Here is a 228697-nt window from a genome sequence, read left to right as displayed (position 1 = left end):
GGTTGAGACAGCTCCGTGCTGTGCATGAGGAGAGGGGAGAGAAAAGGGGAACGCAGAGGTTGGGAACGGTTCCATCTGAGATTTATGGGTCGTTTGTATTGACCTGAATTTATTAAGCCCACATGCTCTTCTCTCGTCCATGAAGAAAATCAGAGCGGATCCACAGGTTCAGCCCTCTCTGTGTTTACAAAAGACTTTTTACCTCTGCTGAGGTTGCTATGGAAATGGCGCTAGTTTATGCCTCGTGTTTGTCTTACCAACCTGATTTATAAAAGAATGGCTTGAATTCAGCGCTGGCTGAGTTCCCAGCTGTCTGCGCTGGCCCTGGAAGGCATCCCTGCAGCCACAGCCCTGGCTGCTGCCATGCAAACAGCTTCCTCCATGCTGTCTCCCAGCTCGTGAGCTCCTGTCCCTGCAGCTCTGGGTCCAAAACACGACTTCCTAAAGCGGGGCTGTGAGCAATGCTGTCAGGTCTCTGCATGGCTGTGCCCATCGCTGCTGGAGCACAGTGATGGCTGCAGACACCACGATGGCTGGAGGGCTGAAGGGAGCAGCTGGACAGCTCGATTCTCCTGCCCAGAGCGTGGCTTGTGCTGGCAACAACTTGCAGCTCTGGGAAACAACAGGCAGCTGCCTGTCATTGGGCAGAGCCCACACAAACAGCATGGGGAGACAGACCTGCAAGTAACGCCCTCCCAAATGGCAGGCATAGGGAAGTAGTGTGGACCCTCAGTGTATGCAGATGTTACTTTTGAGGAGCATCTGGGGAGGAAAGATGGGATTGTCTCTTGTGTCAGACCAAAAATAGGAGAGATTTCATTGCATCATTATAAAGTAGCAAACCCACGAGCTGGGATCCGGGCAAAACTGGGCTTGCTGGGGACACGGGATTTGCATTAGAACAGTTCAGTGCAAAGCAAACAAGAGCACTCCCTGATGTGTATCAGAGAAGCTCCTTTGTGTTTCGAAGCCAATGCGTTTCTGAGGTGTTTTCTTAACAAAAGGGATCCTTCTGGAAGCGCAGAGAGCCCTGCACAGAAAAGCCCTGCACATCAATCAGGCAGGAGCTGCTGCGGACAGATGAAACACCCAAGAAACGCGGGAGGCTGCAAGGCTGCAAGCCCCACATCTTCCTCCTCCTTCATGGCATCAGCCAGCATGCAGCACACTGCAGAGCAGCACCAGCCAGCCCAGCCCACACTGAGCCCACTCTCCTGTTTCACTGCTACGTCTCCATGTGCAACGCTGAGAGCAACCCAGCAAAAGGACAGGAACACACGTTTGCCAGCAGAACTAATGCCATAATTAGGCAATTCGCTAATAGGCCGAGGTGTGAATGGCTTATGGGGAGGCAGGAGGAGCAGCTGTCCTGTAGGCACAGCCCTCGCAGCAATGAAGGGCTGTCAGCTCCCCAGCTGGCCGGGCCCTGATGGATGGGCATCCAGGGCTGGTTAACGGGCTCCAGAGATTTTTGGGGAGGGAATGTTGTTGTGAATGGGTCGTGGTGCAACCGTGGCCTTATTACAGAGCTGAGCAGCTCTCTCCACCCCCAAAAGCCATGTGTGAGCTGTGTCTGGAAGCCGTGTCTGCCATGCTGCCGAGCTGTGACAGCACAGTCTGGGACCACGGACCGGTTTTCCCTGGGGATCCTCAGCAGAAAAGAGCACGCAAGGAAGATGTACGGCAGCAGAACATGAGGCACTGCTTGCCTCCCTTGGGGAGGGGGGTTGGAAAACACGTATGGGGAACACTGCTGCTAGGAGATGCTCCCCAGGGCTGTGAATTCACTCTTATCTGCTTTGCTCCAGGGTTGAAGGCGTTTCAACTTACAGCGGCAACACGGCAGACAATGAAAATGACAGACAAGAGAGGAAACCCAGCCCTGCAAAGCCTGGAGTGTCCTCCACCTCCTGCTCAACCATGATAAAAAAACAACTCCTCCTCCCTCCTCAGTGTGCCAGACCCACTGTGCTGGGCAGCCTGTGCCCTGCTCAGCTGCCTCAGGCCAGCAGCGAGGTCTGTATGCATGCGACATGACAGCGTCTTCTCTCCTACACAGCAAAGCTCCATGCTCGTGTTCTTGTGCTGTCCTTTTTTGCGAGTGGTTTTATTTTAAAACTGGAACTCGAGTTCTCCATTTGTTTAACAAGTCCCTCCCCCCCCTCCTGATTTTTTTTTAATCATTTTTTAAATAAAATTAATTTATTCTACAGAACAGTAAACTCTTCCAGACTCTTCCCTATTTACAAATGAACACGTTTGTTTGCAGATTGCTGCTCCCCCCACCCCGCTCCTACCCCGTGACGCAGATGATGACAAATCAGCCGACATGTGAAGGTCTGTAAGGCAGTGCTCCCATCCACCGCCACCTGGGGACTGTGGGGAGGACAAGAGCAGTGACATCTGTGCCACATCTGGAGGTCCCCACTCAATCACTGCGCATGTGAAGGGAGTTTGTGTTAAACCCAGCGACGCGGAGCATCCAGCTTCTCCCTGCACGAGCAAGGAGAAATACCCACTCTCACTGCCCCAGCCTTTGCATGGGGAAGCGGCTGCTGGCAGAGCAGGGCTTGAGGGCTGTGTGTTTGCAGCAGTGGGAACTGGCTGCAGGAAGGATTGCTCCCAGCCCTCAGCAGCCCAGAAGGCAGCTCTCAGCTCTGGACAGCATCATCCCTGCCCATAGGAAGGATGAGAAGTGACTCCAGAGCCGGGACATGCTTTGCTAGCTCAGGAGAGAAGGCACCTAACAAAAAAATATCTGATCCAAATCAAAACCAGACACCAGAACAACTCTTCAGGCATTTCACTGTAGTTTGAGCTTGGCTGTGGCTTGACTCATACCCTATATGAAGCACACAATCCCAGCAAGCAGCCTGGACCCAGCATCTTTCTCCTCTGCTCTCCCCCAGGTCTCAGCAGTGCAGAAGGGAGCTCCTTTCCACGCTGGAGATCTGCTGCAGGGGTCTGCTCAAAAGCCACCGTGCTGTTAATAGACAGAGACAGCACGTGGTCCCTGCAGGCAGCGGTGCTGCCACGTGGCACTGGTGAGGGCAGGGCGGCATTTGAACAAGGGAAATCCCAATGCTGTCAGCCCAACCCGGCCCCTGTGTTCCACCTGCACAACCCCAGCTGGCAGCAGCCTCGTTCCTTTCACTCTCTCTGGGTTTTTCCAATTTCTATAAGAAAAAAAATAAAATAAAAAGTCTTCAATAGCGTCTACTGAAGGTCTGTAGTGTTTGCACCCCTGGGGAGTGCTGTGGGGGCAATTCTGCCTCCAGCCCTGCACCTGGCCTCTGTCTGATCCCCCTGGAGATACCTCAACTAAGGGCTGATGTGAGAGGGGGCTGGTGGTGTATTTTCCAAGGTTTGCCTTCAGTGATGGCAATGAGTGCTGCAGAAAGGAGGCAGAAGACTGCTGATACTCTTGTAGGCATCCAAGGCTTCAGAAGCAAAGGAGAGGAAGAAAGGGGGTGTTCAGGGAGTGTCTACAAGGAGAAAAGGGACAAAGGAAAAGAAGGGGCAGGAAAGCAAGGAAAAACCTTCCTCCAATGAGATGCATCAAGCTTTGGACAAAAAGCCTTCTCCTGGCAGAGCATGGGAAACGTGCGCCCCAGAGATGCACAAGGATGGAGCTGGGCTGGGCATGGGGCACACAGCACCTCCAGGCACTCAGACCTGTGCCTACGAGGACAGCTCTGCAGGGACACTTCTATCCCCATCCCAAAACACCCAAACCTCAGTGCTGGGAGAACACTTGGTCCGGTGGGAAAGGGAACGTGCCACAAGCTCCAAAACGGCTCCGATGCTGCCAACCTCACACCCCCTCAGTGCTGCCAGGTCCAGCTGGGCCATCACACGGAGCAAGGAGGATGTCCCGACCCCAGTGCTGGTGGTGGCAGTGAGGCTGGTGCAGCAGCAAGGGGCACGGTTGCTCCATGTCTCCCCACGATCCCGCCCCTGAGGGGCTCAGTAAAAGGAGTACTGGTTCTCCACTGCCCGGGTCCGACTGCGGGCACCATCAGCATCGTGGTAGTCCTCAGCACCGGTGGCAGGGGGCTCCGGCCGGCGCTCAGCGCTGTCGCTGCGGCTGCGGGGGCCCAGGGCTCCCTCCAGGCGGTGGTAGGGTGCGGGGACGGCGGGGGGCACAGCCACCCCCTCGGCAGGTGGTGGGACTGGAGGGGCGGCGGGCGCTGTGTTGCAGAAGTAGTGTGGGGGAGGTGGGTCGGTGCGGCAGAGCGGCGGCTGTGGCACAAGGGCTGGAGGAGGGCCAGCATCTGTAAGGGAATCATAGAAGAGCTCAAGTCGGAAGGAACCCACAGCACCGCTCAGAAATGAGACCAGATGTCTGAGAGCACTGTCCAGATGCTAATGGAATGGGGGGATGGTGCCTTCCTAAGCCCACTCTCCATATCCTTCACCCTGTGCACCCCAACCCTTCCTGCCCTGCCCACCTTCTCCATGCCAAACCCAACACATCCCCAGCACCCACCGGGTTGCAGGCTCTGGGCCACCACGTAACTGCGGAGCGTGATGTCTGCAGCGCCGCCCGACTCCAGCGGGATGGGGTGCGTGTGGAAGTGACGCAGCATGTCGAAGATGCTCTGGAACCAGAGGTGCTGCACGTGGCACTGCCCGCTCTCGTTCAGCGACAGGCGGAGGTGCTGTGAGGACAGGGGGGGGGGTGAGCTGCGGGTGGAAGGCCCCAACAACCTCCCCTCAGCCTCGCAGCCACCCGAGGTTGGCTCAGGGAGTCACCGACCTTGGCTTTCCCCTGGAAGTTGAAGGTCAGCACGTACTCTCCTGGCCGCGTCTCACTCTGCCGGATGACGAACAGACCGTGGCTCCGGGCACCACCAAACAGCACCAGCTGAGCTGCCTTGATCCGCGACAGCGTCCCGTGGAACCAGGGGAAGTCGGAGAGGTTGATCTCTGTGTCCACTTCGCTGTCCTCTCCTGGCCGCAAGCATCACTGGGTTTTAGGGAGCACGCAGGCATTGCCTTCTCCCCGCCCCAAGGACGAGGCAATGGGGCCACGTGCCACATTCCCCCAGGCATACCTACCTGCAAGGCGTGTGCTGGCTGTGGGTGCAGACTCCAGTGTCTGCAAGAAGTTCTCCAGCGGGACGTGGGCCAGCAGCTCCCCCATGGAGTCCCTGCCCCGGCCGTGGGGTGCGGGCACAGCAGGGGTGGTGGCATTGTGAGCACCGGGCAGGGTACATCTATCTGGCAGCCTGTGTGCATCTGGAAGGAAACATCAATGCCCTCAAGCAAGAGCAGGCATGGCCCTGCTTAGCACCAGAGCTCCCACTCCACACTCCCTGGCAGAAGCTGCCCCACACACAGCAGAGGAGGCAGCAGCAGCAGACACCTCCCACCCCCCGCAGGATCTCTCACCATCAGCCAGGAACTCGCAGCTGCAGGAGGACGCCCTGCCCGGCAGGCAGGCTCCCTGTGCACAGGACGCCAACTCGATGTCATCCCCGCTGTCCCTGGTGGGAGAGCACAGAGCAGAGGGTCACACACTGCACATGTGGCATCACTCCCTGGAGAGACTCCTTTTCCTCCAGCCCCACCATCCCAATGAAATCCCAGCTCCTCAGCCTCAGCTTTTCCTCCTAGAACACAAAAGAACCTGCAGCACTCAGCGCCATGGGATGGCGCATGGTGAAAAGCAATGCACCATGCACCCAGGCTGCCCAGTGCACTTGAGCACCATTGTTGAGCAAGCTCCCAGCTTGCTCACAGCCTATTTTTAGCTGCTCGTGGCATTCGGGTTCTCTTTTGCTTAACAGCAGCCACGTGTGTGCCAGCAGCCAGGAAGCGGCTGCGTTAGCGTAAGGGCTCACGGGGGAGCTGCTGAATTATTTAGTGGCCAGTAAGTGAATCAGCCACTGGGAGTCATTCAGCTGCAGCCACTTAAAAACAAAACATAGGGGAAAAAAAAAAAAAAGGAAAAAGAAAAAAAAAAATAAATAAATAAGAGGAGAAAGGAAACCCAAAGCGACAGAGCCCTGCAGAAATCCCATTGCTGGGTGCTTACGCAGAGGTTTCAGCACGGATCCTTGGCAGGAGGGCTGAGCACCGCAAGCAGGAGCTGAATGAAAATTCATTCTTGGCACAGAGCGTGCGTGGCAGCGTATGAAGCGGCTCATTATTATTTGCTGTGGAGTTCATTATTATTTGCTTTACGGCCGTGTCCGGAGGCCAGCACGGGGTTGTATAGATTTAAAGAAGCACACGACTGAATTTCCCCAGCAAAAGGCAGCTTTGGGGATGGGCTGAAGTGGGGAAGGGGGCACAGAAGGCAGAAGGGACCTCCCCAAAGCACCCATCCCAGCTTTGCTCAGGGCTTTCACCCCCAAAAGTTCCCTTTGGAAGCCATGGCAAGAAGGGCAGTGATGGAGGCTCCCTGGGGGAGTGTGTCTGCAGAGCCTTCATTACAGCACGGATAGTGGGCTGGAAATACAAGGGTGGGTGGTAGGGCTGATATTGAGTGCACGCTTTGCAGGGTGCACCTCTGACACACAGCAGTTGCTGACTCTGCCTCCAGATTTTTGCCCCAGTGAGTCCAGGGACTTTCTGCAATCATCTGGGCAGCAGAAATTGCATCAGCTGGGGTCTGTTCCAAGCCAGTGGTCTGTGAGGGCTGGCGACCAGCACCAGCAGTCAGCCCACCGCTCTCTCTGGGCTGCACAAGGGAATTCTTTGCTTGCTGGAACAAGACGCTTTTCCTTTCAACAAGAACATCGTAGCAAAGTCCTCCTGGAGCAGTAATGCCTGAATCATGTCCAGGTCATGTCCTGACTGAGTGGGGAGAGGGGGGCAGGGGGAACCCAGCCGTGCCCATGAGTCTTACCCGGGGTCAATGCAGTCCTGGATATCCGCCACCCATGAGTGTTTCTGTAGGGAGTCAATGGTCTCCAGGATGTACTCAGCACCGTTCTCCACCTGGAGGCGAATCAGAACAGTGTCAGATCATGTCTGGAGCCCTGCACCCCCCACCAGACAAAGCCAACCCCATAACATGGTGGGATGGCAGCCACCCCACATCTCCCTGCTGCCGTTAATAACTCCTTGGTTTGAGGACACTGAGATGTCCCCTTCCCAGCAAAGGGACAGCAAGGGGTGACCCAGAGATGCTCAAAACTACGAACCCAAAGGTTCTGGGCTGCTCTGAGGCTGCGAAGGGTGCAAACACCATATGGCAAGAGGGGGGCAGTGGGCACCAGGCGATGCTGCTGCCCCATCCTTCCCAGACCCCCTGCATGACCCTGAGCTGGGAGGAGCCCTGGCTCTGGGAGGGTATCGCATTGCCAGCCAAGAGCCTTCTTGCAAATTAAATTAATGGCATACAACTGAATCACTGTCCTGAAAATAAACAGGGAGCAGTGCCTGGGGCGAGCAGCGCCCGGTCCCCTGCCACGCACCAGCTGCAGGGGAGCAGCAGAACCCCATTTTGTTTAACCAAGGGTTTGCAGCTTGGGAGAGCACAGTGCTCCTTCATGCACAGCATGAAAGCAAGCAGAGCATGTGCAGGGCTCGGGTATTTTGCAAGCACTGCTTGTGCAATGGAAAAAATGCGTGTGCTCAGTGTCTGATGTGCGGCGAGAACGCACCGTCTGCTAATTGCTGGGTGACTGAGCATCATGGGGTCCAGCGTGGCCCCCCTGCACGAGGCAGGGGCTTTCCCACCCATGGGTGAGGGCTCTGCATCAGCCCAAAGTGCAGAAGGCAGCAGAGGAAGCGCAGCCCCCCATCCCCTGTCCCACCATTCCGATCCATGCCCCAGTACCAAGGGGGGCTCCAATCCTCTGCAAAGGGTGATAGCAACGAGCAGCAGGAACAAAGCCCAAGGCACAAAGTGAACCACGAGGAGTAAAGGGTGTCAGAAACACGCCATGAAAGGGAGATGTGGGAGGGAGCACAGCGGGAACGGGGCAGCAGATGATGCTGAATGAGCCCCTGGGGTTGACTCAGTGCTTGGTACCTCACAGAAGAGATCGATGGCAATCAATTAACCCCGCAGGCAGAATGGGGCAGCAATGGGTTAGAGGGTAAATGGGGAGGGGGCAGTTACTGAGAAAGTGGGAGCGGTGCTGGAGCTGAGGATGGAGGAAGAACAAAAAAAGGGGCTGATATTTTACAGGGATCTGGAAACCATGATCAGAAAGAGTGATGAGCCGTATTCCAAGAGCAGACATTGATAGTTAATAGCCAAAGTGGAGGAGATGCTGAGTGCTATGCTCACAGCCCTCACAGCGCCACTCATGCTGCCATTCAGCAGCGACAAGGACAGAAAGAAGGAGGAGAGGATGGATCCCTGATCAATTCAGGGATGACACCACGCTGCAGTGTGCTGGAGGATGAGGCAAGAATTGCAATGAATGCCCTGACGCTGAGAAATCAGATTTGAAAGAAAAAGCCCCAGGCAGCTCCACCTCAAGGGCACGGCGCTGACGCCAGCAGGGGAACCACGACTGCAGAGTGCTTCTGCAAAAAGCACAGCAGGGTTAGGGCAGCTCATGAGCTGCTGTGAGTCAGCAGCATCCTCTGGGCATGGAGACGGCCAGAAGACGCATTGGGGCTGAGGAAAGGGGAAGAAGAAAGGAGAAGCGATGCAAGGAGAAGCGATGCTTCCTGCTGGCTCCAGGCTGCTGCACTGCCTTCACTTGGAGGCACATGGGGAGCAAAACACCATGACAAAGCCAGGCAATCACCTGGGAGGTGCTGGAGTCACCATCTCTGCAGGTGTTCGAGAACACCTGTGCAGATGTGGCACTGAGGGATGCTGTCGGTGGGCACGGCGGGGGTTGGCTGGGGTTGGACTTGGGGATCTGAGGGGTCTTTCTCAACCTTAATGATTCTATGATTGTACCTCAGTCCCAATCTACCTGGGCATCAGGTGGATGCTGCGTCACTGTGGGAGCTCCAATGAGAGCACAGCATGGGAAAGGGAGGGGCAGCAGCATCAGCAATGCTGGGACCAAGGAAATATCCCTGGGGTCAAAGCATCCCCTGCAGTGGGGCTGGATGTGGGGCTGCATGGGAGGGTGGATGCCCACCACTGCCCCCACCCTCACCTTCAGCACAAAGGTGTTGTCCTTGTCAGGCATCTCCAAAGGCATGGTGGTACGGACCTCGATGATGGCTGACAGCGGGATGCTCACCTTGGGCTTGGAAGCCTGGAAAAAAAAAGAAAGAATGAAAACAAACAAAGAAATCAATCAAATCAATCAATCAATCAGATAAAGTCATCGCTCAATCGAATCAAAGCGGCTCAGGGGAGAACACAGCTCTCAGCAAGGCAAGACAGCAGCTCAGCCCACACGCTTGTTATGGGACGGTGGGGAGATTAAAGAGTTAAAGAACAAAACAGCATTGATTTCCCTCATGTGCCTGAGAACTCCCAGCTCTTTTAATTAAACGAGGAGAAGGCCTGGTGGAAGATGGGGAAGTTCATGTGCCTGTCTGCCCAGCCTCCTTGCTGCAGCACTGGCATCCCAATGGAGCTGGTGATGAGCACTGGGCTGCAGGTTACCAACAACAGGTTCAGTTCCTATTTTTTTTCTTGTTGTCTTTTTTAAGGTGGGGGGGGGGGAGGAAAAAACAAACTAAAAGCTGAAGTATGAAATCAGGAACTGTCCCTTTCCCCTCTGGGACGTTTCATTTCCACCTCTGCAATCTGCAGCACCACCTCCGCACGTGTTGCAAGGGGCCCAGCACTGCTGTGTTCTTCCATCGGTGTTCCCACCAGAGAAGGTGAGAAAGGCAAAGCCCACACTGCTCATTCAGCAGCATGCAGGGAACAGCCTGCACCTGAGGGGCCTTCCTGCACCCCATGGGAAGTGCTGCTAATGGCCGCGGGAGCATCTCTGCAAGTGTATTTTCCCCTTAGATCTCTTGGGCACTTAGAACATCTGTCAGGGCTCCATGGGTTCATTGCTTCCCACTGAAGCAATAGTTAAGAAGGGACGTGATGGGATGAGGGGAGAAAGAAAGGAGAACTGAAGGCAGAGGGCTGTGATTACAGCAGAATGGGTTTTCCTTCCCATGGCATTTAAATAACGTGAGATTTCTATTCTAACACATCTAGTAAGGCCCCAGGGAACGACTTACTATTTGCCCCAGGGCTGCCAAAGATGAGCACGCACAGCACAGATGAGGCTCTGTAAGCTCAGGGGAGGGCTGGGTAGCACAAGGATAGATGGATATTAGGAAACTCTTCTCCTAAAGAGCGGTGCTGCAGTGGCACAGCTGCCCGGGGAGGTGGGGGAGTCCCCATCCCTGGACCTTCAACACCTTCCCAAAGGCCACAGGGGATGAGATCCAGTGCTTTTGTGGATGGGACCCAACTGTGCGTGCTTCCACATCTCAGCAGCCAGCACCGCACCTCCCCAGCCAAACACACCGAGCACAACCGCTGCCTCAACTTCACCCCAGCGCTTCCCAGGACCTCAGCCAGGCCTTACCTTGGGAGGGACGTAGAACTCAAGCAGGAACCTTTCCCCTTCCACCTTCACAGCCTTGCGCAGCAGGAGGCGGCACTTCTGCCACTGCGAGCTCCCCACACAGTTCGTGTCGTCGGCCACCATGTAGCGCAGCGTGCCCTCCCTCTGGATGTCCACCAGCTCCACCTTGGAGGACTGCGCCTTGGACAGACGCAGCTTGTGGGTCCACTTCTCCCGGGGGTCAGCGGGCTCCTTCCCCCACGGCTCCCTCTCGGCCCTCCTGTTGCCTGGAGCCGCCTCGGCACCCGGCTCAGGAGAAGACCTTCGGTGCCACATCTCCTTCATGCCGTCCACCACGCACAAGCTCATGTTCCTCAAGGAGAAGCCCTTCTTGAACTTGGGCTTGGTGGATGCGTGCACGGAAACGTCCTCCGAGCTGCGGGACTGGCCATAGGAGGACACTTTGCGGGCCTGCGCCTGCTGCGCCGGGCTGAGATAGCGGCCGGCACCCAGCGGGGCCTCCATGCTGTCCAAGGACTCCGTGGACGTCTCCTCTTTCCGCTGGGCCACCTCTCGCCCGTAGGGCACGTGGCAGTTCTGCAGCCCCACGAAGGGCACGATGTTGTACTTGGTGGGCGAGTCGGAGACGAAGACCCGGCTGACCTCCACGCTGAAGATATCCAAGAAGTTGGCGGCGAAGTGATGGGAGAAGGAAGCCTCGGCGCCCGGCGTGTCGTAGTGCGGGTTCTCCTTCAGGAACTGGCAGAACTTCTGGGCAAAGTCAACGGCGGCCGCCTGTGCGTGCAGCTCGCAGAACTCACGCCAGTCGGGGAGCGGGGAGGAGGGCTCCTGGCACAGGGCATCGCCGTTCATGGCTGCCCCATTCCACTTGGCGGCGGGCTGCGGGCAAGGGCACAGCGTCAGCGCGGCCGCCATCTTCCCCCACCGTCAGTGAGGGGTCTACAGCCCCAGCATGAAGCGGGAGACGCTGTGGGAAAGTGGTTTTGTGCTCTTTCCTCCCCCTTCTGTTGCAGTGGAACCAAACATGGCCCTGGCAGCAGCCATAAATCGTATTTATTTTATGATTATGACCCGTTCAAAAGCGGCATTGATTTCTCATAAAACCACTGAGGAGTTCCTGACCGGAGCAGCCCGGGGACCTCCAGGCCCAACACCGCCATCAGACCCCACAGCTTCAACAGAAAGCCCCAGGGATCAACAAGTCCACGGGTTAAAGGGAAAAATCAACCAAGAAAGCGGAGCTGGAGCCAGCAGGAGCTGAGCGGAGGTGAAGACCCACGTTGCCATGGGAGAAGCACCCAACGTCACCAACCTCTGCCCAAACTGCTGGCAGGAGCTGGCAATGGGGAGCCCAGCTTCTCCACTGCCTCGCAGTTCCCTGGGTGCTTTTCCACCCCACTCATACAACAGGGAAATCCCCGGCCTTGAAGTTTAGGATGTGTCTGAATTTCCCCAAGAGACAGCAGGAAAGCAGCGTAAAATGCAAAGCTGTTTGTTACCAGGCCAGCAAATGCAATTCTCACACATCCATCCATCACTGGCGCAGAATTTAAAGGCTCAGCTACTGCCCTTCAGCACTACAGTGCATGGCTGCAGCTCCCTGAGCACACAGCAGCACAGCGGGGATTTGGGGGAGATGAAGAGGATCTCCTGCTGCCAATCCAAGTAAGCACGGCCAGCAGCACCAAGAAGACAGCTTTGCCCTGGGGACTGTGCTTCTCCCCATTGATCCCCAGGAGGGATGGAGCAGGAGAGAGACTGAGTGCCCAGAACCGAGGGGTTGGAAGCCAAGATGTGACACCCAGAGAGATTAGAGAGGGGAGGGAAAAAAACAACCAACAAAGCCCAAAGCGCTTGAAAAAAAAACCAACATGATAAACCCCAAAGAGAAAGCTGGGCCACCCAGCCACAATGGAGACACACACACAGAGACAGGGCAGCACCTTCCTTCCATCTGCACGGGGATGGCAGAATCTCAGAGGGCAATTCATAAAACTGAAGCCTGGAGGAGCGATGTCCTGCAGGCCTGGAGGAGGCAGTGGGGTGCACGGCTCCCCATCACCCCCTGCCCACAGTAGGCAGCCTGGGGCAGCCCCCAACACTGCAGAGACGTCCCCCCCCAGCAGACACTCCTTTACCTGATTCCTGCAGGAAGCAGCTCCCAATTATCACTGCAGATTTACCTTTCATCTCAGTGCCTCCTCTCCCATCCATGCCAACAGCGCTGCCCCACTTCTCAAAATAACTTCCATGGCACAGACAGCATCCTGGGCAGGGCGCTGGGAGGTAAAGCAAGCAGCAAATCCAGGGGGGCTTTTAGGGGACTGGGGGCAGTTCACCCCTAACCCATGTGCTGCAGCATGCTCTCATGGAAGGAGGCAGAGCCCTCGGCAAGGGTGATCACAGAACATAGGAATATGGGAATCATCACTGAGGTTGGAAAGGACCACTAAGGTCATCAAGTCCAACTCCAGCCCACCCCCCCATGCCCACTGACTGCAGCCCTCGGTGCCACATCTCCACAGCCCATAAACACCACCAGGGATGGGGACCTCCCCGAGCAGCTGCGTCACTGCAGCACTGTTTGCTGGGAGAAGAAATTGTGCTTCATATCCAACCTGAGCCCCTCAGAGTGACAAGAGACCGCGGAGCGCCCAGCCAAAGATGTGAGCTGCCATTGCTTCTAACCCACCTGCACCACAAACGCCATTGGGGCAGAGCCACGTCCTGCTGCTGTCGCTTTGGGGGGGGGTTAGGGGAGCAAGTTGAGATTTCAGAAGGGGAATGAATGAAGGGATAAATAAATAAATAAGTAAATAAAAAGATTCCTGGGGAGCGGCCAAGTGGAAGCCCAGGTTGCAGTGTGAGCCAGCTGCTGGCAGCCGGGCGATGCCAAGCGCTGCCGATAAGCCGCAGGGATGCGCCCCGTGCAGCGTGGTGCGTGGCGGCACACAGCGGGACAAGGAGCGGAGAGGCAAAGTGAGCTCCTGACCTCCAGAAGAAGAAATGAAACTTCAGCTGTCGACAGAAGCGCAAAGGACCTCGGAAAGATAAACAGGTCTCCGGTGAGGTGGGAGTGAGGACAAAGCCACTGGGATTTGCTGAACCAGGGGAGCGGGGAGGAACTAACAACTAATGAGGTGTTAATAACGCAGGGCCGGCCATGGGACAGCGGAGCAGCCAGGCCAGCACTTGCTCCAAGGAATTTATTTAAGGAAACAACCCTAATAAAGAGATGTTTCCTTTCCACCCCGCACGGCGCGGCCATTCTGGGGCCAGGGAAGGAAAGCCTGTGTGGGCAGAATGGCACCAACCTTCATAGGGCACACAGCACGGCAGGGACCGGCGGCCATCCCGCAGGGAGAGCTGGGGTCAGGGTGCATGCAAGGAGGAGGTCCTGCTGCTCGGCTTCCAGCAACATCGATGCCACTCAAAGGGAAGCCGGGCACCTGCTCACCCCCAGCACAGAGCCTGACCTCAGCCGTCCCCACGTGTCCGCATTGGGAGATCCCTGGGTCACGAGCGGGCGCTGCAGCAATGTGACACCGCGCGGCCCTCGGCCGTGGTGACGCTGCTGGCACGGTGAGCAGAGCGCACAGCCCCAGAGCGGCTAAAAACGGGATGGGGACCGCGCCGGGGGCACAGCGAGCATTGCACACAAAGCATCACCTTCATGTTTGCTACGTGGCCTGTAGGGATGGGAGATGGAGACCCAGCCACCTCCTCCCGGTGGCCTTTGTGCCACCACTAGGGCCTCAGACCAGCTCTAAGTGTGGTCAGAGGGACAGAAAGCCATAATAGCAGTAATGGATTGCCTGCCAGGGCTCCTTCTTGGGGAAATAACAGTGCTTTTGGTGCAGGAGGACACCGTCCTGCTCTCCAAATGGGTGCTGCTCACCTGCCCGGCTCCAGGAGCGTCCCTGCACGCTCTGATCCGCCCTGCTGCTATTTTTACCCCCACAATAGCAGAGCGGTGGCAGAGTCCCATCCCAGCCCTGCGAGCTCACGTTTCCCTCACTAAGCCTCAGCTTCCTTCCGCCCTTCAGCCCACAACAAATCTCTCCTCCTCTCAACTTCCCACCCCAACAGAGCCCACGCTGGGTGCCTCCGGGCGCTGTGCGTTACCACTCACCCTACAGGGCCATCGGGGGCTCCAAGGGGTTGGTTTGGGGCACAGCGTGGCACAGCACAGCCTTTCCCAGCTCTCAGCCGGGATCCCCATCCCTTAGGGGATGGGAAGGAAAACCCCAAGATTGTTTTTCAATTACGGCTCATAAAGAACACAGGATAAAGTTACATAGGTCTGTACCGCGTTGTCTCTCAGGCGCGTGTGCCGACGGCATCCGATGGCATCTGAGTGGGGAAGCAGGGCTCTGCCCCACACCACAACACTCAGTGCAGCAAAACAGCCCCAAAGAACCCCTGTGGGCTCCACGCCCCTTAAACAGACGATGCCCAAAGGCCCCACATATCCCGCTTCCCCTTTGCTGTGCTGAGCTGGGCACGGCATGGGGCTCCATCTGTGGATGCTCTGCTTCCTACCCAGCATCTCTGCTTCTCCTCTCTCTGCTCCCCCCATGGCAAAGCCCCACTGCCACGTGCACAGAACACCACCGGGACACCGTGCAGCTGCCATGGGGAAGATGGAACCTTCACTGCTCCGCTCGCCCCCAGCTCGGAAGCGCGGTGCTGGGGAATGCCAAACATCCACAGACTGCGCACCCAACAGCAGGTGCTGTGAGAGCTCAGGGCTTCCCCCCTCCAAAAACAATAAAAATAACACCATCAGGTGTGGGATGACAGCTCCGTCCCAGTGGGGCTGCGGGGGATTTGGGCTGAGGGGGAATGGGGCACCCCACGATGCACGAGGACAGCAGATGTGCGGCCACCGCTGGGTTCTGATCCTGCAATTGTCAGCCCACCCCGGGGAAGAGGAAGAGGAGGAGGAAGGGCTGCAGCACCCGCAGCGTGCAGACAGCAACGTGCCTCCAAGGAGGGATGAGAGCAGTCGGGTGAGAAGCACGAAGGTTGGAAGGTTGGCCGTGACCACTGAGCCCAGCAGCCCGACCATCGCGACACCCCCCCGGTGCGGCGCAGGGGGCAGAGCCGTACAAAGCCCAGCACCATCACAGTGCCCGCACACGGGGGCCGGCTGTGCACCATCATCCCGGCTGTGCACCATCATCCCGGCTGTGCACCATCATCCCGGCTGTGCACCACCATCCCGGCTGCAGCCCCGAGCGCAGCGCAGCCCCGCGGTTACCTCCACTCCCGGCGCAGCTCAGCGTGTCCCCGGGGCAGCGCGTTTCCACCCTCGCAGGTGCATGGCTCGAAACGACGGCTCGGTACAGCCGAACGCGGCTCTCGGATGGACCTGGAGGCCAAAGTTGGACGCGGTCAGCCCCACCTGAGCGAAAGCGGCGCTTCGCATCGCGGCGTATCTCACCCCGCGGGGCACCGCGGAGCCCCACGGCCCCGAGCAGCGGTCCCAGCGCTGCCCAAAGGCCGCGCAGCGCTGCGGGGAATGCGGCAGCGCCGGGGGGAGCCCCCGGGTAGGGGGGGTAGGGGGGGCCGGGAGGTGGGGAGCGGTGCTGCTGTGCCCCCCGGAGATGGGAGGTGGGGGGGGGGGAACCCGAGAGCTGCGGGGGCGGCGTGCGACCCTGCTGCAAATAATGGCAATGCACGAATAAAGCCGCAGGTAAATAAAAAATAGGGGAAAAAAAAATCAAAGCTCGCCTCCAAAGGGCCGCGCGCGCGCACACCCGCCTTGTGCCCGCGCCCCCCCCCCCCCGCACCGCCCCGCACAGACACCGCGCACCCACAAGGGCTGTAAGCGGGGACCCCCCCCCCCCCCCACCCCGCACCGAAACGCGGGGGTGCGCTCCGCAACGCTGCGATAAGGGGGGGGATACCCGGGAAACCGGCACCGCCCCCACCTCCCCCAACACCGCCACACGCAGCCGCGTTCCGGTACCGGAGGATGCGCTCACCCGGCCCGGTACGGCCCTGCTCGGCCCGGCGCTCGGTGCGGCTCCGCCGGGGCCAACGCTGCCCGCCGCCCCCCGCACAGCCCGGCCCCGCCACCGCCCCCCGCTCCTCCCCCCGCTTTAAAGGGCCCCGCCCGGCGCTGCTCCGCGCCGTGCTCTGCTATGCCGAGCCGAGCCGTGCCGCCCCCGGGGCAGGCGGCATCCCCCGGGGCACCCCACGTCCCGCATCCCCCCAGGGCAACCCCGAGTTCCACGGGGCACGTCCTGCATGGCGCCTCGTACCCTACGGAGCATCCCACGCGCCGCAGGGTACCCCGCATGACGCCCCACATCCTGCCCGGCCCCCCATATCCCTCACAACATCCCACCCCTTCAGGGTACCCCAAATCTCACTGCATCCCGCTGGGGTATCCCACATCCCCATCTCCCATCTCACAAAGCCCCATCTCCCACGTGGTGCCTCATACCCTGTGCAATACCCCGCATCCCAAATGCACCTCGTATTCCACACGGCACCTCACATCCTGCAGGGCACCCCAAATCCCACAGAGCACCACGTATCCCACACAGCACCCAGGGTTCCCTGCATTGTGCACAGCACCCCACATCCTCCAGGCACCCCATGTTCCCCAGTTCTGTGATCCGATGATTTCATATCCTACACCTTGCATGGCACCCCACATCCTGCAGGGCACCCCGTATCCCAGAGGGCATCCCAGCGACCTACAGACACCCCATATTCCACATCCAACCCACATCACACAGGGCACCCCGCATCCCTCATGGCATCACCCGCAGCACCCCACATCCTACAGGAGCCCCACATTCCACACCCCACCCTACAGCTCTCGTGGCACCCCAAATCCTGCACAGCATCCCAAACCCCACAGCATCCCATCCCACCCTGCTCTCTCATCACTCAGTGCGTCCTGCCTCCTCAACACACCCACATTTCATATCCCACCCTACACCTCACGTGGTGCCTCACATCCCATAGCCTGATTTCCCCCTCCAGCATCACCCCGACATACAGCACCTCCACAACCCCTTGTGTGACCCCAAACCATTTTCCCACTGCTTAGGGCAGCGGATTGGGGTCCGTCAGCCCCTCCAGGACTGCACCCAGCCCCGGGCTTTGCCATGCAGCAGTTTCAGCCCCAGGTCAAGGTGTCAAGGTCTGTGGGTCGGTGCTCGCCTCGCTGTCCCGCTGACATATTTATAGGGCCATCGCGGTCCCTGCCAAGGGGGTCAGGACACGGCCATAATCCTCCTCTTGCTGCGGGGGGACCGGAGCCGGGGGAGCTTTAAGCGATTTACCACGGGGTCACATTACGGCGGGGGCCTCCCTGGAGGGTGGATCAGGATGACTCACCAAAAAATGCAATGGGGATTTGCGGGAGGAACAAATCCTTTTTAGTTCTGCGAAGCACCTGTAGGATTAAGGCAATGCCGGTTATGTAAGGGGCAGAGAGGGGAAGGTTTGTTAGTGTTATTGTCGTTATTGATTATGTTTCCTTGCTGTCCTTTTACCTTACAGGGCATCACTCAGTGGGGTTTTGGGAGAGGTTTGGGGTGTGGGGGGGACACGGAGCCAGGGTGGCTGTGGGGCCTGGGCTGTGCCTCATCCACATGAACTGTGGGGCAAAGGGGATATACTTAAGTCCTTGATGTAGATGCTCCTCCAGCCTGGGGGATGCCGATGGGGCTTTGCTCAGCGGACCCACTGAGCACCTGCGCCCTTGTGGGGTTATAGGCTGACCCCATTGGGTTCTTTGGGGCATCACATGGCCAGAAAGCGGTGTTTGCCATCAACCTCTTTGGAGATGGCCCTGTGTGTTGGGTATGGCCGAATCCCTGGATAGGAGGAGCTGCTGGTCACCACCACAGGACTGGGAATGTCTCACTGGAATGAGAAATAGGGGAGGGGGGGAGTCACCAATGTGGAAGAGGGAGCAGGAAGAGAGCTGTGAAACCCCAAAGCCCACAGCGATGGGGAACTGGGAGCAGTGCAGGGAAACCCCACCAGGGCCCTCCTGGAGCCTCCCAGCCACCCAGAGAGCAGCACTGACTGCACTGCACTGCACTGCACTGACTGCGCTGCACTGCACTGCACCACACCTCACCGCCATTCCCCTTCTTCCCCTAAAAGACCCCCACAGGTGCACCCCGTGACCCTCCCCTGTGTACAGGGACCTGCAGAGCCCCCCATTCCCTTGTGTCACCTCGCAGCATCGCTCCTCCAGCAGCACAGGCAGCACAGACAGCACTTGCATGGACTGGTGCTTGCAGAAGGGTTTCCATAGCGACCAGCACCCGAAAAGCCTCAGATCCCGGCTGCTCAGCAAGGTGGTGGGGCTGGCTGCCCTGTGTGCCCTCCAGCAGCACGTTGGCCTTGTTGGGCACTGCTTGGCCTCAGGGGGAATTCCTGGGGGTGGCATCTGTGCAACGGGGACAGAGCTCCATGCAATGGAGACAAAGCATCACGCAGTGGGGGCAAGGCATGAGTGCAAGGTATTAGGGATCGACTTCTATACAGTGGGGACAAAGCTCCACTCAATGGGGACGAAGCACCAGTGCACCACGCAGAGGACAAAACATGAATGCAATGGGGGCAAAGCTCCCTGCAACGGGAAAAAAGCTCCGTGCATGAAGACAAAGCTTCACATAGCAGGGACAAAGCACCAATGCACTGCACAGTGGGCACGAGACCCCAGGGCAGCAGGGCCGAAGTTCCACGCAATGGGGACAAAGCTTTACTCAGTGGGAACAAAGTACCAATGCAGCACACGATGGGGAAAACCTTCATGCAACAGGGATAAAACTCCATGCAGGGGCACATGGGGGAACAGAGCAGTGATGTGCAGTGGGGACAAGACACCCTGCTCCGTGCAATGGAAGCTCTGCCAGTAATGCGTGGGCTATGCAGGCTGTGTGCTGCCCCATCTCTGGGCCCAGCTCCAACTCTGAATGAATCAATCAGTCCCTGTGTGGGTGGGGTGGGGGCTCCCTCGGGGTAGGGGTGCTCTGATATTGGGATGATGGGACGTCTGGGGTGCTGGGTGGGTGCAATGTGGGATGGGGCAGCAGCGGAGGCACTGCTCCCTGTGAGGCTACACAGCACTACTGCCAAAAATAACCACAAATGACACAACCACCTATTGATCCCCAGGGCCGGGCTGCACCCAAGGTTAACCCTTTGGGCCCAGTTCCCATATTTCCAGCTGCAGTGCAATGGGGCAGCGGGTGCTGCTGGCTGTGGGTGTCTGCATCGCGTGCAGCCGGCGCTGCGGAGCGCGATCGATTGCAGAGCTCCATTTGCAGAGCACGGACACGGCGCTGCCTCGTGGCTATGGAGACCCAGCACTGCTGCGGTGACAGCAGGAGGAGAAGAGCTGTGCCCCCACCGTGGCCCCCCAAAATGCAGCCAGGGTCTGTGTGAGCAATGTGCAGGTTAGAGGGATACAGACAGCACAGGTTTTCCTTTAATTATTTCCCTGAATGGCTGTCGATACTAATTAAGACTGTTTCCCATAATCAAATTTAAAGCAGCGAGGGAGAGTGGGGGGTCGCTGAAATCCTTCCCTCTTGTGCTGCATTGGGATCAAAGCGGCTTTCAGAGTAAATTAGCAACAAGCTCCCATCTCCCCCAGCAGCTGCAGCACCGAAGGACGGCGACGTCTGAGGGGGGGAAGCCTGGCAACCCTGCAAAAAAAAATAGGACAAAAAAGGAAAATAGGATAAAAATTGCCATTCGTTTCCCTGGTGTAAGGATGTTTGTCAGCTGCTCAGTGCGGATGGGGCAGGGTCGCAGCCCCACACTGCATGGCAATGGGGATGAACATGGGGGTGAGCTGAAGGGAAAAGGATGGGGGAAATCATGGTTAGCCCTGCACTGTCCTCTCACTGCGGGTACTGGGGTTCTGCCATCCCTGGAGCCAGCAGGGCAGACTCCTGGGATCATTGGGGTGGGGAAATAAGCACTGAGATCATCTCATCTGACCGTGCACCTGAGCAAAACATCCCGGAAAGGAAACCCCAAACAACTCACTCAATGCGTAGCTGTTTATTTAATCACTCATCCTGCAGAACTCGACATTATTCGAAATGATTTACGAAGAGAACGAGTGTGAATAGCTGCGGAGGTTTTGCGATTCCAAGCCATCCTATGTAACATCTAAAAAAAGCCAATTGAACCATCCCAGCAAAGCCCCGGCGAGCAGCCCACCCCTCCCTGGATCACATTTCCCAATGGCACAGAGCAAATATCACCACCTACAGCTAACGGGGGAGCGGCCCTACCACCCTGCCTTCAGGTGGCGCTGAGCATCCCATGGCCCCGGCTGCATCCTCGGTGTACCCATCCTCAAAGTGCCGTGGGTTGGTCTTACCCCACACTGGGGCTACTGGTTCCCAACAGGGGTTGAGGGTGCGGCGTTGCCCCCGTCCAACGAAGCAGAAAGCGAAGCGATAGCGAAGGGCCGGATCCTGCTGCAGGAGGAGCGGCGCGGTCAGGCTGTCACTGCCACATGTCACCCCCATCCCCGTTCTCATGGAACTTGTGCAGGTGGTCGGCGAACCTGGGGAAAGGGCACGGCTGGGTTAGGGAGCTCCTGCAGGCATGGGGGGAAGCCAAGAGATCCCATCTTGCTTTCACTCCGCCTTTAGCTGCTTTCCCAACCCAACCCCCCCCCCTCGCTCACAGCACCCAGCTCTGCTTGGACCCCCATTGCCACCCCGGCCCCATCCAGCCCCGCTCACACCCACTTCTTGGCGCAGAACGCAGCGCAGTCCCTGCCCACACTTTCGCTCCAGGCGGTTTTGTAGAGAACCTGAAAAATAAGGAATGCAATGGGGGTGGGTTTGTGTGCAGGTCCCTGCCTGATGTGTCCCCACTATGGCATCCCATCCCCACCATGACATCTCATCCCCACCATGACATCTCATCCCCACCATAACATCTCGTGGCATCCCATCCCTATCATGACATCCCATCCCTATCATATCATGACATTCCAATCCACCACGACATCAAATCCCTTACAATGACATTCCTGCCCCATCATGACATCCTATCCCTACCATGGCATTCTAACCCGTCATGCCATCCTAACCCCATCATGGCATCCCAACCCTATCACAGCATTCCAACCCTATCATGGCATTCCAACCCTATCACGACATCTCACAATATCCCATCCCCACAGAAGCATCCCTTCCTCACCATGACACGACATCCCTCCTCCCTGCAGCATCCCACGACATTCCCATCCCCAGCAGTGCTGCAGGAGCAGCAGCTCTGCCCACTCCCAGGCAGTCTCTCCAAGCCCTTTTGTTTCTAGGTGAAGCCAGATCATCCCAACCATGCAATATTTATGATTATTTTTTTAGGTTACAGCTTTAAACTTTAATGACACTTAACTTTTTATTTTCTATGCTCCTTCCCTCACCAAAATAACACAAGGTTGGATTTACTTTGAGACGATCGGGATAGAAACATTGTTCTGACTTGTCTTTCATCTCGTTTCATCCTTTAATTATTGATGTTGAGATTTCTATATGTTTTTCTTCCCCTTGAAATGATAACTCAGCCCCCAGCAGACATGTGAGCTACGGGATTCTGGGCAGCCCCAGCACTGCTCCACGTGGCCGTGCTTTGCTCCCACCACACTTACCAGGAAGACAAGGCAGTGCAAGAGCAGCGTGTAGAAAAACGCGACGGTGCGAGCGGTCTTGTTGGATAGGATGAGCCTCCCCTGCAGCAAGAGAGGGGATGAAATCCCATTTTGATGTGTGCTAAGGATCCAATGCCTAGCGTGAACTCAAGGCTGTGAACCACAGGGCTGAGCCCCCTGGAAGATGTCAGCCCTTTAGGATACCGTTGGCCATTGACACTGGCTGAGGGTGGATGGAATTGGGTGTCCATCCCTTGGAAAGAGCCAAGCTTGGGATCAACCACAGCCCAGAAAAGCAGCTTATGGAGAACAGATCCTACACTGCCACTTTGTATTCCTTCTGTGAATGCTGGGGATTCATTATGGACAGAAGCAAATTCCCCAAAACACCATGTGGGATTTCTGAGGGTGGCATTAAAACCCACAGATCTCCCACCAAACCAACCCCGTGCTGAAATCATCTTTGCTATTCAGGGCCACGGCGGAGGCTGCTGTAACAAACAAGATTATGTTCTTAAATATTCCCAGGGAGTAACTCCCGTAAGTCAGTTTTTTTGTAAATGCCTCTCATTAATTCTCCGTGGCGCTGGCACACCACCCGATCCATATTCATGCTGGCATTTGCTTGGTTTTTATGCAAATGACAACTTTGCCTTCTTTATATTTCAGCATTCTGTGGCTGCTGCAGGCCAGAGTTAACCTCTGTCGTGCTGGATAGCTGGGGGTCAACACCCCCAAATCCCACACCCCGGGGCAGGGATGGGTCTGCCCCACATCTCACCATGCTCAGCGTGGCTTTGTCCCAGGGACTCAGGCTCAGGTATTTACGCTGGCGCTCCTGCAAAGAGAAGGGTGCACAGAGCTGAACTGGGGGCTGGAAGGAGTGATGTGGGGGATGCAGGTCTGGGAAGGTGAGGTGCTGGTGCAGGTGTGGGCGCATTGTGAGGGGTCCCATACCTTCCTGCTGAAGGAGGAGAAGGGGTCCAGGCGCTCTTCATACTGCGAGGAGTAACGCAGCTCTGTGTCATCCCTGCTGCTGCCCTGTAGAGGTGAAGGCACGATGAGACCCATGGATGGCATGGCCATGTCCCTGTCCCACAACCCTGGACACAGTGCTGCCCTACCCGTCCTCATTGGAAAGAAGTGTCTCAATGGATGGAGTAGTGCATGATCCAATGGATGGACCAGCAGGACCAGTGTGTCCTGAACATCACACCCCATATCCCTGTAGGATGGGCAGGACAAGGAGACAAGGACAGCGGCTTATGGGGAAGAAACCAGTGCTTAACCCCATAGCTACTGCCAGCAGGGCAGATGGTGAGGAAGAGTAAGGAAACCTCTTGACAGAAGGGAACAGTTGGGATGGGCTCAGAGATGGCGGCTCTGCCCTGCCCTCACCAGCACATGGCCACCAGTGGCTTCAAGACACTCAAACCGCACTGCAAGAGGACCTTTAGCAACTATGCCCTTACGTTCTGCAATGCGATACCCCGATGAGGCCAGATCCCGATATAGGGACAGTGAATTCATCAGATCTGGCCTTATTGAATGATCTTTGATGATTATTTTTAACTTGTCACATGCCTGATTAGGTTGTGAATTATGCAACGCGGCGCGCGGGAGCCGTGTGCTCTTTAGCTCATGCTGATGGCATCCAGGGGTTGCCTTGTGGCACAGACAAACATGGGGATGATCTTCCGTGGGAGACACGGGGAAAAATGTCAGAGGGGCCAACCTCACCCCGGCGTGAATGAGACCCAAATAAGGTCCTGTGCAGCTGTGGGAGTCTCCCATCCCCAAACAACATTAAAATGTCCATCAATAACAGGGGAGGTAAGGCAGGGAGGTAGCAGGGGACAGCCTCCTGCTGCTGTTACTGGGATGAATGGGGGGTTTGGGGTCTGCCTGTCTGTGCCCACCCAACTGGAGGACAACCAGCAGCACTCACCCGGCCGGGGTAGCTCTGCAGGAACTTGATCTTCTCGTAGAGCTTGATGTTGTCAGCCCGCAGGTTGTCCAGCTCGCTCTGCAGCGCGTGCACCGTGTGCTGCATCATGCGGTTCTCCTGCATGGGGAGCAGACAGCAGCCAGGTTCAGCCCCTGTGGCACTGTCCTCATATGGGATGCAGAGCCCCACTGCACCTCTGGGGCTGGAAGGTTCACCTGTCTGAAGTCCCTGACGCTAATAGTGCGAGGTGTCCTCAGTGGCACAGCTGCATGGCTCCACTCTTGGTTCAACACAGCCATGCAGTGAGGGTGATGGGATGTGATGGGAACCTGCTCCCCACAGTGTACCCCAATGGGACTCCAAAACAAGGTAGGAGGGGACTTGCTGATGCATCCCTGATGCAGCACCACATTCCTCACCATGCTCTCCCCTCTCAGTACCTCCAACCTCCTGGATCTCAATTAAAATTGCTCCTTGATCAGAACTGTCCTGCTGGCCCAGCCTTGCTTTATTGAAGGACCCGATCCCATGTTGCTATGGGAGCTGCAGAGTCAGCTCTGCCCATATAAGAGGTTCTTTGGAGCCGTCCTTCAACTTCTAGAGCTCTTGGGTGAAACTGCCCCAGCCCACATTCATTATGCGCTCTTTTCACCCAGCAGTCCCAATGCTATGCTGGATGGCCAAACACACGGGGAGGCAAGACAGCCAAGCGCACCCACACCGCAGCAGGGATTTGTACTGCCCTTTGGAGCAACACTGACAGGTGGAAGGTCCTGGTCCCACTAACCCTAGAATGTATATTTCCTACTGCTTGCACTGGCACTGTGCTGATGACAAACCCCACACAGCAGACAAGCAGCCCATCGCAGTGCTCAGGACCCATCCACCCTGCTTACCCCCTCCAGCTCCTGGTTCCTGGCTCGGAAGCGTTCCCTCTGGCTGGAGATGATGGAAAGCAGTGAGTCCACCTGCCCCTCAGGGAACGGGGCACTGGGGGATGGTGGGTGACCTGCGGACAGCAATGAATGTGAAGCAAAACCCAATAAGCATCCACTACCTGCAGCAGCACCTCCCCATTCCATGGGTGCCCTCTATGGGTGCTGGGCTGTGGCCAGGAGGACCAGCAATGCGTGCTGAACACAAAGTGCATCACTATCTCCAGTGAGGGATGTGCCGAGAGGATGCTGGCTGTGTCTGCTTGGGAGCATCTCCATGCTGCTGTCCCCAAGGGGTGAGAGCCCTGCCCACGGCCCCAGGATGGCTCCCACCTGCACCCTGAGCAGTTTTGTGGCTGCCTCTCACCATAGAACAGCGCGGTGGCCTCCTTGATGGGCTCCGGTATCTTCTCCAGGCTGGGGATGGCTGCGCCCTGGGAGAAAGCAGAAGGGATTCAGCATTTCCCATTTGGTGCCTGTCTGGGAGCATCTCTGCTAGATGGGTGCTCAGCAAGGGTCAAGCCAAAGACAATGATGCTTGATCCTAATTGCTGCGGTATTCAACCCTAAAACCTGTCTCTCCATGGGGGGAGAAGGGCTGTATGGCTCTCAGAAGCCATTCCTGACACCTCTCACTTGCCAGCACAATCCTGTATAAGGGCAGGTGGGCAACGGGTGGGAAAATAAAAAGAAAGAAAGAAAATGAGGGAAAACAAAACCCAAAACCAAACAGAAGAAGAGAGAATAGAGGAGGTGATACGACAACCCCATGCCTGCTGCAGGCCCTCCCACATTGGTGGTCATCCCTGGGTCCACCCCAAGTCACGGAGCTGTGAGCCATGTGGTTACCTCTGCGTCTGGACGATGCACGGCGGAGAGGGCCTGGATGGTGCTGAGGTCGTGCTCCAGTTTGGCCACCAACTCCTTCTGCCCTGCCAGCCCCGACACGGCCTCCGTCAGCTGGATCTGCAGCTCCGCACAGCGCACTGCAAAACAGAGCCGGGGCCGTCACCTGGGGCCCGAGGGGACACCAAGAGATGTGGAGTTCCCAACCAGAGTGCTGAAGCTGCCTCACAGGCAGCAAATCCCGTTGTTCCAGGGCTCCATCCCTGCTTCTGGGGGCAGCAGGAGTATATCAGCAGCTCTGAGCTGCTCCGGACAAAGCACCCACTGGGGTGAGATGGGAGACGGGACATCTTTGGTGATGGTCCCTGCCCAGCTTCCAGCAGGGCAACATCCTTCCAGTGTCCCCCAGTCATACCCACCCCCCAAACCACAGCAGCACAAGACCCCAAAAAAGGCCATCCAACCCCAAAGCTGTGCTGGCAGAGCCGTCCCACTGGAGGTCACTATTTCTCAAGAAATGGTGACAGCTCCGATCCCAAAACACGGGTGGTCCAATGCGAAATACTTGCATTGACAAGAGTTGGAAAGAAGAAAACCTCTTCCCTACGGTTAATTATTTAACTGGGTGTTTCTTAAAATTGCCTGTTCACATGTAATTGGGAAGCTCCCGTTAGCCAAAGGAAAGTGGCCGCGATGGTGCGATGCTGCCCCGCTCTTCCCCACTCCCTGCTGATGCTGGAGCAGCTCTGCATCCCCATTTCCTCCTCTACCTTTTTGCTTTCGGGGTGCACAGAGCAGAAGTGCAGTTTGCTTTCTGTTCTCCAGGGAAGTGCATCTCCCACTTTTAAAGAACAACTCGTTCTTCTCTCGTTTCCTCTTTCCCTTGGGGTTCATCTCCACGAAAAGAGAAAAGCAGGGAACCACCTCTAATCCTAAAGCAACTGAAACGGACGGAGCTTCTCTCTGATCCCAGCACCCCATATCTTTGCTTAAGGTTTTTTTTTAATCATAGCTTTCTCTGCCCCAAAGGGCAGCAGCAGGAGCGGCCCCGGCTCAGCTGGGCACTGGGGATGAGCGCTGGATTCCACCTTTGCGTCCTCAGAGCTGCTGTGCTGCCATGACCCAGCTCTGACCCTTCAGATGTGCAAAAGCCTCAAAAGAGAGACAGAGGCACCGCAGAAGATAATGGGACAAAGAAGGTGAAGACCTGAGGAAAATGGGATTTTAAACCCTGTGTCTTTCTCCTCAGGCTTCATTGTCCTTGACTTTTCAGACAACAGAGAAGCCATATCCAACGTGCTACTGCTTTACGAAGGCAATGCAGCAACCGGACAGCTGAGTGTGGACAGAAGCCCCCAGCCCTGCCCCGTGTCCCGCTGCAGAGCTGCCAGCTCCACCTGGTTTGCAGGAAGCATGCAGCGCAGATGGCAGCGGTGCTGCAAACCTTCCCATGCTGTCCTTGGCAAAGTGGTGGGCAGACGGGATCTGCACTGAGCTGTGCCTGGAGAAGAGTGAAGGTCCCTACAACTAAACAACCTCATGGAGATGGTAGCACTGATCAGACACATTCTACATTAAATAGGCACAGCAATCGTGAAGCAAAGATGGAGAAGCCCTACGAGCACATTGTGTGCAGCTCATCGGGAGCGCCCACCAGACCTCGAGTCCCGTGTGGCCGCGGAGCAGTGGCAGCTCGGCCTCTTGCAACAAGCCCCAGTTGGACTCCCTTGGCAAACTGTCCAAAATAAACAGCATCTGTTTTCACAGATGGAGAATATTAAGACATACCAGCAACTTAGTCTGAAGTTATAAGGCCAGACATAAATAAATGAGAGGCAATCTTTCCATAAGATGGTGGCTTGATTACTGAGGATAGAAACAGATGAATAAATCACCTTGGGGGTGGTAGGCTGTAACTTGCTACACATCCATGGGACTGCAGGAACTGCTCGTGTGAATCCTCTTAGCCTGAAGGAAACGGGAGCCGAGTGATACTGTGGAAGGGACCTGCAGGGCAGGAGCAGACATGGGCACTTACTGCAAATTAGCTGGCACTTTGTGAGTTTACACCCTCATCTGCCTGATGGTAACTTTCTAATCTGCCTCCATTACTGTCTGGCATCCCAGGATTTACAGAACTGTAACAAATAATGAGAAACGATGCGGCATGCTTGGAGCTTTCTTTGATAAAGTCTCCTTTCAGAAGTCAACTGAAGTGTATTGAAATCCAGCACTTCAAAGGCTTCAAGTACATTTTACTGACTGGAAGGAAGGAGATGGAAAGATAAGGAAGGCTTGGGAGCCTCGAGCCAAGGCTGAGAGCCAAAGACAGCAGCAGGAACTAGGTCTGCCCTTTGCAGGTCACTGAGCCCTTCCCATGCTGGGCTGCCCTGGATAATGGCCGGGTGCTGAGGACAGTCACTTGGAAGTCAAAATGGTTGCTCTTCCCCATGCGAGGGCTTTTTGGCATCTCTCTCCCATGAAACTTTCCAAGCCAGCAATGTCTCAGCTCCAGTCCTACCTGATGCCGGAGCTCCCAGGTTTATATTTGTATAACAACAACTTAAGGTTCTTGAAATACTTCGCATTGGGCTCTTAAGGAAATCTGAAACTGAATTATTATAGCCCAAAGTCCTGCTCCCTTTCTAGGAGAATCAAAAGGAACTGACCGTGTTCCGCAGCCGAAAGGATGAGCGGGGCAGAGTCCATAGGCTGCAGATTCACTCCTGGATCAACCAGGTCGTCTTTGTCCTCTTTTGATCCCAAGGAACAAAAAAGATCCGAGCAGAAGTTTTTCCCATAACGGGAAGGGTCGTCAAAAGCCTTTTTGTGTTGTACGTCTCAACAGTTCATATTCTATCTTGGCCTTTCTGTAATGTGGGACAGCATTCCTGCGTTGTCCACAGATGCATGAGATCATTTATTCTGTCCTAATGCTCTTCCCTGGGGCTGCTGTTGCTGTGAGCTGTCAATAGGCTGAGAAGCAGGACAAGAAGGCGGGGAATGATTTGGTGTTCCTTTATACGAGGCATCAGAGCCCTCTCACTCAAATCTAGCAGCGTCTTCTCCAATGCAGACCTGTTCAGAAGGAAATGCTGCCATCAGGCTGTAGCCCAGCAGCCCAGCCAAAGTGCCCCTCAGGTTCATCTCATCTCACAGGGCAATGAATAAAGGTCACCATAACCCAAAGGGTGTTAATTCTTCCAAAGATCTCCTCAGAGTGAAGGAAGATACTGGAGATTCAAGCCAAGTGCTCCAGAAAGGCCAGCAACTCTACAGAAGGTGCACACAGATCGGTCTTCTGGGGCATTTTAAAGCAACCTCTCTGGAAAGGGAAGAAAGGTCTCAGAGAGGGAGGAAGGTCAGTCCAGAGCAATCAGATGTTCGTGTTTGCCCAGGAGGCAGATGACAAAAAGGATGGTGACATCCCTCACAGCCACCTGCAGCTCCCGGGCACAATCTGCCCCTTCTTTAGCCACAGGTAGCAGCCCTGGAAGAGCCCCAAGGCCCAAGATTGATCTGAAGATGTGGACAATGAGGAGAATACATCAAGACCTTCAGTGATGTCCTTCAGAGATGCATGCGGGAGATAGGAAGACCTAGATGGCAAGGGCTGGGATGAACAGTAGTGAGGGCAGCAAATCACACTTCTGTGTGCTGCCAAAAAGAAAGCAGAGGGCATTCCTGCTCCCTCCCTTCCTCTGCCCCTTTTTGGGGCGGTGGGAAGGGCTGAGGACTTTCTCCTTCCCTTTTGTCTGGCCCAGACACTCCAAAACAAACAGCCCCCAGGAAGCAGCCACTTCAGCAATCCACCCTGGAAGGAGGGATTTTGTAGGAGAGCGGATTATTTCCAAGGGTATGAAGATAATTACACGGGTAACGAGGAAGAGTTCAAGAAAACAGTTTGAATTTTCTTATCAGTTTTCCATAGCTCGGAGCAAAAAGAAAATAAAATGCTTTGCTATAATCCAATCATGTTTTCTGAAGCCCTCTGTTGGCAAGCACACAATCTCTCCAGCACTCCCATTAAAACAGAAATGCTTTTTGCAATGCAAAGAGGTGGGGCCCAAAAGCACATCATGGGCTGCTCAGCCATGTCTGCTCCCATTGGGATGTATCTGCCCATCATGTCCCCACCTCTTGCTGAGGGCAGGATGGGCCCAAGGCCATTGCCCACCCAACGCAGCACTGATGTAGCCCTGCACCCAAGGAGACTGCAGACCAGGCTTTCTGCCATTGACTCTGCAACTTGTCCAGCACCAGCTCTGTGCTTCCACACCACACTGTTTGCATGGCCACACGTGGCTTTGTTTCCCAGTGCAGTATCACCATACCTAAAGGAAAATGTGAGTTATAACCATACAAATTAACCAAACCGAGGTGTAACGCTTTGGAAGTTTTAAGCTGAAAAGCTTCAGGTGATGATGGTGAAATCATACAATGCAGCAACAGCCATCAACAGTCCGACCGATCACTGAGCAGTAGGAACAAAAGACTGTTTGTTAAGCCCAGAACCTTCACATCCTGTGGAACAAACTGTCAGACACGTCAGAAACAGCAAACACATATTTGCAAAGAAGTTAAGGCATGGTTAATAGTTCTGTTTCCAAGTGAGTTGCTCATAACCAAGGCTGGGAATGGAAGGTGGCAGCACACAAACCCACATTCCCTGCCTGAAAACCAGAGCATTCCAGCTTGAGGTTTGGGCCGCTGGTTTCCAAAGTGGAACTCAACGGCTGGGTGAAGATATCTGGTCCTCACCAACACCAAACTTCAGCTCGCCGCTCTGCAAATACTCAGGACGTTTATAGGAACAACACCTGGAAGGCACTGAAAGAGGAACTGATCTTTACATGCAGTAAAAATAAAGAGCGAGCTGCATATCTGGCAAAATTCCCATTTCTTCCACTTATTAATATTATATTTAAGCAGCTGATCGATGGGCTCGGTGCTCAGCACACCCCCTGCAATCTCACAGCACACGTTTTCTGCCCACCATTCGCACTTGAACATCGCCGGGCAACAACACAAATTGGAAGCTGACACTTCAACGTGGCACTGAATCTCATCCCCACCTCGGGAAAGGATACACAAAAAGTGATCTTCCTTCTCCGACACAACCACAAACCCCATGGAACTCAGCCCCGCTTCTGCCCCACACGGAGCCAAAACCACCAATGTAAATGTTTGCTGCTTGGACTCAGGTCTCACCTTAATAAAGACAGCCCACGCGTGATTGTGTTTGTATAAAAGATATTTACTTCAATTATCACACCTAGGGTGCTAGTGAATAATAATAATAATAATACATCGTGTGAGTTTCATACAGTGATATTGCTTCTCCATATCATATAGGGACCGTTGTACAGTGCTGAGAACAAACATCGTATGGCTAACCAAACAAAGACAGATAAACAATGCCGTTCTGCTGACGGAGGGAGCGCTCCCCGCTACTGCCAGCCATATAAACTCTTAAACTTTTCTTTATGTTCAAACAAATAGCAAGAAATAAAACGTTACAAAAGATGAGTCACAGCAACACAACGTGGGCATCTCGGAGCTACTCGTACAAAAAAAAAAAAAAAAAAAAAAAAAAAAAAAGACTCTTTTTTTCCTTTTTTTTTTTTTTTGTATTTTTTTTGGTCAATTGGGTCTTTGTGAGGATCTTTTTGTTTTTTTTTTGTTTAAATCCGTGATGGTGAATATAACAAACAAGCTCTAAAAAACACCTACGGCTTAGTGCGTTACAGCCCCCAAAATATCAAATACTGCTAAAAATGTAAGACACCACGATACGGCGGGGTGAAAACGGAGCTTATCGCGTCAAAAGGAACAACAGAAAAACAACCAACGTTCTCAGGAAAAAGTACACCACTTTCTGTTTGAGTTCATCTTGTGCTGTGTTAGTAGTCGGGGCATTACAAAGGTCTGCCCATCATCATGGCAAGTAGTTATTGCACAAATGCAGAGAGTTAATTTCTTAATAAAAACAATGACAAAAGGGAACATGAGGGAAACTATCGGAAAAGGAAAAGAAAACCAAACCAAAGCCAACAGAAGAAACGCCATCCCCATCCCCATCCCCATCCCTATCCCCCCCCCCAGCCTCCACCTGCTTTGGGACCCAGAGCCCTGCGCTGCTGAGTGGCAGAGCAGCGCCCGGCTGGTCAGCACAGAACTGCACGGAGCATCCAGACAGCAACAAGCTTTTTCATCTCTTTTGTTTTTCCCTCCCCGTTTTTTAAGGGTTATCCAATTGTTTCCAAAGGGCTCTTTTTTTTTTGTTGTTTTTTTATCCCTTTGCTTTCTAACCACATCACCAAAGGAAAGAAACCTCACGCGGGAATTCACCGGATGGTTTCTAGCCGGACATCCTCGAAAGGCAAAGTGCAAATCTGCATCCAACCCCAGCGCCCCGCAGCAGCCCAGCTCCAGCCCTGCCGCACGCGGGGGATCTCTATTTCACTTTTGCTTTGGCAGCTTTTCTCCCATCCCACCTCTCCAGGGATGATCCTGCCCACTGTCAGGAAGCTGTGCTGAGATCAGCACACCGCGCTCCCAGCCTTCACACCATAGAAGGCTGCTGCTGTGCGATGTAGCCGTTTGATTTTGTTGTTGTTATAAATCCCGACCAACTTCCAATGAGAAGAAAAACCAGCTCTGAATTCAGGAATTCAAACATATGCCAACAGAGATGAACGTCACAGGAAACCAGTCTCTCATTTTACATCAACACCGGAGGAGATGGCAACGTGCTTTGACAAAGGGGCACTGCATCTTCATGACATTCTCAGTAGAGGCTCTAGGAGGCTAAGGGGATTTTCTCTCTGTATATTTTAAGTCTCTTCTCTCACAACGGAGGTTTATTCTCAGTCCTAAATTACTTTAAAACTATTTAAATAATATTATTTATTAGGCATTTAGATAAAATATCTTTAAAAAAAAAAAAAAAGATTGCTCTACGAAACACAACAGGGGCACAATGATATGGATACTCAGACAAGCTGACAGCACCCCACTCCATCCAAGGTCCGCCTGCAGGATATGCATGCTCCTGTTGTGTTTATATCAAATAAAAACAAACCTCAGCAAAGAAACTGATAAAATCAATCTCATAAATAGGAAATGCTCGGTTGTTTTCCTGACAACAAACCACCTCTGTGTACTTCACCTTATGATGCTGTAGAGAGAGCAAGCTTGGAGAATGACACGCGAGTGCTGCTAAAGGGCTGAGGATGCTGGCGGGTGGAAGCCTGTTTGTAACAGCTGGGTTAGGACTGGGATGAACTGCAGTGCCTCACTGCTGCCAACCAGTAAGGATGGCCAATGGCACCAACATGGCACCACAAGCAGCTCCTGAACACTGGCAGCCTGCGAGCACAAACCAGTCAGGTTTTGCTTTATGATCTTAATTTCCAAGCCCACAACCAACCATGTTGCTGGAGCCAACCCAGGCAGGCTTGTTTTTGGGAACCTGAGTTCTCTACGCTGCCACTCGCCTATGCTCACTGGATGGGCCAAAGACCTCCAGATGCAGAATGAGGATTTCTATTGCACAAAGACGTAATGCACAGTGCTTGAAGTGCTCATCAGCAAGGGGACAACTCATCAGCAAAGGGACAACTCATCAGCAAGGGGACAACGAGCGCTGGGCCACGAATCGCACCTTGGTTGGCGCTTCCTTTCCTGCACTAAATGACAAGCAGGTGGCTGTGAATGCTGCAGTCGAGATCACTGTGCTTTAGGTTATTCTCCACGAAGAGATTAGAAAATAAGGCACATAGCTTTCCAAGTATAGAAAGTTTGTTCAAGAGTGAATTTTAGGAAAGTAGCAAGAACTGAAAACTCAACGGGAAATGCGTTAGCGTACAGAATCCTGACGAGACGCCTACTGAATCAGAACAAAGCATTCCAAACTAAACTAAACTCTTCTCATCCCCCACTCCCTGCAGGTGGAAGGAACTGGAAGCCCTGATGGAGGACAAAGAGCAGGACACAGAGGTGACCATGCCAACTGCCCGCACGCTGCCCCTCGAGCCGGAGCTCGGGTACCGCTGTGCAAGCATCCAGAGGTAACCAGGTACTTTGGAAACACTTTTAAAGCTAGCAATAATTTACTCACATAGACCATACGTTAAAATAGTAGGAGGACTCTAAGGGAAGCTAACAAAAGCCAGGGAAGTCTGACTGAGGGACTGATTGTAGGGAAACTTTTCATTGCTTGGGGATAGATTGTACTTCAGAGCAAGACAAGTGCCAAGTTTTACTTCTCTTCCAAACACAGACCTCTGAGAGGGATGGTGTAACAGAATTTCAGTCTCATTCCGAAAAGTACTTGAATATTCACCTCAGGGAGAGCAAGAATGAGCCACGTGCTCATATTTGTTACTCAGCTTCATGTACACATGGGCTGTTTTTGCAGTTGTTTAAATACACGGCAAAACTCCGTGCCTTCCCACTGTACACAGAGACAGAAGAACACATGTGACTTGTGCGAGTGTCCAGCACATGAATTTCCTGCAGGCCGTACTGAAGGGGGATGTTATAGACATGGACTGACTCCTGATTTTGAACCCCCCAGCTCTGGCACATCTCAGAGCCTTGGCATTATTTTTATGTATTCCGAGCATGGTCTTTTTCCTACCCAGTTTAGCTAAACCCGTGTGTCTCAAGAAATCCGTCCACTCCAATGGATAATTCTGCATTTACAACATGGAACTTGTCTGACAACTGGGAAAACAGCATCCTATGCATGATAATACAGCTTGGTTTTCTGCCTCCGCTCACCTGTGCCCCAAATGATTTCATGTATCTGGCTGCAGCACTTCTACTGATGCCAAGCACGTAAATGCTACACACACAGAGGGGCTTCCCCCTATGGAAACATGGACATGCAGACACTTAACAACTCCTAAAAATGTCTATTAATTACCCGCATAGACGGAAGATGACAACGCAACTCAACGCTGTTATTCCTGTTACCAACAGAGAGGCTGTGCTGCTATGAACATCGTTACACATCACACAGTAACCATGTCACCAGCAGCTCTGTCACCCACGAGCAGGAGCTCCTGGCCCTCTCCACTCCCATGTGTCTTTGGATGAGTACCACGTCATACAAGTAGCTCTATGAAGGAAACTCAAAGACGTGATGTCACGGGGTTTGCAGACATCCACTGCATCTCCTGCACTGTTTTGCTATGGTTAAGACTTTAACCTGCACATGACTGTTTCAACAAACAAGCAGTACCACGAAACCAACAGCTTTAGTGTTACCTTATCTACAGAACTGTGACAAAACTCCTCTACTGGCACCCACGGAAATAAAGCAAATGTGAACGATGGCAGAAACTGTCCTTTGTGGAATGGCTGGACAAGGAAAAACACCATAATCTCATTAATTTTATAAAGCAGACGTTTCATTTTAAAGCACTTTTGTGCCTGAGCATGTCTGTGACCAGCAATGAGAAACCAACACCGGACATCAGATCTTACTTAAATTTCATTCACAAAACAGCTGCAGAAATGCAAACTTCCCTGGGCAGGCAGGGCTGCCACACGGAGGGTTTGGGGAAAGCAGGCGTGCAGCCTGGCTGGGTCCTTGGCTGCACCAGAGGCTCCTGCTGCTAAACACCGCAATGAACGACTTCCTCCTGCTGGGAAACAACCTTCCATCCAGCAACTGCATCACAGAACCGCTCGACCGGGGGAAATCATCCCTGAGGAGGAGATGGCACCACTCACACACCTATTTTTAAGGCTTTTTTGGAAACTCAAGTGCACAGCCTAATGCTAACCTTCTCCAAAAGGATAAACCTCACCTTTGGAGCAGAGAAACTCGATCTACTTGCATATTCACAGGGCAGGGTAGAGGACATGACCTGGTCACGTAGGACAGATTGGTCCCTAGGCATAGCACAAAGGGCTTGTCTTGCTTTGAAGATCCTTAGTAACTTCATTTTACACATGGCATGCTCAATACAGCCTACAAAAAGGGAGGAAAGATTTAATTCATGAAATAATATTTCTACATGTCAAAGCTCAAATGCATACAGGGAAAGAGACAAGGACCACGCGGTCACTCCTTCAACTCAGAAAGCTGAAAGTCAGAAAAGAAACTTAAGATTTTGTGCTTTAAAAGCCAGTGATTGCCATTTAAAACCATCTGGCAAAGATTTTAAACAGCTGGGGAAAAAAAATAATAATACTTTGCTGAAACAGAATTTTTAAATTCTCTATTTAAAAAAAGAAAAAAAAAATAAAATTGATTGTATATGCAATGCAAAGGAAGAAAACGCTGATGTTCCAACAGTGGGGCAGCAGAAAGTGCAAGAGGAGCGGAGCAGCCAACATGTGGGGGAGCTGAATGGCTGTTCCATCCACGTGAGCCACACTGAGCACTAAGAGATGCAAGCAGCTTGTCCCATCACCCCAGGACAGACTGCATTTGTGTCTGTGAACGTGAAATCAGGTTCCCCCACCTAAGAACCAACTTCTCTCTTCATCCCCTTTTTCTGATAGTCTTCAGTGAGCGCCCACAACACAGGGCTCAGCCACACAGCGGCTCTGAGATAGGAAACATTCTAGGATAAATATGCTGATGAAGATGTAATAGGAGAGCCCTTAAGATCTGTGTTAGAAAGACACAAATGAAGCAAAAATAGTGCCCTCCATCAGCACACAACAAATCACTACGTATAAGTACTGCTCTCTTTGCACCTTTGCTAAAGGCACTGCTCCGGCTCACTGCAGCCATTTGGACTCGATGATCCCTGGGGTCCCCTTCCAACTCAGGATATTCCACGGTTCTATCATTTCAGCTGAAATAAACTGGTTTGGATTTAAGTGCAAAGAAATGTTCAAAACCAGCTCATTTGTATTACTTTGTCAGGCTTCCCTCAGCTCTGTTTTATGTAAACCTCTGGAGTTTGAGAACGATGCACTCGTTAGCTCGCTATTCCTCTAATTAAACAACTGAAAAACAGCCACTCTTCAGTAATCGGACAGAGAATATTGCATAGAATTCTGCCATGTTTGTTAACCCCCTTCTCTTCAGCATTCCCATACGAACAAGTTAGATAGAAACAATGCAAGGATCTTTCACCTCATGAGAAAGGCACATGTGTTTTCTTCTCTTTAACTGTACGACAAGATTTTCTTATTACAGCAAGGAGTTCTTACTAAAAGATTCAATAATTCATGGTACAGACAGAGCGTGCTGATAGAGGTTCCTTTAAGGAGTGGCTCTACTTACAGACATTTACAGATGAATAAACAAAATGCTCACATTTTGCAGCATCAACAACTGCAATTAGAGACATTTCTGCCAATTATAGTCTGAAATCTGTACCCTCAAAACCAGAAGCATACTGACAGTCCCATGCACGACCCCTCTCCGAGGGATTCTCTTCCCCAGCTTTCAGCCAAAGTATCAGACCTGCCTCCTTCCCCAGCCATCCAGAGAGAAAAACAACAAGTTTTGCTGCAGTGGAAAGCTATTTTTTGTTACAATAGCCCAGGCCTTTCACCCACAGCTTCAGTAAGAACATGGAATTGGAAACGGAAAGAGAAAATATTTTTCAAGAACCTCAAGATCAAACCAGACTCTGGGATTATGGGTTTTCTGCAGTCTGTGCTTTCATCCACTGGGATAAGAAACGTGGGCAGTGAGAGCCTCATCCCCAGGCTCCGTGCTCTACAAAGCCATCGTGCCATGGGACAGCCCCCAGCCCACGTCCCGAAGTGCCACCTCTCGCCTTCCTGTGACCGAAGAACACAAAAAGGCCCAGTGCTACTCTTTGGCATGTCCTCTCCTACTGCTTTTTTATCCTCTTCTGTCCATCAAGTAAAAAAATGACCTGGATATACATTTCCCTAGAAGCGTTACCTTCAAACGCCGCACTAGATAAGAAATACAGCTAACATCATTCAGCGTTGCTGAAGTTAAAAGTCTCCAAACCTGGGAGGTCTCGGACTGTTTGGAAAGCCAGTAGGTGGCTCATCTCCAACAAGAGAAATCTCAGCAGTAGTACAAGCGAATCCATTTTACTTTCCACCGGAACAGAAAAGCAGCTGCAATCTTGGCTAAAAACAGGGAACCGAAAGCTGGGCACATCACTTCGACTCTATGAGCTCGGCTGGACGCTGTGGGTCTGCCGTGCCCCTACACAACATGGTCACAAAGGAACCAGAGTGACGCCCGGCTGGGGCACCCCCGGAGCATCTCAGCAGGCTAATCCACATTCAATGCAGATCGTTACATACGAAACAACAAAAGGAGCTAAGTCATCAATAAAGTGCCAAAAATATCGGAAATACTGACAGCATTTTATTTGATTAATTTTGTAATAGATAGCAGTGACAACCCTTGGCGGGATGGAGTGACTTCTGACTTACGAATGCTGTCTTTATCCAGCAAAATTACATGATTCAAATGTAATAATGGAGCTCAGAATTAACAGTTAGTGTTATTAAAGAAACATTTCCTCAAGGGCAAGCTACAGATATGCTTTTAAAAAACCATTATAGCATTAAAAACCGGGTAGACACTAAAGAACCCTAAAGAACCATCGGGAGTCTGAAAAGCAACCCAAAAACAAACAGGAAAAGAAAAGATACAAGTTTCAAGGCACTTACGTATTGCTTATTAAGAAGAGAGATTGACCTTAAATGCTGCATTTGTGTTCAACCTGTGAATACAGTTCTGCTGTCGGATGATGCAGCAAGAGCTCTCAGTAAGCATTGTGGAATGCAATTAGATAGACACAGGCACAAGAACAGTTTGGGGAATATTAATTTAAAAAACAACAACAACAAATCATCCGACAGAACAAAACCCTCCCTGTTGAGAAAGCCGAGAGTAACCGCTTGGCTGCATCAAGCACCTGGATCTCCAATCAGCAGACAAGGACAGCAGAACCAGACTGGCAAACGGATTGCCCAGAATTAATTAAAAAACCCAACCTGAACCGAATAACAACAAACAACAACAACAACAATAAAAGACCGTAAGAAAATATCTGTGTCTTCTGGTCAGAAGCTTTGCTTCGTGGCTGAAGACACACCTTGTTGTGACTCGTATTAAGGTATGTGCACTTCTACCAGGACGTGCATTTACAGGCGGAGCTGTGCTTTGTAAGTCACACCACTGCACAGGTACAGAGAGGTACCGCTCTGCATCACCACGCTGCTTCCCCCGCTGGCCGTTCCCGTGGGCTTAACTGCACTCAGATAAGAAGCTGGAATCGCTCCCAGCGCTGTCACACGCCAGTGTTTGCTATTACAAACCATCTCCTCAGCTCATCACAGAAAGGGGCGGTTGCTCTCTCTGTTCCTCAGTCTGAGTTCTGCATCACAAGTCCCCAGCTACCCAAGGAGGTATCCTGAGACAGCTAGCAGTGGAAATAGGAAACGAGTCCCTGCCTTTCAGCCTCCTAGAGCCTTCTTCCCTCAATCATGAAAAGGATTGGTTTTAGTGTACTGATTCTCAATTGGTGACACTTGCACTACGTGCTGCTGTTGCATGTTAAGAGACTGTAAATGAAATACATACGTTCTAAAACATCATGCAAGAAATGTGGTTTCACATCTTACAGTCAAAAATCCTACTAATGAATTAATACAAGCACACTGAGGTGTAATATTGGGAACATACCTTTAAAGTCGGAACTCCTCTCCCCGTCCCTCCCTCCCCCAGAATCAGAAAAGTAATATTAATTAAACTTAAGAAGTAATGAATGCACCATTAAAGTGTCATCAAAAAGATGCTGACCTAAGACAAAAGTTCAATGATACACAATACGGTCAAAAAGTCTTCAATCAATAATATACAGTATGACAACTACATCTTGTAAATTATACCCAATACTGCCGGCAGTCTATCCCTCTAAAGAATATTTGCCCCCTTTCATCCCTTCCTAACAATCAGATAATAAAATACAGCACCTATAAATAAGCAAAAAAAAAAAAAAAAATTAAAAAAAAAATTATATATATATATATTTATATATATATATATATTCCGAAATCATCTATTGTTAGTTTTAAAGATATGGCAATAAAGGAGTCTAAATTAGCAAACTTGTAGAAGCCATAACTGATAAAACAGCTTATTGAAAAAAGGTGGCAGTAATGCACTCTATGTGTGCACAAGTACGTAAGAAAATACACAGACGTATAAAATTGCACGCACACACTCACGCACACACGTCCTTCCACACACCTCTATGCTCACGCATATACATATAGACAACAGGAGGAGTTAGAGACAAGTTAGAATTTGATTTGTACTTTGATCAGCCCTAACCTGTGCATAAAACAATGGCGAAAGGCTGCATTTCTGCGGGGCAGAACGGGCGAGATCGGGACTGGAGAGCATCAACGTTTTGGTTTGGAGTTTGGGCTCCTTCCGCCCTGGTAAGAGCCTGTCTGGTCATTGCCATGTACTATTCCTCCACATAAAAACAAGCTTCCCACAACTAAAACGTATTTAAAATCAGTGCTTGCGGTGGGAAGAGAGTCAGTAAATGGCCACCTACAGCAGGAAAACGTCTCCATCTGAGGCAGCTCCCGTCCCCTTAGTGGTGTGACAGCAGTCGTACACATGAACTACGCTTCCCTCGGCTCCAGGTAAGGTGAAAAGTCGGGTCACGGAGCGTGTCCCCGAAGAAGCAGGCTGAAATGTTACTGGCCGACGTGTTTTGAGCAATCTGACTTGGCTGAAAGGAAATCCTGTGCACTACGACCCAAGTGAAATGATCAAGTACATGCTGTTTCTAAGTTGTCTCCCAAACCTCCCAGATATGAGGTCTGATCAGCGTGCTCTGTGGTTAGAGGTTAAAAAGCAGATTATAAAATACCTAGATTCAGATTTACTTTTTTTTTTTCTTTTCTTTTCTTTTTTTTTTTTTGTCCTGATTTGGCCTAAAATGGAGTGTATTAAACAAATCCCGGCCTGCAAAAGACCAGAATCAGTTAAAGCTATGAAACAATGTGCACTACGTGTCAATATTCTATTTCACTTACAAGAAAAACACTAAGTCAGCTACCACAAATTAAGATATTTTCCTGACGTGACTTTTTTTTTCCTTTTCGTTTCGTTAAAAAATACGTGGAGTAAATGTGTTCTTTCTTTTTAATTCAAAGCTTCAAACAAAGAAGATTCTTTTCTTTCCTTGAAAATACGTAGGAATCCAAACTAGTGTGTTTAGAGTCGGTTGACTGTGCAATCTCTTAGTGGCAACTGAACAGCTACAAAAAAAACCTTTTTTGTGTTTTTTTTTTTTTCTTTTTCTTTTTCTTTTTGTTTTTTTTTTCTGAAAAATCTCCCCCCCCCCCTTTTTTTTTTGTTTTTTGTTTTTTTTTCCTGGTTTAAGAAGATAATAATAGTGTCTTATCGCTCTGTAGCCATTAGATGGCAGATAAAAAGCCCCCTTTTAATACGTGGGTTCGATTTTTTTTTCTTTTTTAAAACGTTTTGTTTTTTTTTCTTTTTTTTTTTCTTTTCTTTTTTCTTTTAAAGCCCACACCGAAGGGGAGGGCACAAGGCAAAGCTGGATGAGTTATTCCAGAAACCGTGGAAATCACTTAGGGCAATAATAAAAACACTTCAGGGTACAAAAAAGCTCGACTACACATTTCAGTTTTCTTCCTCGAAAACACAAACATAAATTGGGCTTAACGCTCCTTTTGTTTTCTATATGCACCTTGGCCTATGGCGTTTTTGCCCTGTGGCCCGCAGGGCGGATAAGTGCGCAACACAATAAAACCAGTAGAGGTCCAGTTTCACTTCCCAGCTCTCCAGAGTTGGGCGAGTTTTAATCTCAAAACTCCCACTCGGCAGCCTCCTCCCGGCTGGCGGCCTTCTCCAAGCGGTGGATTATGTTGTTCAAGTTTGCGGCTTTCTTTTTCCTCAAGGAGCTGTCTCGTGTGTTCCTGGAGCTCGCGGCCTCGGAGAAGCTGAACAAGCTCTGCAGAGAGTTGGCTTTCTGCGAGCCTGCGCCCGGCGTCGAACTCGTACTTGGCACGCTGGAGCTTTTCTCTGAATCCTTTGACTTGTAGGAGCTCTCCCCTGTAAGGACTGAGGTGGAGGCAGCTGAGGTAGAGGCATCCCCTTCCGTGCCGGAGCTGGGCAGTGTCTCCGGAGCTTCTCCCTGGCGCTGACACCCCGTCGGAGAGCCGTGGCGCGGCGCTCTGGGCCTGCCCTCGTCGTCAGTGTCCTCCAGGCCCTCGGCCGCCGTGAGCAGCGGCTCCCCTCGCTCCGTGGGCCGGGCGCCCGGCGCTGCCTCTTCCCCAGCCTCCAGAGCCGACTCCGCTTGCCCTCCCTGAGACTTTGTGGTTGCATTGCTGTACTCGTCCGCCTCCGGACCGCTCGGCTTTCCTTCAGGTGGGCCCTCCGCGTCCACGCCGTCGCAGCTGTCTCCCTCCGAGCTGTGGGCGGCTCTGCTGCTTCGCGCCGAAGGAGAATCGCTCGACCCGGCCTGGCTCTGGCTTCCCGCTTGGATCTCCTCAATGAACAGCTCCCGGCGGATGCGAGACCTGGGGGGACAGACGAAAGGGACGGTGAGTGCTGCCATGTGCAGTTAGCCTGCGTGGTGCTGGGTTGTCATCAGAGAAGCACCGAGTTGGAAGGGACTCCCACGGGTCACCTGGTCCGACCCCCTGCACTGCACAGGGACACCCACGGCTCCAACAGGTGCTCGGAGCCCCATCCAGCCCGACCTTGACTCCAAGCAACCCATTTACTTTAACAACCAGCCCTTCTAATAACCACAGCAGGCACTGCGGAATGAAGCAATATGTAACATTTTACGTAGATGAGAATCAATTTGTAATAATACGACCGGTGAAAAGCAACGTAAGAATTTTTCCTTTATGATTTTAAATCAAGTAACACTCATAATTTCATGCTGTATTTTTACAGCACTGGATGCAGTTTCATGGACAGAGATGAAAGGTTCTGCAGTCTCCCATTCTCACTGGAAGCCTGACATCAGGAACACGAACGTTTACAACACTCTGGACCACAAAAGAGACGATTTTAAAACTATGAATACATTTCTACTAGATCCAGAGGAAAACAGCTTATAAATACAAAAGAATTCAGACTTCTCTAGAAGTCAGACACAACTTGTTTAAACATAAAAGAAACGAGGAAAAAAAAAAATCAGGGGAAAAACAGCCACCAAGCAGAAAACAAGATGAAAGTCCGTCGTTCTGAAAGGCCTCCGGGGAAGCAGCGCCTTGTGACAGGTTGTCAGTCTAAAAGCCAGTCTGACTTCTGTCTTATTTTTTATTTACAAAATCGATTTCAGAACACGACTGGTGACAAGGCAAGCAGTGCGTTTCAAGGGAATTAACGCACTCCACATGTGGCTGAAACTGCCTGGCGTTCCACCCCCTGCCTCCTGTTACTGGAAGCACGCAATAATCCCCCAAACACACTGCCTAGGCCACCAGCAGGAAAGCAAACGACCAATGCTCAGGCCCCAGTTTGCAACCAAGAGGGAACCTCCGTGACCCGTGATAAGGGATGAGAACACAGGCCAGCAGAACTTGATCTTTCACTTCTGTTTCTATCAGGAAGGACTGCTCAGGGTCCCGCAGTTCACAAGTGGAACGCTGTCCCACAGATGGCTGTAAGAATCCTCAGTTTATTGCTCATCTTGCCACCAAAAGCAGCACAGGATGGAAAGAAAACAGCAATGAATGCAAACACCAACTGAATACTGCTTTGGAAGCTAACGATATTATTGACTTACTTGAAATGCAAGAGAGTATTTCAGCACTACTTGCTGATGCCACAGTATTGAAGGATTTAGAGGGTCTGTAATTTTCCCTAAGAGAGTATTTTTCACCTAATAGAGGACCACAGGTGCTAGCATTAATTTTCTATTACCATCAGTTGCATGCATGCTGGAACATCAATCCTCAGGTGCTATTCATACCTGTAACCTCCCTGCGTGGACAGCGATACAGAACATGCTGCTTTCATGGCATTCCACAAGTCAGGAGAAGAAAGAATAAGAGCTTCCTGCCTGCACAGCTTTTAAAATACCTCAGCTCCAGCAAGACAGCAAATGATGACTGAATACCTGACCACAGCCCTATAGAACACAGCTTCAAAGTCCGTGGAATTCACACCCAATGCATTCCTTCTGGATTCTCATCTGGCTCCAGATTAACTTCGTATTAAATCCCTATGGTGCTGTCCTTGACAACAGCACATCCCTATTGGCATTCCTCAGTGTGACTCACAATATCAGAGATCACTGTGCCAGTATCCCCCTGTGAAGATGGACAGCAATTCCTACCTCCTACTCTCTTATACAGTTCCAAAGACAATGAAGCATCAGACTCCGATGCGTACTTACAGGGCTTCACTAATGCAAGTCTTCATTGAAGGTATGTTCTTATTTTTGCTGTTCACAGAGCTCTGCAGTTGGTACAGATGCAAAGCAAAAGTCTGGGACAAGTTTGCAAACGCAGCACAATCCCTTATACCTATTTATTTATATTCTGAGGTGAATTACTTCTTTGCCTACCGAGGACTTTTTTAAAAGCAAATAAATGCTACTGCTGGCTTCCCACCTGGTAGGCAAAAAGCCAGATTCTGTTGCAGCAGCCATCTCTGAAAAGCAAGCGTTGAGCTGAACCCCAAAGGAAGCATCACTGCAACCATGTTCCCAAGAGACAACAAGACTGATGTGTCCTAAGCTGTCCCTCCCTAGTGAAAGGTTCTTCAAGGAAAAACTAATGTTACAGAACAGAGAGATGGTCCGAGGTGTGGAACTGCTTCTGTATGAAGACTCTGCAGTGTGGAAAGGCAGCGGTTGGGGGAGGAGTACAAAGGAGAGAAATAAAATTGTGCAGCCCGAAGAAGATGAAAAGTCTCTCAATTAGTTGTAACACATGAGCTGCAGAACAGGAAGACTCTGATCCCTTAGGAGAACTCCTAATTGTATTTTTCAGTGATGTCCTGCAAATGTTTTAAGAGTACTTCATGCGTGAAAGCTAAGTTACTGTCTAAGGAATGGAACAGGCACACGCTTTGATTTTCAGCGCCGCTCCAAACAGTCTCAGCACCTCTTTTAAGTCCTACAGACTCAGCAGCAGCACATCTGGGAACAGGTCCAGCCCACTCAGCGCTGTGAGGCTCGTGCTGCCCACCAGCTCACAGCACCTTGCTTATGCATTTTTCTGTTGCATACAACTGTCAGCACCTAGTCTACGTCGATGCGCGGCTTGGTGTGGCCAAACACGCTGATCAATCATGACTTGTCACGCTTTCTCGCAGCACGCCTGAACAGGAGATCTGATGATAATGAGGAAGATGACACATGCCACCAGTGCTCCCGCACTCGTCTGCCTAAGTGAGAACAGCACATTTTGCTGTCAGGCCGAAGGGAACATATTTTCATAGGCATTCCTCCAACTTGTGTATAATTGCCTAGAAGTGGGAACTGGAATAGAGGCCTGTATTTGGAGAACTGAGCAGTGAAAGAGGCTGCATCTGTAGCAAATTCAAGTCAATGAAATTCAGTGTAAATACGATTACTGGCTGCTTATAATTTTTGAATTTTATATTGTTTACTATAAACATTATTTTCCTATTGTACATAATATTTCTGAGATATCTCATTAAACCGTGCTTCTTCTGCTTCAGCAACTTGCCTGTGAAAAGCTGAGAAGGGCTAAAGTGGAAAATACCCTTTAAATGTTAGCAGTTTTCTAAAAACAAACAAGTTTAGCAAGCCGCTGTTGGAATAATTAGGAACATTACTGGCTCCGAGTGAAGGAGCAGAATGGCATTAAATCTGGTGTCTTAACTGTACCTGTTTAATATTCATTAGAACAAATTTCTCGGAGAAAAGTCTGCTGAACTAATTAAGATTCCCAATCCTGAACACAGCTGAAAATATGTTTATTCAAATCCTTCTAATTCTTGCATGCCATTCCAGCATTGTTTCTTTTTATTGGTGTCTCTAGGCCAAAACCTACTTCAACTGTCCCAATGTCGAGAAGGTTCCCTTTAATAAGAGAACGGCACTGAACAGACCAACGTCAAATTCCATCTCAGTGGGACTCAATGATTTCATCATAATAATGAAATATATCTGTGATTTCAGGTTATCAGTTCTCTGTCCTTTGTGACTGCAAAGCTTCCAGCACACATCATGCCTATTTTCTGAGCTCACTGACCCAAGACATACAAGAAAACCTGTTTTTTGCTCCTATTCTGCAAAGATGTACAATGAAAGCACTGTAATTCTGGGGCCATCCAGTAGAGGACACTTCTAAGCAATCCCCACCAATGTATAACATGCACAACACACACCTATACGTAGATAGACGTGTGTCCGTGTGTATGCATATACAAGGAAAGAAGACCAGTCTTGCTTACTGCAGTGGGCTTTATAAATATTCAGCACAGCAGCAGACACCTCCAGATCAATGCCCATCCCAAAAGCAAGACTTCCTGTCTAAAAGCTCTGCTTACATCAGTATGTGAAGATTGCTCATCCTCAGGGATGACTTAAAATTAGGCTGGAGCATCGGCATTGCTGTTAGTCAGAACCTCCCCGCTGTCGAAACGGTTCACTTTGTACAAGCACTAAATGCTAGCAGAAGCAGACATGGCGTGCTGAAGGAAAGCAGCGCCCTGCCAGAGCAAATAAAATAAATCCTTTATGAGCGGGGCTCCTGGGAGATCTCCTACCTGTAATTGTGGAACCAGTTGATCACGGTGCTGGTTTTCAAGTTGAGCTGCGTAGCCAGTTCCTCAATGGTTTTTGGTGATGGGTATGGCTTTTGCTGGTAGGCTCGTTTCAGAGCTTCCTTCTCTTCTGGTGCCAGCACCACCCGGGGCTTCTTCAGCTGGTGCTGCGGCTGTGGGCTGGCGCCTTGGCTGTAGTCGATTCCAGTGGAGGAGGACTCACACGACTGACTGTCGCTCACGGAGCTGTGTCGCCGCTTCATGTAGGCTGAAAGAGAGGCACATGGGATCAGCCCCAGCTGAATACAAATGCAAAATCAATGAATATACAAGCTGCGGGATAAACGCGACGGTGACAGGCTGAGGCTGCACGGATGGGCTGTTCGGGGGGAACGGGAAGGAAGGGGCATCACCAGAGGGAAACAAATGTGGGGATGGTGAAAGATGCAGAAAAGAAAGAAAGAAGGGAAAGAAAAGACGGTAAATCAATAGGAAACCAGCCCGAGTTTTAAGCTTTTCCAGTGGATGTAGGACATGAGTAACAGCGGTCAGATAACAGGAGGTGCTTTAAGTTCACAGTTTCAGGGGTGGTGAAATTCCACATAAGCTCCTGATTGGGACAGTTACTAAGAGCCTAAATGGCTCTGGGTGTTAAACATGAGGGTCTCTCCATCAGCACAGTGGAAGCTGGGGGCAGCTGCAGCTACATCTCCAACACACGATGGCGCCCGGAGCCCGGGCATCCCAGCGAGGGGCTGCGCACCCACCCGGCGTTTGCTGCTTTCTCTTCCACATTTTTGCTAAAGCAGTGACAGGTTATGAAAGGAAAACAGCCCACAGCATCCTCCTTCCCTATACAAGGCTCTTTTAAAGATGCCTGTGCTTGTAATAACTCTCGTTGTGCTGCTGCATCTCCGGGGCTGTAAGACACCGCCAACTCCTCCCCAGCAGGGACTGAATTATCCTGAAAAACCCTGTAAGGAGAGTCCTAGCAAATGCTGTCACAGTCTTGATGGATTTACTCTGGGCAAAGGCAGGTGGGATTTACCGTACCTGGCAGCACCATGCACAAGCACTGCTAATGAGAGGGTTGAGAACTGCAAGTATAGATGAATCTTGTGAATAAAATGTTTAATGCTCTGTTAAATACCTTCTAGATACTTAAGAGTTGAGGTATTCGGGAGCTGCAATTTGATAACCTTGCCTATTCTGTTCCAGCTTACAGCAGCCTGACATCAATCAGGCAGGCAGTAAATCTCCAGTAGGCAGCAGCTCTGATTGGAGCCAGGGAGCAACGCAGGGCAGGTCACACCGGCCAGAAACCAAATCAGTCAAAATAAATAAATAAATAAAATAAAATAAAATAGAATTCTTTCCCTTCACAGCTCCGAGGATGCACAAAGAAGACAAATCCAATGCAGTCAAACCAACTGAAATGCTGAGAGCCTTTCACACGCATGCCAACCCTAAAGGCCTGGTGAGGTCTTTTGCCTCCAGTGGGTCCCACCATGCTGCCCTGCACGCAGAGCTGTGTCCAATGGGACCTTTTTACACAACACCTTACTTTTGTTGAAGCGAATTTGGAACGTGCTCTGTCACCTTTGGGGGTATCTGCACGGCCCTCAGTTTGTTCTTTCTTAATGTGACAGATTACCTGTGGATTGCATACTGTGTAAGATCGCTGATACGGAACAGAGCGTGAGCTGCTCGTGATCCATCACTCTGCCACGACGCAGTGCTGCGTGTGCTTAAAATAACTATATATAAAATAAGTTGGGTTCTCCTTTTTTATTATTATTAATTTTTCAACAAACTTCATTGAAAATCACCTATTTAAGCTGTTCCGCTCACTGTGAAGTGATTACAGGTAAATGCAATGCCTTCAACTTCAAAGACTCCCAGGTGTTCCTTCAAACTTGTACTGATATCCAAACCACATACAAGGTTCCCTTGTCTATGCTGACAACACAACCAAAAGAGCCTCCACCTCTTCAGCAGTGAGCAACAACTTAAAGGCGGCCGTGAGACAGAACAGACCCCGGTGTGGAAGATGTCAGAAGTGTGCAGGCTATCTCCAGCTGGAGGTGCTGGAATTTGGTCAGATGATGGCACGCTCTGCATCTCTCCCTGCCCTCCAAAGGATGGCATTTCTGGCAGCTCAGAGCTCCCAGGAAGGCTCCTAAAGACAGCACACAGCTGTGACAGCTCGGGAAGAAGGCCATGCCCTGCACCTACCGCTGTGTTTGTAACCTCACTAAAGGTGCAAAGACTTACTTGGGTTTCCTGTGTGAATGGAACTGATTTTACATATGTACGTATTTCAGAGAATCATAGAATGGCCTGGGTTGAAAAGGACCACAATGACCATCTAGTTTCAACCCTGCTGCCACAGGTAGGGTCACCAACCACCAGAGCAGGCTGCCCAGAGCCTCTAACATACAAACAAAGAACAGGAAGTCCCACTGTTAGGACATAAACGTATCTGGAGAACAACACACTATTAGAACAAACTTAGAATCACAGAATTATTAAGGTTGGAAAAGGCCTGTAAGATCAAGTCCAACCCCAACGCAGGCCATGATGCCCACTGACCATACCCCTCAGTGCCACATCTTGAACACCCCCATTGTCTTCCATTGGGCAAAAGGCACAACCTTGGTGCGAGGCCACATGCTGAACCTGTACTTGGGTTTTAGGCTTCAGCAGATTTCTCTGGATACTTTATAAAAGCTTTTCCTTTTTTTAGTTCTGATTTTAAACGTATGCGTTGCATGTAGCCAATATCAGGAGATCACTGAGCACATTTCCAGCTCAAACTGCAATCCAAACCGCAAACACACCTGATGTTTGGAGGTGTCTGATTTTTGAGTGCGACTGGTCTCCACTTCTCAGGAGACCAAAGGAAAAAAAAAACACACGCTTAATTTGGGCAAAGGTCTGGATGTGAATCTGAGACCAACCTGTCAAGGCCAGCTCCATCTGCTGAGTTTTACTACCTCTACCTTCCTCCTGCTGTTTGCATCCCAGCATCCCTGTGTTCCTATGGGCAGACTCCCCAGCATGCGCCCAGCTTCAGATGAGGCAGAGCTAGCGGCTGCCCACTGAGGTAAAACACAGCCCCCTTTTAATATAATTTTTATCTTATGCGGTATTGAACAAGATTATTAAAAAGTGAAATAATGGGGAAATAAAGGGAATTAAATTTTCTCCTGACAGCAGGTTTCAGTACTGTTCAGTGAGGAGTGTGACGTTACCAGCAGCACACACACACCGGGAGGTTGGAAGGAAGGGAATGAACTCCTCCTTGGCAGAAAACACAGTGCAGAGTCTCAGCCTAGTGAGCGTGACCCCCAGCTTCCTCCATCAGGTTACTTAATGTACATTGCAAAGCTCCAGAATCTCTTACAGGGGGCATTTATGGCATAAATGTCAGATGGGCAGAACACGAGGAAGAAAAAGAGAGATGTGCAGCTCAGCTTTATCATAATTATCAATCTAGTCTCCTAATACACTGTGGCAGGGAAATAATTGATAATAATGTTCTACTGGTAGTAGATGCAGTTGCATTGTTCTTTAATTGACATTAGCTTAAGGGGAAGTTAAATTCTTAATGTGGCTCTGGTGCAACTTGAAAGGTTACATCGCAGGATCCTTACCTGCAAGAAAGGAGTTAGCAGAAAATAAAGGGCTGAATTCACTGCAGAGCGCTCTGCGATGAGGCCAACACTGACACAGCTCAGGAGCTCAGCACAGAGACTCAGATGATTTATAGCCCTATCTCCATTCAGGTGCCATCTACACAGTGTACGTATTGCACAGCATTTGATAAGAACCCAGTTTAGAAAACAGCTTTGAAGGGATATTGACGGCATTGCCTTCAAATTATTTTTATTTTATTTTCCTGCATTAGGGCCGAAATCCTCTTTGAGGCTATAAAAATCCACCTCGTTGACAATTTGATCTCTGCTGTATTTCTGATGGAGCAAAAACCATCATGGCTCCCTCTGGTTTACAACTGGAAGTGGGAAACCCCTCTGGATTGTGCTCCTGGTGGCAGATGACACCCAGTTTGAGGTGGGATGCTGCCCTGCACGTACCACAAAGATCTGAAGCACATGGGGTCACTTCTTCCCAGAACCTCCTTCAATGTAATTTTTAACATAACCCCAAAGTTCTTGATCAAACGTGTGAATGGTTTCAGGACATCAGCCAGCAGCAGCGCTTTCAGCGCACACGATTAATGCTGTCTGAGCTAATATCATTAAGGGATACCTCGAGAGATGGATACGTCATTAATCAGTTAACTGCTGGTAATGGCAGCCTACGAGCCTCTCTTTTAAAACCACACGTATGCACAAAAACCAGGCTCTGAATAACTGCTGTTTTCTAGTAATGAATTTAAGATATACAGAGTAGGCTGAGATTAGCACAATACGCTCCTAGTAAGAGACCAAAGGAAGTTAATCTCACAGGTGCACACTCAGAACACAGCAGCTTCACACAAGTGTGTCTGAGCACAGTCACCTTCCCCATCCCTACAAGGGCGACAGATTGAACTATTCTCAAACAGCCTTTCATAAGTGCTGCATTTTCCTTTCCTCTTAGTGGCCATCCATGCAGGACTGGCAAGAAGCTCTCTCAGGAATCAAAGCATGGTTTTCAGCGCAACATCTGTGAGCAGCTGCAGTGCCATTAACTAACAACCCAAAGCCAGCTCCCCAACTCACATTTCTCATTTGCTAAGGCAAGTTATCAGTGATACACTAGGGCCTCGGTAATTAATCTATAGGAGAATACAGCAATGACTTCATGACAGCTGGTGAATATTTAGGGTTGCTGGGCTTTCCTGGTTTTTTTTTGTTTCTGAGATGTATCTGCTTGAGCTAGCATCAAATACAGGCAAGAAAAAGCTCTCTGAGCAACCTTCATCGTGCTGGATCGCTGTTGCCTCAATACTCTGTACAGAGAATTATACAGCACGGTCACCTCCGAAACAAAGGGAGCGTGACTCAGCATTCTGCTCCACGTTACCTTTTTTCTCCATCCGTTTCATATCCATCAGCTTCTCCACGTTGTTGGGATCGTTCAGCCACAGCTGCATGCGGACAAAGGGCTCCCGGCCCTTCAGACTCAGCTTGTGCCAGGGCTTGGGGCGAGCCAGCAGGTCTGAGACAGAGCCTTGTGTCAGCCCCAGGATTGTCTCCCCAAACAAACGCTGACCTGATAAGAAATGGAAAATGGCATGAATTAACCAAGAGAAAAGACAGACCGCATCTACCAGATCAGTCACCAATTATTCTTACTTCAAAACTGCTTGCAAACCCGAAAGAAGGACTGAGAAGCATAAAAGCTCTTCTCACCCACGAAAGGTGTAAATATTGAGCTTTAGTTTAATCCTTAAGATCTGGCCGTGACAAGGATGTGAACTCAACACCTGTGGGGATGAGGACCTCACAGTGGAAAGAGTGTGCAAAAAACCCCCAAAATTAACGAGATTAAAACTAAACCAAACTTTCAGCCCAGCTGGCAACCAGTGAGAGCAGCCAGGCTACTCAGCTCTTATGCAGGAGGAGCTGCAACAGCTTTGTTCCAGCAGGGCAAGCCGAACATTTCAAGCTATCAGTGAACCAAAACCAGTGCAGCACCCATTCAGCAACAGCCATCCAAATGCCCTCAAAGGCACGTCAATGTTCTCCGCGTTGTACTAGCTGTTGTGCTCTAACGGTGTTTTAGTGGCTGTGGATAATCACATTTTACAATATAACACTTTTTCCTGTTTCTATAGCTCCTAACAGTGCTTCTGGTTAATAATTACTTTTACTTCTTATAAACGTGATTGCCTAGCAGGGTAAAAACTACTAAATGGTTTTTCAGTGTGAGGCATTTGCAAGCACATTACGAACACCAGCTTTACGTGGTTAAGATCACACTTACTGAGGACTGTGGAAAACGCCTGTGCAGCACAAGCCCAGACAGCTGGTTTCCTAACAGCCTTCCCTTCAGCATTCTCCCTAAGCTCAGTTGCCCTAATATGCAACAGCTTTTGTTACAAGACAGAGCCTGGAGTCATCTGAGTCACTGCTGGGGATTTCTGATGGAAGCGAGGCCATCGTGGACTTGTTAACCCAAACATCTTCCTATCCCAATCACATTGAGGCCTTGAGCTCTGGTGTCTGATCAGTGCCCTCAGAACCCCTTACTCCAGCACAAAGCAGAAGGCTACCTCACTTGCCAACAGTGCCAGCATCAGCCATTGGGCAACCAATAGATCCTGAGGGACAGGTAAAGGATCAATGAAAATATCAGGTCCACAAAGCCTTCCATGTGCCTGACTCCATAATCTCCCTTCTGCTTTACATCCCCCCCAAGACTTCTGGCTTCAAGAGTTCTTTTACTTCACAGGCTAAGAGGGAAGGATGGAGCAGGCAGGAGCTGCAGCACATCCCATGTGGATGGATTGGGGCAAAGCTTTGGAAGGCAGCAGCTGGGATCACAAAAGGTGCAGAGGGGAGCAAGGAAGGGATTAGAAGTGTCTGCTCACACCTCCAGGACTAACCCTCAAAATGGATCTTACAGACAGAACAGAAACCAAAGATAAGGATGTAATTTCCTAACTGTTTTTCAACTCAACATCAGGAAAATCAGAAATGAAGCTGTAATTCAGGGCTAATTTTACATCTGCATTTCAGAGTTAATGTGCTCTCTCCCTTTACGTTAAAAAAAAAATAACCAGGAAGAACTCATCAATTTGCCTTTAAAACAGCTACTTTTGAGCCAAGACAGCTACTTTAAACACCTTTTAATCTGCCTCTGCAAATGACTTCCCTCTGGCATTCCCACGCTCCTTAAGCCCACACTCAGGCACCAGCACGGGCACTGCAACCCACGCAGAGCTGTGCAGTCAGTGGGACCTGATGTGGGTCACAGCAGCCCCCCAGGAGCGTAATGGCCACCTGGGACCCAGGCAGCTGCTGTGTTTGCTGTGCAGCCACCAGGAAGGAATACTGGGATATAAATGGGGCAGGAATGAGCGTCCCAGGAAAGGTACGAGCAATGATGCTGAAGGAAATGACCTTCAGATCATAGCGTAGAAATTAAGAGTCCAAGGGAGGACATAACGTTGCATCCTTTAGGTGCTAAGGAAGAAGCTCAACATGTTTGTGTCACTTACTGTATCCTAGGATACAGCAGAACAGCATAAAACACCTGAAAGACTCCTGAGCTAATGCAGACTGTGCTAGGAACCGTTCTCAGGAGGCAGCAGGTGTACCACACTCCATCTTCATCAGTGTTATTAATAACCTCAGTATTTTTAAGCACAGGCTTCCTAAACTCCTGTCAATTCTGTCTTTTTGCCTACTGCCTTTCCCACTGATGTAGCTCCTTATGGACCACAACCTCCTGCCATTTATGTCACTTTCAGGGCCAGTCCTGGACCTCTCTGCAACGTTCTGCAGCACAGTGGGCAGGGTGGTGATGGGCTGATGGTTGGACTTGGTGATCTTACAGGTCTCTTCCAACCTTAATGGTTCTCTCATCCTATGATTCCCAATACTGCAATCTTCCATCAGCTCACTGCATTCACTTCCCTCGCTATCAAAGCTGGATGTTGCCCGACAGGAAATCACTGATGATGTGATCTTGGGGCTGGGAGTACTACCAACATCCTGGTGTTAATCCCATCATTTGCTACAATGGTGACTGCTGCCTGCAGTGAATGCTTAAAAATCATGGGATGGGAGACCCACCGAACCCAAGTCTGGTTTGCTGAGCTACCCTGAATGGTTTCACACAACTGTGGTCTGTTGTGGCCGGTGGTGCTGGGACTGGGCCACCATCCATTGCTAAGACAGCCTGACAAGGCCCTGTGGCCTGAGACACAGAAAGCTGTGCACCAAGTCAATGTGGTGCAGCAGCATACTGAGGGCACAAAAGGAGACATTGAAACTGGTTCCACACCTAATGCAGAGTTTGGGGCACATTTCCTGGCTCTTCTGCTGCTTTTTAGGCTTGTCAGCCACACTGTAGGAAAACAAAAAATCATGGGAAATAAAAAAAGACTAAGTGAAAATGGCATCAAAGCAAACGTAAACAAAAATACTTTATCAAACCTCCCTGGCACACCAGAGCAGGCACAGAGCTCAGCAGTATTTTGCTCCAAAAGCAAAGGCTTCAGCCTGCAAACTCTTACCTGTGGCTCTGTCTGTATATATCTCCACTGAACAAGCCACCACAGCTGGCCTATCCCAGTGTGCTGAGCAGTAACTCTGCTGGGTTCAGTGGAACACACTCCCATGCAGGATATGCCCAGGATCAGGGCCTATTTTTTGTTTTTATTCCCCAATTACATTTAATGAGAATTTGCAACCTCCCCCACCCCCGTACAAATCTAAAAGAACAACGCCTTGTATTCACTGTCCAGCCAAAAAAAGGCTTCTTTATGTGCTAAAATAAAGGGGTTTTTAGTGATACAGACATCACGCTCAGATGATATGGATGTAATCCTTCTGACATAAACATCAGTAATCAAAACCTAAACTTATCTTTTAGGTTATACTTGTGAACAGTGGGAGATTGGCATCTCTGGAGAGTGATTCCTCTCCACCATCTCAGGGATCTCCCCTGAATCTCTCCATGCGGGTGGGATGGATGCAAGCTAAGCACTAATGCATGTGCAGGTAACACTGGTGCAACCTGCCTGCCTTCCAGCTGGGAATTTCAAAGGACTCCTACAAGTTTCCCTACGCCTTGTGAGGGAATCAATTGTTAAACAGGTACAAAGAACCAGGGATTCAGAGGCACTGTGGCAGTACTGAGCGTGGATTTCACATGCTCACCTGTTATTCCCTCTGACTATTCCAAATGTTGTCAGCCATATCAACATTACACTTAATTTGATACCCAAAACATCATCTGCAGCAAAAGCAGCCTTCACTTTGCATGTCTCAAAAGCACAACAACCGAATGACCCCATGTAGTTACCTAAAGATCCACATAAACCTCAACTGAGTCTGAATTTACCCTCCTAACTCTAAAACACACCACCTCCATGGGAAACACCTCTCTTTGCAATCAAACTGCCCTCCTCTGCTCCTCTTCTGCCTGCCCTGCTGGGTACTGAATGTACAAGCACAGGGAAATCTGCATTTCTCAAGGGGACACCTCACGTGCTTTGAGGTTTTGGTCCTCTCAACAGCCTGTATTTAGAACTGGTACTTGGCTGCTGAGCCAGAATCAGAGCTTAAGGACAGTGAGGGTAAGATAATATATTGTTAAATAGATGTGACAATCCAGAAGGATTTTTTTACTGGCTAAAAGAAATCTCTGAAGGATGAAAGCCAAGGCCAGAGTCAAAATCAAATGTGCTTGTCAACGTCTACTGAAATGCAGCTTAAAAACAACAGCACCAACATTTTATTTCAGTCAAGAAATGAGAATAAAGAGACTTACCAAGATTGTTGTCCGTTAGCACTTCCTTGACCCTTTTTGTAATGCCATACGTATCCAGCTCCGGGGACATAGCGACCAGCTCTTGGATGCTGAGCGCTGAATGGCCTGATAGCGGCAAAGGTGTTGTGGACTGGGATTCTGAAGGAGGAGGCTCGTTGGGTTCCTGGGCTTTGCCATCCTTACTGGTCTCTATAGAAGGACAGGGCTGCTGTACCAATTCTGTCAGGCTTTTTACCGATTCGCTGGAGCTCATGGGAGATTCAGGAGCAGGGCTGCAACTGGCCGAAGTCTTTGGAGTGCTTTCTGTAATTAAAAAACAGAAACAAGCCCCCACTTTAGCAGAATTGTAACGTTTTGACCACAGGATATTTAACTTTCCTCCTCGTTTATGTTCTACCTACTTTAAGAAATGCCTACGTACGCAAAACACTGTTTCTTACAACTTGGTTACTGAAAGGCCTCTTTTCCAAAAGAGAATTGTTTTCTTAGTTTATCTTCAATCACCTTTTCTCTCATATAAAAACAAGAATATACAAATAAAAACCAAGAGTACATGAAGTGCAATGGTTTGTATGGCTGCAAGGAATTCCCTCGGTTGGGAAACTTTCCAGCTTTGCTTTCACAACATTGCTGCCTAAGAACTCTTCATACACGATGATGGAGGTTTAATCTCTATGGCCTATAAGAAAATCACCTCTATGGGGTTGTGTTTGTGGGGGATTTCCTACACCTGACCCAGCTTCGTATCTTGAGAGCGTTACACGTGTCATATTGTTTCTTATCACTCACTTTTGCACCTCTCTTTGCCCAGGAATAACTTAACACAATTAAAATACAGTCTGCAATTATGTCGTATTAATTAATGTGTTTGAGAATCCAACATGAAGATAGCGAGTGGGTCGGGAGACAAGCAAATCTGTTATTTTGACACTTGGAAAGAAAGCCTTTTGAATCTGCTCATTTGCCAACAATGGTTTCTGCACAAAGTGCTGTTTTCCCTACGGAAGTTCACAATTATTTCTAGCACAGCACTCTCCATCATGCAGAGATGAGGCCAATCACACCCCAAATCCTATTCTTCACAACAGGACCGTGTTTTCTGAGCACTGCTCCGCTACAACGGCAGCCACAAGCTGATGGTTAACACCAGACGTCACCACTTCTCCTTGTTCACATCACTACCAAACCCTCGCAGCCTATCTGGGCTCAGGCTGTATGGGAAAGCACATCCTCAGCACTACAGGAAACACTGCCTAAGTTCAAGTAGGGTTCACTCAGCGCAGGGTTCACGGCACAGCCGTGCTGTTCAAGGCAACAGAAGCTTCCAGGACTCTGCGATTTAAGAGAGGTTCCCTGACACACTTACATAAAGTTGTCTCTCCAACACAGAGCTTTTACTTGGAGCTTTGTGAGAGATGCAAAACAGGCAGGCATAAAGGGAAAGCCAAGCGCATATAAATCTTTAAGGCAAGAGGGATCTTGCAAATCTTATTTCTTCTCTCTGTTCACCCCAGGTCATCATACAACTGAATATAAAACCCGGCAAATGTTATTTTTGTATCGAGAGCAGCAAAGGAATTGTACTGTAAATTTGCCCTGATTCACCCATGCGAGGGACCAATTTGGCAGATCATCCATCTTGTTCACTGTACACTGTCAGGGATGGCATGAATTCCCTACATGATAAACAGATTTCTTCTCAGGTCTGCGTCCTTTAACCCACAGCAAGGTCAAAATTATGGCTGCCTGGCTAATAAACAGCGTTGCCACTCGCTCAACTTCCCTCTAATTTTGTCCCTTGTGCCAGCTTACACAAATCTTACCGAGCAACCAGAGCAGCTGCAGATTTCCTATACAATTCCTCATCTGTGCGCTGCAAAACACACACATGCACGGAGAGCAGAAAGGATCCTAAATAACAAACCACCCCACAGCCGTGCAGGAGTCAGCAAAGCGTTCGGTGATGCCTCCTCCTCCCTCTCCTTCCCTGCCCAGCCTCATTATGTAAACAACAGAGGTAATCTCTGCCATCATCTATCACCGCAATGCTCGATGCTGCTCACATATTAGCTTATTTATTTTTTATATCACATATCAAGAGCTTGCTCGAATTTCGTTTTTAAGACCAATCTGCTGCTTATTTACTCAGAAAGGTAGGATTACGTGGCTCTAATTTTGGAAGGCAGCACAGATGACAAACTGTTGTTTTCCTCCCAACGTAGAGTGGTTCCAATGAGACATTATGTGCATGAGCCACAAATAACTCCAGATACGTTCCCCATTCCGCTTCTGGCGCTTTTCCATTATGGAGAAACATTTTAAATGTGATACAAATATTGGAGGAAAAAGGTCCATTATTTGGGAAAGTGAATTCGATAATCAAATAACTCAAACGTTTCCCATTCACCTATTAAAGAATTAAACAGACATTTGGAGCGCAAGCGATTGCCGACAGAACAAAGGAAGAACTGGATGTGTTCACTATTATGCATTAAACTGCCAATCTAAAGTCACTACAGTTGATACTGACAAGTGCCATTAAAGATTCAAAGGCCCCATAAATGCATTTAGGTGACACAAATCTTCTAAAGCTGCAAATACAACCAAGTCATGGAAGGCCAAAGCCACGTCCCTCTTAGGTTACTCATCTGGAATCCATTTTTGGGTACAGGGAAGTTAGGCATCACCAAGCCCCTCTTAAAAGCACATCTGTATGTGCCACCAAACAATAATCAGATGCAGATCAAGTATTGGGAGCTGACATCCAACATCAGAAACACTTGGCAAGAGTTGACTGGCCTCCATCCATAGCTAAAACAGAACTACTGGACACCAACACCAGGTGTGGGGTGCTGATGGGGAGCCTACAACTCTCTGAAGGCAAGTGTGTCTTTTAGGAAGAGAAACACTTGATTTAGTGTGGGGGAACCAGAGTGCATCAGTTGGGCAGACAGCACTGCTGGTAACACGTACAGTCCCTATTCTCATGTCAGGAAATTCTTCACTTTTGTGTTTTCCTACGACAGCCCTAGAGAGGGACACAGAATCTACAATGAAGATCAATGAATGAGTGGAAACAAGGTCAACATGATACAAACACCTCCTCATTTTGTCTTCCTTCTAAATACTACTTTCCAAATATAAAACTGCTTCTAGTATAACCATCATTCTGCAACAAAACCCAGCACCATATTACAGCTTGCACATCCCTCCATCTACCTCGTCCCTATCAGGAAACTGCACTCAACATAGTGTGTATGAGTTGGGTCTGTCTGAGCTCCTTGCAGAACTGGATGAGATCTGTAACAAACTGGCCTTGTCTTAATCACATCAATGCAGAAAAAATCTGTTGTGGTCTTGCACTGCTCGTGGCAATGAAGCCAAACCATGCTTTGATTCCATCTGTCCTCTCTATACCTTAATCAGTTTCTATCATGATGGTGTTTGGAAAACGTGAGACATCCTGAGATGGTCTCAGGTCATTCCCTATGGTGTTTATCCTAACTTTAACATTAGATTCTCCTGTTCTCTGATGACAAGATGTACCCTTCTCATATTAGGGTCTGATCTCCAGTAGCAGCTCCTGAATTGCCTGAACACTGTCTGTAAATGCTCTGGACTATGATTATCCCATTCTGGTGATGCACAGCAACTCTTCCACCTGCAACTTCTCCACCACAGCCTCTGCACAGAAGCAGCAGGACAGCCTGCACCCACAGCAAACATCCGTACAGAGCACCCTGTCCTTTGTCCGCCTGGGAACTGCTGCATTGCTAACATAAGCTTAGCTAATAGGCTTCAAAGTGACTCAGAGGAAACAAGGTACGGAGCACAGAGAAGTTGGGGAAGATCATGCGAAACGTGGAAGGCATTTAGGGACCTCTAAAAGGATTATGAAAAACACCGCACCTAAAGACAGCAGGCAGACAACAGCTGCCTTAGGTTTTGGGGAGAAGTGGATTGGAAAAGCAGATCCACTGTAATTTTCGGAGACAAATCTCTGTAGTTTATCTGATCCACTATTTAAATTTCAATACAGAGTCCTCTATCCGCAGCAATAATAACCTAAATTCCATTTAGTGTTCATTTGAGCAGTCAGGATAAAGTCATTTCTTATTATCTCCCCACTGTGTAAAAAACAGCTTGAAGGTAGGAAGTCAGCAAGCATTTTCACCAAAAAGTAATTATTGTAAGTGACATTTTTACTGCTGGCATGCCATAAGGCGAACTGCGCATTTGGAAGGACAAGTTGCTAAAACAAAATGACAGGGTACTCCGTGACATTCCGACAGGAACCCAAACATGATTTACCCAGTGCTCGCTTTGATGCACCGCTTCTCCCCGTGTCTGCAGCCCAGGCTCCAGGTCTGCGCCATCCAACGCCAAGTTGGACACACTCGAACAGCCCAGGAACAGCAGGAGTCGGCAACTTCTTGAAAGAGCATTTGAGACTTCAGGGCCCGCCTCCACCTACCCGTACAGATGAGTTAATGGGCAACAACAGCCCTGGCAGGACACCCGAGATCCCAGTATCTCATGCTGGGATGGGGTTAGGTTCTGTTCCCCTGTTTCCAGCCACTGAGCTGCCCTGTCAGTAGACTAAAAACTCGTTGTGTTTGTCAGCATCTGGAAATCCCAGGCAGAGCTTTTGCTCCCCATCTCCCACCTGATGGTAACCCCAACCTCTCCTTAAGCACCCAGCAGCTCTTCCCATTAACAGAGAGTGGGTTTGGTCTCCAATAGATCAGATCAGCATTTGTGGAGCAGCGCTGCAGTTCATCCCACTTCTGACTCATTAAACCAAAACAACCCTGAATGCTGAACTCTTCCTCACAGGTACCATTCTTGGTGGATTTCTTTTAAGTGCATCATTCCTGCCTATCCACAGTGCGCAAATTAATGCGGCTTATGAAAATACGATCCTCCCTGGTGTTATAAACTCCCCCAGCTATACGTAGGGAGCATGGAAAGCTCCCTCCAGCCTGCAGACAGAAAGACACCATGGATGTAGGTACATACAGCCATGCTGCAGCAAGTGCTTGCCACAGTTGCAGATTCCCAGTGTGACCCTGGGGACTTTGTTTGTTTCACAAATGTTTTAACTTGGGGGGGAAAATGTTATTTTGGGTTTCGGCTCGGGGAAGTTGCATGTAGTTGGAGGAGGGGTCAAAGGAAAAGCCCTTCGGGGAGGCATAGAGAGGTCTGTATGTCTGCACTGAGAGGGGAGGAACCAGCATGGGGATCAGCAGGGGAACAACAAGAACAAAGGTCCCTGTCCTGCACAGGAACAGTCATAGAGATGTTAGAGACAAGCACACAGGACTGGCTGGATGAGCAGGGCTACGTGCTAAAAGTACCTGAAAATTCTGCATTGTTGTTGGAAGGGACCTCAGGGATCACCCAGCTCCAAGCCCTGCTGAAGGCTGGCTGTCCCCCACCCAGCACGCTGTGTCCAACATAACCTCCAGCCTGGGACGGGGCACCCTCAGCCCTCTGGGCAGAAACATCATCAGGCCAACACTCAGGTCAGCCCAGCAGCCCCAAAGCCTTTTCCAGCCTAAGGGGTGCCTGTAGAAGAGGTAAAAGCACAGCAAGCACAGCAAACATGCAAGGAGAGCTTCCTCAAAATGCCTGCCAGCTTGTGCACGGGTTCCTGAGGTACAGTTTCTGCACTGGAAACTGCTGAATGGTGACTTCTCATGTTCCTTAACAATTAAAAACAACCTTCATAAAATGGAATCAGATTTTAATTTAGATGATTAATGGCAAAATCATGGCTGCTTCAGAAGAAATTCCTCTGCTCTGCTAATCTCTGTTTAATATGCAGATTCTCCCGTACTTCTTTAACTTAGTCAGAAGTCAATATTTAGCAGTAACTGTTGGAAAACGCCTTCAATAACCTTGTTATTAAAACAGCTGTTGTGCACGAGCTTCAGTCAGGATTTTCTGAATATTCAAACAAATGTCACGAGAGCAATCGATCAACACGCCACGGTTACATCTCCAGTATCATCGAAATAGACACATGCACAACACCTTTTGGAAAGCAGAGCTTGCAGAGGCTCTGCTGCACGTTCAGGTCTCTTTGCTGACGATGACCTTGTGGTTAGAGACTAACCTGGTGGTATTTGCACCTTTCTGACTGTTTGCTGCACTAAGCCTGAGCATCGAGGTGTTTCCATGCCCTCCTTAAGATGTCAACCTGTTGTCTGCGACAAGCAGAATGCATGATATGCACCGTGCATCCCATTCTGCACTTACCCAGATTTCCTCCTCTAAGCAATGTGCCACAGGCAGGACGCTTATGGGATGGATCCGAGGCTAAGGGCTGGATTCCCTCCCCAACAGTCCCAGCTAACAACCACAGCAGCGTTCTTAAAAGCAAGCACTCCTTAATAGAGTGACCCTGAAGGCGGCTGCTCTCCTCTCCAGGAGCAGTACTGGCAAAAGTACTGAAACAAAATGACATTTACATTGTATGCAACAATATTATAAAAGCGATTAAGGTACATTATTTTACACATCCTCATAATCTCTCCATACTGCTTTACTTAATTTGTGATAAAATTGTTGAGAAAGGGTACTTAATGTAGGACAGTCAGTAAAAGTAATTTATCATCTTCCCGCTTCGGTGCTCACGTTATCAGCGAACTCATTTTCTGCATTCATCATGCAATCAGCCTATTATTTGCATATTAATCAGGCAGTGGACCATGAAAGAGCCGCATCCCAGCCAAATGCTGCACTATCTCAGGAGGAACACTCAGTAATTATCATACATCAGTGTTATGATGTGGTAATTGATTATAACATCTTTCTGTTGCCCCTGGGGAGTCCCACTGCTAACCCAGCTTCAGGCATTCTGGGCAGATTTTGCTCTGAAAATTAGAGAACCCATTGCTGTCCTTTCATTCGTTTTTTTTCCTACCTTTACAATGGGCAGCTCTCAGAGCAGTTCCGAGGCACTTTTGCCTTTTCTTTTCTTTAATGAAACCTTCATTAGAAAAAAATAGCACATCTGCCTCCTATTAAAAAACGTAAGGAAAAAAAACCAAACAAACCCAACCGCTCTTAAACAACACTTCTTGTCCGTCCCTTCTTTCAAGGTCTGGTGGCTTTTTAGGTGCTGGCATTGCTTACATAATGCCTCTCCCCATCAAACACAACAAAACGTTGCAACTTCAATAGACAGTAATTGCAAAGTTCGTATAAAGGCAGTGGCGCTGCTTTATTTAGGTGCCAAATGAGAGGCTAATTTTGGTCCTCTGGTAAAGGACAAATGAAACATCTGCCAGTTCCAACTCGCACTATTTTTAGGATCCCAGTTCCAGGGGGGTAAAAAGAGAGGAACAAATACAAAGCATCGCTGGAGTTATAGGGCAGTTAATGCCACACCTCATTTGTCCGTGCAGAACCAGATGGGGGGAGCTACATGGGGAAGGCTCCCATCCCAACCTCCCTTAGGCAAGCAAACGCACCTGGGTGGATGCCACAGGAGATGCTGCACATGGGACAGGACTAAGTGTGGCTGGGCTGGATGACCTACCAGGAAGGCTGGAGAGAGGAACAAGAAGACACTCCAGAGCAGCTCTCTGCCTTTGGACAGCCCTTGGGAGGGATCTGACACCAAATGGGGATGTTCTGTCAAGCTCAGGCTGTGCCAATGAGTGGAATCAAAATGATTATTCTGGGGAAGAATCACTCTTTTCAAGCACACTATAGGGCAGGACTCACAGAGCCAAGAAAAAGCATATTTTAAGTTATTAGCAGGATCTTAAAGAGTAAAAGTGGAATACTTAAAGATCAAGCTTACTTCTTGTTCCTGATAGCCACTGCACTTCCTCCTTTCACTAGGCTTATTAATCAGACATTGTTCTATTTTCACTGTTACTCAAATTTGATTTCAAATACATTTTGTTTTCAATGCAAGCTCTGCTTCCTATCAGATTTCAAATAACCACAGGATCCCTTCCTGCGCTGTTTCTTTGGATGTTGGCAGGTTTTAAGACCTCCAACACCTATTGAATTTGGTGAGACAGAGTTGTCAGTTTTTCTCCCTTCCTGCTGCACCCTGAAATGCAAAGGACAGGCTGGGATGTAGCTTAACAGATATTAATTTTCTGGTAATTTTCTTTTCTTTTTTCCTTCTTAGGAACAATTTGATGTAAGTAATGCAGAACTCTTTATAGTCGTAAGAGGATTTTGTTGTTCGAATCCAACTGGCTGCTTATTTTCCTGTTCCAGAGCTACTTTGTGCAGAAGACAGCTGCCTCGTAGCTCCATCCCCATTACAAAATGGAAATAACAACCTGCGCATTCATTGCCAGCACACCTCTTTTTCAGTATTTTGGGAGGAAAATAGCCCATTATCTGTTCTTTGCATTGAAAGCAAGGCAATTTTCATCCCCAGAGGAGCACGGTGTGACTCAGTGGGCAGCGGGTGGGGCTGGTACCTGGGAGGGCAGCTCCATCCCAGCAGCTCCATCCCAGCAGCTCCATCCCAGCAGCTCCATCCTGCTGGCAGCAGTTCCTGTATTTCCTCTTCCTATAAACAACCAGCGAGCTCCTGCCAGCTGCCAGAGCCTCCCAACAGCAGAACGCCCCATCTCTTCGGAGCCCTCCCGACCTCTCCTGCAGCTGCCAGCCCACGGGGATGGAGCCCAGCCACTGCCCCAGCTCCTGACCCCCCTGGAGCTGTGGCACGGCTGTGACAGCTCTGCTTGCCTTTCAGTGCTGCTCCAGTTATTTTTGCATTTGGCTTTGTAATGCAGCAGCTCTGTGCCTTCCACATGGCTCTACTATGGTTGTCAGCTGGCAGGAGGATCCCAGTGTACCCAGGAAGAGGAGAGCAGGAATGGGCCCTTTCCTCAGAGGCTGCTCCTCTCTGAATGGGGGGAACAGTACGCACCAATAATTAATGGAATGAGGTAATAAGTAACAAACAACAGACGCTCAGAACGGACGGGACCTCAGAGCCCATCCATCCCTAACCCCCTGCCATGGGCTGGCTGCCCCCCACCAGCTCAAGGCTGCCCAAGATCCCATCCAGAATAGCCCTGGGAACCTCCAGGCATGGGGCACCCACAGCTCAGGGCAGCAGTGCCAGGGCCATCTTCATAGCAAAGAATTTCCACCTGACATCTAACCTAAACCTCCTCTCTTTTAGTTTGAAGCCACTCTCTCTTGTCCTGTCACTATCTGCCTGCGTACAAAGTTGTTCTCCCTCTTGTTGATTAATGAAATGACAGAAACCGAAGCTTACAGAGCTCTAATATTCAGCACCCATGGGGAGCAAGGATGCTTGGACTGATACCAAAGGGAAGTGGAAATACCCATTTAGAACCAGAGTGGGAAACTTCTCGAAAGCGGACACCACCAACTCCCAGCCATGCTTCAGAGTGAATTAAATTTGTCTTCAGAATCCAGCAGGAGTCTCCTCTTGCCATATTAATGTGAAAAGTGTGTTGGTGCTTTGTCATTGTAATTCAGCCGCAAGGAATATCTGCCTAGAAAATAGTGTTCGCTCCGTGATTACAGCTATGACCACAATGAGGATGGAGCCATCTTCTGCAAGTTTAATCACTGGGTGGCTCAGTGTGCAGAAAAGAACTCAACCAGGACAGAAATTCCTCCCAACTATCCACCAAGCATCCCTAATGGACAAAGGGCTGCAAGGCAGGACAGACCCAGGTGACAGGCAGGAGTGAGCAGGTGATGCCCAGCAATGGCATCCAATGTTAAGGACTAACTTGATGCTCTGACTTCATGCTGCGTTCACAGGTCCCAGTGAGGTGCCCTGATAGCAATTCTCCCAGCTTTACTCATACCAGAAAGGTTGCCAGGAAGGTTTTCATGGTCCAAATGTCAGAGAAATGGCACAGAATACGATCACACACACTACAGACAGACTGCAACAGCTGCCTGTACGAGGAGCCAATTGATACCCCTTGGTTTGAAATCAAGACAGCCAGGGCCAACTGCTGCAGCACTGCAATCTCGAGCCCCACACAAAGAATGTGGCAAGCTCCCCAGTGCACACCACCGTGTTTGGGGCTTACAGAGACAATGCTCAGCCAGCTTTGTGGTTCAGCTCCTAACTCCTGCCTCCAGCACACAAGGAGGTAACTTCTTGACCAAATACAAACTCAAAACCAGTCACCAGAGCCTATCCAGCAAAGGAATTCTCAGCTATTAGAGTGCCACGTGATCCCTCTTCTCTCCCATTCTACAGGCTACATTAACCAGAACAATTTCATGCCATGCACAGTTTTGTTCACTCAGAATGCCCGCAAAATGACTTCAAAACAATCTCCCTCTTCCTTCTGATTCACCAGCAAAGCACAACTCACACTGGGGGAAAATCCAGCAGCACCACCAGCTCAAATGCTGGAGGCACCTCCAGGTGCAGCGTGTCCAGCTCCACAGCCCGACCCCCATCACAGCCCAGAGCACACACCAGTAAAACCAGTACAAGGAAGGAAACCACAGCCCATGCTCCACTGCCTCCATGTGCTATACAGCCCAGTATGTGCTGGGTGGTAATCTCAGCATCATCCCCTATGTGGGCTGCAAACCTGAGATGCTCCCTCTGCACTTTATTTCTCTCAGCGCAATAAAGGTGGCAGCATCCCGCGGTCAGCAGACAAACAGGAAGAGTTAACCTGGCGCACTGCAACTTCCTGCCCACCTGGCAGCTTCTGAGCTGAGAGGAATGAATGGGATATTAAAAAATACATACGGCATGGCTGGGTCTGCCATCATTCCCAACATGTCTGCTAGCATCGTAACGACGGGAAAACACGCACTGCATTCTGACTTTTTATCTGACTTCTTTCCCAAGAGACGACAAGAAGTAATTTCCCTGTTGTTACCAATGTTTTATGTTGAAAATAAAGCTTTTATGCATATTTTAGTTGATCTAAATACAGTAGATCTCGGGCTTTAAAATCACCAGATAATACACAATTATCTCAAGCCAGATTCTGATTTTGAAACAAGCTCTAATTAGCTGCCCATTTTATGCTGCTATAATCCTTTCTTCAACTCCCATGAGCGTTACCATTGCTAAGCAGCATGAGGTTAGGAATGATGGATGATACCCAGAAAGGAAGACAAACAAAAGGGAAATTCAGAATCCCCTGAGATCACCCGCAGCTGTATCGGCAAATGAAGATTTCCACATTAGGTCATAAGACGACCCTTACAGAAACACACACCAAAAAGGCACGTCTTTATCCCGCTGAGTATTTGCTAGTCTTTAATGTAGTATATAGAGAGTGTATGTCCTTCACAGAGGATATGCACTAAAGCGAACAAGAATTCAGCCTGCCCGGGAGTAGTTTGGAGATGAGCAGCAACAGAAACATCTTAATGCTGTATAGACGCTCACTAAAGATAGAAGATGCCGAAATAAAACGAACCAATACGGGCTGTATGCAGTGCAAGTATTTAGAACAACATCCAAGCACATAAAGCTTCTCCTGCCACGTGGCTACCATCCAAACCCAACCCAGCCCCGACCATCAGCAACGCAACTAAATAAGGGCCAAATTCATCATGTAAAAATGCTGATGCCGTTGGGTGACACTAATTCAACTTTTTCCTTTTTTTTTTTTTTTCCATGTGATTTGGTCCGGGCTTTTGACACATAAATCATTAAAAAGGCAGATTTACCCAAAGGGCATCAGAGCATTTAGGTGGAAAGAAACGCACAGAAGAAATGTTAGGAAAGGCACAGTGATGCTATTTTTGGCCACCCAGGGTATGGACGTCGCTTCTGCGTACAACACGTTCACTAGGACTTGCACGGGGCTCTTCTCAGCACCAAAGCCTTCACTGAGGTCACAGGGACTGGACCTGGATGGGTGCACCTGGTTGGAGCTTTGGAACAGACTGATTTCAGGTATTTATCAATAGAGCTCGCAGAGAAGAACGACGAGCCTGCTTTATCTCTAATGATATCTATATGATGCTCCTCTACTCGTCCTTACACACAAAAGGCTGATGGGTCCATCTGTCCACGTGTAACAATGGAAAAACACCGGACAAAAGAACAGATTTTCATGAATGAGGTGTTAATCAAAACCTTACGATCTGGAAGAGTAACAACAAAGTGGGTCAGAACTCCAGAAAATCCCGCTAGTTTGATATAATGGTGCCAAACAGTAACGAAAATACTCACAGCTAATAAAAGCTGGAGACGTTACTACGCGTGTTGACACTCCGCACACTGAAGACCTTCTTGGCAAAGCACTCAGGAGCCACTGAATGTATTAGTTTAATTTCACTTCTTTCCCTTCATGCATTCAACAAGCTCTGAGCCAATTATAACACACGGGAAAGGCTCCAGACCTTTTCTCATTTTAAAACTGTTCTGATTAATTTCTGTTTTAAAATGACAAGTATGCAAGCCTTCCTGCCTTGATTTTCCTGGGAAAAGACCTAAAAATTGTAGCTGGCTTTTTTCTCCCCCTCCTCCTCCTGCCCTGCACTGGAGGATCTTTCACAACTGTGTCATTATTTTTACCTTTTCCAAACTATTTGCTGCGCGTTTAATTACAGAAGAGCCGCTAATAAAAGAAAACGAGCAATTAGTCATTCAAACATGCCTTTTGTTCTACGCGGTGTCACAACCCCCTCATTGCTCCACACACTGAGAGGTGCTGAGGAAAGAGCAGCGCCTGGTAAAACAATTTTAATCATCGGGAAGGAGAAAGGGAAGGGCACGAACCCATTTTCTCATTGCTAAGTTTGCTTTAAGGAAAGAAGGACAGCGATCATCAATAACGGGATTTTATGAGCTGATAGGAACGCGCTGCGTCACCAAATAGGAGCTCAAGGGCGAGAGCTGACAAACGAGAGCGGGAGTGTGGGAGTGGAGCAAAATATCACAGCAGCAAAACTGAACTTCCTGAAGGAAATCACTTCCAGCTACCAGCGATCCTCCTGGGGATCCCCAAGGTGGTCGGATTTTAATGCTCTGGGCTTGCCTTTCCATCTTTTCTAATTACAGTTAGTCATAAATAGGATGATTAGCAATAACAATGCAGCCTTTTCCCAGCTCCTCTGATTTCAAATTCCACTCAAAATGGCTATAATTAATTACTCATATTTTCCATGCTGTCTTAGGCATTTATAACCGTTACTCTCGCGCGGTATCGATGCTGCATAAAGAAGTCAATGGCAGACACTTAACGAACAGCAGCATATAAAATGTCACAGGAAATGTTCACGTTTTCTAAATGCCTGCCTATAAGTAACAACAGCTTCACGACTGCAAACAATTTTTCCCATTTTGGCTTTGTTTTCATGCCTCGTTTTTTTACTTTTCCAGCGGCATGTTTTTGCTTTTATCTGTTTGTTTTTCAGCTGTTCTTCTTAAGAAAGAACACGGACTGAATACCATCATAGATTTTCTTCTAGTAAAAGCTTTTAGAATGCAAAATATTTTCCCAGTAGCGAGACAGTTCAGTTGGGATATTCAGATGAAACCCAACAAGCTCCAAAAAAGGAGCGCTTCAGAATGGCAGGAAGGTGGCAAAACAACATAACCCACAGTGTGATGCGTCCTGAAGAGCTGCAGCTCTCACATACGGGGCATGGAGTGGAGCATGAGTGTATTTATGGAGAACAGAACAGTTTCTGTGAGTGAAGCTGATCACTGCTAAGTGTGGGTAGAGTTTGGTATCTAACAGCAGGAGCACAGCTGTTCTGCTCCTTGCTATGCCGTGGCCATTGATGTAAAACCTTTAGCAATTCTCTTTGACACCCATCTTTGTTACATCTGCTTTTTTGGCAAACGGGAAGGGGGGGGTGAAACAAGGTCGACTCGGGATACAGAACGAAGCTCGGAGCAGAAACACGTCACGCCGTCTTCTCCCCACCTTCGAATTAACAAAGCAGATTTTGTGCAAATGGAAGTGAAAAAATATGGCAGCAAATCAGGCAGCTGGGGGACGCAGATCACATTACAAACCAAAGGCTTGTTTTACTGCCATCGTCACACGTCAGCCTGATAAGCTGAACTATGGTAAAAAAAACATCCTACGGAGCCAAGGATCCCTAAGATCAGACAGAGTCTCTTCATCTAATATATGCAGCTAAAAATGTGTATGCCCTGTATCTGCCATAGCAACAAGGAGGGAAGGAGGAATTAACTGGGTTAATAAAAAAACAAGACTGAAGGGTCTCCTGTATGATATAACAAAACAAGAGAAACCTCTCGGCATCAAAGCAAAAGAAACGTAACAAAAGCACAGAGAATTATTTCAGAGCAAATCATTGAAACCAGCTGATTACCTGAGCTTGCACATCCCTGCTGTAGGGAATCCTGTAATGATGTCACAGAGTGAAGGACTAGATAAGAGAGGAGAGGAAAATCAGGGAACAATAAAAGGAGATGCCAAACCACAAACTAAACAGTAAGCAGCTCAACAAATAGCAAACGGCTGAGCTCAGCAAGGGCACACTGCTCATAGAAGTCAGTGGCATTATAAGGGTACTACCGAGGCCAAGCTCTAGCCTGGCCTTTCAGCATCAGTGGGTATTAGGATAAGAAAGAGAGTCACAATAAAAGCATAATTGCAACAGAGCATTCCCCCTTCAGAGCTGAGTTCTAGCTCACCTCCTGAGACAGCAATCAATATTCTCCTAGGGTCAATAACAGTCCCCTATGCAACACTAGAAAACAGCGCACAACATTTTCCAGCTCTTTGGCCGAATTTTTTTGAGTTAAGTGTGGAATTCATGCCTACATAACATCGTCCTCATTAGGAACTCCATAACAGCTGCTTATCAATTAGGCAGAAACGAGCGCTCCTTGTGTAAGTGCTCCCAGTGAGACCCCTAGGAGCAGGCTGGGATGCGAGGCCAGGCACGGCCTTTCCCAGCACGTGGCTGAAGTCCTGCTCACTGCAACCTTAAACAGATCTCCTCCTCAACTCAAACAACAGAGTGGAATTTTAATTACCTTGTCCTTGTTGCTGCCCTTGTGCAGGCAGGACACACTGTCCCAGCTCACCATTCAACCAGAGCTGCATACGAATAAATGGTTCTCGGCCTTTTTGTGTCAATTTACTCCATGGCTTTGGCCTGGAGAGCATGTCACTGACACTTCCTTGGGACAGCCCCAATACCTGAAGTGAAGCAACCAAGAAGGGCATGTTAACACATTTGCTTTGAAGGGGATAATGCAAGTCACTGCAGCTTCCTCTACTGCTATGCTGCTCGAGTCATTTTAACATGGGCAATTAACAAAACTCGGACGACGACACGGATAAGCATTGGGATGGAGATGCCTTTCCCTTGCCATTGCTTCGCTCTGGAGAGTGTTTTGTGCTGTGTTTTAATTTTTCCTGTAGGAGCAGCAGTGCAAACAGCAAAAGGATGGTATGAGATTTGCATGCTTTCCATCCTGCTAAACACTTTCATCGGTTCTAACAGCAAAAACACAGCACAGCAGCACACAGAGGTAGATTAAACAGGACATGATTGCCACGTATTTTGTTCTCAAACAAATATAATTGGGACTTCTGAGACTAGGCCTGCATTTGGTTCATTTCTTTGGTGTGAATTCTAACCATGTGTGTTTTCACCTGTAGCAGCAGCTGCTCCATGTAAGCAACTATTCAAGAACACGGCCATGCACGGCAGAGAGGGGGTTCAGATGGACAGGCTGCTCATTTGCCAGGAACTCGGCACGGGTGCAGGGATTAAAACTCACCCTTAGTGAAAAGTGTCACAGGATCCTTAACGACCCTGAGAGGTCAGGCTTTTCATTTAGCATTTAGTGAATAGGTAACGGGGCAATGCCAGCTCCTTCTGCACCACTGGATCCATTCAACTCACTATGGGAAGAAGGAACACGGGGTGCCCACCACTCCTCACAGCCTGCAAGTGCTTTGTGATGCTCAGGGGCTGGCAGCTCCATGTGTTCAGTGCTCCTTATCTTGGTCTGCATCTGTCATCAGGTGTGCTTAAACACCTGGGATGCCCAGCACCAGATACATAACACGGCTGGGAATGGACTTCAGACTAAGGAGATGTAAAGAGATTCTCCATGTGTTTGTTTAAATACTCCTGTGCACGTTACCAAATAATAACAAAAAAAGGAACAATGTTCTCATGTCCATCATCTTCAACCAAAACAAATTTAAGACTCTCCAGTCAAGGCAATGGCATTACTCAAGTATTCCATGAATTCATTACATTAAGCATGAAATACCGAGTCTCAGTGATATTTGCTTCAGCTTCCCATGTTTCCAAACATGGCGGCCCAGTTTCGAATTGCAAGGAACTGAAAGCAATCTTTGTACAAAATCTGTGCAATTCACAGGAGGCAGGAAAACCAGCACTTTCCTTCAGCATCCGAAACAAAAACATTTTTTTTCCCATAAAGCACACGTTGAAACCCCTTCTGTGGCACGGCCGTGTTAAACTGAGCTGTGTACTGATGTAAGGAGCATAAAGCACATCAAAACACCAGGGTAATAAGAGAACCAATTCTTTACCTTTTCCCCAAAGATCCTTTGGCAGATGCCATTCTTTGCTAGCTTTTCTTTGACCTGCCGCGTTAGTTCTATCGTATCCACTTCCTGGTACATATAAATCTCATACTGCTCAGGTGTCAGAGGAGGAACTGAAGGTTTGGATGGCTTGGACAAGGACACGATAGGGGATGAAGGGAGGGGGCTATTTTGTGGCGTCTCACTGCGACTCGCCCCAGTCATGCTCAATTCAGAACTCTGCGAGTACGGAGATTCAGCGTTTGGCCACTCTTTCCAATACTCTGAAGAAGATGGTCCTTGGAGCTGGCTACGATCTGGCCTAGTCTGATTGCTGACCTTTTCTTTTCCACCACTGGCTTCCTCAACTTTTATATCTTCGGGAAGAGCTGCATTTCTTCTCTCATGCTGCACAGTATTCCACCAATGGTCCTTCCAAACACCACCACGTCCCAACTCATTTTTAACATGCCTCAACATACCCTGGGCGGAATCACTTATTCCATGAAGCTCTAAAACAGGCGCCTCCTGCGGCTCCTTTTTGAGCCCAGAGAGGTTCTGCAATGCAGAGATACTGGAATCAGTAACAGATGAATGTTTCTTCAGGGATATGGCCAAAGGAGGATAGCTGGAAACCGAAGACATTGCAGATGTAGATACTAGTTTGGGGGACAGGATAGAAATGTCAGCTTGAGACAAAGGTGTTGTTTTTAAGGCAGGATCAAGGGCAGCCTGCTGTGCCTCCATTTCGCGTCGGGCTTGTTGCAGAATGGATCGAATAGCATCATCAGAATTGCCACTGCTAGATGCAGAAGGCGGCTGAGCCGGCTCAGCTATGAAAAACAACCAAAAGACTAAATGCAACAGAGGAACATGCTTTATATTCAACATGCGCTACTGTAAATATTTTCCTGTATGAAAAAGGGCTGCAGTAAATTTCTGGATGGGAGGGAGGGAAGTGGGGGGGGGGATGGTTTTCACTAAGCAACCATTCTCACTTTTCAAAGTAAGGTAAGATTTCCAAAGTTCTGCACTGGAAAATGTCTGACATTGCCAAAGGGCTGGACGTTTGCACGCACTGACCCAACTGCAGAAGGCTGTTACCATTTGCATGCTTTCCACCACTGTAAAAATTATCAAATGAATGCCTTTGAAAAATCAACCCTTCGACTCTTCTTCTTCCACCCCCAAGTGGTCAATAATGTTTTATGATTCTGTTTACAGAGTTATTTAACCTTTCCCTTCTATCTCCACAAATGAATCGTAACATGCTCAAAGCTGAGCACAGCTGCATTCACCTGGGTGGCCTATTAATAACCTCTTATGGTATAAATAAGGTGAATCTTTCTAACTCCAAAAATAAAGCACACAAATGACCACAAAGCAAGAAGTTTAGTAACTGAAATAAACAGCTCTACAAAAGCCAGACTGACGCCTCGACACCACTCTGTGCCCCATTCAAACCTCCAGAATGGAGACATGGGTGCTCTTGGAAGAGACAGCACCTAAAGGAGGTACTGAGAGGTGAACTGGGGTTCTGCAGCAGTTAGGGGATGAGCAGAGCCTGGAACATAGGCATACAGTTATCTCTGCAGAATATGAAAGCTTTGCAATGGCATCTGTTCCATTATTTAAGTTAGTTTCCACTGAGGATCCCAGTGTATGAAAACCAGTTCCTTTCAAAGCTACTCTATGCAGAATGGGAAAAGTGAAGCACTCGGGAATCCCATACACTGCAAACAGTGACCTCAAAGTGCAGTGAGACTGTCCTAGCAATATGCCTCACCTGAACACATTTCCAGATCTGCCTCCTTACCTTCCTTCCTGCCACATGCTGTAAGACACAGGAAAAACTAAGAAGTGGGAGAAGATGGTGGGGCCATCTTTTCTGAGCTACCTACTGGTTCCATAGGGAGTTTGGAGGCTGAGTTATATTAGAAAGGAAGTCCAACACACTCAGCTAACGAATGACACTGAACAATGTGCTTCCAGCTTCCTGCACACAGCCCCCATTTTTCTCTACGTCATCACTGGTGGCATAAACTCAATTAAATCATGTATGAACATGTATTTTACATTTTGCCAGGAAACCAGCTTAGTTTTCATTTCAAAGATGACCATGCAAAACTGCAGATCAGCATTCATTCTTTAAGGCAATGAAACAGAAGTATTGCAAAGCAGTGTCTACCTCAGCACCAGCCCTCTAGATGTACTGCAGACTCCTTTAAAGCTAAGAGAGCTGAGGAGCAGACAGGAACATTAACTGCATGGCAGCACACAAAGAGAGACTAAACTTATCTCAGGCCAAGGTGTTGGACATGAATGAAATTTTGGGGAAACAAAATTCTATTGGGACTTGCCAGCTCGCTCATTGAAAAACGTCCTTACATTCTGTAACCAAAAATCAAGTCTGCCTGTATTATCATTTGAGTACACAATGTGCACAGTAAGCTGGTAGTGAGGCTCTGATAACTGCTGGCTACCCCGTGACCTTCACTCCAGCAGATCCCCTCAGCTCCCTCTCCCATGTAACTGTGTCCCTGGGGCCTGAAAGGGAGAGCACTGAGCAAAGGCCCCATCAACATCAATGTGTATTAACTTATCTCGGGCAGCGTTACAGACAGAAACCGCTCCACTAAATAAAGGAATTTTAAAAGGCACTTTAAACCGACATTCAAGGTTTTAAGAATATAATTAACTGACCAGAAAGCTCATGGTAATTGTTTTAATTAAATTCGGAAATAAAAGGAGAGAGAGACAAAATGAGGCTGTACCTGTTTTCTGTACTTGCAGCTCCCTTTTGGCTTGTTCAAGAATGGATTTGATGGCTTCATCAGAGCCAGTCTCTGTGGTTCGGATTCGTGTGGTTATGTTACCTGAGGAGGAAAACAAAACCAATGACACTGGGAAAACTTTCATTTCTTTGGCTTTTTTAAACACAAAAGCAGACAGTAAATACTGATGTGCTGCCAGCGCGACCTGACAGCAGCTCACATCAAACCCTTACCAACATCTACAACACCAAGAACGCCCTTAACACAACAGAGAAAAAACACCCTCACTGCATGAAAGCTGTGCACCTGCTGCACTGAGGGGTGAGAGCACTAACATCACCAAAGGAAGAGCTATGTGGTCATGTCGCATATTCATGTATAACACACACAGGTCTGTATTTTTACCTTCCCTTTCCATTCTTTTTTTTGTCTTAACTTTTTCCTTTTCTTTTTGGAGGGGGAATGGAGACAGAAGGGAAAAATGGAGGGGAAAGGGAGAAAGACAGAAGCATCAGCTCAGGAACCATCCTTGAAAACTGCATCAGCTACCAGGCAAAGCAGGACGAGCGCACGTTCGGATCAGAACAGACTGTCAGAAACCTGGGTACAGGAAATCAAACCTAATTTGTGCCTTTCTAGAGGCTGGTACATTAACAGGAGCAGTCGTTTAAGCACCGATACCATTTAAAGTTCTCTCCAGCTAGGAGCTATTCCTTGTCTTTTGTTGGCTTTTCCCCTTTGTTTTTCCTTTTAACCACTACAGGGGAGAAAAAGAAGGGAAAATTCCTAAGACTGGGAAACTATTGCTTTGTTCATTAATAGATTATCAACTGTAAGCAAAGCTCAACTTCTGACCGAAATCAAAACAACTTGAGGAGCTTTGAGGTAGGAGTTTTTGCTTTTCTTTTTGTCTGCCTATAAGCAAAATTCTGCAGCCAATCTGTTTCAATGCAAAACGTTCATACTTTAATGACAATTTATTGATGGGATGTCTTTTTGTTCAGTCTCTTTCATACACCATACTAAAGAAAGCACCATGCTCATTTAACAGCTGATTCGAGTGTATTTGTCAACATAAGCCCTGTGAGGAGAAAGGAGAATCAAGAGCAGAAGCAGAATGCGGCTGAGCTTGGATTACACACAACTGTGCAACTTTCCTGCTCTAAAATAATAAAGACAGCAAAGAGAGCATTTCAGTAGATATGATTTTTAAAGCCACTTCTATCACTCATCTCTCTATCTGTGTATCTAGTGAGGAGGAGAGTAGGGCAAGTATCCAAACAGGGTTCAGTTAGTACAGCAGCAGCAGAATTAGAAAAGCAAAGTGCTGGTCTAACCCATGGTTTGTTTTATACTTACTGTCTGTTTTTCTATCAGATTCCAGGCCAGAATCAAACTGCACAGTTTTAAGGAAACACACAGCTAAAGCACACTCCACTTCCTAGATATTGACTGCAAAGGAAAAACACCTGCCTGTGACGTACCTTCAGACCCATTTCTTCGTTTCGGTACTTCCTGAAATAGTCTGTTCAGGTTCTGGCCTGGATTCTCTGTTGAAAAACAAGTTTGGTAAGAACAAAACAATCAGGGGATGGTTGCTCTGACATCATGGGCTGTGTGACATGAGAAGATAGCAGCCTGTCTCTAGAGACGAGGGTTCAAGCATTCCTCAAACCCTCGAGTCTCTGTGTGAGCGCTGGAGGAGCTGGCTGCTTTGGAAGAAGCAAGGCTGGCTGATTTGTTAATAAAGATTACAGCTACGTTCGGAAAGGAGATTAGACAGATATAAATAAATGTCTGGAGATACCAAAAATGAAGAGGTTAAAGATGGGCAGATAATCCCCTCAAGTACAATCATCAAAAGGAAGAGCAGATTATAAATCTAACAGCGTTCACTTTCAATTAAACAAAATCTAGACAAATCCTGCCTGTCCTTTCCAATAGTTCTGGACTGTAAACAACTTACTTTTCAGTTTCTCTAAAATCCCAGTCTCTGTTTAAGATGAATCAAAGTGAAATGCATATGTTATTTCTTAAAACCACCACCCTACATATGCAAAGCTGCTTTAAATTGGCTTCCTTTTTTAATCAGTCATCTCATGCATCACCTATGATACTTTGTCAGAATGCCGGGAAAAAAAAAAAATCACAAGACACAACAAAAACGCGGCCTCAATAAACAAGAGAACAAAGAACTGCCAAGTATTTCTGATGGCAGCAGCCAGAGACCCCCCCTCAATCTGCATGGCAGTCAGTGCCCCTGCTCCTTGTCCTGGCTACCACCCGGTGGCCAACGCATCAGCCAAGGTACCAACCTGCATGGCGCTGAGCAGCACTGCTACAGAGCTGTACCTTCTACAGCTTACTGATGGAGGTGGCAACAGCAGCAGTGCACAAATGGCTTCAAACACGGAAACCTTCAGCTTTTTGCACTTGCAACTAAGAGAAAAACAGGGCAAGTCCCTTGGCTGGTGACTGCTTACCTCTTTGTCTCCCCTGGATGCTGCGAAGAGCCAGGATGTTCTGCTCGTCCGACAGGAACTGCTTCATCTTATGAAATGGCTCCTTGCCTCTCACAGTCAGTTTATTCCATGGCTTTGGCCGGGCTAGTATCTCACTCACAGACCCTTGCGACAGTCCCAACACATAATGTCCAAATATCCGCTGTCCAATATTGTGCTTGATCAACTGCTCTTTCACCTGACGTGCAATTTCGGCTGTGTCTATCTCCTCGCCTTCGGAGATGCTCCCAGCACTTTCTGACTGGCTGGGAGACGGGGCCATGCCATTTACATCCGGACTTTGTTGTAATGGACTTTGGGAAGAGATGGAGTTTGTGCTGTAAGGACCTGTTGAAAAAATCATGCTTGTGCTTCCTGCTTCCTGCATTGCCTTGGAGTAGAAGGACTGCATTAGCTGTCGCTGGAGGAGAGAGTTTAGTGCAAATTTTCCTGTGGAGGCCAGGGGTAAGCTGGGGCTTGCCAGGGATGAGCTGAAAAAGTCTTGACTTAAACCCGTTGGTGAGAACTGGTGTGTACCATTAGTATTGGAAGCCTGCTCCCCCGCGTTGCGGAGCAACTGAGAAGGAGGGGAAGCCGGCAAGGTTGCAGGACGCTGACTCTCAGGCTGGTCTTTCCCTTTTCTCCTGGCTGACCCTACAAGGAAGGTCAAACATAATGCATTATGGGGGATTAAAGAGGGAAAAACCAAGATAAAAAATGCAAAGTTTGCCCCGCAAAGGGAAAAAGTGCAGGTTGACAAGGGCCAATGAAGGTGGTGGTGGGATTTTTGTTTTCGTTTCAGTTTTGGTTTGTTTTCTTTTTCTTTTTTTCTTCTTTTTTCTTTTTCTTTTTTTCCATAATTCAAATTTCAATAAGCCAAACAAGGCCCCCAAAACAAACAACATGCATTTCATGTTTGCACCTTTCTTGTATGTTGCAGCCTGGAGAATCCCCCTTACAGACATTAAAACTAGAACAATTACATGAAGTGCAGTTACACATTTGAAATCAATGCAGTTACAGACAGCAAGTCCCTTTGATGTCTCTCATTCAAGACATTACTCGTCGGACCTGACTGAGCCCAAATGCAGCAAACATTTACATTTTGGAACAAACCAATTTGAATGAAGGAATCACCAATAGGTGGATGCACCAAGATCGCTCGGTTAAGTCATAAAACCCTTCAGAATTCAGTAATCCCGGTGCCAGTGGCAACTTTTAACTTTCTTCCAGCTGCAAAAACCATAAGCATTCAAGTATCTGGAAATTCCATGACTTGCCATTTAAAAAATGTGCACACAAAATGTAAAAAGCCCACATTAGGAAAGCTAAACAGCAAACACACTTCACTAAAAAGACAGTATTTTGTTTTTCCAAGCTGACCTGCTGGTAATACATCTAAATGTATCCGACAGGAAGATTATTGTGTTCTGCATGCAAACATTTTGCATAACATTGTGCGTGGGGGGAGAGACTTCTGGTGCCACAGATGAATTTGTTCCCAAAACAGCAGACGGCCTCAAACGCTACCACTCGGTACGTCTCGTAACGCCTCTTTCCTAACCTTTAAAGAGTCTCCAAGGTCTCCGAGCTTTATTTTACTATCCAGCCCATAAAACTGCACAAATCAAACACTTTTCAGCATTCTGGTTGCCTGTACGTCTTCCTGCCGTGCATGAGCTCACACTCTCACCTCTTCTTCAACCCTCCCTCCCTTTATGAGACACAAACATACGAGAAGAGCCGAAAATGGTGTCAACCTACCACTCAGGTCACTGTTTGTGATTCGCAGCGTGGCGTTCTCGGACTGCAGCGAGCGGTTCTTCTCCAGCAGCAGCACCTCCAGCGGTTTCGATGCATCCTAAGGAAAATCAAAGTGGGAGGTTTGTTTCCAACAGCATTAAAAGTCTCACTCAGGCACTAAGAAAGGATTTCAGAAGAGGAAAACAAGTGCTCATCTCTGCTCCGAGAGCAGCTGGGGAATTCACCATGCATATATTTGCAGGAATCGCTCAGCGCTCCGACATGAGCTGTAGTAGAGATGCACTGTTTAATTTCCACTGGAAATCATTCATCAATTCTGCGTTATTTGGAAGTGTGTAATGGAACATTTACTTAATCCAACTTCTTTTGAAACGAGACTGGCGTGCTTTCAATTTAAGAGCCGTAGGCTACTTTTAATCTGATTATAACAGGAGCTCAGATTATTTTATTTCTTCTAGGCCAAGCGACCCAAGCTAAGCATCTCCTTGAAATGCCGCCTTTCAGCAGGAACGCTTTGTTCAAGAAGAAATTCAGCCACAGAAAGCTGTCATTTACCTCCATGTAAACAGCCGACCCTCGGTCATCAGAACGCACATTGAAAATTAACCCCCCCAGGCTGATGTTCCATTCAGATTTTAGGAGTTTAATTCAAAACGTACAAACTTACGTAAGAGAAACTCGCTGGGAGAGCTGAGGTTTTTTTTCCTGCCTTCCCAACACTCCCAGGTCTGTTTTATTTGAGAGCGTTATGTTCAAGGTTAGCACTTATGCTCCAGTCCGTGCCTGCTGCACTACCAGTACGAGATGCATGCAAACCTCGGCTTAGCTGCGTATCAGCTCTAGGATCTTTAAAAGACCCAACTGCACACCACTGCGGTTACCCGGTGCAGCACCAGCTGAAACGCCATTCTTTCTCCTTGGCTGCTTACAGGAAACTAACAGGCAAAAAACGTTCAGTTCAGCTTTTCACATGGAGATCATCAGGAAAGCAGTGACCATCCCACGTGTCCCAGCACCAACAGGGAGCTGCCCGCACTAACGTGAGCAAGTAATAAGAGAAATTCGGGTTAATTAACTGAACTGCCCGAGTAATTAAGAAAAGAAAAGTAGATTCGGTACCTGCGCACCAGAGCTTTCAGGTGGTGCAAACTCCATGGATTTCAATATACTGTGGAAGGCAGAAAAGAAATTATTTTCTGTTTCTTCTCCTCATAACAACCGCACTAATGAGCATTAACATTATCATTTCCTCATCTCCAGCAACACTACAAGTGGTAACAACTTTCCTCGCAGTAATTCCATCTGATAATGAATACGGAATAACTACTCAAACTAGTTATTGGATAAGAAAATTTTCTCAAGCGTCTTCTAAATCATTCCATATGCAGTCCCACAAGGCCAGTTTAAAGCGTAAATTTAAAGGTTAATAAGGATATAACATTTTAAGCTGTCAGAAACAATATTAATTTATCTGTGAAGCTTGAAGGGAATGGAAGAGTTGCAGCAAAGCAACAAAACAGGGGAATCACCGCCATGGTTACAGTGCTTTATATAATATACAGCAGCTCACATATCAAGGAAAATATGCACAAATAATCCTCCCCACCAAGTCACCACAGCCTAAAAGGCAGTTCTTCATTTTAATCACCTCCTCGTTCTATGGCAAAGGGAAGACACAATGGCCCAATATTTCTTAAGAAATAGGAAAGATCCACATATTTATAAGTACGTTAAGAGAAGAATCTGATGGCCTCGTTCTCAATGCTTTACATAAATACGGAGCGGTCAGAGGATGGCCCCCTTCTGTTGGTGCTGCCTGCCAACTGAGAGCCTTACAGGAACACCAACTTAATACTGTGCTTTGTCTTACCTATTTCTTTAAATAGGCCACGTGTGGGCAGGCTGTTATGCTCCTCAGTCCAAAGCAATGCATGGTTTGAGCTTTCAGCAGATATGGGTAATATTTACGCAGCTTCTTTCATGTGCAGAGCACCAAGAACTTTGTTGTGAGGCAGGGAGCAAATGTTTTATCATGTAACAAATATGGAAACCAAGTCAAAATGAAGCAGAAGGCTGGTGTGAATGCGTATGAACTGCTTCCATCACACAGCATCACTGGCTGATACCTCTAGCCAGCACTCTGCTTTACATGGGCACCACAGCCCACCTATACGCACAACTGCTTCTTTTCTGCCATTGATGGAGCAGTGTCAGGTACAGACCATGCTGTAATAGTTCAAGTTCTTAAAGCTGCTGGCATTACATGGACTTTGCACATGTTTACTTGGGCTGCCAATCACTGCTGAAAGCAAGTTTTTCCTAGGACACCTCTGCAGAGATCAGCTCTGTCTGCTCAGAGCTGTGGAAGACAAATAGACTGAGGAGACCCATCCAGGACATCTCCCAGGCTCAGGTAAGCAATTTCTGCATCCTCCATGAACATGTATGGCCTTGAGAGGTCAGCAAATGGCAGTGCATCCCAATAGTAGTATATGGAGATATGTCCGAACTGAAAACTATGACAATCACATGGCAAGCTTTCCATGGCCATCACTGCTGTTTCTGTCACTCCAGTGCAAATCAGCACCATGCCTGGATCCCAGTGCCCCCACTTACCGCTGTGGCTGTAAGGAGCGGTCCTGGAGCACCCCAGCCACGTTCCCTTCTGGGAGGGCTGAGCCAGAAGCGCTGTGCTCCCACAGGGATGTGCCAGACTGGTAGCAGTCTGGAGTGCAAAGTAAGCCTGAATGCATTCAGTGTGTGCATTGGGTTCTGAGCACAAACATCAGGGCTGCAAAGCCCTGTCCTGCCATGCTGACCACCTCCACAGGCTGCCCTACTGGTCCTTCTCGGTTCCCTGAGCTCTCTGCCAGCTGGGACCAGCAAGGCCCCTGAACCCTGCAGCAGCTGCGTTTTGCCTTGAGCTTGGAACAGGCATGAGCAACCTCAGCTGGAAACTCAGTGACCTCTGCCTGTTTGAAGTGGCTTCTCTGCTACCTGAAATAGCTTACTAGCAATTTCACAGGTAATTTCCTTCTCTTAGAAGCCAAAATGAATTAAAAATCAGGTCGATGGTATCTTGAATTGCCCTTGGAGGGATACTCAGTACAACAGGTTCATTTTTTTCGAACCATGTACACCTTAAACATGTTAAAAATGACTCTCCAAACGTGTCATGAAAGAGACATTTTCTCAGGAATATGAGGAAGCAAAATGTTTCCCCTTTGGATTCTGGGAATATCTTTGCCCATGAGATCTCAGCTCAGTCTGCTGCTTATCAAGATCAGTTATCTGCTTTTTAGAAGAATGATCTTGTGACTTCAATCTGCACATCTAAGACTTCTTGAAAGACCTTCCTCTAAAGCAAAATGTGTATTGGGACAGCTCGACTTTCTGTTTTTATGATCTTGGCTGCAAAAGCAGGAAGGTTAGCACTGTCATATTACTCAAGAGGGAACTGAAAGGACACACAGAGCTCTCAGATCTCAAAAATAGTTTTAAAAGCCATTTGGGACAAAAGCCTGTGCAGAGAGCAAGGAATTCTTCCACTCCAGATCTTGACGTGGACCCCATTAAGTTTCTCCAACAGTGGAAGCAGGCTGATGCTTGAGATCCCTTACTCTGGAATAGCTCTAACATCTCTGGGAGGATTAAGGAAAACAGAGATCAGTGCCCAGAGGACTGAGAAATATATTCTTACTGACAAGATCCTTTTTCCCTGGTACACATGTGCATTATGAACAGCTAATTCTTGTCAGTGCTTCAGGGTACTGTAGCAATGCATGGGACACCAGACTTAGAGCAATACACTTTTTGTGGTTTCACTTCAGATCAGACTGTCAGGTGATGCACTTTCAGGTTCTGGCACATCTTTGGGACCAGATGGGACCAGAGGGGCTGGCAGGCATGAGCTGCTGTGATGATGCAGCACTATAAAACTGTCAGTAGTGGTTTTGCAAAGGGCTGTAGCCCCCAGCCCAGTCCAGCAGGTGCATGAGCCCCAGGCCGATCACTAACTAGCAGCTGTCTGTCCTAAGTCACACTGCCCAGATAGAAGACATTACCTGCACACGCAGTGATATAAAAGCATCTGAATTTTCACTGATCCAGGAGAACTCCTTTAGTTCCACTGATAAAGAGAAGTCCAAAGAAGAGGAGATGATTTCTGCTCTTTGCCCCAGATGCAGGGTTGCATTTGATAGCACTGAAAGGTACTGAAGTGGTGAGACGGCAGACATGCCACCCATGCCTTCATCACAGGCCAGGAAAAGGGAGACTTAATTTGCTGGCACCCAACAAGGGCCACTTCCAAGAGATTCTCCAGTCTATTTAACTGCAGGTTTATCTTCAAATAACTCATTTTACCTTACTGAAACTACAAGCCTGCATCAGTACAGGCTGCTGCTGAACAAGAACTGCAGCCAGCATGGTTCAAATATAATAGCACCAGGTCTGGAAAGTCACTGGGTGTGCAAAACCAAACCCACTTTCCACATTCTCCAGGGATGTGTAAACAAAAGCACATGACTCCAGCTTCATCTGAAATACCTCATTAAACAAGGTAACATTTTTTCAGTCTTAAAATACACACAAAAATGCCAGAATGATGAAAGAAGAGATGGAGCTCCTTGCAGTTACTTAAACCTTGACACTAAACATATCTCTAGTCAAGAACCTTCTCTTCTGAACCTGACAGCTTATCTTGTTATGGTTTAAAATGAGGCTCTTTTAAGTCTCTTTAAAAGAAACCCCACCTTTGAAATAGGAAGAGGCTGTTTGTGGCTTTAGTTTAAACCACAGCAAAAATACACAGTGAAACAAGCACAGCAACAAAATGTAAGTGCTGAACACCGGCTGGCAGAAGCAGAGAAAGGTAATATGGCTAAAGGCCACGTGTTAAATTCTTGGTCCACACCACATTAAGCTGTTGGCTGGGGATCTTTGAAAGTGGTCCACTGAAAACACCAGAGATGTTCAGACTTTTTACCCTCAGTGGATAATAACTGTAGAGCCCTTTCTCCACGGACACCTGCATTATTTGTGACTGCGATACTCTGCTACAACAAAGAAGGCATGCCTTCAGCTCCAGCAGCCACCCCGGATCTGGATGCCATTTCAGCCAGTGTTCCCTATTTCCCCGTCTTTGTGGTTTTGACTGAATTCTTTATTGTTCCAAGAACACAGACTTGTGGCTTTACTTAACGAGTATTGTTAAAATAGTTTGTGAACAAATTACGCGAGCATTTAACACTTACTTTAATTCTTTCTTAACCTCTTCATAATCAGCCTGTCCTTTCAGTTTTTCTTCCAGTTGCTTTAAAAGAAAGAACACGAAATTTAGTTTAGATTTTTTTTTTTTCTGCCGGCTTTCAAAATCATCTTTAAATTATTCCATATATACAGCAGTGCACAAGTGAAGGTTAATGACTCGTACCTAATTTGCATATATTAGGAAACAAACTATAACCAATTCAACATAAACACAATTATACCTCGCTGTTCCTTTATTTACAGGGTGCCAAGCGTTACAGAATTCAGTAGGTCCCAATTTGGCTGTTTGTAATGTAGCTGCCATACATTCAATAAAGAGATCGGTGAAGGAGACATTAAAAATGGGGCAGCTGAAAATTTTACAAGAACTAATAATGAGAGTAAACAAGCAGGATGCTTTGGCACACACTGCATTCTTAATATGACAGCTCCTGGTAGCCTTATCCAAATGAAAAGAGGACTGAAAGAGCTGCCGTTGACTGGAGTACCTTTGGCTCATAAGACTTCTCCAATCCCTCATGCCCAAACAAAACAGCTGCACTGAGTTATTTTACAAGCACTACGTATCGCAGTAACTAATCCAATTACACAGCAGAGATGAAGCACTGAGACCACTCGGCTTTTGGCTCAGGTCTGCCTGACTCGGGGCAGTCCCAATGGCTTCTCTTTGGTGTGAAGGTGCCACAAACTCCAGAACAAACCTCCTAACACAATCCAGAATGCAATGAGACACATTTGGACCTCACCCCAAAGCCCCTGCTCCCAACAACAGTGCTCAGCACTACAGGATAAACGCTTCAAGAGGCCTAAAACATCGTGATACATAATTGATGCCCGTTATGTTGCTCGTAGAAGCCAAATTAATTTCCCACTAATGATTTCTTTGCTTAGTGCAGGCGTACCTGATCTAAGCAGAGAAGGAACAGAATTTACTGCACCATGCTTAAGTTCAGGCTGAATTTCTGCTAGTAACACTGGCACAGAATCCCAAAGAAATGGCACGAGGATGTATCACCCTCAATGAAAGGGCATCTACTTTAGAGGGAAAGGAAGGAATGACACAAGAAAGAACAGGGCTGTGAGGCTCCTTGTGGTGGAGATGTGAATTTGGGATGATCCTGCGCAGCTCCCGGGCTGCTTGTCTGCATGCAGGGGGATGCTGGCTGAGGGCTAATGTGAACCTGGAGCACTGTTAGCAAACTGCTTGAAAATGCAGCCCCACAAAGTCCTGCAGCAGCACAGATCTGGGCACACCAACAGCAGGGCTGGGGCAGATGCTATGGGAAGTGGAGCCATTCTGCCCCTTAACTCTGTGCCTTGTAAGGTACCATCTTATTTTGGAGTCTAGAGCAGAACAGCTCTAACAGCAGGGATAACCGGCTAATTACATTAGTTCTCAGTGTAAGAAACACTGGAGTGCATGTAAAACAACCAGTGTTGTCAGGTAAGATGTTACTTACTTAGGCAAGGATACATTAAGAAAAAAGCCTTCTGCACAAACACATATGAGATACAGAAAAACGACTGATTTCCATTTTAACGCAACCAATATTGAATGTAATTCTGTCTGGGTATGTGTCATATTCAGTAACTCTGTCAGGAAATTTTAGGCAAGAAAACATACTAATGAAAAAAAAAAGATGCTGATAGAATGAAGCTGGTTTGGACTCTCGGGGCATAAGACCACTTTTATGCTGTTATAGCAGTATGACAAGCAGCAATCTTTTACTTTGAATTGTATAAAAAACACATACATCCATCATTCCCAAGTACCTAATACAGAGACTGTTGCCATGGAAAATCTGCACCTAAATGTATACTTTCACTAAACAACACAAACCAACACCCGGGAATGCAGTGCCCATATATAAGCAGACCATTTAGACACTTGGCATCTTCCCAGTCATTGACTGCTTTAAAATGTATTAGTATGGTAATTGTCTCAAAGAACCCTGTAAAATGCACAGAACGCAGCATAACAAAGGCTCAAGCTGTGAGACAATCTGGAGGAACTAATATCTCGCACTAAATATCAACCTGCTTAATTCAGACAAAATACATCCCAACATCCTCCAGCACAACCAAATGCATCGAGACAGAGAAGGAAAGGGGTGGACTGGTGGCATTTCTATACACTGCATCTGCAAGCATTCCCTGTTAAGGAATCACGTTGCATTTGCTGTATGAATGAACCCATTAGTGCATGCACATACTGGGTCCCCTCTTGTTTCAAAGATCAAATAACCCTTATCATATTGTTAACTAAAGTGTATGAGGTAAAACAGAATGGGCTTTATTTAAAGAAAAAAAGACTAATGTCTTAGCTTAGTCTAGAGTGATAAACCACAAAGACCAATTAAGCAAGGTCACCTGATGTACCTTTGCTAACTGGCACTGCTGTGTTTTAACTGGGTGTCAGGGAAGCTCTAACTGCCAGCAATGAAGGGTTAACATAATTACAGCTAGAAAGTTACTAGAAGACATATTTTGATTATTAGATCAGATGAAGATAAAGAAGCAATAATTTTGGGAGTATTTCTGTATTGTTTCATTAAGTCATAGAGCATTAAAGAATTCCCCCAAGATATGGTCTGAGAACATTGCTTTAATTTGTGAAACTATGATTCATTAGTTGTGGAGGCAACCATTACCATCTTAGCTATTCTAGAAGCAATTCCTCTACAATCAAACATGAGATCAACACATCGCTACTGAGATTTGGCTCCTTGTATGACAGATCTCAGACATGGGCCTTCCCAGCACTTTGGGGAAAAGAAACGCATTTCACATACTTTTACAGTGCAACAAATAAGGTTAAAGAAGGTTGAAATGACTGAAACTTCATCAATAGCATCACGGCGTAATCAACTGGATCCTAAATACAGAGCACCAGCTGGGCAGGACTGGGAATATGGAAGATTACTGAAATGCAAATCAAAGACTTGCTCTGTCATTTCTGTGATCCTCTTCCCTTTGAAGTTAACAGCTCAACTGATACCGACCTGAACGGGAGCTTGCTTTATTCCAAGCAAATCTGCCAAGTGCAAGGATTCAAGATACTTTCTATCGTGTTTTTATGATAAAATTAAAAAGCCCCAGAGCATGGGTGAGCCAGCAATATCTGTTCCTCAGTTCCAGGTCAACTCTTTGCTCCTGCATTGAGCGGCACCCACATTTACAACAGATGGGCAGAGACCAACACCAGCAATGCAGGAACCCAGCAGGCTTCCTTGGCTCTACTGAATTTTCCCAACGATCCTCCAAAGCTGCCTTAAAACAGGCAGAATATAGAGATTATACTGACTGCATCACTCTAACTTCCACCCGCAGCAGGTATTTCACCCCACATAAATTACACTGCACCAGAGCAAAACGAATAACCTCTCTGAAACGTCAGAATTAGGACAATTTGTAAGAGTTTCAATTGAGCATTAAATCACTCTGATAGAGGAAAGCTACCCACGCCACAGTTAGAGCTAAGTGGGTGCCATCAGCCTCCTGCTTTCAAAAAACTGACTATAAAACCTGCAAAACTACGCAGTATTTGTCGGAATAGATAAATTTATCTTGTTTACAATGTGAAGCTCCAAGATGGTAGAACAATGAAGGAGTCAGGAGTTAAGAGGAAACTGATTCATAACGGATGTCAGGAAACACTCCTCATGCTTATTGATAAATCAACACTGCGTGGAACAGTGCAACAAAGAAAGTAAAGCTGCTTGAATAAAAGGTAAAGGGGTCACTCACAAAACCGGTGCATGTTTCTGCCCTTCTAGTTTTAGTGCAGCGCTACTGGTACCAAGTGAGTACAGGACTGCACTGCTTGTTGTCAATGGGAACTGCTGTGCAGCAAACAACAGCTGAAATAAATTCCAATTGTTTATTAAAAAGCCTTCTCTTTGTGACTTCGTTTCATTGGTTTTCAGGCTCTAAATGGTAACCTGCCTTTTTCAGTGGGTGGAAGAATAGAGGGAGTAGCAGGGAAATTCAAAGATAAACCAGAGCACAACGAACAGCCATGGCAGATCTACAACGCCAGCCGCTGGAATGAGAGCTAAGTTTTAAAACATAACAAGGATTTTCTGTGTCTTTTCACTGCTTCACATCAGTAAAACCCAATAGTAGTACGTCAACCAAGTAGTCCTAGCACCAAACGGAGCCTTACTTTAAGTGTGCTGTTCTTGGCCGTCAGCTGCTGCTCCAGCTGGGAGATCTGGCTGCTGGAGTTCTCCCGCAGCTTGGTGAGGCTGCCCTGTAGTCTCTGGACATCTTCTACGAGCTGGGCAATCTCCCTCTCCTTCGCAGCCAGTTCTACTTCCAGGCTGGACCGTGTCAGCACCTCGATGGCCTGCTCCTGATGTGAAAAAAAACATGAGACCACATAAATAAAGGCAGGCAATGAGCCTGGATCCAGGGCAGTTAGGTAAGGCCTAAGCATGGCATGGGAGACAGAAACGACTCCTAAACCCGTACTCCTGTGACCGCATAAATCTGGAGGATGGATCTTTTTGCTCAGGACGTCTCCTTGGTAAAACAGGGATAACGGGCCAAACCAATCTCCCTGTTTCCTAAGTGCACTGGAGAACTGCAGCAGTGAAAGTCAAAGGACGCTATTCAGATTCATTATTAATAGTCCAAGTGCTTTGACAACGATGGAAATCTGTGCTAGCAAAATCCTAATCAGATAAAATATTCTGAAGTAATGGAGCAGAATTTCTTAATCAAGAAGAGCAGAGACGTGCCTTTGGCTCTTCATATGTATGCCACACATTTCAGGCAAAATTGTCAGAAATTGCCCCAAACTGTTATTTCCAATGAACTTGCTCCTTGCATGACAATTATTCAGCGCTATGTTATTGCTGGCAAGTGAAGCCTCTCTTCTCCATAGGGATGCAGATCCACGTGACACCTGTAAGACTGTTCTGCCTATGCACCCCACTTTAAAAAATCCCCTAAATCAGAATCTTTTTTACTCCAATTTTCCACGGCTGCCAACTCCGTCCTCAAGCCTGAAACATCCTTGCTAGACTCACAAGAAATAAGAAAGAGCAAAGAAGGAAAGAAGGTAGGTCTCTCAGAAAAGGTAGCGCAGGCTGACTGCAACATCTCTTTTGTCTCCTTTTGTGTTAAGAAATCAATAGCTATAATGCATTGGAGAGCTCTGGACCTCTCTTCCACAAGGAACACAAGGAAACCCCTGGGCAGATCCAGGGAGCACGAAGCAGCCCGGAGATGAACACACATTCCATTAAAAAGCCTAAAAGGCATCTCAGAAAGGTTAATGGCTGCTCCTCACAAAACACCAGAGAAGAAGGAATGAATCCATTTACCAAGAGAGAAACAATGATCGTGAGCATTATATCGAAGATCCTACAGTGAAAGAGCTGAGAATTCAACCCAGCAATGCTGTCACCCAAGCGCTTTCCTTACAATTCAAGATGCCATTGCAGCAGGCTGAAATTCACTCCATACCCTTTCTTTTGGAAAATACAGGCACAACAAAATACCTTCTCTGTGTCTCCTACACACTTAGCTTGATTCTCAGTGACTACGTACCATTGTGTCTCACAGAAAGCTGCATGTACGAACAGCAGTTAACAACGCTCTCCTATTACACTGAATTATACTTTTAACTTGAAAAAACCCTCTAATTTGCTTGCATGAAACATCACAAGTTGTATAATCATCTGCTGCTTGTGCCTATTGAGACTAGAATGTAGAGTCTGAAATAAGATAGATAATGATCATTTTCATCCTGCAGTAGTTGTCATATTAAATATAAATGAAGTGCAGAAGTACTATTAAATACAAGAAAGACCTAATGTTAAAATAATGATAAGACGAGGACACAGGATAGGAAGAGGCAGGTAATTCAGAGTTACAAGAGAGATTCAGGCTTTTTATTCCTTGCTCTGCAGCCTGCTTCTGTGCCTTTTGACTTCTTTAAGAAAATGTTGGGTCATGTTAATAGGCGACCAAAGGGACCTGGAGGACTTGCAATTTGTTACTCATTCTCTGCGAATGAATTTAAAGGCAACCGGGTGTTTTTCTGATATCATGGTTTCCAAGAAAAGGGCAACATAAGGAGCAAGACCTGTTTGTTAAATCTGCTGCTTAGAAGTAGACCCAATTTCATTTCATCGTGTCTTTGCATTCACCCAACTGGACCCGCTGTTGCCCTTTGGGTGAAATTGGTTACAGCCCCTCAATTAAAGCCCCTTGAGGCATGCAGAGCATTAGCAGCACTCTTACATCGTACTGCTGCTTTACTTTTCTATAGTTGATGCAGGTATGAATGTGAAATGGTTTCTAGCAGTTGCTGCTACCTGTCTGCACTGGCAGCACTGGAACACAGACCAGAGCCATTTCTGTCCACCTCGGGGTCTTTTGCAGCTACCAACCCCCCTTAGAAGTCCAACAAAACTGCAATCCCAAAGGAACACGATTCCATTTCAGTTAAAATATTATTCTGAGTAGATATTTTTATAGCTGCGAGCATAAATTGAAAGAGCTGTACGGCAGGAATGTCAGAAACCTGTAAGAGTCAGTAAATATTTTCTCTCACCACATCAGGTGCCTTCTGGATCTGTGTAGCGAGTTGGAGAGATTTGTTAGCTGACGAGAGCTGCTCCCTTAAGGTCTCTGCCTCTCTCTGAGCCACCTCTGCCCTCTGAAGGAAATGAAAAGGGGTGAAAAGAGAAAGTACATTCAGTTTAACAACTGACAATTATTACAAGAACATTCATCAATTCATGCCTGACTGAATATAATTGATTTTCCTAAACACTCAACCTAATAAATGTTAGAAAAAAACATTGAATGTGATGGATTTTTATTTTAAACAGTACAAGGAAGAAATAATTGAGCGATTATGACAGTAATTTAACGCTAGGAGCAAGGAATCCCCTGCTGATACTAATGCTGCGGCCCACTGAATTTCCCAGACTGAATAAATACAAGTGGAAATGGAGTCTTTTTATTCAATTTCTTTCTATTCTCATAGACCAAGCAGATTTTATTGCAAGGTTCCTCATGGGAACAATTCTCACGGGTAAATGCTGAATTAAAAGATATTCTGACCATTCTCTCTAACACACATACAATGTTGTGGGCTGTCTTTCCTCAGTAATTATTTCCCCAAACATGAATAGTTGGATTCTGTTCTTTCAGCAGGTCGATTTATTCAACAACATTTAACCCTGCACTGACAATTTTGCACCGATCGGTTACAACTGCTGAGGATTTACGCAGTATCTGATAAGCCTGGGACTTGGCTACCAGACCAAGTTGCCATATAAATACTGAATAGAACAGCACTTGGTTGTTTTTACACTGTGTGCTCCCTCTGCTTAGTTTCTTCTTCCTCTCTTTTCCAAACGCAGCTCTTTCCTCCTTGAATAATCACTGCTTTTTTTTCACCTGGGCTGCTCCATACAAATCACACTGCACTCGGCTGTCTCCATTTCCAAGACATAACCAGCCCTTCCAAACACACAAACTGCCTCTGGTCAAAGCCAGAACTTTCCTTAATCAGTTTTTGTCCTTTACGCGGATGGGTCCCTTCCTTTATGCAGCAACAAACCCACATCTCCACTTTTTAGCCACCAAAACAGCCATATTTTTGTGTGCCAGACTCCTCCCTTTTTCATCTCCTCCTGTTGAAAACCTAAATCTCAGGATCATAGAATTGATAGGGATGGAAAAGACCTCTAAGACCATCAAGTTCAACTATCAACCCATCACCACTGTGCCACTCAGCCACGTCCTTCATTTAAAAGGCATCATTTAAGCATCATGAGTATAAAATCCTGTATACCCATGTGCGTGTGCGTGGTCTTGGAGTCACTAGTCAAAGCAGACTCTGCTGTGCGTTTAATCAATCAGTAAACTAACTGCAATCAAACACTAACTACATCGTCTGTGCTATTTGCTCACAACATTATATTAAATGATTCTGCATAGGTTCTACAGCTGTAATTAAAATGCAATTGTAAAAAAGTACAGTAACAGGGCTCTAATTATCAGAGCATGGTGTGCAACCTATTGTGTGCATGAATAAAATGGTAGCAGCGTTAACAAGAAAGATCCAAAAAGAGAAAGTTTCTGTTGTTTGTGCAGCTGGATGGTATTAGGACGGAAAACTGAGCTAACGATATGGATTGAGATTAATTATTTTCTTGCACTTCATTAGATGTGGAGGTGAATACATCGACTGAGTAACTGCTAAGCAGCTACAGCAAAAGGAAGACAAGGTACCACACCACAGATCTTGCATCTACTGCTGTATAAGTAATGGGTTTTGCAGCCTTAAGCAATTCTGCTGATGGCTTCCATTCACATAACAGCATTGTTTTGAGAATCTATTCAGCTTGCATGCAAGTGAACCACAGAGGATATTTCTAATAGATGTTACATCTACATGTGCAGTAAGCTGTCAGCTGCCCCTTCTGCAGAGCCTCCCCAGCCAACTCAGAACACCTGTTGACCCCCTGCGAATAATATTAGACAACATTTCATACTATGCACTGTTAAAAATACATCAACAGAAACTTTGAGACTTTCTGTTTGGGAAATATGGGTCCATTTTCCCCTTTTTTCTCCCAGAATGTAAGTTCTTTAGAGCCAGAATTATAGATGCGTTCAGTGCCTCAAAAGCACTTTTGGGTGCTATTGCAATATGAATTATAAATCACACACAAAAACCTGTTAAAAGAACATTATGGTTTCAAAATGGAGCACTTAGAAGTTCTGAAAGCCCAGCTCAGCATTGCTGTTCTCAGCCTCCCCCGAGCTCCGGGCTGTGCACACAGTAACTCCCCACTAACATGCTACCCCTGTGCTCCAATGAACCCTCCTACTTGATGCAACCTTCAGCAGGAACACTGCTCAGCAAATGAGTGTTTTGTTTTGTTCTCGTTCACTGGGTGACCTCCGTGGCTTATTTACTGCTAACTAATCCTACTCCATTCCGAAGATGGAATTAATCGCTTCCTCCCTCCTGCTCTTCCCCGCTACAGGACTGAAGGGCTTCAGAAACGTTCATGAAAACACATGCAAAGCCCTGTGCTGAGCCACCCACACTGCCCAGATCCCAACGTGCCTCCCAGCAGTGCTTGGCACGGCCATGCCAACACTGGCTCCTCCATTCTCACCCCTTCTCTCCCCCCAACAATCAGCCGCACTGCCGTCTGCCTGCCGGGCACAACAGGGCTCTGCAGTCCTCACCCTGCCACTTGGTTTCCCAGTCCTTCTGCTTGCTGTCTTGTCCTCTTTTAAAGTCACCGTGGCATTTCCATCTTGTGCGAGCCTAATGGTGCCACTAGCTACAAGCTGGCAAAAGCAAGCTCTTGCCTCAGACACCCAACAAACAGATACAAACTTCCAGGATTTGTCTTACCCCAATGCCCTCCTGCTTTCCCTCCTTGGTTCTTCTCCAGCCTTCCTCAAAGCAGCCCCGTTCTGCTCCTTCCCTCCTCCCCACCACCTCTTCTCCGCCTCCCGCTCCCACCCCAGCATCTCCAGTTTCCCCCTCCCAGTGCCCTGCGTCAAAGTGGCACCGCTCCCCGCACCCAGCAGCACAGCCTGGCTGCTTCGTGTTCGCCCGGCCGCGCAGTCAGACAGCAGCATGCTTGGGACAGACACGGACATCAAAGCCTGCAAATTCAAACCAGATCCTGTTGGGTTTGTGTGAACTCAGCTCTTCTCAGACACTTACAGGCCGGCCAAAATTGGGGTTGGCAGTTGTTGGGTTTTTTTTCCTTCCCTACTTTGCTACTTGAAGCAATAAGAAGATACAGCCCTGAGAAAAAAGGCAAAGCCTGCCTTCACTGAGCGCCAAGCCCCTTCCCTTCAATCTGGGCACAGCAGGCTCCTAACCAGAAGAGCAAGAGCAGCTTCTAACATGTGGGAAAATCAGGACTTTTTTTTCCCCTAATCTTGTTCTTAGAAATAGTTGGACAATTTTTCCCGAATCCAACAATATGCAGCCAGAGACAGACGCCCAGTATGGAAAATGGATAAAACAGCAATCTTGCACAACTTGGAAAGTTCACAGAACCTTTCCCTGTGTGTGAAAATACCCTGAGAAATAGGTATTCCATAGCAAAGTGCTAAAACTCTTGGGCTGTCTCTTCCAAATTGACACACAAGAGACTCGGTGCCCACAACAGTCAGACGCCTTGGCGAAGCCCATTCAAATTCAGCACCTCCTAAAAAAGCCATTTTTGTTCTGGATAAAGCAGCCAAACAATTCCTCCTAACTTCTACACCACTCATTCTCAATCAGAGTTCCCTCCTTGGTACCACAACAGATCCAAATGTGTTCAGTCTCCTTAATACAGTATATAATGCCATAATGCCATACTCTCCATGGCGAAGCCAGAAAGTCACAATCAGAACGTTGCTTTCCACTCGCAAAGACCTAAAAGCCTAACACAATATATCCAGTTCAAATTATTCCCCTTGTTTCTTCATGAGATTACAAACAAGAACTGAGTGCTCTTCTGCTCACAGTAAAACATGAGTTCGAGCAGTGGTGTGAATGGGGAAATGAGATACAAGCAAGAAGTATCATTTTTTCCTTAAAATTCCACGAGCCAAACTGTTCTTTCTTTTTACATGCTAAATCCAGGGCTATATGTGGAAAAATCCTCCTATGGGCCAGGAGTGCACATCAGCACAAGTAAATCTGCTGAAGTTAACGAGCCTGGTTATGGCAGTAATCATCACACGTGGTGTAAGTGCTTCCAGTTCATGCTGTCTTATCCTCACGCTGCTCCAAAAGCTGTGTTTCTCGCGGGGCAGGACCACGTAAAGCACACTGCTCCAAGGTGACGGACATTCTGCCTAACTCTGGTGATAAACAAATTCATGTCAAGACCTTTAAGTCACCCCGCCAGCTCTCACAAAACAACAGTCAGGTTATCAGAGAATCAGAGACATGAAAGACTCTCCAGGACTCTGGCACCTACTTTTTTTTTTTTCCAGCAAAGGAGAATTACATGAAAAAAATAAACCCAGAAGAAAAAATACCCAACAATCAGAAGAGGTTGGGTTGTCTTCGTTCTTGTCTCCAGGCTATTGTGCTTTTCTTTCCACCTTGAAAGGCTGCCAGATAAATGTATTCCCAACTGCAAGCCAAGCATTTACAGGAAACTCCTGTGTTTGTATGAAAATAATATTAACCGTATTTTGCCTTTATGCAGCCCTTTTCCATGCAAGGATCTCCGTGCGCTTTATAAAGTAAATGTTATTGTTCCCATTTTACAGACAGTGAAATTAAATCACGGTGTTAAGTGCATGACCTCATCGGCTATAAAATGGCATCGCTTCCCAAGGCCAGGGGAGCCGCAGCATAGCACGGCAGCACGGGCTCCAGCTCATGGCAAAGGCACTCAGAAACAAAAGGCTCTGCTACTCTGGCACTGCGTGTGCAAGCATTGGTGCAGATGAAGGAAGCCAAGATGAATGCCCATCTGCATGGAAACCCAACAAAGAGGACCGGCTTGTCACTGGGTTTGAGACCACTGCTGGTTCAGAGCAGCCCTCCCCTGCACAGTACTTAAACCTATATTCTATTGCATTTGTGTTGCTAAGTGGAAGAGGAGAAATCATTCCATCTGCCGCTTGGAAGCATACATATTTGACAGCAATCTCACTTAGCGGGAGTATCTTTTCAAACCATTTTCCAACATGACGTGCTAGAGATAGGAAGGTACCGTAACCAATGACATAGAAAGAAAAGTACCTGAGAAGAGCTTTCCTGCTATGATGACCAATGAGGCTCTGTCTGTACTTCTACAGCACACACTGCTGTATTTATTTCAGTGGCAGTTTGATACAAAAAATAGTAACACTTATTAGCCCTTGCTTTATAGATCTGAATCTAATGCTGCATTTCTTGGGGATACACAGCGTTGATCTAGGAAAGGATCTGAACTAAGTGGCCACGTACCAGATCCTCTCCTATGTATCTTAGAGAAGCTGTTGTTTTATTGATAACAGAAGTTTCTCTATTTTATTTTCTCTCCCTCGGAAAAATAAGCCGAAGAAATCTGGGAATACATTCAGCACTGCAAAGATGGGAAGAAAACCAATGGAAAGGCGTTGCTTTTTCCAAAGGGATAACGTGGCACAGACACAGAAGAAAAAGACAAATTTAACTATTCTTCTCTAACTTTTGCAATACAGTCTGCAGGAAAGAAAAAGATTTCCTATGTACTCTTTCTCTTATTACTCTCAAAGTCTATGGACACCTTTAGCTGAGACCTTTCAAGTCTATTTCCTCCTAAAGATTAAAACATAACCATCTCATGTCGACCCCAGCTGAAGTCCTTCTCTTTATCTTCCAGAAGTGGAAAAGCACTTCCTTTCTTTTCTTAACAACGAGAAGGGAGTGCACACAGTCAGCAGATGTGGACACATCGATGCCATGAAACAACGAACCTCGACTCCATCCTAAAAGCTCACATCGAGCCGCCTTCTCCCTCTTCTTCTTAAATGAAACACTCCAACGTGTTTCTGGTTTTGCAACACACAAGGGACAGCTTTGAACAGAAGCCTCAGCGCTCCCTGTGCACAACCGGACTCTGGGTTGCCAGATACAACACAGAAACAGAAGGATAACTCATTTGAATCAATTCCTCATCCCAAATATTTGCAGCTTACTGCCATAAAAGCTTATGAGAAAGGTGTAAACGTGAGAAGGTACAGAAAAGGACTGATCATAAATATTTATATAAAATACACATTCACGTAACCGTAACTGTTGTACATGCAGGAAAATACACTGGTGCTTCATTAACTTCACTGATTGGAAACGGTAATATTCTGGGAATCAAACAATAAAAAATTCAAAGATGCTATATCCCAAACTATGATAAATCATTTATTTTGACAAGTAAGGGTAGTTTTGCTTTAATTATTTATTATTATACTTCGTAGCATATCAGAAAATATGCAGTGATTTATTGTGCAAAATGAAATCTTAATAAAAACGGGTCCCTTCCTCAAACTACGGGATTATTAAATCTTCATGGAAATGTGAGGGTGAACTCTCAGGTTATTTTCACTATTGAGCGGGCTGGTTTGTAACGTGGAAATAAGCAATGCCTATTGCATTTCGTTATAGTCTGACTTCCATCTCCTATGGGCCCATGTCGTACAACCTCAGGGGCTGTGAGAGAGCTCACGCACACCCAGCTGCTGCTGCCCACAGCTCTCCTGCTGCCGTGCAGATGGTGCAGCATCATCCTACTGCTCAACAGGAGGGGGCTGCCGGATGCAAACCTTCAGCCCCTACATCTCTACTACACCTCCCTGTCGCGGAGCTACGTCATCACTGCTCTTAAGGGAGATACAGCAGAATCAGCCATTTTTATGCACTAGTCTCGTCCTTTTTGCATGGATTTACATCTCTCAAGAGGTTAAAGCAAACCATCACTGACACCCACACTCCTTCCAGGACCTGTCTGTCCATAACAGGGCAAGTTGCAACACTTCAGTTACCCTCTCTGAGCTTTGCCAGCCTGAGCGAGACCATTTCAACAGCAAAACATCACTCAAGATCTTGGATTACCCACACTGAGTGCCTGGATTATCAACTGATGCAGGGCTGTTATCTGAGCACCAGGGCAGCCACCCCGTGCTCCTCAGCCCCAGCAAGCAGCTCGCTCCTTCAGGCCAGGGATGAGAGCTGTTTCTCTTTATTAGAGGTACAGCTGGAGACAAAGCTCCATTTATACTTTGAGTTAATGAAGAGAAACTGAATTTTGTGGTCACTCGGTCACTGTCTCTTTTTCTTTCTGAGCAGAAAATTGCAAAGTATTTAAAGGTAATTATGTCTATGATCTAGTAATTTCTTCTGGGGATGAGAGTGCTGTGATAACACACAAACAAGCCAATAAAACTCCTGCATGAAACAATTTAAGGATCCAAATGAAGAAAAAACAGTGGGAGAAGAGAGGTGATGGAGTCTAAAGATGGAGGAGAGTGATTCATGCAGCAGCCATGCTCTATCCAACAGAACAAGGTGGGAATTACATCCACCCTGATCCCTTGGCTTCCAATCACAAAGAACATGGAAACCTGCAGAAGTACCTGACATTTGAAAACTTACAGCAAAAATATTTCTTTAAATTTCTCCTCTGAATCCCAGTTTGGGTCAGCGTTAATTCCAGAACAGCAAAACACTGCATCAAAAATCAGCAAGGTGATCTATTGAGCCTCAAAGTAGGAGTCATGCTGAGCACTACTCTTTAAAGGTAGCCATAATAATGGGGAATAAGTACTTACTGAAACACTAAAAGGAAAATGTTAATTTAACTATTATATACATAATTATGTTAAGTACTTGTTTCTGCAATTGTAACACTTCAGCCTGATGCAAACTCACTTTTTGGCCTGTGTGCTTGATTTAATTTCTTCCAGCTTCTTTCCAACTGTAAAGTGAGGCTGCGAAGATTACTCACTTATCGTTTGTAGAAGTGTTTTACAAACATAAAGCTTTGCACAAGCACTACAGGGATCAACTGGTAATCAACACTTCGCCATCCCTCCATGCCCTGAGGTCACACTCTCCTCCTGTCCTCCTTTGTCCCATGCTTTGCTGAGCTGCACCAACTCCCAGACTCATAGAAAACGAACTTGGTCCCCTCACCCCAAATTCACGCTCTTCTGCAGTAAGTGAGCTCCATGTTTTTGATGAAACATTTCCAACTGCAAAGGCTGATTCTGGGGGGTGGGGGAGGAGGAAAGGACCACGGCCGCCTCGACTGGGAAGAGCAGGTGGAGGAAATGGGTAAAAGAGACAGAAGAGACATCTTTCATAACCTACATAATTTCTAGAAAGTCTATGGATTTTCAAATAATTGTGAGCACTTTCATAAATATTTAATGCTGTCTACAAAAATTCCTTGGCAGAACTAAAAACCCACTGTGCAAAACCCAATTTTCCTTCGCTGACTATATAATCAAACCAACAACTTACAAATCTGCCTTCTACTTTATTAACGTCTTTCCAACACATACAGAACTGATACACAGAACAACGCGCTTGCTGTGATTATCCAGTCCCGTATAGCAAGACATCATGCAGGCCGTGGCTTGGAATAAAAGGACTGAGGCTGAGATTCGTGACTGGTTTATTTATCTGAAAGGGGACAATCCTCCTGCTAACCCACAACTGTGCATCCCCCCTTCTGTGTAACTGAAAGCAAGCTGCTCTTGCGTACGCTTAAATTGGATTATAAAACCATGAACCGAGCAACTTATGATCTGAAATCTCTGATCTTACATGACAGATGGATTAATGAAGCTCACTGACAAAGAAATGCCTGGTTGATGTTTCTCTCTATGAAACCATTACCTGTTCCATATATCACCTGGGAATCTGCATGTCCACACACATCTTCCTCATCACCTCATACAGTCACTCCGTGTAGAGAATTGAGAGTATTCCCAAAGATCTACATTCTTCTCTAAATTTAAGCACTTTCTTACTGTGCAGCTATGACTGTTAATTGCATACAAAAGAACTGTCAAGAAACTCTAAAGAGGAAGGAAAAAAAAATCATAAAAAAATCAAAAGTCATACTTAGAATGTGAGAAACTAATTTTAAATCCTACCTGATTTGCTCTTTCAAGGTCTGTCATGATCATCTCGATTTCATCAGCCCTGGGAGAACAAGAGAGCAGAGGTTATGTTATATGAGTTCATGCATTGTACAACTGTGACACTCATACAAACAATACCAACTTGATTTTTTTTTAAGGGCACAGTAAAGACTGAGCAGCTCAGCTGTTGGCTGGTGAAACCCTGTTAGATTTTAGCTCTGTGAATTGGTTTGTAAATCTCCCAATCTTTTGTCTGTTTCCCATTTTCCAACAAAGCGCCATCCTGATATCTGAGCACATTTATTAGATCTGATTCCTAAACCTTCTGCAGAACAGCTGCGTCACCTCCCTTGGATGTAAGGGTGCTTCAAAAAGGATTATTATGAAGAAGCCAAAGGCAGAAATCTAAGAAACTAAATTCAGACTCGGGCTCTTAATGTACTTTACAAATTTGGATGGGAAACTCAAAGGGTTGAAAGCTATACAGGTAAGGAAAAATGGATCCGTTAGGTGCCAGCTATCAGTCCTGACCCTTCAAAATCTTCAGCATTTCTAAGATTGGCTCACACAAATGGCTATAATAATTAGGCAATAAATTCTATCACCACGCTAAATCATGGGCCAATACTTCCATTCATACACTCATCTGAGAAAGGTACCAGCAAAATGGCCTGCAGTGCTAAAAGAATGCTCTGCATCAACATATGAAGATACAGTACTTCTAGACACTCTGCCTGTCTTAACTCCGGGCCATATGGATGCAATAAACACTACCCTCTTCTCCTATGAGCAGTAGCTTTATCCAGCAAGTCCTTTTGCAATCTGCCAACACCACGATGTCTGTTTTTTGTTTTTAATCTGTAGCAGATCATTATCAGCAAAAGCTGTGAAATACTGGAATTCCCTTCTGCTGCTGATGAGAAGAATGTTGGGGTTTGGTGGGTTTTTCTTTCCTGCTTATCTCAAAAGAAAACCCATTTTTCTATGCAGGTATTTTCTGGGAAAGACAGTTAGTGAAGTACACAGGAGTACTAACACACCTGACACTGAATGCTGGCTTATTCTTCAGCAGCATTTGGGAAATGCAGTAGAAGATCACGATAGGTAGATGTGTATGCATATAAACAAATCACAGTCTTAAGGATGGGGCAACATGAACAGCCTTTTGAAAAAGCTCCTGGACCACAATGGAAAGCAGATTAATGGGTATTTTCTCATGCAGAAGAAGCTAATGTGTCATTACATTGGAAAGAAACCACACACAAGATGTTGTGAATTAATGATAACATATCATTTAATGAATCAAACAACTGCTCTCTGGGCAAACAAGGACTCAGAGTACACAGGGCCTAACCAGGAGACCAACACAGACAGGTTCATGTAAGCCTACAATAACATCTTTCATCTCTTTAGCCTAGCTGTGAAACAGCACTTTCTGTTTAAGCTCCAGGCCTGAAGAACTCCTCCATCCTGTTAACCCACATATGGAAATCACATCTCAGATGTCTGCATGGACATGCAAGTGACCCCAGCATGCATTCGTAACAGGAAAGAGAGCATCCAAATGCATTGCAAGAAGTTTCCCAGCATTTTACAAATATTTTTAGCTGGGATACTTTAAGGATCCTCTCTATATAAGCTTATGTGTTCAGGTTGAATTTATGTGTGAATGCCTCAGGTTATATGGAGCCAGTAAATGATGTCTGGATTGTGTCACATGCCTCCTGGAGCAGCGCCGGAGCGTCCCACTGCAACACAGGGCTGCAGCTCCAGAGGATGCAGTTTTTGCTCACTTCTTACCAGGCCCAAAGAGCTTTAAAATCCCTCCTTTCACCCCCAAACAAGGGAATGCTGGTATCAACCAAAGGTCTGAAAGGCTCTCAAGCATAAAAGCAGAGCAGAGCACAAAATATCCTGGCCAGGAGGAGAAAAGCACCCTGCTTTTGCAGCAGAAGGGCCATTCTTGAGTCCAGCCAAGGGAGATGGTTGGCTGTAGAGAAAAGAAAAAGGCTCTGACGCAGAAAAGATGTGTGAGGGCATCTGGGCCCACCACAGGACCCTCAGCCACCTGTAGGGGTCACAGCAGTGAGTGCAGGAAGCCAAGGGTTGTGAAAGCCAGGAACATTCTAGATTGATACACATTCTAGCAACACGAAGGAATTCTACTGCACACAGCTGCGAATGGGAACGGGGAGCCCTCAGAATGAGGAACACTGAGCCCCAGCTCCTGGAGAAGCAGCACCCTAAGGTGTGCCTTTACAGTGGGGCCTTTACAGCAGATGCAAGCTGCAGTGCCAGTCTTTGTATGCTATTACGTCTGGGGTCAGGATTTAAGAGCTCTATTACAGCATTGGTATACTGAGTCAATTACAAAGAAAAAAAAAAAAAAGCAACCGAGGATATAGCATGCCATAAAAATGACATTTCTGCCCTTCAGCATGCATGGGTAATTCTGACCCAATCCGGTGGAGTGTCAAACTGTAGCCAAGGGCAAAAGTGTCCCCTTTGTCCTTGCAGCCACACACAGGGCTGGTCCCGAAGCCCTTTTACCCCCAAACCCCTCTACAAGAATGCAGCAAAAATTCCCAGCAGAGAACCTCCATCCCAGCAGCCTACACACCTATGAAGGTTGATGCTGCAACCGTAAATGTTATCTTCAAGCGAAGTAATGAATTGAATTACTCTGTATTCTTTACAAGCACAAGTGTCAACAGCGTTCAGAAGAGCCTTCAAAAGGAATGCAGTCTTTTCATTTTAAAAGCTCAACTCCCACATTGGTAGCTGGCACTCAGCAGTCTAAAATCACTTATTTGAGCAAAGTCTCTAATAGCTACGTTCGCTGTTTGCTCAGCAATAGTATTTATTATAAAATAAATTACAGCTCTCACCCCTTTTATGCAGTCACAGAAACAACTGTCATTGATTTATTGTTTACCGAGCACCGTGTTGAACTCAAACCTGTGAGGCATGAGGAAATCCCACTCTGGCTTGCTGAATTGGGCCCACACAGGTCAGTTTGGATGTATTCACCATCCACTGGATTTGCTCACTTTCAAACCTTCCGATATTGGTGGACTTTTTTGACAGCAAAAACACCATGAATCAGCGCTGATGGCGCCTTGTCCTCACTGCAAACCTGATGGGAAACTTGCAGGCAATGATGGCCAGGTTTAACAAACCTGATAGTGCATTTCTGACCAAAGCCGTTCCAAGAGAACTAAACTCACTTGGAAGAGTCACAGACTGGATGGTTTTACTTTTAACCTTCTTAACTCCTGAAGGAAAGGTTGAGTTGGTCTCTTGTAAGGGCCTACACTCTCCCCACCACCCCAAGAGCTGTAGGCAGGAACAACAGAAAGCAAAGTTCCTTTTTTGTGTGAATACAGAGTGAGGGTCATTAGGAGCAAGAGAACCTATTAGTGGAATAAACCAGCATTTATGGTCTTTTAGAGCAGATTCCCACATTACAATGGTCAGGGTTAATGCCAGCTTTATCCAGGGTTTGTCAGGGTTGATACTTTCTTACCATTGAAACAGATAACGAAAAAGAGAGGGGGCAAAAGCTGCTTTCAGGAATGCACAGTCTCTGTCCTGAGTTTTCTCATTCCAATGTAGCATCATTATTAATTTGATCTAATTCTTTGTAGCCTCTCTGTTACAGCAAAAACAATCACATGTGTTCAGTCTGTTATAGTTCTATTCTATGTTTTGGCACTTTCAGCCTAAAGAATTTAGCAAATCATATTTCCAGATCAAGCATTTGGAGCTACGGAACAAAAAGAAGGAAAAAAAAGAGAATCCCGACTATTGAAATGGCAGAACCACAAACTGTAATACCTACTATTATTTCCTCTTTTGCAGCTGTGTTTCAAGTGAAAAGCAAAACGCATTAAAGGCTATGGATGTCACAAGGTGTAAACTTTTACCATTTACAAAAGTGCCCTCAAAACTAACACGTCATCTAAAAAACCCCAAAAAACAAAGGCACCCAACCCCCCCCCCCAAGGAAAAAACACAACTTAAGGAGTTCAAAAAACAACAGCACTCAATTCTTATGAGAAGTGAAAAACACAGAAAGGTTCAATTTTCTTTCTAAACTCAAGCTAGCTGATTAGGTTTGAACAGCATAACAAGCAAGCAAATTCAAGTGCTGGTAAAATGGATGATGCAACTCAGTTTCTTCCTCTAAATAGATCAGATGAACACCGTGAAGCTGTTCACTTGCAAGCAAGAAGAATGCACACTTGATGATTAAAATCCAGTCGAACCTTCATTTAGATACCAGCTTAAAGAGGCAGAAACCATTCCTTTTTTATTAACACGACGGTCCGATGATGACAGCATTCACTCATGGCACAATTCCTACACTGGAACACTCACTTTTGTTTCTGCTCTGAGCAAAAGCAGCCAACATTTCCTACCCAAACTCCAGATTCTTTCTGAACTCTGCTGGTAGGTTCCCCCATTTAACTCCTGCTCTCTGGTGCCCACTAATGGAGCACACTGTCCTTCATTTCCAGGACCAACGTACAGGGAACACAGCACACCTAATGCCTTACAGCATCTCAGACAGGAGCTAATACAAAACCACTGCCAGCTCTACGCACCTCACACGGTACGAATATTGCTGCGCACACAATTCAGGCTTTTTTTGTACTCGTCACGATTCCAACGCAATAAACACCCACGTGAAATAAATCCACATTTACTGCTGACAGCACCTCCAAAAGCTGAAGACACAAAGGCTGCGCAAATGAAGGAGAAATGTTTATTTCAGCCAGCTGTGCAGCACGTCCAAAGGCAAGAACTCGCTCACTTTTTAGCACCGAGTTCTCAAATCCACTTTTCAAATTGCAAGAGCTGTAGGTTAATATTTTCTTTCACAGCAACCCTCTGAGGATCTTCAGATCAGATAATCCTTTTTCCTATGTCATATAAATCCGGGCCTCTCGTAAAAGAATTTCCCTGTTCAGGGATTCATAAATCCAGCAACTATAGTAATGAATTGGGCGTTTCCTTTCCTAGGAACTCAATTGAAGAAAAAAATCCTCTCTCTGCTTAGCAGTGAAACACTGAAGGCTTTAAATTAAGAGATCAAAGAAATGGTGCTTTCAGGTGCTCTGGTGATCACACAGAACGTCACCAGCATTCACCTGGGGAGCAGTTAACTGACGGTGGACACTGTCCAGGCTCCTCTAGGCTGACATCCCACACTGAATCCAATTCTTCCCCCAGGAAAAGGCAGAGAAACCTAAACCCAACTTTCCATGTTTTTAGGTTTTCTTTTGGAAATGAAGTCCTGTTTTCCCTCATTGGGAGCCTTGCAGCAATGTGGTGCTCTGTGTGCAGATTTGAGCTGAGAAATAAGCAAAATCTCATGCAAACACTTCTCATTAAACACACCATGATAGTGCTGTGAGCTGCCTCTGCATCAGCTGCAGGTAAAACCAGCAAGTGAATGATGTCGGAGGTGCTCGAAAGATGCCAAGTGATCATCAAATGTGGACAGAGATCAAAGAAAAGTTGATACAAAAGTCTCTACAGCTCAAGATACCGTACAATATTTGGGCAATGCAAAACAACACTGATTGCCAGAAGGAAATAAAATAAGCCCCTGTTGAATAAAACCTCTTTGAGTCTGCAGATATATTGTTTTCTAAGAAAACGTGCACGACACTTTGTTATAATAAAATAAGAGGGCAACACTTTTGGGGCAGCCAAAAGTCAATAGAAGTCAGCATCAGTGCAGTGCTACAAATAGGGAGCAGGGCTTCTAAAGATCAGCAGTGTTTTATCAATCATTTCCATGGAGAGAAACTGGTATGAATGACATTACCTAATAAAATACAAAGAGGAAAAAAAAAAAGCAGTTAAACTGAACAGGAAAATGTCAGCTCATGGAATCCCAGGGCTCTGAGTGCCGTAGTTTCATAGCACACATGACCTCAGCACACTCTCCACACCAAAGAAGAATGCTTAACGTCAGCAGCTGGAATGAAGGAGGGTGAAGGCGCGCTGGCTGCATTAAGGACTAGCCCAACCTATAAATAGATGGTGCACTTTTTAATTCAATGACAATATTTTCTTATGTATTTATAAATGTTGTATCACAGCCAATACGAATGCTGAGCTCCCCCAGCAGCTCATTCCTCCATTTAAACACCCTCCTTCAAGGATCATTTTGGTTTTCTCTAGACAGCAACAGGTCCTCCTTGTGTCGTGCACCCAGCCATCGCACCTCCCCTTACAGAAAGGGACACCAGGAAAAGAAATGCCATCTATCTTATTTTTTCCTCCCTCCTGGTCCCATGCTCTATTTCATAAAGTATTTTTGCTCTACCCCACACAGCCTTATGAGTAATGGTAAAGGCAGTAATCAGGAGTGTCCCGATTGGGATTACTGTGGGTTCCCTCCCACCACATTGCTGGTAACCATCCTTTGGCTCATAGAGGAGTTCAAAGAGGGCAGCTGAAGCACGGGATTATGCCTGCACCTGAAACCTGCACAAACAAATGACCTCGCTCAGTCTCATCTAAAAATCAGTTTCCAGCTTCTGCGGGAGTGGATGAGAAGCCTCAGACCCCACGTGGGAGGTGAGGGCTCAGCCTCTTGCAGGTTCTAATGCCAGTAGGCAAGGAGAGGCAGCTCAGCAATGCAGCTCTGGTGCAAACATTTGGACCTGCCTTCAGATGCTATGGAGAAAATGAGACCTTTTGGATGTTTAAGTCTGGATGTATTTACACCTGAATACCGCCTGCATTAGTACCTAGAGGTACATATACTGAGACTGACATGCTGCGCCAGAATCAGTACAAATCCATCAGATTTACAGGATAAAGTCCTCAAGGTGAGGAACACAATCTCCAGGTTCGGAACGTGAAGCACATTCACGCTCAGGGGTGCTGATTTAGATTAACCAACATTCCTACCTGCCCTCCCCACCAATGCCAATCTGCACTGCGCTGTGCCCTGGGCAGCAGGAGTCACTGCCTGATGCAATACTACAGCTCTAAAGATTTTCTAACAATACAAGATGACACAGATATGACAAACTCTGTATTTCCTTGTGCCTCCTCTCACAAATTGAAAAAGCCTGCTGCAATTCCCCCCTCCTGACTCCAGTTGATTCAATAACGCATCAGAATTTAAACGCAGGCATCCTTCCCTCCGCTTCACTCACACACAAAGCATATCAAAAGCATGGAATTACTCCTGACTTGGCCTTGAGCAGCCAACACGATGTCAATTTTACATGTTTTATAAAGCAACAGCATGTAGAAAGCAACTCAAATGCAGGTCATAGCAAGCATGTGACCCACAGAGCAATCAAAGACTGCCTGAAACTGTCATTCAAGGTTCAATCATCTTCTTGCAGGAAAAATGAAACATCTGTGGCCCAGAGAATTAAGTTATGTATTGCATAATTCATCTGGTGTCTGCCAGAGCAGCCATTTTAATGCTCTAGTGATAAACATGTTTGATTACTTTTGTTTTGTTTCCTGTTGCCTCCATGGTATTTCATTTATCTACGCACGCTACAACGCAAAATGGAGATAACAAATATACAAAGCAGAGTTACAGTCGGCTGATAAGATGTGGGAAATCAGCAGTCTTATTAATCACATGAAGATGGCATCATTATTAAACTTTATGGTCCTTGTATTGCTCCTCATTTCGGTTCTTTTGGGCGCACTCTGCAGTTTGATTTGATAAGAAAATCATTATTTCTCAAAGATTCAAACATGAGCTGCTTAGGTCCTTCTATGATAAATCTGCTCTCCTCACGAACAAAGCCAGTTCCTCACTGTTCTCCTTTTCCATCCCCTCACTTCTCTTTGGTCCCAATGGAAGCAGAAGGAAAACACATCTATAGGATTCCTACAGTGAGCAAAATCCTCAATAGAAAGCAACAAGTCAGTACTACTGCAAAATGAGATTCAGTCGGCCAAGAGTTTGACCTGACACCCTGAAATCCTGCATGCTGCTCCTGGTGATGCCCTACACAGAGCTGAGTCAGCTGCTAAAATAGCACATTCTCATTCGTAAGCCTAAATACAAATAAAGCACTGTTTCCTATTGATTGTTCCTATCATGTTGTTTGGACAGTATCTATTGTGATAGTATCAGCTGTCCCATCTGTGCTTTGTAGCTGCCCCCCAGTGCTACATCCTCCTACCACATTTCTAGGTCACTCCCTTGTCTCCTAAATGCCATCTCCTCCCTTCCCTGCTCACAAATGGCAGTATGGACTATGGATGCTTTCCAGCAACACGGAGATAGCTGCTCAACCAGCAAGTGCAGCTGCTGCTCTCCAAGTGCAGCCCTCCATCCACATGGCTGATCTGTCTGTCTTTCCTATCTGCTCCCAATTCCTACCAGAGACACCAGAGCTCCCCATCCTGGGGATCTTTAATGCTGTTAATTTCCACTGAAGTCAATCACAAGTTAATGGAGGATGTTAGCTGACCAACTGCACGCTGAGCACACAGCAGGTTGGCAGTAAAGCAGACCACAAGACCATAGAAGCTCTGTTTCCTTGGGAAGCAGGGCTGAAAGCAGTGCTAGTGCTGGCTGTTCTGCTCTGCTCCCTCTGCACCATGGCAGAAATTTCCAGTTTTGCTTCTGCTTGGAAAAGAAAAAGTGTAGCAAATACAAAATGAAAACTTCTTTAAAGAGCAGCAACCAATTACCTACGTTGCTCCACAGCTTGCATAAGCTGTTTCATAATTGTTTCTTCAAATACCTACCAGTGATAATAACGGACACTGCGTGATCTTTGGAAATGAAGCACCTGCAACATCTACTCATTTTTACTGGTGGAGTTAAAACAGACCACGTATCCAAAATTAGATACCTTAATTGGAGGCACCCGAGGTATCGTTCCTTTTTAAGGGAATGATGTATTTTAAACCCTGAAGAATCCGCAGGAAGAATAGTCTGCGCTTTGATTAAAGATCCACTAAATATACACACAAATATTTCAGCTTATTAATGTCACTGCAGTTACAGTATGTGAAATGAGCACATATACCCGGGCAAGGCCATGGGCTTTTTGCTGTTGATGGGTTTTTTGCTTTTCTGGGGGGAGTCAGAACCATCATGTACATCTGAAAAGCGACTCGGTTTTGAATAGTTAAGAATCACTAAGTGGACAATCTTCTCTCATTCTCTGTGAATGCTAATATCACACATTTCTGTATGTTTGTTTGCTTCCAAACAAAAACAGCCTCAAAAGTTGGACTCCATTCATTGTTTTTACTATAGCAACGTACCAGATTCACCTTCAGGAGCTTCTTTCAGACTCAGTATCTCCTGCCCTTAACTGCAAGAAGAGCTGGGGCGCTCAGTAACTCAGAAAAGAGAGGCACCTATTAACTTCTCCCCCTATTTATTTTGTGTATCTTTACCCATCACTGAAAGAATCTATAAAAAGCTTTTCTTTAACTCAGTCTATATTCAGTGAAACAGATTTAAATCAGTTTGAAAATAAAGCAGTACAGCGAGGCAGTTTTATGTACGTGTGTCACTCCACAGGCATATATCAAGGGAAAATTACTGTTTACCACTGCAGCAATGACAGAACATCAGCTCCCACCTTATGGAGAACAGTAATTTTCCAGTGGCCTGAACAAGTATTAGGGTAAATATAACGGACAAAAGAAGAGAAAGGCACACCTGTCTCAATCAGTTCTCTCTATTCCATTACATCTGACTCTGATCATTGGCGCTGTGAAGACTACAACAGCATCCTATGGCCTTTCGAAGGATCTGCTGGCATGTAACAAGATGAAACACATCCAGCCAGGCTTCACATGCTCCTTCTGTATCCCTTCAAGCATTTCCTAACAGGTGCCCAAATCCTGCTTCCCTACCTGGTCAACTGCTCCCATAGCATCTGGATATTGCTTTATCAATAAGCACAACAAGAAAAAAAAAATCATTTACTTCTAGCATCTGTATGAAAATACACCTTTTTTTTTCCTTTTTCATTTAGTCGTTTTAAGGATGTGCTCTTTGTGCACAAGAAAGGCTAAATGTTGACTCTGCAGCAACACAGCATTCAAGTGGGAGATGTATTTGAATGCTTCAGTGCTCTTGGCTGTAGAAGTGAATATAGGTGATGTGCCTATTCTCTGCAAGCTACTGAAACAAGGATTTCCTTCTGGCTATTGAAGAAAACTGCATTACATGGTCTCTGATAAAGGCAACTGATGTCCTTCTGCCCAATAAATGGGCTGAAAATAGCATAAGCCACGATGGGGGATGTGTTACACTGTACATCTCGAGCAGGCTTTACCTTTCCCATGAGCTATGCTGAAGATTAACAACCAGGATGATTGCTATCTTTACAGCAAGGTATCCAATTACAAATAGAGTTTTCTCTCTTCCCAATTTGTTCTAGTTTTGTTCTGAAGGGAAGCACTACTTATGTCAAACCGCAGCCATGCCACCATTCTGCAGGTTCAGCTTATTGCTATCAGTAGCACGGATCTCACTGAACTGAGTGACAAAGCTGCAAAACAAAAAAGCAACCAACCAACCAGAAAAGCCAACACAAAAATCCAGGTGAGGGAAAGGAAACACGCTGAGAAAACAAACAGGAGCAAAGTCAGCACAACAAGCACAGCTCTTTAGCACTTAAAGGAGACCCATCACCTGAGACACAGAACAACCTCCCAGTCTTTAGTGCTGCCTGCCTTGCTTCCCCTGCCCTGCTCTCACCCCAGTGGGGCATCCTGAGAATCAGCCTCAGCCTCCACTTCCCCAGGAGCTGCTGACAGGTTGGCTGGCCCCAATTAGCTGCTATGTGGGAATGAAGCAACGCAGCTTCACGCCAGTCGCTGGGGCCAGCAGAGCAGCTGGCACATATTATCTTTATATCTTTGCTGAATACATAGAAGCTGTTCTGTCCTCTTCGAACTTAAGCCTTCAGTTGTGTCGTATGGTAAGAGGTGCTCGCTGATATGATTGACAGAGAGCACGTCTACACAGAATCAAAACAAGGGTTATATCAAACAAAGAAATTACTTAAAATAACTGTTGGTAAAAACCAGCAGCACCAGGTACTACTGCAGGCCCTTGGAGGACGACAGCGCAGTATTTTCTAATTTAACCTCTTTCAATTTTATTTGCAGAAGCACTTTTCCTGTTCTCTGTTTCCCTTTCAACAGTTGTTAGCCTTTAAAAAACCTGCAGAAGTGAAATAGCTCCGGGCCTGACAAGTATTGTAGGCTGTGGTACAGAACTGTTTGATTATTCTGTTTCAGCCTTTTATGTAACAGGTTCACTATATCCACAGAAGTGACGTTTGAACTGGAAACAGTTTTCTGTTCCTCAACCACTCTGCTATATCCAGGCAAACCTCTCCATCCTTCCAAACTGCGTGAACAGCTGCAGCAGGGAAAGGAGGCAAGTTAATGCAGATCTCCCTTTTGGATTTGCTTATGTTTTAATGCAGCTCCAACTCTGTTAGCCGATGCGTCTTGGAGTCACGAGACCAGTGTATGATTCATTGACAACACTCAGATCGTCACCGGGCTGGTCCATAAGCTGCCTAGCTGGTCCCATGGGCTGGATATGAACTGGGATGCACCCACACACCAGGGTGCATGCCTGATGGATGCTATGGGGACGCAGAGGCTGCAAAGATGCAGCCTGTCTGTCTCAGTCTGCTGAGACCAATCGGGTGCTTCCCTGTTGCATGTGCACATATGAGGGCACAGCTCAACAGCTGGGTAATTTCCCCTTCTTTTTAACACTGGACATTTTGTACAAGCTCCTGTGCTGTATGTGTAAGAGTTTTAAACTTTCCAAACAAAGTCTATCTAGTCTTCCTCTGTTTTCCCAAGGCTCAGCTCCTTTTATGGCATTGAGCAGTAAATCAGCAATTCAGGGAACCTTACTGTGCTCCTGAAGTGTTTGTTAAACAAACAGAGAGGATAGGGCCAGACTCGCTGGCAACTTCAGGCAGAAGAGATGAGCAAACAGGAACTAACTACAAAAAATGCAGGGGAAAGAGAGATTATTTACTAAAGTTTAGTTAGTATGGATATCAGACAATAGATTACCAAAGAAACAGTCATAAAGATGCAAGAGAAAGGGCAAGGCTTACTTACTACACACACACACTCATCAAACAGAGGCTGCTGCACAGTGACCTGGGTGAGCACTGCAAGCACCTGGCACGGCTCTGTGCTAACATTGTGCCACAGCATTGCTGCCAATGCAGTGACAAAAATCAATCCAGCAGGCAGCAGTCATGGGTATCACAGCTCAAATATGGCTTTGATCAATAACAGAAAATTAAGTCCTACTCCTTTGCCAAGAAAATAGATTATTTAATCAGAGTGCAGGCGGATAGAGGTGTTACATAACCCAACACAGCTCACTATGCTATATTTAGTGGTCACTGCCTTTCAGAGAGGGTGAAAGTACACCCATTACTGGTTACAAGCCCCTTGCTGCAATGGGCTTATGCTCTGTTAAGCTGGTCCAATGCACTCAAGGTGAAGGAATCATGTATCTGAAACTACACCAATAACTGTGACAGGCTGATGAATTGGGAAAAGAAAGTCCCTGCTGTTGTATGGAATTATCCATCAGGGTCAGAGGATCACGAGAGGTTCTGAAAGAAGCCCAACTAAAACTCATACGCCGGAGGATCTATAATACTGCTTCCAGCCTTCTCAATCTTCTGATTACTTTGAGTTTTCCATCGAAGGATGAAATGTTAGCATAGCACGTTTGCACTTAATGACTGGTTGCTTTTCACAGTAATTTTTGTGACCTCTTAGCAATAAGCAGAGGAATTCCAGGAATTTGCACAGCGCACTGAAAATCACTGATGGAGATGTTTAGCACAGAGCTCACTCAGTAGCACCTCAGCTGAGGGCCTCGCACCACTCCCCAAACCCACGGGGTCGTAAGTGAAAGCTTAAAGAAATGCTGGTCTGTGGGCAGCCCACAAGATGTGAACAAAGGGATCATCAGTGCCATCGTCCATCTGTCTGTCCCTCCACTCCTCCCATCAACCAATGTACGCTGGAAAATGGAGCGCACTGAGTTCTGAAATCAAGCACTTCTGGCTTTCATGATTTCAGATAATGAATTCTCCATGGCCATACCTTTAAGGTACGTTTTGCTTTGGGGTGTTCATATAAGACATCCAAGAGAGCAAAACGCTTCATGCAGACTAGAAGTTCTTAGTGGTCGCAGTATTTTGGAAAGATAAGAAAACAAGCATGATAAACAGAAATCAAACAGCACGACTGCAGCATAACAGATACCTTAGAGATCCCTCAAATGTTTAGGAAAGCTGGAGAGAAAAGAAAGCACTATGCCCATTAAAAATAATAACAATAAAAGATAATTATAGCTGGCTCCAAATGTTAACAATTTAATAGTTACAGGATCTAAGTACTGTAAATGACTAATGCACGCAGCAAATGTATTCGTAACAGTGTGCAAAACAAAGCCCTTAAATGTAGATAGCTGGAAAAAAAGGATTAACTGTTTTATAACAGAAACTCTGAAGCACACAACATTGAGAGTGTCTGTTGTATTGTCTTCCTTTTGTGACTGGCAACAAGACTTGCCGAGGTGATGGAAAGACCAATAATGTGCGATCTGGGAACTCCACAGACCTGCATGACCAGAGGAAAACCACATCTAGCAGCCACCAGTTGGTGGCTGAAGTTACCCTACGGAGTATTACTGCAGTGCCAAGGAGTGCAGAACAGCTGCAGGACAGCCCAGCATCCCCCCATCTGCACAAGAGCACTGAAGCCTTTCGTTCTCCAAACATGCCCAAATGGAGACCATCACTTATAGACCTAAACAAACAGCAACGCAGGTCACTCCTTCCTGCCCCTGGTTAGGAACTTCCCAGTGCTGCTGGCTAACGAGCAACGTCCCTCAGGCACACTGGCTGGAGCTCCGGACGTGGATTTATCAAGCAGGGAATTAGCAGAAGCCAGATAGCAGGAGCTGTCTGGCCCTCATTTCCTTCGTGGATGGTCTGCTACTGAGCTACAGGCAGCAGCTCTGCTAGCTGAAACTCACTGGATATTTCCTATTATCAAAGAAAGAAATTCTGTTGAGTAATGCTTTCATTCAATTTGCTCACAATGTTCTCTGTCGATGAATATATCTGATTTCATGTAAATGTGATTAAATAAATCAGACAATGTCAGGCTGCGTCAGTCTCAAGAGGTTCCAGTTCAAGATGTGAAACACTTGTCCCACTAAGCAGAACCTGAGCCAAATCTTGTGTGTTATGAATTTTTATGACCTGTTGATCACAAAAATACCCTGCTCACCTCCTCACTGACACGAGTGTGCCACCAGAGCCACACAATTTGCACGTGGATTCCAAGGACCGGAGGGAAAGGAAATGAAAAGAAAAACAGAAGATGGAAACATTCCTGTAAAGTAATTTGACTTGGAGCTCAGGGCTTTTAGCACACAGAAGGATCAGGTAACAGGGAAACGAGGGCTGCGGCTGACACCGCCTGATAACAGGAATCGAAAAGAACAACGCTGAAATCCAGGCTGCTCATAATCAGTTGTCTACGCATGATGTTACAGGTCTAATCTGAAGTAGCCCGAGTGTTAAATCTTCATCTGCTGTGCAGAAGTTCACATTACACCATCCTCTTTGAGAAGGAAAGGAACATCAGCCAAAGAACACAGCGATCCCACGCCATGTACTCTTTGTAGAATAAAAAAGTCTTTTGGAAAAGCTATCAGTTGAACAGCAGCGTGATTAAGAAAAGGAACTGTGTCTGGCAATGTGACCTTTCTCTGCTGCTTGCCACCAACCTGCCTCAGTCTGGACCCAACACAGTGACAGGGTTATCATCCCCAGCCCACAGAGCTGCCTCCTGGTTCCCAGGTACCAGGGAGTGACACGCAAAGGACATGACCTTTTTTTTTCCCTGGTGGTGTATCTCAAATTAATTCCAGCTATAACAACAACAACAACAAGCAACCCTCCTTCTACGACAGTCACTTCACATTAGGTGCATCTCCTGATGGAGGCCAGGCTTTTATCTCTTTATCACAAGCCCCCAGCTTTGCGCTCCCACCTCCAGCAGCTCTGGCTGCTGTCCTACAGGGATGGAGGATCCCCAGTGTGCACAGTTCTGGGATGGAACTCACCCAGAGCTGCAGCCCCTGCATGGAGCTCTGCCTGCACAAGAACTGTTGCCACCAAGGTTAGCAATTAACTCATGCATCAGGGCTCATCCTCACCCCTTTGTTACACGGTTTGCAATGAAATGGCAGACACGGCACAAGCTAAAAGCTAACACAGAAAAACTTGGTATCTTCAGCAAGTTGGGGACAACAGTAAACAACTGAGCTGTAAGCAGAGCATTATTTTCTCTGATACCATAAACAGAAGCCACTGTTTAATTAAAACTAAGCTGCTTAAGCCATTAAACTGGCAAATGGCTACAGCCAATGCCTTGTCAGTTGTTAGCATTCACATAGCAGGAGCTGTTTGTTGTCACACTCAGATGGCAAGTTGCAATGCTAATGCACATTTCCCTACTGGCTCCACAAATCTGAAACAACCCGGGACCGTGAAGTTATTAAAAGTGCTGCTGTATATTACTGTGGAATACTTTCTTACTGTGATCTTCAAAGACACAAACACTACGCACTCAGCTGCAATTTAAGTATTTCAATCTCTGTCCTAAAAATATAAGCCATTCTAGTGATTTACGTGCATTTTTAAAAGTACAACTTGCATTAATTCAGGCTTTGAGCCCCCAGCTGAAGCCAACATTTTCACTTCCCCAGTGTAAGAATTCCAGACACAGCTTCTGTATCCCCTGATTCAGATCCTGCATATCTCAGCTTCAGAACCTTTAATTATAAAGGAATAACTTACAGCAGGCCATTTTCTAAAGATCGCATGCCTTTAAAAAAATAGTCACAGATTTATCTTGGGTCAGTACCAGGAGAAGATCATCCAGGAAAACTTCAAAGCCATAGAAAGTGAGCAGCTGAAAGCTGGGAGGCTCTTGAAGCCCCTCTGCCTACTGCTTGAATTGAGGTCAGGAGCATGAGCTATGGGGAGCAGCAACACTGGGATGTGGGACAGGAGACTCTGCCTCTCGTCCTCTAAAGCCTTCATTCCCTTCCCCCAAATAGGAAGGAACTTTGAGAGCAGTTAAAGGCACTGAATCGGTTCATCTTTTTACCTCCTCTGAGTCACGCTCCTCAACCTTACCACTATGCATACTAGAAACGTTGCCACTTTGACTCCGTAAAGCCAACAGACTCCCACAATAAAGCACCACACCAGGTAAAAGAATAAGAAATGCTGTTATGCTTAAAGTCACCCACTGAAGTGAGCTAAAATGCCCCCACGATGGGGCAGCCAGGGGCACTGCAGCATTACAACAGATGTCACATGCATCTTCTTCGTCTGGTGTGGTCTTTAGGAAAGAGCATTTCCATTCATCACAGAATGACCTAATGGATGGATGGCACTGTTCAAATGAATGGTCAGCGAGTGCATTTACTTTCTTCTATTTATGTACATTTATTTTTACAGGCTACGATGCAAGCAGCAGAACAGCACTTCCACATTTCTATCCAAGGACTGAAAGACCATCTTGAATAAAGCTTGGCCTTACCCCACGTGCCCTTTTTACACATGGCAAAACTGAGTCATCGGACTCGTTTTAGGTAGCACGCTTGATGCAACAAAAACACGAGGTAGGAGCTAATTACCAGTACAGTCATGAAAACAGCACAGTCCTTTCCCAACTCTTGAACCATCTATCAAAACACAAGGCTGTTTTACAGAAGCACAGTTAGTAGATGCCTCCATCTACTGAATGAAACCATGGCTCTTCTCTGCATTTAGCAACAAGCTTTGAAAACCTTAATCTCATGAGTCAGTAATAACAGTGGGGGAAGTAAAGACAATTTTAGGCCTGTAATCAATAAGACAAGCTGCTTAAAAGACCTCGTCTGAAATAAACGTGTACATGTCTCACCAGAGCAGAGATGCTGATTTATGATTAAAAAGTGTAAATGTACTTTTGTGGTATCAGTTGAGAGCAACTCGCATGTTTCATTCGCAAGGGCTTAAGGCAAATGGCTCAACATCACCAGAGCACAGACTCTTTCCTAAGCCCTTCTCCCAAATGCCATTAACACCTCTGCGTGTTCTGTGTCCCATCCAATTCTCTCTGGCTTACATCAGTTCTATCACAATTTAAATACATCAAACTTCTTTTCCATTATCAAAGTTAAACCAACAAATGCAGCATTCTTCTCTCAACAGAATCCTGCCAAGGTCCCCAAAAGGCCAGGCCCGGCTGTGACATGATCTGCTGCCAAAAGAGCAGTCTACAAACACCCCAAAGACTGTGCAAACAGACTTTAAAGGATTTGGAGAGGAATATTCCCCCAGATAATACAGCAGGACGGGTATTGTTTAATAAGTAAAGGAATGATTTAGAAAAGCTGACGAGCAGCGGGTGCAGTAGCATGAATAGTATGGGGGAATTATTCAGGTTTACCAGGACTGCGAGAAAATGATCTGGAAGAACATTCCCACAGTAAATTAATCTACAGCTACGCATTATAAAGCTATTTCAGTTCCTGCCCCTTTTTGGGCACCCAGCATACCAGCACAGGTCTTTATCAGAGATCAGACACCAGGCAGCACGGTGCCCATATACCCAATGCAGAATGACTGCATTAGTGTTGAGCCGAGGGAAAGTAAACAGCCTTAGAAATTCTTTTTGTTAGAGGAAGAGGGAAAAAGCTAACAATGTGTATCGCAGATAATTTCTGGAGTCAAATTCCAACTTATTCTGTTACTTTTCCAGTGCAGAAGTATCTGGAATCTTTCTACCCACGGCTGTATTAATCTACAGGGAAATTAACTGCTACAACAGTCGGAAATGTAGGGGTTAATTCTGACTGCTGTTGAATGCCCCAAGTCTGTGCTCTGTTCATCAGAGCATTAAATCTGAAAGCTCAAGAGAGTAGTGCAGCCGTGCTGCAAGGGCTATGTTATAAAGTTCTGCATTAAAAATTCATATCGGAGGCTTGCCACAGTACTCTGCTCTGGCTGAAAGGAGAGCTGCCGGGGAAATATTAGACACCCCACTGTCTTTCTGGCAATTGGAGACATTCCTCAACAAACAGCACCTCAGGAAGGGAATGAAAGGGCAAACAAACCGTGAAACAAATCAATGAGTTCAATTATCTCTCTCTCTCTCAGAAAGGAAACTTTTCATTTTTAAGGCTGTTTCATGAAATCTTTTAATGACGGCCCTGAACGAGGATGCTGGGCATTCTGGCTGCAAAGCCAGCTGCTTGGCAGTGCTTTTTGGTTTGTTTTACATGAGAGGCAGGTTCCCAGCCACCGAGGGTGAAGCACAGCACAGGGCAGAGCCATCCCCCCCCCCACAGAACTGCTCTACTCACCCTTTGCATCGCTGTGACCACGTGGGGTAGCAGGGCTGGAGAAACTGCTGCCACTTTCCCTGAAGTGTCTCCAGCAAAGAGTGAGTTTAGATTTATTAAGGTGGTGAGTGACTCCATGGTTAACTGATGTGCTCCTCACTGCTGGTTAAGGCTGTATGCATTTCACAGCAATTTATGGCAACCCAGCTGGTAGGATGACATGGTTGGCAATGACAGTGATTGGTGTTACATTTTAATGAAAGGCAGATGTGCCCCTCAGGTTACCTGATGTAGCCACTGTATTCAGGCAGGTTAATAATACAGGCACAGTAAGTGGAGAAAGATGCAGGAAATGAAACATCAGTAAATAGTTTCTTGAGGAACTGTGGAAAAAAAGCTGCCCATTTTACAGTCTCTCCCTGCACCAAACACAACAGAAAGATTCACTCTTCCCAGTGCTGAATGCTGAATTGAAGGTGAGCAAGATGGACATATGCTGCCCTGGTGCTACCTAGATAGGTGTATGTGAGCATCATTCACTTCGAGTACCTGAGCACAATAAGACCATGACAGGTGGGCTGATGGAATTAACCAAGTTCTAAGAAACTTTTCAAGGCTTTATTTTAGTTTTAATCCTTTGTTAGAATGCTTTACTTTTGTGTAAAACAAATAGATGCTGCTTTGTACTTGAGGCTGCAGCTTGTGTATCACTGCAAGGACATTATCACACACACCTGGAGGGGAACAGTTACAGGTGTCCAACTAAATTAGGCCCACTCTCATTAGCACAGTTGGAAACCCAACTGACTTCAACCTGGTTCGGGGTGATTCACCCCATGAGTTCACTGAGGAGGATGGCAGTTTGTCATCTAACATGTGCAGTCCAGAGAGAATCAAAGACAAACCAAACCAAGTCCAGAGTAGCTTATAAACCCCCACAAATGCATAGAAGTCTTTTGAGGTTGGGGAATAATCCCTCATTCCGTTTAAAGTTCATTAGTTAGAGGGAAAGAACGAAGACAGGTTGTAAAGGCAGCGATCACAAGCACCCACAGATCTCCTAGTACAAGCCACTGAAAGACTGCTACAAAGGATGAGCAACCCTAAGGCAGCATTTCAGTCAAATATGCTTTTTGTTCAAAATTTGTTGCTAACAAGCATTTAAAACTCCCGAGATTCAATCAGTGAGCGTTCAGGCAGCATCGAGAAGTTGTATCTGAGTGGAAAAAGGGAAGGAGCAGGCCTTCCTTCTAGCTGCTGCTTCCTTAGTGTTGGTTCCTGCTGTAGCACCGATTGCCCTTCGCTGCCTGACCAAACTCTGTGTGACTCCATTTCCCAACATCTAAAAGAATGGGAGGAGAGGCTGCCAGAGCCAGAAAGTGGTTAATTAGCCTCTGCTATGATCTGCCCCTGCAGAAACACACTAGATAAATGGTAAGGGTTAGTAATATCAGGCTTACAGGATTGTAAATGCATTTGTTTATTTAATGCTTTACATGAATGCTAATGAAGTTATTAACAGGCCTGCATGTTGCCTATTGTTTTTCCTGGTTTCAGAGCCTGCACCACACTGCCTTATCCCTCCTGCTCTATGAGCTGCCCAACATCTCTCTCTTCCAAATCCCTGAATTAGTGCTCAGTTTTGGCTGCCAGCTCCTCATGTCTGGGATTATCACTTCCTTACGCAGAGACAGAATTTTTTAAATCACATTCATTAAAACATAACTTTAAAAACCTTCAGATAATGAGATCCATTTTCAGCATAGCAGACCTTTTCTGGGGCTTACCAACCTGCAACCTCACGTGGTGTTCTTGTCTTTTAACTGAGATCAGAAGATACATAAGTGGGACAATATTTCTTAGGTTGTATTAAGTGATATCTCCAAGATGGGGCTGAACCAGACAGGACAAGCATCTCTGCTGTCCAACACTGATCCTTCTCCCCCGGCTGTGCTTCAGCCACAGGCACCGAGGATAAGGGTTAAAACTGAAATAAAAGATTTACGTCAGGTGGGCAGAAGAAATCCTTGCCAGGAACTTTAAAGCTCCATCAATGGTGGCAGAGATGGCAGCTGCAGGACTCCCCCTGAGCTATGTGAGCACCTGAACATTCCCAGCATAGAGTCACAGAGTCACAAAGGCTGGAAAAGTTGTTGAAGATCACTCAGTCCAACTGTCCACCTACCACCAATACTTCCCCACCAAAACATGTTCCTTAGTACCACATCTAAACGTTTCTTGGATAGAAAATCAACAGTACCAGTGAAAACTGATTGAAAATACACTTTTAAAGCAACTGTTGATAGGATAATGCCCTTGTTTGTGTAGTATGGTGGCTAACAGCTGCAGTGTCACAGTAACTTTTTAAGGTAGGAGAGGGATAAGGCACATTTATGTGCACATTTAATGAGATGCCGAAAAACCTGTCTAATGAGGAAACAGCATATGGGTACTTTAATGAAGGTTGTGCCAGACACAGTTGCTGACGGTAACTACGAACATGTTCCTGTTCTTGGAATTCAAACGAAGAAAAAGAAAATGAAGGAGAGCCATGGAAGCTGCTCATGTGGAACAAGGCAGGACACAGGGGAGCAGATCAGCAGCTCCCAGGGCACACATGGCTTCCCAAAGGGAAAGATGACAAATGCAGAAAGAAGAGACTGTTTTCCAGGACACTCGCTGCGTTTTGGAGGTTGGACCCTTGCGAAGTTTCCTCTCCATCTTTTTCCATTCAATGAGGCAGCACGACGTACCCTACGTGACTCATTTTCTCACCCGCTTTGTTGTTGCGTGGGAGTGGGAAATACAGCTGGTATCCATCGACTGAGCGCAGGGAGAAGGGGGTGAAGTAAATGGCAGTGAGGAAGGCCTGTGTGGCAACTGCCTGCTCAGTGAGACTGCTGCTTTTGTCAGGCTTGTCTGGTCCTGCCGGCAGGAAGATGCTCAGGGTCTCTTCTGCTCAGTGGAACAATGCAAAACCCCGAGGAGATTTGGCCCCAGCAAGGGCAAGAGAGGATCAACAGCAAAGGGCCAACGCTGCCCCTGCCTGCCTCATGGAGACCCACAAAGCTCCAACCTTATCCATTGGATTGCAGGCCCAGGACACAGCTGAGCACCCAGCACACAAGCACAGCGCTGTGAGACCCTCTGCAGCAATGCTCCATATTTATTTAAAGACTTCCAGCTAAGGATCTTGTGTCAACCCAAGGTTATAGATAACGTAACTGGGTGATGACTAGAATATGCTGGAATACCCTACGGCTATTTTTTTCTACTTTGGTCTGTTAAATAACACCAGCTTTTAGGCTACACTAGAAAAGAGAACTGAACAGTCTCACTCGAGGTTAAAAAACAAACAAATAAAAACCTTGCATGGATTTAGGGCACTTCTGTGCTGTCAGAAAGTTGCATTAGCTAATTACAAGCCTAGCAAGACACAACACAGTCCAGCTCCAGCACTAAGTCCCACAGACTAAATGCTCCATTTCTATGGAGTTCTTAAAAATGCAAACTCAATAACAAGAAGAAAATCCTCTTTAGCCAGCTTGTGGTTTACGTTCCTGTTGTCTGCATATTTCCTGATCCCAGCCAAGAGCAGACTTGCTCTCTCTGAGCACCATGCTTGTTCCTCTTGCCTTGGTCTCTCTACCCAAAAATAGAAGCAGACAGCAAGGTTGCAAAGCAAGCCTTTCACAAAGGTTTGTAAGATGGTAACACAAAGGTGGTAATGCAGTAATTCAGTCCTCACAGCAAACAGCATTGAGACTTTATGGTTTGACTGTAGGCTGAACCCAAATTTGACCAACCCCCCCTCCAAAAAAAAAACAATGACAGAGAAAAAGAAAAGCTGGTTTTGCAGAGGAACTTTGCAGTCCTGTGTCACACACCAAGACACAACCCTGGTGATTCCATGAAACTGTGCAGCTCTCAGAAGTATCCGCATTAAGCTCCACATTAACGTTGCACAGTGATTGTGCATAAGGTACAATTATAACCTTTAATAAAAACTCCAACTTGTAAAATGCACGCAGAGCTTTCTGTAAGATCCAAGACACTCAATTTTTATTCCTTTATGTTTAAATTAGTTCTCTTTAACATCTTCCCCGTATTTTCATCTCCCTCTCACTACTCCTGGGTGTCACTGACAGCAATATGACTATAGAGAATGTAAAGAGAAAAGGCTGTAAGAAGCACGGCCTGTGAAGCTCTCCATTCCTGTTTTTAGGGAAATCACTTTAAGTACAGCAATAATTCCAGAGACGAGCATTAGAAGTTAATGACTCATCAAAAGAACAGGAAATAGGAAACTTTAAGACCTTAAAGGCACAGCAAAGAGAAGGTATTTCATGTCATGTACAACACAACCAGCCTAACTACAGTATTTCACGCTCAATGGGGGGAAGCAGCATTTGAGGACATCCATCACGGTAATTATGTAATGCTGGAGGGAGCACAACTTTATTTTGTATTCAGTTTGACCCTGAGCACCATCAGAATGGAAGACTACAAACATTTGGAATGTGATATATTGGTACGATCTCATACTTAAACAAGAAAGGTTTAAAAAAAATTGAAGTAAATAATTCATAGGCTAAATTCAATTCTCAGGATATATTGGGAATTATTCCCCTGAAGTCAGAGTTAACTGAGACTTGCCCCAATGCAACAGAAGATTTCACATGAATACTCCAACTCTAATTCCGCCGTGTAACTTTAGGCAGAAACAATTCTCATGATTAAAACTGCTGCTCCTGCCTCCGAGCCCAACCCAGCACTCCTTCATGCACAAAGCCACCTGTTTAGAACTTAACCCTATGCTGATGCCCAAAGAACAGGCCTGCTGAACAACGAGCAGCAGTGCCCTTCACCCCCAGCAGCCACCAAACCCAACTGTGTCCTTCTGTCACTGCATTTTGGCATACCACCCAAAAACCCTCCTCCGTCCCCAGCACTGGTGACTCACACACCCTGCACTCACATGCAGGTAACAGGAGGGGACGTTTGCCTCACTGCAGCCCTCCTGCCCGCGTTGCAGCATCACCTGCCTCCCTGCTCAGCAATCCCCATCTGTCACCCAGCTCTGACTTTGTGCAGATTACTCGAGGATTTATTTTCAAGCAGGATACATGGATGAAAACAGGCACTACCTCGTCCTCCCGCTCCTTAGCTTCCACCCATTTGTTTCATTAACTTATTTGGGGTTGTCATGATATTACACTGTAAGCTCTTTAGGGCAGATATGGACTCTATAAGATAAATTCCCACCTCGCTGCCCCAGCCTCTCTGGATGAGGTGTGAGACCACCGCAAGAACAGTAATATTAAATATAAAGACTGAAATGTTGTGAGCTGTGTTCACAGAGTCAGGCATCAAACATCAAACATCTCCCCCGTATCATAAAGCAGGGGCTGCCAGCTCACAGACTGCATTTTCATCAGCTGCACTCTCGTCATTTCCTGATTCCGTTCTCATTAAAGTGCAGCCCAGGATTAAAACCAGTCAGCTGGATCCGTGTGGTGCAGGCAATGTGCAATATTGCCCCAGCGTTCAATCTTAATGACGCTGCACAAACACAACCCTCTGTGTCATCCTTTACTACACTGCAAAAAATATACATTAATCAGCCTCATCTATAAATGGAAAACGGTTTCCTGCTTCACGTATTGGAAAACAACACAGTTTCTATAGGCCACTGAAAGCAATCGCTTTAGGATAAACCCTCCAGTAAATAGGACGTTTTTCCTCTGCTTCATTTTCTGCGCACACACCACTTTCAAAAGATCAAAAAGTTGGAATCTCCCAGTAAACCACACAGGAATGAAAGCAGTGGCAAAGCCGCCTCCACCGACAACCTCAACCTCAACGTTTTCTGCTCTGTGTTGTTTTCTGAGGCTTTTTATTGCAGGATCGGGTGCAGTACCTAAAAACCTCACAAGGCTATTTAACATTTACTGGTGAAAATGTAGCATTTCTGTGAAATTTGATATTTTCTTTCATCAAAGGCAGGGAGCCTCAGCCCACATGTTAACAGTAATGTAACAAGCCTACTGCATGTGCTACAACTGAAGATCCTTTTCCAATTAGAATTCATTTACACTGGGGAGAGGAGGGGCAGCAGCAAAGAGGTGGCTCTGGAATTTATTCAGTACTGGAATTGGACCATTCTGGCTTGGAGCATCAGCAGCTCAGCTGGGAACCTACGCACTTGCTAGGACTCTGCAGAGAAACAGAAGTGAAAGAGCTCATTAGCGGGGAGCACAGTTTGTCCTCGGAAAGCCAAGGAAATGCACAACACAACTTAAAGAAAAAAATCACGTCTGTTGGATTAGGGGAAAAATGGTTTAATTTTCCTGAAACTCGAGCCTGAGTTTGCTTTTCAGTTCCAGCTCTGGTAGAATCTCCAGATCAAACTCATTAGCGTTTGTTGAAACCAGGTTTGCTGATAGAAATGTGTGGGACAGCAAACAAAATCAGTATCAGGCCTCGAGAGAGGATGTGCCTCTTTAATTGAAAAAGGCAGCGTAATCATTCATTTATTTAACCCAGAGATGATTATAATCTGAAAACCTTGAAATCCTCTTACACAACAACTGTTTTGGCAAGCCCCTCTGTGTTCCAACAAATATTAAACTGTGCTTGCCATTTGTCTAAGGAATCTTGTATTAATAAACATGAAGAAGAACACTCTTACCTCCCACACTCAATGACAGAAGAAAACAAAGACCAGCTGTATTCATCAATGGATCCTTGTTCTGCACATAAAGGCTAATTACATTTTACTTCAAGCCTACACATGGAAAACTTTTCTGCTGCCATCTTGTCAAATTCAGCGTCTGATATTCCAGCTGACAGACTGCAATGACTGCACATAATAAACTCCTTTCTGCCGTTAACACCTTCGGCTCCCTGCACATGGGCTATCTGTGCAACGCAGTGCCCGACTCCTGCCAAAGGGAAGGCTGATTTCTGTCAATTCCAATGAAAGGAGCTGATTTCAATGAAGATTTAAGTCCAGAATCCATTCTCAGTGGAAGATGCCCTGCTAGCACCGAGCTCGGTTACTCCATACCTCCCTCTGCACACAGCACTCTGTGCTGGGACGTTCTGAAACCACCAGCAGAAGATAAACAAACAAGCTGACATAGTGACTTCCAGCTTCAAGATCACAACCAGCAGTCAGCAGGAGAAAATCCAGACTCCTTCATGCTGATAGTGAAGACTTCTTCTTCTGTTGTTTGTTTGAAAGCTTTGCACAGTTACAAACAGTTAAAAGACAGATTGACTCCAAAACTGACAATCTTCAAAGTACTTTTAGCTTCAAAAAATTGACAATTATCTTTTTTTTTCTTTTTTTTTTCCTGAAGGCATTCCAATTCATCTGCATCAAATAAGTGCCTGTAAAACTAACAATTCTGGCCTAAGATAAAAATCACATGTTTTTAAAACACAGAATTAAAATTGGCAATACAAGTAGCTTTTCAGACTTAGATCAAAAGAGGTTTCTTTTCGGAGAAGAATCAAACTGTCTTTCACCATTTTTATTGGTGTTTTTTCAACTTCTCTCCCAGCTTTGACAATTAAAATAGATGACTCAATCTCACTGCCTACATTCAGTTCCCTTTTCATGGCTTTCTAGATTTCCATATTGCAGAATTTGGGCTACAGACACCACGGATGAATGCTATAACGCAACAACTATTCCTGCCATAAATATCCGAAACAATGATAAAATATTTCTGCTGTTATTACAGTCGACAAGTTTGTTTTCACAGCGTGTTAGTTCAGGAGATAAAGTACAACGTGCCTAACACCTGCTTCAGGATTCAGCTCTGTGATCTCTATGTTACAGCCCCAGTCTTCATCATTTGTTCTGCTACAGACAACAATAAAGCTTCTTGCTACTGCAGATCCTGCTAATTTGATGTAGTTCTCTGGATAGCAGGTAAGAACTGTATTCAAGATCATAAGAAACATGTGTGAATTTCCCCAAGAAAAGGAAATACAATGCAAGCAAACTGCTTAGAGTACATCTTTGGCACAGTGTAAGATAAATCATGCTACTAAGGGAAACAGTAGTAAAATCCGAAGCAAACACTGCAAGTAAGAACACTGAAAAGAGTGAGGGGTTAAAAGGGTCAGAGCTTGCAACCACTGATCCCTGATCCCTGTTCCTGCAGCAGTGACTGCAAGACAGAATCACAGCAACAGAGCTGCCAAGCATCAGTTATGAGCAGAAAGGGAAATAAAGGCAATCTGAAGTAATTTAAGGCTCCATCAGAAACATCATTAGTATGCATCTCTTAGAGAAGGATGACATGAACGAGGGAAAAAAATACATTCAATCACCTCATATAGACCTTGAAGAAGACTGGAATTACAGAGAATAACCCAAATTTACTTTGAAAATTACTGTTAATGATATAAAAGCTATTTCAACCCCAGACACTGATTCTCAACTGCTATGGACAGAACTCTGTAAGCTCCAGGCTCCCCATGCTCTTCAGTGAGGAACTGGATCCTCCGTGCTGGCAGAGCCACACACTAAGAAATTAAAACTTGTTGTGAGTTGAAGTGGCCTTGAAAAGCCTGCTGGTGCCATGTGCCATACCTGAGAGCCGCTTCCTTATAAGCCAAAACAAAGCCACAGCACTCCTCCCACCAAACCTGCACTGAAGTCTCTCCCCACAGCATGGAGACTGACAACAGCCTTCTGCTTCCATTCTGTACAGATTGGGGTGGATTTGGGAGAACGATGCCATAACCAGAAAGAGTCAGGGTGCTTATCAGTGCTGTGGATATCCCTCAGTAAACCCTCATCCTTCTCAGCAAGACTGCAAAATCACAGAGAACATCTTCATTCTGAAAGTGCCCGATTTCTAAATAAAATATAAGAGACGGAATAAAAGATGCAGCACCTGAGAATTAAATTGGGAATGCAGCAGCATGTGGCCCAGGAAAAGTGTATTGTTGGGTAGAAAACCATGAGAATTAATCAACTCTCTGCAGGAGACCGAATTATGACAGTGTGTTCAAAAAAATGTGGACTCCTAAACCTCTCCCATCTTGTCCATTTCCAACAGGCAGCCAGAAAATACAAAAAAGCAACGACACCCTGAAGGAAGAAATGGGAGGAAAGCAACGAATTCTTACTTTGCAGTAGTTTCTTCATCGTATTTTGTTTTCAGATCAAACAGTTCTGTTCGGGTTTTTTCCAAGGCTAAAAGGCAAAAGCATGAAGCATTACACTGCTGTAACAATAGTGAAAGCAAGAAGCCTACTCCATTCTTTTTAATCCAGCCATAAATAAAGCTCTGTATCTCCCGATGAGAATTTCCTTGCTCTACCTTCTTACCTAGGCTAACCATTAAGACTTAGCAGAAATTTATCCTTCCATTTTTCCTTTTCTTCTGATATTACTTTTACATTATAAAAACTTCCAGTTTCCATTCTGCTTAACAAAACTAAGCATTACTCATTTCTTATTAAGCCAGCTAAACTGCTTATTCATTTGAAATATTTGCTGCAATAATTCAGGCAATAAAATTTCTTGTGCTCTCAAAGGAAACAAAAACAAACACATCCTGACCTGGAATATGTAAGAGTACAGAGATGGACAGAAATATTAATGGCAAGTCACACAGCAGAAGAGACACACCAGGAGATACTGGGCTCGTACTGAACCCAGCCCACTATAAATATTTATCACAGATCAGAAATGTGTGAAACCAGAGCAAAACACAATGTGGATGAAAAGTTCCATGGCTTCTTTTCATTGCAGTGATGTTCTAAAGCTGTACGAGCTTTGTGCTTGGCCGTGCCCACTGTATTTATCAACAGACTGGCTGCAACTCAAGCATTCATTTAAGGTGCGAAGCCCCAAAGAAGCTCTGATTCACAAAGCACATTCGAGCTCTGCTGGTTCACACACAGTCCTGACTCAGTGGAGGATCTCTGTCCTCTCACCTCCAGCCTGAGCATTGGTATAGGTCAGAATAGCGATGCCAAACCTGTTTGCAAAGCTTGAACTTTGTGTTCGGCTTCTTCCAGCTTCGAGGCTGTCGACATCTGTGTCTCCTGCAATTTTCTGTGAGAGGAAAAGAAGAGGTGAGAACGGAGCACGCCATCATGTTAAACAACTTACTTGTATTTTGCAAATTTGGAAGATAAAGTGATTAACTGTCTCCGCCGTAATCAGACAACTGACAACACCACACAGACTACAAGGTGCTTCAGTGGGACCCATAAATCATGTCACATTGCAATACTGTTCATACTTTGCAGTCCCACTTATTAAAATTTTAGCAGTGTAGCCACCTCATAACATAAGCTGTGAACATTATACAAGAGTTGACTGCTATATAAATGACAACTTCAGAGGAAGGTTTTCTTGAGCATAATTTGTTTTGGAAATGTCACACACATTAAGAAAATTGTCACCAAGCACCCTCTGTTGTACTAAGTTAGTACAAGGAGAATGATGCATTTCCATTTTACTGTCATAATGAAGAAATTTCTTGCCATAAGTGATATACCGGATAGATGAGGCAGCTGTTTCATCACAGCTATAATGGGTGTCAATTTCAGTAATATTATTTAGCGACTCCAAAAAAAAATAATCCGGAGATTTCAAAACAAATTTCACATTGATATTTTCTCTATAACATAATCAGACCTTTCATATGCTCACATTCCTTATGACCACAGGCAGTATTTTCTGGTGTGTGTCAGCAATGCACACGTTAGCATCATCCTTCCACGCAGCCACTACATCCTTTGCTAATGGGTGAATGAAAGGACTTATAAAACCCATCTTTAGAGAGGAGTTTGTCCAGCATCTCCCAGAAGACGTTATTTTTGTGACATTGCTTTTAAGATATTCTGCAGATTTTGGAATTGTGAAATGCCTTATGAAAACACCAGCATCTGACTTGTGCTCTCTAAGGTACATTCCTTTATTCTCCAACACGACTGATCAGGATGGTAACTATTTGCAGTGAGAAACATGCGACAGCAATAATGTAAAAAACTAAAGTACTCGTTAATTTTAACACCAGAACATGCAAGCTGTTTTGAAGTTCTAGTTCAGGAACACAGACTCCTTCTTAGACACGATCGTATGCAGGAGTGAAGCACCTCTCGAGCACCTGAAATATCTCAGGGCTGTACCGACTGCGCAATGATGTTCTGACACAGCAAGTGGGCACAGCAGAGTGAAATACAGTGTGAGCTAATGGAGAAAGATCAGTGACACAAAGGACAATGCAGCCAGTGAAGAATAAAAGCAGGTTTGCATTCTTCTGAACATGACACCCCTCCATACAACGCTACTGCCAAGCAACAATCTGTCCTGATTTTACTCCTACACTTTCACGATTGTTTTTCTGTGCAAAGTTGAGTATCAAATGATTCTGTGTCAAAACCATAAATCACCAGAATCCCTCAAATAATGACCTGTCTCAGCACACCAAAGAAAGGATCCCGGATGGGAGGAGTAAGCGGAAAAACACATCTCTCTTTTTTCTACGGTACCTACAGAGGACACATGCACACTCACCTCTCCTTCTCCGCAAAATCATTTTGTAGCTTTTGTTCTTTTTCCAGAGCTATGTTCTCAGCTTGGTTCTTCAGGGTCTGTTCATATTCTCGGATCTTCTCTTTAAGTGCTTTTATTGTAACCTCTACAGAAAAACAATAGGGAAAGAACGAGTTTACACGGCTCCACGTGGCTCCACAACACAAGGCTCTCTTTACCCTGTAGGCTCAGTGTGTTTTAAACTTTAGCTCTTCAACTCTGACACAAAATCGATGGCTATGAGTCCCTTCAGAGACCTTTTACTCCCTAAATGTTAAATTGAACTTTAAGTGTTTATGTTGAGAAGGATCAATGCAGTTTGCTGGAAAGCAGAGAGGAGGTTTCTCTAACATGACTTAAAAAAAAAAAAAAAAAAAATCAATTCTAAAATATAATATCACCTTATTGACTGGTCTCGAATTAGCTCTCTGCTGAGTACAGATTAATAAAGTCCCACTGTGGGTTTAAGTATGCATTTCTACATAGGACAGTTAATTCACCTAACTGTGCTCATGTAAAAAGAGGCAGTTTTACTATGGTTCATGCACAGATGCAATCTAACACTAATTGAACACATATCTCGGGTACAGCTTTGTTCTGCTTCACAACTGATGACAAACGCGGCAGTTAAGATTTAACTGCAGTACTAACAACAGATCAGATGCAACAGACACTCTGGAGCCCTTCATACCCCCGTTACTCAGACTGCCTTGTCATCCTCGCTGGGCTTCATGCACAAGCACCAAGTATTACAGCTCTGTGAGTGCACTTGTAGTCTATCAGGGAATCTGAATAAACCCTCCTTGCAGATGAAGGAGGTTCCTTGCATTTCCTGTGCCTGGTGATGAATGAGAGACGAGGCAGAAACCTGGAGAGTCACAAGGAGCCGCTGATGGACAGTATCATGCGTGTCCTCATCCATTCCTATGTGAAAGCCCTCTGATCCCACCCACAGGAAAGGACCGAATCCTTATAGGGGCCATGAGAGGAAAAGCAGGACATTCAGCAGAGTGTGCTTTGTAACAATAATGGAATTTGGAAAAAGCATCAGAGTGCCAGAAGTCTTGCAGCTAGCAACACGCTTCAGTGTACTTACAGAGAGATGTGGCGGGCTAAAGGCATCCGCTTATTAGCAGCTGCCATTAACGATGCTTTGGGAGAAATACCTTTGGATATAAAACATTTCTGGCTCTGCAGAAATATGGGAGAAAGACAATCTCTGCTATGAAAAGTAAAGCCTAAGTACTTGGGAAAAAAGATCTCAATAACACAACCAAAACCAAGCGTAATCCTTTAAAAGCCTGCACTCTCAGAGCTGACTGGGGAACCGTCCCAGCAGACAGCAGATACCGGGAGATAAGGTCTGCAGGCTGGGAACTGCACTGAAGGCAGCTGGCCAGAGAGACCACGAGAGCAGAGGGAGAGTGGAGAAGGGACTGCCAGCACACCCCTTACTTCTGAATGAAGGAGTGGGATTGTGCTTGCCGTGCAAAAATCAGATGGGTCTCATTACTGATTGATAAGCCATGAAAGGGACACGATGCTTTTTTTTTTGTAAAGAAGTTAATAAGAAATGCTTGTGAGATCTGGGAAATAGGAATTCTGCTCTCCTGAATAAGCAAAGGGTGCTCCTTGACACGTTCAAAAGGATGCCCACTCATACATACAAAGGATGTACTATTTGTGCTGGGGGAATCTTTGCTGCAAGTATTTCCACATCTAAAAGTGCAAAAGTATTCAGGTATATGAATAAGCACAGAATCCAATAAGCAGCTTCCATTTCAATAATCTCAAGGAAGTTATTAGAGTTGCATCTTACCCATTCAGAGTGCCCTATTTTAAAACAGAGTACTAAAATTGATGCAAAAATGAACAAATATGGGGGAAAAAAAGTATAACTTTTATCTGCTTTTACCTCTAGGCACAGACTAATCCTCTGCACTGTTCCATGAACTAAGTGCCTCTTTTGCTGTTCAGGTCAGCTGAAGCCTGTTAGCCACTGCCATTTATACCAGTTTTGGAAGAAGTTCTTAAAGGCATTGTACAGCTTGTATACAGCCCTCCAAACAAAGAGATTAACTGATCAAAGCACCCTTAGCTAACAACAGGCTTTTCCCTGGATATCTTATTAATGCCTGTTTGAAATAGAGTGTGAAACTATTGTGCTGGCGTCAAACACAGTGCAAACACCAGAGTGGCAACGCAGAGAGGAAGTCAGCATGCACAAGGGGAAACAAAGACACCAGTTTGTGCACAGCTGCTGCAAACAACGATGGAATCTGAGATCTATCCCACTTTCAGGGATGAAGCCCTGTGTCATGCCTGAATGTATGGGATACAGCCTTGTGACAACTGCACAGGGAGTTACAATTCTTGCATATTTCCAGTGCAAGACTGCTAGCGTGCAGCATTATGGTTTTATGGTTGCCACGTAACCCTTTCTGCAGTGCAGCCTGAATCTTTGCAGGCTGGGACCTGTCCTCCCCAAGGGCCATCCCTTCCACGTTAATATCATGTAGGTGTACAGATGCTCCTTCTGCTGAAAATGAGATGCAATAAATCCAACCTGGCTGTTTAGGTTGCTTTCAAACATTACCCATTTGGGTGCAAAGGCTCCATAGTCTAAGAAAGCTTCAAAGTCTCCAAATGTGTAGAAAAGCCCTTCTTCTATGATGCAGCACTTAGTATTGAACATGAAAATGACAGGCACCACGTACAGGGAAGCAGGCGTACAACCAAGCAGAATTTGTTTCCTGGTGCAGGAAACGTGTTCTTCTGAGATACAAGAAAACTTGAACAGTCCTAAAGACAACAGGCTTTAAATCTAATTGAGATTTTCATGGATGTCCATCTACTCCGGTCTCATGAAAACTTAATTAAACATAATTAGCTTGTTTGAGTTATTCCACACCGTTCTTTGCACAGTTCGCACAGTAAATGTAATGTATGCATGCTGAATGTACTCCAGCAGCATAATTCAGATCCACATGAGGGAAAACCAAGAGTAAAATCTCCATCTGTCCAAGTCTGTACCCATGTATGAAACACTGGGGTGTTTTCTTGTGCACGGCTGTGTAAGATGTGTGTTCCATGTGCACCCACGCGCCCATTCAGCTTGATGTCAGCAGCAGAACAGCCTACATGTAACTTCAGCTGGTGGAGTCACTTCCAGGCAGTGCTGGAGGAGGCTACAACACAGTGACAGCCTCATTCTTTGATGTGGTGCTACAGAAACCTTTCAAGAAACCCAAAGAGTGTAACCCAAAGCCACACACGCACAAATGCCCAAGTGGCAACAATACACTACTATGCTTTCTTCACTGAATTTCAATGCTCCCGTCAACTCTGCCAGTAAGAAATAGAACTAAATTCACTCTCAGTCAAATGTCACTATGCATTAAAAGCTGATAAACGAACACATTTGCAACCTACCCTGATTTTTCACCTCGGCAAATTCCTTGTTGTATTCCTCTAGAGTTTCCCTAAGTTTCTGGTTCTCTGTTTCGATATCGTGCATGCGTTGAACCTTCAGCTGAAGCTGCTGTCCTAAATCCAAAGCTGGAACTGGATCTGAAAAAGAAACAGTACAGTAAACCGTAAGTAACACTTCTGCAACTGCAGCAGCTCAGAGTACAAGTAGCCTTCTTTCTCTATTGATACCCAGCGACGAGCTTGAATTACTTTTCCTGTACTTTCCCCTCTCCATAATCTACATAATTATGAAAAATACAGACAGGTAACTTTATCTAAGCTACCCTTTAGATTGGGGCGTGCCTTCCTCACTGGGGCCTTTACCCACAGGGCAGTCTGCCCTGGGTGCAACCAGTCGTAATGCAACAGCGTGTGACAGCCTAAAGCTAGCTATTTTTCTTTCCAAAATGAGAAGTTAGAAGGAGAAAAGCAACCCAGACAATACCATCCATGGACAGCTGGTGTCCCTTAAATACCTTTGCTTCTGCAGGAGTGGATTTCTGATGAAGACTCTGCCCTCCCGCACAGCTGAGCACACTAAGAGCTTATTTGATGAGAGAGATGTAAGCTGTGTTTTCTCAGAGCGACAGATCAATAATAATTGTGTGAATTTAACACCATAAATCTTGGATTTTGTGACCTGCGTTCCCCATTTTTCTTACGCTTCTAATCGAATAAACATCAGAAATTGTTTCCTAAGTTGTTGTAATATTAATTCCCTTTCTGAGGACACACCTGACATGCACACGTGTCATTTATTCTGGGATTTCTTCCCCATCGGGACAGGAAAATGCTGGAGTCCGGCGGGCTTATAAAAGATTATTGAATACATTTCTGTTATGGGCGCCAGCATCTCTTGTGGAATGGCTGCAAAGATTTAGTCTCCTGTCGAGGAATGCTAAACACCAAACTCAGCGGATCAACAACAGTATATGTTAGGGAGTTCACTTAATTTCCAACCACCACAGTCATTAATTTTTCAGACCACCCTCAGTCTCTGGAAACACATAATAAGTCTATTGTACCTCTGTTAACACATTAAGCATGAGCCTGTGTGTTTTTTCAATATGCCAGCATTGTTTCATAGTTTATAAAAGAATAGTACTGGGTTATGTTGAGCTCGGAGACACTGTAAGTAGCAGTCTGCTGCATTTTGTTACTTCACTTCTTCAACAGCTCATGGCATTACCCCGTTCATAATACAAAATCTAGGTTGCTTGTCATCTGCTCTCTGTGCATACATAGTTTATGACTACATCGCTTTTTCATTTATGCTTTTTAGGCCAAATACTTTTCGTTATTATTATCTGCATTAAAATATTTATAATAAATCAAACTTAAAATGTTATTGCGGCAGAGACGGGGTGGGGGGGGGGGGGGGTGGACAGGTAAGGAATTACACACCAAGCTTAAGGCACAGCAGCAGCACAAGTTACAGTCCCTCCAGCACTGCTGTGCGGCCCCATTAAGGAGCAGGCTGTCACAACATGCCCTTCTCCCACGGAGGTCTGTGACCCTTTATGGGACCAACCGCTCCGTCAGCACCGTGCTGCAAAGCCAGGCCTGGGCAGCAGGGATCTGAGTGCTGCTTATGGTATTTCTACAACATAGCATTAAGATGCCACGGGAAAGTGAACTTCACCAAACTGTGAGTGCCATTTTAACCCCCCTTCCTTTTAGTTTTATTCCTAAGCTCAATGTAAGAACGCCGCACACCGTTTTGCTCCAAACGCGCGTGGCTTTTTGCTTTTAAAACAAGACAAAAAACCAACGTGGGCGTTATGAAGTGAATAATGACAAACCTTTCGTCAAATCTCAGGTCCCCGAGCAGCTTCATGCACAAAATGAAAATGCTCACGATCTCATAATTATTCATCAGGACATGTATATTTAATTTAGCTCTATTAAAGGTTAATGTTCAAGTAGCAAAACAGTGGCAGAACAAACAAAATGCAAAAGCAGTCTCTGCACATTAAACTTTCCCAGAACCCATTTGAAGGACTGATGGCCTGCAGCCACTAAATACTGCGAAGGACACGGCATGAGCACCTCTTAGCCTTAATTGTTATCACTGCATGGTAATAAGCTGACCGAGATGCTGTGACCAGAGACACAAAGAATTCAGTTCTCGCGACCAGCCCTAAGGTGCTCTTCAATTTAAAGAAACACCCCTAAAAGGCCACGATTTCTGAAGTATTTATGAACGCCAATTAATACGAAACAAGCATAAACCCTGTTGGAGTGGAGGGGATTTAAATATAAATAAAAATAGCCCGCTTCTCCCAATGCGTGCATGCATGAAGAAGCATACCTCTGTATATTAACCAGGCTTACAAAGTGTGCTTCATGTCATTTAACAGGAGGTCACTGAATTTTTAAACAAGCAATGGACCAAAACTTTCGATTCATTACACAAACAACAGGCACACGTGTTTCAGACAAATCAAATGCCACGAGCTCACAGGCTGCAACAAAGACAGAAATGCCTTTTTCTTTAACTGCTATAAGAGTAAAATCATCTCGAATAACACCTAAACGTAGAAAGCTCATTGCAAATTATTCTCCTTGTTCAGCTCTTATCTGGCTTGCGGAAGTTCAGGATCTCTGCATGGCACGAGATAAATAAGAAATGAGAAAAAAGACAAAAAGAATCAGCTCATCTAAAAGCCCTTAATGCGACCGGTACTGCCCAGCAGTAAGTGGAGATGCCTGTTTTTACACTGGGTTCTGTACACGTTTCTATCTTATCCTGCCCTGTCCTGCTCTCCTAAGCCACTTGTTGCACCGTGTGTGCATACAGACCCCCACACACCCAGAGCTGATCCCTGATGAGCCGTGGGTGTCCCTGCTCAAGGCAGGGTGTTGGATCTGACTGCCTTTAAGGGCCCCTTCCAACTCTAACCATTCTGTGACACCAGCGCTGCTGCTTTTGCTTCCCCAAAGACCTCACTGAGCAGCTCAGAGGAGCTGAGCAGACATGGCCCAACTAATGCAAATGCGAGCAAACAAAAAGGGCAACATTATAGAGCAGTTCATATTGTCTATCTAACAAGTGGGGTGCAAAGCAGCAGCTGCGCGCTTCCAGACCACCCTCATGCCCCGATGTGCAAGAGAACAAATGATCATTGCTGCTGTTTCTGCGTGTAAACATAGCACCAGTTTTGAAGCAACCTAAAGACAGGTTCCGGTGAAACTCTGCTTTGCATTAGGAGCCGGATGGAGGCAGCGCCTCACACCTGCAGCCCCAAACTACAAGCCTGGCCTATCAGTGGCCAACACGACTTCCAAACTGAGTGCTGTTCATGGAGACCAAAGGCAGTGCTCAGTGACAGAGCAGCACCCGCTGCCCTCCCTGGGCACTCAGGGGCCGGACACTGACATCACACTGCTCACGTTGCGCCGGGGCACTCTGGGCTAATGTAATCATACGATTACATAATTAACCCAGCTGTCTCATTAAGAAAATCAACTGGAATTCAGGGCATAATTAGTCATACAGCAATTAGCATGCTGATGAGCAACTGATGAAAAGCTGTCTCGATATGGAGTATGCTGGGACCACCCTCGTTATTTAAAGAGAGGAGGGGAAAAGCTCCGGATCGTAACGCTGCGTTGGAGGTCGGCGTTTCGGATGCTGGAAGCTCAAAAGTTATCCGAACATCTCGCTCAGCTCGGAGCTGTCAGATAAGGGGGAGACGCTGTCAGTGCTTCAATACAGAGAGAAATACGGAGCTGTCGGTGCCCGCAGCACAGCGGGACGCTGGGGCCGCCCTCACTCAGCCCTTCCCGGCAGCCCCGGGGGGAGCGAGGCAAGGCCCGGCCTGGAGCGGGCGGAGCGGAGCGGGACGGGACGCGCCTGAGGCGGCACCGTGAGCGGGAACGGCCGCGCTCCCTGAGGCGCTGCGCGGAGCTGTGGGCCGCACGAAGCAAAAAGTCTCAATCCGCTGTTGTAATAAAGCAACCCGAACCCTTCTGTGTGAGTGCGGTGCCTGCGGGCCCGCTTTGTTTGTTTACAAACGTGGGTAGAGCCACGCAGCAATCTGTATCTTAAGATGGAGCTCTCCTTTCCAAAACAATGGGCTCCGAGCTCCCTCCTCGCCAAGAAATCAAGTTATGAAACAGTGCCAAACTTCGGGGGCAATTAATATTTCATTCCGCCGTAATGCGTTTCCGAAGGTTTGGGTCTAAAAATAAGCCGTTTCACAAAGAGCTTGCTTTTGTTGCCCAAAGCGCGGTGTAAGGAAAGCTCCCCCTGGTCGCTCACAGACACCCACAGCAAGCGATAAGAGAGGGGAGAAAAACAACAACTCCTCCTCAGCACGGCGTTATTAACGCAATTTGAGCGTTTTTTTTAGCTGTTTTTATTGCTTATTCTTAAAGCCCGGCGGTGCCAACATGCTTTCACCACAGTGCTGAAGGTTTTTGGGTTTCCTGAAGGCACCGCTCTGGGTCCTGAACTTCCTCTGGAGATCGTATCTGAAAATAACCTGAGAGCCTGCTTTGGAAAAAAAAAATATATATATATAGTAATTACACTGTGGCTTTTGAATATTCAAACACCTCGCAGCGTACTTAATTAATTCATTAATTATTCCCCAGAAATTTCAGGGGTAAATTGATATAGCCTAGAGAGACCGAGACAAAGATTTCGCGGAATGAATGATAACTTTGCTCCCTTTTCCCCCCCGACTCTTGCAGCCCGGGGACAGAGCAGCTACGGCCGCAGAATTACATCCAGTTCTGATGCAGCCCCTTGGAACAGGGGTAGCAAAACGACAGCACAACTGGCCCTGCTGCTCATTAATTGCAATGAAGTGGCAGTGGCAACACCCTGATGCCCACAGGGTCATCTGAAATGGTGTGAGATGCAGTAGGGCTATTTTGGCCACAATCCTGTGGATCCCCCTTTGCCATTATGGGGCTTTTAGATTGGTGGGCTGCTATTTCAAAACATCTTTTTGGTGAGCAACAATAGAACTCAAGGGGAAGGCATGGAGCTGCGATGTTGGGCATCAGGAAGAGGCGCTGCACCAGGGTACGTGGGCACAGCCCTGAGCTGGTGGCATTCAGATGTGTCTGGATAACACTGAGCCGTAGGGTCTGAGTTTTGGATGCTTTTTTGGAGCCATGAATTGGACTCAATCCCTCCCAATTTGAGATATTCTATCGTTCTATGATCCCTTTTTCATCTACCAGCATGGCAACCTGCTGGACGGATGCTCTGGACTTACACCAGGCTGTGAGATGTATCTCCATCCCAGCAACCAAAAGAGTCAAACAAGGCAGTGTAAATGATTGATTCCTTAATGAATTGTGTCTCAGTTCCCTTTATTTTCAAAGAAGGAACAAAAATTAATCCACGGAGAAGTTTTTAATATTCAAAGTGGGTACGCATAATAGGTGATACAAGATTTTATGGCACTATAATATGCCAGCTAAAAAAGGAGCTAGTGAGTTATAAGAGAAACCACTGCCACTGAAAATGCTCATTTGTCATTAATATTCTTGTAATGGCTGAAGACATTGGAATTTACTGCTTGCACATTGAGCTCAATACAAAGCAAAGGGCATTTTACAGAAAATCATTCATACGCTGAAAGTTTCATTTCTTCTGTTTTGAGATTATAAAAGAGAAACCTCCATTGTGTTCGAAAGCTCCGTGTATACTCAGAGGGGTTTGTTCTGATTCCATTTCACATTCCTGCCACTGAGGAAGGGAAAGTCTGCTATCCCCCATCACACACGTTGCCTCTTCTGCTCTGAATGTGCAGCCCTGCTCCAGCTACCATGGTTAGGGTTGTCCTAAGCCTAAAGCAGGAGCTTGCCCAGGGCGCTGCAGCAGCACCTCCAGGCTCAGGTACCCATCGCTGCAGGGCTCTCCTGTGCCCGTTCAATGCATCCTTCCCCTTATCTGCACCTCCCCTCTTCCTCCTGTGCCTCCAGCCTACCAAGTAAAACAGGGCTTGACAACCACACAATAAATTTTTCAAAGTGCGTGCTTTAGGGATATTTCTTCCTTAGAATATTTATTCCAGCTTTTACAAAGGAATTTATCCAATTATTAATTCAACGAGGAAAAATGGATGAAAAAGGTATGTGATCAGACAGGCCCCAATTGGAAGCAGCATATTCAAGCATCAAAGCTATTTTTAGTTATTGTGACACTGTTCTCAGTGAGGATCAAGTGAACGGGTATGAAGACCAGCAGTGGCCAGGCCTTTGTGCCTCATCAGAAAACAACCACGTAGCCCTCAGTGCGCCCTACCAGTGTGCACTCAGCCAGCACAGATCCCACATGGTATCTTCCCGAGAGGCACAGCGCAGAACTGCGACCCCAGAGGGGAGGAGGCTGAAGTGATTACGAGCTGCTTCCACCTTCCTCAGTGCTGGAAATTCAGGGTAGCAGCCACTGACCGCAGCAAACCGCAGCTCCGAATCTCCCCACGCAGCTCTTCACCCCCACCTCAGGCGTTCTTTAGTGCAAAGGTTTGCAGAACAGTTTGTGGGTAAATCGCCATTGCCTACGTTCCCTCGTTTCTGATTCTATAGACTCCTCTCCCAGCCCAAACTGGGGCATTTTAAATATGTTTATATAAGTCTGCCTCTTTTTTTTTTAACCTGGCCCGAACATGCTGGCTAAGCATCACAGTGCCAGCCTTCAGATGGGTACAGCCGCACGCTGCATCACTACCTGCAGCCGCATGGCTTCACTCATTTTCACTCTTTCAAGTATTAACGACGTCCAATTTTCTGCTTAATTTTATCAGATTTTCAAGTGCCTTTAGAAAGACACCCTACTGCTCTCTGCGAGGTGCTGCATGCACTGCTGCTGCTGTCCATGAATAAGTTCGTTTTGCCTCCTTTCCTCCTAGGACTACTCACTGTCACGCTGATTTGTTTTCTCTCTAACGTCGAGCAAAGGCACTCGTTATGAATATTCATTTCCACTGCAAAGTTAGGGGCAGCAAAAATACCAACAGCCCTTTCATTTTACGCTTCTAGCTCCAGTTTTATTTACGTAGATCTCAGTTGAGAAGGGGCGATCACTTTGACACCTATCACTGTTTATCAAACCTGGGACTGCTTGGGATTTTTCACATCATGTGTGCGGAGGGCAGACATTGCTCAGAAAGGCTCCGTGCTGATCAGCCGCGATACACCACAAACTCGTGTCACAGCCTGATACTGCTGAGAGCTTCTGAACCAATTAACAATTAGCCGAATGAAAAGGACCCTGAGAATTAACTTTTGCCTGCCGTGTTTTGAGCATGAATTTCCTGAAGTGTATCCACTCATCCCTCCTCTGCTGGCACAAAGGCTCTGCGTGCTTGGCTTTTAACTTCAGCACACTGGGCAGCCTTCTGGTCATCTGGGTGCAAACAGGCCGTGCGGACCTTCTCCTATCAGCACTGGTATTAACCTTTACGCCTTCTCCTTAACATGACGCCCAACAAAACAATCCAAACAAGTCACATAATGTCCAAGAATACGACGGCTTCACACACATTCATCACCTCCAACATAAGCAAGAGATAACTTTTCTGAGAAGAAATCTAACCTGCTTTTTTCTCGTGTCACCTTTAATCACAGAACATTGATCGAGTGGGTGTTTTAATGGCATTCTTCTCACAGCCCAAGCAGCAAACCAAGTGGCTAAATGGTAACTGATCAGAAGCAAATGGAGCTGGGGACTGTGTGCCTTGGTAAAGGAATGGAGCTTTCCTCATGGGTGAGAAGCACATTTCTGCCTGTAGTAAGTCACTAACATTTACTTTAATTGATTACTTATTTTTCAAAGAACTTTGTGCTTCCTCAGCCAAATCACTCCTTGGAAAAGAAAGCCCCGTGCTGGGCAGTGTGAGATCTGCAAGGCTGAGAGTCCTGCAAGCACGGCGTCCCTCCCTCCAGCCCTCCTGCAGGGCAGCCGGGCGCTTGGCACACGATTTATGGCAGCCAGGAGCAAGGGAAAGACTAAATTTCCACTCCAGCCGTCTCTCACAGTTACTGCTTCGTATTGTTTTGACAGGATGCATTAAAAAAATTGTACGTTTCTTCTTTCTAGCCTCTATTCTGTTTTATGCTGTCCTTAGTAGGGGCTCCTCTGAGCTAGAATGCACATTATGTAGCACCAAACTGACGGCGAATCTGATCACAGCAGACCTGCGAAGAGCCTCCAATAAAAACACACACCCTTTTACACTGCAAGAGACATTTCATTTAGTTCCTTCTTGATGACATTCAGATCAAGCAGAAATGTGCACCATTTACAGTTCAGCCCTAAAGCTGCACAGTCCCACCAAACTGAGAGCAAGTCTGTGCTAACCTACCCTGCCCTTCACAACGCACATGCTGACAAACCTCCACCTGATCCCTGACTGTACCCTGGCAGGGTGTAACGAGGTGTGGGACCTGAGCACTGCAGCACCCAAACCAGCTTCCCCAGGTGCAGGGAGCAGCAGGAGCAGGCAGACGCAGGTACTGCTCTGACAGCTTTGGGCACTGCTGCAAAGTGTGCACCATCGGCTGTTCCAGGGAGTGATTGATGGCACCCGAATTCAGTTTAATTGATGCCACCGCAAGATAGAGGATTTTCTGTTTAAAGGCAGAAGTTGTTTCTTTTTGTCTACGCAGCAGCCATTCGTAACGGGAATATTACTGAAAGCCAAGAAAATGAAAGTCTGGCGTTGTGCAGTAATTGCACAGCAATAAAGAGACAGCATAAAGTGAAATTCAAGCAGTTTATGCAGATACTGCTGTCTGGCATTCACCCCGGTCTTTTAACCTTTACTTGAAAATCAGAGTGAAGTTGAGTTTAAGAAGAGAAAAATAAACACTGTGATTATCGAACACAAGTTTGAAAAGAAAAATACTGAATTTTTAATATTGCCCATACTTCATATTTTTTTTCTGCTAAAGCTTTAGAAAGAGTGAATTAGGAATGTACTGCAGGAGAGCACTGCGCCTCCTGACACACAGAACGCTGGGCTCCAGTTTCACTCTCAGTGTTTGCAAGATGAAGACCCTGAAAGCCAAGGGCCCAACATAACACACTTGCTCTATTGAATTAGAAGGTAGGCAGCCTTGCACAGATGGCAGAAAGCTTCCTCAAAACACAAACTCAACCTCCCTTTGCCTCACAATAAATACACTCGCAGTATTTTTAAAGGTAAGTTGTGACAACCTTGCTGATTAGTGCAATTCATGTGGCAGCGTTCACTTTTCTCTACTGCATACTGAAAGTATGGCAGTTAAATGAGAAAATTAATCCCATTAATTAAAAATGTTCAGTCTCGAGCATACAGAGTGATCTGAGTGAGAACCGCAGCTGTACATACGCACGCAAAGCAAAGTGTTCCCTATCATATGTGCTTCCCTTTAGGACGGACACGTTTTGCAGCACCAACCAATGGCAATTCTATTTTAACAGCACCCTAAAACTGGAGAGACGTGGAAAGGTTTATTTCCTAAAGAGAAAACCACCTGATGGATGTAGAAAAATGCACAGAACGCCACTTTTCCCTCAAATCCTTGGCTTGGACAGCCTGAGAAAAAAAACAAACCTCTGCTCCGAGTCAGGAAAGAAAATCATTAAACTTCACTGAACCCATAAAGCACCAATAGCTGGAGTTTCCATACAGATCACTGTGTACTAAAATTAAAATAGAAGCCCTTTTTAATTACATAAAGTGTGCGCGTTATTACTGAAGAGAGGAATACAAGCTTTCCTCGAGAACCATAAAATTGGCTGCTGGGAATTAAACTTCAACTGCAATTATTATATGGTCCTATAAAGGATATTGAACGTCTGATAAAACTGCGCCCTTGTCATGTAACAGTGATGCTTAACGCCAAACAACCACTGCGGCATTCCAGCCATAGCTTTCTCAGAACATCCCAGCTCCCTTCTCACACCGAAAAGAAAACACTGCAGGATTTCAGAGCGAAACCTCTACCTAAATATCTGAAATACCAAACGGACAGGACTGGAGATATATCAGCCACACAAAGGCAGAACAGCACATGCGATAAATTAATGCTCATGTCTTCTGTACAGGAAAGCCCTCCATGAAGACACATCCAGTGTGGAAGACGGCTGTGCTGTGCTCTGCCTCACTCAGCCCCACCGCACCGTGACCATTACAGTGCTGTACATTCCTACTGGCTGTTCTCCTTCTTGTCCTGTTATTTGTTGTAAATACTGAGTACTGGCCGTGCTTCCACACAGCTACAGGAGACTGCTCAGACTTCTGCAGAATCTGGAATGTGCTTCTGATGCCGCCGGCATGCTCTGAGACCCACGGATGTAAGATGGAACTAAGACCTGCAGATATTTCTAATCCCACAGACTCCAGCGCACTCACAACTTAGCCAGGCCAAAATGTTTACATGGAGTCAGAATATCAAAGAAATACTTCTCTGACACTTAACATAAGGCATGTGCAGGGGAAGGCTGGACAAAGCGCCGTGACTGTGTACGGTGCAGTGCAAGTTTTGCTCTTGCAAAAGGAGGAGAACGTTCCTTTTCTGTAAAGCCATCTCCCATTGCAGCATGAGAGGTACGTCCTACCTACTGCATTGGGCTTCAGCCTGACTCTGCTACTCCAAGTCCAGCACCTGTGGTGATGCAAGGCTTCAGAAAAAAAGGCCTTTGCATGAGAGCATCTGAAGGCTCCCATGGAATTCTGGTGGTGAAAAATACCCAAAGCACCAGACACCAGCTCGGCTTTCCAAATTACAGCAGGAAACAAGCAACCTGGGCAGGGCTGGGATGGAGAGGGAAGGGCAGTCATGGTCTGGGACAAGCACTGCAAGCCCCTTTGGAAGCACACACATTGCCTCTCCATGCATTCTGGAAATGTATTTCTTTTTAACTGTGAAACATAGCAAATGAATTGTTCAATATTTGAATAATAAAAACTGACTCATACAAACATTGAGAAGTCAAACCAATTATCAGTTTCAAGTGAAGCCATGAAATGAGCCTTACTTCCTTCCATTAGAAAGAATGCTGGAGCGCTCGGTTTCAGAATCAAAACACAACTCGTGTTCAACTTAGCAAAGGGAGAACAAACAGCCAGCACCATCCACACCGAAACACACCGAAGGATTTTCAGAATAAGGAATTCATTTTCTTACCTGGGACATCAATTAATCTCTTATAAACATTCAAGAAGGCTGCCTCTGCTTCTTTGCTTCTTTTCCCCAACGCGTCAATCTGAGGGGGTGAGGAGAAAGAAGGCGTTAGATTGGATCCAATACAACTCGTGCTGTATCAGAGCTATAAGGATAAACGAAAACATAATACGTAAAGAGGAAACTTTATCTCCCGTGCACAGCTCCTGTAGCCTTGTAAGTTATTTCTGCTATGTTTGTACTGAATGTAATTCGAAGTCCTGTTTCAGCACAACGGCAATCGATATGTTTAAGAACACTGCTGCCTGCTGTGATTCTTCACTTTAAATCTTAATACAAAGAAAGCAAGCCAGGAGCTGGCCGGACAGGCGTTCTCCTCAGTAACTTTCTTTTACCGCTAATTAAGATGTAACACAACGAATGGGATCTGTGTGCCCTTCTGATGTCACGCTCTGCTTTCATTGCAGGAAGCATATTTTTCCATTATTTCCACTAAGCCTGTGAGAAGATGAAAAGATGCACTTTGGGGCACCTTCTGCTACCGAGCACTGAACAGCTCTGAATCTTCTCCATGCAAAGACCTGTGGAGACCGAGCTGCCCTGCGCTGCGGAGCTGAAGGCAGGCTGCTCTGGCTTCACGTTGGTTCTTACTTTGCATTAATTCATGCAGTGCTCATTTAGGAAGCTGCCAGCTCAGGTAAGGGAGAATAACGACCTCCCACCATCCATTATTTTCTCTAAACTTCTATTTTCCTCCAAAGCTTCACTATGGAAGGAAGGACACTTTACAGCTCTGACAATGAAGCATTCATTCCACAGCAACTTTTGGGTTCTTTTTTTGCAAACTTTTTCTTAATGTATTGGAAAACGGAGGGTTTGCAATTACTAAATAGTGACAGAAACTCCCCAAACCAGGCCCAATTCCACTGCATTGCTGCTCCAAAGCAGAGACAGAAGGGGAAGCAGGGAGCCTGGCAGCGCTTTCCAGCAGCTTACTCGAATCAGGAAACTAAAAGCACAGAGATTATCGTTCCCATATTTTAATAAAAAGCAAGGAAGGATCTGAAGAACTACAGATACAAAGGCCTGATACCAATTCTCCTGCATATTTGAAAAGCAGCTAATATTATGCAGCCATTTAAAGGTGCGTACGTCAACATGTACTAAAAAAGGAAGGTCTTGTCTGAAAAACGTCCTTGAATTCTTTAACCACTTATTGATTGGGCAGATAAGGCAGAAACAATGGACAGAGTTTACTGTCTCTGTGTTTCAGGAAAGTGTTTTATTGTGATGTTTTGCTATGCGTGCTGCCAGCCCGACGCGCCGCCGGGAAGCAGAGGTGCCAGGAGAGGAGACAAGGCACGGAGCTGCCGTCCTCAGTGCCACGGCTGTGCTGTGAGAATGGGGAGGGCAGGGGAAAGGGCTGGGGGATGGTCAGAGCAATGGAGGCAGGGAGCACGGGGGCAGAGCGTGGGACCTGCACGTGACTGCTGTAGATTAGTCTTATGGCTGAGAGTGACCTGCAGGGATCACCGCGGAGAGGATTAAGGGCAGAAAACTGAACTGTCAGGACAAGTGTGGAAATTGCATGGGAGCGCGAGGTATAAAACCCTCAAGAAGCACTGCCTGTGCTTCCAGAGCTCACCGAGAAAGGCTGCGGGAGGCACCAGAACCGCAGAGGGCATCTGGTGTGACGTGCCAGAGAGCAACGGGTTGGTGCTGGTGAATAACCCATTTATTAATTCCAATCCAAGCAATCACAGATGGACCGATGCTCATTAGGGAATGAGAACATAAGCAACTCAGAACATTCTTCACACGCAGAGTATTTGAAATGAGAATATGGAACCAAGTGCCAACGCTGGAAAGGCACTGGGTAGCACAAATCCGTGCCTGAGAATCAGATGGGAGAAGGAGGGAGCAGCCACCAGAAAGGCTTCGGAGATACTTGCTGGGTGCACAAAGACAGACTCTGAAGGCCAGAACACCATATGTCAGGCTTCGGGACCTCTGCGTTCCCACATACGATTTTCTCTCGCTGCTGCTCAGCACAGTGCAGCCAAATTTAAATGACTATTATTAAATACAATTAGCATTGCAGAACGGATTCTGCACTGTATTCTGAAAGACTCGTTTTCCCCTTCTAAGAAAAGCAGAGCTTTCAGAGCAAATGCACTTCCATTCCTTCGAAATAACCAAATGGGTCTGTTTTCTTATTGCAGCTTCTTACTTTTTAATAAAGGGCATTTGTACTTATGTTCTCCTTAAATATTACACATGGTTTATTCACTCCTCGCCACTTACACCGTGATTGAAGTATAAAGCAGAACTGAAACAACATATTCCGAGGAGATCAGAGACTTTCTGACGGAAGCAGTTTGTAAATCACAGGAACTTTCACACCTTTGCTTTTTTCCTCCCCGGATTCAGAACCAGAACTCCAAACAATCCCACCAGGCTGAAAAGCTTTCGTTTATTTTTGTTTTTCATATAGTTAAAGATCAGTGAAGCTGCCTGGTTTAAAGTTCTTATTAAAAATGAGCTCTGCAATGGCTTGGTATCTTCAAGAAAGCACTGTGCCAACTTTAACTAGGATAACAAATGAATTACATATGTCAGCTTCCAGCTGCGTAAGGAGATATGGGACGAGAAGGTCATCAAAATAGCAAGATATAAATAAAGTCCAGTGACAAAGGAAGCAGAGCACTGAAATGACATGGAAATAAGTGTTTGGAAGCTGACTGAAACCTTTTCCAATCTGAGTAAAATCGGCTCGGGAGCCAACAGAGATCAGGCTGCAACCGTTGAAGTGCATTAGAAAACTCTTGCTGAACACTTTTATTTGACTCTGAAAACTTGAGGGACCCAGAAAGAAGTCAACTTATAATTACACCATTGCAGGCTTGACACGAGCTAAGCTCCACATCTTAATTTATCTGAACCAGGCCCCATTATGTCTTCTGTGACTAGAAAGAAACAACAGTGACCTCTGTATTCCCTACCACCCCCATAAACATATGTTCACTTTTAAGTTCTGGCATACTATTTGTCTTGATAATACCACTGGAGCTACAGGGAGATAACAGAAATGAGACGCGAGGAATCCTCCCTCCTTCGCACACCCTTCATCTTCAGACCCTCCCCGGGGCCCTGTTGGGAGCAGCACGGTGAGACACCACGTTGGGCTCAGCCCTCCCTCCACCAACAGTTTTTCCAGGTCAAGTGCTGTCAGGAGTTGCTGCTGAGCTGCTCCCAGAGCTGCAGGACACCTCAGTGATCTGCATGGAGCACAAAGAGTTTGCACGCCCATATCGAGTCTCAAACACAACACCGTGCCAAGCGTGAGTGTCGTAGGCCCAGCTCTTATCATCGCTGCCCTTCAGTTGCAATTCTCACTCTCATTAACAACCTCAATATGAAAGATACCAACTTTTGCTGTCCTGCTCCCAGTCTGGAACCAAAGCAGCGAGTAAAATTAATCACCTTAACCCAAAATTTATATCGCTGCTGAAATTTTAAACTATCAATAGTTGCTTTTACTCACAGAATCATAAAGGTATGGAAGATCACTGAGGCCATCAAGTCCAACCATCAGCCCATCGCTCCCCTCCGCACCTCTCGTATTGTTTTGCATTACAAAGTTTCTTCATTTGACTTCAATTTTTCAGAGCTACTGAAGTGCCATTAAGATTTGCAAGAAACGTATTAAACAAAGGGAAAAGCACGGCAATAACTCATCAGTGTAAACGTATTTCTGCCTTAGAACCAAACATGGGCTACAGCAAGTGCTCCCGGCACTACACAATGGCACCATTCTTTCTTTCAAGCCACTGGAATAGAGCTCACCTCTCTCATGTAACAGTGCATCAGTCACTGTGGTGGTGTATGGGAGCAACCCTGCCACGAGCTCTGTGCATTAGGAAGCAAACTGGTTTACCATTCTTAATACCAACAGGTGCCTCCATGGAGAACTAGTGAACACACAGGACTCATGAGGACAACTGGAGGTCCTGCAGCTGAAGGAAGTAAAATTAAAAATGCTATTTTGTTTCTCTCTTTGCTACAATTAGAATATTTTTGAAGCAAAATTACCAAGAAACGATTCCTGTGGAGCTGCTTAAAGCATACGGTGTGTATTTTAGCTGTGCTATCAGTGCTCTAAACCAAAGTGAGGCCTGCTCAGTCGGCACAGCTCCCATCCCAGCTGTGTGGGTGCTGCACAGGTACGTTGCCTGGGACAGGCATGGGGGGATCATGCAGACCTCCCTGCTTCAAGCTCATGTTAATGAGAGGGCTTCGAGAGGGACTCAGATCCTTCAGCTTTTAATTCTGCTCCTGCAAAACAGCTGCAACCTTGAACCCTTGAAACCTTTTCTTCTTTCATGCCCAGATAGATCCTGCTCTTCCCAGACAAACAACGCTGCCGTCCCTGGAGGAAAGCTCAGCTCCCTCCTCCCCGGACAGCTGCTTGTTGCTCTCCAGCCTTTGATCTGCCTTCCCAGTAAACCAGCCCAGCCCAACGTTTCTTTGCCTCCAAATATCGACAGCTGAATGACAGCTCAGTTTGAACAGCTCTTCCTATCTGCCACCCTGCCTTCAGATTCCTGCAGCGGTGGGTCTGCGATGACTGCTCAACCTCCCCTGCATCCTCCCATAACCTGCCTGCCTTCCTCCACGCTTCTCTCTGCATTTCTGAGCAGCGTTTCTCAGTTTACGCTCTCACTCTGCTCCTCACCCATCCCAGGGCAGGCATGAAGGGAGCAGCTCGGCTCCCTCCTGCCTCGGGCCACCGGCTCCTCCTGCATCAGACCCAGCAATCGCAGCCGTGCCGGAGCGTGATTCAGCTCACTGACTCAATGGAAAACTAAGCAACGGAGGAGAGAAAATTTATTTTCCATCGTGTTGGCGAACTGAACTGACTCATCTCATGCATTTGCTAGACTCAGCATAAGGGAGGAGGTGGGTAATGGGGCTGGGGCGAGGACACTGCCAGCGGCAGTCCTGTGCTGGCATGGGCTGGGTATGGCGTGAAACCCGTGTCAAGGTGTGGGTGGCAAATTGGGGTCAAAGTGTTAAAAAAAAGTAAAGAAGTCTCAGGAAGTAAGGAAGCAGAGAAGACACTCTGCAGGTAAATGTGACGGCAGCTCAGTTCTTCCATGGCAAGGCAACAAGTGCAGCTGTGAGTGCAGGATGTGCAGCACTCACCAGGGGATGCTGAGCACGCTCAGCACGAGCAGGCAGGAGCTCCTGGGGACACAACTCCCAGAGCAGTGACTTCCATCCTCCAAGCTCTGTGCAAGCACAGGGCAGCACGCAGCAAAGCAGCAAAGGTGCAGCACAGCAAAGGGGAGCAAGCAGGACATGGTGCCAGCCGGTGCCATCCTGCTTCACCTCCAGCTTCACAGCAGGAACTGCAGTTAAGTGTACGTGAGCTTTCAGGACCTTTCCCCTCACCAGCCTTTTGCCTCCGTAGCAATGACCTGGGCCCCGCAATCACTTTTCTCTCTCACGCATGTCCCAAAACTTTCTTTTAAGTATTTTTAAAATTAGGGCAGTGGAGTCCTTGGAACAACGAGTTCATTAACTGCCTCTGTGCAAAATCTACCTGCATGTAAATACCAAAGTGCAATCTCCTGCTCATGTCTTACACTGGGATGCCCTATTAAAAATCACCTCTGCTTTACTACAGCAAAGCAAAAGCAGACACGGGCTTGTACAGAGCCTTGCAATAATACTGCAGTAAATACAGGAATAATTCTCTATTTGGAGAAGCAGGGACTGGATTATGATGATTCTCGGCAGAATCCGGCCCTGCAGAGCCCCCCCATCCCCGTTCCTTCCAGCACACTTCAAGCTCCCTTTTTTTAAGGGGAGGAGAAGATACTCCTGACACTGTGAACTGAAACAGTGCTGCCTATCTCCATTTTGCATAAATAGTTTCCCACCACTGTTAGCATTTCACCCAAACGCGTGGCAGCGGCACAGCAAGCCTGAATACAGACAGCCCACCAGCTGCCAACAGGAATTTCAGCACATTGTCAATTACATAAAAATAAGAGGATTTGGGTTGATCCCCTCCACAAAGTTACCCTGGCAGTGATGCCTGTTTCTGTAGGACTTTGCACACCAGACGGGATGGAGATGAACCTGCAAGAGCTTCGGAAAGGTGCCCGGTGTCTGGCTGTGGGCTGTCAGGTTTGGGACTTGGTCTGTTATCCCAGTTGCAGGGATTTGTCCCGGGAAGATAACAATTACCACCAGAAAGACCAGACTGACTCCATCTTGTTACACGGCTTGGCTTAATGGGACCTTCATGGGAGGGTGGCTGCAATGGGATCGCCTCGACGCGAGCTCTGAATTTTGATGTGTGCTGTTGACTTCTACAACACGAAGCAATTTGTAATAGCTTTGCCACGCTGTTGTTTTCAAAGCTCCTGCTACATCACAAGCATTTATTTCTGACCACAAAATTACATTTATTCAACAGAAAGCAGCTCAGGGTCTTTAAGAGGTTAACTTCTGGAGTGCTTGGCTGCTCTCCAGCCTCTGTACTCGAATCAGCGCTAACGCAACAGCACACAACAGCACCCAGGCTAGCCGTGATTAATAGAGTGCTGAATACGCTGCTTTCCACATACACACACTTTTCATTCCCTTGCTTCCATAGATCACGGACTTATCCTCAAAATATCTGACTGAAATTGAATTTGGCTTCTCTCTCAACCGTTCATTTCCTATGTTATGCAAGGTTATATCCTTTTCTGCATGAGCAGAACCAAACCAGCTGCAGCTTTTGAGAAGAAAATGTGTTTTCAATTATGAAGCTGGCCTGAATATTGAACCACAGTTCTACTGCTACTCTAATTGAGCCATCATGGAGCGAACCTACAGGAAAGAAATTGTATTAATTAGCTTTGTAAATGTAACATAAGGAAATTAAAGGGGCTGAGTATCAGCTGAGGAACACTCCTTGAAACACACAGAAGGAAAGTACGCCCGAAGTTCTGTAGGCACACACGTTATTACAGAGCTGCTTCAAAGGCGTGATCAGGAGTTCCAGCACACCAAAGATATTCAGCTCCTGTTGTCTGCATATGGAAAATTATTAAATGACTCTGCCGACCGAATTAATAGTTTAAAGAGCAGTTCAGCTAAGTGGGGAGCCGGAGTGGTCTCATCACAACGGCAGCACTCTTAGATGTGCTCGCTTTGTGAGAAGAGTCTGAGAAATGGATTTTACAGCAACGAAGCCTGGCGTGTTGTTTGGAGCCCGTGCCTTAAAGGGTTCTCCAAATGAGGGATTACTGCATTACTGTTGGACAGTACTGCCATGCCACATGAAAAGAATGCTAATGACCTCAGGAAATCCTTTCCCAGCCTTAAAATATCTAGTTGGTGACTTCACAAATACAGATTCGGACATTTTATTTCCATACGGCAACGTCAGTTCTGTAAATTCACATAGCCCAAGAACGTGAAGTTTTGTTTTTAAGGTTTCTTGGACAAATATCCATCCGCTGCCGTAAGCACGGCCTGGTGGGCAGGAACTGCTCGTCTGAGGGCTGCTGGAAGGAGGGCAGCACCAATGTGGAAATGATAATGATTTTATGATTGAATGAGAAAGCTCTTAAACCTCCAATTCTGCCTTGCGTTTAACCCAGCGGACTGTGAACAAGCCTTGACTAAGACCCATCCTCAGGTGAATGAGAAGCGAGCAAACATGAGACTTAACATCGGCAGTGCGTTAGATTTCATTTCGTAATGCTTTTCCTCCAACCGTAGTGACGAAAAATCCACACTTCCTCAAAGCACCAAGATCTATACAAAAAGAGCTACTGCCAGCAACTCATGGCAACTGCCTATTAGATAACAAGAATGCTTTTCATCTGCAGTTTCTTTTGGCTGAGATTAATATCCACAGAACGATCTGGTTTGGGGGTTGGGTTGTTTTTCTATATGGATTTGTATTATATGAAAGGAAAATAAAGAGCGGGGGCAATGTGGGGTCCATATCCACCGCCAAGCTGAGAAGCAGCCCTGCTTGCAGTGAAGTGAACCAGCCACAGTTTTAGAAGCAGAAGTCCCGTAAGGCATTGAATTTATACCAACACCAACCTCACTCTTACATTAGTGAAGCAGATACCAATGCAGGAGGAGTGTGTATGAGCCACACCAAGGCCTCCAACAGGCGAGATCTAACGGCAGGATATTCCTTCACTGTGGCAAAACTTGGATTTATGGTTCTTACTTGATCCTCAGACATTCCCTTCATTAAAGAACAGTGCTACAAACATACATACACTCCAGTCAGTGCTTCGCAAGCTTGAAACTAAAGCGAAAAGGTTTAAGAGCACAGCAACTCACTTGAAGCAATTCTGAAGTGTAAATTTCTACTGGCAAATGGACTCACACAAGTCATTCTTTGTTCTCACAAACTGCTATTAGATATATCAAGGACAAAGCTGTTCCGCTTATTTATTTATTTATGGCAGTACTTGGGAAATCGGAGAGCAAACCAAGAATTAATTCCACGCTGCTTTTAAGACGAGAAACTGTTGCTTATTTGGGATACGTATTCAGCAGGATGTGAGAGCAATCAGAAATGCAACCCTCATTACAGATAATAGGAGTTGTGTGCTTAATTCTCTAGGCAGGCTTCTGAAAACATGCTCCTGAATTTCTCTGTGCGCTGATGGGAACTGCAACAGCTCAAAATCAGCCAACAACTTGTTACGGATCGACAAAGCCCAAAGTGCTGCTGCTGTGACTGAGCTGACTTTAAAAGCAGAGCTCTACAGCAGAACACAAAGTGTGAGCTAAGCCTAACCCCAGGCACTGATAAAGAGAAAGGTAACTTGCAAACTCCGTACAAAGCACTGTACACCTGAAGGAGTACAACAGCCCCCACCTGGCCTGCACTTAGTGAGGGAGAGCTTCAGCTAGAATGGCCCATTCTGTGACCGGTTCAGCTGCCTTTTCATATAGAAACCCTTCACAATAACACCACTCGGCTTTTAAAGCTGTGATGGCTCTGCTCGTGCACATCTCACAGAGCAGTGTGAAGAGACACCAAGGAATGAGCCAGGCCTGGAGCTGTGAGCACTTCTTGTTGGTTTTCCAACCAACACCTGCCAACTTTGAGTCTTCCAACAAGCCCAATGAAATACAGCCACAATACAGGCTTTTACAGCTGGAACAACGTGTGGTGTCTTCATAGTTTTGCATGCATATGTCACATTGAGTTCATTAAGCATTCAAACCACCAAGTCACCGGGGCGCACCTGAGTCACAACAGAAAGCTTACATCCAGGGCTGCTAAATGCACTGGGACTGGACGAGTTTAGCCTGTCCAGCACAAATGCAATGTATCACACGCATGCCAGCACACAGGGAAGCAGAACCCCTGCAATGCTCACAGCTCCCATCATGGCCTGGCTGTACTGCAGGCTGTAGGCACGCTGATCATGTAGAGTAAAAACAAAAGCACAAAGAGAAGCAGAAGCTCTTACCTCTCCCTGGAAACTCTTCAGTAGTGGAGCTACCTGTTTGCGCAGGTCCTGGAAGACAGAAGCAAAATATTCCATCAGATAAATGTGAAAGGATGCGTCGTTGTCAAGTTATCTCTAACTCTGCTTTCAGGTCTGGGATACTGTTTGAGACTTGGCTGCATTTTGTGGGGGCTTTGATTAAAGTAGAAGCACATCTAAGTTTGAAGAAGCTTGCGTTTCCAGTCTGACACATACATGTATGTGTGGTGATAGTATGAATTAACTAACTGTACTGATGGCAGGTAAGCACCGGACGCCTTCAGTCTCATCATTCAGCTGAAACACTAATACGATTAGAAGCAAATGCCTCTATCTACCTACACAGCAGCTACACCTCTGAACTCATCCCACACACGGAAGCCAGGCTTAAAGAAATATGACTGGACCACCCTTCCAGCGAGGAGTGCCGTCATTTTGTACAAGGTCTGATTTATCTGTTATTCTCTCAAGGCTGCTCCAACTTCAGCCACCAGAGAACTGGAGGTAGCCAGTTGGTGGGTCACCATAAATATTTGGGACTTTCTCTTTTCCAGTGCAATAACGTTTCCATCTGGAGTCACGCAGCAAGTTGGACATCAAACCACACACCAAAATACCCTCGGCACTGGGTTTAGTCTGATTTGCTGAAGGAAAAGCAGGCTTTTGGAGAAGTGGTTGTTGTCATTTCAATGACAAGTGGCAGAGAGAGTTGCAGAAGCAGGAGCTCTTGCACTCCCTGAGAGATGGCTTAAGGGGGCTGAACGTAAATGAAGCCATCAAAGACAAATGATCGGCCAAATTTCACTGCTCTCGTGCTTACTGAGCTACCACGCAGCTAATCCTCATCAAGCTCAGGATAATGTCACAGCTTTATAAGCTCATTCTTCCGTACCAAACCTATAAACGCTTCTGTTTTTACACCTTAATGCTTCCTGATATTTTCTGTCGTCTGTTTTGGGACAGAAAAAGGGGCAGTGCTGTCCGTGTGCACCACGACTGCCTGTCAGTAATGCCTCTCCCAGGGCAGACCAGCAGGTCGAGCAGCTTTTCCCATCTCCTGACTACACGGGGAGGCCGGGAGGCTTTGCACGTTTTATAATGTGTTTTCCTTGTAGACTGACGATGATGCCATCATCAAAGAAAACACAGAACCATTAGTGGCAAAATACATGCCTGTATTTGGGACCAAAATCTTAATGCACATAAAGCGAGACACACGATGTACAGTCAGGACGCTGGCGTCCTTTTAAACTTATATGGCAATTTATCGGCACAACACATTGCCGTATTGCTGCGCTTCCATGCAGTCACATCATCTGCCTGTTTCTCCATGCTGACCATACCCACTCGGTCTCCTCTCTGCAGATGATGTATTGGGATGGAGCTGTTTTCTGAACAAGACTCCATCACAGACAAACTCGATATGTGAAGCAGAGACAATGAATTAGGCTGTATCATTGTCTGAATCAAATCTGATAGCTGAAAGCGAGTGCAGCCTTTCCCTCTTTTCAGGAGCACAAACAACTGGTTTATATATTGATGAAGCAGCCACGCAATGAAACCCAAATCCAAACAATTTTTAACTCCCTTTCCATTCGCATTAAAAATAACTGTGGAAAATAAGCCAAGAATAAATCTATGGGAAAAACCCGGGCGACAAACGCATCTTTCAGACAACTGCATTATTTCTCTCTATCTCGATACACGGCGCAGTCCAAAGGACACATCAGTGCTCAGGGTGCTGCTAATTTACTGGAGGTCTGAAGCTGCGCAGCATCTTCTGATGTCCCCTCAGACTCTCGATCTCATTTACTTCCCAAACGCTTATCTCTGAATGTCACAACAAGAGCCCTCTGACCCTGGTTTGATAAAGCAGCGCGGGAAGCTGAGCTCGACCTGCACGCACCTTCATCATCTGCACAACTATCACGCAGCCGTGAAACAAAACAAAACCAAAAGAAACGGGCAGACATCATTTCCTACCCCTCTGGCCACACTTCCCGTGATCTGCTGCACGTATTGCCTTCCCCCGAGCCACGCGGGCCGCCAGCTGCACTGGGAAGGGCAGACATCGCTGTGAGCCGCAGCCACTTGTAGCACTGCTGGCCCCATGAGCTCGGCTGTCAGCACCTCTCAGAGCTGCCCCGTCCCCAGCCAGGTGCCCACGCTGCCGCATCCCATCCCTTTGCATTCCCTCCCCATTAGCCCACACTGAACGAGGAGCTCAGGGCTGACAAGGCTGAGCCCCCAACCCCGGGCACTTCCTGTGAGAGCTGTGAAATGATGATCAACCCACTGGGCAAGCAATGGGAAACCAACAGCCCAGCAGGACACGCCGTAGATGTGCACTGTGTGGGATCACATGTACCCATCCAACCCACGTACACAGAATGAAGGGCTCAGTCCCAGGAGGAGCCTCCTGTCAGCCCCTCTCTCTGGGCAATGTGCCGGCCTGCTGCTGCCTGCTGCTGAGACGGGGGATGGCTGCAAAGAAATGCACCATGCACCTCCATTGCAGACCCTGGGCACATGCGTGGAGATGCACTATGGGAAACAAAGCTTTGTCTCTGATAGCTTTCATTTAGTGTTGCTCTGAAACTGACATCCCAGCCAGTTGTCCAAACAGGCACCGTGCAGCAGCCCAGATGACTTATTTAATTCCTAAAATATAAGACAAATTAAATCATACGAGCGAACCATTTATTGCTCAAGCTAAACTACGATTTAATGAGATATAAAAGCTCTTATTGCTTAAGGGTGCTAAAGTATTTACTTCAAATCTGACCGTTGAAGAATGAATCACGATGTTAACCATTTTCTATTGCTTTGTAGTTATTTCCCTGCACATGAAGATGTGGGTTTTTAAGGGACGTTTATAGACAGGTTTCAACGCAGCACAACGATAAATAAAGACTCCCGATCTGCAGCCTCTGAACGTACATGGCAGCGTTCTGAAATATCTCAGCCCCCAGATCTTGTGCAAATTCCATTAGCTTTAATTATTTATTAGCAGTAGATTTAGATTACTGTTCTTGACCTATTTTTTTGGCGCACGGACCCACCCAGCAAGAAGTGAAAAAATATTCCATTTGCAAAGGGCTGCCTCGGTGTGGGCTCCGAGCTGCGAGGAGGGAGAGGAGCAAAACACATGTGCTGCGATTCAGGGGGAGACGCTCCCACCGCGGGGAGGTTACGGAGCAGGGCATGCAGCGCGGGGTGGAAACGGGAGGAGATGCCCTGAAATAAGGCAGATGTGCTGAGCAGCATCCTCAGACCTGCAGGACTGCGAGCCCGACAGCTGACTGCTGGTGGAAATCCCCTCCTTGCTCCAAAGCAACTCCCAGCAACCACTGAGCAGCCCAGGGCTCATCCTGTGTCCTGTGCTGGTGGAGACGAACCCTGCTCCTCTGCTCCTCGGGGCAGGAGGGAAGCAGAGCGCTGGCAGAGGTGTCCCATGGCTGCACTGCAATCTTCTCCCAAGCTCAAATAAACCGAGTTTACCCTGGGCTTATGCAGCAACGTATAAACAGACCGGCGACCTCACAACTGTTTAAAGAATCAGCTGTGCAAAAGAAGAACTGTTGCACACATGTATACATATACACGTCTGCATATAAACACACAGACTATATATAACATTAAAAAATGTTCTTTTTTTAACCTGACTTTACAAACGAATGCACTGAACCACGCTGAAACCTCGCTGTCATTTATAAACCAGCGAGTTAACATTGGCTACAAAAGACACTGAACAGAAACAATTCGGAACTTTAGAACCGGAGTTGCTAGGAAACAAAAAAAGATCATTCAAACAAAAATGACTCAGGTAGGAGAGCTCTGGGAAGAGCCAATTCCAGGCAACTGAAAGGCTGATGGTTAAAACCTCGGTGTAAAATGGGGAGCATCTGAAAAAAAAAGGGCATTATTATGAGCCTTAAAAAATTAACGTGCCTAATGAGAAGCTAATGACATGGGCCGTGACTCTGCAGCAAAGGCACCTACGAGTGCTGCGGTCCAATTAACAACACCAGTTCAAACGCAGAGTAATGGTTCACACGGTGGATTTGGAACGAGGAGTATTTAATGTGAAACCATAATTGCGCTGGTAATTTTCCACCTTCCCTCCACCACCAGCAGAGCCGTGTGTGAATCAGCACATCCTACCTGAGCCACAGGTAGAAGGCAGAACCCAAATGTGAGCACAACGCTTTAGAGACAGGCTAAGTTTGGAAGAAGAACTTGTTAAATATGAAAAGAAGGAAAGAGATGTTATCCTCCCAGATCCGTACTGACCACAGGTGAGTCAGGGCCGGGACATCAGATATTGCAAAACCTTCTGCTCACTGTTCCTTATCACACAGCCGTGTTATGAACCACCAGCACACCTGCGTGTAGGAACACAGGAACACCCACTGATCTCTATCGTTACACTCAGCATTCCCCTCTTCCAATGCAAGTGCTTTTGTGCTGTGGGTGCCCTGTGCAGTGCAGGCAGTGGGACTGGGCGGCGTTGGGGGTCCCTTTCAACTGAAAGCAACGCTAGGATTTGCTGTATCTAATTCAGCACGCCTGTTAAAGCACCTCATAATCAATGCAGCCGTCATCCTCCTGACCTAAATCAAAACGAAACGCGGCGCAGGTCTTTTCACACCGCTTCTGTACACGAAGCTATTGAAGAGAAAACAAACTTTTGCTAGCACGGTGCTTCCCGGCCAAGTTCCTGCTGACCCACCGTGCTGCTCACAGCGCATGTGCTTTGGGAGCAGACAGAAGAAATAAATGAATCATCCAGATGAAAGAAAGCAAAACCTCGCTGCGGCCTTCGTCAGTGCATTTAGTGCTTGTTAGCTCAACTTAAGAAACAGAAATCCTACATGAAGTGCTCTGGGGCAGCAGCATCTCCTCACGTTGTAATATATGGTCTCAACTGGGAGCAACTCCCAAATTCAGATGGTGAACTGTGAAGTGCCCCAGTGCGCTGCGGGAGGATGAGAAGTCCGGGGGAAGAAACGCAGAGGTCTGAAGGTTTGAAAAGGAGAAGAGACAGAGCTGAGTCCGTGCTGCTCTGAGTGCAGTTTTTCCATCGCAGAAGGCATGCGAGCCCAGCGCTGAATCACAATGAACTCAATAACAGATTAAAATGAGACATACTTGTGTAATAATAAATCAACAGCATTAATACAAGCTTATCTTCTCCTAACTTAGAAGGGGGAGGTGACAAATTGCACTTAAGGAAAAATAGTTTTACAGTTGCTAGCACAAGCCCAGCGTCTATAGGAGACTGCTAAATTTAGCAAGCCAGCTTTTGATTATAGCAACGGAAATGAATTCAAGGGCTTTTTTTTTGTGTGTGTTTTTCTGTTTTATAGAGAGCTCCAGAACGTTACTCATCTTCTTGAACCTCCCACCATAAGCGGAGCCTTCAGAGCGCTGCCCTTCCTCCTGCTCCTCCTCCTCTCCCCCCTGAGCTCCTCCGGCTCACAGCAGTGCGGGGACGCGGTGCGGGCTCACAAATCCCCTATCTCTTGGCTGGAGCTGTTTGGCTCTGACAGATGAATCAGAGAAGTCCATAAACGTCTGGAGGATTTGTGCAGACTTTTCCTTGTATGACTATATATGGCAACTGCAGATGGAGTTATCTCCCATCACTTCAGCCCAGGCTGCAAACTTTTTACCTTATTCCTAATGGCAGGATCCCTTGATCTGCAGTGCCATGGAACTGGACAAACTGTCAGATCCTTTTCCCAAAAGTATTTTCCCACTCTTTACAAGACTGTAAGAGCAATGTAGGCCATTGCTTGCATTAGGATGGGTGGAGGTGTCTGTCACAAGGGAGGTCCGAACTGCCTGATGTCTGCAGGGCCTGACAGAGGAATTCCAACAACGCTCACAGCAATCCCTAAATCCAGAAACATCTTTTCTTTTAGCTTCTTGCCATGACTGCCTTTTGTACCTGTTCCTTTTTACACTACCTCAACTACACCCAAAGCCTTAATGTTATAAAGCAGCTTCCAGCAAAATGCTTCCAACGCACCTGAGAAGTGACAGCCAGAACCTCTGAGGGCTCAACATGGAGAAGGCTGCGGCTCCTCAAAGCCAGCAGTGAAACCTGGGCAAACAGGCTGCAAGAATGGAAGTGAATATGGAGTTTGGTGAACGCGACGGAGTGATGGGAGAGCGCAGCCCTGAGGGATGGTGCCGTAAGGATGAGCTGAGCGAGGAGCTGCAAGGACTCAGAAACTGCATTAGTGAATTACTATTAAAGAGTCGTAATGAAAAATATACAGAGTAAAATAAACAGAAGCACCATCTCCTGAAAAGCAAACTGAAAGAGATGGAACAGCAGGGAACAGAATGAGGAACTGAACAAATTCCCCGGCTGCTCCGTGGCTGCGTTCATATCAGATCTCCCAGGAGAAGCATAAGGACACAGCATCAGCAATGGCAGCCCAGCCCCTTGGCAGGAGCCTTCCCCTGGCACAGCCCCCCCTGGATGGAGGGGATGGAGGGACATAGCAGCCCTCAGAGTGTCACAGCCCTGCAGACCTGAGCAATGAGGTAACTCACTTGTGAACGGGACTCCTGGCAGTGCTGTCCCACACGCTGTGTTTGATGCTGCTCTTGAAGTTATCATCACAAAAGCAGGGAAATGTTTCATTGCCATTACCAGATAATGGAAGCACAAACAGCTGTTGGCTCCTATTGCGAGAGGAGGGGTGGGATTCAGCTCCACTCCTTGTGCTTTGTAATAGCGCGGAGCTCAGGGAAGGGCGGCAGCAATTCCACTTCCATCCTTCTGCTCAATACTTCTGACCACTCTAACTGATACTTTGCAATGTTACCCATTAAAACCATTGCAACGAAGCACGCAATGTGTTCATAAAGTTCATATATGCATTCATTTGTATTGACAGAATGAGGGGGAATTGCTTTCAACTAAAAGAGGGTTAGATCCTCAGACAGAAGTGCTCCATCACATCGTCTGGAATGGGGTAAAACTTGGTAGAGCTGCGTTGAAACAGCAAAAGCAAAAGAAGAAAAGAAATGCCAGTCCCAGTAGTGTGAAAATCATGGCTTGTGCAAACTGGAGGACTGCGGTATAAATCACACTGCTTACATTAACTAATCAGGAGTTTCAGCTGATGTAAGTAGGAAGCCAGAGTTAGGAAAACCTATTAGTGAGCTGCCGGAAGGTTCCCTAATGGCTGTTCTGCCCCTTATCAGCTGCACAAACAACAGTGGGCATTAAATCACCCCAGTGACCCACTGGGCTGCCCGGCACGAGGGGTACGGAGCTCAGCTCAGCCAGGGGAGCTCACAGCACCCAGGGCTCCTCTCGAGGGGTGCACGTGGAAAGAGTTAAAGCTTCAAACTGCTGTTTTACCCCCCCCCCCCCCCCCCCTCAATCAAGTGTCAGCTGTGATAAGCCAGAATTAACAGCCACTTCAAATGAAAGGGGGGAAAAATTTTTTCTTTGTGCTATTCTAGGTATTTTAAGTTGCATATGAGCATGGTGTCTAAATATAGACGGCAACAACAAGAGGAGGCATTGTCCCTTTGGGCACATTGAATATTATCTCAGAATTCCCATCTTCCTGGGCTGAGCCTCTTGTTTTCTTTTCCTCCTTGTTACTTTTCGTGCTCAGCACAGTGTGTGTTAACCCCTCTTTGGTTGCAGAGAGGTCAGTTTAACCAAGAGCGACCTTGTGACTCCAAGATCATTGGTAGTTATCGCCATGGGATTAGAAGAGCACCAGAAATAGTTGTGTTTACTTAATGTTGTCACTGCATTAGAACGAGATTTATCTAAATAATGAGGCCCTAGAATAGCAACGTATCACTTGAAAACCGTGTGTCAATAGGGCTTGAATGTGAAGAGGATGTGACACGAGACAAAAAGATTCCATCAACCTAAGGACAGGAATTGACATTTTTCAGAACAGATGTCATTGATAATTTATAGACGCCTTTAAAAATTAAACTTCATATAGAATCCAGCTTAAAAATGGAGTGTTGTCCATGTTCTGAGTGCATCAGGTACATTAAGCACAAGTGTACGCTTCACTCAAAGGTATTTAAATACTTGAGAAGTCAGGAGCAGCCACGTCAGCTGGGTCACACCGTGTTCAATATTAAAGGCTCACAGCAGCCTGCTGCTTCCAATGAGCACAATGCTGCTCCTGGGAGCTGCTGTGTGCACACTGAGGGTGGCGAGGCACTGCACAGGCTGCCCATGGACTGCTGCCCATCCCTGCACACCCCCAGGGTCAGGCTGGAGGGCTGTGAGCGCTGATGGAGCTGTGGGTGTCCCTGTGCACTGCAGGCAGTGGGACCAGTTGGCCTCTGGGGGTCCCTTCTAACTCAAACCGTTGTGTGGTTCCATGATTAACACCTCATCTTTGTTCTCAAGGCTAACACGCTGTGCTTGGTTCTGCCTCTCTTCATTCTCCAGCCACTAAGCTGAAGACCTCACACACACCAAGGCACCCCCTACATTCAAAGCAAGTTTTCAAGCAAGCTCAGTCCTGAAGCTAGCGCTGCACTGAGTGCTCTGGTTCTATATGAACACATCATACACTGACACCAGAACTCCCTACACCATTTATCACAGGGCAGCACAACAGACGCTGCCCACCTCGCTCTGTAATTGCACAGCACTGCTGACTGGATGCCGAGATCCCGCTTCCTGCTCATGGCCAACATAAATCAAAGAAAAAAATCGGCTCTATTAAATCTATTTGCTCTGGGAGAATGGGGATTCATCATCTCCTAAAAGAAGTGGTCAATAAGAATCAAACCTGCTTAGCACAGGCCTGCGTGAGTCGGGATGGCACAGGTGAGGCTGCGGCTGTGTTTGGAAAGGATGCACAAACAGGAAGGTGGATGCTGTGCTTATTTCAGTGCGCTGCGGGTTAAGTGCATGGCAAACACAGAGGGCTATTCCCTCTGCATCCCCTCAGGGATGATCCGTAACACATCACCACGAGAGACACAGGCAGGAAGAGAGCACACAGAGCTGCTTGGAAAGTAAATGTGAAGCGGGTATTTCTGGTGTGGCTGTCACAAACATTGCACGTGGAAAAGTGACCTTGTGTTCAAGAAGCTACAGCTCCACTGCGGCTCTGCTGGTGCAGAAAAGGGTCCCCCAGCGATGCTCAATACAAAAAGCAGTTTGCTTTCACACTTGGGACAAGAACTTGATCCTGCAGCATAGAAAGGAGGCTCAGATAGCACAAGCACGTAGTACTTATGGAAATTAATATAGCAGCATTGTACCGACAGCTTTGGGAGTTGTCAAATTAACCACCAACCAAACTCTTTTTCTCCTCCCGTTTATGAACATGACGGTCTCATTCTGCTGCTGATGGAGTTCTGTTCCTACACCTTAAAGCCCCGAGTGGAACCCACACCCTCCCAGCCAGGCCTGTTGCAGTGCTCCCAATGTGATAAACGCACTCTCCCACAGCTCCCAGCCAGCCAAAGCCAGCCCTGGACGGCCACACCGCATCTGGTTTCACTTTCCAGTAACAAAACAAAACTCTCGGGCTATTATCTGCGAGTTCCAGCACGAAGGCTTCCAAATACACTTTGAGAACAAATTTAATGCTTGTTTTAAACCGAACTGACGGTAAATACCGAAGTGAAACGCAGCTGACGAGCTTGCAACGTTTTGTGTCTGATTATCTTCCTGAAAGACGAGCTTTTGGCGCTTTGGAGGCTGTGCTGGAGGATCGATTTCCTGTTCGCATCAAGGCTTCCATGCATTTGGTTCAGCTGATGTTGGAGGGCTTTGGTCCGCCCTGGACGCGGGACCAGACAAAGATGGGGCTTTGGATGGCTGAGATAAGGGCTGCAGCCAGGGCTGAACTCCATGGGTGCTCCCATTGGACCCAGGGATGCTGCGGGCTGTGTGTGCTCAGCCCAGCATACAAACCACGCAGCACTTCCACAACTCCATGTTTTGCTTTCATTTTTTTCTAACGTGCCAGCAGACATTTGTGAGATTCATTCCCCTTCTGCGTTTGATACAGCCAAGGAGGGAAATGAGATTCGTAAGCTATAGCCTTCATTCTGTTCCAAAATATTATCCCAGTAGCTAAAAAAAGACATGATTTGCTCCCACTATTGTTCCTTCTGACAGTTCCGTATTGCAGCCAGCCCTTCTGCTGCTCGGGATTCAGAAGTCATCTTTATATACTGTTTACTTCTGCGCTTCCTCCACTCAAACATATGATTTTACATATTTGTGCTGAGGAGCACAAAGCGAAACGCAGACGGGACGCACTCGCTCCGTGTTGGCCTCTGCCCCAGCACAGACCTTCAGACAGGATACACGAGGACAGACGGCCGTGGGCTGGGGAAATGCAGCTGACACGAATAGCAGACAGGCAGCAAATGGGAGCCCGCAGCTCCAGGAGCCATTTCCACGCCGCATCCTTCCCCAGGAACATCACAGGGTATGAAAAATGAGCCTTGCTGCTTGTGCTTTGCTATCACAGAACGGCTTTGGTTGGAGGGGACCTCAAAGCTCAGGCAGCTCCATCCCCTGTGCCATGGGCTGCTCCCAGCTCGGGCTGCCCAGCGCCCATCCACAGCCCCAGCCCCGCTCTATGGGCACTGCTGAGCCTCACCGCCCCGAGCACAGCATTCCTTCCCCACATCCCACCCAAACCTCCCTCTGTCAGGTTAAGGCCGTTCCCCCTCACGCTATATATACCCCAGTTCAGCCCCCAGACAGAAGCAGTGCAACCAGAGGCATCTGCTGCTCTTTTTATTGCAATAGTTGCCAGCCGCATTAGTATAAATTTGCGGAGTGTTTTAACATATTTTCATTCGAGCTTAATTAATTTTCACAGGAGTTCCAGCTTAATTAATTTTCACACAAGTTTGAGCTTAATTAATTTCCATAGAACTTTGACAATTTCCTCATTTGTTGTTGAAATCACAACCCGACTTTTCCATATGCGAGGCAACCAGAATAATCAGCTCGCAGAGTCGTTCTTGGACTTGTTTTTGTATTTCACAACCAAAAATACTCCCAGTGTAAACTGTTAACTGAAGCCCTGACAAGTTTCGTTATAAATATTCCCAGCTTTAAAAGAGAAATTTGAATAAATTCACTTAGTGTATATGCGAGGCACAGTTTAGGTCTGACAGCTTCAGATTGTGCCTCATTTATATGGAGCAGCGATCAGACTCGTTCGGATGTGTAAGAGCGGAAGGAGCAGAGGGCTGAGCGCTGCTGTATGGGATGCACGCAGCACAGGGATGGCTGCACCTGCATGCAGCTCACACTGCTTGCCCATGGGCAGGCAGGCTGCAGCCAAACCCCTTCTCTCCGTGCTGCCCAGCACCGTTTGCAGTGCTCAGTGCCTTCACAAAGCCCCGTGCGGTGGAAGATCACATCTCATGCAGTGTCTTTGAGATTCATCTTCTGGTCACGCAAGCTGTGATGATAATCTGTTGTGTGCGACGCTAAATCTACTATTACTCCATTAAAATGTGCTATAGTGATAATTTGTGCACTCTTATACTGAAAAGAGAAGTGCGTTATGAGATGGGAACGCAATGCTGCTGCACAGAGCTGTGCTGCCCCATCCCTGCGGTGCCCCTGGCTGTGGATGGGTGCTGTGCAGGCTGAGCCTTAAGGTCCCCTCCGACTCAAACCTTCTGTCCCATCTTCCCCTCATCTGGGACTTCAACCCAGCTGCATTAGGGCAGAATTCTTCAAGGTAAGAGCAATAAATAAAGTGCATTAATGGCCCTTGGCACAGACTCTGAACCAGTGGGGGCTCTTGCCCACCTCTGGCTGATCCCACTGCTCCAATAGGGTACAAAAACCCTCCCTGCCCAGTCCTTCCTACTACACAATTCATGGCAATCGGCTCTTGTGCTTTCTAACAACCTACAATCTACCAACAGAACAACTACTTTTAAATCACTCCGATTGTGATTTTCTCATTACAAAAGCTCTAAGAAGCTGCAGGCTTCATGTAGCAGCCTTGACTTCCAACCCACACTCAGGTTACTTTAGATTCGATTGCAGCTGAATTTTCCTGGTTAAGCCCCGTGATTTGAACTGCTAGGAACTGGTTCCAGGTAACTTATTAAGCACCGGTTGGTAGATTCAGAACAGCATTCTCAATCATCTCAACCTTTTCTGACCTTGGCTGCCCTTGTCAAAGGCCACACTCAGCTCCAGTCCTGCAGTTCTTGGTGCTTTATCTGCCAGCAGCAGCGCGGAGTCAGACCGACTGCAAAGGGCCACTTCCTGACATTAATCTCTTGTAAGAGACACAGGGGTGCTGGGATTCACAAAGCAGTGACCTCCCTGGTGGAGGGGATGAAGGGATGTGGGGAGCAGTTCCATTGCTTCTCAGAACGGGAGCTCTTCCATGTTCAGTGCTCAGAAAGTGGGACTCGATGCCCTCCGTACGTACCCGCCAACCGAACCACCCAGTTCTACTCTAAATGTGATCTGTGCAGCTTTGAATTGATGAATGTCTTACTCACAAACCACACTGGGTTGGGAGCTGTGCACTTTCAGTGCCCGCTGATGCTGTGCTGTTGGCCATGGGCTGGGATGGCACCAACCTGCTCAACTCCATCCTCCTTCTGCCCTAAGTGCAGCTTAAGGTGACTTCAGTCCAAACGGCACATGAGAATGAAAATTACTAACCAATCCCTGGATAATTAGCTGATAAAAAGTGTGTTTTTACTGTGGATTGCCAAACCAGCCGCTAATCATCTCACACCACCTCCCCACTGCAACAATTAGCGAGGAACACTTTAGGAACAGCACAGAGGAGCATTCAGAGCTGGGCTGCACAGAGCTGGGGGTGCTCCAACCCGGAGGTACCAGGGCAGGTGGGAGGGGGCCCTCATTCATCCTCTGTATGCTGGAAGCAAAGCACACTGTAACCCAATGGAGCACCAAGCTGGGCCCTGAGCTGTCCGAGTAACTGCGGGCTTTGCTTGTTGCGACCCAACCAATATGACTTTGTTTCCTCCCCGGGCACCGACGCTGCCTCTCATGGAGCAGGGATCACTGAGCGCTGCGGTGCTGGGCTGCGCCGTGCTGGAGGTGAAGGCATCTGAAAGCCAGCACTATGTACAGCGTACACATGGCAATTTGTTACTGTGAAAAACCATCTGTTTCTCGGTATTACAATTCTCAGAGGGGAAATTATAGCTAGCGTTCAACATAAAACATCAATTTAAACCATCAACTATTCATAATTTCAATTCTTTATTGGAAACCAAGGACATAAATGTCAGGGAATAAAGCAATATTTCTTTTATTAACTGTTCCATTCATCTGGCTATTAAATAAAACCAGGACCTTAATAAATAGCATTAGCCTTTGTACTGACAGCCACCCCAACACGCACCATAATTCTAAATAAAACACATTATATTCCCAGTATCTTTTGGCTTTAAAGCACAAATTAGGACTAAAAGCATTCGGAAAAGTATCCTGTATATGCAAAGCTTTAAGGAACGACAGCCACAAAACAGCTCCCCCCACCATCAGCAGGCAGGTTCCCACTGCCCCACGGCCACATCCCACCAAACTGCATCCCAAAGGACACAGCGGATCCCAGCACTGATGCTGCTTCCAAATGGAATCATTCCGTTCATCTCCTGCTCACAGATACAACATCTGCCTCAAAAATACCACTAATAATTACAGCAGTAATAATATTAAAGGAGGGAGTGGATGGAGAGCAGGGGGAAGGAAGGACGGCAGCTATGGGGCATGTGCTTACAGCACGTCATCACCCATCACTAGGAGCAGAAAGGTCTGTATTTGAGTTATGGGGTGTTGCTGAGCTTTGGCTTTTAGGAGCGACACACGAACACACCAGTGTGCACTGAGGGGGACACAACGGCCCCGCTGTCACCCTTTGGCACACTCCTTTTGCCCGAGAGCTGCACAACCCCACCTGGTGTGATGACACCTCATAGAGGAAGAGCAGCAGAAGAGTTCTCCAAGAGCTGAGGAGTCCTAACAAGTCCACAGATCCTCTGCTAATGTTCACATAATTGTCCATTATTCCTCCTTGGGAGCAGCTCCCTGCTCTTAGCACTGCCAGCATGGGGTACTCAAGAACACCATTACAGGGGAAAGGAAGCACAACTGTAATCAAAACAATGATTACTCTCACGTTCATTTAAATGCAGAGTGAAAAAAAGAAATGAATACAGAAATATTCACTTGAAAGCGAAAGGTAAGAAATTAACTTTTTCCCCATGGACATCTGAAACCCAACCTCAAAACCGGGGATTACTTGTGCATTTTTCACACCCCTCTGGAGCACACATTAGTTGCTCCTCCTGCATTTAAATGACTGTGACGGTAATCATTGTTTTGATTACAGCCCTGTTTCCTTCCGCCCAAAATGGGGTTCTTAAGGACCACACGCTGGCAGGTCTAAGAGCAGGAGAGCTGCTCTTAAGGAGTAGTAATGGACGATTTTAAGTGTTATCAGTGAGTCCATGGACTCTATGAGAGCTGCTCATCTCTTCGCTGCGTGACTTCTTCCAGCTCCACACACAATAAAAACCATCGTGCCAACATTAAGAAAAAAACAGCAAGATTAAAACACAGTTGCCCCTGGTTAAACATGAAAGCATCTTCTCCGTCTTCTAAAGTTCCTTTATGAAGGCAGAACAAGGACTGTGAAGTCAAAAGAGCCCCCAAACGTTCAAACATTGGGCTATCGGGAGAAAGTACCAACGATGCTTGTCTTCATTGACCAGTATTAACCCCATGTATCAGCCACAGAGGCTGGATACAGTCTATATAACTGAGGCACTACCTCAGGGAGGAAGGAGAGCCCTGAGAGCTGGGCTTTTATCCTGGGAAACCAATCTGAAATCCTCTGTCACGTTTCTTATGATGCCTCCTAACTGCACCTTCCCAGCACACATCACGTAACAAACGCTTGTCAGGACACCTAGTTAACCACCTTTAATAAGGCACTTAATTTCCTTACAGTATCTATTACTTGCATCCCCCGGAAAGTTATCAATTCTGCCCTCCCACCCCTTGTCTTCATCTATTAGCATCAACGAGCTCCTGAATAAACGCATACACGTGCATCTCCCAACCGGGTCTCCAGTACGTACCGTCACTGTGTGTTTACATCACCGGACTCAGTAAATTCAATCACGGTGTCAGTAGAACCACCTCAGACTTGACTCTGCACATTTTTAAGGAGTAAAAATCAGGGCAATCAACTTCTGTCACACCTTGTTAAAGCTGCCTTCAGGTTTCGGAGCGTGTACTCGAGCATCATGCTGAACAGGGAGAGCCCTGGGACTGTGCTCAAAGAGGAGCACGCGTGGTGCAAAATGCACAATGAGATGGAGGCAGGGAGCACGGGGCTGCAACACAGAAGGGTTGTCTCAATTATCAGCAGCTGGTGCGAGATTTAGATGCCTTTACATAGCAAACGGCCCAACATCTCCGGGCACCACCAAAACAGAACATTATGGAGTAGATCTTATAATGGGAATCAACTCTCAGCTCCAAATGGAGAACAGAGGATACAGCCCAGAAAAGAAGGAGATGGAGCCCGGATATCTTTACCAGCAACCAGAAAAACCAAACCTTACGGAACAAATAATAGCCTGCTTGTGAGTGCCTGGAAGAAAACCCATATAAAGTACTTTGCACTTTCATACTGAAAAAATAAGCAATAAAACCCCGTAAAACTCAAACAAAACAACTGGGAAAGAAAAATAAACACGGAAGTCGAAGACTGGAAAGAATTGTGTTTTCTGTAAGAATGAATGGGTGAGGAACACCTCGGGATTGCAGTGGATCTCATGCTGCTGAGGGCCCAGCAGTGCCGTGAACAGCAAACCCACATGCATGGCCAGTAAGATGTGAGATAATTCCTCTGCCCCAGCAGTGCTGGGCACAGTGCTGCAGCTGTGGCCTCGCTGGCTGTGGGTGCTGCACTTCTGATCCAACAGAGCTCAGCTTGATGAAGTGCAAAGCAGTGGAAGCAATGAGGTCTGCATGAAGGCAATGCTCCACTGCAGCCCAGCATCCCTGGTCTGGCTTATGTCCAATGCACGGCGTTACGGACGTCTCCCTTACCAACAATGGTTCATCCAAAGTGCAGGTTTGTTTCCTCTCTGCTCCACACCACAGCCACGCACTCTGTACACACTTTTAACATCCCGCTGCAGATCATCCCCTATGAACATTACAACCAGGAAGCCTCAAAATCCTGAAGAACATTTTTCTTAATGCACCTTGCTAATATGCTTTGCAGAAAAGTGCAACAGAAGTACATACCTAAACTCCATCTTTCCTTAGGAACTGCAGTGCTTACATATCCACAAGTACAAAGCTTCGTCCCATTTCCCCTCCTGACCCTCCATACCGGTGTTTCCAATTTCCACCACTAAAATGAAAGTTAATTCCTCGAGTGCAATAAGAAGCTCATTTGTTCTCTCTCAAACGGTCCCTTTTAAAGCGTAACACATCTCTGTCAGTAAGCAAGATCATCAAGAAACGGGGAACTTCACCTGTCTTGGGTGCTTTGCCTTTCTGCATTTAACAAACCTGAGTTAGAGGGGAAACAACTGCTTCGGTCAAACAAGAAAATCAAAAGTAATTGCATAATTTATGGACAAGTCAGTGGGTTTTCTTTAAAACAAGACAAGGTGCGTCTTAACAAGACTTGAGACATAGAGGTCCAATCTCCTGCACCACACAAAACACACCTTTCCACTGCGCATGAGCATGCATTTCCTCGCAGACTTTGTGCACAGCCTAACAGCAAGAATCTCATTTGCCTTCACTTCTAACCTGGACCTTTCCAGTAAGCGTTCCTATCTCCTGGGACCCACATTAGGAACAACAATATTTGCACACAGGTCTCCCTTGGTCACTTCTGTTTTCATGAGCCCAATCTGACCTTAAGCTGCATTTACCTTCAGCTGAGCTGTGGTAACCCTGGGTGCTGAGCCAGGAGCTCCTGCTGTGGGTAGCTGTCATCATCTGGATGCAAAATGGAATAATTCTAGAGACAGCTACGGTGAAGCTTTTAGAGAAACAACACACTTAGCGCTAAAATGCATTTCAACATGACTTTATTACACAATTGGAAAGGCTTTAAGAATCTAAACAAGGAGCTGACTCACGCACCTGTATAATAAGAAGCAGAATCTCTTGTTTGATTTCTACATTTTGAGCCAAAGAAGGCGAAGCCATAAAAACAATGCAGTTCCTTGCAACAGCCTCATAATGAATGTGGGACCGCGCTCCTTCCTTACTTTGAAAAGCTGCTTTCACAACTGAGCAGTTGGGATTCTGGCACAGCAATTCCTCCGGACCATAAAATTCTGAGCAGGATTTAACATGAAAATCCGAGGACGCGGCTTTTTGGAGGCTGCCTGTCTGAAGGTGCGTTTTCCCACTTGCAGGAAAAAGAAACAAGAGGTTGGGGGGTTTATGACTGCTCCAGTTCAGCTGCCCATCGTGCAACGTCTCTTAGAAAGAGGAATGGCCCCGTCGCTGGTCTGTGTATTAATTCCCCTCCACTTCCTCTCTCCCTTGCTGCTGGTTATTGTCACGGCTAACTGAGGTAATACGTGATGGCATTTTTAGGAACACCAAAATATTTATAAGATCTGCCTTAATGATGCTCTCCCAGAACTACCTGCTTCCCAAGATGTCTTCCTAACTGGAGTCTGCACTCCCAGGAGCCTCCACAGCACCTCGGATGTTCTGACAGCACTGGGCTGGGTGAGCTTAGTGGTCTATCCAACCTGAACAACCCTATGGTTGTTCACACTCTTACAAACTAAGCAGACCTGGGGCTGAAGTTTTCACTGATGTGCCAGCTCTGATCCTCAAAAACAACAACAAAATTCGCACAATATTAATATATGCAGCACTTCCAGAATGTGCACAGAAATGATTTACTTGCCAGTGTAACACAACCATACGTGAATGGGACCACAACAGATGTTCAACTGCAAACAGCAACTTGAGCTGTTTTGGACCATACAGAATGTGACATGCAAAAACTCTCTGGCAGTAAGTTTGTTCCTAAGGGTGGACACCACAGACTCATTCACCTGTAGCATTTTATAGGACATACCTCCTATTTCTGAGCCATTCCCATTTCAAGGTGAAAAAAACCCTATTAATTTTCCCATAGGCACGTGTTGGTGTCTGGGAGACACTTTGGAGTCTTTCTTGAGCAGAAGTGCTCTATAAATATAAAACATGTAATTGACATCTCAATGACCCTATCATGATAAGCTGTTGAGTAAAACTCTGCTCTTCCCAATCGTCCTTTTTGGTACAGAAAACATAAATCTTCATCAGCATTGAAAATGATGGCGCTTCTTAGGTACATCCATTCGGGAATCTGCCTGATGACCTTTTGGTTTTGATGGTAACAGCCTTGTTGTAATTACATATACACTTACACTGGAGTATTTAACGCTGTTGGAGATGAGATGAGCTGCTGTAAAGACAGACTGAAATCAATGGGGCTGCCTGTGCAGGTGCTCGGACTTACTTGGGGGTTATGACAGCCTCTGTCTGCTGGAACAGACGTGGCTGGAACAAGGGCTGGGATTAAGCAGAAAGCAGGAAAACTCCTGCAAAGTTTAACTGACAAAGAAACACGAGTTTAACCAAAGGGGGATTGGTCTGATAAATGGTCCTCTTATCAGCAGTAAAATAGTTAGTGCTGTAATTGTAAGGTGTTGCACGATCATTTTCAGGTTTTAAACAACTGCCTGAAAGTGCTCTAATAAAAACGTAACTGATAATAAAAAGATGTTGCAGCAACTAAAAGGGAATTAAAATCATGCTTTCGTTTGTTCTGAGTTAAGGAACAATGGCAGGATTAGCAGGAAACTATTACGAAATTAATCTGATTAATGCCTTATAAATAATGAAGCTGTACTTAAAAGGGTCCACAGGCTTCGCCATGTCGGAACGTGGATCCTACACATGATGCAAGATTAAAAAGCAGGATGCTTTCCCTATTAATTAAACAGCAATACCCGAATCCTCCCAAAACCCAAGAACAGGGAAAGGAAAAAATAAAAGGTACAGCGTGTTTTAAAAACAAACTGCAACTCCACCCTGGTTACAACTGGTGTCAGAGGAAAGAGCAACAACACTTCATCCCCACTGCGCTCACACTATGGTCTCACACTATGGCTGCAAAGAAGGGCAGCTTCCATAGAGGGCCATGGCAGCTTTCCCTACTGCAAAGCAATGCAAAGTGAGATTGGTTGTGGACAGCAAAACGTTTTCTGCTCCTGGATGGACACAGCTATATTACTTGCTGCCCAAATCCCAACTACCTGAACTTGCTTGCTGAATAAACCTGGGCTTCCCACCACGACCCAGACCAGAAAGACTTACGAAGAAGCAGTAAATGACAGTGATAGCAAAGAGAGTGACTGCTGGACAAAATGCCATCATTTGCTGCACTGAAAAGGACAGGAGAGTATGGAAATAGGCATTATTTCTATCTAGAATCTCCCATATAGGGCAAAACACAGTGCTGAAAGCTAAGAACGAAGCTGCGGGGGAAACTCACCCGATAATCCCTACAACACTCGTAATGATGCACTCAAAGATGCGTTTTGCAATCAAGGAAAACGCCAATAAATGCACCAGTGGCCAAGGGCCAGTTTGGGCTAATCAGGCAGATTTACAGTCAGTTAATGGAAGTTATGATCTGAACATAAAAACAACTCCTAAGGAAGTTAGGTAGGAATTGAAGGGGAGGCCACAACTAGAAATAACAGCAGTGAATGCTTTTCAGTGAACGACCAACAAAAGCAATCTTCTTGTCAGAACCACTATCTAGCAGGGAACGTGAAGCTGCTGAATTAAAATACTTCTTACCCAATGATCTAGCCCTTAAGCTAACGTTAGAGAAATACGAGGGAACATATTAATGCTGTTCTCCGTATCAGATTATTACTGGGTGACGCTATCAGGAACTCATTATGGAAGTGAAATAAGTCTACAAAGTGATAATCACATTTGTTGAATATTGAAGGATAAGAGCTGGATCAGATCAGCCAGGCATGATCCCAGAAACTCAGACCATAGAAAATAACTCCTCTATGGGGCCAGCATCCAGCCCACATTTCAGAGCACATCTAACAACGACCAGCTCACCTGCATTACAGACACAGAGACCAGAAGAACTTCTGGAGCAGCCCTAGAACAATCCTCAGTAAATGCAAATAATTGCAAATAATCGACTTTTTCCCCCCCTTTCTCTTTTCTAAGATGGTATTAAACACACACTGTATAATTCTGGATCTGCTATATTTATATTGTATCCCTGCAATTACCTGATGAGAGTTTCGCGAGATGGCTTGTAATTCTCTTTACAGCAGTAATTTAATGGAGTCAAAATAACAGAATAAGGAACAGAAAATAGAAGAACGGTGTAAAAAATGGCAATTTTGCTGTGGGAAGTTGGGACTTGCCATTTCAAATTAGCAGAAAGCATGAAGTGGGCATTACTGACAACGTGAACACAGTAATTGGGGTTGATTTCCTGGCACTCTGCCGGATCCTCTGACGAGCGCCTGCGAGTTAATTACAGCTCTCCTTGCAGAGTGGGGACACTCAGCAATGATGCAGGGACTGCGAGCACTCAGCCCTGCATTGGGGTGAGGGAGGCAGAACTCTGCTGCCCGCCCCATTAAGGGAAACCCATGGGGAAATTCAGAGTAACAGCGTGCTGGGATGTCACGAATAAACAACCTGGAGGGCTGCGACGTGGAAACAGGGAAGAATCTGTCCAACCAAAGGGTCATCGTTTCACCCATTAAAACAAACCACCTGCACCCAACACTCTGCAAGATTCCTATCATAACCTTTGCATTCAACTGGTGAGGTTTAATTAATTTGGCAGAACTACACAACTCTTTTCTATGCGATAACTAGCTGCCCTCCTGGGTTCCTTCTGTAATCATTTCCTTTGATTAACTGCACTGTATTTACTCAAATGAACACATGTATTTCATACATGTTACAACAAATTAGAAGAGAAGAATTAAAAAGCAGCCTGCCAACTTAGGAACTGAGCAAGTGGAACTTCTGAATTAAAGCAGACAGCATTATTAGCTGATTATTACACGGAGAGCATTCAGAGGAAAGAACATGCCCTTTCCCTTTTCATTTGGTATTACCAGTGATTACACGATATATCTTAAATTATAATTTGAGGTAAAACTATGATTAAAAATAATTTAAATATTGCACAACACGTTAATTGCTCTGGAATGTCTTCATCTTTGTTGCTGCTCTGATTGCAGGCGGTGCAGGGTCCCCACATCTCACCCCAAGTCAAGGCCCAGAGCACGTCGCATCATGGCGGCCATCGGGGCCTGTGGGATGGGAGGATGTGAGCAGCTGCTCTGCATCCCCTGCTGGCCCCAAGGCACTGCACTCAGGCAGCAACGTGGGACTGTCCTCCCTTCCCATGGAACTTTCTGGTATTAGAAAGGAAAAATAGAAACAAGGGAACAATTGGCCCTTCCGTGTCCACATCACCAGAGCTCTTTGCAGGTGACCTCCTGGAGTGGGCATCGCAGTTCAAACATCATCACCCCATCCTTCAGTGAGAAGCTTGGTTTGATCAGCTGGCACTGCTGGATGATCCTTTCATGAGAAACGTTCCCAAATGGGGAATACTGCACATCCAGCTTTGAGGCCAACAACAGGCTTACACATGATAAAAACGGAGCTAACCCTGATTAAGGCAGTTGGTGAAATTTAGGAGTCTTGTTTAGACCTGCTTGCTTCAGTCAATGAGAAAAGCAAGAACTTCAGGCAACTTGCTGTAGCTGGGGTCAAATTAGGGGAAAGGAGAAGCTGCAATGTTGTCTGATTTTTTCAATGCAACCACAAGGAATCAGTCTCCCCAGATGAAGGGAGGACAGTGACTACACCCTTGCTGTAAGCCAAAAAATCATTTTAGCACAAGAATGCCGCTTATTTTGTTAAATCTGGATTAATCTGCAAGATCCAAGTCTTGAGATAAGCACTGCAGGAGTCTGGGCACATAACTCCACAGAAGGATTACTGAGCAGCCTGCCCATCTTTAAACAAATAACCTGCTCCCAAGAGCAGGCAATGAGGGGACATGGTCAGTGGGAATGATGGTGATGAATGGAACAGTGGCACAGCTGCCCAGGGAGGTGGTGGGGTCAGCTATCCCTGGAGGTGCTCCAGGACCATGGAGATGTGGCACTGAGGGCTGTGGGCAACACTGGTGGTAGGTGGATGGTTGGACTGGATGATCTTAGAGCGCTTTCCACCCTTAAGGATTCTAGGATTCTAACTAGGCACCCTGAAGATGAATTTCCCGAAACAAAAAGCAAACAGCACCTTCAGAACACTATAAATGATCAACCTCTGGAAGTTTCCTTTGATTCTGTGTAGAAAACAATCTCTGACTTTTAGTGTTCTCATTATCTTAGCACAAACTACCTGCTAATTAGCTCATGTGCAAGAAACACAACAGAAAAGCGCAGCTGAATGTTATAAGGCACGAAGATTTACTGATGACAAGGATGCAGATCCCTGCCAATCCATTCTAACTGGGAAGTGTTCGTCTGCAAAGCATCTTACCAATATTAAAGCAATCCGTGCTGCTACCTTCACGCTGCCTCACTGCATCATGTTGTATACGACAATCTGGAACCTCCCTATAACCTCAGCAATACAAGGAGGCAAATATTAGAAATGTACCATTTCCCCCTAAAATTTCTAAGGGAAAGACCAGGAACTCTGACCTTTCCTGGTCCTTTCCTCACTGGCCAAGAAACAGTGCAGCACCGCACCTTGTTTAATCCCTTTCTTTCCATTCTCATCTCCCCCTTCTGCTCTTAGAAGCTCAACAAGTATTTAAAAACACTCCAGTGCACGTCTGCCATCCCCGCTCAGCTCTGAGCAAAAGCACTGCTGTGCTTGAGAACCTGGAAAACTATTTAAGATATTTTTAGAGTATTGATAAGCGAATAATCTTCGGTTTAAAGAATTCCCATTAAGGAGTGATTGTTTTCCTTTCTGGGAATTAGCTGGTACCAGCCTTATGGACTCCACCCTGCAGCTTTGGGAGTTGTCTTTTCTTACTTAGTCATTCTGCGTTGGAAGGCCTCCAGCCAAAGATCCCAACCTGCAAAGACCCTGCTTTGAAAAAGGTAAATGTTGTGATTTTTAGCTGCTAAGCATCTTTTTTCCTACCCACCTACTGACATTACGGCTGATGTTTCCTTTACTTTTTTAACCTAAACAGAGTCACTTCATTCCCAATAGACTGACATACCTCCCTCTTACTTTCACTCCAGAATGCTAAGCTTATAAGCAGCCATGTATTGAAGGTCAAACATCAGCGCTCTTCTCACTTGATCATTTACCCCATTAATATCACCTTGCTGCCAGCATCCCTTCTGACTGTGCACCAGCGCATAAAACCACACAACAAACAGAGGACTTGCTGCTAAGTAAGAAGATGGGAGGACAGGGTACAGAAGCAGCATGGTTTTAGGTAACTGAATTAACACCGAGGACTTTCCAAGCCCAATGTATTGGTTTACCAGTTATCCTTCCATTATCTTCTATGGCCAACAAATGCAGCCGTTCAATGTTCTGGATTTTCATTAATCCCAATGTTAAATTCTGATTCCTTTAAAAAGATCAGACCGCAGAATACCAAAGCACGGGACACACAAGGTTCTACAAACACGACGTATCTGACAACATCAACCTTTCCATCAGGCTGGGCCATTGGAATGCTCATTGCCAATTTAGGCCTCCGAGAGCAGAGAGAAGTCAGCAGATTGGTAAAATCAAATTGCTCGTTTCAGTGGAAATAGTTCTCAGCAGCAGAGATTTGGCGGATTTTATATAACGTCATTTAAAACTGATTGTGTTTGACTCCCATTTTTTTTTATTCCCTCATGGTAAAACACAACCACTTATGAAAGGGGCGTGCAACCAATGCCAGGCTTCAATTACAGACCTTTGCATTTGGCAGCAGCAAGTCCGGACTTGTGAGCCATTTTCTGCTCCTTCAGATCACCCCGCTTGCTAAAGGAGGAAACACATCTAGAGATGTTATTAGCACTTAAGTACCTGCTTATCCTTAAGAGCTGCAAAGGATGCCACATCTAAGCACTTTGCATTTGCATGTATTGACAAGGAAAAAACACTTTTCCACCCTTTTTTATAGAACTGAAACCAAAATGAAACAAACGGGAGAAGAGCTGATCCTGGGAACTATCAAACTGGTGAGCATTAACATTATAACTGCTATTTTTCCACATCTATACGTTGCATGGGGTTGTAATTTCAGGTGTAAAGTAGCGGTCAATCTCTTTTTGAAGTCATAAGATGAATATATATGATCAGCTACAGAAAAGATAACATTCATACCCACTGAAAGCTTTTGTTTCAGCCCAACAGCACACACTTGGCCAATGAATCCATCTCCCCAACATATTTCTGATACTTCAAAAGCTCACGGGCAAAAAACATGTTGTGTCTCTTTCCTCTGTTATCAGGAATAGGAATATCAAGGAATGCAGACATCTTTCTTCCTTGCTCTGAAATTACACTGGTTGGAAAACAGCACGGCAGTATTTAACTCTGGACAAGCAGCAGGTTTTAATAGTCAAAAGCTCTCTAAAACATATGTTCTAAACATGTGAGTTATAACTCATGTAAATTAATACTTACTAGAAGCTGTTTTCTGAGTCCTTACTCAGGTACACATCTAAAGAGGCGAGAAACTGAAGCAGGTAATATGAACTCACAGGTTACTTTCCCTAGGAAGGAATCTTGAAGGTTAGGGTTGATGGGGGCATTTTAGAGCAAATTGCCACCTATGGGAGATGGGCATAAAGTATCCTCCACAGAAGGCAGTGGTAGCAGAGCCTGAGGGGCTGAGCATCCCTGTAGATATGCCTGTTTGTTGTAGGGAGCTGGACTTGATGACCTTTTAGGGTCTCTTCCAACTCAAAGGATTCTATGACGCTGGACTCACACAAGCCTCTACATTCCTTTGCTGCTGACAAAGAACAAAGCTATTGCACCAGCGAACCACAGCTTTAAGTCTAAAGATGCTCTTTTATTGGGGAAGGATATTGCCACGCAGTAGAGCTTGCCTTTATATGCCACCATGAGGTGGGGAAGAAGCCCTCAAAGCATTATGTTAATCTCCTGAACAGAGGGAATTGCTATTAAAAATGCTACTCAGACAGATGGGCATCTGCGGAAGCCTGCTACACAGCCTCATCAAACTCATTAAAACTATCTTTAAGACCTGGGCTTGGGAGCATAATCCCTTTAAGAAACCTGCAGACTAGGCTGCAAGAATAAAGGTACAGTGGGAACAGAGCTGAAAAATACACGAGCCCCATGCAGCCCACAGCTGGCACAGGAAAGGATTCCCTGTTCAGCCCTCATCTCCTTGGTATCCCCATCACTGTACTGCTGCACACCAGCTCCTCTGCTGCCAATAAAAAATTATGAGTTGCAAGGGCTGCATGATGGGGGAATTGCATGGGTTGCTCTGCAGAAGACAGGGCAGCCCTCAATAGGATCTCAATGATTTACAGCCAGAGATGGGCCAAGCGTCCATTAGCATTAGCGCCTATGGAAGTTCACTTTCTTTTGTCCCACATATTGAAGACCGCTGAGACCAAGGCTGTCCCTGTCCCTCCCTCTTCCTGGCTCTCCATACCCCTTCCCCCCAAGCATGAGAGGAACATTCCTTTTCATCATCCCAAGTCTCCAGATGGGAAGTAAGGAAGGAGGAGGCAGAAGGCAAGGCAATTTGATGTGAATCCAGGCAAAGTAAACAGCCTCCAATGGCATCATGGACCCTAAATGCAGGGTGATTTTAAAGAGCTCTGAGGTCAGAGAAGATCCAAATGGTAGGAATGCATCAGAGCTGTATGCTCTTCAGTAGCTCTTATGTTTGGGAACAAGGGAGCCTGATTTATCTATTTTTTTAATCACTGCCTTCCAGTATCAGCAATCTTGTGAACCCGAAGCCTAACAAAAACGAAACATTAAGTACTAACACACAAAGATAATAAACTGCATCAATCATTACAGAGAACTGGGTCTCATGATATCCATGGCGTCTAAGCATCTGTAAATGTGTTTGTGACCTCTCTTCCTTCAGAAGGCAACATAAAGTGACGAAGCTGTTTGTGCCTCTTCCACTACCGAGCAGTGCATGTCACACTTCAGGACTTCTTTCCTCCCATGGATGATGTCCTCCAGCACTGGGACTCATCTGACATCCATCCTGTATGACCATCCCTCACAGCAACGCGTTTATTGACAGGCCAAAGTCCAAGCAGTCTCCAGCAGGAAGACATGACTCAAAGCACTCACGTCTGAGACTGGATTATTTAAAACCAGTCTAACTTTTATATTCAAGTTACCCGTGTTCCTGCTCCTAGTGAAGTGACCTTCATCACCACGCCCAGGGATGGACACAGCATCCCTGCACTGCGCCAGGGATAACGGTGTGATCCATTTGGGATGAACTGGGTCAACCTGCAGCTTTGCCTTTCCCTCGAGGCTTCCATGGGAAGCAGGAAGGTGAGCACAGCAAGCTGCCAGCCATCCTGCAGCTGAGTAGCACCAACCACCCAAGAGGTGGTTGCACGGTTTTGTACACATAAAGCTTGTAAAGCACTTTAGGAAGCTGCAGGATGAAAAGGACTATATAAACGCAAGATATTATTATTATTAAACCAGTGATCTGACAAGAAGAGACAGCTTTTCAAATCCGTACAACAGCTTGAGCTGAAGAGATCAGGGAGTCTAATTTGAAAAAATAATAATTTGAAATGAATCTGAGGATTAGAAGTGGCAGCTCTTTTGTGGATTCGCCATGGCAGGTAAATTTAGTAGGCTACTTTAATTTTGCATCGTTTTAACTCCTGGCAATGTCCTGTGCATTGAATCTGACAGAGAGACAGAGTGTTTGAAGCTGTCGTGGCTACGTTTTAGTCTCTCAATTTTACAATCAGTGTTTGAATCTGCTGCTACAACTGTGGGTACGGAGATCAGAGGCTTATCAAAGAGGCATCCATTTCAAAGACAAGCAGCAGCTTTGACTTCATTCCTTCAGTGCTTAAAATTCCTGAAAAAGCAGATGAGCGCACTGCAAAACAGGTCGGAAAGAAACCTCTCTCGGCTGTAAACCTATTTTAGTATTAATTTTTTAAGGATCTATTTTGGTCTCATGTAAAATGCGTGTGTTTAGCAGAGATAATCCTCTCAACAGGTGAGCTTAATATATTCCTCTTCCTGTAACTGCGAGTACATTTTAAACTGGCTTATTGCTTTATCAAGCATTAATTGAACAACTACTTCAACCAGTTACCTGATTTTTTTTTTGGACTAAAAATGTCTTCCTAACAAAGCGTCACTTCACTTCTTTTATTGTTGCCCTTATTTTCACTGCATGGATGAACCAGGCGCACCGCAGGCACAAGATGTGCTGCCTGCAATAAGTGCTTGGTTTAAAGGCACAATGCTCTCCAGGACTGCTGCATGCTGATGGCCACATTCAACCTTTGACTTAGAGCTGAATCTCAGCACTCTGAGGGCTGACGGCATTGAGACCTCACCAGCATTGCAACCTACCCCAGGGAACCTGCCAGGAGTTGGATTTGATGATCTCTAGATGTCCCATCCAATCCCTATGATCCCGTGACAAGACTTAGGTCTTTGTGGCTTCAAGTAACACCAGGGGAAGTTCAGGTTGGGTATTAGGAGCAATTAGGCAGTGGGCATGGTGCGGGGGTTGGGGTTGGATGTGGGGATCTTAGAGGTCTTTCCCAACCATAATGATTCTATGACCCCTTTTGACACTCAGGACTGAGGAGTCCCAACACATTCAGGCACTATAGAGTTGGAATTACATGATCTTTAGGGTCCATTCCAACACAACGCAATCCCTTGGCATCACTCTGCAAACCCAGACGTGGGCAGAGCACAGACCTGCTGCAGCTTCCGAGAACTTTCTCTTGGAAAGTCAATGTATGTTCAAGAAATAAATAACCACCTCTACACTTAAAAAGGCAGAAATATCGCCATAAATAAGCATTAGTGCTCTGCAAATTGTGAAACCACCATTTTATGGTTTTAAACAGAGACAAGGTGGAATCGTGAATGGTAGCAATGTATTTCAGATGAAAGCTTTCAAGCAGATGAGAAATACTTACAGGAGTTGGAACCTGAGTAACTACAGTTGCATTAAATTCTTCCATCTGCAAGTCCATTAACATTTTTTAATGGTTTTGTATGGCTTTTATATTTATTGGGTGGGTTTACTCCTGTGTGAGTCATACATATTTATTGCCAGGGTCCAGATAATGGTTATTAATAAAACTCCTTGTATTTGCATACTGTCTTGAAGCTGGTCTCAATATTTACAGCTCGACTATAAAAGAATCCTCAAAAACTCTCAACATCGTGGCTTTACTCTCTGTACATTTTCACCTTTTCTGTTTCTTCCTCTGAAAACAGGGGAAAAAAAAAGAACAACCTGGAAAACGCATTTTGTTTCTCAAAAGCCTAAAAGACACCAATTCTTTCAAAGGATTAAAGCACAGTTTTCTGCTGAGGAAGTAAGAGACCCCAAACTGAAGGCGAGCTGGTCTTTATAATTAAGAAAACACATCCATTACTGCACGTAATTATGAACAGTAACAAAAGCTCAGTATTAAAGCGGGTCCACTGAATCTCTGGAACCGTGCCTGCCAACCAAAACACCTACTATGAATTTAGTAATGGGTTACGCAAACATAAATTACAAGGCCAGACATTTTAAAAGGGGGGGAAAAAAAAGAAAGCAGTTGATTTATTGTCACGTTGGAGACACGGCGGGATAGAAGCACAATTTCATTTTTCCATATATTCATCAACGCCGCCGATGTGTTAATGCAAAAAGAATTCTGAAATAAGAACGGCTCTCCTCTGCTCTCATTCTCGTATGTCATTCAAGTCACTTGAAAACGGTCACCAGGAAACCTTTAAAACATATGAAGTAAGGAAAAAAAGGCAAAACATGCGACGAATATGTGGATGCCAACAGGTTTGAAGAGAATTTTACCGATATTTCTCTTCTCTTGCCACCCAAAATCTGGCCCTGCAAAAGAGCAACAGTGCAGAAAGTTTGCTGCCTTCTTGTTTGTTTCCTAAGGAGAAACGCTCACAGCTCCGCACCGCAGTCACTTTGTTAGTGAGCATTTTCCTTCAGTGCATTAATCGTTTCTGCTCTTGTTTCAAGTAGATCCAACTTTTCACTTATCCACTGTCAGAGCAATGAAAAGAATCCCTCGTTACTGGCAACTGTTATTAAAAGTTATTCACGACAACATAATAATTTTAATGAGAACAACATGTGCCTTTAATTACACCTGAATGACTTTGAGGTGGGCCAGTGGATGAACTGGAGGAGACTTACAGAACATTTGCTCACCAAGTTAAAAGGAAAAGCGCCGACGGAAGATGTTTAATTATTTCTTCTGCTAAGCGCACACAGGAAGGAAGAGCATGTTGAGATGCTGAGTCTTGAAAATAAGCCCACCTACTGTTTAAAGGGTCTGAGTGAATTCAGGATGTGAACTTCAGACTTGCTTTGGGAGCATTCAGCCTTATCGCTATGGGATCTGCATCCAACTACTCAGTTTCACACTTACCTGTATAAACAGAGCTGGAGCACCTCTCCTATCAGGAAAGGTTGAGGGAACCGGGCTTGTTTAGCTTGGAGAAGAGAAGGCTCTGGGGAGACCTCATTGTGGCCTTCCAGTACATGAAAGGAGTGTATAAACAGGAGGGGGAATGGCTGTTTGTGAGGGTGGGCAGTGATAGGACAAGGGGGAATGGTTTTAAACTGAGACAGGGGAGGTTTAGGTTGGATCTTAGGAGGGAGTTTTTCACCCAGAGGGTGGTGACGCACTGGAACAGGTTGCCCAAGGAGGCTGTGGATGCCCCATCCCTGCAGGCATTCAAGGCCAGGCTGGATGTGGCTCTGGGCAGCCTGGGCTGCTGGTTGGTGACCCTGTACATAGCAAGGGGTTGGAACTGGATGAGCACTGTGGGCCTTTGCAACCCAGGCAATCCTGTGATTCTGTGAAATACGAACGCAGCAGCTGCCTGTTGGTACGTACTTGCTTACACTTTCTTATGATATATAAAAAAAATATATATAAAAAAAAATATATATAAAAAATGTCCCTCATTCCTCTCTCCTGCAATGCAAAATACAGCACTCCTGGCATCACTGAGATCCAGTATCTGCAACTGATGCTGCTAGAACAAAAATACATTCAGCTGTCAAGCGTGTTTAACCAGAAAAGCGCTTAAATAGAATAAATCAAAATCACCAAGAGCAAGTGGCTTCAGAGTAATTAATTACTTGAACCACATTAACACATTCAGCTCAATCAGATGTGCCTCCTCCTTGAATATTTTTGGAACTCCTGAATAAAGCAATCACCCATATGTCTCCAGCTTTACCCAAAGACTCTCGAGGTAAATGTGTTGAAAACTGATTATCCTGAAGGTATCTATGTTCTAGACCTGGAAGATAAGCCCTACTTCCTCTCTTCTTATTATCTTGTCTCTTTACAGAAGGAAGTGGCAATGTTTTACATCAGCAAGTGAGGTATTGTAACGTTAAGGTTTTAAATACGTGAGGAATCTTAAAAACACGGAATGATTTTATGATAGAATCGAAAGAACATCGATAATGACAATGTTTGAGTCACACACAGAGTAGGAAAAAAAATAGACTCTTTTTGAACAAACTGTTTGTCTGCAAATTCATTGCTTCCTAACACCAGTCTCTCTTCAAAGCCATGGGCAGAATGAAGAGGAGAACTGATGCTCCCACAGTCATTTTCTCCCGCACTAATTTGCAAGTATTAAGTATGGAAAGGCATCTAAAGGTGGTTTTTTCATGCCCTGCTGTGCACTGAGACGTCCAGTTTCACATCACACCGAGCTGTGGCGCAGGATTGTGGCCTGCTCCAAACACAGCCATCCCAGGGCTCCCCATAGAGGGGTAGGTCGGCCATCCCCACACTGTGCACTCCCATGAGCACAGGGAATGCAAAGCAAAGCTGTTTGTAACAGGAGAAAGAAGAGTAGAAGAACCCAGCTCTAGATGGCAGCAAATCAATACCCACCCCTGCACACAGCCTGGTGCTGTGTCTCCAGGAGCTCTGCTATGCAGGGGATCCTGCAGACCCAAGCTGAGCATGCAGAGCTGTCAGGATCCCACCACACTTCACTACCTGCAATTAGAACACTGCTCCTCTTGTTCCAATTAGGTGTTGTTTTTTTCTTTTCTTTAAGCTTAATTTGATTATCTTTTGTCGCAGACCGGCCAACCCAACAGAATGCACCAGAACCGCTGGAGACCTGAAGAATTCTGGCAGGCTGGATATTCAAAAACAGAGCCCTCGTTTAATAATAACTGAGCTCTCCTTTAGTTACAGCTGCCATCGGAATGCCACCTCTGTAAAACAAACGTGGGTCTTACAGACAAGCATTACCTTCATACATCATCTCAAGAATGGATCCCACACAAGAGCAGGGCAGTGAGAGAAGCCCAGGCTGTTTGATTTCTGGCATCTTTCAGTATTCCATTTCCCAGGGCATTTAAAGGCTCTGCTATGAGAACCCCCTTCTGCTGTCTGTGCTCACAGTTTCCCCCTGTCCTTCCCCAACTGCTGATCCAATCTTTAATCTGCTTTGCAAAACGCAGCTGCCCATTGGAGCATTTTAAGGTAATCTTGGCTTTCCAAATCTCACAGACAGCACATTTACAGCCCAGGAACAACAATGAAGGGCAACACCAGGGAGGAACCCACAGCTCAGCATCCCCCCAGGAAAACACAGAGCGACCAAAGCCATGAGCTGTGGGGAGGCTCCTGTGGGCCCTTGGATGAGGACCCTCCATTTTACCTTGTTGCAGGTGAGATTGACAACAGTCAGCACAGCTCAGCAATTCTCCGTTTCAGATGGCTAAATCAGAAACACTGAACTGCATTCTGTTACAATCTGAATCAAAAAGGGACCAAAAAGTGTCTGTCCGGGTGTCTGCACTCACATGAGCAGCAGTGCCAGCCAACCTCACAACCTCCCCTAGTACAGCTGTGTGCACAGCAGTGCCCATCCTCACCCAGCCTTCCAGGACTCCTGACTCTAACACTCCTCAGGTCTAAAACTGGACAGGAACCCACTTCATGACACAGCCAGCCCTCATTAGGCACCGAGAGCTGCAGACACACCTAAGCACAATACAACCTGCTATACTAAATGACCTGCTGTGCAAAGAATAAATAGCGTGCATGCTGTAATGCACCGTTCTCCTCACTGAAATACACCTTGCTTTGGGAATCAAACTCAAACATGCAGCTACACAATGACTGCGGACTGACAACTAAGTTAATAATACACTAGAAAACTTGATAATGTTTATTAGTCTTCTGGACCAAAGCTTATTTTCTTTTCCAGACATTTGGAAACAGAGGGACGCAGAAAAGAATGCGGAGTTACAAATTAAACAGCTTTAAATATCATTGTCTTCCTTCCCCACAAGCCTTTAACAACTTATTTACTTCTTTGGGTGTTTTTCACTGTTGCTGTTAACAAGATTAAAAGCGTGCACTGCTCTACGTGCTAGATCAGCTTTCAAAAGACCAGGGCAGTAGAAAGGTAAGCAAAAAGTGGTTGCTCAAGCAGGAACGTGGGGAGAAACCAAGGTAAGACTATCAACATGAAGTTCCTGCATGTGGTAACCACCTCTCCATCTTCTACCCACCATGCAATGCTGCCTCCTAGATTAACATCCCATCATGCCAACTCAGAACTGGTACTTCAATACTTTGCAATATCGAGCCCTGCAGTTGTTCCAATAAGCACGCAAATATTATTACATTTCTTCTGCAATGTGATAATTTGCAAAGAAGGTAGAAATAATCCCAACGGATCTGTCACATCTTTTCAAGTCTTCTAAAACAGCAGCATAAACACCCTCAACTCCATCAGTAGTTTTTAAAAGTCCTTTTCTGCTACGCAGGAGATTGCTTATGGCAGACACTGTGGAAAGTCTAGAGGACACCTCAGACAGCAACTGATAGGAAACTCAAGGCAAACGACATTTGTTTCCTGATTTATGGTGGGAACAGCAACAGCTGAAGGCAAGAGATGCCGCAGCAGACCAAACCACTGCTGCACCAGTGGGAATGCATCCAGAATGAGCAATGAAAATGGAAAGCAGGGCTCTGGAGCAGGCTGTTGTATTTAACGATTCCATCCACACTCTTTACAGGAAGAAAGATGTTACTTCATCTTGGAAATTTTAATTAAGCTGTATACTGACTTATCTATTCAAAGAACAGTTCTGCAAGCCAGCAAGTTTCCTACTAGAGTTCTCTTTGTTATTAAAAAGAGTGTGCTTGAAGTTCAGTAACATGAATGGGTCAGCTGGGAAATGCAAGTGGCTCACTGTGTGCTTCCTGCCCACCTCAGGGAAGGTTTTATCATATGGTACAGGTTTTATCATAGAATGGCCTGGGTTGCAAAGGCCCACAAAGCTCATCCAGTTCCAACCCCCTGCTATGTGCAGGGTTGCCAACCACCATATCAGGCTGCCCAGAGCCACATCCAGCCTGGCCTTGAATGCCTGCAGGGATGGGGCATCCACAGCCTCCTTGGGCAACCTGTTCAGTGCGTCACCACCCTCTGGGTGAAAAGTACAGCTATGTAACTGTATGTTGTAAAAGTGCTTTTAAAACCGTACCATGAAATGATTTAACAGCAGAAGGCGTTCCTCCTGTCTTGTTCACAGAACAGAACTAATTGCAAATCATTTTCCCTCTGTGTTATCTCCTGAAGTGACTACAGAGCGTGCAGCTTCTTCCTCTGTGCATCAGCTCCCACTGAGTGACCACAGCCCTCTCACAACGGCCCAAAAAGTGCAGGGCTGGATTTTTTTCCCTGCCAGTAACCTGCTCTGTGAAAACAAAACTGGCCTCAAGAAATCACCCTCAGATGAATCCATGAGTTTGCTGTCCCTCAGGAGCTGGCAGCTGCAGCCCCAGCCTGCAATTCTCCTTATGGGAAAAAAAGGAAGGAAGCAGGAAACTCAAATAAGTTTTGGAGAATGAACTTCAGCTTCTAGCAAACAATGCAAAAAATGCGGCCCCAGACAACAGTTTATTTTCTAGATTCTGTATAGTTTCCTATACCTTTATATTGTTTCACTTCTCTCCGTTCCCAATAGACTGCTCTCTTCTGCAAGGGGAATAAACTGGTTCCTGACTGGTACCTGGAGGGAACCAACACTTTTATACCAGCCTTTTGCAGGGGCTTTGCACTCTGCAAGCCTGGCACACTTCTGGATGAACAAATTGCTGACAATCTTTGCAAAAGAAGCAAACCATACGAAGCAAAAAATGCCCTACGCACCGCTATGGATTCATTACAGAAAATAAAATGAGTTCGTATCTATCTTATACACAACCACACGTGTGTGCACAGACACGCTGCACACCTATCATAGCCATGGAAGAGTTTGAAAATCACGCACTCCATCCCAGCAGCACTCAGCTCTCTGAGGTTGGCCCAGCACCGTCCAACCCCCTTCGCACACCAGCTGGAGTGCAATGCACGGCCGTGGAGCAGAGCTGTGCCTGCAGCTCAGTGCTGACCTTGTTGCATTTCCAGCGAAATCAACAACTGAACTTCGTTTGATTCTTGGTGGAAAAATGAGCATCTTTCAAGTCATGCCCTTGATGTAGATTTATTTATGCTGCAAAACATCACTTGCTACACCCAAGCGCTAAGAGAAGCAGGTTTAACTGAAAAATCTTTCTTTTTTTTTTTTGCAGTTCTCCAGGTTTTAGATGACGACAAAATTTAGAGCAAAGCCTGACTGCAGGCTGACCCTCAGACCTGCTCTGAGAAGTCACCTCCTATTCCAGGACTCCCAACACAGAACGGTCTCAGCAGAGAACATCATGAGAACCAAACATTAGGAACAGAGCCCTCTCAGCACGTTGGCTCCTTACCTCTGGAGTGTTCTTCTTGAACTCCCGACTTTGCTCGATAAGTTTCTTCCTGGACTGCTCACTTTCATCTTGCCGGTTGGCCAATATTGTTGCTGTGGCATCGAGTTCTCTCTGTCAAGAAAAAGGGACCACAGTTAAGAGTTCTGTTTATTACAGAAATCGAAGTAACATCATGTATGAATCCATCACATGGCCTGGGATAGCAAGGCGGCTGGGCTACAGGGCAGTACAGAACACAGCATTGTGCTTCCAGAAAACGGGCTCCCAAATTAAATCCACCAAAGATCTGCAGCCTTTTCAATTCTATCTTGCAAACAAAATATCACTGCTCTTCCTTAAGCATTCATGCCTCTACCACAACACAACGCACAACAGCAGCAGCGGTCTGTACTACTCACACCCTGATTCCCCAAATTCAGGGAAGATGGCCGATCTCTAACATGCTAACATAGGGTTCATTTCTTGTCTGTAGATACTGCATTTTCCCTTTGTGAGATTTCTGGTGAAAAAAGTTCTGACCAACTCAACCATTGGCCAATTCTACACTTCAGCCTGTGGTTACGCTTCAGTCACTCTTAATGCTAAGTGACAATGTGTACAGTACCACACTGCCATCACAACGCTCCTTCTTCCATTTAAATCCCTCCTTATTTGAATACAGCATTTTCTTTTCCTGCCACTGGAATCTGTTCCCCTCAAATCACTGGGAGATATCCATTCATTCCTCCTCTCCACTCCAAAAGATGTTTATATATGTATATATGAGCACCTGATGGAGCTGCTAGTGTCCCTCTTCATCACAGGGGAGTTGGACCGGATGGCCTTTAAGGTCCCTTCCAACTCAACGATGCTATGGCATACATACACACCGCCCAATTCCACTCCCCACCAGTTCCTTTGCTCAGGACTCTGCTTCCAGAATGCCACTGCACTGATCCAGACTGGACTGAATGTGTCGCCTTGCAGTGCATAAACCAACAGCACAATCTTCCCTGTCCATCCATCCCCTTCTTGCAATACTTGCACATAACACTAAAAAAAAAGGCTCGATCCTCCACTCAGCCACAGATGCCATCCCCAAATCACTCGGAGTAATGGACTGCAGTAAAAATAAAGCAGATGTGGTTAAGTTTAGACAGTTGGTTACTTTTTGTGGGGGCTGAATGCTGGCACCTTCAGCAATGGGATAGAGATGTGTTCCATGGGACCCCACAGCCCGAGCTCTGGAGGGAAAAAGTCCTTTCTGCACCTTCCAGCTCAAAAGAATCAACTTGTTTCCCCTTTAAGTCTTCTCTTTTTTCCTACGTATATGGACCACAGTTATCTTAATCCTTGGAAATAAGCTAAATATGACAAATGGATTTGAAGCCAGGCAGCACGCTGGAGCCAGTGACCTAAATATCGTCACTGCAAGGCTTTAAAAACACCATATTTCTGACTTTGAGGGGGGAAAAAAAATAAAAATAGGGCAATATGTCCACCAGATCTTGGTTTGGAATCCTGTAACATATGTGAAATCTATTGCAGAAAAGTGGGAAATACTTAACAGTTGGATAAACCACATTTGAAATTCATCCCAGCTAAGTTTATGCAAGAAAAAAGAGCAACAGAAACCAATGTGGTTAAGCAGTACTATAAAGAGCAATATAACGGCTAAGCAGAAGGCTTTTAAAAAATATAAACAATCTGGTACGGCCGGCAACTTGGAAAACTATATTTAAAAAGGAAGCCCACATTTAAAGCAAAGCAAAGCAAACACTAATAGTGAAGTATGAGGGAATTTCAGCAGGCCAAAGAATTCAGTGCTTGTTTTACAACACAGAAGGCTAGCGAGGAACTCCACAAATGGCAAGTGGGATTTAGAGACCTATACTTTATACTTCCAGGCTTGGAGGACAAGAGCAGTATGAATATCTAGCCCTGGATACGAGACCTGATATACAAGTGCACTGCACAGTCCCTTCATGCAAAACAAACATAGCAGACCGTGCCTGAGTGCTACTCTCCACCTCTTTGATATCAGTGTCCAATGAACTTTCTGGCCAAGAGCTGGCACTGTTCAGCCATCCCCACAGACACAGCCTGACGTGGAACAGGCGCTGGAGGAAGCAGAACAAGCAGCTCTATTCTCTTTCCCACTTCCTTCCCTTCGCCCCAAAGTACCATCAATTTAGGACAGGCTGGTGATGCTGCTTGAGCCACGCGGAGCTGGGGAACTCTCCCTCCAGGGCTCCTACTTTGCCTCAATGTGACAAACTTATTGGGGTTGGGAGGCAGTGCAAAGAGAGGAGACAAGAAAGTCTTCGGTGCTAAGTGCAGGAGCCATTAAAAGCAACCCTGAGAAAACGGGCATTACAAGGTTTCCTTTCATGCTGTATATATAAAAAGAAACATAAAAAGAAGAGGTCAATCTGCTATCTGCTGTAATAAGCCAACTGGATGGGAACTGCCTGCCTTCACAGCAGCCACCAGGTGCTCCATTACCCGCAGTGCTGGCCTGGCTCTGCCACCATCATCATGAGCATGAGACAGTGCAGGAGCACAGCACAGTGTGCAGACACAGCTCACAGCCCACCCTTCCCCTCTTTAATACAGCATCCCAGCTCCCCCAGAAGCTGCTCTAACAACCTGCCATAACAAATGCTCTGCTGCTGTTTCTGTACAAATTCAGAAGTTTCGGTTCTGTTGCATCCATGTCGGATCTGTGACAGTTCCCAACACGACGTTCTGCAGCTTTTCATTTCCTATTGCAAGACAGTTTCTCAGTGCACTGACGACACCAAAGCAGAAGTGCCTGACCCAGCCCTGCATACCTGCAGCCTGCTTGTCTGGGGGATACTGCGCTTCCCTAACAGATGTATTATGTAATCCTTCCACCTGAAAAACACCAAGGTTCGCTTTCTGCAAGGTGAGTTCGAGCTCTGAAGCCCTTTCTAACACAGCCAAAGGAAAGATCAGAGTTGAATGCGAGCACAGAACTGCTGCTCTCCCACCTTACAAATAAATAAAAACCATATTCATTAAAATAAACTTATTGGTTAAGAAGCATTCTGCCACTTGGCAAAATGATGCAACCACCTTTTGCACGCAGAATTAGCTAGGAAGTTTCAATAAACACATTTTATTTCCGCATACTCGAGTAACTTGACTCCCAGGCAGCTTTGAAATGAGCTTTAACTGGAACAAATGCTGTGCTCTGTGCAGCACTTCTGGACAGAGAGTCAATGTGTGTGTGGCCTCTGCAGGAAGCAGAGAGGGAACAAAAGCAGAGGTGCCAATGGAGATTATTGATGAGGTATCTTAAAAGAGAGAGAGGTGTAAAAAAGTTTGCTGTTGGCTTTGCTCAAACTGACACCAGCCCTATTGCAAATGCAGTTTCCTATCAGAAAGTCAGTGCTGGCTTTTCAGAGGGAGCTGGTATCAGCACAGACCAGTTGCACCAATACCCACATCAGCAACAGAACCACACGGCCAGGAGCAGCTCAGCACTGTGCCATCTTTTCGTGCACACCCTTAGCTCTAAACTTTGTTAAAATGCAGACAACTGTCCAGAGCTGTGAACACCTCAGTGCCAAAGGGCTGTAGGATCTATTGAATGAGCCTTCCCTCCTGCTCAGGAATAACAAAACATCAGATATTCATTCCTAGAGGCAGTTCTCACCCTCTGGCATTGTTCATTCACTTTCCATCCTGCTCAGCATGAAGTGCCCCAGGCTGTACCTGCACTGCAGGGCCAGGCTCCCTGAAAACAGGACTTAGTTGTCACCACCATCATGCTGCTTCCCAAAAGAGGCCTCAATGACACTGCCATCATTCTGCTCCTACAAAGAGGCGTTAGTGGGCACCGCCATCACACTGCACCCACAGACAGGCCTTGGTGGGCACCACCACCATGCTGCTCCCAGTAACAACCCTCAGACATCACCACCATCGTGCTGCTCCCAGTAACAGGCTCCAGGTTCACTCGCAGTGCTCCAGCCCTGCTCTGAGGCTCCTTGCCTCTTCCACAGTCATCCCTGTTTCCCTTCCCACCTATTCTCACCCATCACTACCATCCAGTAGTAACCATGCCCGTAACGTGCTGGGCAATCCAATCCCAGAGATGGTGTCAGTGAGACCCCAAAGCCTTGCTCACTCCCCAGCTGCTCCCCCCCCACTCTTTGGAAGGGCTCCCACACAGACGCTCTCCTGCCCGCACTGTAATGCTGTGAAACCACCACCTTCCATTACCTCACCTTGTCGTTTGGTTTCAAAACCTGGCAAAAGAAAACCTGTCAGCAAACCCACTCCATCAGTTACTTAACACCCCGCTAGGTCCTGCCTTTCAGTTCCCTGCAGTCTCTAAGGACAGGAGTTTCCTGACCAGAAAGCACAGCCGTTTGCTGGGGAGCCATTTGCTCCCCTGCTTTGGAGGACGCAGCATGGCCCAGCTCCAGCTCCCATCCTGCTGGAAGTGCAAACTGCTTCTTTCAAAATCCACAATGAAAAGGGTCAAAAGAGAAAGTAACGAATTGATTTAAAGGTGGCTGCAGTCAGACTTCTCAAAAGGTACTTCTGGGAGCAATCTGCTGCTCTGACGGCCAGCCCTGGCTGTAACAGCACGTCAGCTTCAGCTCCCAGCACAGCCCTGCACACACTGCTGGTGGCTTTCCAGGAGAGGGAATTCATCAGTTTATTGCACATGCACTGGTTAATTACTTTGCAAGGAGAAAAAAAAAAAGCCTCAGATTCAGATTTGTTATTTCATAGCAACTACAGGATGCTGGGGAACCAAACGGCACCATCTTCTGCCAATTACACTGCAAGAAAACAAAGAAAACCCACTTTGCCCAGACCCAGCAATAACACATATCTGCCCAATCTTCTGTTTTGGGAGCTGATCCCGAGCTGAGAAAGACAGTCTGTGCTCCTGTGCCAGTCTCACTACACTACAGACAACCCCCCTCTTAACAATAAATGAATAATACCTAATCAACAACTACTTCATGCATTCCTCATTTGTTTCAACTAATACAGCACCTCCATTCCGGTGCAGGGATCTGCACTGCCATCTTGTAGCAGAATGCCTTCACAACTTCCATTCACATCCCATCCCCATCTACCATCAGATTCATTAAGTTACCCAACCCAATTCTTTTGACCACCGATGAAAGCAAAATGTAGTATTATAAGAGTGGTCCAAATAACGAAGCATTCAGTCCTGTATCTAAGCTCTGCTACATCATTTAGAGTATTTGGTTACTCCTCTTTTCAGCCTAAGCTTTGCTAGCAAATGAAGCATGACCGTGCTTTAAGCAAGACACACACTGTAACACACATTGGGATTTATAACTTGCTCCGAAGGCTGCTGCTAATAAATCAGTAATGCAAACACACACACACACACACACAGTATCATTTCACTGTGAGTTCTGGGTACTTATTTAAAAGAAATAAACTCAAAGGGTTTTTTTTGTTGTTTTGTTTTGTTCGCTTTATTCTAAGTGAAAAACAAACTCACTGCTCAGATTCTATTTCACTTCACCCAAATCCTCACTACGCTGTAATTTAGAGCAAGAAGTCGCAATTGTTTTTCCTTTGATGACATTTTATTCTTGGAAGGCTTTTAACATGGTTAACCATTGAAGACAGACCAACTGTCTGCCCCAAAGTCCATCACAGCAGCCACTCCACAATCCCTCAGTCTCCAAATGCAATCACCAATCTCAAAGCTACTTAAGCTGTTTCTTAATGTAAAATATGGACAATAACCATTGGACATAAAATATTTACCAACAAAAGACAGAAGCACATACTAAAAAAGAGCCCTAAAATACTTTGAAACCACATTCCAGCCGAGCAATTCCTTGAGGAGCAGGAGAGAATCACTGCAGCCTTCAGCTAACAAACCTCCCTGCTCCCTTCTGCTGTCGGATGCAGCAGAAGTGGCACAGCAGGTGAATGAACTGTCCTACCTTGTGTACCACAACAGTTAAGGATGGAAGAGACTCAAGTTGGAACTTCCTGCTATTAAAGACCTCAGCAGCAGACATGCACCAGGGTCACCCCCTCCTAGAAGACCCTCCGTCATCATCCCCTTCTTCTACTGATGGAGGGACACATTTACAGGCTGATGGTCCTTCACAGACTGCCTGAGCTCTGCAGCCAGACTCACAGCACAGCTGTACAGACAGACGGACACCAGGCACAGGACAGCGAGTGCAGTGTTTATCAGAGGAAGCTGGATGGGGAACTTCCATTAAGAAATCAGCAGTAAAAAAAAAAAGAAAAATAGGGGGAAAAAGAAAAAAATCAGAAGAAAATTACTGGCAAATGAAATCGTTGTTTGATAAACAGTTTAAGCAGGAAGAGTATTTGGCAGAGGGCTTGCAGAGAACGGTCCTTGACTCCTGACTAACGCGCTTCCTCCCTTGGTCTGAGTTTGTTGACTTTCTGGGCACACTGCAAGGTTTACACGTTTTCCCATGATGGGAAAAATACGGCGTTTCTGTGAATGCAATTGGTGGATGTTTGCTGAAAAATCAGAGACATAAATAGGAAAACAAGAAAGCAACGTTTTCTTTATTTAGATGTTCGCTACCATTGAAGTTCCGTTTAGAGTCTTGGTATTCTTTCACATCTAAATCCCAAATAATGACTCAGCTCGCTATGACAATACACAGCTTTATGCTTAGCTTTTAACACCAACAGCAAACGCTCCGTATTTTGGACAATAAAAGAGAATTTGATGCCTTTACAGCTTTTAATCCCTGATCTGGACCCCAGCAGCTCAGCACAAGCAGCACGCTTTATGCACCGCTCGGATCAGAGCGCAGAACGCCCTTCCTGGTGAGGTGTTTCCCAACAACGCATTGCACGACTTGCTTAAGCTCATTTTCTGTGGCATGAAAAAGGAAAATAGCAGAATTGACTCACGGAGTAAAATTAGCTGATGTACAGTCACAGCGAGGTTGGGCTGAGGTGGCAGCACACGGAACAGCACCCAACAAAGAACTGCGTGCTCTGTGTTCAGTGCTGCTGGAGTTAATTTAGAAGCAGAAGCACTCTTCTCATTACTGTATTTTTAACATAGACTGATGGCTTTTTTTTTTTAGATCAGCATTTCTGGTAACATTCCCTAAAGTACAAATATACATATATGTATATATATATAACACTGGTCTTCTAGATCATGCATGAACAGTCACACACGAAATATTCTTAACACTGCAAACCCAACATCCTGCAGCGCTGAGGAGCAGTGAAAGCTCCAGGCCTCTCTGGATGAACACTGAACCAAGGGCAGCCCACGTCTGCTCGCTCCATCAACACCACTCAGGTATGCAGCACAACCTAAAAACCTTTAATCTTCAAGTGTGTATATATATATACACTCAGTGATAGTTTATGTAATTCCACCACTATTCGCTGTGACAAAATCACAGTGAAATGAGGATTGCTATGAAAACAACAGATTAAGCCGCAGTGGCACCGTCAACTTTGCTATGACACGCTGTCACTAAAAGTCCTTAATTTTGGTTATCAAATACAATTTCAGTTCCTTGCACTTCAGAGCAGTAAAAACAATTCTGGGTAAACTGTGTGTTTACAAGCCCTCGGTAAAGAATGCAGCTGCCTCAATCAATGCTGATTGTCTGTTAATTAGTTCGGTTTTAGAAGCTGATGGAACAGATTACTTCATTCCCTTCCCACGCACAGAAAAAACCCTCTACAAATAGAGTTATTGGCAATACAGCGATTCTGGCTCCCCAGCAGTGTTAGGAAGTAGATGGTGCACTTGGGACAGAAGTGATCTCTCTGACCATCGGGAGGTTTGACTCTAAATCCCTGTTTGGAGATGAAGTGTTGTATTGAATAATAGAAATTTCTGATTGAAATCAGCTTTCTTCCTCCCATAGCTTAAGAGAAAGAAGATTCTATGTGGTTAGGAAAAAGGTTTTGGTCAAAGAACACCCATGTATTCAAAACACAACGCGTTCCTGATATGAACATCCAACTACTCAGCTTATAACAGAAGCAAGTGGACAAAAAGCAGGTCCTACAAAACCACGGAGTTCCCAGCCCACGAGACCTGGATTCCTGACAGTGCATCCGGCTGAGCAGCACAAGGGCTGAGCTGAATAAAACCGCATTGACACCTACAGATAGATGCCAGCTTCAACAGCAGCATCGCAGAGAGCCTCCAACCTCTTCATGCTTTTCAGAGTTCAATATAGAAAACATAGAGAAGTTTTAGTTTTGCATTATTGTGGAGACAGACATTCAGAACAGATCACTGGGAACTTGCAGGAAATTCGCTGGAGAAACAGCACTGGAGGAGGAAAACGTTTGGGAAACGGCACTCACCTCCTGTTGGAGATGTTAACCTGAATACAAGGGAACCAAGAACAAAAACCACTCTGCTGAAGTCTGGTTTATTCAGCTATTTTCTTCCAGTTAACTCCAGCTAAATTGCCTTCCCACAAGAACTACGAGAAACATTTGGGACAAGGCAATATGTGCTTTGTCAGCAAATTCAGGGTACCACCATTAAGTTACATGCAAAACAGCCACACATATTTTTGTGCAAAAACTCATTTGTTCCCTTAACTATCTGGCTATGTTGGCTGTTTGGGGGAGCAGTGCAGAATGCCCTTTTCTTCTTCTGGAACTCCTCCAGTGGACCTTAACCTCGTGCTTTAATCCAGCCCTTGTTGGGCAGGGAGTAAACCTACCTCTGCATTTTACTACTGACTACACACAGTGTCCTAAATATTTCACCAAAAGAAGAATGACAAAACTCCACATTACCTTCATCACAGTGCAGAATGGCATCTGCATAATGGATTCAGCCCTGGAGTGAGTCTGGACTGCGGAGGCCGGTGAACCTGAGGTAACCCTCCACTGCTTATTTACTGCATCTCTAAAGCATTTCGGATTCCAAGCTGAATATATATTTCACACAGTACCAAAACTTTTAAATATCCACATGAAGATTTCATTTTTATAGGCAATAAACATTAAATCTAAAGGACTGGAACATAAAAAGTGTTTTAATACCATATAAATCACCTTTCCCTAGACAGAATAAATCTCTGAAGGTTTTAAGGACTGCAATATAAATTTTTATGGCAAATTATCTACATAGAAATTATCTGCATGAGATGCACTTTCACTTCTCTTTCTCATTTACATAGTGCTGACAATCTTTTCAATCATGACATCCAATCCAATTTGGGAAGTCCAGGACACGATGCACAGAAACGGCAGCTGAAGGCTGCGTGGTTCCTCCTCCTCTTCATCAACGTCTTTCTGCCTCTGCTCTCTATCAGAAACAGAAGTTCACCATAGCAGATAACAACGCGAACATATGGAAAACGAGGCTGAGATGAACGGCTACATCCTCTTTCAAAAGAATGCGTTGGCTTTCTAACACAGAGCACCCAAGCAGGCAGGGGTTCGTTTCAGTTTGTCTGTGGGAATCCTCTAAAGCAAAAAGGCAACAAGAGCCTCAGTGGGGAGGTTTTGGACAGCAGAGTAATAGCCAGAAGTGCTCCTCGAGGAGCTCAGAGCACACATCTTCACTGCATTCTCAGCACAGGACAGCACTGAGAAGTCACAACGGCTGGACTTCCCTCCATCTCCAGGGACCACCAGTGCTCTGCTCAGACAGGGCTGCGATGTGGGGGACAGTCCCAGCCCCACATCAGGACGTCAGACTACAGACATGCCCCCAAACCTCCCTGCAATGCCATGAGTCTTCTTTCCAGGCATCCAGTTTCAGATGCCTCTAAATGAGAGGGATTATAAGGAGATGACATCCCCGGCCAGATTTTTTAAAGGCTCGGGCTTCCAACCAAACAGTTAATAACTATGGAAGAGGAGAGGATGATTACTACCCATGCTGAGACAACAGGTGATCACTCCTAAAAGCCTCTGCCTCGGCCTGTCGGCATAAATACTTCCTCATAACTAAGGCAGAAACACACACAAGATGTGCAGAACCCAAGGATGCAAAGCACACCCATGGCACAGGCACGGCACTGCTACCCAAACTGCTCCTGGTTTCATTACAGTCAACACGTGTTGACAAGGATTCTCATGGAAAGAATTGGCTTTATGGAGAAGCTCCTGTTGGGAGTCAACTGTGAGGGGTCCCGAATCCTCAACACAACGTGAAGAGCAGCAGAGCCCCAAGGAAAAGAATAAAAAGTAGGAAGATTGCAAAAATAGAGCTAAGAATAGCACTGTTCGTTCCAACGTACATTTCCCTTACAAACTATTTTCAGGACTTCTGTACCACCAATCAAATTAAGATAACACAGCAGAGGAAGAAACACAGATCGGTTCCCAGACGCCTTCCTACGCTTCAAAGGTATTTATTTAATAAAAGCCACGTATGGATGAAGTGAGATCACCAACCCAGTCATAAAAGGCTCTCCAAATTCTTAATGAAATCCTGCACTTTGTGATTTGCACAGTGCTCATCAGCACACGCTGACTCCGGGAAGCACCCGCAGCAAACCTGGCTGCCAGAACGGCCCGAGAACATGGGTTTGAGCTCACAATGTGAGAGGGGGAGGAAGAAACACATTGAAATGTATGGAACGGAGCGACCCGCAGAGAAAAAAAGGACAGGGTTGTTTCCCAGACATAGATTTTTGGCCAATGAAATGAGGCATTTGCTTCCTATCTGATGAAGGAGCGAAGTGACATCAAGCTTTCTTCCATATGATTTCATAAGCTTTTATTACTTTCCCGAATTATCTTTGAATCTAGAGGACAGAATATTGTTTTCTTTTGAAATAGCAGGTTGTTGCTGGCCTTCCCACTTCTTCAATCCACGAAACCTATTAACATTTTCAGTAATTAATGCTAATACTTGAGGGAAAAAAAAAAAAAGTCATTGTGTTAAGAAATGCTTTAACAAGATCAAGAAGGAAAACAAGTGCTTCTCAAACTGTACCTCATTTATTTGGCTACATGAAAACCAAGCAGGGACAGATACCACTGCATGCCAGCAGCCTGTTTCAGCTTTCTGTTCTCCTAATGTAGCTTTGCTAGGAGGACACGAAGCCTCACCAGGCTCACAGCACAGCGCCCTGCATGCAGACGAATACAACGCAGGGCAGCAAGAACCAGGATTCCCCTTTAAGTCAGGGTGATGAACTTCATAACACCGGGACACACTGAACTGGAAAGTTTGAGTCAAGTTGCAATTGTTTTTCCAAACAGACCATCAAAGAATATCCAGCCCTACCGTCAGCGCAGCCCAACTATGCATTTTATAGAACACTTATCTGTGAATCAGCAGATCGCAAACATGAAGCCCAGACATTCTTCCCACTCCAGCCCTGAGTCACCCCATCAGGAGAGCCAAAAAAGAATCTGCTCAACAACTTTTTGCTGGGACTTTTCAGGAAAAAAATGAAAGGGTTAAAAAGAAGGAAAAAAAAAGACTAAAACAACAAGGAAACGGCAATCATGAAACTACCAAACACTGACATTCAAACAGGAAGAAGCCAGGGCCTGAAATGCCAAAGCAAACTGTGCTTGCTGCTTTGGCGTGCAGGACACCTTCAGAATATCACGGGTACAGACTGCAGGGTGGCTGACAGCGGTACCAAAGGACATGATAGAACTTCAGCATTGGCACCTTCTTCAGTTACCTGCCCCAAAATGCTGTGGGTCTCTGGGGAGAACTTGTAATCCAAAGCCTTAACCACAAGGCCTTTCTGGATGGTACGAACAAGACCGTACCATCTGCTGTTAAGTTTAATGAGTTCCCCCACAGCTACATGCAAACCTCAGATAAATCTGTAAAACAAAATCTTCTGCTCCTGGGCACAGGTCAGTTATAGAGTTAATTGACTTTTTCAGACTTTACCCCCTGGGATGCCCTGGCTACAAAGCTGAAGAGATGGAGATATGTGCCATATATATAAACGCGCTGTCAGAGGACTCTGCTACTTAAGGCTTCAAACATTTTGCCCCACAGAAAAGATGCTCATTCTTCTGCTTCATCCCACACTCCTCACAAAGGTCTTTGGGGACATGAAGATCCAGACGGGATACCAAGTTACTTCTGGGCAACTTGTCTGGCTTGGCTGGGTTCACTCAACCATATGATCAAGCTGCATTATTTCCCTTCAAGCACATGCAGCAGCGTTTCCTCATGCTGACGTTCTCCTGCATGCATCAGCTAGAAGGCAACGTCCTCTGGTTGTGATGAATAAACCAAATGCCCTCTCCCTTACAAAGCAGGTACATCCCGTGCTTCCCACAGCATCTCAGACCCAGCAAAAGCCTCCCATAAACCTTCCTGGCACAGGTTATGTATTTTTGGATTCAATGTTCTTGGTAAGATTCAGCTCAGTACTTTAAAAGCATGTACTCATCTGAAGGAAATCTGAGTTTGCTAAGATTAAAGATACACGCTGCCTTCATGTGCAGCTGGCTGTGAGGAGCCCAGGGCAGGCTCAACCCTAGATGGCACTGCTCATCGCTCGCTGGCACGCTGCATGCAGGGAACGGCGCCAAGGAACGCGTTCATCCCATCATAAATTATGCACTCAGAGGTATCCATTAAGACCTCAGCCACTCCACACCAGGACAGGGAACCTACAAGATCCCAGGAAGCGGCGTGGGATGGCAGGCTGTCCTCACACCACCATCACCCACCGTGAACGAAGGGTGGGAGTGGGGCCACTTATGCTTCCACCCCACACACCTTTCCCCGGCATGGGGCTGCCCCTGGGGAGCAGTCTGGGTTTGATGCATCGCTCTACAGAGTGAATAAAGTCCTACGTTGTTTTCTCAAGAAATCCACTGAAACCACCACGACAAAAAAAAAGCCAGATGCCAGCAAGCTGTGATGCTAGAGATAGCAGAAGCACTGCTGTTCTGTGCAGCAGGCGATGGACTGGATTTTTGAGTATCTTTACTCAAATACAAGCTAGAATTACATATCAAACTCACCGACGAAGTGTTAAACAGGATTTGGTACTGGCTATTTTCAGAGTACCCTACAACATCTGGTGCTCTTCACTGAACACGGTCTAAATACCAATTCCCCCCCACCTCCTCCTCACCCCACTCCCAGCTCCCCCCCCCTCCGACCCCCTTCTTTTTTAATACACTCGCATTTCCACAGCAGCAAAGGATTTCACCGTTTCAGGACAGACTCCAGGGTTCTCATTATTTCCTACAGAAAACTCTGAAGTAGGAACAAAGGAGACCTCTCCTGCTGCTGCCCCAGACGGAGCTGACTCCGCTGCCAAGCAGAGCTCTGCCCTCTGATTTTAACAAGCCCCTTGCATTGCAGGTCTGCACCTGAAATCGTTGTGCATTTCAGGCAGCAGCACAACAAGCAGCATCCCAGCGCCCCGGATGAGAAGAGATGGAATTTGTTCTTCTCCATCACATGCAAAAACTGAGAATGAGACCTCAGCACTACGCCTCTTATAACCCGGTGTGTTGTTAAACTGTCACAGATCATTAAAATTGCAGGTAGATTTGATAATAGTTTTGACACACAAACATAGGTACGTTTTTGTTTCTGGAAGATCTGAAATGACAAATCAACCCACTGTCAGCTTATAGCCTTGCCTATCTACTCCAATTTATTTACTTGTTTCTACTGTCTGTGACCCCAAACCTGGGGAACAAAACCTGTCAACAGGAGGGACTGCATCCTGTTAGGAAGGCCATTGGGAATCCTCTCCTCCAGTGTTCTCCCCCTCTGCATCACAACATTACCCATCAGCAAGTTTTGTTTCCAACAGCAGTAGAAGCAGGTAAGGAAAACATGCTCATTACTACTCATTTCTAAGCCAGGTTTAGCACATCAGGATCATCTCTGTGATGTCCTACTGCCTGAACTTGAACCAAGGAGCACAGGAAAGATGAAAGCAAAGCGCTAAGGACAAGAAAAAGAGGTGATACACACCACAGGAAATCCTGCTGGACGGCATCTGCTATGCAAAACTGGGATTTTTCAGAGCAATGAAACAATTTGCATAGGTTGTCTTAAAGCAAGGCCATCATTGGAAGCAATGGTCATCCCAGCCCACTGTGCTGCAAGGCTCTGGGGAGGCAGGAAGAACGACGACAAAAAAGACCGCTGTGACTTACAAGTTATCTACCCGCTTTATTTTTCATACCTAATACTTCATGTTCCGATGGAAGAATGTATGAAGTTGAAGCTAGAAAAGATAAAGAGAAGTTGGGAAACCTGTTTACATTTTTGCCTTTGCACAATCCCGCGCGTTAGCAGGCCAGCAATAGTAACGAAAGTAACTCGTCACAAACAGCTCCAGCCTGCCAGCAGCGAAAATTAATGGGAAGGCACGGATTTTCTTTTGATGTTGGAAAGGCTCCAGTAAAAACTGGTTTGTACATGGGAACACGGTGTCAGACTAGAAGAGAATCAGCTTGTCTGACTTGTGGTTTTCTTGACAACATTCATCTTCTCTTGGCCTGATAGAGAGCAATTAGTGCTTGTCAGTTGAATCATGTGTTATTAAGATCATTCAGGCATTTTTTAATTATGATTACCTAAACAGACAGCAAAAGAAATTCTCAAGCAACTTTAACAATCTACTTCCTTTTCAGATGCTTCCAAGTCTTTCTTCCTTTCATGTTCTAAAAGCAATGTTTAATATTTTACCTGCAAAAACCCTTCGCGCCTTTTCCATTTTAACGCACTGCCAAAAAGAAGCACCGCAGCCCCAGATCCGTGCACTATCGCTTCATCAGGTGTTGGCTAATGATTTTTTTCCCCCAGTTAAAAAGCAGATCAGACTCCTGTAAACCCAGTGAGCCGCTCCATAGGCCAAGACTTGTTTTAAAACATCTGCAACGATGCCTCCCAAGTTTGTAAGGCGCTCGTGCTACAGACTGCTTTCTTGCACCATCCCAGATCCAGAATGGGGATATGCACAGTGTCAGGGATGACATCATCTCTGGGTGTTGTTTGAAACTCCTCCCCAAATAAAATGGTTCCTTATCGCCGACTTGGACAGTTTTTCCCACTGAAAAGGAAGCTAAAAGCAAGGCAAGACGAGACAAAAAGTTTCCAGTTATTTAAATTCCAGATATCAGAATAATTGGGTTTTACAGACCTCGCACGGGTGAGATCAGGATAGCTTTTTAGTTTGATGCTTAGGATGCAAATACCACTTCTAGAGCAATTCCACTGCTTCTCCCCTTTGGCATTTCTCCCTTCTCTTTATCAGGGGATTTTTCACGTTTCTATATTAGCATTTCCTTTTTTTCCTGCTCGTTATAAACCTTGGCCCACAGAATTTGCAAGCTCTCCCTACTTGAGCATCTGCTCCATGCAAGGGCAGCCAAAGGCTGCAAGCACCTCCGGGAATGGGGAAAGCAAGGTCCTGTTCTGCAAACACACCACAGCCCTGGGAGCCCAGCAGCAGCTCCCCAAGCTCTGCACTTACCCTACAGATGCAACTGAAGCTCTTTGCAAAGGAATACACATCTCAAAACAAACCGAGTAAATATTTAGCGTGCGCATTGATTTTAATAGGCATCAAATCCTTCCTCCTAAAATGAATGATATTCAAGTATCTATTACCAATTCCCACGAGCGCACCTAATGAAGGATCCTTGAGGAGTTTTCTTTTTGGAGGGATTCTTGATGTTTGTTTGCAGCAACGAAACAGAACAGTCAAGCGCTGACTTTGCCTCCAGTCAGTGCCAGATCGAATACCCTATTTCATGGGTGAAGGTCTCAAATGGCCTCAAATGGGGAACCGTGAGAATTTCAGGAAGAGGATGGAAGATAACAACCCATTTCCAAGCAGGGAACAGACACACTTGCTAAGCCCCAGCTAAAAGCTTGTTATAATGGCAGCTGGGCACCTGAAGGATGCAACCACTACCCTATGGATGCCGATACACACATATCAGGCTGGATATATTCAAGGCACATTAAAACAGCACGGAAAAAACTCTTGGAAATTAGAAGAAACGAGTTCTTTTATCGGGTATTCAGCATCCCTTGGTAACAGGCTATTCTAGGGAATGTGACGTTCCCATTCCAACACCCAGCCTGTTCCACCGTCATTGGCTTCCCTTACTCATGGCTGACAGAATACTTCTCTACATGGTTTGTCTCTTGTATGGACTTGAAATATTTATATGGATTAAAAAGAAAACAAAAGCAGATCATAGGGATAAGAATTTGTTGCAAGATGCTGCTTTATGGCTTAAATAATTCAGGCAGATGGTAAATATAGCTGCAAATATTGAACACCTAAAAGTTAAGACATTTTTTCCCTCTGTTTAGAAACTCCTGGAATCATGAACGCTACCCACAAGTTTGTATCCAGAATACTGGAGTCACTCAGATGCTGGTCAACAGCTTTGCTACCAGATGTAATTCCTGGATGAGAACGGCCAACTTTTGGTTCAGATTCTTCTGCTTTCTATAACAGGGCTACAAGACAAAGAACCAGGCTCCCATCAATTACAGGCCATGCTCGGCAGCCAAATATACTTTAAAATACAGACAAGGCTTTTACTTAGTGCTGCCATATCTATTTTGAATCAAGCCCTCGAGCTGACAGCAATGCTGCTCGGTAATAGCACTGGTTAAGCTGGCTGGTTTTTAATACAGTGGCGGATTTAGATTACAGGTATAAAATTGCCCCCACTCTCTCCAATAATTCCCCCCTCTGGCTACTCATGAAACACTCGAGCACAGCAGCTCTGCAGGAACAAGTGCTGCTGCTCAGCCGTTCCCCCTCCCCAGCAGGACAGCAGCTGTGCTTCACGTTCCCCTGCCACAAACAACTCGCCGTCTGTTCTCCTTAAGCAGCCCTAACAAACATTTCTCCTCCCAGCTCAGGGCAATGCTTACAGTTCAATACTTTGCCCAACACTCGCTGCCACTCAGCCATGAGATTTTTCCCAATCTTTCTCCCATAAATTAAGAGAAAAACGTCAAACACTGAACTACGCATTCTCCACTCGGTAGCTCTGCCACTTGCCTTTTCATTAGCCACATTATTTTGTTGTTTAGCCTATTATTCACTCCTGTTTCTCCTCCTCCTCCTCTTCCTGCAGATAACCCACTGATGTTGATATAACCCACAAATACCATCAGTCGCATCAGGTTGTGCCGCTGCCTTCAATGCTGCTGCAGAGAACGTGAGCACAGCGCTGAGCTGAGCAGGTGAAGCTCCGGGATGATTCAGGGGCAGCCACCTCGCTGCTCATTGCAATGAAGCCACGAGCCCCATTAGTGGCTTGTTGCCACTTTATTGGGTTTTGCTCAGGGATCTGAGGACACAACCAGCAGCATCCCCCATTCCTTGACTACAGACTGAGGTTAACGCTTGGGGTTCTTTACTCTTTAAGCATACAGCAGATATTCCCTGATTCAACCAACATTCAGCACGGTCCATAAAACCACACCCAGGTCAGAGCACCTACAAAAAAGCTCTCTAAGAACAATGCACTTTAACTTGCGTGCTCATTTATTAGGAACAAAACAAGGCGTCCACTGAAACAAACCACCTGCAGCCCCAAGCATCGCTGCCACCCCTTTCATTAGGTTCATTTTGCAGCAATGTGTTCTCAAGGTGGAAACCAGCCCAAAAAAAAAAAAAGTGAGGTAAGCAGAGATAACGGAAAAAGATAAGAGACATTTTTCTCTTCTCAGCTTACACACTCCGAGCAAACACCAACTATTGCACATGCACAGCTCCCTTCCTTAAAGTCTGCTGTACCACAACAGTGAAGAGAACTGCATTTAACACAACGTAATTACCAGACCACAAGGAAGAAAAAAAAACTGACTAGAAGGCAAAGCTCCTCAACCCGGTAATGTCTGTGTTTGTTCTGGGAAACAAAGCTTGTCTGTGAGGTCGGTGTGGAGCCCAACACAAAGTGAAAACTTCACCGCCACAGCCTGAAATGCAGCAGCACATACAGCCCTTGCACACACACACACACACACACACACACACAGAGCCATCTGATAACACCACGGTGATAAAAACACACAGAACCAGCCATTGGCTTCTTGTTTCATAGCACACCGGTTGCTTCTGTTCAGATCCCTGAGTGTGAATGGTTAGTCCTTACGTTTCATCACGAAGCAAAACTGGCCCTCCAGAAACGTGGCTGCTTTTCAAGCAGTTTCACAGCAAAGAGAAATTTGTAAGAGCAAACTTCTGATACCGTACTGAAATTGATTCAGTGCTTTTTTTCTTCCCCCCCCCCCCCTTCCTTCCTCTTTCTAGAGGACGGAGAGGAGCAGAACTGTTGTATGTGTACCCCAATGCAACTGCCGAACCTGCCTGGTCTGGTGTTTGGTGACCTGCACACAGCAGGGGGTTGGAATGAGATGATCGCTGTGGTTCTTTTCAACCCAAGCTATTCTATGATCCTGTGGTCAGTGTAAAGTATTTCTTTCACAGCCAGGAATCATCCGATTCTCAGTTCCTCTACAAGAAAACTCCAGTGCATCCTTACCAAAAAACACCAGAAATTCAAGCCACGGAGAACAAGTCTGACTCTCAGAAATGAATGACACTCCAAACATATTCACTAGCTAAAAATACTGTAACTCTTCTCCAAATGCGTGCCAGGCGTCTTCACAGCACCCTGCCCTCCACCCCAGCCCTTCCCCTCCTCCCACATCCCTGTGAACGTGTAGGCAGCTCTTGGAGGGGCTCAGTCTCACTGACTTCATTAGAATCCACAGATGTTCTGAAATCTGTTAGAAAAGGAAAATCAAGCGAGTATCTGAGCCTGTATTTTCTTTAATAACAGATGCTTCCACTGAAACCTAGATGAATTCAGAAGATGACTAAAGGCCCTGAACATTAAGAGCACGAAGCCTGTCCCTTTGTTGTATTTACACTAAAGGCTGAATCACCAGAATTAAAAGAGTGCTGAGATTATGGGAAGAAGCCGTTAGTTCCAGAAAATACCAGCAACCTGCCTCTGTCCAGGAACCTTCCGTCGACTGCAAGCATCACTTTGTTCTCTGTGCCACCATTTGGAGAGACCTATTCCTGCACTACGAAACGCAAAGCTTAACTCAGCCATCACTTAAAACCACCTAAATCTCTTACAGAAGCAACCTGTAAGGGAAAAATGAACCACAGACAAGCAGGCACAAAAGGTGGGCAGTTATATTCACCAGTATGAAGAATTCATAAACCGCTGGGCAGGAGAAACGATCCCCATTTCCACCCATGCAAACGAGAGGTGAAAGAACACTACTGTGTGCTGGGCAGGGAGAGCTTAAAATTAATGCACAGTTCCCATGAAGATTATCCATTTCCAAAAGAATAGTTTATTTTTACGTAAACAAGTGGCTAATGTAGAAATCTCCACTGACCCCCATCACCATTACTCATTTCCACTGGAGGAAATGGCATTCTTACTCAAAGGGGGAAAAAAAAAGAACAAGACACTGAAGTTATTCTTTTCCTTTTCCCTGGGAACAAAAAAGGAAAGGCCAGATATGGCTCTAAGTACGTATTAAGTATTATTATAAAACAGATAAGCACTGGAGGAAAGTGAATTAGTTTGGACAAGCAAGGAGTCACTTTACAAGGCTGCACAGCATCAGAATACCGTATCAAAGCAGAAAGAAACGGATCCCTCCTGCGAAACAGGCAGTTCTCACTGGCACCACTTCTCAGCTCCTACGTATGGTTCAAGTCACACAGACTTCCAGATTATTCAATACTCCTTTCAAAAGCACTTTGCTTAAAGAACCATTAATCTTAATAATTAGCGCTATTCCTGAGCTATGGAGAAACAGAACAGCAAGATGCTTCAAAATAAGGCAGCTGGAAATGGGTAAATGGGGTGGGAGAACAGGCCAGATACCTGTTGAATGTGATGCAAATCTGATTAGGCTGCTTTAGCTTAAAAACAGATGCTTGTTTTGTCAGTGGCTGTAACAACGCACAGCTCTGCAGCTATACAGCACTACAGAGCTGCCTCACGATTGTGAAGGTATCCAGGCAGCCCACCTCCCCCATCTGCAGACATGAATACAGTGACCACGTCTGTGTCTGCGTGGTTTAAACACATCATTAGATGAGATGCAAAAATGTTATGGATCATGGACACGGAGAGCAGAGCCCTCCTTCACTCAGCTGGATCTCTATGCTTTATAAACGTCTTTTTGTGGTCAAGTTGAGGGTAAAAGCTCCACCATGTGGGAGAAGCCTAGCACTAGTATAGATACCGGGGGGGGATCCCTGAAGCATCACCCCAAGGGTCCCACCAGGTCACCCAAATACAGGGCTGGCTCCCAGCTCAGAAGCCACAACCCCATCTCTGATCCTTAATGCCCCTCTGACCGTGGCTCAGAATGCTTCCTATGCTTTTGTTTTGAGAAACAGTAACTTTTTCCAGGAACATGAATAATATTCATGCTGTATGACCGAGGACGACGAATGAAAACTCTGAATAATCTCAAAAAAGGGGGAACTGTTCCATGTTACAGTGAGGAGACAGACTGCCAAAACAAACATATTATGGCTGCAAAGGAAAGTAATGCGTCTGTAATTTTAAACTCCGTCCACTTTAGTAGTTCAACAAGTTTTTATCTCACTCAAACAAGCAAAGCAGTAACAAGCAGCGAGAAAACTGCACGACCTGATGTGTAATGAGTGTGTGGTGCGGGAGCAGTGGGCAAGGCAAACAAAATGACATCCATGAAATCTCATGACAAATTCCTCTGCACAGCCCAGTACAGCTGCACCGAACAAGCAGGACACTGTTTCACATTTAAAAATACACATTTTAATGGGAATATTACCGAGTTCTCTCACTCTAAGAAAGGCACTGAGGTACTGGAGTGAGTCCAAAGGGGGGCAACAAGGCTGTGAGGGGTATGGGGCAGAAATCTGATGGGGGGCAGCTGAGGGAATGGGACAAGCAGCTCACAGAATTCAACGAGCTGAAAGAAAGGGAAAGAAAATGTTGTCTGAATAATAGGTAAAAACGCTGACAATGTTTCAGGGTTGCATTTCCACCTGTAAGAACAGGGCCACATTAAGTGTTCTTCAGCCTAAGAGCAAACAGTCTAAGAACTGTGCGTTAAAAGAAAATAATTGGGGGAAAATCTCTCCATTTCAGAATCGAAGCACATTCACCACTAGGTTTTTAAACACAAGAGCCTAATCAGCACACGGGGACTTCAGCAGCGCCAAACGATCTCGCAGGTGCTTCTGGCCGCCCCGTGGAACAGCCAGTTGATTAAACTCCAGTTGATTAAGCTCCAGTTGATTAAGCTCATGTGGGGAAAAAAGCAGAGGGAGACGCGGGGCCCTGCCCAGCTCTGGGGTGAACCCCGAGAGCAGCGTCCCGCTGCGGCCCTTGGCTGCAGGCTGCCGGCTGAGGCCTGCTGCATGCTGAGCCTGAGAGACAGCGAGGTAACAGGGCAGATCCAGACAGGTTGGAAATGTTTGGAGAAGTGCACGTCGGTTTTCAACGCTGACATGACAAGCTGGCTGCGTGCCTCCACAGCACGGCTTGGGGATCGGCACCGCGGCCCACTCTGCACCTGCATGGAGCCCGGCATGGTGCTGGCAGCCAGCAGCAGCACCTACACCAAGCTCAGCCCTAACAAGCCCTTCCTTTTAAAGCCCTGTTCTCAGAGCCCGCTCCAGGCTGGTTTACAAGCATTTAACATCCCGCTGGATGCTCTACGGCCTGGGTGGGAAGGCGGTGGGGCTGAGGGATAAAATCAGGCGACTTTCATTTCAAAACAAAAGTGAGCTTTTAACTAAGGCTTTAACTAAGGCTTTTATGCCTGCTGGTCACCACGACTCTTGGGCTGCTTACAGACACAGCCAACATCTCTCTTCCCGTTAGAAGGGCGGACTTGCCCTGCTGTACAGCAGCCACCAAACTCTGCCCAACAGAGATGACTCCTGCTGCTCGTTCCCAAGGGCTGGTGCAGATTCCTCTTAGGAAATTGCCCTTCCTGTTGAGTAAAATCTCAGCTGCTTTGTATTACAAATAGGAATTGTAATACAAGTATGAAGCGTTAACTTAAAACATTAGTGAAACTTATGGAGGGAGAAAAAGCCGTCGACTATTCACACGCACAAAAACTAAGAGATTATTTGAATAAAATGCTAATGTCCCCATGCAAACGGAAAAGAACGCATTCAGAGACACATAGATCTATTTTATGTCTCATCTCAGGAATCATCGTTATGTCCCTGTCTACAGTGGAGCTGAAACGAATTGATTGGAGAGACACAAGGCACTGCAGTCACCAGCAGCACTTCCTATAGCAGTGAAATATTCATCACGGGTTTGACATCTAAATACTGACTTGCACCCATCGTGCTCAACTTGTCAGATGTCTGATGATCCCCGAACAAGGCAATATAGCCATAATCAGTCATTTCAGTGGTCCATAAGTTTTGGATTCAAAATACCAAGTGCTGGGACATATTTCACTTATACACTCAATGGCTACGGAGCATCATCTTGTCATTGTTCAAACTGCTTCATCTGTCTCAGCATTTAAAATTAAGTTGAAAAGAACCACTGGTGCTTTTAACTGTTCTTAAATTACATTAATTGCGCTGTTAAGCACTTTAACGACCTTACCAAGGAAGCTGAGTAAATCACCGCTCCAAAGAATGACTGTACAACCATTTCCATAGGCAGGACAGAGCTGCTGATATCCCCCAAGTGCACAGCGAGGACCTTTCAGACTCGATCAGACCGGCAGCAGATCAAAGCAGAGCCTACTCGTACCATTTGCCCAGGCAATGAACGATGTCAACATCAGCCGCTGTAACATCATTACATGGTACGCGTGAAGAAGTGCGCCGAGTACTGAAGCTGTGCTGTCATGACACTATTTACACCCCGTCCTGCTAGCAAGGCAACTGATGTCATATTCCTGTACACAACAGAAACAAATCCACAACCTAGAAATTTCTGCTGGCAAGAGATCAGCAGGCTGTAATGAGCACTGAAAACAAACCATCCAGCCCTCGGCCAGACCTCACTGATGTCTGCTTGAACTATTACACCAGGCTAAAGCTTCGCTGTTCTGACTACAAAGAAGTCATTACCAGCTTCAGCAATAATCTGAAGCAAAGCCAGGGACCACAATCTTGGGCTTTTCAGGCCTACGAGCTTATTTTATGGTACCTGCTTTATTCCCCCTATGTAACCGAAGAACACATACAGGTGTGGTGGTCACACAGCCTGACAGAAATATCCCTGTGCATTTTAAATCAGCATACCTGCACCAACACGCAGAACGTTTGAACCCGTGCAAAACAGATGCCTTTTGCTGACAAGGCCTTATGGCAACAACAGGCAGAAGTTAAACCCAATATGGCTCTGAATGTTTCAAGAATAGCCACTGTACACCCAGAGATACTGAAAAAACTGAGAAGAAACAAAGGAACGAAATAGAAGCATTCGAAAGTTTCAAACCATCTGTAGGTATCTGCGCTGCCTATCAAACCATCTGTATTACATTCTTAGATCAGCAATAGCAAACCACTGGCACCAGTGCCAAGTTTGGCAGCGCAGACGAATTGGATCGCCACCAACAAGAAGGAGCCGCCATGCCTCTTAGAATGAATTTTGTAGCAAACACCAAAAGGGTTGATCAACACAGATTATCACAGCTACAACAAGCCAACTAGTTTAAAAAAACAACAGCATTTGCCACCCCACAGGATTTGATTTTGTGCCTGTATGATATAAAAAATACAACAATGAAACTCAATCATTAACCTTCTCTCCGACCCCATCCCCTCCCTTTGAGCTCCCTGCCAGCTGTGAGGGGCTGAGCTGCCCGCACTGCTCCCTCGTCTCCCCCAGCTCCAGCCATTCCATCGCACCCTGCTTCACCCGGGAAATTCCATCAATCCTTTGAAGTCTAGCCTAAATTTCAAAGGTAAAAATGCCAAAATATCCTTGAGGATAAAGGTGCTGAAATACAGAACATCGACCAACCCCAGCAATTTTATTTTCGTATTTTAAAAGAGCCCCAAAATAACTATTCATCACCTTTTCCTCTCCTCAAGATTTTGAGAACAACCCGCCTACCAAAAAGTCTCATTCTCTTCGCGCAAAGAATTTTGCATGGGTGGAACTCTTTAGCTCAAAGTGATGATAAATAACACCTCCTCACTCCTGCAATCTTTCAGAGCGGTTTATGGGGACTAATATTGATCTGATCTGCAGGGTTTAGCCCGAACTTCCCAGCTCTCTGATGCCCAGCTCATGGAGATCTCAAGGCCTGAGTCCTGCAACTTGGTACCCAACAGCCCCAGTTCTCTGTACCTTCACTGCCATGTTAATGCATAACTCCCTGATGTTTCCTGCGTGTACAATCACCAAATGTAAGTCACAGCCGTGCCACGAGGAAGCAAGCACAAGGTACACGACACTGACTACTACACTGAAGGCACAACCCTCCGAAGCCAGAAATCGCTCAGTATTCACAGAGCACTGAGGTGTTAAACCAGCAACGTGCAGCAGCACTTCTCCCCCCTTCTGTACAGCTTATCCATCAACCATGCTGACTGCTGAAAGACAGCACTAGAAGTTTGAGAACTCATCTGCATGTTCTTCTCCGCGACAAGCCTGCCATACAAAGAACAGATCCCCACGTTCCTCTACTCCATGTAGTGGGTTCAACTTCAGCATCTACTGAAAGCAAAGCACCTGCTCAAGCCTCAGATGAAAGGTATCGAAGAACAGCAGCTCTTCCTTTCGCCAATAAAACATATTTGCACTTTAAGCTATGCATAATGTTTAAGTCTGTTAGGAATCCTATTATGAGAAACTTATTTTATGAGTCTGCCAAAAGGGATGGTTACCAGAAGCATAATCACAGTAAGCAATAAAGGCTGACACGGAGTATATTTCTAAGCAATTACAGCAGGTGTTTTAAAGGCATAAAGCCGCATTGTTATAAATCCATTTAGAGGCACAGACATGGAAAAAGCAAAAGGCTACCAGAAGGCTGAGAGCCCCGCAGCAGCCCAGCACTGCTTCTCTTCCCTGCAGCACCAACATGAGCAAGTCAAAGCAACGCTGGATTAAGCAGTTCCAGAGCAGCATTACAACTGAACCACCAGCCCTCGACAGAGGATGCAGCACACGCTGCTAAGCTCAGAGCAGTATTATCGTCCACAGATTGCTAGAGCTGTTTTAGCATACTATGAACCACCACTTCTTTTCAACATAAGCAGTGTGATGTGGAGCATTTCAGATTATGAATATGGTTTGACAGAGGAAAGGTTGGGATGGGGGAGCTAAGTGCCAGGTATAGAGCTGGGTACTTTGTAATGCACTTTGGGAAGTCCTGCCCCGGCCTTACAAGAACCTGCATGTGAAATCAATCTACAGAACGCTGGAGGAAACTCAGGGAAAGCTCCTTTGCCAACATAACACATAACTTTATAGAACAATTGCTGGTTATCAGAACGACGATTGCCAAGAGACAACACCGACTATAAATATGACTACCAGCTATTCCACACAACCCCGAAGTGCCCTGCCAAGCCCTCCTTCATGTTCTCTCTCTCACACAGACAAAGGCCTCAAAGCCATGGGACATCTGCCAGGGAAACAAATGAAGTTAAAAAACCAGCAGAACACGAACATGTACTAACCTAAACTTGCGTGTTCTTTCTTCCCAATTCCTCCCCCAGCGCCTCCCCCTACAAAGAGCACGTCTCGCTTTGCCGTACTCTTTTCCTTCTCCCAACCAGTCTTAACTCTTGCACCGATGTTTTAAAGTTTCCCTACCTTTGAAAAAATAATGCTCTGCTCTTAAATGTTTTGCCAGATCTGGACCACACCCTGCCCTCTCCCAAAATCTCGGCTGTTTGTCTCCTATTGCACGTAATCAATTATAGCACTTTCAGGTTTGGATTTTGCATGGTGGGAGCCGATCCAGGAAGGAGATTGTGCCTGTGTGAGCTTGTGTGTTTACACAAACACACATACATGCATGCGTACACACACGCAGCTTTGTAAGATTGTTTTGTTTCCACGTATCTGTAGGGGATTTTCCTCAAACGGAGCTTTTCCCTTGTCTGCACACCCTACCTGATACGAAAAGGGAGCTGAAAAATTTCCACTTGCAGGTCATGCTAATTACCAAAAACACAAAGGGGGGAAAAAAAGAACAACCAACCCAAATCTTTGCCATTCTATCAGCACCGGAACCGAACACCAAACCAAGAAATCACAGCACAGAGATGCACGAACGCACCTGGCAGATCGCCCCGCTCCGCCCTGCGTTTTGCCCTCCCTGCTCCTTCCTGGATTCGGTGTCAGCCACCAACTCAGATGTTTGACAAAAAAGGGATACGGCACGTTGCCCACCAGCATCGTGAGCTGCCAAGTGAGAAATGCAAGCTTGGAAACAGGCTTGAGAGATTCCAGCCAGGACAGCAAGGCTCGGAGCATCGCAGAAGCGACAGAGCTGAGCGCGGTGGGCAGAGGCTGGAGGGGACACGGGGAGCTGCATGCAGCCACCCAGCAGCGCACTGCCTTCCATACCCACACAGCTCCATCATTCGGGGTTACCGAGGAACAACTGCTGTTTGTCTTCCTTCTGCTCTTCCCTTTCTAACTAAGCCCAGCTGCCACGCTCCATTACTGACTGCAGCCAGAATTTTCTGACGTATTTTTACTTTTCTGTGGACGTTCTGCACCTGATCTTTTCTATGAGCTGTGGCAAAGCAGCACCAAACAGCTCATGGTGCAGCTCACCCTGAGCCGAGTTCATCGCTTTGGACTCCTACAACACCTATAAAGAAAGTTTACCTCCCAGAAGAGACAAGAATCATCTCGTTAATCTGTTGGGTAGCTCATACAACAACAGTGTGAGCACCACGTGCACACCAACACTCCATTTGTCTTCAGACAGTTTTTGGAAGACAGACATTTTATCAGCCTATCTGTTAACACTTTCCTTCGGAAAATATGTTTCGCCTGCCAGCAAACAAACAACAAAATAACGCGTCGTATCTGTACGGCGAGAGGGAAACGAGCAGGGATCAGCTTCTAAGGGCTGAAAAAGCAGCGATACCCCAATGTATGAGACCACCTGTGAGTGGGGACAACTCCTCAAGTCCACGAGCATCACCATGACCAACTGACCCACCGGTCTGAGCAGCAGGGAGAAGAAAATCTGGGCTGGGATGCTGTTACCTTTTGGTTATCTTCGCCTTTAACTGCACACACCAGGAGCTGGGGAGGTTTTCAATGTCCAGCTCAGATCACAGAAGGAGATTTTAACTGGCAAATGCTGCTTAGGAGTAGTTTTGAGTGAGACTTCCAAGGTCCTGAAAGCATTTTTAGCAAGATCCATAAACCGTAGTTCTAATTAAGGATTAAATCCGGAGACTAAACACCTCTTTATTCGAGGTCGGGGAGGTTTAAATCTTTTTGTATTAATGCTGAACTATATCATCTGATATTTTTGCTATGACCAACCTATAAAACCTGTCAGCTTCGCTCAGTTTACACAGGGCTCTAATTATGTTTAACTAGAATGTGAATGATCTAATTACTTAACATCTTACAGCACCAAGTACCGAGGACATCTGGTCGAGCAACTGGCAAAGGAGGCTGAGGACTGAAGGGAGCATTCTGTGCCATGCTGGGAGCAGCTCCCCAGCCCAGCCCTTGCCCCCTGCCACCACCGAGGGGTGCTCGGATGGCACTATATGACACACTAGAAGGTGCCATTGCAGCCCATCGGCACAGACAAGCTCCCAGTTTGCTTTCTTTCCCCCGGGAGCACTGCTGTCCATGCCCACCATATCAACTTCATGCAGGCAAAGAGGTAAAACTAAAAGTTCAGGCTAAAAACCCAGCACGGCTGCTGCTCCCTATCCTTACTTCTGCTTAACCAACAGATGGAAACCAGCAGTGAGCAGCTGCATAAAGCGGCAAGAACTCTAAGACACAGCAGCTCCCCAAAAGCTCACACGATGCCCGAGCGCTCCCCTAATTGCGCGCTGCCCCTGAGCCTCCAAGCACCTCAGATGGAAAACAAAACCGAAACAACGCCTGAAAGCTGTTGCAGCACCTCGGATGGAAGCAGAGTCCAGCCCCACGTCCTGGGGAAGCTGTGCTTTGGGAAACAGAGCCCTTCCCCATCGCCAACCCCACCGCCCAACAACCACAGCACAAACCAGCCCTGCTTGTGCCACACGGCACCGGGTGGGAATCCGCCGAGATCAAAGGTGCTCTATTAATAAACCCCGCGTCTTTACGTTCCTCGCAGCTGAAAAACCCAATTGAAACATTACGGTGACCTTACAGCAAAGAACTCACTGCTGTGGCACCGAGGACGGAATACCAGGAGGTGCCCTAAGAAGGGCTCCAGCAAAATGGAGATGGATGCGGTACGGCAGCGTTACACCTGCCTGACTTCAGTCACTGGGGTGGCAAAGGATGGCCTAAATTCAATAGAAAGATCTGAGAGGCTTTTATTAGGTCTCCCAAGGAGCGTAACTGACAGTGAAACAAACAACGTGTCAGGCCTTAAGTCAGCATTTAGAAAGTAAATTTATAATGAAGAGCTGCCAATCAAGGCGCCGCACAAAGGGGATGCTGCCGAGCGCCGGCGCTCACCGAGCTCAGTGCAGTTCTGCAGCTTCCGAGCACCAAAATTAACTTCACAATTTGTCGGAAAAATGATTATAGCAAAGAAATAGGGCGTAAAAACGGTGACGTGTGACTTCATTTTGCCATAACATACCTTGAAGCAAATAAGATAAAGAGCAAAGCGTGGCCTAAAACAACAGAAGTCGGCGCGCTCTTTTCGAACCCACCCGCTACCTTCCTGCTCCCCCATCTCCTGTGCTAAACCCAACTGTGGCTGGGCAACACGTGCAGTGATCCCAAGCTGCAGAGCAATGCCTCCCAGTGCTCAGAGCACTCCAGAGCCCCCACTGCCACAGCAGCGCTCACAAAGCACAGCAGGGAGGGCCCTGCTGACCGGGACTGCGAAAACAACCTGAACTATTAAGTTCTTCTTCTAATCCTATTTAAAGTAGGTTTTCACCGTTCCAATTTTAGACCTCAAGTCCTATTTACAGGACAGAAAATCCCAGATAGTGACATTAATCAAGTTTTCCTTCGCCTGGTGTAAGACGTGGCACATTAAAGGACAAACTGTGCTCGGGATGTGCCAGGATATCTCAGATGCGAATGGATTTTAATTTATTGCCCTAAACGAGCTGATCGCAGCACTGTCTGTGCAGTTTTAATCACTTCTGCTGCATTTACCAAAACAACCCAAGGACAAAAAAGTTCTTGTTTCCTCATCCATCCCTGGTCCTGCACTGTGTGGTAACAGGGGGAAGGGAAGGGAAGGGAAGGGAAGGGAAGGGAAGGGAAGGGAAGGGAAGGGAAGGGAAGGGAAGGGAAGGGAAGGGAAGGGAAGGGAAGGGAAGGGAAGGGAAGGGAAGGGAAGGGAAGTATGGACCTCCATCCTCAGAACGTTTTATTTTTCTAAATACAAACACTCCTTGTGCTCACATAAAAGATATGAAGGTTACAGTTCTGTAAGTAACTCAGCACAGAGGTCTCCCCACAAATCAATTGCCAGACTCCTGGCTCCTGCTTTCTGAATGTTTAATATTATCCCATCTCCACAATTAGTATTAGCAAAGCAACGATGCTCATACCAGACATACCGAGCCCGAGTTATCCCAGCACTATCAATATGAACACGCACACAAAAGTTGCGACATAAAAATAGATGCACACTTTGCTGACCAAATTAACACGATCGTATTTCAGACGGCAGACAAAGGGTACGTTTTATTTATGTCTGAAAACGAAGCAAACATCTTTAAGTGATAACGTGACATAAATTTACTTTGACGCTCATCCACAATAAAACGTGTAAATATCCAATAAAAATAAAACGGAAAATAATTGCAGACAAAAGGCCAAGTATAAATTTTATTGAGCGACTCTGACGACATTTATAGTTGACATCCATAGAACAACGAGAAACAGAATGGGGCTGACTGGGAATGGGAGGTTGGAGAAGAGGTGCTGGGCATGGCAGGAGGGGTGAGGGTGGGATGGGGTGGGATGGGGGTCCATCTCTACTGACAAAGCAGCCCCTCCCCACTGAACTCAGAGATTCCAAGTGTGTGTGTTTAAAATGAAGCACAGGTGATGAGATGCTGCCTGGGCCAATGGCCCCGTGCTGTGCTGAACATGGATGGAGCCCATTCGCTTTGCAAAGTTCTCTGAGCTGTGCATAGGGACTGGTGTTCCCTGCGCTGCCCCAGGGCTCTGCAAGCAAACGTGTGGGAAGTGAGCAGCAATCAATAGCTCTGATGGCACAGGAGACATCTAAATCACAAGCACTGGTCCTGCTGGCAGCCTCAGCAGGAGGCCATCAATACCTGGGCTGCAAAACCTGCCCTGGGATACAGGAGCTGGAAGGAGAAGCTTAAGGGTACCACATCTCCTGTAGTTGTGTGAGCACAGAACTGACCGCCCCACACAGCCCTACTCAGACACCAACCTGCCCCATGGCCAGCCATGCTCTGACACAGGCAGCTTTAATGATGCACCCACAAGCCAATGGGTACAGAGTTCAACACTCACACCTCCAGCTGCCTGCAGTGTGGATTTTAAGCAGCCTTCACCATACAGAGAAATCTGAAGGGAAACCTGATGAGTTGTGTGTCAGCATTCGGTCCCAGTCACAACCAGCACTTGTTTAGGACACCACTCAGTTCTCTGTTCACATTTACTTCTATACGCACCACTTCCAGAAACAAGCCTGAAAAACTATCTGCAGTTTTTTCACCTCCAAGCCCCAGCTGCAGGCTCACTCCTTCCCCTTTTCCCTCTGTCCCTTCCAGCTCCAAGCAGCCCCCTTCCCTGTACTCCACTTGCTTTTATTGCATTCCCACAGCTTGTCCTCAAGGGCCCCAGACTGAAGCCACCACTTCCCAGCAAGGGAAGATCCCAGGCAGCAGCATGGACCCAGGTTACACAGAAAGAAGCACACGAGGAACCCCCAGGGATCCACAGCACAGAGCCAACACTGTTAGACAGAACGAGACCACACCTGGGTCTCTTTGCTGAGCTGGTGTGGCTCCGGGCTCCGCTGACCACCAGCTGAATGGGAGATCTCCGCAGCAACACCACTCCCACCATTTACCAACACTGAGCCCAAATCCTCCTGCTGCTCACAGAACCCTGTGCCAGCTCTTGCAGACACCATAACTCCAAACTTGCTGATGGACACACAGTCACACACCAGGGACAGAAACGGGACCCGCACAGCTGTAAGAGCCTCAGAGAGATCCAACCTCATGGGCCCTAAAAGCTCACAGTCACAGGGATGGAGACATGGGAACGCAAAGCATCCAGGTCAGGCAGCTTACAGGCTTCTGTGCATCTGCTCTGTGCTCCCAGGTGGGGTCTGCCCTCACCTCTGCCCTCCCAGAGCAGACCCACAACCCCATCTGGGGGTGGCTGAGCACCCTGAGCCCCAGCTGCAGGCATAGGCACTACCTGTGCAGCCTGCTCTGGTACTAAATGGGGAGGCTGGTGGTCCCGCCTATGGCAGGGGGTTGGAGATTCATGATCCTTGAGGCCCCTTCCAACCCGGGCCATTCTGTGATCGCTTCAGGGCAGTGTGCGAGCCACCGGCCCAGCCAGCAGCATCAGACAGCGTCTGTCAGTCTGCACAGTGCGAGCTGCTGCAGCATGGAGCCACGGGGCACTGCCGGCTCCCAGAGATGTGCTAATGCACACGGAGATGCACAGCTCTGAGCTGAGGGACCGAGGAGCCGCCTGAGCTGCTGCAGCCACAGAGCAGAGCGGATCCAGCAGCACGAAGCCTTGGCTGCCTGCTGCTTCCTGGGAATGCAGTGCTGTCTGACACCAGGACAGCCTGCTGCACATCCCACGGCCTGCACCCAACATCTGCACCGCTTCGTGCTGATCTCTGCTAAGAACTTTGAACTGCACACGTTTTCAGTCACCTGTTCAGACTCCCGTGCTCTTCACAAGCCAAGCGCCGCGGCTTGCTGTGTTTTAACATGATAATTAACAGGAAAAGCAGAAGTGACAGACGCGTTTGCCTTGTCAGGGCAGAGAAAACACAAACAAGCTGAGAACGTCTTCCATGAAATGAGGAAGCCGTACCTTCACCGCTGCAAAGGCACCTCACCAGCACCAGGCCTTATTTTCTCCCTTCTTCCCCAGGAAACTCACCACACACATCAGAGCCCCGCGCTGCATCCAGATCCCAGCACACACACCTCAGTGCTCTGCACATGGGAAACCATCCGGCACGGAGAGGAACAAAGAGCAGAACGCAGAGCACATGGAACAGAACGGCTGTGTGCTGGGAATGGGAACACAGCACGCACTGCGCCCACAGGGCCCCGCACCAAGGAGTGCTGCTGCCTGCACCCGAAGCACCAGCGGACACATCTGGATCTCCTGAGCCTTCATCTCCAGCTCGGGATGATCAAACTGAATCTCGGGATCACAAACCTTCCTCCATCCATCTTTTGCATCACAAATCAGCTCTCAAGTAACAAATCATGGCTCAGTGGCATTTCGGATGCTGCACCCATCACATACGTGCTGCTGTTACATACAGACACAACCCGATCCCAAAACCCCCCAACCTTTCCCACACTTCACACCAACATTTCTCAGCACAGAACCCAGCCGGCCACACGCACGGTGTGAGAGCAGCCAGCCTCCAACAGGGCTGCAGGAGGAACAGGAACCGAAAGTTCTACACGGAGCCGTACGGGCAAACGAAATGAACGCAGAGCCGCTAATTCCACTTGTGCTGAAGCACGTTAACTCCTTCACTTAAAGCAAATCAGCCCCTGCTCCGCCGCCATCGGATCCAGGAACGGATGCCAAGAGCTCCACCTGTTTCTAATTAAATAATTGAATAGCTTCACTATTTAAGCGCTACTCGTTGCTACTTCGTTTTTCCAGACTTGGTGCAAATTTTGGAACGCTGCAGGAAGATCAATGGTTTCCTTACAATTACTCACAGCGGGGTGGGAACCGATACCCACCCTGATGTCCATCGGATACGATGCAGTAATAAGATGAGATTTACACAAATGAATACAGAAAAACACCAGCGAGACTCAGGTTGAGATTCCAGCCCTGCAACTTGGTCACAGCCAGCTGTGCTGCCCTGCTCTCCAGCAGCCACTTACTGCACTCCTACCCAAAAAGTGAGGCTTTGGGTCTCGTGCTTATCTTCACAGCCTCAACACCGCGTTCCTTTGCTTTCCATCAAGCAGTTCCAACCCCTCCAGCCATCGCATGCACTCAGCTCAGGGCTGAGGGTCAGGCCGAGCCACGCTGACCGTGGAGGTGCAGCTGGAACTGCTGCATCCTCCAACACACACACACAGTCAGTGCTGCCAGACCCACGCTGCCCCATTGCCCCTGCAGCGCAGCGCTGGTTTCCCTGCTCACCAGCAGAGGGGTGTTTGTGGGAAGGTGTTGGTTAAGACGCACCAGACCCACAGCCTCGGAGCTGCAGGAACCACCACGGTGCCTCCCAGCTGGAGATGCAGGAGCTGAGGGCGGCAGTGCTGCTCCAGCCATGGCATTCACATCTACCATCATCACAGTCACCCGCAGTGAGGGCTCCTCCTCTCCATGCACACCTTCACCACGAGTGACCCGACGTGGGTCCCTCTTCCACCACGTGGCAGACTCACGCTGAAATGATGTCACGCTCATTTCATTGCCTCTTTAGGAAACGGATCTAACCCCGACAAGAAGAGCGCCCAGGGACGGCCTGAAGGGAAGAGCCGCATCTGACACTGAGAGGAAGCTGCCACTCCAACACCGCTCATCCCACTGGCACACGGTCTGATCCTCAACCCAACTTCTGCACAGGGAAAGCAGCTCCAGCTTTCTGTCACTGCCCTTCAAACACATCACTGCCAATGAATGGGGGGCACACACAGCTCTCCAAGACCGAACCTCACACTGCTCGATGACAGCATTCGTAGCACAACACAGTCACCTGCGAGCAGGGGGAAACACCGCGCTGCCTCTGTGTGCGGACGGGCGGGTAATTAAAGGGGAAAAAAAAGGCTGATTTCAGACAAATGAACCGCTCTGCGTGGAGCTGAGGCGCCCTGTGGTCACTGCGGGGTCTGAGCGCCGTGGGCCGCGCAGGGCCGCAACGCGGGCAGCCAAGAGCCCAACGCTGGCGTCACCCGGCGTCACAGCGCGACGCTCCACAACAGGTTTTACAGCGCGCACAGAAATTAAACCCCGATAAAAGCCAGTCGGTTGGTTGTGTTTTTTTCCTTCCTTTACTCCGAACGGATCACAGCGGTCCGGCACCGCGATGCGCCGCAGCCTTTGGCGACACGCGGGTACCGCCCGGCGCAGCCCGGAGCCGTCGGTGCAGCGCAGCCCTTCGGGTCCCGCGCGGCGGTTCCGTCCCCCGCCGGCACAACTCGGCCGTGCGGGCCGGCAGCCCCCGCCGAAACGCATCCCGACGTCAGTCCCTTCTCTCCCATCCCGCTCCGCATCTCCCTCTCGCTCTCCCCGCTCCGCTCGGTACCGCCGAGCGCCCTTCCGAGCGGGGAAAGTTCGGCCAAGTCCGCGCAGCCTCCGCAGAAACAATACGGCGGCGATAGGGGACGGCGCTCCCTCCCGCCGCACCTGAGGGCCCCGCCGCCGTCCCCCGACTCCCGCGGGGCCGCGACCGCCGCTCGGCCCCCTCCGCACTCCGCGCTTCCGCCGGAGCGCCCCGCGCCGCCCCCCGGTGCCGCCCCCCCCCCCCTTCCCGGCGCCGCTCGGCGGGTCCCCCCCGGCCCGGTGCCGGCACCCCGGGGCCGCCCGCGGCGCCGCGGACGCGTCCGGCGTTAGAGCGCCCCCCCGGCCCCCGCCGCCCCGCGCCCCCCGCGCACACAAAGTCCCGGCACTCGGGAAACTTTCCCCGGCCGCCGCAGGAGGGACGGAGGGAGAGGAGGAGGAGGAGGAGGACGGGAGGGGGGCAGGGAAGCGGAGCGCTCGGAGCGGTGGCAGCGCGCGGCCCGGAGCGGTTCGGCCGCGGGGAGCGACGGAGCGCAGCCCCGGGACGGAGCGGGACGAAGCGGCGACGGCCCCGGCACGGCAGCGCCGGCTCCGGCGCCATCTTGGGCCGATCGATGAATTGAACAAAGGGGATCGATGTCCGATGGGGGCGCCGATCGGTGCGGGGGGGGCGGAGGGAGCGGCGCGGCGCGGCCGGGCGGAGCGGGGGTTCCCTGCAGGCGGCGGGGCCGGCAGCGGGAGGAGGAGGGGGGGGAGGCCGGGCCCGAGGGAAGGCGGAGAAGGGGAGGGGGGCGGGGGGGGGGGGTCCGGCGGCGCGGCCCGGCCGGTGCGGCGAGCGGGAGAGTCTGACCTGCAGCTGCTGTAAATCAAAGCGCTTCCAATATTGAAACATCGATCCCACATTGGCCGCCATCTTGAGACATATTGAGACAGAGTGAGCGGCTGATAGAGAGAGAGAGAGGGGCTGGAGTTCGGAGCCGGGAGGGAGGGGGAGGGAGGGAGAGAGGGAGGGGGGAGGAGGGGCGGGGGGGCGAGGGGAGGGCGGCGGCGGGGAGCGCCCAAATCCCGGCCTGGAGCCCGAGCCGCCCGGAACGCGGAGTCAGCGCGGGGGGGGGGGGGAGGTTGAGGGGGGGGGGCGGCGCTCCGGAGCGCTCCCGGTGTTCCCCCCCCCCGCAGCGCCCGCGAGGGCCGAGCCCGGGCTGTGGGGGAAGGAGGGGGGGGCACGGCGCCCAGCGCTCGGTGCTGCTGCCCCACAGCGCGGAGTGAGAGGGGAGAATCGGAGGGAAACGGCGGTGGGAAAGTGCCGGGGGGCGACGGGGCTGAGCTAAAGGGGGCTCGGGGACATGTGGGCGCTCGGTGCCGCAGCGCTGCTCGGGGAGGGCCGGGAAATGCGGCATGTCTATAGAAAAGGGGATGTAAAAAAGGTGAGAGAAGTTATTTTGTGCTGAAAGACGCGCCCTACAAACACAAACATTTTCCCTTTCCTGAAAAGCGCTTTGCCCGCCGCATCTCTTCCCAAAACAAACTGCGCTCACAGCCTGCAAATACAGCAGCCCCCAAAGCCCCATTTCCTGTCACGGAACGGGCACAGCTGGACCTGCCCCCCCAGCTCAGCCCTGCACGACGTTCCCGTCCCCTGCGCTGTGCTCCCATCCCCTGCCCTGTACACTCCAGCACCCCCCGCTCCCTGCAGCCCCGCTCTGTGCTCCCGGCACCGCTGTGTGCTGCGTTGGGGTGGGAAATAAATAACATCTTGCTGTGGGTGAGTGTAGATTTTTCCTCAACTTGCGTTCGATCACCGAGTGCACGCGGTGCTGTGCGGGCGGAGGACGGGCTGCTCGGACACGGCCCTGCCTGTCACTGTTGAAGTTACACGCAGCGTGTTTCCCAACGCCCGTCCTTCGGAGCGGCACCGCCGTTTCTTCCTCCATTTCCACTTTTTGCCGAGGCTGCCGCTCACACAGATACTAATCGCCATGGCGGGTTTTATGTTAATGAGTCGCACGTAATGATCAACCCGGCAACTACAGACCTTCAAATTGCCGGCTGGCCGCGTCGCGGCTGTGACCAATGGCACTGGGTGGGGACAAGCCGGGCCTGCGAGCAGAGCTCACCGCCGACAGCAGCGGGCACGTGCGGCCGATGCCCAGAGAGGGAACCCCGCGGGTCCCGAAGCCCTGCGCCTGTAGGGCTGCTGGCTCCGCAGTGCAGCCGTGGCCGGGTGCTGCGCTGTGCTGTGGGGGGCACGGAGGCACAGCATGATGGATGCCCGCAGGGACGGAGCTGTGCAGCCCCTCCGGAGCCCGGCTAAGGACGTAACCGGTTCGGGTAGCACAAAAATAGGATTTTAATCCTGGGAAGCATCATTTCACATTCCAGTGATCTAATCAAAATCCTCTCCTCTAATCTCTCCACGGTCCCCCCTTTCTAGATGAAAGAGGCCGGAGTTGCTGCCTTCACCCTTTCTCCGCTGCCTCCCCATTCTACCAGTCTGTTCTGTGTCCAGGCAACTGCAAAGAGACATTTCAAAGGCTCCTGCCGTGCCATGGAGATGTTTTCTCTTGTTAGTTTGGACTGCAGGTGTGTGTGCCTCAAGGATGAAGTATCGCGGCGCTGCTTTGGGTTGGGGGCGCGCAGTCGCAGCGCAGTAAATCACAGAGCAGCGCTCCGCTTTGAACACACGCACAGAGAGAGGGAAAGGAAAAAAGCATCTGACCCGAATCCTTTGCTGGAAACACATCTGGTTAAAATCCAAAGTTTCAAATTGAGTAATATTTTAAAATGCATTTGGTAGGTATTAAATTACAGCGTTATATCGGATAATATTTATGATACTAATGTGTTAAGCAGAGGTTTATATCTGTCAGGCGACGTGAATGATTGTCATATGGGGCAACAAATGTGTCCTGATATAAATAACATTTTTACGACGTTTTGAACATTAGTGCAGTTCTTTTTCTGGTGTTGCAGGAGTTCCATCTTGTCGCTTTGTTGCCATTCTGGCAGAGCAGCTCCGTGCCGGATCCCGCCGTGTTTCAGCAGCGCGGTGCTGAGGAGGAGCACACGGTGCGGCCGAATTGAGGACGCGCTGGGAGCAGCGGGCCGGCAGCTGGGCACCCAGTGCTCCGGTTGGCTGCAGTGCAGGATCGGCGCCTCGCCTGCCGTTCACCCGAGGAGGTCTCTCCCGCCGGCTCTGCTTTCTGGAAGCGCTGCATTCCACGCCGTCCTGCGGGGCACGGAGCTCCGCAGAGCAGCAGGGATGCGTGCCGTGTTCTGCTGGGTCGTACCTGGCCGAGAGAAGCAGCCGTGCTGTCGGTGCTTCTTCAGCTGGTGGGGCTGAAGTTCCCTCGGATTATGATGTTTTCAGAAATCAGTTCTGTGTGCTCGTTTGAGGCGGGCTGCCTTAAGGTTACATTTGATCTGTGTAAATGCTAACTTCTCTCAACGCGCATTAACCGAGTGCTGCGAAAGTAAGCACAGTGCGCTTGAAGTTTAAATCTGAAATGATGGCAATTACAGCACTTCAGTTGTAGGTGTGTTACACTGATTTCTTTTTCTTTTTTTTTTCCAGGTGTAGCCACACCGACACCCTTACCAAGAGAAGAGAAAGGGATTACAATTGGGTATAGGGGAGATTTTAACCATTAGAGTGGAGAGGCACTGCACAGGCTGCCCATGGACTGCTGCCCATCCCTGCACACCCCCAGGGTCAGGCTAGAGGGCTGTGAGCGCTGATGGAGCTGTGGGTGTCTCGTGTGCACTGTGGGCAGTGGGACCAGATGGCCTCTGGGAGTCCCTTCTAACTCAAACCGTTCTGATTCTATGGTTTTAAGTACAAGTATTCAAATAAAATTCATTTCTTGTTAATGTCACCGTGCTATAAGACGTCACTAGTACAAATATTTAACCAACACACTCGTTCTGCCGCTTGCATTGGACCATCAGTAGCAACTGGACTTGTGCTTCATGTGTCGTTGTCCAGAACATGAAAAGGAGAGAGGAACTCATCCCAAATCCCATCCCTCTCCAGTCTGAACACATCATTCTGCCACTCTTCAGCTGGATTTGAGAGCACAGTAAGCCTTGTTCCATCTATCGCGTTACACCGTGCCTATTGCACAGTCAGACTCCATAGGGACCTCAGAGAACAGAGCTAGCCAAGCAGACAGGTAATTTATGTTGCTGAGAGATTTAGCCCAGATTAAGATCAAGATTCATATTATGCCTTTAACATCGCAGATTTTTTTTCCCAATTATTGTCAATGACTCCACTGATTTATATCCTGTAGCAGCCTGGGGGTTTTGCAGCACATAAATTGCAGAAAATTTGGCCAGCAGATCCATGGTGATCTGTGCAGGCTCAGGAACCCCCTGAGCTGTAGAGGGACGGAAGGCGGAGGGCACTGCAGCCTTCCCTGGGTGCC

General features: G+C 46.9%; 2 protein-coding genes across 10 annotated transcripts; both read right to left on the bottom strand.

Annotated features, from left to right (window-relative positions):
- Positions 1-2084: 2084 nt before the first annotated feature.
- On the bottom strand, positions 2085-17853 carry SH2B2 (SH2B adaptor protein 2). Of its 4 annotated transcripts, none has more exons than XM_072353785.1 (10): positions 17829-17853; positions 15733-15843; positions 10470-11348; positions 9081-9182; positions 6857-6948; positions 5395-5489; positions 5062-5241; positions 4760-4953; positions 4490-4661; positions 2085-4274 (listed from the first exon to the last, which is right to left on the bottom strand). In XM_072353785.1, exons 3-10 carry the CDS (start codon positions 11319-11321, stop codon positions 3967-3969), a joined length of 1995 nt encoding a protein of 664 aa, XP_072209886.1. In that variant the 5' UTR covers positions 11322-11348; positions 15733-15843; positions 17829-17853; the 3' UTR covers positions 2085-3966. The 4 variants fall into 4 exon arrangements, with proteins under 4 accessions (XP_072209886.1, XP_072209883.1, XP_072209884.1 ...); XM_072353782.1 differs by lacking the exon at positions 17829-17853 and adding an exon at positions 16460-16549; XM_072353783.1 differs by lacking the exon at positions 17829-17853 and adding an exon at positions 16444-16537.
- A 2651-nt stretch (positions 17854-20504) lies between these two features.
- On the bottom strand, positions 20505-225368 carry CUX1 (cut like homeobox 1). 6 transcript variants are annotated; one of them, XM_072353955.1, is made up of 24 exons: positions 225124-225266; positions 189714-189824; positions 154566-154613; positions 145060-145138; positions 133885-134022; positions 130435-130558; positions 128888-128964; positions 128031-128097; positions 100457-100505; positions 91398-91502; positions 88998-89186; positions 84817-84875; positions 80681-80729; positions 79562-79658; positions 77780-78451; positions 76781-76846; positions 75297-75398; positions 72529-73355; positions 70989-71154; positions 70319-70375; positions 56021-56323; positions 51602-51790; positions 46574-46838; positions 39779-42393 (listed from the first exon to the last, which is right to left on the bottom strand). In XM_072353955.1, the coding sequence occupies exons 1-24, from the start codon at positions 225184-225186 to the stop codon at positions 41679-41681; spliced, it is 4617 nt and encodes a 1538-aa protein (XP_072210056.1). In that variant the 5' UTR covers positions 225187-225266; the 3' UTR covers positions 39779-41678. The 6 variants fall into 6 exon arrangements, with proteins under 6 accessions (XP_072210061.1, XP_072210060.1, XP_072210056.1 ...); XM_072353960.1 differs by lacking the exons at positions 39779-42393; positions 46574-46838; positions 51602-51790; ... (5 more) ...; positions 76781-76846; positions 77780-78451 and adding exons at positions 20505-21033; positions 21221-21285; positions 22129-22209; ... (4 more) ...; positions 25379-25445; positions 25861-25997 and having other exon boundaries at positions 225124-225368; XM_072353957.1 differs by lacking the exon at positions 70319-70375.
- Positions 225369-228697: the final 3329 nt, after the last annotated feature.

The sequence above is a fragment of the Excalfactoria chinensis genome, chromosome 19 (genome assembly GCF_039878825.1).
Source record: "Excalfactoria chinensis isolate bCotChi1 chromosome 19, bCotChi1.hap2, whole genome shotgun sequence".
NCBI classification, from domain to species: Eukaryota; Metazoa; Chordata; class Aves; order Galliformes; family Phasianidae; genus Excalfactoria; species Excalfactoria chinensis.
The sequence above is the reverse complement of the archived record's forward strand: the minus strand, read 5'-3'. Positions and strand labels throughout refer to the sequence as shown.

Excerpts from the sequence above, each read along its gene's own strand:
- SH2B2 (XM_072353785.1), bottom strand. The coding sequence starts at position 11,321 with ATGAACGGCGATGCCCTGTGCCAGGAGCCCTCCTCCCCGCTCCCCGAC. Across the intron at positions 5,490-6,856 it reads CAGGACTGCATTGACCCCGG|GGACAGCGGGGATGACATCG; the intron begins GTAAGACTCATG and ends CTCTCCCACCAG. Across the intron at positions 4,662-4,759 it reads ACTTCCAGGGGAAAGCCAAG|CACCTCCGCCTGTCGCTGAA; the intron begins GTCGGTGACTCC and ends CTGTCCTCACAG.
- CUX1 (XM_072353955.1), bottom strand. The coding sequence starts at position 225,186 with ATGGCGGCCAATGTGGGATCGATGTTTCAATATTGGAAGCGCTTTGAT. Across the intron at positions 130,559-133,884 it reads TGCCGAGGTGAAAAATCAGG|AGGTTACAATAAAAGCACTT; the intron begins GTAGGTTGCAAA and ends GTTTTTCTGTAG. Across the intron at positions 128,098-128,887 it reads AGTTCAAGCTTTGCAAACAG|CCTTGGAAAAAACCCGAACA; the intron begins GTTTGGCATCGC and ends TTTGCCTTTTAG.